Source organism: Argiope bruennichi, chromosome X2 (assembly GCF_947563725.1).
Source record: "Argiope bruennichi chromosome X2, qqArgBrue1.1, whole genome shotgun sequence".
NCBI classification, from domain to species: domain Eukaryota; kingdom Metazoa; phylum Arthropoda; class Arachnida; order Araneae; family Araneidae; genus Argiope; species Argiope bruennichi.
The window spans coordinates 67,305,869-67,587,154 of NC_079163.1; the positions used below are offsets into that span (position 1 = coordinate 67,305,869).

Here is a 281,286-nt window from a genome sequence, read left to right on the forward strand (position 1 = left end):
GTGCCATAAGTAAAAACAACATTTTACAAAGAAATAAAGCAGTTTATAAAGGTGACCGATATTATTTCCATTTAAATTTTATTTTTTTAAGTTAATAAACAGAAAACGGTCTACTTTTAAAAGAATTTTCAATCATCGTTCCTAAAATCGTTTGGCTAATTGTATTAACATGAAACTTTGTACATATTTTTGTGTTTTCTTTTTTCTTTTTGTCTCAAAATATTCTTAAACAATCGTGGATGGGAAAATCAGAGTGGGAATATGAGAAAAACATAAATCTTAAAAATAAATATCTATAGTAAAAATTAAAATTTCTGTTATTAATGTGATTGAATATTCATTAAAATTTCTTACTTGAATTTAAGGTTCGATTTAAAGGGAGAAAAATTCTAAATATTATAATAAAACAAATACCCATGAGTAATTAACAAGACGAACTTTTATTTATAAAGAATTTTGGGCAATCAGTTATTTAGCTTAGCATTTCTTGCTAATACGCATGGTATCAGCAATCATTTTCTCCAATTTTTTGAGAAAAATTAAAATATGAATCGACAGGTGATTAACACTGCGCAGTTGGTCCTGTAAGATGAGGAACTTTTTATCTATCCGTTCGTGATAAGCCTTAACTAAAATAAGTTTATCACGTATATGAAAAATATATTGTTTATATGAAATGTTGCAATATGAAAAAATATTATTTTAGAGAATGAGTCATCAGTTGTTCAAAAATAGTGAATGACATTAATATTTACAATGTTCAAATAATTAAGAATTATTTTTAATCTGCCAATAATACTTTCGGTACTGAACAACAAGTAACTAATACTTAGTGGCAATAAAGATATAGTTTAGTTAAGTTATATTAACGTCCCGTTTTTAAGGTAACACTAAGGCTATTTTGGGACGGACCTCGTACTTTTCAACCACGGTCAGATGATGAGGACGAACACTTGAGCTGGCATCCTCCTCTCCACATCACACCAGCGGGAGGACATTTGACGCGGACGGATTTCGCATGCACCAAACCCGCTTGCACGACGGTTCTTCGGTGGAATCGGGTCTCAAACCTGGCACCTTTCGGTTCCGAAGCCGCGATTTTACCACCAGGCTATTGCGGCCCAACAGAGATATAGAAAAACAAAAAAAACAAGTCTGAATTCCTTATGAATGTCTGCTTGAAAGCACCACTCGTGGATAACGCAAAGATGAAAAATGACTGTCTGAAAACTCTTTGTTTGTCGACACTTGAATATTATCACAACAACTGTTTAAATTCTTGCTTATCACAATGGTGATGCATGGATTGTTTCGAAAATAATCAGCATTTCACGGATAGCGATAATGACCAATTTAGCATATAAGCCTTGTATGCTTTCGATCCGCATTTAAGACTTTAAATGACCACATTGTTGGAGAAAAATGCCTATTTTCGAATCCAGTTGGCGCTTCCTGCCTTGTTCTCTTAAACAATTTTGGATTTCTTACTGTTTCTTTTTTATCCCCTTTGCCTTTTTATTTCCTCTGTTGCGAACTGTAGGGCCTGTTCGTCTGGCAATGATAACTTAATATAAGCAACGGCGTCAGAATTTTTCTGGTTCCATTCTGCTGCATCTTTTTCACTTAGATTAACTGGTTTCACCGCGGATATCACAGAGTCCAATCTTTTCATACTGAGTGCTGCCTGTATTTTCTATGTCCAAATAAAATAATTATTTCCATTCAGCTCAGGGACATTTAATATATAAATGCTGGAAATTTCGTTTTTGACAGTTTCGTTTTAGTCACACAGTTCACTTAGAAATTTTAACGAAACGTAACCACGCTTAGTTTTCCACGAAAAAGAACCACGCTCTGCTACCAATTTGTTGTTACTTTTCAATAAATTTCAGCATGGTTCTTGAAGACAGCATATTTATTAGACATAGAAAACGAAAAGAAAAGAACACAGGTATTGACAATTACGCACACAGCATCATTTTAAACAATTCGCAGGAGGAAAGCGCCGGAACGAAGCAGAAGCGTAATCACACAGATATTCTTACGCGAGAAAAACAGTCTGCTCGCTTCATCCCAACAAGATTTAATTCAGCAACTCTCAATAGTACTTTTGATATCACCAATCTGTTATTTTCTTTTATTTGTAACACAATTACGTCTGTTGTTGAAAACAGAAAAAGTAGTGAGCCTGGTGCACGATAAATCTGCATTAGAGAATGTTATGCTGTCTCAGGTGTCGTCCTTTTTTATCCAAACAAGGGGTGGGTGCGAGGTTGAAAATTCAGTTCGGAATGATATTTAGTATAATGATAATATACATTTAGAGTTTTCACTCACAAAAATATTAAAGCAACAGCCAGTAAATTTCGAGAAAATACCCCTCAAACTCTCTGCATTCATTATATATTAATAATGTGACGCCGTTGCCGAGGCGCCAATAGTAAAGTAGAAAAGGCGCTGGCGTAGCATTTAGGAGAAACGAATTCGATCCTGTGCAAGCATTTTTTTATTTGTTTTTCTTTAATTTATTTCAAATTAGTTTAGCTATTTACAAAAAGTTTTAATTAATATGCTTTTCACTTCTTATGCAAAAATAAATATTTATTTTCTTAATTCTTATAATTAACAATTTACAAACAGTTTTAATTAATATGTTTTTCATTTTCTATGCAAAAATAAATATTTATTGTCCTAATTCTTGTATAATAATTTAATTTTTAGAAGAAAAATAATTATAAGTATGAATGCATTGTTTTACTAATCAAAATTACTTAAATTAAGTTAACAATTTATAGATGGCTTCAATTAATATGATACTCATTTTTATATGGAAAAAATAAATGTATTTTCTCTTAATTCATATGTTATAACTTATTTTTTAAAAGAAAAATAATAATGTTCATGCATATTATTCTTGAATTATAACTATATTTTAATTTTTAAGAGTTAAAATAATTATAAATATAATTTTAACTATTAAAGTAATTCAAAATAACTATTTTTATCTTAAAATCAATAAAAGTTTAAATTTTTTTAATTTTGATAAAGATAAATTATTTGTTATAACTCAACGTAGCTGTATTTATATCGGGAATTAAAGAGAGCAGCTGAAATAAATAAAATTATATCGGCAAACATTCAAAATATTAGTAATCGAAAAGAAAAAGTAAATAGCAAGCATAAAGTTATGGAATGCAGAGGAAGATGTCTCAAAATTTTTAGTAACATACGATATGCTTTGTGCAATGCTCCATTTTCTGAAGAAAAACTACTATTTTTTTAAGGTAAATGAAAATTTTTTTTTATTGATTCCTTTGACATTTCTCTTGTGGATAATCATTACTTATGAATTTTGCAAGATGTCAAAATATATCTATCTTGTTTGAAATATTTTTACGATAATTACCATTCTGTCTCTTGTATGTAATAAAAAATTTAACGAAATATTTTTATGATGTCAATAATTTAATTAACATTTATCATAATTTAAGTTATATATGTAATTATTTTTCATGCTTATAAATAAAATTATAATTCAAGTATTAAATGAATGAATATTTATTTTTGAGGAAGATTTATTTTAAAAACATTCGTATTTGATTGATAAAATTGTTACATATTAATTAAAACTGTCTGTAATTTTGTCCATTGTTTAATTTCAGAATAAGTCTCTCTTTGTTGTTTATATAAGGCATTTTAGTTTTAACGTCCCTTTTTAAAGTAACATTATGGCTATTTTGGGACGGACCTCGTAATTTTGAACCGCGGTAAAATGACAAGGAAGATACTTAAGCAAGCGCAACTCTCTCCGACCTTCCACAACACCACCAGGAGAAGGACATTTGGCCCCAACGAAGTTGGCTTTCACCGGACCAGCTTGCTCAGCGTCTCTTCGGCGGAATCGGGTCTCGAGCCTGAAATCCTTCATTTTTGACTCTTAAACCCTACCATCAGGCCATCGCAGCCCTATATATGAGACACAAAAGAAGTGAAATGCTTAGAACCGGATTCAGGCAATGTAACCTCATCTAACAGTGACAGTTGTTGAAACTTTCTCCTTAAAACAGAAAAATAAAAAAATGTAATAGATATTATTCAGCACTTTCAATACTATTTTGTTGAAAAGAATAAACTGAAAGTGATAAATACCAAAAAGTATGTAATTATGCAACAAACCCGAGAAAGTATTAATTTGAAAAAGATGTTTAGATTATTTTGATGTGTTGAAGCCATCATTTCAAAAACGAACTTTTTTTTTTATTGTCATTTAATCAATCCAACCAGAATTATTTCGATTCAATTATATAATCATTACCTGCAGCCATTTTACATTTATTAAAATAATTTGAAAACATGACAAAGAATAGTGAGGTAAATAAGAAAACTATCTATTCTTTCCATTCTTATAGCGTAGAAAATAATTTCTTCCTTCTGAAGAACTATGAGTTATAGTAATTAGTTTCCAGGAATACTGTTCCATCTTTTTCCACGTGCTAATGCGATGTGAATTGAAAATTCTAAAATAAAAAATCTCTTAGAACTCACCTACAAAATAAAAGTCAATAACCGAGCAATTGAAATCATTTCTAATTAATAAAGATTTAGATTTAAACATCACGAAAATATATATTCATATGATTTTTTTGAAAGAAATATCCTCTGACATTCAGTGCGATATCTAAATGGCGAGGTATGCGGACAAATGAAGTTAAACAATGGTGTTATCAGAAAAAAAGAATAAAAAAGATGACGCGGCCCTGTAGGTAATACTGCAGGAGACAGTCGGAAAAAATTATAATGGCAGGTATTTTAATGCATGCGCTCGATAATGATGTGAAATTCAACAGTTCAGTTCTCGGTTATGGTCACAGAAGAAAATTTCAAATATTCAATCCCTACTTAGCACTAATTGGAGGTTAATTAGTTTTAACATCCTATTTTAAAGCAATATGGGTTGCTTCGACACAAGCCAAGGCCGAGGTGGCCTAGTGGTAAGGACTAGGCTTCGAAACTGGAGGGTTTTAGGTTCGCGACCCGATTCCGCCGAAAAACCGTCGTGTAAGGCGGGTCTGGTGCTCGTTAAATCTGTCGAGGCCAAACGTCCTGGCCCCGGAGTGGTGTGGGAGAGCGGGTTACAGCACAGGCGGCGTCCTAGTCATATTGCCGCTGTTTAAAATTACGAGGTCCGTCCCAAAATAGCCCTAGTGTTGCTTTAAAATGGAGATGGAGCCTGATCGCAATTAAAATAAAGAGCTCTGTTTCAATACATTCCTTAGGTGTTTTTTTTGTTTGGTTTTTTTTTTTTTTTTTTTTTTTTTTTTGCACAGAGAAGCACGAAAATTGATTCTAGATGTTGCCGTTATGTAAATTTTAATAAATAAAAATCTGATCAGGAAAAATTAATCCTTTCGATTGATGAAAATTAAATAAAACTTTCATAGCATGACAGTTTTTTTTTTTTAAAATCGATGTGAAAAATTTTGTGCATACTTTCTGATTTCTTGTATGTATATATGTTTCCATTTTAGAATGAAAGCGATGAAAGGTGATCGACTAACCTGAAAATTATATTCTTAAAAAATAATAATTGTCATGCAATATAAATTATTAAAATTTATATGTGAAATTTCCTGAATACATGAAAACTTAAGATACTAGTTTGTATCATTTATACAATTTTTTCGGAGTTTAACAAATAACTTTAGAAGTTAATCAAAAGCGAGGTTGAAATTTCTGGGTTCTAGCAGCGGGTGGGGGTCCCTTCTTTTTCTTTTCTCTACCCCCCCCCCCTCTTTCTTTTTTCTTCAATAGTGTTCTTTCAGATTTCGAGCAAATCTAGAATGTTAATGAATCCACATAATAAATTTTTCTCTGAAATGAAATACTTGCGTTTACAATAAAAGAAAAAAAAACAATAATTTCATTTTTATATGATGAATCTGAAAGCAACAAATATATTGTAATAATTTATTGTGGCAAACGGCTGAAAAGCACTTTAGTAAAAATTCGGGTGATATGAGGTTTGATCAATTTTCAAAAACAAGAGTCTTTCAATAAAATTGGGAAAGAAATGTCATTCGTTCTCTAATCAATTTCCTAGCTATGAACTCAATGCTTGAAATCCAAAAGCTTATACTTTGAAAGAAACAAAAGCTATCTTTATTTGAAATATGAGACCTTTCCATTTCAACCAATATTTAGTTTTCTATTAGTGAATCTTTTGTTTGTATTATAATTAACTATCTATTAGTTAATTATATCAGTGACTTATAGACAACTCACAAGAAAACATAAAAAATTAGTTAAAGTGTTGTCAATTCAATAATAATTCTTTCTTTCTTTCTTTTTTTTAATTTTAATATAAATATTACAAAAATTAACAAAGCTTGAAGATGTCTGCAAATAATAATTACAACAGTTCTAAAATCAAGGAGTAAAGTTTATTGAAGATAAATTACCCTGCTCTGATATGTAGAAATGGTTTTGAAATAAATTTTTCTTGGCTACTTTAGAACGCTAAATTTCAAAATATAAAGATATCCTGAAAATTGTACATTGTACAATATCCTATTCGGAATTATCCTGTTTCCGTACTATTTCAACCTAGTTTTCTCTTGTCGTAATTCAATAAGGAAGGCAACATGCCAAGGTATAGGTACCGTCAGCAACTTGCAACGTATGGTGCGCAACAAGTCCCGGATGCAACAGCGTACGGTGTGCAAAATACAAAATACGACAAGAAAAGAGCAGCTTTCTGTTGGGTGTGACGGATCTCAACTGTTGAAGATGTTCCTGCCAGTATGTACAGTAATCGTAAATTATTCTTGGTATATGGTTAATGTTTTTTTAAGTGCATTACAGTGAAGATTTTAAAATGAGGGATAACCGAAAAAAAGTCATAACTATGGAGGAGAAATTACGCGCTATACAGCGACTAGAGACTCGGGAGTAACAGCAAAAATCGGCAACTGCTTTTATGATTCACATTTTACTTGGCTTGAGATAAATGGAGAATGTAGAATTCAGGAAATATGGTATAAAAATTTTGTTTTGGTATAAAAACTTCATCTTCTGGTATTGATGGGCAAAGAAATCAATTCATAGAACTCCGGCCTACCCTTCGGCCATATTAGGGCGGATTCTCGGGAGTGTACTTTAGTTATATTCCTTAATATTAATATTAGCTTGCTGAGTTTTCAATTTCTAGTCAGTTGTTTTTTTTATCAATTTGACCAGAATCTTTTTAAATTTATGATCCGATATTTAATATTCTCATTCTCTGTGTTTCTTAAAGACTTACAACAAACTGTGTTTGCGATGTTATTATATAATATAAAAAATTCAACCATTTTCACTTCATTTTAGAAATTGCTTTCGCTAGTAGTGATAAAAATATAAAACATGATAAAAAAAGCTGATATATCTTTTTCAGCAACAAAAGAAGCAGCTAAAAATATAAATCAGATAAAATGACATAAGTTTTATACATAATCTTAAGGAGGTTCTAAGTAAATCTTAAAGAACTTATATAGTACATAGAGTTCCATGTGTAGCTCAACATATTTTTAACTAAAATTATAAGCTTTCGAATCAATCCTACTTGAATCAAAATTTTTGAAACCTTAGTTGAGCTTCTTACCTTAACTTACTGGAAAAAACCTTAGTTGAAAAATTACCTCCATTTGTCTCATCAGAACTTTCTCAGGCAGATGTTTTTCCTCTGTTGTTAATAGATAAGGCTGTGATAGCTTGCCATTATTGTTCGAGTAGAATTTTTTATTGCAAAAATATCAATATCCTTTAAAAAGTCCATTTTAATAATTATTTCATACTAATACCCTATTTCGAATAATTGGGGATTATATAAATTTTGTTATAGTTTATTCTCGCCTTTCAAAAGAATAAGATATATTATAAATGAATAGATACATAAAAATATCCTATATTTAAATAATTATTTAATATTTAGTGGGAAATATTTTTTTTAAAAATTGGATTTTTAAAAGTTATTTAAATAGCTATTTGAATAATGTTTTATGTTGTTGTTGTTGTATAATATATTTTCATGCAATATAATATATTATACTTTCATAATATATTTCATGCATGTTTTATAATAATGTTGAATAATATATTTTCATGCAATATTTATTTATAGTTTCATATTTCTGTTTAGCTTCAAAGTTTATTTGAAATGCATAATTTTTTCCACGTCTTTTGCACAATAATATTTTAAATGGAATCTTTCTCGCATCAAAAAATACAAAAACTAATCGTCTGAAATAAAAGCAATGGAATAAAAGTCAAGAAAAGAAATTCATGTACTTTTCCGAAAAAAATCCCCAAGTAATGCAGTGTAGGTGTAATACTTCCCTAAATATTATACCAGTTTATAAGCTTCTAATTACAAAATTTCATTAAATAAGGTTGGAAATTGTATGAAAATATTTTACTTCAATAGAGGTAGATAATAAAAGATTTTTAAAATTTTATGCAATCTCATAATGGAAAAATAACAGTTAGTGAAATGTTTTCTTACATACATCTATGTATACACAAAGCTTAAAAGCTTCTATATATAAAATTTGCAGAGATACATTTGTTTCTAAATTTAGAGGGGCTTATCACAAATTTAGAAAGAAACATTTATTTTCGAATTAATATTTAATCGATACAAAAAAACTGTTAAAAGCAAAATTTGTCTACTAGTAAATTATTCAATTATCAAAACTTACAAGAAATTTGCTATCACTTATGCTGTTTTTCACTTTGAGTGGCTGACATTTGAAACTTGGAATTAATAAAGAAGATAAATTTGAGAAATCGAACACTTAATATACCTCAAAGAAGTAGTGCAATTACGAAGAAAAATTTATTTCCCATAAACATTCCAAAAACAGTAATTTTAAAAAATTATTTAAATAATTTTTAAAACTGACAAAAAAATAACAAATAATTTCTAATAGGTTAGGAATCTGCATGGGGATTATAAATCTGTACGGGACTAGGAGAAATTATTTTATACATATATAATTCCTCTTATCAAAAACGTGACCTGTTGAACTTTTTTTATTTAAATATTTATTTTCAGCATGTTAGACCTGTGTGTTTAAGGGGACATGGTACCTAAAAAATGATCAAAATATCGAATTTTTTATTGATTCCTTTGTTTGTTTATATTCTTCTTCACATCAAAAGAAAATATTAAAGCTGTATCTATATTATTTCGAAAGTTATTAAGATTTTTATTCGCAATGACATGGATTTAAAAGAACATGAACCTTTAAAAATGTCCTTTACTGACTCGCATTTTCTGAACTAGTGTCACAGCCCAAAGAAATATTGAATTATTTTAGTCTTTTTAGTAGAGAACTGTGTCTTTCTGGGAAAGATTCTTGGTGCTTTTATCAGGAAGTTTTAGCCAATGGTAAAACACCAGGTTCACATAAAACACATATAAAAACACTTAATCATTCCAGTCGGAGCCACTGACAAGGGGAGGGCACGAAGTTGAAAATTTAGTTCGGGATAAGATTTAGTATAATGATAGTATACATTTGGAATGTTCACTCACGAAAACATTAAAGTGCAATAGCCAGTCAATTTCGAGAAAATGGCCCTCAATCTTTCTGCAAGGCTTATACACTAATAATGTACAACTGTTGCCGAGACGCCAATAGTATTGTGGATAAGGCGCTGGCGTAGCATTTAGGGGACCCTTCTTCTTGCGTACAGCCGACCACCCCGCCACCACTGAACGTAGCAGTATCGACAGGATTTGTTGTGGCCGACTGCTATCTTGAGCATTGTCCATCCTTGCATTGACCGATTTGTCAAACTGACATTCTCCTCGAGGTAATTGGCCACAAAGTGGTCAATTACTGTCCTTCTTCCTTATTTACAAACTCTCAAATAGTTGGTAAAAAATTGACAATTTTTGACATCATGTCCTTCAGAGTTTACCTGGTACCATCAGTACTGTACTTAAGTCATTATTTATAATTTTCAGATTTTTTCTTAACTCCGAAATTTCAATACATTCTTTTAAATAGTGGTAAACAGTGCCGATTCCTCCACAAATGCATTTATTTTCCTGCATTCTTCCAAATCTTTGGAAATATGCAGGAAATCTTCCATGTCCTGATAAAATTTGAATTGTCAGTGGATGATGTCTTCTTATTTTTATTTCCGGATTAGGAATAAAATCGAAAGTTACTCTTCCGTTTTTGGACATATACCATCTGTCAAACCATTGCAGCTTTATTTCTTCTCTTAATTCCCATTTTAAGACACCATTTGATTTGGGGACAACCATATCAACACCCTCTTTCTGTGCCGCCAACTTAGCATTAGATTCGCCTTTTCATTATCATATATCCCAATATGAGCCTTAACCCAATTCAACTCTATCCACTTGTTAGTTTTTACACTTTTTATCTTTTCTTTTATCGTCCATATTTCCTTATTACAATCGTGAGATGATTGTATGGCTTGTAGGACTGAGAGAGAATCTGAAAAAATTGAGCACTTCTGTCCATTTAGGAGACCCGAGTTCAATCCTGTGCAAGCACTTTTTTTTTTCTTTATTTATTTGTTTTTTAAAATTTATTTCTAATTAATTTTACAATTTACAAACAGTTTTAATTAATTTGTTTTTCATATTTTATGCAAAAATAAATATTTACTCTCTTAATTATTGAATTACAATTTAATTTCTGGAAGAGAAATAATTTATTTACATTAAATTAACATTTTAAAGTTATTTTCAATTAATATGATACTAATCTTTATATAGAAAAAAAATGAACTTTCTCTTAATTCCTAAATTATATATTTTTTTAAAAAAAATTAGGATATTAACGCGTTTTTCCTTTAAAAAACTATTTAAATAAAATTATAGACAGTTTTAATTAATAGGTAACTCTTTTATCAATCAAAAGTGAATGTTTTAAAAATAAATCTTCTCCCAAAATAAATATTCATTCACTTAATGTTTGAATTATAATTTTATTTTTAAGCATGAAAAATAATTACATATATAATTTAAATTATGATAAATTTTAATTAAATTATTGATATCATAAAAATATTTCATTAATTTTTTATTACATACAAAAGACAGAATGATAATTATCGTAAAATCATTTCAAACAAGATAGATATATTTTGACATCTTGCAAAATTCATAAGTAATGATTATCCATAAGAGAAACGTCAAAGGAATCGATAAAAAAAAATTTATTTACCTTAAAAAAATGTTAGTTTTTCTTTAGAAAATCGAGCATCGCACAAAGCATATCGTATGTTACTAAAAATTTTGAGTCATCTGCCTGTGCATTCCATAACTTAACGCCTGCTTTCTACTTTCTTTTTTAGATTATTAATATTTTGAATGTCTTCCGATGTGATTTTATTTATTTCAGCTGCTCTCTTTAACTCCCGATATAAATACAGCTTCGTTGAGTTATAATAAATAATTTGTATTTATTAAAATTCAAAAATTTAAAACTTTTATTAATTTTAAGATAAAAATAGTTATTTTGGAATATTTTAATAGTTAAAATTATATTTATAATTATTTTAACACTTAAAAATTACATTATAGTTATAATTCAAGAACAATATACATGAACATTATTATTTTTCTTTTAAAAAATAAGTTATAACATATGAATTAAGAGAAAATACATTTATTTTTTCCATATAAAAATGAGTATCATATTAATTGAAGCCATCTATAAATTGTTAACTTAATTTAAGTAATTTTGATTAGTAAAACAATGCATTCATAATTATAATTATTTTTCTTCTAAAAGTTAAATTATAATATAAGAATTAGGAGAATAAATATTTATTTTTGCATAAAAAATGAAAAACATATTAATTAAAACTGTTTGTAAATTGTAAAATTAATTAAAAATAAATTTTAAAAAAAATAAAGAAAGAAAAAAAAAATGCTAGCCCAGGATTGAACTCGGGTCTCCTAAATGCTACGCCACCGCCTTATCCACAATACTATTGGCACCTCGGCAGCGGGAACACATTACTAGTATATTAGCCATGCAGAAAGTTTGAGGACCATTTTCTTGAAATTGACTGGCTGTTGCGCTTTAATATTTTCGTGAGTGAATATTCTAAATATATACTATCATTATACTAAAGCTCATTCTGAACTGAATTTTCAACCTCGTGCCCTCCCCTTGTGAGTATTTTAAGTATTATTAGAAGAATGCAATTTTCTATAGGTATCAAAAATAGTCATTTTAAAGTTCTTCACCCCTTGTGAATATGTTAAGTATTATTAGAAGAATGCAGTTTTCTATAGGTATTAAAAATAGTCATTTTAAAGTTTTAGAAACATTTCAAATAAATATTATTGGACCCTTTTTGAAATTTAGTAAATGCTTTATTATTTTCTGATTCCACCTTTTTAATAACCTGTTAAAAAGCATGTATTATCCTTGAAATGTACAATGAAATATTTGTTTAAACACTAATCAGAAGTATGAAAAAGAGATGTAAGTCAATAAATTTTCCTTTTAATATCTTTACAAATATTGTAGATTGTAATTTGGAAATTTGTTTGTACATAGATGTATGTAATTTGACCCTTTTTTAACCTTTTTGAAATTTAGTAAATGCATTGTTATTTTCTGATGCCAATTTTCAATAACCTGCTGCAAAGCATGTATTATCCTTGAAATGTGCAATGAAATACTTGTTTAAACACTAAACAGAAGTATGAAAAAAGGATCTAAGTCAATAAATTTTCCTTTTAATATCTTTGCAAATTTCGTAGATTGTAATTTGAAAATTTGTTTGTACACAGATGTATGTAACAAAATTATTTTGCTAATTGACACTTTCACACTAGTGTAGCTGTATAAAAAAATGAATGTTTTTAACTTTTTATTATCAGCCATCACAGAATTCAGATTGTATTTATACTATTGAATATCTTATCTAATGAAATTTTGTGGTTGGAAGAATGCATCCAGATGCTAGTTTTTAGGAAACAAATGTTTGTTCCACTTTTTTGAGAAGCTGCTATCTGTTTTAGGTGTTTGGGGGGGGGCATTATTTTCTCCCTAAAACAAACAGCTAATGAGTTTATTTATGCAATTTAAGTTTTTAAATAAATGATAAACCCTATATAATCAATCCTTTCTCGACTGCAATTACCCCATGTTTAAATTATGTTTCATCTTTTTCCTTTATTTAAAACATAAGATGTAGGCAAATGTAGAACATTTATGCCATTTACACCCTCATCTACTGTTCGTTTCAGTATTCTGAGACGACCACTTTTTGACGATTCTATCTCATTAAGGGGAAAGACGCGGATACATGAGCGTATTTACGGAATTCTTCGTCATTCTTTGACCTTGATTTTCAACCTATTAGAGTTTTTTTCTTTTTTTTCAATTTCGTGTCGTTTTTGACCGTATTATTTTAATTCAGTCTGCGAGTAATCCGAGTTTATTTTATTATTAAATGTAAACATTCCCTCCTTTCATCTTTCCTCTCACCCTTATTTTGACAAATTAAACCCACCCTAACGCATGCGCAAAAACGCAGAGGGTTTTAGATTCCGTTGTCAAACAATATCATGGATTATTTATTTGTCTCAAAGGGGTGGGCGGAGGGCTATATCAAGAGCAGAGTCTTTGCCATACCAACTACTGATGTTGAAAAATTGAATGTTAGGGTAAAAGATGTTGCTACAGACGACATTTTAAAAAATACTTGGCGAGAACTCAAATATAGCTGTAACATTCTTCTAGCTCCCAAGCAGACACGTGTTTAAATCTATTGAAATATATAGTCTTCTTTGTAAGAGTATTTACTATGTATCAAAAATATACTTCTAATTATCCCCCAAATAGTTTTAATAATCAGGGAAAGACTGACTTTGTAGCCAGCCACGAGTACCTAGAAGATAAGAAAAAACATACTAGGTTTTTAAGGACAAAAAAATTGAAATGACACAATTTAAAAGCAAGTTTGTTTTGTGACCAAAATTGTTTCTGTGCGATAAAAAAAAAAAAAAAAAAAAAAAAAAAAAAAGGTTCACAGGTTTTTGGGTTTAGATGCAAGAAACCTAAAAAAAGGCAGTTTACAGTAACACGAATACAGAATAAAGCTACGTAATTAGCACACTGATTTAGCAGAGGACAAAAGAAAACAACTTATTTTGTGTAATAAAAGCAAGAGATAAGATATCTTCAAAAGCAGTCAATTTTTTCTGCATTTAATGATGAAACTAATGCATATTATAAGTCACCGATGGATAAACATTCTCCTATTCAGTATTTACTTTCTTATGTAAATAATTGTATGTTAGCATGTCTTTAATGTAGATTACTAATTTAAGAAGGACACATTTATAGAAATCTGGTTACCAAAAAGTACAATACCGATTCTTAAAACTTTGCTATACTAAAAACCCTAGTTGAGCCCGGCTTTGCAGAGTGGGATTTTGTCCATGCGCCCTTTTTTTTATTGTTCCCATTTAATTTGCCCAACGCTGACATTTCTTTCATACTTCACTATGGAGTATCGACAGAAATTGTCTACAGTTTCAAAGGATTTTCATATATTGAAGAAGAAGTCAAAGAATGAATCGAGAAAGACGATAGGCAAATAAAAAATTTGATGATTTTTCAACGCCTGCCAACAATGAAAGCAGTGATAGGTAAGAAAACTTACGTATCTCATTATCAAGTAGTTAAGCGAATTGTTAAAAAAATTCACTAGCACTATCTGATTCTGCAATGGACATCATGTTCTATATAGTTTTGTAAACGGTACTCCTATGACATGTTGTTAATAGTATGCAACTTTCCGAATGTCAGGCGAATAGGTCATTTTTATGCAGAAGTCTAGCCTCAGTAAACCGGGACATCTGTCAATGGATTTCCTTACGCAAGCTCTGATCTTTGTTGCCCGCTATCTGGTTTTTATCTTTTTTCGCAAGCACTGTGGTATATCGGGCAACTATTATCGTTGTTTTCCTTAACTATCTATCACTATCCTTTCTTGTTATTGTACTTGTACTTTAAAATTTTTTCCAAGCGCGTAGAACAACACTCTTGTCATTTCCAAATTCTTCAGCAATACACATCAAACTACGCCCTTCTTCCAATCATCCGATGATTTTATCTTATGTAAAAACATCATGATAGATTTTTGTAGCCAATATGAACAAACGATATTACTTTCATTTGCAGTAAATGTCTGGAAATATGACTTCTCTCCTTCCTTGTAACTTGCCTTTCGCAACAGGCTCTGACTCTTCGAGTTTTATGTGCCCTCACGTCTCTATTAACATAATTATCCAGAGAAATCAAATAAGCATCTCCTTTCTGTCGAGTTGAATTTTTATTATAATTATTACAAAGAACTCTTTTCTACAATTTCATTTCTGTATGATGAAAAATTTTGCACACAATTGTATTAATATGATGTTGAAGGGAGAGAGTGAATATAATATATCTGCATGAGTACGTAACCGAGATATTAATATATCGAAACTTATAACTAAACTTATAACTAAATCGTATAATTATCGTATATTTTATAAATTTATCAGAGTCGTATAATTTATTTTTCCAATCGCTTAAAAGAGCTTTCAAAACCAAAAATGTCCCAGAACAATTCAAGTCGGAGATCCTATTAAATATTTTAGGTGAAAAAGTTACCAATTTAATGATATATTTAAATGAGGATGGATTGTGTATGTATGACAAATTAAAGGAATTAGTGTTAAAAGAATTTCAATTCACCCTAGAAGAAGTGTTAAATAATTTCCGTAAAGCGAAAAAACGTCCAAACAAAAGCTATATCCAGTTTGCATCGCGACTTAGTGCAGCATTTGATTATTATTGTCAATTAAGAAAGGTAAATGATTTTAAGAGAGTTTGTGAACTCATGGTTTCCGAAAAAATATTTGATTCATTAGATCGTGAACTACAAATTCATATTGGCATGAAACAAGGAGAATCTTGGTATGTGACACCAGATTTGGAAAGGCATTGCGATATTTATGTATCGTCAAAATTCGAAAACGATAGTAATGTGTTTTCACGACCGCAAGTTGTAAACCATTCTCAAACAATTCGCGGGAGGAAAGGCGCTGGAACGAAGCAGAAGCGTAATCACACAGATATTCTTACGCGAGAAAAACAGTCCGCTCGCTTCATCCCAAAAAGATTTAATTCAGCAACTCTCAATAGTACTTTTGATATCACCATTCTGTTATTTTCTTTTATTTGTAACACAATTACGTCTGTTGTTGAAAACAGAAAAAGTAGTGAGCCTGGTGCCAGATAAATCTGCATTAGAGAATGTTATTCTGTCTCCGGTGTCGTCCTTCTTTATCCAAACAAGGGGTGGGTGCGAGGTTGAAAATTCAGTTCCGAATGATATTTAGTATAATTATAATATACATTTAGAGTTTTCACTCAGAAAAATATTAAAGCAACAGCCAGTAAATTTCGAGAAAATGCCCCTCAAACTCTCTGCATTGATTATATATTAATAATGTGTCGCCGTTGCCGAGGCGCCAATAGTAAAGAAAAAAGCGCTGGCGTAGCATTTAGGAGAACCGAATTCGATCCTGTGCAAGCATTTTTTATTTGTTTTTCTTTAATTTATTTCAAATTAGTTTAGCTATTTACAGAAAGTTTTAATTAATATGCTTTTCATTTCTTATGCAAAAATAAATATTTATTTTCTTAATTCTTATAATTAACAATTTACAAACAGTTTTAATTAATATGTTTTTCATTTTCTATGCAAAAATAGATATTTATTGTCCTAATTCTTGTATAATAATTTAATTTTTAGAAGAAAAATAATTATAAGCATGAATGCATTTTTTTAAATATTCTGAATTACTTAAATCAAATTAACAATTTAAAGATGGACTCAGTTAATATGATACTCATTTTTATATGGAAAAAATGAATGTATTTTCTCTTAATACAAATGTTATAACTTATTTTTTAAAAGAAAAATAATTATGTTCATGCATATTATTCTTGAATTATAACTATATTTTAATTTTTAAGAGTTAAAATAATTATAAATATAATTTTAACTATTAAAGTAATTCAAAATAACTATTTTTATCTTAAAATCAATAAAAGTTTAATTTTTTTTAATTTTGATAAAGATAAATTATTTATTATAACTCAAAGTAGCTGTATTTATATCGGGAGTTAAAGAGAGCAGCTGAAATAAATAAAATTATATCGGCAAACATTCAAAATATTAGTAATCGAAAAGAAAAAGTAGATAGCAGGCGTAAAGTTATGGAATGCAGAGGAAGATGTCTCAAAATTTTTAGTAACATACGATATGCTTTGTGCAATGCTCCATTTTCTGAAGAAAAACTACTATTTTTTTAAGGTAAATGAAATTTTTTTTTTCGATTCCTTTGACATTTCTCTTGTGGATAATCATTACTGATGAATTTTGCAAGATGTCAAAATATATCTATCTTATTTGAAATATTTTTACTCTAATTACCATTCTGTCTCTTGTATGTAATAAAAAAATTAACGAAATATTTTTATGATGTCAGTAATTTAATTAACATTTATCATAATTTAAGTTATATATGTAATTATTTTTCATGCTAAAAATAAAATTATAATTCAAGTATTAAGTGAATGAATATTTATTTTTGAGGAAAATTTATTTTTAAAACATTCACTTTTGATTGACAAAAATAACTAAAACTATCTGTAAATTTATTTAAATAGTTTTTTAAAGGAAAAACGCTTTCATATCTTACTTTTTTTTTAAATTATAATTCAGGTAGTAAGATAAAATACATTTGTTTTTCTATATAAAGATTAGTATCATATTAATTGAAACCACCTTTAAAATGTTAATTTAATTAAAGTAAATCTGAATATTTTAAAAAATGCATTCATACTTATAATTATTTCTCTTCCAGAAATTAAATTACAATCCAATAATTAGGAGAATAAATATTTATTTTTGCATAAAGAAATGAAAACATATTCATTAAAACTGTTTGTAAATTGTTAAATTAATTTGAAGTAGATTTAAAAAAAAACAAATAAAAAGAGAAAAAAACTTTACTTGCCCAGGTTTGAACTCGGGTCTCCTAAATGCTACACCAGCGGTTTATCCACTATACTACTTGCGCCTCAAAAAAGCGGCACATTATTAGGATATAAGCTATGCAGAAAGTTTGAGGGCCATTTTCTCGAAATTGACTGGTTCTTGAGCTTAAATATTTTCGTGAGTGAATATTCCAAATGTATATGCTACCATTATACTAAATCTCATCCCGAACTGAATTTTTAACTTTGTGCCCTCCCCTTGTAAAACCAAATTCGTCTCTAAATAGCATTCAAGTATTTTTAAATTTAACGGAAGTGAGCATTACTCTGCTTTCTTGCATGAAATTTACTTGTGCTTTCCAAGGGTCAAATTTATTGGAAAATAAATACTTGTTAAACGAATTAATTTTTTTAAATTACTTTACTTGCATCTGAAATTTTCTTTTACTCTAGCAATATTTAAAGTTAATGATATTTACTCTCATCGAAACATTTTCTGCAAATTCGATGCCTGCTTAAAAATGGTGAAATTTATTGACGATCATGAGTGCATATTATGACTGTCATGTGGTGTTTTACTTTCTTTGATGAGTGAAAAGGCTCATTTACTAATTACAGGCTTACTTACTATTCAGATACGCATATTAATCTTTCAAAAAGGCTATAATCTTAGCAAATTCTCTTACACTTGTAATTACAGACAGCAAAGTAATTTTGTTACCGTCCATCAAGAGAATTTTAGACATATAAGATTTCTATTATCTTTAAATAAGTAGCCATCGTTTAATTTCAGAATAAGTCTCTCTTTGTTGTTTATATGAGGGATTTTAGTTTTAACATCTCATTTATAAGTAACATTACGGCTATTTTGGGACCGACCTCGTAATTTTGAACCGTGGTAAAATGACAATTAAGATACTTAAGCAAGCGCAACTCTCTCCGACCTTCCACACCACACCAGGAGGAGGACGTTTGGCCCCAATGAATTTGGCTTTCACCAGACCAGCTTTTCCAGCGGCTCTTCGACGGAATCGGGTCTCGAGCCTGAAACCCTCCATTTTTGACTCTTAAACCCTACCATCAGGCCATCACAGCCCTATATATGAGACGCAAAAAAAGTGAAATGCTTAGAACCGGATTCAGACAATGTAACCTCATCTAACAGTGACAGTTGTTGAAACTTTCTCCGGAAAACAGAAAAATAAAAAATGTAATAGATATTATTCAGCACTTTCAATACTATTTTGTTGAAAAGAATAAACTGAAAGTGATAAATACCAAAAAGTATGTAATTATGCAAGAAACCCGAGAAAGTATTAATTTGAAAAAGATGTTTGGATTATTTTGATGTGTTAAAGCCATCATTTCAAAAGTGGACTTTTTTTTACTGTCATTTAATTAATTCAACCAGAATTATTTCGATTCAATTATATAATCACTGCCTGCAATCATTTTACATTTAATAAAATAATTTGAAAACATGATAAAGAATAGTGAGGTAAATAAGAAAACTATCTATTCTTTCCATTCTTATAGCGTAGAAAATAATTTCTTCCTTCTGAAGAACTATGAGTTATAGTAATTAGTTTGCAGGAATACAGTTCCATCTTTTTCTACATGCTAATGCGATGTGAATTGAAAATTCTAAGATAAAAAATCTCCTATAACTCACCTACAAAAATAAAAGTCAATAACCGAGCAATTGAAATTATTTCTAATTAATAAAGATTCAGATTTAGACATCACGAATATATACTATATTCATATGATTTTTTTGAAAAAAAAATATCCTTTGACATTCAGTGCGATATCTAAATGGCGAGGTATGCGGACAAATGAAATTAAACAATGATGTTATTAGAAAAAAAGAATAAAAAAGATGACGAGGCCCTGTAGGTAATACTGTAGGAGACAATGGGAAAAAATTATAATGGCAGGTATTTTAATGCATGCGCTCGATAATGATGTGAAAATCAACAGTCCAGTTCCCGGTTATAGTCATAGATAAAAATTTCAAATAGCAATCCTTACTTTTCACTAATTGCAGGTTAATTTGTTTTAACATCCTGTTTTAAAGTAACACGGGTTACTTCGAGACGAGCCAAGGCCGAGGTAGCCTAGAGGTAAGGACTCGGCTTCGAAACTGGAGGGTTTTAGGTTCGCGACCCGATTCCACCGAAAAACCGTCGCGTAAGGCGGGTCTGGTACATGTTAAATCTGTCGGGACCAAACTTCCTGCTCCTGGAGTGGTGTGGGAGAGCGGGTTACAGCTCAGGCGTTGTCCTCGTCATCTGATCGCTGTTTAAAATTATGAGGTCCGTCCCAAAATAGCCCTAGTGTTGCTTTAAAATGGGGATGCAGCCTGATCTCAGTTAAAATAAGGAACTCTGTTTCAATACATTCCTCATTTTTTTTTTTTTTTTCCACAGAGACAAACGGATATTAATTCTAGATGTTGGTGTTATGTAAATTTTAATCAATAAAAATCTGATCAGGAAAAAATCAATCATTCCGATTGATGAAAATTAAATAAAGCTTTCAAAGCATGACAGTTCTTTTTTTTTTTTAATCGATATGAAAAAATATGTGCATACTTTCTGATTTCTTGTACGTATATATGTTTTCATTTTAGAATGAAAGCGATGAAAGGTGATCGACCAACCTGAAAATTATATTCGTAAAAGAATAATAACACCAGCCTGCAACAATTTCTTGTTTTAAAAGTGATAGTTGTTTTTTATGTATTTTCGCATGCTTATTTCAAAAATAATATCAGTTTTTACGTATCACGTACAGTTTTTTTGAAAAGTAAATTTTTTAAATAAGTAAAAATACACAGATTTTTTGCGATTTGAATAGGATAAATTAATAAAGTATGTATGTTTATTTGTTTAAATAAATTCTGAAAACCTCTACTTTATTGAAATTAAATAATACATTTATATTGAATAAATACTTATAATTATATTTAAAAAAAAACCTTTTATTTTAAAATTCAAAAGATAGATGGCAGTTGGATTTCACCGTGGAAAATGAAGTACCTGAAAAATTTAATAAAGCCGAATTAAATGACTTAATTCGTGATTTAGGTTTAACTTAAGAAAATGCAGAATTATTAGGCCCTCGGTTAAAAGAGAAAAAAATTGATTAACGACACATACTTTGTTTAGTTGGTACAGGAATCGAGAAAAGCAATTTTTATCATTTTTCAAATCTGATAACTTCTTGGTTTATTGTGCTGACATACCTGGTTTGTTACATGAATTAGAAGATAATATTCCTTATAATCCGAATGATTGGCGACTATTTATAGATTCCTCAAAGAGGAGTCTAAAAGCAGTTTTATTGCATAACGAATCTAAACTTGCATCAGTTCCAGTTGCACATTTCGTTTTCATGAAAGAAACATATGAAACTATGGAGATGCTTCTCACTAAAATAAAATACACTGAACACAAGTGAGCAATATGTGGTGACTTAAAGGTTATAGGTCTGCTTCTCGGGCAACAAAGTGGATTTACTAAATTTCCGTGCTTTATGTGTGAATGGATAGCAGGGACAGAGAAAGTCATTGGATAAAAAAGATATGGCCGAAGAGACAAGAATGGATTCCTGGTAAGAAGAATATTTTAAATGAATATTTAATAGATCCACAAAATATTTTATTGCCCCCACCTCACATAAAATTGGGACTCATAAAGCAGTTTGTGAAAGCTTTGGATAAAGGTGGAAAATGTTTTGAGTATCTTATATCGAAGTTCCCAAAATTGTCTAGCGCTAAAATTAAAGAAGGTATATTTGATGGAACGCAAATAAAGAAATTAGTTAAAGATTCCAATTTTGAACAATGTATGACAAATAAAGAGAAGCAGGCTTAGGTTGCATTTAAAGATGTCGTAGAAGTGTTTTTGGGAAAGAGACAAAAGAAAATTACAAAGAACTTGTAACTGAGTTATTACGTACTTATCATCTTTTGGGGTGCAATATGAGCATTAAAATTCACTTCCTTCACTCACATTTGGAATACTTCCCAGACAATTTAGGAAAAATGAGTGACGAGCAAGGTGAAAGATTCCACCAGGATATAAAGGAGATGGAACGCAGATATCGAGGACGGTGGGATGTTAACATCATGGCCGATTACTGTTGGTCTTTAAAAAGAGACAGTGATGTGGACCATAAACGAAAAACCCGAAAAAGAAGCTTCTTGACTTCAAGAAAAACACAAAAGTTATCATAGTATTGTAAATGAACAGCATTATTGTGTTTAGTTAATAGTAACTACAGTTGCAACTGTATGCATTATACTGTATTTTGTTAATTTTTTCATCGTCATTTGTAAAAAATCCTTACGTGTTACATAAAATTTAGTTTGCATTTTGGAATGACATCATCATTGCTGATATAAATCAATTAAAATTTTACAAACAAAAATAATTTTTTTTTTTTTCTTTTGCAGGCTGGTGTAATTATGATGCAATATAAATTATTGAAATTTATATGTGAAACTTACTGAATACATGTAAGCTTAAGATATTAATTTGTATCATTTATACAATTTTTTCCGAGTTTAACAAATAATTTTAAGTTAATCAAAAGCGAGGTTGAAATTTCTGGGTTCTAGCAGGGGTTTTTTCCCCCTTCTTTTTCTTTTCTCCCCCCCCCCCTCTTTCTTTTTTCTTCAATAGTGTTCTTTCAGATTTCGAGCAAATCTAGAATGTCAATGAATCCGCATAATAAATTTTTCTCTGAAATGAAATACTTGCGTTTACAATAAAAGAAAAAAAAACAATAATTTCATTTTTATATGATGAATCTGAAAGCAACAAATATATTGTAATAATTTATTGTGGCGAACGGCTGAAAAGCACTTTAGTAAAAATTCGGGTGATATGAGGTTTGATCAATTTTCAAAAACAAGAGTCTTTCAATAAAATTGGCAAAGAAATTTCATTCGTTCTCTAATCAATTTCCTAGCTATGAACTCAATGCTTGAAATCCAAAAGCTTATACTTTGAAAGAAACAAAAGCTATCTTTATTTGAAATATGAGACCTTTCCATTTCAACCAATATTTAGTTTTCTATTAGTGAATCTTTTGTTTGTATTATAATTAACTATCTGTTAGTTAATTATATCAGTGACTTATAGACAACTCACAAGAAAACATAAAAAATTAGTTAAAGTGTTGTCAATTCAATAATAATTCTTTCTTTCTTTTAATTTTAATATAAATATTACAAAAATTAACAAAGCTTGAAGATGTCTGCAAATAGTAATTACAACAGTTCTGAAACCAAGGAGTAAAATTTATTGAAGATAAATTACCTTGCTCTGATATGTAGAAATGGTTTTGAAATAAATTTTTCTTGGCTGCTTTAGAACGCAAAATTTCAAAATATAAAGATATCCTGAAAATTGTACATTGTACAATATCCTATTCGGAATTATCCTGCTTCCGTACTATTTCGACCTAGTTTTTTCTTGTCGTAATTCAATAAGGAAGGCAACGCGTTGCATTGGCAACATGCCAAGGTATAGGTACCGTCAGCAACTTGCAATGTATGGTGCGCAACAAGTCCCGGATGCAACAGCGTACGGTGTGCAAAATACAAAATGCGACAAGAAAAGAGCAGCTTTCTGTTGGGTGTGACGGATCTCAACTGTTGAAGATGTTCCTGCCAGTATGTACAGTAATCGTAAATTATTCTTGGGATATGGTTAATGTTTTTTTAAGTGCATTACAGTGAAGATTTCAAAATGAGGGATAACCGAAAAAAAGTCATAACTATGGAGGAGAAATTACGCGCTATACAGCGACTAGAGACTCGGGAGTAACAGCAAAAATCGGCAACTGCTTTTATGATTCACCTTTTACTTGGCTTGAGATAAATGGAGAATGTAGAATTCAGGAAATATGGTATAAAAATTTTGTTTTGGTATAAAAACTTCATCTTCTGGTATTGATGGGCAAAGAAATCAATTCATAGAACTCCGGCCTACCCTTCGGCCATATTAGGGCGGATTCTCGGGAGTGTACTTTAGTTATATTCCTTAATATTAATATTAGCTTGCTGAGTTTTCAATTTCTAGTCAGTTGTTTTTTTTATCAATTTGACCAGAATCTTTTTAAATTTATGATCCGATATTTAATATTCTCATTCTCTGTGTTTCTTAAAGACTTACAACAAACTGTGTTTGCGATGTTATTATATAATATAAAAAATTCAACCATTTTCCCTTCATTTTAGAAATTGCTTTCGCTAGTAGTGATAAAAATATAAAACATGATAAAAAAAAAGCTGATATATCTTTTTCAGCAACAAAAGAAGCAGCTAAAAATATAATTCAGATAAAATGACATAAGTTTTATACATAATCTTAAGGAGGTTCTAAGTAAATCTTAAAGAACTTATATAGTACATAGAGTTCCATGTGTAGCTCAACATATTTTCAACTAAAATTATAAGCTTTCGAATCAATCCTACTTGAATCAAAATTTTTGAAACCTTAGTTGAGCTTCTTACCTTAACTTACTGGAAAAAACCTTAGTTGAAAAATTACCTCCATTTGTCTCATCAGAACTTTCTCAGGCAGATGTTTTTCCTCTGTTGTTAATAGATAAGGCTGTGATAGCTTGCCATTATTGTTCGAGTAGAATTTTTTATTGCAAAAATATCAATATCCTTTAAAAAGTCCATTTTAATAATTATTTCATACTAATACCCTATTTCGAATAATTGGGGATTATATAAATTTTGTTATAGTTTATTCTCGCCTTCCAAAAGAATAAGATATATTATAAATGAATAGATACATAAAAATATCCTATATTTAAATAATTATTTAATATTTAGTGGGAAATATTTTTTTAAAAAATTGGATTTTTAAAAGTTATTTAAATAGCTATTTGAATAATGTTTTATGTTGTTGTTGTTGTATAATATATCTTCATGCAATATAATATATTATACTTTCATAATATATTTCATGCATGTTTTATAATAATGTTGAATAATATATTTTCATGCAATATTTATTTATAGTTTCATATTTCTGTTTAGCTTCAAAGTTTATTTGAAATGCATAATTTTTTCCACGTCTTTTGCACAATAATATTTTAAATGGAATCTTTCTCGCATCAAAAAATACAAAAACTAATCATCTGAAATAAAAGCAATGGAATAAAAGTCAAGAAAAGAAATTCATGTACTTTTCCGAAAAAAATCCCCAAGTAATGCAGTGTAGGTGTAATACTTCCCTAAATATTATACCAGTTTATAAGCTTCTAATTACAAAATTTCATTAAATAAGGTTGGAAATTGTATGAAAATATTTTACTTCAATAGAGGTAAATAATAAAAGATTTTTAAAATTTTATGCAATCTCATAATGGAAAAATAACAGTTAGTGAAATGTTTTCTTACATACATCTATGTATACACAAAGCTTAAAAGCTTCTATATATAAAATTTGCAGAGATACATTTGTTTCTAAATTTAGAGGGGCTTATCACAAATTTAGAAAGAAACATTTATTTTCGAATTAATATTTAATCGATACAAAAAAACTGTTAAAAGCAAAATTTGTCTACTAGTACATTATTCAATTATCAAAACTTACAAGAAATTTGCTATCACTTATGCTGTTTTTCACTTTGAGTGGCTGACATTTGAAACTTGGAATTAATAAAGAAGATAAATTTGAGAAATCGAACACTTAATATACCTCAAAGAAGTAGTGCAATTACGAAGAAAAATTTATTTCCCATAAACATTCCAAAAACAGTAATTTTAAAAAATTATTTAAATAATTTTTAAAACTGACAAAAAAAAACAAATAATTTCTCCTAGGTTAGGAATCTGCATGGGGATTATAAATCTGTACGGGACTAGGAGAAATTATTTTATACATACTTAATTCCTCTTATCAAAAACGTGACCTGTTGAACTTTTTTTATTTAAATATTTATTTTCAGCTTGTTAGACCTGTGTGTTTAAGGGGACATGGTACCTAAAAAATGATCAAATTATCGAATTTTTTATTGATTCCTTTGTTTGTTTATATTCTTCTTCACATCAAAAGAAAATATTAAAGCTGTATCTATATTATTTCGAAAGTTATTAAGATTTTTATTCGCAATGACATGGATTTAAAAGAACATGAACCTTTAAAAATGTCCTTTACTGACTCGCATTTTCTGAACTAGTGTCACAGCCCAAAGAAATATTGAATTATTTTAGTCTTTTTAGTAGAGAACTGTGTCTTTCTGGGAAAGATTCTTGGTGCTTTTATCAGGAAGTTTTAGCCAATGGTAAAACACCAGGTTCACATAAAACACATATAAAAACACTAATAAATGAGAAATTTGTCCCCAAAATTATGAAAATTTATCAACGACTGGCATCAGATGAGCTTCTACAACCTTGCACAAGATGTGTGACACAAAATTCAAATGAAAAGTCTTCATATTATAATATGGAGTAAGTGCTCAAAAGAAGTTTCTGCTTCACTGTGTCGAGTCCAAGTTGCAGTTTCTGAGTTCAATATAGGGACATCTAAATCTTTAGAAAGTGTTCATGCTGAAAATAACATTCTTCTGAACAAAAAATCTAGATATTTACCCATGTGTATGTATATATCAGAAAAGAATAAGAAATCTGCTGTGTACGAGTTAGTTCAGAAAAAAATTAAACTTGCTCCTAAACGCAGAGAATACTATTATTTAAAAAAAGGACCAACATACAAACCTGCGTACTTTTGAATCATATTTTCAATAAATTTTAATTACCAAGTATTTTAATTTATTTAAAAAAATCTAGATATTTTTTCGGTTTTCTACAATTGTTTTTCTCGATCAGGTTTCTTTTTACTGCAATAACGAGTATTTAAATATTTATGAAATATTTTGTATTGAAGATACATGTTTTAAATTTTGTATATACAAGGTGTCTCAAAAACCTTGATACTTAATATTTTTCCTTAAATATTCCTTATATTCCTTAAATATGATTGCAATCATTATACTGTAAATTACAAAGTTGCGTAAAAAAAGGTACAAAATGTTATGAAATCGATTAAAATTTTAAGAGGATTAAACTTTAAAATATACAAAATTTAAATTTTTATACGGACCCCGTACAAGAAAAATTACTAGTGAGTAAAATGTGCCTCATCCTCTAATAAGGTCATGTACAAAATTTCAGAATTTTATCATCAAAATTATCAACGATATATTACAACAAAGTTGGAGAAGGATCAATCACAAATTAAAATGCAAATGTTTACAGCTTCAGTGCAGATGAACGCGACGGACGAATGCATCACAAGAAAATTAAATTTGCTTCATATCTTTAGTTTTTAATAAAAATTTTAAAGTCTATGCTTCCTGAAAAATACTTTAAAATTTTATATCATGAATTACAGAACATAACTTAAAAACAGCCCAATCAGTGAACTTATAAAAAATCTATATTTCCTTTAAGTTATTATTCCTTCACATTTTTAATACCAATGAATAGTAAAATTATTATTTATTTGTTCAATCATTACTTTCTTTGTTAATTTGTGTACGACCCCCAAAACACGAGCATCCGACATGATTTTTTCTCTTTGCGAACTCATATCCAGGCATCAAAAAGTGGTTTAAGTCAGCATTTATGCAGTTTCATATCTTTGAGACTTTTTGTGATAAAATGCTGAAATTTCGTACATGACCTTATTAAAGGATGCGTCACATTTTACTCACTGGGAACTTTTTTGTACGGTGTCCGTATAAAAATTTAAATTTTGTATTTTTTTAAATTTAATCCCCAAAAAACTTTAATTGATATTATAGCAATTTCCACCTTTTTTTACGCAACTTTGTAATTTACAGTATATGTCTACGATCAAAATTTCAGGAATATAAGCCGCGGTAAAGGTTTTTAAGACACCTTGTATATTTTAAATTATACAGTTTTTATGACTATGCAAAATATTTGCTTGAGAAAACTGAATAGATTTTAAAGCTAAAATGTGGTACTGTTAAATTTCCCTATTTTTCAGAATAGTAAAAATTTTATATTAAAATAAGTACTAAATATATCTTGTAATCCATGCACAGTTTTGTGCAATATATTTCAGAGAATCTATAAAACGTTTAAAGCAAAAATACTCATAAGTAGTAACAAACTTAAAAAATAGAATTTTCATCTAAGCAGGCAGATTAAAACTTTTTCTTCTTCTTCTTCTTCTTCTTTTTATGGTGTTTTTATTTCAATGCTAGCATACATTTCTATGAAACATTTTTGTATAATGCATAAAATTTTAAAAACTATGAAGGTATACCGTGTACCCTTAAATGTTTGCTTCGATTTAAACTAGTAATTCTTCGATAAAGTAACGACTTGGCATAGCCCATCTGTCATTAAGGAGAATTTTTAATCGTTTATAATATTTATACCCAACAAACTAACAGGCAGAAAAGAAGGCGAGTTAATATTGCATTATCATTCAGTTCTGAGCTATGTTTAATGTTTCAAGTCTCCAGCTTATTGAGAAGTTAGTTTAAAATCGATTTCAATGCTTGCCCCGAAGAGGCAAACAGATAAAGCAGAAAACGAGTAATAAAAACGTGTTTATAAAATGATGGATTTCAGCAACGAGGAACATTTTGAAATTCGAATTATTTATATTGAATCTAATCATAATGCATTTGCATGAGTATGTTCAGTGGCGGAATTAGATATTTTGTATCTCTAGCCAATACATATTATATGGTCCTTCTTTTACTAAACCGGACGATTTAATTTCATATTTCAACACACATTTTTAACATGCTCACGATCTATTTTAGGTTAATTTTTATTATTTTATGAACTTAGCTGAAATGTGTTTGTTTAATTCCAGGCTGTTCAGCATCCAACTATGTACACAATATTATTGGTGCTGATGTTTATTGTTTATAAATATTCTAATAACATACAAACGTTATGAAAGATGTAAGATATTGGATCATCATACTTGATAAAGTGTTAATATTATCCTAATATTTTATAATTTGTTGAATTGGCATATTTAACAAACTTGTTTGTTTGGCAACTAGGGGTATAAGGATTTTAATAGATCTGCTAGTGGTCCCCTTTCACCCTAGGCATTTACTTAATCATTCCAGTCGGAGCCACTGACAAGGGGAGGGCACGAAGTTGAAAATTCAGTTCTGGATAAGATTTAGTATAATGATAGTATACATTTGGAATGTTCACTCACGAAAACATTAAAGTGCAATAGCCAGTCAATTTCAAGAAAATGGCCCTCAACCTTTCTGCATGGCTTATACACTAATAATGTACAGCTGGTGCCGAGGCGCCAATAGTATTGTGGATAAGGCGCTGGCGTAGCATTTAGGAGACCCGAGTTCAATCCTGGGCAAGCATTTTTTTTCTTTATTTTTAAAAAATTTATTTCTAATTAATTTTACAATTTACAAACAGTTTTAATTAATTTGTTTTTCATATTTTATGCAAAAATAAATATTTATTCTCTTAATTATTGGATTACAATTTAATTTCTGGAAGATAAATAATATATTTACATTAAATTAACATTTTAGAGATATTTTCAATTAATATGATACTAATCTTTATATAGAAAAATAAATGTATTTTCTCTTAATTCCTAAATTATATATTTAAAAAAAAATTAGGGTATTAATGCGTTTTTCCTTTAAAAAACTATTTAAATAAAATTATAGACAGTTTTAACTAATAGGTAACTCATTTATCAATCAAAAGTGAATGTTTTAAAAATAAATCTTCCCCCAAAATAAATATTCATTCACTTAATGTTTGAATTATAATTTTATTTTTAAGCATGAAAAATAATTACATATATAATTTAAATTATGAAAAATATTAATTAAATTATTGACATCATAAAAATATTTCATTAATTTTTTATTACATACAAAAGACAGAATGATAATTATCGTAAAATCATTTCAAACAAGATAGATATATTTTGACATCTTGCAAAATTCATAAGTAATGATTATCCATAAGAGAAACGTCAAAGGAATCGATAAAAAAATTTTTATTTACCTTAAAAAAATGTTAGTTTTTCTTTAGAAAATCGAGCATCGCACAAAGCATATTGTATGTTACTACAAATTTTGAGCCATCTGCCTGTGCATTCCATAACATAACGCCTGCTTTCTACTTACTCTTTTAGATTATTAGTATTTTGAATGTTTGTCGATGTGATTTTATTTATTTCAGCTGCTCTCTTTAACTCCCGATATAAATACAGCTTCGTTGAGTTATAATAAATAATTTATATTTATTAAAATTCAAAAAATTTAAAACTTTTATTAATTTTAAGATAAAAATAGTTATTTTGGAATACTTTAATAGTTAAAATTATTAAAATTCTATTTCTAATTCACAATATTTCAGCTCAAAGCCACATGCACGGAATTCTCCCCATTCAGTGCTAGGAATTATCCGCTGTAGTGAGCAACACCGTGCAAAGATACTTTTTAGAAAATTGGTTATTTTGAAGAAACTAAACTGCTTGGACAAAAAAGAATTGCTCTCAATGCGTACTTAATGGTTGCACTCAAAATATTGAAAACTGGTTAGTGAAAAATCGTTATTAAATTTACTAATACAAAACTCCCTTAGGTGCGCGGAATTCTCCCATTTTCCCCTACACATTAGTTTATTGTCATTTAATTAATTAAGAAATACGTGCCTGTATGTATAAGATTCAGCATTTCTATGTTCAAACTGCCCTCAGCCACAACTGACATTCGCAGCATAATTTCTAGTCAAAAGTGAGATTCATTAAGCGGAATTATGAGTATCTGTAAACAGATCGTATCAGGATATTGCCCTTTTATTAAGAAAGAAGTGCATAAACTAAGTCTTAGTGCAACCTTTACTCCCTGGAACCGACAGTCGCTCACAGCATTCATAAAAAACAAGCAGAAAAAAAAAACCAAAAAAAAAAACCCTGATTTTTTGGCTTCTAACAAATCGTCCATTTGTTGGTGTAAACTTTTTTTTTACAAGCAACTATAGAGCAAACGCCCAATTTCCATCACTACTGGAAGTCCTCCGTATGAGCTATTTTCCCTTTTTCACTAATGCTTTCTCCCTGCTACCGGAATGAAAGCGTCCTCCGGTTAACGAGTCTCTCCGGCTCGTGGAGTGTGTTTTTCTTTACTCGTTTTTTTTTAAATGAAAGTATTGGGTTAGGCTTTGCCAATTTTGTTGTTTAGATTAAGATGAAATAGTATTCATCAGCGTTAAATAAATATTCTCACAATAAATTTATTTTGTGTTTTCTCCTATCACTACACTTACAATTTCCAAATAACAGAGGATATTTACAGAAAATATCGATGGCTAATGCACTTCGTAGTGCTGCAACAGATTCGAAAAATGAAAGAGAAAGTGGGGATGATTCGGATGATGAGAATGAAAATTTAGAAGAGAGCCCTTGTGGACGATGGTTAAAACGAAAGGAGGAGGTATGTTGATTTTGTGTATTTTAATGGCTTTGATCTAAATAATATTTGATTTGTTATATTTCTCATCTTTTATTTCTGAAAAACAATTTTCTAATATATCTTAGTTTTTGAAATAAGTTATCAGGCCATGAAAAATCCACCATATCCATTGTTCTAAATCATTGATTAGCAGTTCATGATTTGTGCATTGCACTGAGAATTCTTATGTTCAGTTATGTAAAAAAAAAAAAGACATGCCCTTTTTTTTTTAAAGTAAATTCAATGTTCCCTTAAACCTTCCTTCCTTTTCATTCATGTATTGCTTGTAGAAACATCTGAAATTAAATCAGGAACTTCATATTTCCTTTTTTTTTTTTTTTAATAGAACTTTCTACTTCTACAGAAAGTTTCTTTATTGATTATTTTATATATTACGCTTCAAAAAATTTTACATTTTTTTGTGCATAAATATGCTTTTTATTCTTTCTTATGTATAATAATCTTATTAATATCAACTGCATAACATAATAAGGATTTTTGAGCTTGTTTCTGGAATTATGTATTACTCAAAGGAGCTCACTATATGGGAAGGAGTCAAGGATTTATGTACAGGCCTGAACAAATTAAAAAAGAATTCCTAAACTATTGATAAAAAATAAATGTTTTAGAGAGAAATGAAGAAGCTAACACTTATTTATTTATTTTTGTCTTTATCGTCATATTGCTTTCTTGACTTTATTTATATTTGGGTGACTACATTCTCTGTAAATGAAAGCAGGGAGCAAGAATCATCTATGAATATTTTTTAATTCACTTATATTAATTTTTAAATTATTGAATATTTTATAGATACTTTCAACATAAGAAATATCTCCATTCTAAAGATTTTCTAATTAAACTGAACTACATGCAAAATTTTACACTTGTCAAATTATTTCTCATGAATTCATTTCAATAACTATTCTTACTCATTTATGTTCTTCAACAGAGTTGAATTTACATATTAAGTTAGCAACTAAATATTTGTGAATTTTAAATAAAAAAGAAATTCAAAAGTTTGAATTAAAAATATAATTTTATTAAATTAGATATTGTTCATTTTTGTTAATGACCTTTTACAATCTTTAAGGCAGTGTTATAATTCTATGCTCATCAGACACTTTTTTAAAAAGTAAAACTCTATAAATCCTTATATATGCAAGCTATTTATAAGTAGAAATTGATAAGCTGTTTAAATTCAAACTTTCTTTGCTAATCAAAGATGTCTAATTATTTTAAATTACACAAGTTTTATTCTGAGATGCTGTAAAAAAATGTATATTTTATATGAAAAACTTTTGAGAATTATTTTTTTTAAAGTTTCATTTCAACTTATTTCCAAATATAAAATATTATCTCTTGTGCTATTAAAATTCCAAGGTTCAGCAACGAGATATACCTGGTATTGATATTGCTTATCTTGCTATGGATACAGAAGAAGGAGTAGAAGTTGTTTGGAATGAAATACAGTTTTCAGAACAAAAAGATCTTAGGAATCAAGAGGTATAACATTTGTTTTTATATTCTAACATAAATATTAATTAAATTTAAAGTAATTTCCTTCAGATAAAGTGCCATTAAAATTTTCATGCAATTTTTAACCTTTAGTAGCATGAAACTAGGAAAGATTTAAAGCGATTAAATGGCACATTATGGAACATAAATCTTATAAAAACTTGTAGTTCAAATGTTTAAGGAAACTGTTTACTCATAATCGACATTGAGAATTTATGGCAAGTACAATATAGTGGAATCATATTTGTTAATATTTATTTGACTGACATTTAAAATTTGAATTAGTGTTATTTAAACATTTTGATTGTTAATATATTGACATGTTTCAAAATCGTAACTGCATTGTAATTTGGTCCCTTTTTTCTTATTCAGTAAGGATATTGAATTAGCAGATGTATTTTAATTTTTGTGATATTAAGATGTTAATTTGGTAAGTGGTATGGAAATCTTGCTTATTAGATTTTTTTTTTCATGCCAATAGGCAGCAACATCAATTATGTTTTGTTATTAACCTTTTAAGAAATGTAGCTTATTTTTGGTGATAAAAATATATAACTTTCCAACCATGCCATACATTAGTAAAGGATTATACTGGAATGCTTCATCGAACAATCATGGGGTTCAGACCTGAAATTTGATAACAGTCATTACCTGAAAATATTTTAATAGAATTTTACTGTTGAAATTTTTATTTATATTGTACTATAAATTATTATTTATAGTGATGTAATTTTAATTAAGATTAATACAAATAATATTTAATTAGTAATGATGAATTTCTATACTTGAAATTATGAAATATCATGCTATTTTCTGAGAATTTTCAGCATTTGGAAGTAGACAGGCAGTGCTTTTGATTTGTGTTAGTTAGTTTTATATTCTGGCTTCTCATGAATTTAATTTGCTAGAGAATAATATATTTACTGGAGTGCTCATTGATAGAATTTTTATAGTTTTGTATTAATTGCATGCCAGTGATAAATTATTAAAAAAAATTCTCAAAGAGTGCACAGTTTATGGTAACTTATGTTTTTCTAACATTTAATTCTTTAGCAAGAACTTTCATTGGATAGTTCTAAAACTATTATGCTAGTTAGATGGGATCCCTTTGCATTGCAAGCATGATTTTGTCTACTTTGAAAATTTCTTATATTGTGTGCCAGCAAAACTCTTAGGTTATTATTCCCCACTTGCAAAGCTATCGATTCCCCACTTGCAAAGCTAATTACAAGATCAATTTTTTTCAACCTGACTGTGCCATAATAACAAAGGTTGTGGTGCCTGTGGCATTTGAGACAGGGAATGGGGGGGGGGGCGCTTTCTACAGCTTTACAAGCTACAATGGTGGATTTTGACATCTTAAAGCCACAAGTTCTAAATTATTCCGAGATCCCTAGTAGGTATATTCCTGAATTATATATTCTGAGATCCCTAGTAGGTAATGTGAACTAAACTGATTTGCACTTTTAAATTCAATTTTATACTTATTTTCGAATATTTGTTATTTAAATTGTAGCCAATTCCTATATATATATAGTGAGAGATAACTAAATAAATAAAGATGTCTGCCTTAATTTTTTACACTATTTTTTTATTGATAATGTAAAAAGATAAAGTGACAGTGGTTTTTTTTTTTTTTTTTTTTTTTTCGTATTTTCTAAACGGATGGACATTGTAGTGCCTAAGTATTCACATTTTGATTTAATCGGAAATAAAAACTGAAAAATTATTCTTGACAATGACATAATTTTTGTTTTTCATTATTTAGGTTTTGAAAAGGCAATTTGCTAAATTTAAAAAAATGGCTTCACCAAGTATTTTTATCAACTATAATGAGTTTCATTAACAGAGGCTATTAATGGAAAATATTTTTATTTTTATTCCTCCCGAACTTCGAACTATTATAAGTAGTTTCTCTGTTCTTTGTTTCAAGGGCTGAATGATATTTTCTATTCAATTTCATATCTGTATATTATTTTTTTTAGAAAAATGTATACTAAAATAATTAACTATCATTGTCTTAAATTAGTTAATACTTATTTTAAATTTAGGGTATTCAATTTTATGTTAAAAATAATAATTTAAAACTACTTAATGAACAAAATTACTTAAAAATTGCTTGCTAACTTAAATATTTTATAGCAAAAGAGTTTTTAAGTAAAGAAGTTTAAAACAAATTAATATAAAAAATGTTTTATTTTAACAAAATAGTAAAAAATGCCAAAACTTTTTAACATTATTGAAATTCTCATTAATTATAGAAATGGATGTTTTTAAAATTAAGATACTAATATTTTATGAAATTATGAGCCAAATCTTATTTTATAATATTTTGTTAAAATATCTTGGAAATCAATTTTTTGAGTATACTATATTCACCGATCATAGGGAGAGTTCAGACACTCTCATAATTGCCAAGGCACCAGGAGAACACAGGGAATTTGAAAATGATCGATAAGACTGGGAAGATTCAGGGAATTTTGAAAATTCCCTTAAAAACCATGCAAGTACAAGAAATTTTGGATATTTTAGTTTATCATCTAAAAATATCAATTTCTTTAAACTTTACAAAAAACAAAAGTCATCGGCATAGCTCTAAAATATCTAAACACCATTTCATGACTGTTAAATCTCTGAAGATCATCCCTTTTCTTCTTGGTAGAATAATCCAATTTTCACAACTGAGAAAAAAAATATCAACATTGGAATAGTGACTACAAGCTACTTGAATATTAGTGCAACAGACTATTTTATATTCTTGAAGAATACTGGGAAAAAAATATATGAATGCATGTCCAAAGATTTTATTGTTTTAAAAGCTGCGTCTTGTTTTAATCCATGTTTATTGAAAAACTATTCAGTATTAAGTGAAAAATGAATGGTTGGTTTGCAAAGATCTCTAAAGTTTGCAAGATCATAGTCATTGTTTCCAAAAATGAAACAATACCATTCTCGATTGTGTAATTCGGAAACTCGCACCTTTTCAACTCTTTCCCCCTTTTTTTCTGTATAGATTATTCCAGTTTTGATTAATGAGACAGTTGCTCTTTTTCCATGAGATTCCCAAATTGCAGCTAAGGAGCATGCACTTCTGTAACTGTGTGAAATATTAAAATAAAATTCTCTGTCATGAATAGCAACATTCAATCTGTGGACACATCTCGATGATATTTAGTTACTCATACTTGAGTTTATTGTATGGTTTGTTTATCATTTGAGAAAATGTGAGCTTATTGAGAGTAGATTAGAGATTTTTTCAAAAACAATAAGCTGCTCAAAATTCTTATTTAGTACGAATTGGACGGATAAAAAAATCAATCCTGATTTTTCAGGAAGAGCCGCAAAATTCATTTGTTCTCACTTTGTAAGAAAATAATAAGCCTTAGTCATATGGGGAAACAGGCACTTTTTTAGTCATGCTGAAAGAGGTAAACAAAATTGCCTTGTGTTAAAAAAAAAAGTCATAATTAATATTAGGCTTTGTATCTAAAGGAATGAAGGAAAAGGTGATATGCCAAATCTGAAAACGTCAAATTTAAATTCCGAAAAGAAACTGATTTTGAACTCTTTAGTTCAGGAACAGTAATTTAAAGTTGAATTTTCATAGGCATTAAAACTTGGTGTGACAAATTCGTCCTTTGTTGCAATGCTTTCAATGATATATCAGAAATATTTTCTCATGCGATCACTGAAAGTGAAATAGCTAAAAAAAATACGTTAGGTCCAACAAAATTGCGGTACCATATTTGTTAAGGATAAGTAGCTCCATGAAATTGATAGCTGAAAAATTTGTAGAAATTGATGCCCAAATACATAAATTGGCAAAAAATGAATGAATAAATAAAAAAGTAATTTTGTTTTGTATTGATTTCTTAAGTAATCATTAAATGATTTGTATCATGATAACAAAAATGATGTATATTTTATTTCACCCAAGTCTTTAATTTTGTGTGATTTACAATTAAAGAGCATGGGTAATATACCCCTTCCCCCCTTAATAAATAAATTGTGTCTTGTTAAATTCTAGATAATAAAGAGAATTTTTTTTTTTTGTATAGAAAATATCAAAATTCTTTTAATATATTATTTCAAGTAATGTTAAATTGTTGCTTCCTGTCTTTGCTTTTCCACTCTTTAAAATCATATTGCATTACAACAAGCACATGAGTGCTATTTTTGCATTTCCCCGTATCTTGAATATACGTGCAGGGAAAACACATGGAATTTTTTTCCAGATTTGATTGGAAATCCTGCAATGTTCAATGACAGCTGCTGCTTCAGGCTATGAGAAATTAGCCAATATTTTTACTTTTTTTCCCCACAGAAACTTTAGAGGAAATGATTTAGAAAAAAAAAAAAAAATATTACACCATCATAAAATTAAAGATTTTACCTTAAGCATTACCAGTTTCTTTTCTTTTCTTTTTTTTTGTATATGTGCAATTTTTCTTTCAATTGTTATTAATTCTTTAGAAACTTTAATTCCGATAACTTTGAAATAAGAAAATTTATAGGTACTCCTTTGATATGGGTAACATTAAGATTTTGACCTACTATACCACTTTTTTTTTTTTTTTTTTAATTTCTCCTTTATTTCAATGTTTGTCTTGAATTTTTTTACAACAGTAGTATCAGAATTAAAAGTATTATACATGAAAGGAAGTTAATCCCGAGAAATGCCAGATCAGATAACTATGTATAAAATAAAGAAATATTTAATTCATTTTTATATTCTTGATCATAATTCCTAAGGAGCAGTTTGTTAGCTGAAAAGTAAGAACTGTTCATAATTTCATAAATAAATGTTTATTATGTTAAAAGGATTTTTCTGTTAAAATTTTTTTTTAATGATTAATGCGGGATAAAATTCTATACTTCAAATTTTCAAAACATGTGCACCTGAAATGCGATGTATATGATCTACACATGAATTGTGATTTATGATACTTAGTGAATAATTTTCTTACTTAGTAGTTTGATTATTTTTACTGATATCGAATCAAAATTTGTGACTTTTTGTATTGTATAATAAAAATATAATTGCTGATATAATAATAATCTAATTAAATCTTTTATATATGTGTATATATATAAGAATCTAATTAGAAATTGCATCTATTCAAAAGGGCAAAATTCGGGATATATTCGACAGCCTCATCCAACTTGAGCATCCAAATATAGTTAAATTTCATAAGTATTGGATTGACAAAGAATCAGAGAAACCTAGAGTTATTTTTATAACAGAGTATATGTCAAGTGGCTCTCTAAAGCAGTTTCTTAAGAAAACAAAAAGAAATGTCATCAAGTTACCCCTTCAGGTATTACTTTATTTTTTAATGAAAAAAGTTATTTTTTGAATTCTGAACTATATGTTAAGAAAGAAAGTTCATTACTTGTATTACTTTTAGGCATGGAAACGATGGTGTTCTCAGATTTTATCTGCTTTAAGGTAAACTTATTTTTAGATTTTCTGAGAATCTGTAATCTCGGTTAGATATTAAAATATTGAATTTCCTTAAAGTGTTTCTTTAAATTTGAAATGGGCTTTTGTGTTAATATTTTATTTCTTTGTTCTATAGTTCAGCACCCAACTTTGATTTTTCATATTATTAATCAGTTTCTACTTCTGTTTTTAATCAAGCTTTTGTGGAATTCTTCAAAAAATGTGTAGCTTGGATTTTTTAAAACATTATCAATTTAAGAAAGTATTGAGAATGCTTTACAATTGGGCAAAAAAAAAGTAAAATAATTCATAAATTGAGTTTAACACATGGAGAATAATTGCAACAGTGATGGTTTCTCTATGCATTTATAATTTCTGTTTATTTAAGGGATCATTCTAATTTCAGTAAGTTTCTTTTGTTAGTGCATTAAAAAAGGAATAATAATTTTTTTTTAATAAAAAATCCTGGAATCAAAAGTTACAAAAGGCATGAAGTATAAAAAGAAAAGCTTTAAATAAACTTGAATTGTAAATATATTTCTAATTATTTTAATTTTTATATATTGAACATTAGGATTTGTTGTTGTTGTTTTATCATATTCATTAATGCTTTATAGCCGTCTATTGCTTCCTGCATCTTTTTTGTCTCTACATTTTTGATAAAAAAATTATTTTTTTTTTCCTCTTAATATACTCACAAGATTTTTTTAAATTTTATTTTACAGTTTTTAGTCTTTATTTATGATATTAATTATGACTTAAAAGGACAAAGCATCTAAGTCTTATTTGGGAATCAACTGTGATTACACTGGTGAGGTAAACTGGTCAACATATTTAAATTTACATATATATTCTAAACAATCATATAAATTTCATTGTGAAGAAATTACCTTTTATTATTATTCTAATTTTCTAAAAAAAAATTTTTAAAAAAACTCAAATTTGCATATGATTTATGTATGTAATATTCTACAAGAAATCTTTCTAATCAAAGAATAAATATTTTAATCGTCATCTTCTCATAATATTCATAATTTCTTATGTTTATTATTATTGTTAATCAAAAATATGGATGTTAAAACAAAATTGGAAAATCGTAAGATTCTAATAGAAATCTCAAAGGAAACAAATTATAATTATAATATATTTTAATTTTAAATGAAAATCAAAAATTTTTTCCTAATATTTTCCTTGTGTCTTAATTTCTTTTTAATATTGTTAAATTTTCAGAAGAAAAAAATAATCTATTTTTTTCTATGTTAATGTTTTGCATGCTTTAAAGTTTTTCAATTTGGGGTTTTTTAATGTTTAATAATAATGTTTAATTTTAAATGCACCGAACATTACGAAAATAAACAGAATCGTTTGAAATAATCCGTCGAAAGTATGTTAAACCTCTACCCTCGTTAGCATGGGGGAAAAAACTGCAGCCTTACTCATTTGATGGTGGGGAAATGAATTTTTGGCGGGAAAGTTAGTTTTTAATTAATAATCAAAATTATAACTAAACATTAAAAAAAATGGGACTCCAGGTGCACATACCCCGACCTCCAAGGTATACATGTACAAAATTTGGTAGCTGTAGGTCAAACGGTCTTGTCTGTTGAGCTCCAACACACACACATATAAGCTTTATGATAAGTATAGACTATACTCTGGGTTTATTCCTTCCAATTTTGAATAAAAATTCTGCGAAAGAATGTTTTTTGCAAACATTGAGCATTTGGAGAATCTTTAGAATTTAACAAGAAACTACAAATGAACCCGCAAATAAAATATCTTTCAAATTATTTTGCAGTGGGGCATGTTTGAGAAATAAAATTGTTCTTTAGGATTTCAAAAAATCAACTGGTTTTCAAAGTTTTATTGAATCTATTTTTTCTCTATCCTTAACTTGTGTACTGCTAATCAACTTTCTCTTTTAAAATATTGCTCTATTTTTAATAAAATTTTCTGTGGTTTGTTCATACTTTTTTCTTACTGAATGTGTTGTATTTTAAAGAAATGCCTTTTAACACATGAGCTTTTACTTTTTTATTATAAAAAAATTAGTTTGAAATATTGATTTGAAATTGACATTGTTTTTTCTTGGAGAAGCTTCTTTTATTTCTTACATTTATTAATTTACATTGTCATGAATCCTTTAAATCATATTAATTTATTACATTGGTTCAAAAACTTTTTTCCCTTAAAATATAAATTTTATTGCACATAATATTAAACATATCTGTATTGAAGGTAATTCCCTGCATCCCAAAAACTAAAGATAAAAAAAAAAAAAAAAAGGTAAAAAATAAAGCTAAATGATTTCATACAAAAGTGATTCATCTAAATGACATTAACCAAAAGGATTTTATGGATTTGTATTTGAAGGTTAATTTAATTTGATAAAAAAGTATTTTTTCATTCAAAGTAGCTATAGTGTGTCTAGCAAGTAATAAGACACTGAAATATTCATTTGTATGATGTCATATTCAGCAGTTAATGAACTTTGACATTCATTTCTGTGTTCTGGTGATTGTCTGTGTATGGTATGAAATTTCCTTCCTTTTCAAATCCAGTCAGTAATTGTGATATCAGTGAGAAAGCCCAGATTAATATTGTGCAAGCATCAAACATTCATAATGTACTCATGTAAAGCATTCTGTGTGCTGATATTTTACAATGTATCTATACTCTGTTTCCCCCTAACTTGGCAGTATTGTAAAAGGTAGAAAATGTGACGATCCGCGTTGGGAAAGAGTTCCCCATCAATTCCGACTTTAAAATAGTTAAAATGCGCAGAAATTTATCAAATAATATCATATATTACGGAAATCCTTTTTTTATCAATATGTATTTAAAATTATTCTCAAGTTAGAAGTGCTTATCTGTTAAGTATTTTGTAAATAAAGCGAACGAATAAAACTAAAAGATTGACATAATGAATTCCACTTTGGCTGGAACCGGTCTTCAAGGTCAAATATTTGGTGCGCTTTTCTTTTACGCCTCCGCCAATTCAGCTTCATTCAGTTCACAATCCTTATCATCTTTCGTACTTTTTTATTCTCGCTTTTTTAGCAGCTGATATTTTTGATACTATTAATCGCATTAGTAATTAGTTTTGTTTGGTGAATATTTATTCGATTCGTCATTTCTACTAACTTCTAAAATGTTTTAAAAAGAGAAAGTGTTTTCACCGACTACGCTGTGCACACCTTCAAGACGAGTGAAACCAACAAAAAGTGCAACATGTAAAAGCATATTAAATGTTTATTCTCGACTCCGAGAAAACCCTTAAGATTCTATCAATCAAATCGTTGATAAAGTTTCGCATCTTACAGATGTTTCGCAATGAACAGTTTTCCTTTTCAAAAAAGAAATAAAGGCATCTTTTAAGTACCACTGGAAAGAAGCGACCAGGCTCAGTAGATAAACATTCAGATCTTGTAAAATAGGATGATTTTACATTAATCTGTATTTGACGAAAAATCCGTGAATTTTTTTCGCAGAAATGAGATTCCAACATTAGATAAAGTTTTAAAAGATGTGAACGATGATACAGATATCTTTTCGAAAAACATCAGCCGAACTACGCTTTACAGAATATTGAAAGATATATTGTTTTCTTTTGAGAAACGGTGAAACGAAATGAAATAACTTTAATGATTTATTAAAATAATGTGTCAATAATATTGAAAAAATAATGAAAATAAGGAAACAATTAATTCTCCGATAAAGTGATAATATGATAAAGTAAATAAATATTTACTATTTGGCGAAAAATTTGCGAGATAAAGTTTCGCCAGCGATCTGCATTTCTAGTAACTTTGTACTTTAAAGTAACCCTGTTCCCCTGACGACGACTGCGATTCGGCATGCCTAGAATATACACAACTGCCAAGTTAGGGTGAAACAGAGTATAACAAGTGTTATAATGTTTTCTTAATTCACCAAACTCGGAAACCACAGTAAAATTTGCGTTTTAAAGCTTCTAAAGATGCTTAAACTGATGATTTCACTCTGGCCAGCCATACATTGACATTCAAGTGACATTGTATTAGTGAATTAATTGTATATAGTTTTTTAAAGGTTCTCCTTACTTATGACCATAGATACCACATATTGCTGCTTAGAGCAGGCAGGGGAGCTTTTGTGTGATATATGGCCTGTTCAGCATTGCAATTTGCAGCATCTCCGGTTATTAGCGAGGGAAAACATGGGTTACAAAAATATGCCATCCTTTTTACTTCACTTACTCATCAGAACCTGATATTTGTGACTATGGCAGAGAAGTTGCCCGGCACAGTGTCAGTCGTGCCATTTGTTTGTGAAAATTTTTAAAGAAATTTCAAAAAAACTAATTGAATTAGTTCTCTATTACTTGAAGGTTTTTGGTACTGGCTATTTTCTTGTTAAAAATATAATTAAACTCATTTCAAAGTAAAATTAAAAAGGAAATTTGGAAATGCAGTGAACTGGGCTAATTCAGGCATTTTCAATTTCAATTCATTCATAATTTCATTTTTTTCTCAGATTCTTTAAATTTTGACTTAAACTTTTACAAGGTTCTCCTTACAGAAATTACACTTTTTAACATCTACTATTTATATTTATTTTACTTTGATTTCAGAAATAAAAATTGTAACAAAGATTTTGTATTCTTCAGTTATTTTTAGTTAAATATGTCTGTGCCTTTTGTTCTCAGTGATAATTAGTGAATAATTTCTTTTATATCTGTGACTTTATACAATGCATTCAGTCAAAAAAGATTTTATGCATATATTATATGTTACTTGCACTCCTTATTTTAAAGTTGTATTGTAAAATTGCTGTATTTAAAGTGCTGTATACAGTTTCTTTATTTAAGTTCCTTATTTGCTGAATTTAAAAAAAATTTAATTATAATTATTAAAACTTTATTAAGATTTTTACTTTCTGTTGACAATTTTTATTTTTAATTATGTATTAGTTGGCAATACTGTTAAATAATAGGGTAATTTGAATTTTTTTTTCTTCCTTCAGTTTCCTATTACATAATATATATTTGTTTCAGATATTTGATTTCCTGATATCATTTATGTGTGTTTTTTTAGATGGAATTGATCTCAATAGCTGAAACGGTTATTTAATGATGCATAGTATAATATATTAATCAATTTATAATTAATCATTGACATTGTATATCATATAATTATTTCTGAAATCTTCTATTTGATTGTTCTGGTTTAATGAATTTTCAACTTTTTGCAGTTACTTGCATTCTTGTTCCCCTCCTATAATCCACGGCAATCTCACATGTGATTCAATTTTCATCCAGCACAATGGATTGCTTAAAATTGGTTCGGGTGAGTTCCTCTGTGAATGCATGTTTCTGAAAGTTCTATCTCTTACCATTTTAATAAAATTCATTTCTCATTCTCTGTGCATTTTATATAGATAGCGCAATACTCATGGTAATAAATTAGGGAAAATGGTTGTTTGTACAAATGAAGCAGGATAAAAGTGCATTAAAATTGCTGTTTGATGCACTTAATGTTAAAGCCCATTTAACCTTAAGAGGCACGAAGCAAAAATTATGACACATGTGTAATAGTACCCAATAGAATATGGTAAATATTCCCTGGAGCGAAGGAAGAATAGATACTGTGATTCGAAAACTAACGGTGTATAATTTCTTTTAAGGTTTCTATCATTAGAAGAAGGTCAATAGAATGTCTAGGCCCTCTATTTGCTGAATTATCTGATTTGTCTTCTGGTTGGCTATCTCACTGTGAATTAATGTTATATGAATTTCAAGCATACACTTATCAGGTGAGCAGAATGTTGCAAATTGTCTTTTGAATATCACCTGTGCATATTCACTTGAATTCAAATTGAAAGAAAATGCTGGCCATTCCAATCAATAGTTCCATTCACTTAGCCTGTGATAGTTCAATGTTATACATGGAAAATTATTAAAAAATCCAAGATAATGCTTCCATAATAGAATTTTTAGATGACATTTTCATAGTAATAATATGTTTCTAATATTTGCCTCATGAAGATATGATACAAGTCAGGTGAGGGGGAATTCTGCACCTTTCAAACACCACTGGCAATGAACTTTCATGCCTAGAACACATCTGATAACCTGTTGACAAATAGATATATTCTCCTTCTTATCGTAATATACTTTGAAACTGTATATGAATGATGATAGCTGCTGCATTAAGTCTACTTTTGTACTTCGTGTGTTTCAGTTTTTTTTTTTTTTTTTTTTTTTTTTCTGTTTAATTCTTGTTACAATTGTAACCTTGTAATCATCATGTGTCCATAAGTTTTATGTACATCAAAATGAATGTAATCTGGAAATGACCTATATTAAAGTGTCTCCTTAAGTTTTTGCCCTTTTGTAATTGTCAACACCACTTGCATACATTACTCTCTGAGATTTCTAGTTCCTGGGAACCATTTATTCTCATGGAGTTATATTCCTACCAAACTAGAAATCTGACACGAGAAAAAATCTCTCCTCTGAGTCCTAACTATTTCACTATTTCTGAATTATACAGTATTACCTCAGTGATTCCTTTTATACATTTTAATGAGAGATGTATTCTTAAAGGTTGTACTTTTGGCATCATCTCAACATGAAACACAAGCAGGCTATTTAAGGAGATATTTATGTTTCAATCCTTTCAGAAATTCTTGTTCTTATGCTGCTATTTTCTGTGATTTGTATCGTTTTGAGCATGAGTGTAATGTCCCTATATTTCGTGCCTATTAATGGCATTTTCTTTATTAAAAATAACACCCTAGCCAAGAATTATTACTTCAAGCTGAATAAGGCTACTATTTTCTTCATATTTCTTTGATTACAACTTCTCAAACTGCACTTTTAATTTTCACTTAATTAAGAAGGTGCTTAAAGCATTTTCTTTAAATGATTGTAACTTATTTTCCAAAAGTATTGGCTATTTTCTAATTTTATTTCTTATTGTTGTTTTTTTATCTTCTAATAAGATGTGTTACAACATTGCTGTTGTCAATTTTCATGTTATTGATATTGAAATATAGTTAATATGGATTTTAATTATTAGATTTGGAATTCATGTTGCAACCTTTTCCCCACGCTGTTCTATTTGCCTAAGTATGAAGCATTTGAAATTTAAGACCAATGTAATTTTGAAGATGTAATAAGAAAGAAACATGCATATCTACTTATTATTTTGACAAAATATAATTTGTTTAACTGTAATTTCACATATATAAAATATTTCTATACATAGACTCCCATGGATACATTTTTTTTAAGAGTGTTATTATTAGCATTATGACCCTAAATACCTAAGTGATCTTTTCATGCTTCCTTCATATTTTCCTTTCGTTTTTGGTAGCACGAGATTGTCTTCTCTTGAAGCTGTCATTATTGTATTTACTTTTAGTTTATGAGCAGTGTAATATCCTTGTTTGTTGTACATGTAAACCAGGAAATGCGAATCTTGTGCTCTGAGGTGACAAAAGCATTTTGGTCCCCACATACTAGTTTTGTTTAGTCACTTCCACCGATAATGTTTCCACCGAGTTTAATGTTTGTTCAGTACATTTTTCCTGGAAATACTTTTTAAATAAAAATAATTTCTTCGTACATTTACAAGGATAATTAAGTTAAAAATTTTAACTGAATTCCAGTTAAATATTTTAACAATTTTTCTTTTAAAAAATACACCAACCTCATCTTAATTCCATATTGAGCAATAGCTGTCATTTTTATTTTTAAGAAAGGCTAATTTTGCAATTACTTTTGTATTTGAGTGTGCTGCACTAACAAATAAGCTTTATAAAATATTGAATTAATCGAAATGTTATGTCTTTATTTACAGTGAATGTATATTGGAAGATGATTGCAAATTTTAATTTTGTGTTTTATTTTAAAAATTTCTAATATTTTAAGAATTTTGCAGTGATTTACTATCAAAATTAAATGCCAACAGTTTGGAAATTTATTAATACTTTTGCTCATTGGGGAAAACTTTGTAATTAAAAGTAAGCTTTTCCTGAAATATTGAGAGAGTATGAAGTTCAGCCTAACATCTATTTGTTTGGAAGCTTACATTCTTGGAAACTGTTTTCTCTCGATTCCTATTTTTATTTTCAGAAAGAGGAGTGTGCTCCCCCCCCCCTCTAGGGATATTGTGGAAGTACGCTAAATTATATTCTGTTGTAATTATCATATCATAGGATCAATTTTTTCTTGGTTAAGGTGCAGATAAAAAGCATTCAATACATACCTTTTCTCACAGTGACCAAAGAGTCTGTGCTGAACATCTGAATTTTGTTTTATTGAATTAATTTGCAGCTTATAAAATATTTTAAAATTAAGCTTGAAAATTACTTTTTTTTTACTCAAATTCAAAATTAAATGCTCTAAAATATAAGTTAATGCTTATTCTGCAAATAAGTTGTGAAATTCTGCTTTCTTAATTATACTCGATGTTTAAAAGGACAAGTTTTTAATTTTATTGTTTTGTTTAAACTTATTGCCAGCCTAATTTGCTTTTGTATTATAAGTTTTCTTACAGAGTTTCAATTTCAGTTGCACCTGAAGCAATTCATCATCATATTAAAACATGCCAAGAAGATCTGAAAAATATCCATTTCTTTGCCCCAGAATATGGCCTTAAAACACGTATGTTTTTATATTTTCTCATTGTTATCACTTTATATTTGTTTAATATCCAAATTCTTTAATGCATGAAATTAAATATTTACATTTATGCTATTTTGAGGTACATTTCAAGCCGCTTCATATGACCATAAAGTTTCAGTATTAATTATATATTTATGATCGATTATTTAAATTAAAAATATGAATTATAGAGAGCATATTAAATACTTTTAAATGGATTTAAAAGCCCAAGATAATAATTATTATTAGTTTGCTGTTATTATCAAATTCTATAAATCATTTGGAATATTGTTTTGAAAACCTAAATTTTTTTTATGACTTCTATTATTTTATGGTTAGTTATATGTTAGAGTAAAATGAGGCATTATATTTAAACTCACTACTGTTTGTATGGCAGCATATATATCTCGCATTAACTCTTTATATCTCAACGATACTAAAAAATACAGCTTTCATCAATTTTCTCTCTTTATAATGTGGAATTTTCCCCTGGCATTATTCACAAAAAACGAATTCCAACGATAAGCTTTACAGAAAGGCCAGTCGATAAGGAAAACCGGGAGTCGTCAGGGAATTTCGGGAGATCGGGAAAAGTTTTGGAAATTTATTATAAAACTGGAATGTTTATCAAATATAATAATTCACTGGTATTTTTTTCTAAGCAGAATGAAACATCGCTGGCAACTAATGAAAACCAACCATTTACAGATGGTCTAAAACAGAGACCATCCGTGTTTCTGCCCATGTACCAGGCTGCAAAAAATTTATATTTACATTTCTGTGGGATCGAAATTTCGAGTATGTTGTATTGTAAATGCTGTATTTGGAAAGTTCCTTCAATTCTGAAGCAAGCTCTCGTGCAATTAGGTTATAATGTATTCTGATTCAAAATGTACTGGCTGTTTTGTGTCTATTAAGAAGGTATTATTTGCCTTACTTAAATATTCTATATACTTATCACAAAAAATATTTCTTTACCCCATTTTTTGCATTACTTATGGTATTGCAATGATAGTTTGATGGTATTATAATTCGTTATTTCATCTTTTTTAGATCAAGTCGTAATTGAGGCTAGGTTTAGCTTTAGACAAAACAGTTTAGATAAAGTAAAATTGGTTAAATTAACATTTGAAGCTACATTTGTAAAAGAAATATTGACCATTATATTGATATATATATGCAATATGAATATATAAATTTTCCCCGAAAGCTTTTGTTTGCTTTTTTCTGAACGTCAAGTTATGAACAGATTTAGCTAAAATGGTTTTGCTTTCTGCGAGAAAAGAACCTAACTCAACTCCTGTTATTATGATGATTTTAAACTTTAATGGGTCTATTTTATTTAAAAGGAAATAAATATATATATATATAGCTCTCTCTCTCTATATATATATATATATATATGTAAACGTAATTTTGCAACTGCGTTGTCGAAAATAAGAAATTTTTGGAATTTTAACTTCAACTTATTTCACCACGAGAGTCATAAATGGTTCAAGCGAGAAGGATAAAATGACATCTGGTTTCATAATTTAAAAGCAAAGTGGTCAAAATTTTCCCCTTCATTGTTTTTACTATGAGATACTGATAGAGGTTTCTTTGCCCCGTGTCGATTTAAGCAAGGGAATCCTAGGTATCTTTTTGAAAAGATGTCCTGGTGTTAAGGATTTTTATCCTTTTATTTCTGGCGTGGGAACTACGGAGGAAGCAATTTTGATAAACGCGTGTTAGAAGTAATTAATTAAAATGAAGGATCAGGGAGTAAGAGTAGATTTTAGAATGAAGTTAACAGAGACTTAATTTAAGATAAAAATTAGGAAATTAATTAGGATTTAAATTAAGGGATGTTATTACACACACAAATATATATAACCATCCCCCCCCCCTTTCTTCCTTCGAACGTCAAATCGATCGTACCACATGTTACGATAAAATATTCAGAACTATTTTAACTAGATGTTAAATATTGACATATTATTATAATTTCAAAACAATTTATTTTAATTAAATAAGTATTTTACAATAATTTTTTTTTCCATTTATCAGAGATCTTTTCGAAATTATAAAGTATTGAAAGTTATTGCTAATATTTCCTTAAAGCATTTCTTTTTGTTTATTTTTGAACATTATGAATACGGATTTACTAAATTCTTCATATGAACGGCAGGAAATGGACGTTATTCTTTATATTTTGTTTTAACATTTTTTAAAAATATTTTATGTTCGTTTAAAATTTCCCATACATTCAACAAATTGCTCTGTAAATTAAAAATAATATTAAACACAAGAAATTAATTTGTTTGATACATTATAGGTACATGCTTCTCTGGTAATTTTCTCAAAAAAAATTTTTTTAAAGAGAAATGCAGCATTTTTCTTATACGTTTTGATGTATATGAAACTGTTTGCCACAAAAATTTATGAAATTCATTCACGCTATCTTTTTCGGAAGTTAATACCTCTAAAACATTTTTCTTTTTTGCTATAAAAAAAACAAATTTTACATTCATTTTTTTTTTTTTTAACTTTAGTTAGTGGGCTAAAAGTCAGTGTAATTTTGATATTATTGAAGAATTTTTCTTATTTTGATGCAGAGAGACTAAATGAATTTTTTTTTTCTGTTAGTAAAATTATTGTTCAGTTCCGATTTGAGTGTTGGTAAGCAGTATGGATATGGGAGAACCCACTGGAAGGAAACAAATAATTTTTTCTCTGCAAATGTGCATATGTTTTTGTACTGCATTTTTAGTGAGTAAATTTGACTAGCAGTTCTGAGATATGACTGATTGGTTAAAAGTCGGTCTAGATAGGTACGTATCTTCTAGTTTTGGTAAATATATTTACAAAAAAAGGGGGGGGGGTTATTAAATTTAAGTTGATTAGAAATTCAATAAGTAAAAATGTGTGTGTGTTTTTTCTGAGTTTTAACTTTTATTTTACATTTGATTTTAGTTAAAAGAGTAGAACAATTTTTCAAATACAATTAAAAACATATTATGCAATAATTAAAGAAAATAAAATAATGCGACGTCATTCTGACTATATTAGGTACATCCGAAAAAAGTCAGTGAAATTTCTTAATAGAAGTATCAGGAAAAAGACAGGGAAATTCAAACAACAGAAATTATGTCGACCGTGCTTTAGATAGCAGCTAATAGTAGAAATTAGTTTTGTAGTTATTAGTTATTTATATTAATAAAGAAAGTTTAATTAAAAAGTATTGTTTGTTTTCTTTACCATGACTTATTTAATGATGTGAAAATAAAATGGAATAATTTCCTGATAAATTAATTTGTGATATGAAGAGTTAAGTGAGATTATTTTTATATGATTTCTGGTTTATGGTTCTTCCAAAAACTTTTTGTATAGATTTACTGTTTATCATAGGAATAATCATAGCAATCCATAAAATTTCGGATATGGAGCTTCACAAATGTCTTTATCGCATAAAGTTCTAAAAATTACACCTGTAGAACCTAAGCCATTTCGTTTCTTTTTATAATTTTTTTGTTATTTCCCAGTTTTGGTGACAGTTTTATTTGTGAGAAAGGTAATCATCTGATTTCTTTTTTAATTTTTATTTCTTGTAATAGAATGTCAGATATTAATTTTGTAATTTATTCTCTTTTTTTATATTAGAAGTTAATTTTATTTATAATATTTGGTGAGTTAATTTACTAATTTCTCAAGATTTTTGGCTTTCATTTTCTGGTTTGAAAATTTTTTTTTGGTTTATTTATTTATTTGTGTGCGTGTGTGTGTGTGTCCTATATTTCTTCATATTGATGTTAGATTTTCATGTATTTTCGTCCCAATATTAGTGTATATATTTCTAAAAAATACAATTTTTATTTTCTAATTTAGTTGATGAAAATAGTTAAGGTTATGTTTAAAGAATCTAGAAGTTTTAATATTGCCAGTATTTTATTTTTTATTACAAATTATGGCTAATAACTGGTAGATAAGCAAATGGTAGAAAAAAAACTTTATTAGTTAAGTCAAAATCTCTTAAGATTTTATTTGTATAGTTTCTGAAGTTTTTTTTACGGTTTATTAAAACTTTCATTGAGGTATTGTGATGCATTTAAGGGAGAAGTTTTTTTTTTTTTTTTTTTTTTTTTTAATTGAAATTTTAGCATTGAGCCATGCATTTTAAGTTTAACAATTTAAATTAAAATTTCATAGTTTAAGCAAAAATTTTCTGCAAAATAAATTTCTTAGCATGACTCATGTATTCATTTGTGAAAATGAAACTTGGAGCTACATTATTTCAAATCTAAAGGTGTTTTTCAGGAGCATACACCGGAAAACAAACCTCCATTCCTTCCTTCCTAATATACTCTAACACTGAAAATACTGTTCTAATACAAGTTTGGATAACTTAAGTGTTAATGGAGCAAAGCAGTATTTTAGGCATTGTTTGAACTTGATAAGTATATTTGTAATTTTAAGGTATATATATATATATATATATATATATATATATATATATATATAATATTAAGAAAATATATAAAATCGTTTAGGAAAGGAAAAGCATACTTTAACATTGTTAAAATTTGCATCACTTTTCTTGATACTTTTGCATCTTTTAGTTTAATGGGAGGGAGATATTTAAGTTATTCATCTTGAAATATTTTCGTTTGTATAAATGTATCCTGCTTTTGCTCGGCAATTGTTTTGAGAGCTCTTCAAAAATAAATTATAGTTTTCAAAAGAATATGTTTGAAATAGCTAAATTGGAAATATTGCCACTTACACCTGTTTATTCTTGAAAGCAAGAGTGCAAGTAAATTCATATAATAAAATGAACTTATTGAACATTTTTTAAGGATGCAAATAGTTATACTGTAGATAATTTTTTAATTAAAATTTTTATAGCTTCTATTGAATATTTTTTCTTCTTAAAATAATTTAACTTAGATTATTTCATTGTATTATTTCCTTAATTAACATGTACATCTTAGCATCATTTTTTTTCTGCGATTTAGGCTTCATTTTTTTTTTTTTTTTACCTAATAAAAAAAAAGAGCATGAATATTTTATATTAAATGGGGATTTCGTTGCATTAAATTTGAACCCCTAATCACAATTTATTTATTGGCGTTTCATTGCTATTTTCTATTTATAGTTTCCGTGGTAGCTCCAGCTGTTGATATATATGCATTTGGCATGTGTGCTTTGGAGGTAAATATGAAATTAAAGGCTATATAGTATAAAAGAATTGTTTTCAGTGAAAATTTTGTTACTTTATGAAAGATCAACTTTTGAATAATCTTATAGATGGCTGCACTAGAAATAGTTAGAAGTGGAGAAAATATGAGTCATGTAACAGAAGATTGTGTCAGTAAGACGATTGAGTCACTTGAAAATCCTTTGCAAAAGGTAAATTCCAAAAAAGGTAAATTCGGGAATGGTAACGTTTATTTGCCTAGTTAGATAATTTTATTTTCAAAAAGTTTTATTTTAATTTAATGAAATATCTTCTGTATTTTCGAGAGTTTTTATTTTGAATCTTTAAAACAATGCATATTTTTAATGCGTGCATATATTAAAATATACAGTGCAACAAGCATTTTGTTTACGTAGTTAATAAAATTAGCATGATTTTTATCTGCTAGATTTGTTTTCTTGTGTACTTAACCTTTTTTTAAAGAGGATGAGGTTAACGAACTGGTGATGTTATTTATTTATTTTTGTATTTTGCCACTATAATGTGACACTAATTGAAGTATAATAACAGGGTTCCCACTGTTCTTGAAAACCTAAATTTTATTTTTCGATACACAAGGTCCTTAAAAAGTACCTGATTTTCCATCAGATCCATAAAAAGACCTTTGAAAAATATACGAAATTTGCAACCAATTTTTTCGATTCATGGACCGGAAAAAAAGTCCATTTCTAAAAATGTTGCAGTTTTAGATGACATTATAATAGTCTATTTTCAGAAAGAATGGTGAATATTAAATTTGAAATAAATTTTTTTCTAAATTATTAACTCTGAGCACATTTTCTGATTACTGTTACGCCCAAGAATATTATTTTTTAATGTTTTTCGGAAACCGCCCGCCACTAGGTGAGATTTATTTTCTTTTTTAAGTTTTGTTTTCATTACTTTATTTCTGACTATTCATCTGAATGCAAAGGATTCCATCCTTAATCTGGTAACATATTCGGGTGCAAACATAGAAGCCTCTTTTCAAGAGCGAACTCAACAACTTAAACCAATAAAATGGTTATTATATATTTTTTCTATATTTTCACATTTTTCATAACAATTCAGTTGGACTACTGGTTTTGCCTTGAGAAATCAGCCAACAGAAAAGGGGTGTTCATATGGGAGAGTTGTCATTCTCCAATTTTTCCTCTCTTTTTGGCAAGTACGATTACCACACAAAGAAGAAATTTTTAACATGCCCAGCACCAAACGATAATATTATTATGCCTTAGATGCAGAACTGAAATGATCTATAAAGTGCGAGAAGAGTTATTATTTGTATAGCTATTGTATATAGCCTAATGCTTTATGGACATTCAAAGAATCCTTGAAACAAGGTAAATGAATTTACGCTTTCTATTTTGTATTAAATGGAGGGGGACAAGTAGGTTAAAACTAGATATGTTGCTTCAACTTTTACGGGCCATTCCACGACCAAAGATATTTTATGAGACTTTCGTGCACAACGAAAAAAGTGGATTGCAAAAAGATTTTATCTATCTCTGGTTAGTCCATCAGTAAATTGGCAGTTTATGACTTATTGAGTGATAAAATTAAGAAAGAATTTTCAACTTTGTTAGTATATGTGGGTAGTTGTGATCTGCGTGGAATTGTGAAGCTCCCTTTATCTTTTGTGTATTATTTACCCAAAAGTTCTCAAACGAGGAAGATTCAATTTCAAATTTTAAGAGACTGAGAGACTTGTTAAAAAATTTTCGAGAACCCGATGTCTTCAGAAGGCAGCTCTTGTTGAACGAGCAATCGAAATGAGGAATAATTTGGTATTATTTGTCGAAAAGTGTAATTTATAACACTAGTCTATACGCATAGAAGATCCTTTATGTCAGAGATTTTTCTCATCTTTCACCAAAAATACCCTACCATTTTTTACATTTTTCCATATAGATTGCCCACTTTTAACTATTTTTAGCACAGGGTATGAAACAAATGATCATTGGCTGTTTGAAAACTTTGTGTCATGGTAACTTTTGTTCTTGAAGGCCTGAAAATTGTAAATACCATGTCTTTAATTTTTCAAATAAAGGTTTGTATGTCAATACCAGAAAAGTTAATACCTTATTCTTCGGGGACAAAATTCTAGTCTTATTAATCATAATTTTTTTTTTCTGATAAAACAGACAATGGCTTTGAAACATGAATATCAAGAATGAATAAGTACCTTCATTCATAAATTTTTGGATTATTTCCTTTATAACTATATACTTTCCAAAAGTATCAGTTTCAGATCCGAGGAAAAAGCCAAACAAGCCCTACTATAAGAAAATGTAAGTTATTCTTTTTGCTCTTGTGAATTGCAATCGCCTGCAAGAAATAGATTGTGATTTTATTTTAATAGAAACGATTGACAACAACTTTCTGATTGTTGATAATGTAATCTTTCATGCTGTTTCTTACATTACTTCTTTGTATCTTGCAATTCTATAGAATTCAAGGACTCTGAAATATTCAAAAATCGAATAGACAAGTCTTCATCAAAATATTGAAAAAATCAGAATTCTTATCGAAGTTGTGGGCAGTAATTGAGATTTTGATGGTACTGTCCAGTGACGAAACCACAGATAAAAGTGAATTTTCTCAAATAAAAATATCAGGGTTGAAAAATCTAAAGAAAAATAACACATGCTGTAAAACATTTGGTTTCAGTTGTGGTGGAATGGAGAATTTCATATCACAGGAATTTATATATCCAGGAAAAGTTGCGCTTGAAATATATCGAAAAAATTGGGAAACGAAGATAACATTCTCAAAATGGTGAAAAGTATAAAGAAAGGAATTACAGTGCTTATAAACTAAACGATTTAAAATAAAAAAAGGGCGAAAATTGAAGGGGCAATTTTTAAACTGAAGAAATATACAAATAAACTGTTTGAAAAAGTAGAAGATAATGGAGTTTTCAGTGCATAGCAGAATCAAATAATTTTAGGAATTGTAACTTTAACAGTATAATTTAAAATATTTTAATGTCACTGTTGTCCAGCTCATTTGTTTAAATGTAAATGAGGATTTTTTTTTATTTGTTCCCAAATATTAGTCAAAAGTAAGGTAAGGGGTTCTTATGGAATTAACATTTTTCTTTGGTGAATTTTGTTCTAACTAAATTGTGAATGTGTTTGTGAAGTCAGTACTTGTTAGTAGTTTGTATAAAAATTGCATCTAGTATTTGTGTGGTGGCTAGCAGTAAAGGTGCTTGCAGTGTGATCTCTTGACCCATTTTGAACACTAAGTTTTAGCTTATAAGCTGAAAATGAACATAGCAAATCTCCTTAGTGCTCTTCCTTTAAGAATTTGGAAATAATAAGCAAAAAAAAAAAAAAAAAAAACATACATTTGAAAATTATTAGTGAAAATATTTATTTAGAACCATTATTTGCATTTCTGTATCAAAAGTTTGTAATTTTATGATCTTTCAAAATATCCTTAAGTATTTTCAATAAAAGTGGGAACCCTGAATAAAATAATTTTAGCTTTGCAGTGAAGATGCTTTAGTGGCAATTTTCATTAGAAACTTCAATAAAAAACTTTTTTAATAACTTAGTTTCAAAATTTCTGAAAAATATTTAGCAATTACTAGTGGTATTGTATGTTTATATAAAATTGGATACTTTACTGCCCAGCTGACTTAATTTCATCATAACTTACAGTTTTATAATAAAAAATAGATGTTAATATTGGCTTTTATTTTTCCCAAAAAATACTTTAAAAGTGCTTTAAAAAAATTTTAACTACACACCCTGTTAATTTTGAAAATCTGAAAATTTTCTCTAAGTCTTTTTAGTTCTAAATTTTAGCAGTCAAATAGTTTATTAATTAGAATCTGGATGTGCTTCATTATTTTGTTTCTGTTTGCTTATTGCATTTTCAAAAATTTTATAAGCATAGCATGATAAAATATTTTAACGTATTTAAGTCTTGTAAATGTTCTAGTTAAAATTCTTAACCTAAAACCATACCATATTTTTTCTATAAATTGCAATTTAGTTTGATTTTAACATTATTGATAAAGAATTCTACAAACCATAACTTTCATGTTTGATATGTTTACTATATATAAGAATATTAGGAACATAAAAATACTTTAAAAGTTTTCACATATTTTTAAGGCTCTTATTTTTCTTTAAAAAATAGTTAAAATTACCTACAGAAATTCTGAGAAATGAAAATTGTACAGTTAATTACTCATTCTTCTGGAAGTGCCAAACTACGAGTTGCGTCTGGTCTAATTCATAATGATCTGAGAACGGGTTGTATTTTCTAGAGAATTTGTGACAGATAAATTATAAGAATGGCTAATACATCTGTAGAATTAATTGAATTTGAATAGAAGTACATCTGTTTATAAAATATCTTTTGCATCTCTAGTATTGTGCCATTTAATTAGTGTTTAAGAATTTCTATTAGTATGTAAAAAATTGATAATTTTTATTAATGTACTTTTAATTAGATATAATAAATATTTAATTCATAATTTAATTATGTCTGTGTAATAATTTTTTGTAGTTGCCTTTTTCTGACAATAAAATTTCCTTTACAAATTCATGTTATATTATGATTAGGCATCAGTTTACTGTATCATTTCTTTGTAATTTAGGATTTTATATTGAAATGCTTAAAGAAAAATCCTTCAGAAAGACCAACTGCTAGGCAGTTACTATTTCATCCTGTAATATTTGAAGTTCACTCCTTGAAACTTCTAAGTGCTCATGTCATTGTGAAAGCTGAATGTAAGATTTCAATTATTCCTTTCATTTATCATACTGCTTTTCCATTCGCTTAAAGATTTTCATATGTTAGTTTGCATTTCTGTATGAAATTGAATGAAATAATGATTACTCATCTATATCTTTATAACTGTAGAATTGCAAATTTTGCTCTTGGTCAGTATTCTTCATAATTATGTCTATACAACTCTCCCATAGTGCATTCAAAATTAACTAATGCTTTCTGCTCCATGTTATACTAGAATTCTAGTGAGGAAATATGGAAAAATAAAAATGAGTTATAGGATTAAAGTACAGTTTTTGAAAAAATATTTTAGATGATAAGTTACTGTACATCAAATAAAACAATCTGTGAAAATTATTAAAAAACAAGTGAAGTAAGCAAAATTACGTTTCCGACTTCCACACGATTTTAGATAAATGCAAGACTTCTTTGTATCAAACGAAGTGTGAATGCATTATTTGTTTAGAAGTAAAATTCTACTTTCAATTTTAGAAGAAGGTATTTCAGTGTTGTTGTTAAACGGTATCCCAATATTTAGTGCTGTATTGAGAATGGTTAGTTCAGATTTAGTAATTCTACAAAAATTTCATACGTTTTTGACGTATAAATCAATTTTTTATATAAAATTTTTCTATTTTTTTTTTATTATTCTTACTTCTTAATTTTCATGATAAGAATGATGTTTGTAAAATTAATATTGATAAGTTTTCAATTTCTTTACCATAGCTTTCATTATTCCATAAACAATTTTTGGTCAACTTTTGATCTTTACGAAATTCCGTAATATGCAGTATAACCCAGGGAACCAAAGTTCAAAATGAAGAAATGAGTTGGGAGAACATTTAGACAGAGATTTTTGTTAACTGGCATGCATGTTCGTGCGGTCTTTTTGAAAAAAAAAGAGTCCCTATAGGTATTAGTGAAATTTGTGTATGTTATCATCGTAGATGTAAGGACTTTTTCAATTTATAATAAATATCTTGAAAAGTAATTACCTTTTGAGAAATATCAATCATATTATTATTACTTGAGAAATAATATTAAGGATAATAAATTACCCTGTCAAAACAGAGTCCGGTTTTTATTGTAACTTCAAAAATTACTGAGTTAAGTCGCTTCAAAGCTGGCAAGTTCATAAAATTCTCTAATGAGAAATTTAAGTGAGACACACTTTTTATTATTATCAGCAGTCAATTTTAAATTTATATTGCTCATTTATACTATTTCTGGGCTTATTTTATGTATTTCGTTCAATCACTATTGAAAACTTGGAGTAGAGTATTAACATGTTTACAAAGTTTGTATAAAAATAATAATTACTGAAATTTAAAAATGAGTTGCAATCATATTCTTAAAGTTTTTAAAAGGAGGAAATAAATAGTATAGGAAAATAAGCAAACATGAGGGATAACAAAGCAAGCAAATGTATGTGGAAAGATATAGAAATGTCTTATTCTTAAACAACATCTTTTTCCTCATACAGCTCTTTTGTGATTAGTGAGAAATCAAGCAACAAAGGCGCGATACATTAAAATAACTTAAAATTTTATAAAAACGTATAAATTGGTATATTTGCACACGAGGGGCTTCTGTTTTCTGTTACTTCCAAAAGTCAGGCGAAAGTGGTATCCCTAACCATAGTTGGGTCTCATGCTACTCTGAAAAATATGACCTTGCAGTATCTTTGGTTGTAGGAAAGAAAGGGAATAATTTGATTTTCCACTATTAATCTCGAGAAGCAAATGAATCTCTAATTACCAGATATGTTGTATTTGAGATATCTCCATGCATTACCAGAAAAAGTTTTTTTTTCTCTTAACTACACTTTTTCTGTAGTTGAAGTTCAATTGATAAGTAGTTATGGGATATGTCTTAAGCTCCTGATGTATCAGTAACACTTTCATATCTTATTATCTTACCTCATAACGGGGGGGGGCATGGAGGAATAGGATTTAATCTATGAGTTTGCAAGCCTTTGCATTTCTAAGAAAAGATTTAAGATTCCATCTTGTTAACTTTCAGTTTCAGAAATACAACATTTTTATCCTATGAAGACAAAGGCATTAACCGTACTAGTTCCACATCTTCACCTATGATCTCAAGATTGTTTTAATGTTGTGTTGGAAATCTCAAGATTATCTTAATCATCGGTTTCTCAGAATCCTGTACTAGTTTTTTTTCTTCCCCGAAATGAATTGAATTCATCTTTATCAGTAACAGCTTTATTATAAAAGCTAGATAAAAAAAAATTGCTATACATTGGTCATTATATTCTTTATATAGTGTCAATACTCTTTTTTAGTTGATCAAAATCAGTTCAGCTTCTATCCTATTTCACAAATTTTATATTGCTAATATTAAAAATTTTAAACAGCAAATAATCAGATGGGTCAATAACCAGAAGTCAGTGGGAGTGAGAATATGCTGATAAAATTTAACGAGGTCCCTATCTGTGGTATTGAGAATCTGGAAAAATTAAAGATGGCGTAAAACTGACATTGAGTCCTGATGATAAATTGTTTAATAAAAGTGTCTATGTGGCAGAAGAAGAGCCTGTGTGGAAATGTGAGGTATGGCCAACCTAATGCTGTTTCTATAGAGGTGGAGTGAAAGTGGTAGAGAGTCCTCTAGGAACTCTGTTTAAAAAATGGTAATATCTAGTATTCAGATGTGATAAAATCGAAGCGATTTGAAGAAGAGCCAGTTCGGAGGCAGCAGATGGTATGGCTAGTGGTAAAGCTAATGCAGCTGACTTGTAAATTTAGAAAAGTGTGGAAAAAACTATATAAAAAAAAAAGAAACATTCTAACATTTAATTAAAAAGAGCATTCATAAAAAGTATTTCTTTTTTTCATTTTGAATTGTTTTCATCATTTTAGCAGCTTTTCAGAATTCAGAGAATTCTTAGAAATCTCTTATTTTCCTTATGCATTCTTAAAAAAATTAGTCAGGCAGCTTTAAGAATGAATTTATTATTTTTTACTATTAATTCCAATATTCCCCTTCTGTTTTCAAGGACCATTCTTGTAAATTTTGGAAAGAGTTTTTCTGTAAGCATATTAATATTAATTGTTAACTTTTCACCCTCCAAGAAGTATGCTACTAGCTTCCACATAATTGAAAATGGGGAGGGAATAACAAACGGATGAGTGAATAAATCTATATGAAATGCAAATACAAGTAAAAGCTTTAGGAATAGCTGCAGGGTGCAGATTTTCTTATAGTCTTATCCCTCAGCTCGACAACATTTGGGAGCGATTATCTTGGTAACTTTTGAATCAACAAAAATTAATAGGGCCCTTTTTATATAGAATTTTATGCCATTTAATTTAGTATAAAGTGATGTTTCTCAAAAACTGGCTATTTTTCTAGATATTCCTGACAAATTCTAAAAGAGTCCTAAAATGGAACTGTCTGCATGCGCTTCCTCACTATGACTGGAAATTTTTAATTTGCTCTTTAGAAAACCTTCTTAATTATGTATCAGTTTCATAAGTAAATGTGTTAATGAGTTTGGACTTACTGGGATGCTGCAATTATCAGTGTATATGTCATATACCCGGTGATTTAGTAGATCAAGGTCGGTGATAATTTAAAGGTATGGTTTGATACCAGTAGCGGTTTAATTTTCTAAGAACTTTAGAATGGATTTTGATATATTGTTTTTTCATTTGCTTTTATGGGCTTGATGTTGGTAAAGAGATATTTCTTCTAGTTGTAAAACATGGTTTTGGTAGTATGAGGAAAAGACTTTTGCAGATTTAATCTCTTTTTATTTTTAATCTTTCAGTAAATGCAAAACTGGCCACGTCCATAAATCCCTTATTAAAAGTTTTTTTATGATTTTTTGCATTAAGTTTCCAGATTTTCTCATTCTCCTTAATGGTAATTGTGTCACAGCCATCTGGGTTTCATTGAATTCTACAATACTTCTTTAACAGATGAATGCTTTTCAGAGCCAGTTCTATATAGATTTTTACATTCATCGAGATATTTAAACTTAAGACTATGAAAGTTAATTGTCATCTCGAAGACATTCAAATCTCAGATATATTGTATTCCATTGGAACTGAGAAGTTTAATGATTTAGCTATAATTCTTTGTATTGGCCTGATTTTTTATTTTAAAATTAAAGCTTTTGTTCTTGATTTATTTACAGAATTTTCGCCTTTTGGTTACGTTTTTGAATTCTTTCATAAAAAATAGCACTCCCCTATTTCTTTATTAACATTCCTATTCTGATATTATAACGGAAACTCTCTGAAATCCATCTGCGAGTTATACGATAAAAAGGCCGTCAAGCGCAATAATGTGTAATGATGCTTTATTCTACTTTAAATGTAAAAAATACAGACGAAGCGGACACGAAACAGTGTTTGCGGAAATCAACAACGCACAAGCAGCAAAATAACTTTTTAACCAATCATTTATTTATATATTCTTTTAAACATGTCCAAAAATTGTTCATATGCCCTTTCATTCTCAAAAATCAAGATATTAGTCCATATAGTAAATTTTGAATCTAAGCCTTTAAATTGATTTAAAAACTGCTCGACTACTAAACGATAACTAGGGCTGATCTAGTTGTTCTTAGAATATTGTTTCTTTTTGGTGGAATAAAGAATTATGAATTTTATTTGATGAAGGATGCATTTGTTGATGATACTTTGAGTAAAAAATACAATTTTCTAAATCTAAAATTATCTTAGTTGAACTAGATAATTTCAGCCATTTTAACATTTTGTTGGCAGGTGCAATTTTTGGATTTATAACAGGAAATATAATTACTGTAGGGATCTAAAGCAAATGTATGTCTATTCAATAGTTGAAAGCTGCAATCTCCTGTTTTCAAGATTTGTTTTCTGGATTTAGATCAATCTCCTGCCTATATAGTTTAAGGTCAATCAGAATAAAGTACTAATCCAAACCAACATGATGATTAAAGTTTTATTGACACATGAAGACTCATTTTTTTGTATAACATATCTTTTTTCTGCGTATGACTGATTTTATTATCCAAAGACTATTTTAGTAATATTTTGCACATTTTATGCATCTTATTTTTTATTTAAAAATTATTTACTGCCTCAATTAATAAGGGGGATCTGTAGTAAATTTTTCAATTCTGCAATGCGTATTGACATTTCTTCTATTGCTTTTCTTTGTTAAAAGTATAAATTTCTGGTATTTCATTTAAGTTTGTGTCTTTTATTCTAACTAAAACCGTTCTTTGTGCTGCATGACTAACCATTCTATGTTCATTATTTTCGTTAAAATAATAATGATTTTATTTAATATTTACTTCAATTAAAAGAAAGTTAACAATTTTACATACTGATTTGTAGTATATCAACCTGACCAATTAACTGAGGAAGCTCTTCAGACGAAGTATAGTCTCCAGAGTGATATTTTAGCATTTGTGCCATATAAAGGGGGAAAACCTGGTCCTTCAGTGTCACGGAGTGGAGCTAAGAAGTTAGAAGTGGAGAAGTTCCTGGATGATGTTAGGTATGTAAAGCAAAATTTGGTGTTTTGTCATAATTATTTTTTTACTTAGCTGTTACTTCAATTGAAAACAGTGGATGTGTTTAAAGAAATTAGTTCTCGAATCATTACTTCTTGCAGCTAGTTATGTTATATTAGAAGTGAAAGGACTTTTTAAGTAAAATTAAATTAAGCTAGAAAAAATATTTTTATAATACAGAAGTTTGTTCAGCTCCTTATTCACCTTTTAATTTTGCACCCCCCACCCCACCCCGTCCTTTCTTGAGTAGTTGTGCGAATGAAAGGGATTCTGGAAAAATAAAAACAGTAATTTTGATATTCTTTTAATTCAAAGTAAGTAATTAAAATGATTTGTTACGGCCTTGTTGAAAATATGTTATATAGGACCTGGAAAATCCAAGAAAACTAGAAACTGGAAATTTTTTGTTGGGTGCCTGAAAATTTCGTGGAAAAATAAGCGAGCGATGCATCTATTTTATTTTCGTAAAAAAAGAGAAAAATAATTTGTCTCGATTTTGCATTGAAAATTTCACCAATAGAAAACCAATGTGGCCAGCAGACCAGGAAAAACCGGGTATCTGGGAGATTGGGGAAATCAGGGAGATTGGGAAAAGTCAGGAAAATTTATTCAAAAACTTTTTTTCTTTTCAATAAATCGGTAATTTTTATCGGAAATTACAATTTGCTAGGATTTTTTCATAAGTAGAATGAAACATCGTTCGTTATCATCTAATGAAAATCGGTCTCTTCGTCTTCAAGCTTGCACCAGATTCGGGAAGATTTATATTTAAATTTCTGAGGGATCAAAATTTCGGGTTTGTAGCATTGTTAGTGCGCTTTCAGAAATTCCTACTATTCTGAAGAACAACTCTCATACATCTAGATTATGATTCAAAATGTTCTGCCTTTCTTGTGTTACTTAAACCAGTTTATTAATTGCCGTATTTTTATATTCTGTACAAATATTTAAAATTAAAAACATTTTCTTGCAGTATTTGATACTGCTAAGATAATTTGGTGGCATTATAGTTCGTTAATTCATCGTTTTTAAATCGAATCGCAGTTGAGACTAGGTTTAGCAGTAGCCAAGACAGTTTAGGTACAGTAAAATTGGTTAAATTAGCATTCGGTGCTACAATGGAAAAGAAAGCTAACCATCATATCTAATTTATTGCATATTTATATAAATATGTAATATAGTCTTCAAAAGTTTTTTTTTTTTCGAGGCATCAAGTTATCGACATAATTAGCGAAAATAATTTTGCTTTTGCTTTCTATGGGAAAAAGCAACTTAACTAAGACCCAATTCTTATTATTGTTATGATTTCAAACTTTAATAGTTTTTTTGTTTATATTTAACGGGAAATTTTTTTTATATAACTTTTTTTTTCCCTTCCTTCGAACATCGAATCTATTACGTGCGTGTTACGAAAGCAAGAATTTTGGATATTAATATTCATAACTGTTTTGAATTGGATGTAAAATATTGACCCATAATAATAATTCTGAAACAGTTTATTGTAATTAAATAAGTACGTTACAATAATTAATTTTTTTATACTTTTCTTAAATCATTTTGTTGAATTATGGACTTAATTGCTAATATTTTTTTAACTTTTTTTTTAAACTTTATGAATACGGATCTTTTACTATTCTTCATATGTGAGGATGTTATTGATAATATTTTCTTTTATCGGTTTGTTATTTTTTTGCGTTTGTTAAAATTCCCCGTGCATTTAACAAAATGCTCTATAATTTAAAAAATAATGTTAAACATAAGAAATTAATTTGTTTGGTACATTATAGCCACACATTTCTCTTTTAATTCTCTCAAAAAAAATTTAAGAGAAGGGCAGCATTTTAATTATACGTTTTGATGTATATGAAACCGATTGTAACAAACATTTACAAAATTCATTTATGCTATTTTAAATTTATACTTCTAAAACATTTTCCTTTGAAGCAATAGAGAAAAAAAATTGATAAAGACCCCCCCCCCCTCTTTTTTTTTTTTTTTTTTCATATTACGAGCTAAGCATTCAACCAGTAGGCAGGTGATTTTTTACTATAATTGGTAAACTAAAAATACATTGCATCATTTTTCTCTTCTGTTAGTAGAATTATTATTCAGTTCTCATTTGTGTGCTTGTAAACAATATAGATAGGTGAGAACCCTGTGGGATGAAGCAAATAATTTCATTCTTAAGAACTCTGCCGGTACGGATTTGTTATTTTCCAGCCACTTTTGTGAGTAAATCCGACAAATAGTTCTAAGATATGACTGGGCGGCTAAAAGTCGGTCTAGATGCACATGCATCTTCTAATGTTGATTAATAAATTTGCTAAAAGACGGGAGTGTTTTACATAATTGAAGCTTATCTGAAATTCGATAAGCGAAAAGGATGATTTTTCTGTTTTTTGAGTATAAAATGTTATTTTACATTGATTGTAGTTTTAAAAAATAGAACAATTTTTCACCTACATTTAAGTACATATTGTGCAATAAATAAATAAAGAAAATAAAATAAAACATCATTTTGAGAATATTAGATACATCCGGAAAAAATCAGAGAAATTTCTTAAAAAATCTGGAAATATCGGAGAAAAGTTAGGGAATTTCAAATAGTAAAAATGATGGCCATCCTAAAAGTGGTTGTTGATACGCGAATGCTGTTAATTACCAATTCTTTCTTTCTGTGTAGTTTGAGGAAGGGAAAGAGGCGACAACTGGAATTGCCACCACAACTTCCTAGTAACCAGTAGCTGAAGATAATAATATTACATCATCACAATGCTTAGATGAAGAATTAAAACGTATATTATGTAGAGTTATTTATATAAAGGATGAATTGCGTCATTAAAAGTTCTTAAAAACTGCTTATTTTTATAGTCTTCATATAGGGGCCCTAAAAATGCTTATTTTTGTTATCCAGGTGCTTCTATTTTGTTTTTGATGGACCCCCTTCCCCCTCCATTTGATCGTGCTAAAATTGCAAGATTATAAACTGTAATTTCTTTGCGGTGTCGGATCTTTCAACGTTTAATACATTTCAATGAATCCGGAGATCAGTGGAAAAGGTTTTATCAAACTTTAAAGAAATACTGATAGAATGGGGAAAATGTATCCGTTTCATTTACCTGACTCTTCTTTCATCTCTTTTTGCTTGTTGGGAAAAATAAATCCTGCTATTTTAGGAATAATATTATGTATTCATGTAAAACTATGATTATTAGTTTTCAGTAGTAACTTCAGCTCATCGTTACTTTTCTACACCTGATTACTTGTGTTGTAGAGTATTTGTTAGTTATATTTCAACATCATTTAGGGACTTGTCATTAGAGAATTTAAGTTTTTGCTTTGCTTTAATTAATTTATGTTTAAAAGCTTAGAAAACTTTTTAACAACAAGAGAGAAAATGTGTATTTCATTCATTGTGCACTTCCTAAAGTGAATACACTGAATGATTCAAGGATTCCAAAAATAAAAAACAAAATGTGTATGATGCTTCAAAGTTACTTGTAGGTCATTTGTTATTCTTGCCAAAAGATACCAAAAATAAGTTGATGCCAATAAAAGTGGACACTTATTCTCAATTTAATTTATTTCAGCAAACTCATAGTTGTATAATCAAAGATACTACATTAAGATTGGTTCTTACTTTTTTTTCTTGAAAGAGGCTTAAGAAGTACTTATAATGTGCTTATTTTTTTTAATAAATTTTTGTTTCTGCTTCCTGATACAGCTTTTGTAAGATTTCATCTAGCTCTCATGTAAGATTACTAACTTCGTTTTTAGAAATATTTTCAGTCACCAAAATGCCAAAAAAATTCTCCTGTAGGCCAATAAATGCTCTTACTTCATTTTATTTAGTTTAATGTATTTAGTTTCTTCATACATTAAGGGAATTTATTTAAATGTCTGGCTGCTCTTAATGTGTATAGTTTTAAAGTTTAACAAATCTTTGTAAATAAAACAAATGAATATACACTTCATGTTTTTGCAGTGAGAACAAACAAGGAGTTTGAAACCAATTACCAGGCTTCAACTTTCATGGGCCATTCCAAAGATATTTTATGAAACTTTCCTAATTCTACTGAAAAATTTGACATGAGAAAGATTAAATCTGGATAAATAGTTCATCGGTGAATAGGAAGAATTTTATTTATTGAAAGATAAAATACAAAAAGAATTTATAATATTATTATTAAATATGGGCAGTTGTAGCCAACATATCATCAGCAGTTCACTTAGACTGGACAAAATAGTATCTACATGAAATATTGAACCTCTTTTTATTTAATGTGTGATATTAATTCAAAGATATTAGCCAATGAAAAGAAACGACTATCCAAAATTTTTATAAGGGGGAAACTTCCAATAAATTTTTGTTGCTAAATGCTGCAGCTAATAAACGAACAATCAAAATTTGGAACGAATTGTTATTTTTTATTAAGAATGTTGAAAAGAGAAAATCCATTTCTTCAAAATTTAAATTATCTAAATTTTTTGCAATCATAGCAAAGATCCATACCTGATTAACTCAGATTTTTTTTTTGTCATAAACCAAAATTATTCAGTCATTTTTAATATTCTATTAGAGAAATTTCCACTTTTCTAATTCTGGAACAGATCATAAAAAGAGGTTCATTGGCTGATTGAAAAATTTCAGTGTCATGAAAAATTATGTTTTTGATGGCTTAGTATTTCTATGTTTGATTTTTTACATATCGATTTACAAACCAATTTGAGGAAAGTTAGTGCAGGATTCTTTGGTAGCAGAATGTTTAAACAGGCTTACTAATGAGAGAGAAAAAATTTCAGCAAAGCACCTGGCAGATTTGAAATATGAAATTCAGAACTTCGTATGTACCTTCATTCGAAGAATTTCAGATAATTTCCTATAGCTTCATTTCTTTAGATGCAAGGAGAATGTCCAAACACAATCTCATTCATGTTATAACAAGATAATAGCCATTTTCTCTGTTCTTGTGAATTGCAAACAACTTCACAAAAAGAATGATGTGATTCTATTTATATAGAATTTAATAACGTTTTGAATGATACGGCTTGCAATTTAGTAGAATTTGAAATATTTTAAACATCCAAGAATCCAAAATATTTAGAGGATCAAAAATATTATATCTGAAAAGTTGTGAGGTGATTAAAATTTTAAGGATACTATATCTAGGACATTACTGAAAGCGGATTTTCCTTAAATGAAAACATAAAGATTCGAAAACTTTAAAAAAGAAATATGTTTTATATGAATTGAGTAGTGTGGCCTACCCATAACTTTATTTAGCAACCCCTCCACAAAAAATTGTGAACCTTGGATAAGGCATTGACGTACAGTAGTTACGAAATATTAACCTTTGGCGTGGATTGAAATTTTTACTGAATCTAAGTGAATGTGCCAAAATTCGTGCAATTCTTGGCTTTTTTTTTTTTTTTTCCTTTTCTGTTAAACCCTGACATTCAGTTACTAGTATCCGAAAATAAAATTTTATATTAGACACAGTTTCCCCTACCGCTTGAACCAAAATTAATCACACAACGACAATTGTAGTCACAAATTCTCATACCAAATTTGATGTATTTCACTCATTGCGGTTTTGAACTGTCGTGTTTATATGCTTTTGAAAGTACGACCAACAAGCAGTCTATTCCGTGTCGGATTTGACTCTTAATTTGATAGGTATCTACTCTATGGATGTTAAATATGTGCACCGAATTTTATCCATCTCTCTAATTATTTTGTAGTTATCAAGTTAACATATATTCGAACAACTGGACAGATAGACTTCGACAAAATAGATTGTGAAAAATAGAATATGCAATATATGCTCACTATAGAAATTTGATAGAAAGCTATAAATTTGGTGTAAAAACTTTATACCAAATGTCACCCATCTAACTCGAGGCGTTTTTGAGTGTTTTTACAGAATAACACATAATACCAAAAAAAGTGTTTTTCTAATTCAGTTAAGTCTAAAACCTGGAGATTCGTTAACATCTCATGTTCGAAATTTTTGATGATTCTATTACTTTCTTTATACTTCATATACAAGAAAGTAAAAATGCGATAAATTAGAAAATTTTCCAATTACAGGTTATATGCAAAGGAATCTGCTCTATATATGTTGAAAACGTGGACAAGCAAGGATTTTAAGCAATTTAAGTTGCAAATGAAAGCAATTTTAAATTTTTAAAAATTAGTACATTTCAGTTAAGCTAAATGACATAAAATTTTAAAAAATGAGAATTAATGAGTACAGAAGTCTACTGACAAATTAATTGAAAAGCCAGAAAAAAATTAAAATTTCGGTAAAAAAACAAAATTAAATATTTTGAGGAATTTGCTATTTAATGAAGCAACATGTTTAAAATATGTATTTTTTTATCCTTATAATTTCTCTGTGATAAGATTCCGCATCCTGATTGATTACTATATTTTCTGTCAATCAGTTGAGAAGGAGATTTATTTTTTAAAAACTAATTTGGAAAAATATATTCTACTTCCAACTGATCAGATTTGCATTTTCTACTAACTTGATGCTGAGTAACTTTCAAGATTCTCCTTTTGCTTAGTTTTACTTCTCTTTCATTCTATAATTCCAAAAAGATAAGTTGTTGAGACATCACTATCTACTGAATTTTAAGAGAATGCATTTTGAACCAAAAAGGAACCTAAATCTTTCTTTCATTGGAAAAATTTATCTTCTACTAAATAAGAACATATAAAATGTTTAAATTAATTTTTCCTATTTAAAATTTTACTTCTTTTTGGTAGTATATTCAGCATAGGTAAAAATTGTAAAGAGAGTGACAGAACTAGAAATATTTAGTAAATAGCAATTAAAGTAGTGGATGTTGCTTTAAACATTTTGTACTGTTTGGCTTAATAGGAAGTAAATTTCTCTAACAGTGAAGGAAATTTTAGTATTCTAGAGCACTAGCACCCTAAGGATCCAGTTGATATGAACTCTCTGTCAGCTCAATGTTTTTCTTTTCTCCACCACAGAACAATACTATAAGTGAAATTAGACCACTGACTTTACATTGGAATTTTTCATCTTAAATTACCTGATAAACACTATTAACACTGAAGCCAGTAAAGTCTCGTTTTTTACCAATTTTAATTTTCTTTTGAAATATCAGTATGTTTTGTAATTATAGATTTCGGATTATTTTGTCTGTTATTGAAATGTTTTTAAATATAAATTTATCTTGAATAATCTTTTTAACATAAAATGATAAATGTGTACCAAAATTTTAGCTAAGCCACAAGATTCATCGTTCAGATAAGAATATAATTTATATTAATTACATATGATGCATGAAATATGCTATGTGATTGAAATACAACTCATAAATAAACATTGTTTATAACTATAAAAAATACAGATTATGTATTTAGTAATAACAAATAAAAGAGAAAGAGTAAAAGTACTGCATGTTCAAAATCATCTGTTTTTATTCCAATGATGCTGCCCTATCTAAGACCCATCAAACCATTTCCAGTCCAAATTACGAGTGGAAATTCTTATAAAAGCAGTTTATTCCTGTAATGTCATATATCTAGAAAACGTTAAATTATTGTAAGCTCACTTTTAAAATTGTCCTTTTTAATATACTGTTTGCTGTATGTGCATTTTTTAAAAAATGCTAAAATCTATTTTGACTAGATACCATTTTAGTTATTTAACTAAGTATCCATTTGCATTTTCTTGATTACCTTTTTTTTAATACTACAATCAGGCCGAGTTTGATATTACTTTTTACTAATTCTCATTCTTGAAAATTATTCAAGTAAACAGATCTCCACCCATTGTTATTGTATCTTGATAGTTTTTCTAATCTGCCACATTGATAAATGATTATCTGAAATGTTAATTCAGATGTTGCAATTGTGCTTATTGGATATCCAGGATAAGGAATCAAATAATTTATTTCAGTTTAGTTTATAAGTAGCAAAAATTGTAGCATTTTCCAAAAGAAAGAAAAAAAGGGGGGGAGGAATATTGAGAGAAAATCCGTGTCTACTTAATATGTCTACTTAAATAAGGTTCTTGCAAAGAAACTCATTAACCTAGATAGGAATGATTTTGAAATTAAATCAATAACCATTTCGATTAGTATACCTCCAGTTTATATACGCTAGAACAGCTATAATAATAATAAAAAAATAATAATAACTACATAAACCTTGCAGTATGCTTTTCCATTGATCATTTCCCATGAGATAGTATGGAAGTTTGGCGTGTCATCTGACCATAGTTCAAATTGTAAGGCCCGTCCTAAAATGGATTTTGTGCTGCTTTAAAACTGGATGTCAATATAACTAAACTAAACTTAGATTGTCTTTTATATTTAATAAAAATTAAACTTGTAAAATCAAAGTGTTTATAACAAAATTAACTCTTCCAGGGGAATCTGCATCGTTCAAAAATGTCAGTATGTTTTTTATACATGTGACATACAGTTATGATCTATTTTTCCCATTAGATTCTGGCTTATTAATGGCAGAATTTTATCTAGAGGATCAATATGTAAATACTTTTTTTATGAGATTGCTTCATAACTGAGCATATTATATTACTTTTTTTTTACTTCTTAAAAGTCTTTTTTTTTTAATGTTCATCATATATTTTAACATTCATGAGTCAACCTGCGACTCAGAATCAGTTATTCAAGAAAACGCTCTGAGATTTGAAGACTTCGTTTTATTCAGAAGCTGGTTTCCGTTTAAGATCATTTGAATGCTATCAGAAAATTCTTGCGCTTGCGCCCATCTTAGTGTATAGACCAGCATTTTTATATCCATCTGAAGAAATTCAACCTAGATTTTTTTACCAACTCCCCATTTATAATTGATAACAAATATATTCATTAATTTAATGTATTTTTTATTCATAGCTATAACGTGTGAAAACGCAGAATTACATTCCTTTGTTATAAATAAGGTATATTCCTGTGGTTGTTTCAATTCACAAATTGAAGTCATTTTCTTTGATTGAATAGGAATGTAATTATACTAAGGTCATTCTGCTATAATTTGACTGAAGTAAATCTAAAGACTGAACTCTGGAAATGAGATCTGCTGGATTCTTTTTCGGTGGCACATGTTTTCGAATAAAATTCTTATAGTTGTCTGAATGTTATAAGAAAATATTTTTAATTCTTGTGGTGGCTTTTTCAACTAATCCAATACTAAAATCCAAATACAAAGACACTACATAGCAAATTGCACGGTTAGGATTGTTATTACTCTGCATTAGTAGCGATAGTATTAGCAATTAAGGTTGAATTTGAAAATTGTGACTGGTTTAATTGGAGCAAGACATAATTTCGTGCTATGAGTAAACATTGTTAGGCTCACTGCAGTAGAAGTATTTGCAAATTTATAAATGACTAGATGGAAAATGTCAAAGAATCTCCTGCAGTTCCATAAATGGATCCCTTCTACATGCAAGGATTTATCGAACCCAGTTTAACAACAGGGCCTCTGTATGAAAATATTGGTATTTGGAACAACAAGCCCATTTTGACAATAAAGATTGTATATTCTTGAAATATTTGAAAGAATACTTCTTGTAATGTAATCACTCCTTTCTAGTAATTTGAACGAGTTGTCTTTGTAAATATATTTTTTCTTTACGATATAAGCCTATTAAATTGCCATCATTTAACAATCTGATTGGATAATTATGAATGGATCTAGCAAATTAACCGTTTCATCAACCACCAGCTGATTCTAATTCCTAACAGCTAAATGAGATACTACTAGACATTAGTGATTTTTTATTTCTATATATATATATATATTGTTCATCTGTATCTTTCCAGAATATTTTTTGCACATCTTTGTATTAAAATGAATTAAATTTTGTTTGCATATCATGTTTTAAATAGAAATTCATTTTTTAAATTTATTATAAAAACCAGGTCTTGCAGAATTGACGCACTATGCAGTGGAATTCAATTTCACTGAAGACCACATTAGGTTTTATGGACAATTTTAATGGATTTTAGATTTCACAATGCTGCAAATAGACAGAGTTCATATACACATACTTCAGTTATCAGACTTAAATCTTGTTTTCGCAAGAAATCGCAACACAATGACTTCATTTTAATATCCTTGCAAAGATGCTTCACAAATCATCTAAATGATTAGTAAGAGTTTGAGATTTTCCCAATAGGGCATACTTTCAAAAAAGTTTTTATCATGAACTTGACTTCCAGTTTCAAGGTTAGATTTTGAGGAAATGCTTTTCATGAGAGTACAAGTCTTTAGAGATGGCTTGTCAAGTGTGTTTGTCTCTGTAAGATCTGATTACTTTGAACGAAAATTGAAATATTTTATTTGCTTTTTTTAATTTACATTTTACAAATATGTGTCTGCATTCGAAATAAATAAGAAAATGGAGGAGGAGAGAGAATTCAACTTTTCTTACCTCAATCAATTGAAATAATATGGGATCATTTTAGATTTGAAAAGCATTCGAATGATCAATTTTATTCATCATTCCTTATTACGCTATTCCCTTTTCTTTTCCATATATTGTATTCACTTGTGGATAGATGATAAATAATAACTGATTTGCGGAAAAAGGGGCTGTGCATCTTAGCTGGCAAAGGAAAATTGCCAAAGGCATTACCAATAATTCTGTGAAATTCTTTTCGAAATTTGCAACTTAATTTTGAAAACATAGTGGATTTTGGCTTTTGTTTCACTTTATCTCCTAAACAATTCTGTATGATAATTTGAAAATTACAAATGGGAATATAAAATAATCTTAGCAGTTGTGTGGAAAATATGCAATGTTTCACACCTACAATATTACTACTATGCTTCTAGGCAAAAAAGTCTACAACCTAATGACCATTAAATGAGAAATATGTGTCTTTAATCAGATTTTATGGATGTAACATTTGTCCATTATGCTCTTTAATAGATATTGCAATAACAATATGAAAAAAGGCATGATTGATGGAGTGCATCTAGCTGCTGTCATGATGACAATAAAAACTTTTAACATATACAAGAAATGTACTATCAGCTGTTATTAAATTCATTTAACAGACACGAAGAGGATTTTTCAAAGTGCATTAGTGGACAGAAAACAACACTGGTAGAAAAGAAATGATAGTTTTGGAAATTCAGTGTTCTTAAAGTGCATTAGCCCCTGGAGCATATATGACCAGGTGATACTTTGAAAAGTGTTATTAACATCTCGTAATTCTTTCTTGCAACCCTAGTGGTACCAAGTTTACAATCTCTTTTCCACAGTACTAGTAGCCTGTAACCTTTGATTCTAATGAATAAAAATTAATTTTATTTCATTTTGGCCACCGCATCTGATAACAGAGAATGCAGGAAAAAACAACATTTACTTCTGATTAACTCGTACAAAGTGAACTATAGAGGTAGTTCTCACTTGATGCAGGCTCCGATATCAATATTAGTTATGTCTTGGTGTTTTGATTTGGATATCATGCCCTAAACATTTTCCCTGAAGAGCAACCGCTATTTCAAATTAACAATTGCATGATGGCTGCTAAATACTATTACAAATATTGAATCATTTTAATTTAATATATAAAATGGCAAATGATAAATATACCAATATGACAAATATGATAATGTTTACTGTGAAATAATTTTATTCGAATCAACTGCTTTGTTATTGATAACTTAAGATAATCTTAAGCCAATATCTGATAGCGACATGAATCATTTTAAGAGGTAATCTTTCCTATTTGTGCAATATGGAAGTTTTAAAAGAATTCTAACTTCTGTGCTATTTAGCATATGCTTTAGAATCCGAGATCTCTCGGATAAAGTACTGTATACAAAAGGTTTTAAATTCATAGAGTGACCAATCTTTTTGCTTGGAAAAGACGTTAATTTGCGAGAAAACCTTTTTTTATTGTTTTTGGGACAAGCAAGTCTTAGACTTTTCTTTTTGCAATGAGGCTGAAAACCCAAATTTTCATTTACGATAATTTTCATAGTTCTAAGACTTGTGCTCTCTTCTACAGTTATTTTATTTGTAGATCTCTCTGGAATTCTTCAAATATTTTCACAAATTCTTTTATTGCTCTTTTTTGTACGAGCTAAATAACTTGGAAACTATTAAACCAACAGTCTTCACAGTTATTGATAGCAAGTAATCAATTTACTGTTTCGTTGGTGAATACCCCTTTAAAACTAATGCATTTTAATTGTTTTAAAGATTTTTCTTACAGAAGTTCCACAATCAAAGAGCACTTTGATAATTATCCTTTTGACTTCCATCTAGCTCTAAATTATTTTCTGGAGCGTTGCAGTATTTAAAGCTATCCTGTACATTGCTAAATATATTCAAGCATGCTTTGAAATGCATGAAGTTGGATATCGTTTTTAGCCCACTTAGTTTCTTGCCATGACAATTTGTGAGGGCATATGGAGTAAAATCTGCATAATGAAATTTTACCTGTAGTCATACTTTTAAGACAAAGACCAGCGTAAATGCCTTAAAGACTGCTGATGCATGACAAGATAATATTTCATAGTAAACTTTATAATTGTCATAACTGAATATATGATTTTTTTTACATACCACTGTACAATATGTGCACACAGGCCTGAAATGTTTGCATCCATCTGCCCCTAGTGCCAAAAAGCTTCTGACAGGTGCACCATCTACATATACAAACTTTCCCTAAAGGGACTGTTCTGCAGAAGGTATGGATTCATATTTCCTTTAATGTAGTGCATGACATTTCTGCATCTATCTCAAATAATAGTGTTCACTTGTTTCTTAGGTGTTTGATTTATTTTGCTCCCAACTGATTGCTATGTTTGAGATTATCCTAATCTGATTATTTTGTATGTGCATTTTTTCTCGTTTTGTATTCCATTTTCAAAATACTGGAACAGTTTTATTGGGTCCATATTAGATTTGTCTCATAATATGCATAAATAATTTGTAATCTGATTACTTTTTTTAGAATTGGAATCTACCCTTTAACTGCTTATGTTGCTATACATCATTCTGGTGACATAAAGAAAGTGGGTTCATCTGAAGCATACGAGCTTGAAACTAGAAGAATAGTCAATATCATGTGCAACGTTAGACCACAGGAAGATAGTCAGAATTTGCTGGTATTGTTGTATTATTTAATATTTAAAATTTTCATGTTGCATGAAAACTGGTGTTCTTTACTGATTTGGGAAATTATAATTAATTTCTAATTTTTGTGCAAGATTATCATATAACTTTTATAAATAGACTAAGCATGTGATTCCAAAATTTAAATTATAGCAAGTCCACTTCACAGAAAGGACAGACATATATGAAAAGACTATTTTAACTTCAGACTTCTTTACTCCTTCTAATAACTATAACTCTCCTCTAAATATTTTTAATCCGTGTTATCTGCAAAAATGTTTATCATTTAAGTGATATATTGGTGTAAAGCTTCGTTTAGTTTTAAATTGCCTAGAAATTTAGTATATGAAAGGAGATTTTAACTATCCAAAAGATTATTTTGGTCTACTGAAAATGAGTTTCACTTTCATATTTTAAAAAATAATAAATTTCTCATTTTTCCTTTTTTATTTCTAATGTATCTTTTTTGGAGGCATGTACAGGATGAACAAGTATTTTCACCTTTTCAGAAGGCTCTGAAGTGCCTTCTATTACTCTAAATAAAATGTAGCTTGATTTCAGATTGTGCATGGCATTTATTAAATAAGAAAAATTTAGTATCCAAATTCGCCAGTAGGCACAAATTATATTTACTGTTCACTCACGGATTCGGAGACCTTCCGCTTACTTGCGCATGCGTCGGGAGATGTTTATTTGTCCTAAAAAGTGGTGAGAGGAAAGATAAAAGGAGATGTTTACATTTTTCAACTGGTGAGTGCAGATTATTCGTTAAATTGGAAAACATAATAACAACTCATCTTTCTACGCACCACCCCTTCGCGAAGTACAAACGTTGAAAAGTGCAAATCTCGGTATCCTGAAACGATATCGAGAACGATTTGCATAGATTGAACAGTTTTGCCTATTGGAATCGTTCATTAGATAAAATGAAATCAAAATTATATAAATATAATTTAGTTATCGAAGTATCGCTCTTGTATTGCAATAACGAAGCTTTACCAGTACAATTGTTCTATCAGAACTTCTGTATGGCTCTTGAAAAAAACTGTTGTATGGGGATCTTATGAAGAAATCTGTCCTGCAATCAAATTTTGTATCGTCTGAGTGAAAAAAAGCATTCATTCTTTAAAAAAAGAAAACAAATTTCACATTAATTTAAAATCGTGTCTGATCTTGAAATAAATTTATTATTTAACTAACTATGATGTTATAATTCCCGCTGAAGCTTGCGCTTCATGAAGATAAAATCTATAAATACAAATAAATTTATTATACGGTCCCTTAAAAAGTGGGTGTTACAAATCGGCTATAGGAATTTTATAATTATTGTGAATATTTCGAAAACTATTTGAGATACGCGCACGAATTTTTGAATTCCAGCATTTTAGTATGTCAGTTTTGCTCCCATGCAAAAATTTCACTTTTTTTTATAATTCACATTTAAAGATTCATAAACAATATCAAATTTACGTAATATTTCCGCTATTATTTCAGGATTTTATAAAATATAATTTTCTTTAAATGAGTGAAAAATATTTGAAAAAAATTTAATAGTTTTGAGGGTATCATCGAAAATTCATCAGACTCATTTAACATTGTAAGTGTCATTTTTTATATGCCTATAACTCTCAAAATTATCGTCAGAATTCCATAAAATTTTATTGAGAGTTTAATTTTATGATGATAAATCAATTCAAGGGAAAAAATTAATAACCGTAATGGAAAAATTTCGAGATTGTAGTTAATTAACTATGTTAATAAACTCGGTTAATCAGTAATATTTATTATCTCAACAAACCTGATACCTCGAGTAATTTCCATCGACGCCAAATTTGTGAAAATGCGATAATAAATAAAGAAGTTTCAGTATATTAATAAAGGATGTAACCTTCATTCATTGTTCATTTTGTAAAATTTTTAAATCAGCTATGCGATCATGTAAAATCTAGTATGATCAGATTTTAACTTGAAACTATAAATTTTCAATGGTTGTGATTTCTTTGGTAGTGCTTTTTGAATGTCCCCATTTATTTGAAAATTATTATTTATTGGACTAGCCTCGCTAAACTTTGGTTTTTACTCAGAAAAAAAATCTACTAAATCTGGTACTTAAAATTTTTTTAAAGAAAAAAGTTTTTTAAAACTTTTATTTTTCAGGGGCCGAATTCTATCATTTTACAACGTTTATCTCTCTCTCTCTCACACACACACACACACACTTTTTCTTTTTATAACTTACAGAAATTTTTTCCCCAATGAAATTTCTCTTTACATATAAATGTTTGTCTTAATTGACCAAGCAATGCGCGGCATAAACTATTGAACTTAGGAACGTGAAATTTTGGAAGTTATTTTTGGGATATTAAAAACCCACTAAAAGCGGTGGGGGGGGGGCAAATTTTAATTCGAAGTAAAATTAAACAATAAAAACAATTTTAACGTCTCTTCACCCTGACCTTAAAGAATATTATCGCATAAAAATTATTTTAACAACGTTTTAAAGGTTTAAAAAAATAACTGTTCACTTATAAAAATTGTGTTTAAATAATGCATTTTTTTTCTTTTGTTTTAGTAATTTTTGAAAAATTAGTTTTCGGTACAATTTATCAGAATGATTTTTATTATGATGAAATTTAAAACAATATTATTGCTTCTTCGAATTGTCACGTCGCGTTATTTTGCCGCTGTTAAAGTCATGATAAAGAGGGGGGATATTTCGATTGCTTTTATTTAAAATTAAGAAACTTTAAAGATGGTCATTAAACAAAAATCTTTATTTGATGAGTTTTGTTAAATTTTGAAGCAATGCGATGTATATTTTGCACTAGCTTCAAAAAAGGCTTCTACTGGCATTTTTTTTATTTTCATTTTGTTTTTAACTTTTTATCATTTTTTTTAATCATAAATTATCTCCGTTATTTACGAAAAATAGTACTTGTTAAAGCATTTTCATTTCTTCGTAAAATATGTAATCACATGAAGTAAGAATTTTTGGTTTTAAGTTCAAAGCCAGGTTCTGATTACATTTTCGGCACATTAAACATTCAAAAAAGCTCTTTACTTAACTTCAAAAGTAAGAAGTGATATAATTTTATTATAGTCTTACCATTTATGAACGCTGCTATTCGTTTACATTTAAATAAATGACTTGGGAATATTAATAAAATTAAAATAGAGTGAGTTAGTTTAGGAGGAAATTGACTCATTCCGTCCCAGCCATGTCGAATGTTATTTTTTGTTGCATATTAAAAATCAAATAGAAAATTTTTGGCCATGCTGTATTTCTATATCACTTGGCATTTTCAGAAACGATGTATCTATGTAAATAAATTATTAATTTTGAGAAATGTTGAAAAATTTCACAGATCTTTATTGTTAATTTCATGGAAGTGACTTAATTCTTTGTTACTGATAGTTTAATCACGTTTATGTTTTTGACAAAACCAAAAGGACATAATTTGTTTTTACAGTAAAAGATTTTTTGCAAATTCATAAATATTAAAGAATACACATTTAAAATTAATTTTATTAATAATTTTTCAAAAAACTATGCATTAGCATAAAGCAGAAAACATTCTATGTTGGAAAGTGCGCAGTTTATGTATGCATATATGTATATTATGTATGCACATATAATTTTAGCAGCAGCTCTCGCTACACTCCTTGTGAGACTGTTGAAATAAAAATTGCAATTTATTATGTGTTTCCAAAGCTTTGTTTACCACAGTCATGTTTTACTTTAAACTAATTTTTAAATAGTTATTTTCCTCTTCCATTCAACATTTTTCTTAGAGCATCAGATTTTTCACTCTCTGTTTCAGTTACTACAGTTAAATTGTTCACTATTTTGCCCTTTTTTATTTCTAATTCTGCAGTGGCTACATTTAATGGTAATGAGAAAAGACAAAAATAGTAATGTCAATGACAGTTGAAAGAAGTTATATATCCCGTTTTCGAGATGATTTGAAAAGGGGGGGGGATACCTTATTTGTTTTTATCGTAAATAATATCTCAAGTATCTGGCATTCTGATGTACATCTCTAATATTTTTTCGAAGGGAGACAAAAACTATATCATAACAATCTGGATATTGACCAGTGACTTGTCAGTTCAAAATGGAAAACTATTATGGCTAAGGTTTTGTTTCTTTAATTACTTCATTTGAGGTTTTCTCCGCCTCTGGCGAGTTGAGCTTTGGGTGATAGGTGGGAAAAAGTAGTCTGAAGCGAAATGGGTTGCTCTTTCAATTTTTCCTAGATTACTCATAAATGACACATTCATTCCTAAAAATGGCTCATAAAAGTTGTAGAGCATACAAATTTTTATGAAATGAATATTAATATTGCACACTTTTTTAAAAAGTATAAATATTGATTCTTATTACAGTTGTGACAATATTTCAAATGTATACATATAAATAAAAAACTCATTCCTGCGAGGAACGATATATACCATTAAAGAAATTTTCTAATTATTGTAGGAGAAATATTTACTTTCATATTCATTCATATGTGTATGTATTAGTATCAAAGTGTGATGTGAAAGTTTGAAAATGTTCCAGCTATATCCTATTGGATCAAAGATGGTTTAAAATTACGTCCTTACCAAAATGGCCTGCATATAACTTCTAAACAAGACATTAATCTAGCTATACTGAGCAGTGGTAGACAAACAAGTTGAAAAATTTTGCTACTGCTTATGAACTTCAATAGATAAATGGAAAGACAATAATATAAAGTTGCAGCACAAGAAAACTCACTAAACTCAGTTTAATTTTTGCCGTCTTCCAGGTATTTCCCTTTTATTATTGCAAGCATGATAATATCCTGTCATGTAAAGCATTTTGTTTGAAATATAAAGTCTTGTGACAAATTGTGCCATATATGATTATCCTTTTAACCGTTGATTTTTAACACCACTAATTAGATGCAACATTTGTAAACAGGTTTAAATATTTTATTAAATGAAGTGAATGTTAATTTATGTGCTAAATTGTATAATATAAGTCAACACTGTAAACATGAAAAAAATGAACACATTAGCTTGTGGAAATCGTGGGACACAGTATAAAATAGATTGACTTTCAGTTCGTGGATATCGCTAACTAAGTACTTGGAGGATTAATACACAGTGTCCATAAAATAACTTCCCATGTTTGGAGATTTCTACTCTTAAAACTAATGACCGATATGGAAACCAATTTAATATGCAGATTATGGAAGGCATAGAGAGAAGAATTCTGAAAAGAATTTTTTTAAAAAATGAAACAAAAATCGCTTGTGCAATATATGCAGGGAGGTCAATGTATTGAAAATGTTCCATGCATGCCAGGGTACCATAAAGTTGGTTAATAAAATTACATTCCATGAGTTAAATATTGCATTTCATTCATTTCAGTATGTGTATTTTTTTGTATCACTTGGATATGAAACCTTAATGAATTTCCTGTGCCTTTATTGTGACTGACAGTGTGAAAACCTCTCTCATGAGTGACTTTTATTTATTAGATTTTTTGTAATTCATTTCCCCTTATGTGTCAATCTTTATATAATGAAGGAATGAAATAAAATATTTGTTTTGGTGGCAAAGCCTCCAAATAGGAAAAGTTATTTGTTGACTATCATGTATTTCTGGGGAAATTAAAAGGCGAATTTGGATATTACACATATGTTTCAAAATCATTAAATTCACCGAATAATCTAAGAATCAATTGTTTGTTTGTAAAATGTTCTGCATTTTATTAAAGTTTAATGCCAGTCTGTTATATTGTTACAGATGACTATTCTTTTGCGAATGGATGACAAAATGAATAGGCAGCTATCATGTGAGGTTTCTCTCAATGATACCCCATTTGCATTAGCAGAAGAGCTTGTTTATCATGGATTCATTAACCATGTAAGTTTCTAAATGGAATTTTCCAATTTACAATTACATAAGTAACTATTTGTGTAATTTCAATAAAACTAGATTCTGTTTGTACAGTTTCTAATAAACCAAATGCGGAATTTAGACCAGTTTACTTATGTTCAGGAGATCATAAATTTGTGCTCTGAATTATTGTATTACGTTTACACGTTTCTTTTTCTTTTCGAAATATTGTTGCAGTTTCTATTGGATATATGACTATCCTGATCTTTTTACACAGTCTATTTGTGATCATTTTAATCTAGTTCTAATTCATAGAAAATTTTTAAACTGAACTATTTACATCGCATTTGTGTGATACAATGTTATAAATTTTTTTAAAGAGATTCAGGTTTTTATGGTAAAAATGATTTAAATATAGTAAATATGCATTCTTTGATATGTGTATAAACGGTTCATGAAATCTTTATTCAAACATTTTCGAAATTATATTTGATTTTTCGAAAATTTAAATTGTACTAAAACTGACATTGTTTGGCAGAATTTAAAAAAAAAAAATGTCAGATTTATTATTATTTTTTATACGTCAGAGGTAAAATCTGGCTGCATTGCTATGAGTTGTAACTATTGCATTGTCATAAGTTGAATTACTTGTAAATAGTTTTTCTTTCTGTATGAATATTTGATATACATATATAACCTATTAACTCAAAATCTTATGGTTTTGAATGTCTAAATTTATAGCGATACATTCATGAGGATAGAACACATATATTTTAAAAATCCGGTTCATTTTCAGACAGAAATACATAGTATTTAAAGCAGTAATATATTACTTTACATATGTAGAATGTAATGGCATTTGGGAATTCCTAGGGATTGTGCTTTACGTCATTAAGACATCCATTAAATCTGAATAGCTGAGACACCGCAGGTAGTGGGGGAATTTTGAACCATGCAGAATAGACCCCATTACACATGTGAAGATATGTTTAGGACCAATAGTCAGTCTCACCACCATTTTGTACTCCTTTGGGGAAATAGATATTGTTTGTTAATTTGGAAAATTTTGTCCTTTTATTGAAGATCTTTTTCCTTCAAGCGGAAGAACAATAAGTAAGAAATTCAAGATTGATCATTGATTCTGAAGCTCAAATTTCAGTTAATCTCAGTGCTAATCTGTAGTTGGATCATTTTTTATATTCTGTGCAGTGCAATTAATTATCCTGATATCTGACGTTTTTCTATATTTAGGAATTGTTCCAGTTAAATCAGTGATAGCCTAAAATCCTTTAGTTTTATTTTTCGAGAATCAAAATTAGTTTTTATTTTCGTTTGTAATCTAAAAAGAAGTAAAGTTTCCAATTTTCTGTAAACTTGAAAATTAGCTATTCTTTATTGTTTAAATTAAATTCTGCTAATTAATTATTTTACAAAATCTTATCAGAGTTAATTATTACATTTTGCTAGTGTTTTCTAAAATTCCCCTCTTCCCCTTTTTATCTTAGTTAATTTTATTGAAAATTATTCCTCAGATTTTTGTAATACTTTGGGGGCCAAAAAAATGTTGGAATAATCGGGTTTTATATTATTTGAGTGACATAACCTTTTGAGCTATTTAGTACCACGTCATATTCGGTTTACACATTGCAGTAAATTCATTGTCAGCTCTTGCATAATTTATAAATAGTTTTGAAATAAAAGAGTAATTATTAAAGAGTAAAGTAAAATATTGGTAAAATAGTTCAGTCTTAATGTCATCCAGTAAAGAAGTACCTATAAGTTTCTTTATTTTAAAATAATCTGTTAAATTTTCTGAAGATTTATTAACCTTTGAAAGAAAAATTGCATAGAAATAAGATTTATATCATTGAAAAGGTAAAATTTTGATTTGAGAATGGTGTAAATGGTTTTTCGGGATAACTTCTTCTGAAGTTCTTGCCTCTTTCGAATGATTGACTCATGCTTGCTTTTAGATAATATTAAATTTCTACATTGAAACAAGTAAAAATCTAATCAAAAGATCAGTGGTAGAATATAACAAATTTTTAAAAATAGTGATAGAGTAATTCAAATTAATTGTGTGCATAGCCTCATTAAATGTCCTTAAAAACTACTTACTTTTAATAATCTCCATATTAGAGCCTTAAAGATATTTTTTTGTCCTATTTCTAATCATTCTCTTTGAGGAAATAAAATAAAATGTCACTACATTATAGAACCATGCCAGATCTGCCCAATTATATGAGTGCATTTTGTCTGCAATATCTCATCTTTCAACTCTGAAAAGGTTTCATCTTAATTTAGGGAAATATTGATAATAAGGAAAATATGTATTTCTTTCACTTATTTGACTTTTCTTTCACCTACTTTTGCTTGTCTAGACTGGAAGAAAATTGTTTCTTTTTAGAGATAATTTTATATATTCATGTAAAACCGGTTAGTTTTTAACAGCGACTTCAGCAAGTTGTTATGCGCGCTTCTATATTAGTTAGTTTTTAGTTGAGCATTTATAAGTTGTATTTTAACATCATTTAGTAAGGTATCAACAGTAATTAATTTAAATATCTTTATTACACGACTTTTTTGTGCATAAAAAGTTTTAGAACTACTTTTTAACAATATGTAGAGAAATTGTGGACTTTCAAAAGGGGGCATATACTGAATAGTTCAAAGCTTTTAAAAATAAAATTAACCAAAATGTCCATAGTGCTCTCAAGTTGATTGTAAGTCATTTTTTGTTAATCTTGCTCGAGATATCGAAAATTAATTCCAATAAAATTGATCTCTTTTACTTTCTCTTATTCGAAATATTCAAATAGAAAGAACTGTAATCGTCAAAAACTCGAACTCGAGATCTTGCAATGATCCCGTGATTTAGACTTCCAAAAGACAAAGATTTGGAATTCTGTATCTATACATGAAATGGTGATTCAAAAAATCTGTGAATTAGATGGATAAAATTTAGTACATTATCTTAACACCAAATTTGCAGATTTCTATCAAATTTTGAATAAAATTCATTGAAAGGAAATTTTGTCTCTTTGTTCAAGTACAAGTAAGTGCAATAACTTCAAAACGCCAAGTGGTGTATTGGTAAAAAAATTTTTATAGTTTTAGCGTGAAAAGTATAGATAAGTACTACCTTTTAAACCAAACCCGTTAGTGAGTTGATCTGTTATAAACATTTTAACTGAAAACTGCAACTAATTAAATAAATGAAATTTGATAAATAAACTTGTTACTAACCTGTGTCATTTATTTGATCAGGCAAAAAGCTTCCAAAATGCATAATTGGTTTTCTTTACTATACTGCAAAGTACAAAATGCTCACATGCAGACTATGTAAATAAAAATTTGAGTGCTAATAGCTTTCACGGTCTTGCTCAGTGCCCCTAAATATTATTCGAGTGGAAGGAATAACAACACTTTTATTAGAGAGTCTGCAAGAGAATTTCGGAGAAATTACTTTCGCTACTGTCTCATGAATTATAGACAGTATTAAGCCATTTCTTTAGATTTATCAGAGTGATAGCCTACTTTTGCTTTTTAATGCATTTGATATTCATCTGCTAGTAAAACAATGATTGTATTTTTTTTTCTAATAATTTGAAAGAATTATTTCTTATGTAAAATTACTTTTTCATTAAATAGCTAATACCAGTTTAATTTTTCTAAAAACATATCGTGTTCTGCAATTAATAAAATGAATGCAGGTGTAAGAAGGAACAAATTATTGAAAACTTTACTGTCCTAACAAAGAAATATCTGATAAAGTTGTGTGTTTTTCATGCAGCATGCTCATTGGCTTGTTTTGAAAACGATGAAATACATGTTGAGCAGATCGCCAGTAAATTACGCAGCAGTAAAAATGTTGTTTTTTGCAGAGAAAACTAGTAAGTGTGAAAAATTGAAGCATGTTCTGTGTTGCTTTTACATTAGAAAGTTAGATGAATGTGGTGCTGTTCTAAGGGAATACATGGATGTATTTCGTGGAGTTTATAGAAGATAGTCCTATCTTCTTTACTCAATTTCAAGAATTTTAATGCTGGAAAATGAGATTGAATAAGTTTTTTTTTTTTTTAAATCTTTTATTTCAAGATAATAAATTTACAAAATTGTGGAATATTTTGAAAATTATTTTCATTATTTCTCATGAGCACACATCTGCTGAAAGAGGATTCACCATTGCTAAAAATATTGATGATAGAAATTTAAATGGATTATTTTGTTTCACAACATACAGTCAATGACCATGTAAAGCAGTCTGTAGGAATTCATATCAGTAAAAATTAAGAATTATAATCAATATCAATCCATTCAAAATAGTGTTTATTTTTTTGAAGATCAGATAGCTAAAGAAATAACTGCCAGTGATATATATATATATATATATATAAAGTAATAATCTGATTTCTTGATGTTTTTACGGAAAATTAAATTTCCTTTAGAGAAGTTAATTGCTGAAATTGAATATAAAGCTAATGCACTTGTTCAAAAAGCCAGGAACTTTTCATTGCTATTCAAAATCTAATGAGTTGTGAAAGTGCTATTCGTGAGAAAATCAAGCAAACTGAAAGAATTTGAAAAAAATTCTGAGAAGAAACAAATTTGTGTGAATATATTTAATAAAAGTAGCACAATTTTCATATCAAAACTTTATTTATTTATATTTGTTACCTTTGCTTTCTCAAGGAATTAAAATAACAATAAAGTGTATAATAATTTTTCTTAATATTGTCAACTGTGGTGTAGTGAAATAATTTTAAATGTGTAATATAAAATGCATATTTAATAAAATGATAAATTGAATGATAATAATAATGCATTAATGAAATGTTTTTAAACAAAATATGCATAAAAACCATTTTAAATAATTTAATATCATTGTTTTTAAAACATATTCCGCTACTATTGGTGGTATTTTTTGTGTGAAATTGGATATTTACTTCGTTACTTCCTAACTTAGTTCTTTTCGTAACATGTAGTTCTATAATCAAAATTTCAGCCTTAATGTTGGTTCTTATCTTTCTCAAAAAGCTCTTTAAAGGTACTGACAAAGTGCTTATTTTTTAAGATAAAATTTGACTACCCACCTTATGTAAATGTTTTTAAAAAATTAATATTACTTGAAATAAATATTGATCAGTAATGAAATTGATATTAAAATGTTAAAATTTCGAATTTTAAGTTTGTTTAGGAATATTTCTTCTGGTATAATTTCCCTTAAAATTTCCGTAGAAAAATCGCGAAATGTGGTAAATTTCTAATTAACTGAATACTTGATTAGTTTTTAAAATTTAAAAGTTGATAGTATTCTTCCCATTGTGTTAAATATAGGTTTGAAAAATTTGGTTGAACTTAGTCCAGTTTAGAAGATGTGGAACATATATACCTACAGATACACAATGACTTTTGTACTTATAATAAGGCTAATGCATCCAGTATATAATAAAAGTAAACTTCAGTGGGATAAAATTTATTCTCTATATCTTTTTAATGTGGTTGTGTCAGCTTTAAATATCTTACTATATAAAAGTTTTATGTAATATATACTAGTAAATCATTACAAAATGATCACCAGAAGCTTTTTGAAACGTCTCTGTACTTCATAACATAGTATTCGTTGCATTGATTTTTACAGTGGTTAATTTCGCTATTTGTTGAAGATTCGAAGGTAAATTATGATGACAATAATGTTTTGAATTCATCAGTGAAAGCAGAATAATTTTTCTCACTTTGCTACTGATATCTAATATGATATAACGATTATGAAATGATAAGTCTTTAGTAATGACTGGCTAACCAATATTAAAGCTGTAAGAAGATCTTTGAATTTTCCACGGTGACTGAACAACCAGTCTAACATCTCTACCATTCAAAAATGAATGAATATTGGAAGTGTTGGTATGAGTATTTTATTATCAGGAATCGAAAGCTATTATATATAACCTCCATATCAGATATATGTTTCTAAAAGGGGAATTTAAAAATTATAAAAATTTGTTATAACTATTATTTTTTTATTTTATAATGTGCAATGTTATGTAATTTTGTTTATCATCTATGATTTCAGGCAGACTGCAATATGGTTGCAAAATTAATCAGTGAGAAATTAAGTGGGAAATACATTCCTGATCTTCAAGGCATGGCCCCAAGTGATAAAGATACATTGAGCCAATAATTGATTGACAAAATGTACAGCAATTATTGTTCAAATTTTCTGTGCCATGTATTTATTTCATGTATACTGCTTTCCTCTAAAGCATTTAATGTGATTGTTTTTATGTAAACCAGTTTTCAAAAACGGTATGAAATATTAACCTTAAATGTTGCAGCTACGTTTTGATAATAATTTTTGCATATTTGATAGAATGATATACATGAATAATTAAACTACTTTTTAAAGGTTGAATTTTAAATTATTTTAAGAAGAAAGATCAATGATTCATGAAAATCATTGTTGAAATAACTTATATAACTTTTTCTCCACTTATATTCATTTATAACCGGGGAAAAAAGTTGTTATAATGCTTTTGTAGAATTTTTAATATATGTTGGAAGATAGCATTTTGTCTTTTTGTATTGTAAATTTCTTCTTTGTATATGTAAACTTGAAATCTATGAAAGTTAATCATGAAATATATTTTAGCCTTCTTCCCTTCCATCTTTTCTCTTTTTAGAGTCGGCATTACAGGTATTAAACTCGCATTCATGGAACTTTGAAACATTGTTGTTTAAAGAGCTTATTTATTAATTGACTTGTATGTCACATCAATGTTTCTTTGATAGTTCTATTAATGACTTGTATCTTTCGAAATAGAGCTGACGAAATTTTTACGAAATATAATTTATATTTTTTAACATTTGATACACGACTATTTTCCCATGAAAAAGGTGCCATTCTAAAACTATTGAGAATAAAGAAAGAAAATGTTTTATTACAATTCATTTTTTAATATTTTACGTAATTGTTGACTGTTTAAAGCAAGTAAATTTTAGTTTTATTTATTTGTTGGGCTTTGCTTTAACAAATTTAAAGTTCTTTAATCTCATTTGAAATGAGCTCGAAAATTTTTAATATATGAAGCAAAATATGTTGAGAAAGTTTTAAAAGTTGTTAAAGGAATTGTGTTGTTTCTTGTGTTATCTGTTATTGTTGCTTATAAACATTTCATATTATATTTACCAATCTATTTATATATATATATATATATATGTTTATTTATTAATTAATTTATTTATTTATTGACATATACACATTCGTCTTTGACATGATTTGAATTATTTATATCTAAAAATGCTGTGTTGTGTATTGAGATGCATAACTTAAGTATAAATGTATCAGTACATTTATAATTTATCTTGTTTCATTCTTTTGAATAATTAAAGTTTTATGTTTGTAATGCCTATTCTATTTTCATTTGTTTAAGAAAGAAGCATTTTTAATGCATTTTATTATGATCTAGTTTTAGAGGAAATTTTTCAGCATGCAAGTAGGTAGTTTTCTCATGGAATTGGGTCACTATAGTAATTTTAAATTACTTAACAAATAATTAATAAAATCAATGTGTGCAAATTTCAGAAATGGACCGAAAGCTTTGGGGTGAATTGTAGTTGTGAAAGAAATTGATTGACGGCTTTGTATGGCTGCATAACAGTCTATCGTGAAATTGTAATTCTTTGCCGGTTTTGTACAAATAATAGAATGGCCGATTACAAGGGTGCATGTTTGGCTTATTAGTATATGGCTTTCTGAACTGTGAGCAAACTTACATATCAGTTGATTAGGAAAGATCTCAAATTTAGTGTAGGGAACAGTGTTGTATCTTTGACCATTTTTCAATATTATTAATTTTTTTTATTGGTATCACAATTCTGTTGTGAAAGTTAATCTTAACACTGCTTAGTTTTGCATTTATTACATATTTAAAAGACAAAAATTTTAATTTTTATAAAAACGATGGTGTAACATAATGTTGTGCCTTTAATCTGAGCTTATTTAAACAACCGCTAATAGATTGTGCCATCTTTATTAAAGAATCCCTAAAAAAGCTATGTTTGCAAATAATAATTCGACATCCCGATTTCTGTGTTGCAATCATGTCGAACACTTTGAGTTTTGCCTTGGGAAGAAGTCGCTTAATTACTCAAAATTCTGAATTTCACATGAGCTTGGCAAAGGATTATTCCGAGTATTATCTTCTCTTTCCATTTATATGATAAGCAACTTATTTCTAAGCATGGAAAGTTAAGATTCAGAATGCGTCTCAATTTGAGGAAAACATATGCCTTATGGAATGTCATTTATTTGAACAAAATGAAATTTTTTGAACTTGAAGGTTTCTGTACTATTGGTTATTTATATTGTATTGTTTCACTACTGGTCATTTATTGTTTCGTTTTTTTTTTTCTTTCATTTTATCGTTTTCTGTAATTTAGTGAAATAATCTTGTAATGAATTTGTATTTTATCCATTATTTATCAAGCTGTATATTTTGCCCATGAATTCAGTAATATTCGTTTATCGAATTCAATGCGTTAATATTATACTAATTTATTCACAAATCGGGGCTTCCAAACAGGTTGTTCTTTAACTTTTAGACGTCACCGTATTTACATTAAAATACATGCTTTCATGATACTTTCTTCCTATAAATTTTCAATGGCATTATCATCTGAGAAGTGCGTATTTGACAGAAGCACGAGTTTTCACTGGCAACCAATGATTGTCGTAACCATAAGAAGATCGCAAGTCGTAATTTGAGCATCATATTTCAAGAAAAATATTTAAAAACGAATTTATTAGAAACCGAACAAGGAGTGTTTTGTGCTTTTTAAAGTTTTATATTAATGCAATATTTGGCTTTTTCTATAATTTAAATGATGCTAAGTCCATTGTTGACATATTTTTGAAATAGAATTTTATATTACGATATTCTCAGAAACTTTCTGTTAAATGTGTTTCTCAATAATGCAGGGAGGTTGCGATTAAAATTCAACTTTCAAAAAGTTGTCAGTAAGGAATCGCTGATCAGAATGATGCAAAATTTGACCTGAAAATATTCAAAGAAAGAGGGGGGGAGTATGTTAGAAGAAAAAAAATTTAGCAATAGTTGGAGCTTTACCATGTCAAATTATAAGTAGATGCGAGTACCAGTGACAACTAACGAAATTATTGTTACAGATTAAACCAATTATCCTTTTCAGTGTGCACGACTATAATTTTTTTTTTACCTAAAAATTCAATGAGTATTATAATGGTATTCAAATCAGTTGGCATTTGTGGCATTTTTTTTGTCAAAGGCCCATCTATCAAGACAAGAGCAAATATCAGCCATCATTTTCGGACAAACTTGTAGCCAAGATGACTTGGACTTAACTCTCCAATTAAAAAATCGCAAGAATTATCTGACGCATGTTGTGTTCAGTGGTCTGATAGCGAACATGACTGAAACGAAGACACACATTGAGCAGCACATTTACAACATCAGAAAATATGCACTTGAATCTGTTGTTTCACGAATTAAACTTGTTGCGGGAAAACGATGGACAGGATATTCAGCATTTCTTGAGCAAGTCTAGAGACAGTTAAAACACGATTTTATTGTCGCTTTTTCTGCTTTTTTTTTTTTCATGCATCTCGGGACAGTTAAAAACCAATTTCGTTGGTGCTTCTTTGTGATTTTGGGAACAATTATTAAACTGATTTTATTTTCCCTGTCCAGTGTGCGACTACCTTGCCGTGACGGATGAGCTTTCACCTGAGAGTACCACTACTATTGAATGACTTGAAAGGCATTATTCATTTGGTTTCTCAATGAATATGAAACTTTATAATCATGCGTATTGAATTTAACCTGTTATTCAAGCAATTGCTGTTGCATTGGGTTGAAATTGTCTCTGGTACCCGAATCCTTGTACGTTTTATGATGTTTAAAATATCTTCCATTGATAAAATTTTGAGCTTCCTTCTGATTTATTTTTTTCTCTTTCTTCTCTTATATTCAAATCAAATTTTAGTTCATTCTGAATAATGATCCTGTGTTTTTTACCTGTGAAGGCTAAATTTTAAATACAATCATTCTGCATATATCATAATTATATAATTACAAAGAAAATTTCAAAATTGTCAATATTTGCAGACTGGCAACAATATAAAGATTTATTATCAAAAAATTCATTATATTTGTTTTGCACACAGTTAAGATCCATACTGCTCGGTTCAACAATACAAATATAAATAAGAACAATTCCTTAAAAACTTTAACCTCAGAGGCTGATTACTTTGGCAAAATGTAACAATTTTATCATCTGTTCCAATTTTCTGCACACTCAATGAAACAAATTCTTTAAATAATCTTAGAATTCAAATCCCTAGCAGATGCAAACATTGTATAACATTAATGCTTTCAAAGCTCTGTTGGCGGAGCATACGAAAATCCAACAAAGGAAACGTCGGCATCTTGAACACTTGCACTTAAACTTTGTGACCGGGACAGTGAAGCTACAAAATACAAAGGGAAAAATTGTTAAAATATGCTGGATTTTGCTTATATAAATTTTTTTTTTTTTTTTTTTTTTTTTTTTTTTTGCTACTGTGGAATTGGAAAGGTATCGGAACATTTGCGCTCGGTAAATCATTCCCTACCCCTGTTGCATCGTAGGTTTACTGGGATTTGGACCTTTGGCAAGAAAACTTGGCGCGGGTGACGGTTTTTAGTTTTCCATAGCTGCATTTCTGGTCGGGCTAATTGGTAATAATGGAATGGCGATAATTTTTATAAAAATTTTATTTGATCTTTCATTTATGAGATCTTGTACATACATTTATCTTATTCATATATCTTGCAATAAATGATAATTAATTCTATTATTAATAGAAAAGCAAGACTGTTTTTATCAGAAAAATAAATAGCGGAATTAAATGCATTTAAAAAGAAGTAAGATATAAGAGAATCTATAGCTGTTTTATTTACTAATATTTGAACAATCTCGTATTTCTGAATGAATTTTCTTCAAAATCGCTATTATCTTTACTCATAAAAGGGAAAAAATGTACGTGTATGTTACGTTATATTACATTAGTTCACTTGGCAAATTTATGTTTTTTAATCTCAATAGTACTCATATTTTATGTCATAAAGTAAAATTGTCTTAACATTTATTGAAATTAGATTCGTAATGGAAAAGAAATTTTAGTTAAAAAAAAATGTACATATGTGGATTAATTTGAACATAGGATTCTGCCAATTATCTGCCAGTTTTATATTATAGATTTCAAGAATTCTCTTGCCTTTTTCTTTCAATACATTAGTTTGGAAAAATCTACTTTTGTTTATTTCAACTCCCTTTTTTGTTAAATATTCTTTTAAAAAATATTTTAAATCATGTAAATTCTATTTACAAAATCAATTCTACTTTTATGCAAAGAAATATCTTATATCTGATAAATAATTATGTTTTACAAAAAAAGATAAAGAAAATAGATGCCTAAAGAGAACATTTTCACATACGAAATTTGAATACTTTTTGGATAAAATAGGATATCTAATACACAGGGAATTGAATTTTTAGGCTACGACAAGACATAAGTTTTGACTTCAAATTCAGGTTTTAGTGATACAACTATATCAATTAACAACAACAAAAAAAAATCTAATGTAATTGGCCAGTAAATAGAATGATTAGTGCATTCCACATCATTTTATAGATTTTGTTTCCTTCGTAATTATATTTATTGGTTAAGAAAAAAAATTAGTTTAATATTGTTTACTTTAATAGGAGTATTTTCAAAATAGTAGAAATAAGGGAAGTTTGTCATATTTGAATCACCAAAATAGTTTTTAATGAAATCTGACAGAAAAATAATTTCAAAAAAGGAAAAACAGTAAATTTTTTGTAGTTTATTTACTTTTAAAAATGTAATAAACACTCTGAGAAATACGCTTTAATGTAGAAAAAAATATAGCCGATTAAAATCGTTTCATCGGATCAATTAAAGAAAATGATTCCACAAATTACATCACTAATTTTTTTTAAGCTCAATAATGGAAAATAGGTTTTGATTTTCAAGCTCATATCAGCATATAAAATCTGAACTCAAGTTTGATATTTTATGAACGATGTCATTTCCTTTTTTATTCGTTTGTTCCTCAAGATATAAAAGAATACAGCCTTAATTTTTCTATTGATTGGTGGCTTTTTATATTAATTATTATCTTTTTGCTTTAGACTTTTCCAATTTCAATTAATGATAATGTTTATAACTGCTTTCTGAGAGCTACGATAGACCTCTTCAAATTCAGGTAATAATTTTAATTCCAATTTAAGCCCTTTTTGGAGGACCTCCCCCCCCCCAAAAAAAAAGAATAACCTAACCTTATCTTTAAAGTATTTGAATAAAATTATACTATAATATGTACTAAACTGTGGTCAATAAAATTTACTCTCAAAGGATATAACATGCTTAATTTCAAGCGGTTGAAATTCTATCTTTCCTTTGATAAAGCATAACATTTATTAACTTTCATTACATTTAAAAAAAAAAAAGAATGATATTCTATTAATTAAAGTGCTTAAAAATTGGTTCCAAATTAACACCTTCAACACCTATGCACAGTTACATTAACTTAATAATGCTTGAGCATATGTGATTGAGTTCATGTGACACGAGGACTGGCTTTTTGAGTTAGTCAGCAAAGATTTATCAAATATCTATTGATAAATTTAATTCATTTCTTAGTTCAGATATAGTGCCAATAAAAATTAACTGAATCTATCGTTACCACACAATATACTTTTGTAGAAAATGAGACCAACTCAAGGACTTCTAAAAACAGCAGTTGTAACATATGAACAGAAAACTGCTAGTGATGATGAATTTCTTGCACGAAAAATTGTCTTCACTTTTCCAAACGTGAAATTTTTTCAAATTAATTTTTCTATCTAGATTAAAGCAACCTTCGTCTCTCCAAATAACATTTTTCAGAAAAGAAAAAAAAGTTTTGAGTTTGCATTGCAACAAAAACAATGCTTTTCTTGCTGAGTATTCCAGTAAGTCTCTGAGATGGTTTAAATGTTCAGTTCCCCAAGTTTATCTTCCCTTCTTTATAAAGACGATAGTGCAACTGCAGAAGAGTGAAAATGAACAACGTTATTATTATCAAATTTTTTTAAAGCCATAATGATTTGATGATGTACTAATTGCATTCCGAAATAAACGCTTTCTTCCACATTTGTGGCCAGTCCTTCGAAATTTAAAACTAAGCATATACCTACAAATGTTCTAGATAGAAATGTGAAATTTTGTATCGATGAAAATAATAATCAATATATACTAATTCACTCTTGAAATTATGATGGATATAAAAAAAAAATTTAATTTTTGCAATTTTTGTACAATTGCCTATCTTATTTAATGAAATTTTGTAATTCGAAGTATGTTTAGATGCAATATTTAAAAAAAAAAAAAGTGACTTTAGAAACCATGCTTACATAGTTGTGAAATTAGTTTTTATCTTAAGGCCTAATATTTAAATATTTACCATTGTAATTTCAATTTTGATTACGATAAAGGTCCAATCTATATAAATCTATACTTTTGGCAAGAAATTCAGGGGCGAAAAAAACAAAAGAACGAATAAAATATAAAGTAATATATTTTATTTTTAGCTTTCTTTCGTGCATAGATTTAAGACAAATTGAAAATTAGTAATATATCATTGGCAGCGCTTTTAAGAAAATAGGCAGAAATTTGCTACTACATTACTTGCGAATAAAATTTAAGCTCATGATACTGTATTTGAGAATTACGCGTTTTAATGTAGCACGTTTAGATGTTGCATTTAAATTAATTATCAACATTTTCTCCTGAGAATTAATCAGCAGCGGTTTTTAAAATTATTAATATGATTCCTATCATTTATTTTAGCCAGCCAAAAAGCTTATTTTTTTTGCAAAAAAAAAAAAAAAAAAAAAAAAAACCTTATTTGAACAGTTTTAACGTAAAAAATACATTAGCTCATTTCAAGTATCAGTTTGTGGAATGTATATACATAAAAGCATGCATAGATACATATAGAAAGAATTAAACATTATTGATATCCATTTAAATTTGAATTTAAAGCCCTTTCTATGCATTTTTTTTTTTTTCATTTTGTTAAATAAAGTTAAAACGTAAGAGATATAAAGATTAAATTTGTATTATGCATATCAGAATTATACTTTTTATAAATGTCTTCCGTGTGGGAAAATTATAAACGTATTCCTTTTAATAAATACATTTTTAAAGCAAATTTCTCACACTTTATATTTATTATATTCAACACTCGTTTGAAACGTGGTAAGGTCATCAACATTTTTCTCAAGGAAGTTTCGTTTCGTTATCAGAGACAAGGAGTATCTTTCTCATTCATAGTGAGTTGATTACCATTTGGCGTACATTGTAAAATCGCCAAATCTTACATGCAAAGATAAAGTTTATAATGTGGTAGTCTTCCTTGACACTTGAGCGGAAAGGGGGAAATTTATCGAGCGCAAGTACCATAGAACCATTGGAAATGATTAGAGATGACTATTGCATTACGCATGTAGAACAAGTAAATAAAATTTTGAATTTAAAGATAGTATGCTTATTCAGTTTACAAAAGAGTTTGTAAGTCCTGTACCTACATTTCTATATAAGAAATGCGCAACGCCGAACGAATGCATTCATACAATAATTACGATTCAGCATTTTTAGGCTGCATATTAAAACTGCAATAATACATATTTGTTACATCATCAGCAAAGATTATTACAACTGAAGAAAAACTAACAAAATCTGGCTTCAATTAAATATGCCTTTAGTATACTAAGCTATACTAGTAAGCTAAATCTATTTAAGATTCGCCTTTTCCAATCATTGAATTGAAAATTCTATAAAGAAGAACAGTGAAGTGCCAAAACTACAAATCCAATTTCACATTTGAAGCGTGTTGTGTTCATGAGTAAACGTGTTTCATTACATAGAAATAGGCAGAATTCAACTATCTGCTCATGGAGCTGGAGCTTTTAAAATATGACACATATATGCAAGACTAATGACTAAGCCTTTACAAAATTTCACCCATTTAGAGTTTTTTTTTTTTAATTATAATGTATTATGTTCGCATTGCTTTAGATGGATATATAGCCTTTTTTAGATGGATTTCGTCCAAAATTTGATTCAAATTAATAATTTTGATGAACAGTTCACTTTACAAATTTCATTCTTCTAATTCGTTCCATTTTTGAATGAGCGTGCTCCTTCGCAGGCGGGTGTAATTTCATATATGCTTTTTCTTTTGCGGACTCGGAGTGGTGTAAAACGCGAAGATTCGTTAAAACCCCATGTTCGATTTATTTTATTGCTATAGTTCTTTGCCCTGCATATAATTCATATACGTACAAGTAAAAATTAGTTATGCTAAATATTGTTTTAGCCAGATAAGTTGAATTTCTCAAAGCCTTAATGTGTTCATAATTGAAAATTTTATGATAATGTTATTAGAAAAAATTTATATTTAACATTTGCTTAAAGCATGAAATAATTAAAATATTGTTGAACTATATGTAAAAATCAGATTTGTAATATATTTATTATAATAAAATAACCCTATGAAACTTAATCTCCTATCCGATTAACAATAGATTCTGCCTAAAAATAAAATTCTCTTCTAATAAACAACGATAATTTCATTGGCTTAAAATATTCTTTACGATATTCCTATCACAATATTCAGCTATTTTTTTAAGTGGGTTAAACAACGTCAAAATTAAGATCTTACGATGCATTGATCTGATTGAACGATGCATGGATTCGAAAAATAATAGAACTGCCTCAAAATATAAATTAAAAAAATGTTAATTGAAAAATCCTGTTCATATTAAGGCTAAATCAGAATAGAGTTCATTATTTTTTATTAAATTTCTGTGCATAAAAAGGTTTTCTTTTTCTTGCTATTAACAGGCTGGGATTTATTTAATATACGAATACCGGTAGGCTGGCTTTTTGGAGGAGTTTTCATTAGAAAAAAATTCAATCAAGAAATTCTGTGAATTTCGGAATGAAATTTGATACACGTGCAATAAAGGGTCTGCTGGATCAAATTATTGAAAAATTTCGGTTTCTGTTATGGAAAAACTTCGAGATAGTAGTTAACTATATTAGTTCACTTGGTTAATATCATTTTGTTGATCGGAACAAATCTGTTCCTTCGAGTCTTTTTCATCCATACTAATGTTGTGGAGATACGATAGTAAATACCAAAGTTTATATTATATATATTATATATATATCGTTGATAACTGTATCATTTCATGCAACTTTTAAAGCGACTATTTCAAGCTTTCATATCTGAGGTTGTACATATTATATAGTTGCGCCCTTACATTTTCAGTCCTAGTTGATTTCAAGTCCCGATATCTGATAAAAATTTTAAGCGGTGATAGTGGCAACCTGGCTGTAGACTGATGTTTTAAAATCAAAAAACGATAATTTAAACTTTTCCTCTTAATTGTATCTTAAATATCGTCATAAACAAGACGAATTTACGAAAAGAAGTAAATATGAATCATTTTAAAATTGTTTGTCCATTTTTTGTCGTTAGATCATCAAATCTACTGCAAGTATAGAAAAGTTTTTAATAAAATATAGATTTCTGTAGTTTTTATTTACACCTTATGTTTTTAATCTGATATTTTACGCGGTTCTAATATTTCATCGAATTATTTTAAACATTTTATGAATAAAATTCTTTCCCACACTGATTATTTTCTTTTCTCATCACTTGTAAAATGAAGTTAAAGAATCTTATTTCTTGAACTGGAACTTAAAGGAATATTACATTAAATTACGATTTTATTTGCAAATGATATCGAATTAAATAGTGATTTGATTTAGTTAAATGAAGCTTTAACCGATTTCAAGAATCGAAGCCTGTCTTCAAACGTTTTTAATAGAAATATAGGAGTTTCAATTTTACATAACAGAGAAGAAATTATTTTTTGTTCTCGTATCCACCTTTTCAGTAGACTAATTAACGGTTTGTTTGGAATTAGTATTCAAATCATCATAAATTCTCTCTAAATTTTCATGGCACATTAGCGTCTAATCCACGATAGATTTAAGATATGCTAAGCCCTAACACAGAAAACATATCTTTATCCCCTCATATCTTTTGAAATGCTATTTGCAAAAAAGAAAAATATTACGTATCCTTCAATTTCAGATTTTCATTGAAGAAATTTACAAACTCTTAGGAAATTTAATTTTTTTAACAAATTGCTTTCCGCTTAAAAATTACGTTAGTGATATGACATATATTCCTTAACAGAAGGAACCACATTTAGAGATAAATGACCCAGTCTCGCTTATCCATATAAAAATTAGATAGTTTAAGCATATGCCGTAAGCCAAGTTTTAAAAATTGCATTCGTCATATTTGTTAATTCAGAGAAAAATGATGAAATTAAGAATTATAAATAAATTCCAAAATAGAAATATATTCTATAAATAGTTTGTCTCATTGAGAAAGAACTAGGGCAATATACATTTAGATACTATCGTTAAGTTAAATTTTTAAAAAATAGCCTTGTCAATGTCTATCAGGTAGTAGTAAAATTGCTCATAAGCGGAACGATAGTAGAGAAAAACACTTCACCATTCAGTTAAAAAATAATTTAAGCAATTTTTACCTGGAACCGGCTCTCGAATAAATTCAGGATCAATATTTTTCAAGTCCATTTGTCCTCTCTGAAATAATTGTTCAATAGAAGTTAAGTTTGAAAAGAGTCAAATAGTCAAGAGTCATTCTATAATTTAAATAATGCAAGTAATGTATGAATTTTATTATATGTGTAGTACTTTGAAAATATATCACATGCACTGCAAAATACGATTCTAAATTAATAGTTTCTAAAAAACAAATTCTAAAAAGTTGACTCATTTTCAAAAAAAAAAAAAATCTAGTGATGATTTAACTGTTAATTCCCGAATCACAATTTAGATTAATAGATTATATTAGATTTAGATCACAATATATATGATCTATATTAGATTTAGATCACAATATATATGATCTATATTAGATTTAGATCACAATAATTTAGATTAGTTATGAATTAAAGCTTTTTTTTTCATTCGACTTATATTTACTTAAATATATACAGTTAAAAATGTATATTTTATAATTTACTTTGCTAATTCTGATTTTTTTTTTTTTTTTTGTTCAAATGAGAGCTTTTTTTTCTTTGCTTAAAGGTGCTGTAATAAATTACTTTGTAATTCAACTACTTATAATCATTGTTACAATTATTATAGTTACAAAATTATTCAAGCAAAAAATAAATGATTTTAAAAAATTGACATATAACTGATCATTTTTCTGTCGTCAAATAGTAGGATGGAATTTACAATATTTCATAATACATCTTTCTTTAACATGCAGCGTCATTTGTCTGAATTTCGCAAGAAGTGAAAAATTCGAATTCTTCGCAGCAAATAATGAATACTATTAATTTTCAGACACAAAAATCCGCTGTACTTTTGAGCGTGTGTCAATTTGTTTTGATTTCACCAAAATAGACGTAAAATGAAAAATGGAAACGAACTTTTCTTTTGAAACTGTATATATTATATAGTTTCAAAATCAAACAAAATATTACAACTCAAAAATTAATTAAAAATCAACATTGGAAAAAAAAGTAGCAAAAAGATGGTTGGTTTGGTTATTTAGGTTTTTTGGCACAAAAGCCAAAACTGGCTATGCTGCGCCACTCGAATGAAATAGCAAAAACAAAAATGCCCCTAAGAACTTTGGAAAAGCGCTGGTCTTTTTTCATTGCGTATATGTTTTATATTATAATACTTAAATAAAATCTCTCTGCGGAGTAAAACCTTCCAAAATTGTTAGGTGCAGGATTCTGAGACGAACAGTATTTTCGATTTTTTTCTTTCACATTTGGTATGAACATGACATCATAAGCTTATGCCAGATAAAAGAAGAAAAAGCTCTGAAATACTCGTTATTGATTGCGAACAAATCAGTATTTTTCCCCTCCTGGAAAACTGAGATAAGGATTATTTAAGAATCAAACAAAAACATTTATCTTGAGGTGGGTTGTGACATCCTCAGCACACTTTAACGTATTGTGTAAACATGAGCCAATTCCATTCTACCACGATCTAACCATTTCTCCCACTTCGTGCAGACGACATTTTTATCCAATTCTGCTCGGTTTTTCAAATTTTGTGATAGATGTTAACTGTGCAGAAACTCAAATATTTTTCAGATTCAAAAGTTACAAATATAAATATTTTACATTAAAAAAAAAAATATTAACCCTTTTTTTAAAATGCTTCTTCTCGAACAATTTTCAGTATTTTCTCCCAAATTTTTTTTCAAAGGTACTTCACAATGTATTTAACAGAATTAGGGATCGAATTTTTGATATCTATATTAGTTGCTGAGATAAGAAAAAAATGTTGCTCAAAATTTTGGGAAATTTTTTGGAAAATATGCGAGTTTTTCACTTTGAACATTTTTAGAAAAAATTCTAATCAAAATTCTTACAAATCCATCCTTTATTCTATTAAGCATGCATTTAAGAGGCATCAGAAAAAATTGAATGCAATTGCAATAAAATGCGATTGACTTTCAATATTTTGCAGCGGACAGAATTTTGGAAAAAAGCAAACAGATCAACAGCTTTAAATTTTTCAACACAATATAATTGTAATAAGAACAACTCATATAAAGCTGGGTTTTATCATATTTTTAATGACCAATAGTAATATAGAGATTATTAAAAAAAATTCGAAAATTCTTTTTTTATTCGATAAAATTTTTTCTTTAAAATATTTATTAAATGATCTGCAGCTCTGTTTATCAAGTATCTATTAATACACAATAAAAATTTTAGACCATCTGATTGAAATTCAAATTAATTTAGTCATTTTGTAGATGATTCAATAACAGTGGGAAATTCAGTCGAAAAGAAAAGCGAAAACAGAAAAACTATAAACAATGATTTAACCATTACAGTATCAAACAACTGTCCTGTTTTTATTTCATGGAAAAAATTAATCCGCTTGGCTACTTGCACATGAAATATGTTTGATGTAAATACTGAAGTGTGCGTGGCACCTGATATCATGTTAGGCAAAATAATTCCATATCTCACTAAATACTTGTCTGATTGTTTTGAAATTTTCAGATTAATAAGTCAATTGGTCATTTTTCACTCAAAATTGGAAAATCGGTATATTCGTCGATTTTCCGAAATTCTCAGAATACCGAGTCCATTCTACAACAATCTAATCATTTCTCCCACTTCATGCAGACAATGTTTCTATCCAATTCTGCGCGCTGAGTTTTCGTTAATGAAATGCTCTGTAAAGTATAGAGTGTTAGGATATTTTCAAAGTTTGACGACACTTACCACATTGGGATTATAAGGAGGTGGAATGACCTTTGCTTCTAAATCCGCCCAATTGATAGCTTTGAAAAAATCATGTTTTTTAATATCTTCCACATCATTGGCAGCACCTAATCTTTTGGATTTATCTTTTTGTAGTAACTGTAAGAAAGTTAAGAGAAGTTCGAATTAGATGAAATAATTTAGTAGAATTTCTATTTTTAAGATTCATCGTATTATTATGTTTCCTTAAAAGTTTATGAAAATTTCAACTGACAAAGATGATATGAATTATAAAGAATGGTTAAGATATATATAAAATTTGCAAGACTGTTAAATATTAACTATATTATTTGCAGCAACTCTTTATTGCAGAGATGGTGAAAAATATAATTCTCAGACTCAAACAAAATCTAATAATCGAAATGAAACAAATAAGCAGCATTTGATACAGGGAAAAAAAATTTTTAAATAGAACATTCTACTGGCATTATTATGTTGTATTACTGCGGTCAAATTTATCATCCAAACTTTTTTTTGAGATTAATTTTTTTCCTTAATTATTTGAAAGGAAAAGAAACAGGAAATAATAATAAAAAAAAATAAGAGATTTCTTTTTCTCAAAAATATTGTACTGGAAACAAGAGGGTAAAATCCTGACTCTCTTAAGAGGAAATTAAACCATTACAAAATCATTACAAATCATTAAAGTAAATCATTACAAACACGAAAGAAATTAAATGTTAAAATAGATTCTCAATCTGTGATCTTCGCATTTGATGATTAATCATTTTATCTGTATCTCTTCCTTTCTCTCTTGATGGAATTTCGAAGTGCGTACTTAATGATTTCAATTCCATTCTTTAACAATTCATTTATTTTATGCCATTCGTTTATTTTTACACTTGTGTTTAGATTCCGTGAATAGACGATTAATTTTTAAGTTCAACTTTTGGTTAAATAAGAAAAATATTTTTTTAAATCTTTCCTTGTAATTTATAAGGGTTTTTGCATAAGATGACGAATCGTGACTCTTTAATAAAGAAAGTCAGATTTTCAAAGATATCTGATCTTTGATAATTTATCAATGTATTGCTTTCAATGCATCCAATAGAAATCCGAAGTAATAATTGCACAACATAAGCATTTTAATTCAAAATCTCGAAAAATTCTGGAAGAAAAGCTGGAACGCGTTTCCTGAATATAAATTCACTTCTTATAAAACTAATCTTTGAGCAAATTTCTGTTGCTTGTTTTTCTAGATTGAATCTGATAATTGCATTCATATTGCAGAAGTTGTTATTAAATGTTTTATTCGATGAGCTAAGGAGAGAAATGAATGGGAAAACAACCCATTCTACTGGTAATTCACTGCAAGTAAAAAAAGGGAGTTTTACCAAATGTTTGTCGGTATTTTGAGTTACTTTTTCTCCTCATATTTATAAAATAAAATTGGAGCTATCATCAATAAGACTTTTCGCTGGATATTTTCCATTGCCGATTTTAGAATAAAATAATGATGTTTGCTTACAGTTGGGGTGACTTCCTTTGATCTCCAATCTTCCTTCCAATCTCTGTCAATTTGCCGGCATTTATGCTGGCTCGTTAAACTATACTCTAGATGAATTGCAATTGTTCAAGTGTTTCAACTAACCATCACTATAAATGGCTGCCTATCTGCGTGTTACTTAAGTATCTGTTCAGTATTAATACAATATCTTTTGAGTATCTACTTTGTACGTGCATATATAAGTATTAAATTTTTAATTAATGTTTCCTATTATGTAAAAGAATAGTTGCATCAACCATAACATCAATTAGTTACATCTAGCGACTCTATTCATAGGGGCATTTGTTTGTACAATTCTCCTAAAAATTGAGCGAGTGGAGGTCTGTTAACTTTTTGAATTTTTCCCTGTTTTCCGATTCGGAAAAAAGGAGCCGGCTCGATTTATTCTGCTGTCGATCATCATACATGAATACCATTTTAAAGATAGTAACATACTAAAAGATGCTGTCCTAAAAATGTTCGTAAGAAATTGTCTACATATTTAAAATTAGCAACATTTTTTTTAATGTCATGAATAGATTTTTCCATGGGGAAATTATGTGTTACGTGAAGGAATATTTGCATTAGTCACAGCTTTGAGTATAATTTTGGTATTATGAGTGCTTATATATTTACAAGAAGTCGCATTTTTTCATATTTCTTGTGACATCTTGAAAGGAAATTTTTTTGAGAAAGCCAAAAATTTAAAAGTACAAAATCTTATGAAAAGAATCAACATAAAATACATGTTAAATAGAATAGAGAAAATATTTTCGTATACATTTTAATATATTTACCCCTTCTAAGAGATTTCTAGCGGGTATGGAAATATTTGTTCGCAATCTCAGAGGCTTGTTTAGAATGTTTTGATACATCTCCAAAGTATCTTTGCTGTAAAATGGCGGCTAAAAAAGAAATAATCATACAATTCAATAGTATTAAGGAAGCAAGATATAAAATCATATGGTGGATATCGTAAGTTGAAATTTCTTATCCTTCGATTGCTCACACAATAATCGCTTTCAAGACAGTTTCAATATTTTATGTTTGTCCTAAATATCTAGCCTACCGGAATGCTGGATGCTTAACAAAGAAGACATGCTGTTGATTTTTGAAAGAAAAATAACAAGGAAGATTTTTCGACCAATAAAGTAAAATAACATGAGAGAAATTGTATATAATCTAGAAATTAATATATATATATATATATATGGAGAACCCAACATTGTCAAAATAGTACAAGTATCTCGTATTAGATGGTTGGATCATATCTATATATGATTTTGTATTTCTAACTAAAAAACCTTCCAAGAATAGAGAGAAATTAATAAAGAGGAAGACCACTCACTAGATGACTGGATAACATTGAAAAAGATCTGAAGTAGATAGGATAGGATCAGAGAGGGAAAAATCGGACAGACAGCCTTGGTCTGTAACAGGCTATAGTGCTTAAGAAGAAAGATCTAATAGCAATAAAATAGCTAAATTACATAAGAAATTTATTCAATGCTTGCATTCTCTACAATGTACGAATTGAATTCTTTACGCAACTCTGAAGTTCAACAGAGATTTGTTTTTATTTTTTAAAACTTATTTTGATCTTTAAAAGTCCTGTTCAACAGTCAAAAATACATGGTAATTTTCAAGAATTAGCAATTACAAGTTTACATACCAAGCCATATAACATTTCATATAATACAGCTCCTAGACACCACCAATCAACGGCCTTATCATATGCTTGTTTTCTTAAGACTTCAGGGGCTAAATACTGCAAATAATAAAATTTGAAACTATTAGAAGTATTACTTCCATAAAAATACAGTTTTAGACATTACATTTAAAAAATTTAATAAATCATTTTCTAACTCTTTATATAATAAATTTATGATTAGCGATTGTACATACAAGTTTATAAAAACCTGCATTGTACCTGTATCTACATCGCATACGTGTTATAAATAAAGGTTGATATTTAAATTGTTCCTTTAACATCCATAAAAAATTCATACACAAATTCATTCAAAAAATTTACGTGTTTATTTTTTGTAGAGCATACAAGTGTTTAAGAAGGGAAAAATTAGATATAGACCGAATTCAACAAATCAAGGTAACACTTTTTTCTTTCAACATTGATATAAAATTAAAATTTTTTCAGATCATAATCGTAAGATATAAAATATCAAACTGATACTTTTGTGTTCAGCAAAAATGGTGATATGAAATTCACGTTTTTATTATAGAAACTGCTGAGAGTCGATTTGTAAAAGAATACCAATTTTTATGGGCATTTTAAGAAACAACAAGAAAAAAAAAACTTTAAAAATAGTATATATTGAAATTGAGATTTTTTTAATTAATAAATTCCCAGTAATTTACCAAACCTTGATTTTACTTTTAAATGTTTAAGAATCCTAAGGATCTACCAATATCTTACTTTTGATGAAGTTTATCAATCGAACAATTATACCGATGCCACAATTTCTGTCGAAATGCATGCAAATATCTTCAGACAGTAGTTGAGTCGAAAATAATCAATGCAATAACTTGTAACTACTATGATTTTGTTTGTATACAGCCTCTTCGAACTAAAAACATTTGACTTAGCATTAAGTTTAACAAGTAGTTGAGCTAGATAGATAAGATAGTAATCAAATCAAAATATTTACGCTACATTAATAGATAACGTAATGCAAATATTTATGTAGCGATGTTGATGAAACCAATAAAAGATAACTTTGAAATGCATTTATTTAATCATTTGTTGCATTTACAGACTTAATATTTACGTATTTATTTTCTTGTATATGAAATATTCATATATAAAGTATTGTAATCTTCAAAAAATTTCGAACATGAGAATTTAATAAATCACCAAGCTGTAGACATCTTTAGTCAGTAAAAAACGAGCATTTTGTGTACGTGTGTCACCACTTAACAAGCAACACCACTTATCTCAATGTCCCAAGTTTTATGCGAGCATGGAAAAACAAAAAATTTTTCAACTAATCTTAATATAAATAAAAGCTACTGCGGGTATGTATGTTCCACATTTATCGTTAAACAACTGGCTTCAAATTCAACTAAACTTTAGATACTTATTTGAGATAAGATAAATATTGTCAATGTTTCAAGTTGTAAAATTTAATTAAATGTTCAACTAATTAGAAATTAATCGAAATTTTACCGCTCTATAACATCGGACTAAATTATTCTACAAGGAATATTTTTATATAATCTTAAAAGGCAAAATTTTGCCTTTTTAATTATACCGAATTCATTTCCGTACATTTCTCTTCAATTTTAATTAATTTTTCAAAATTGAATTGAATAATGCAAAAGACTTCCAAGTAAGGGGCGTGTATGATGAGGTAACGTTGCTAGGTAACTATGAGACTATCGTTCTTTGTTTCTTTTGGTAACATTTTTTATTGGCTTTAAAAAAAAGCTTGCTTAATTAGACTACTACTGTTAAAATCTCTTTGCCTGCGTTTTATCGCACTAATAATTTTTTTTAAAAACATAAGTCAATCGCTGAAATTCAGAAGGCAAGGATGGTAACGATTTCCTAAGCAAATGAAATAATTTACTGTTGAAGAGGAAGAATACAAACTTAGATGTTAGAAAAAAACATTAACAGAATTCTGGAAGAACGATAGAAGAAAGTAAAAGCAGGTTATTAATAATTTATAGCAAGGAGGATGGATTTTGTTTTGTTTTGATGCTTAAGGTGACAATAATATTATAATTAATATACCTTATTATTAATAACAATATTATTATTAATATATATTATAAAATTAAAAGATAATTTATAAAACCATTTTGAATGTTTTTAATTAACTTTTACCAACTTGCTAAAATAATATGGTAATTATAAATTTAAACACTAAAAATGGGCTTAAATAAGCATTTCGAACATCTGTTTGCGTGAAAACTTAACACATTAGAGAAATATAAATGTTTGCATTTCTTTAACATAATACTTTAAAAATACATACGATATACTCGATTCATTAAAAATAAGCCACTAAAGCGAATAATTAAAGATGTATAATTTTTCGAAATTATGCTTTACACTAGACTAAGCAAATAAAAGAAAAGAAAAAAAAAAGGAATACTTCATTCCTAATTTGTCACGAACTTCACATATGACAGATATTCAATCTTGAAACACCCTCTGAAGTTAATCGATATATTATCTCCCCTCTTTAAAAAGTGCAGTAAGATGTTCAAGTATACCCCCCACACACACCCTCATCACTTTTGAAAAGAACCTAAGTTTTTCAGAGATGGGATATTGTAATCATATATGCTATTTTATTTAAAGAGAACCGGTTTTAATTGTTTCCAAGATGGTAAAACAAGGATTGTGTTCCCTCTCACTTGTTTGGAAACATTTGAATTTTCATTAATTTGGAGAGTAAAAACTCACTTTTCTCTTGAATGCAGAAGATTCTGCAGTATTGTTGTTTGCATATTGCCTAGATTGGGGCAAACACATGAACTGTCTGCCCCAAGTTAGTTTTGCAACACTTTAGTTTTCCAGACACTTTCTTAAAAGATTAAGAAAAAAAAAAAAAATCAAATATCCGTTATTTGTTGCAAAAATGCCCGTTTTTCCTTTTTGCTCTTGAAAAATTGAGATTGGAGGGTAATGCAACTTGATACGCGACTGTGTGAACACGATAATTCATAAAGAGAATGAACCCGGTAGAAGAAATTTGATAATTGATCTTCTTATTCAAACTGTTTGGGTTTCAATAGGTGTAGGGGGAGAAATATTTTTCCGAAATAAATTATCGATTTTCTTCACTAAAACATACACAAAAAATGTCAATTCTAGGGGAATAACAGTTTCAATTGCATCATATTCATAAATAAACAAAAGAATAAATAAACATATACCATTAATCATTATACATGCATAATATGCTAAATGTTACCTCAGGTGTCCCACAAAACGTGGTGGTCGTGTCTTTTTCAGCAAGACCTTCTTTACTCAAACCAAAATCTGTCAATACAACATGGCCCTAGAAAGTGAACCAGAAAATTAATTCCAAGTCCCACGAAGAAATCTGCCATTTAACCATTTAGAGAAAAATACTTACCTTATAATCCAAAAGGATATTTTCTGGTTTGAGATCCCTGTAAGAACAAAAGTACTTTATATTTCAAAAAAGTTACACAATCAAGTTTTTTTACACATTATAGAGTTGAAATAAAGCATTTTTCTATTTGATTTGTGTTTCTTTGATCAAATCAAAGGAATTCACTTATTTATCGTGCTGATACGACAAGAAATATTCAGTTTAAAAATTTTTGAAGTGACAAAATTCTTTTGCTTCAGTCAATCAGTTTCATGAAAGTACATCTGAATTTGTTAGTACTAAAAACTATGCCCTTTGGTGGATTATTAGTGTTCTTTTCCATGAATAAAACTTCTAATAACCAGTCCTTTTCACAAGTGAAAAAGAATTGAATCAATCAAAGAGGATGAAAAGTCCTTGCCTGTAGATTATGCCTTCTGAATGAAGATAGCCTAAAGCACTGGTAATTTCAGCGGCATAGAAGCGTGCTCTTGGTTCCGGAAAATATCTTTCGCGTTGAAGGTGAAAAAATAGCTGGAAAAACAATTAGACCATTAGAAACAAAATAACACGGGTTCTTATTTTATAGAAAGATTATCATCAAGCTTAAATGTTCATAATAAAAAAGGATCGTTAGAATGAATGCTCTTACTATACTTAATTGTATCCAAAAGAATCTGTGAATTGGCTATATAATAATTCAATAAAAGGATTTAAGACAATACATTCGGATGAAACTACAAAGACAAAGAAGAATTTCTTAAACTTCTAGAAGGAAAAATGTTTTTATCAGAGGAGAGATAAAATATTAAAATTCTTAAAACAGAAATTTTCATTGTCGTTGGAAATCCACTATGTTGTTTTTATGTATTTCACGAACAAAGCGTATATAATCAGTCGTAGAACAAGATATTTCTTACACAAACTTGACTATATACTTTCACAAAAGTGTGCAAATACCATCTTTCGTAGAAAAAATTAAATTACGTTGTAGCCGTATAAAAAAATAAGGATTCATTGCAAACACAGGGAAATTATATTTTATTTCAAAATCAAAAATACTATAAAAATAAAAGTTTCCATAAAAGGGCGAAATAAGAGCTTATTTCCTTACTGATTAAAGGAATTCCTTGTTAAATATAAAAAAATTTATTGGCACTATTTTCACCGAGTTCTATGTTTTCCATTTTATTTGATATATTTCTTTTTCAAAGCTAATAAAACTCTGAATAATTAACAGGTTAAAAATATTTTTTAAATTTTTTTTAATAATTTGAAAAATATTTTAAAATTTTATTATAATCGATAAAATTCGTCTTCAACTCGGTTATCAAACTCAATAAATAAGAATTCAGAATTGTAAGTTAAATATACACTTCAATATAGATTTCTGCTGTTTTTCTTTTGCACTCTAAATTCAGGAATAAGCAGTTAATGTGGATGCTCATCATCAGCCATTGGTTCAAAATGACCAATCCCCCCCCCCCCTCAAAAAAAAAACTTTTTTCAAACAAATCTGCAATTTAACTAAATTTTACATAGTTTTCTTTCATTGTTATCCGATTGATATTTCTTCTTCCTTCTTTTATAAAGGAATTTGCTATTACACAGTTGCTTTTTAATGATATGCAGTGAAATGCAGATTCGTTTCTCCCTCATTCCTTCTTTATTGCTCATTATATATCTTGCGACATGAATTGGCAAAATGTCAATTCATGTCCTAAAATGGGTACTCTTGATAATTACAAGGCTTTCAGACTAGCCGAATCTAAAAGTATAATGTAAGAACTGCTATTTGTAGTAGAAACAGGAATTTCTACACGTTGATTACAATAGGAGGCAAAGAAAGCATATCAGTATTTTAATATTACATTATGAATTTAAATTGAGCAAAAAATATTCTTGAAAAGAATGTAATTTGGTTTGATTCGCAATAAAAATGCATGAAAAGTGCATTGTTATTGTTACATCTTCGACCTCGTGTATAAGCAGGAAAAATATATATATATGAGAATGGTGCATTTGTATTGATTAGTACTATAAAATTGAAATGATGTTTCTCTATGGTTTGATACCTATATGCAAAAATGATTTTATATCAGATACTGGTATGAAGCTTTCAAAATGCCAATAGGTATCTTAAGGCTGAAGAAAAGAATAACATACCTAAATTCAAGTGAAGATGAGGTAAATTACTTTACAATAACTGCAGAAAGTTAAAAAAAATCTCTTGTATGAAAGTAATTCAGTTAGGAGAATGCATCAAAATTTTAAGTATCTTTTTGTTAGAGATAAAAAGAAATGCAATTTTTGAGATATGCATAACAAACTTTTTTACCTCTCCGCCATTAACATAATCCAATACGAAATAAAGCTTGTCAGGTGTTTGAAACGCATAATGAAGACCGACGAGGAAAGGATGATGAAGATTCTTCAGTAAGACGTTCCTCTCACTCATCACGTGGTTTTTTTCGTTTCGTTTCAAAATCATTTTCTTTTGTAAAACCTTTAAACAAAATATTAAAATCAGCATACTCACTAAGAAGTATCAATTACTGAATCATTTTGTTACATCTCACATGCATTTATCACATACATAAGGAAAGATTTAGAATACGTAAGGGAAAAAAAATAATGCTAAAAGTATATTTCGAGATGAAGACTCTTATTACAACGATTTTATTTTCACCCTTTTGATTAGTTTTTTTCTACTTTTACATACTTTAGGATTATAAAAAGAATATAAAAAAGAATATTTAAAAAATGCTAATTATAAAATGACATAACTAAAATGTATTATTTTTGCTTTAAACAAGATTGAATTTTTCATTCAATAATTTTAAAACATTTTTCAGCAATAAATCTAGAATCCAAAATCAGTAGTGGCCTAAGTAGGTTAAACGATGGCATGTCTAAAAATCATGAATCTGAAAAGTTATGAATTCTACTCTTTGACTGTGCTCTCAGCCAAGCTTTTTGACCGATATGTTATACAGCGACGAATCGTTCACTGCGGTCAGGTTTTGCTGAAGGATGAGTTCTTGTTTTTTCTACCAGATTAAACATGCAGGGATCGACTTCCTTTGATAAAGGGAAGAGGAAAGAAATATCCACCATATAATGGAGGTAAGTTCCTAATAACTTTTCTTTAGTACGAGTTGCTGATTTTTGGTCTTAGGTTTATAAAAATTAGGCGGATGTAGAATCTTAAAAATTTCTTGCTTTTTAACTCAAACAATTTTAATAGAGTTATATCAATATAGAATTAGCTCAAATTAGTGAAGAAATTGCAACATTACTGAAAATATAGAAAATAACACAAAAAATTAGTGTTGTCACACTCCAAACAATCTAAGTTCCAAATGCTAATATTTTTTCGAATTCAAAATATAATCACCAATAAATTATTTGGCTCTTAACAGTTAATTGAAAGACAACGCAATAATATTGAAAAGAACATCAATAAATATCTGAAGAATGAATTATTAAATGAACATTTATGGGTTTAAACTCTTTGCGAAAAAAATTTTACCTTTATGTTGGGATATCAATAAATTTTAATGGTTGCACCCATTACAGTGCAAATAATATTTTCCCATATTTTGATTAAATATAGATTCAACAATGTGACAGGAAAGTGAAATAATATTAAACCATTATTAGCATTATTTCGTGATAAAATCTGCTGAATGAATTGCAAATCTTTAAAAAATTCATCTCGGCGAATTGGAAAGCAAAGGTAAATTCCTTTACATCTAAGTTCCTATCTGGCTATATAGATTGTTGATGTTAGAAAAAGTTAAAATTAGTGCTTGAAAATCAATTTTCAGCCCCTAATTTCCAAGATATTTTAGCTAAAGAATAAATACAAAAGGTTGTTCGTCTTAATGAGGTGCTAATTTGGCTAATCGGATTTATTTTTCTATCTTCAATATTAAGAAAGTTTTAGCGAAATGAGAATTTTCATCTCCCACCATTCTCACCCCTTTGAGCTAAATGGGCCATTTACGAGTCGAGATTTTTACATTTAATTTCGTCCATCAAATGATATTACATTTAATCATTACCATTAAATCTCGTCCTAGAATTTTACATTTCTAAGAGCCTATTCCAAGCCAAATGAAATCCAAACAAAATGCTCTAATTATCCTGTTCACAAGATAACATGGGCAAATCGTTATCCGCATATCAAACCTTAGAACGAAGGGTGGTTTTGGGTTCTAGGGACTATGATCAGTAAAGAACTGCAGAAATTTTCCCGAAGTCTTGTCACGAGAATCATTGCATTAGTTAGCCTTCCTATAGGATTCTACCTAAAAAATGCTTCAGGATATTCCAAAAGTTTTAATTAACGCATCAAGAAATCATCAAAAATTACTCACCTTTACAGCATAAACATTTCCTTCGGTTTTATGCTTAGCCAATAACACACGTCCGAAACTACCTTTGCCAATAACTTTCAAAAACTCAAAGTCGCTGGGCTTCACACTGAAATAATTAGTTGATTATATATTAAATTACATTAATGCTTATCTAAACTGAATTTTAATAACGGATTTCTCGAAGATAGTTATTTTGTTTGGATAAATTACATTCATAGGCAAGGAGTAAATGAAAATGAATTCGAACAAAATTGTTATCATTTCAACTAATTTTCGTTTTATGTATATGGTATCTCACCAATAAATGTACTGCGAAATATTAAGAGTAATGAGTAATAAGAGTATTAAATGTTTAATTTGTACTCTGCCATTTATGTTAAATAGAGAGCATTGATAATGAGTTTGAATAATTTGTAGGCAACAGTAATTCACTTTATTTGTTTAAATTTGTATAACAGGATATTATATAAGGAAGAAAATATTGAGTCATTTAGCAGAAATAGATTGAATGTTTTAAAATCTAATAAAGAAAGTATAAATCTGAAGATAAATACATTTCAGTGTGAAAATAACCCTAGCTTTCATTCTGTTGCTTTGAATGTTAATAATACTTGTGTTAGATTATTTTATATTAAAAAAAAAGAAACAAACAGAAAAAGAGCACATCTTTATATCGTTAAAATGTACAGTGTTAAGGTAACCACATTAACTTTCAGTTTTCCTCAAGTGTATTAACTGAAAATATGTTGTTTATTTGTCTAGGGTATAGAAATCGAAGTTAGGGATTCGTACGTAAGTACACGGATAACCCTACAGAGAACCTAAAAAGCTATAACAACATTTCACAAACCTACTTTTTTTGAACAAACTGAAGTACAGGCCATGTTTTTCTTTCTTTCAAGCGAGCAATTTATTGCAAACGAAAACTTCATTTGAGGATACTTGGATGTTCATTTAATTTTCTCCAATGAGAAGCAAAAGGCCATAAGAGCAAATGAGCTTGTTTCGCCCATTTAAAAAAACAAATCACAAAAACATTATCCCCGATTTATTCAAACGTAACACATTTTGAAGTGACAGAAAATTATATACATGAATAAAGCTAAGAATATGAATTCTTATTGCGTGAATCATTATTTAAAATTTTTAATGAAGGGTGAAAAGTTAATTTTATAATTTTGATAGGAAAAAGTTCGCGATGAAGCATATTTCCCATTGATTTTGTAAAAACTAACTAAACTAATTTTAATAATTAAACTAATTTTTCATAATTTCAATGAATGTAAACCTTAAAATTTCGAAAAGTGTCATTAAACTTTCAACTTGAAAATGTTAAACAAAATTTAATTGAGTTATGCATACTTCTTTTTTTCTTTTGGGCCTAGATCTACTGGTTTTTCTTCTTTATCAGCATCAGAGCCTTTCTCTTCCTATTCAATACAAGATGAATCAAAATGATTCTTAAAAATGACATGGAATCATAATAAACAGAGCATGATTCATTGAAGAAGCATTTAAAAAACAATACTTACTGAATATAATGCTTCGGCAAGATCTTGAACTTTTTCTAAAGGTCCTTCATCCGAAGAAAGCGGGACTAGATTTTTATCAACATTTAAAAATTCTCTTACTTCAGCGCTGAAAAGAATTCAACATTTCAATGAAGAAATAATTTCAAGTACAAGTAAAATCAAAGATGATTTACAAGAGTTGTTAAAACTAATTTTACCAAGAGCATTTTCATTAATGTCATTTCATATAGCCTAACAAAAATGAATCAAACCTGATTAGAAAAGCAAGTAAACACTCCGACATCATGGAAATCATTTCCAATTTTTTAATCAAAGATATTGTTTTGTAAATTAATCAAACTTTTAAATCGTAACAGAAGGTAATTATCAGATTCATTCCATAAATGGGATATGAGAAAATTTATTTGCAATGCTTTGCCTCTCTCTCTAAATGCCGTTTAAGAAGAGAAAGAACTGATTAACATCAGCAGCAGACTTCCATCATACAGTTGACTTTATTCTCCAGTGAGGAGCTAAATTTCATGAAGCAGGACATTTTTCATTCACTGAATGCGTACGAAAAAAGACTATAAAATTGCGAAGTTAATAAGATGGCAGAAATTTAGACGAGAAATTTTAGTCTTTCTTAAAAAGTGCTAACTTCAAAATTTTAACTATGCATTACTTTTTAAGAAGTCTATTTGCTATTAAAAAGTAAACTTTAGTAAAATTATGCATTTATAAAAAATTTATTTTAAAGAATTGACAAATATTCAGTATTTCGAATATTATTTGGAAAGGAGGCTCTAATAGCATCATCCTTTAATCAAGTACGAGAAAAAAATTCTATACATTGCTGCAATCTCGCCAAAATTCAACGAATTACATAATAAAACTAAGCTCATTCGAGTAGCGCTTCGAAATTACACTAGATCTATTTTGGTCAAGTCAATTGACGAAAATTTTAGAATGATTAAATAAGACTTTTTTATATTGAAATAGACGAGAAAATTCTATCTATATGCAGAATTATGCATAATGGTTTCACATAGACTGGCACTGTTGAAGATTAACTTGGTTAAAATTACCATTTTTCATTAACCTTCAGAATCTGATATGAAAGCATTATATCGGATCAAAGCTTTAACACTATGTTTACCAAAGGGTCATTTTGGCCCCTCCGAGAAAACTTTTAGTTAATTTTCTTCAAGAAAATTATTGCCGTATTTTATGAGAATATTTTAATTTTTACTCACATTTATAAGACATATGATCGCAAATATCTTTTTTTGGTTTCGGAGGAATGTATATAGTATACCTACTTTTACCGAAGGGGTCATTTTGACCATTCGAATAAATATTGTTGAGAACACATACATTTATATTTAAATATGTAACGGCTTGATAGGGACGTACATAGATATAGGTATAAATATGGAAATAAGTATGTGTTAGTAAAATGTGTGTATATAAGAAGACGAAGACGAAAGTTAGTCAGATAGAAGCCATTATAGGTTGTTAGTAAGAAATCGTGAAAGTCAATGTTTTGGTAGTAGAATAAATGGTCTTGAAGACTTAGATTGGAAAATAAACACTTTTTTTAGTAAATAAACACATAAGAACTGTTTCTTCATTACACTATACCTCAACAAATATATTGAAAATGTACAAGTTTTTCTACTTTAACTTTATAAGATAGGTCAATTTATATATTTTTTAATTAAATACCGAAAGGGATCATTTTGACAACTTTGGTAGAAATAGGTATATATCCACAAATGGTAAACCTAATGTTAAATATGAAATGATTCATTTCCTTACTAAGATAATTAAAAAAGATTCATCTTTAAGATGCATTCAAAAATACAGTTAGGGAATGCTATTATTAAAATAAAGTATCTTTTACCTCTGTAAGAGACATGGCTCAGAGACAAGCTTCTGTACAAATTCATTTAACCCTTGCCGTCTGTTTTTGATGAAATCTGAGCTAAAATTATTACCAAACAATTTCTTTCCAGGTAATTTTAATGGAATGTTAGGATACTGACGCTTCAGCTGAAAAACAAATTCAAATGAAAAAATTTCAGAATTAGTTTTGAGAATTTTAACAATTATTCTCTGTATTATTAAACTGTCTTAAGTAATGAAAATCGTGATAATTGAGATATTAACAAAAAAAATCATGAAATTTTTCTTAAATTTAAATTTTTTCCATTTTTTTTTAAATAAAGAAACGGAGAGATGTTTTCAAATTTCGAAGAGAATGGATTAGAACAATACATATCTTTAACTTAATCCACATGCCAACAGGAATCAAACACTGCCATATTAGTTAACAGATTTGCAGTTTATTTTTACTAATCTATTTTGAACACATCACAGTAGTTGTAAATTTAGGTATAATTAATGAATGTGTGTGTTTTTTGAAGAGTATTTTCATAGTAGTCAACTTGAACTATTTTATCTAAAGAATTTTCTCTTTTAAAAATCGAAATAGAGCAAAATTAGAACACAAAACATCATTGATTTGTTGTAAGAGGTTAAATACTGAATATTTCTTCATTGCAAAACATTTGACAGCAGAAATAACGATATTATTGTAAAAAAGATTATTTTCAGTTTCCACTATAAAAAAATTAGTTGAAATTTAATACACACTTCGTAGGTTACGAATAAACGTCTTTGTTTTCCTTCCTAATAATCTAATTATGGATGAAATGTGAATCAGTTTAAAGAGGATAATCAGACTCCGTAATAAAATGCATCACAAACATTTAAAAAAAAATATGAAATGCAGTATATGCTTTAAAATTGCTAATATTAAAAATTTATTTTCACTTACTATATCTAAAAGTTTGCTGAATTCGTTATACCGACGAAAGACAAACCATTTATGGCCAGCAGCTTCGACTACTACTTTATAAACCTAAAACAAGAATAATTTGTAATTAATTTACGAACGTTTTTAATAAGCTGAAATATAAATGGATACATTTTTGACGAACCTTCAGTTTATGAAAAACATCAACACTTTTTGTTTTCTTATTTTGACAGTAAATAGGTCCTTTGTATTCTGCATGATGCGAGTTTTTCCGAGAGCCTTTTTCTCAAATATTTCTTACGTATTCTAGATTCATTTTCCAGAACAAGAGCTGAGATGCAGTTTCAATTCAGATTTGAATTAAATACAACTAAATATTATGCCCACTGTTTCTACAGAAATAATGAAGATCATCCTGAGTAATGACAACAATTTATTATAGTAGTGATCATGTGATTATGGTTATTATAGAATTTAAGATGTAGATTATAAATTTGTCGAGTTGGAAAAACAAATCAGTTATATAGTAGAAGCTAATGAAAACGGACAATCAGAAGTTTATTGAATGTGTCATTATAGATGTAATTGAAAAAATATTGTTGAAAAAAATGAAATGGATTATTTTACAATGATAACGCATGATAACATCATTGCTTTTGATATTGCATCATCCTGTAAGGTTCTGCATCAACTGCATGTATCAAATATGAAAAAAATTACGGATGATGCGTTTTCATTAATGATTGATTGGTTAATTTCATTAACCAATTAGTTAATTTTCTTAACCAATTAACCCAGATATTAAGAAGATAAAAATTACAATGAAAAATAAATATCAGCCGATTCCATGAAAAAGGTTAAATTTTCTTCTCCATGATTATTTCAAGGATTTTGACATTTGAAATAATGTACGAACACCAATATATTTTTTTATTTGATAACTATATTCCGAGAATTTCAGGCTGTTTCATAAATGACATGAAGCTGGAAAGCAAAGCAATGACCAGCCACTACATTTTTATGATATTTTTTAAGTTTTAGCAAATGGCATCTGGGTTTTTCATTCTATTGCCATTCCAACTTTATCAAGAAAACCTTGTACTTCATAAGCTGCATAATCTTCGCTAGTATTCACGGATTTTTGTTCGGATACTTATGGGAAAGGAAGATGTTTTTTAGAAATAAATATATTTATTGCTTTTTATCATCGCTGTATTTTACACCTTGGACTTGCCCTAGTATTTTACGTACATACAAGCTTACATTTATCGTACAAGCTTTTGGAATTCTCCATGTAGTGATGAAGTTTTAGGCATTACGGGAATGGAACATTTAACTACAGCTTCTAAATGGGTAGAAAAGGTTTGGCCAGCAGAGAAGCATCATTGATTCTACATCTAAATTACATTGATTCTACAGCTAAAAAAATTAAACAGTTGAATTATAATGATAACTGTAGAAAAATATCATCAGAAGTTTCTACATGATAAAATCTCTGCTTCTTTTTTTAGAGCTTGAAATCACCTGACAAATATTCGTGGGAAGTATAGTCAGAATCAGTTTGTGAGAATCTCGATTTATGTTTCCTCTAACTGACCATATGGATTTTGAAGCTATTTCTGGTGGTATTTCCGACCATTGAGCCCAACAAAAAAAAAAAGGCATATCATAAAATCAGTGCTTCATAGAACCAATGATTCAGACATTCCATCTATGTAGCCAAAACCCAAGAGAAGACTCAATTGTTTGACCGTCGAATAGTAAATATTAGGCATGATAAGTTGGATTAAATTTAAACATATTGATTGCCACATGACTCGCCTGTGATTCCCGCCTATTATCTAATTAGTTCACACCTATCTGATTAGATAACCTCTTCTGTAATAGATAACAAAACATCATCCCATTAGATTATCTACTTACAGGCGCAAACTGTGACAATTATTGTGTTAAATGAGAGTGCACAATTGAATTCCTACTCGCCCATTGTGTGCCTTATTTTTATTTCATGAGCTCACTTATACATAGAAGTCCAATTTTGAATTCATTCGCAAATCGACTTAAATAACTGGAAACCAAATGAAAAGCTGTCAATAACTATGATATTCAAATTATCGAATTCTAAAATTACTTACATACGGAATCGCTTGCCATATTTGATTAAACTGCATCCAACGAGAATTTTAAAATCTATGCATAAAATACACCACTTTCGTAAAGGTTCCTTACAGATACAAATATAATAATTCTTTATAAGCAAATATTAAGTAAATCCGATTTATTTACCGTGAATTTCTTGTTTTTTTCTATGGTTTCGGAATTTGTGACACTAACGGTGGGCGAGGTGGCTCCTGCTTCTGTTTCTGGTACTGGTTCATTTCCAGATGAATTCATCACTTTTATGTCAGTGGCTGGAATAGTATTGTATTCTATATAAGATATATGAAGTACAAAAAATATTACAGAACGATTAGTTAATAGGTAACGATGATAAATAGATGTAAAAAACACATTAAACCATTAAACATTTAAAGTGTACAGCACTTCCAAAAAAAAAAAAAAGTGAAACATACAGAATTTTTTTTATTCTTTAAAGAAAGTTTTTCTTAAATGGTATTTAGAAGTGCATTATAAAGTGTATTAAGTCTTCTTAATTAAATAGTATTGTAAATAAGGGTATTTAAATGCAAAACATTTAAAAAAATCATGGCTAGCTTTTCAATTTTATTACTTTAAAATGTCTCATGCAAGGGAACAAAATTTATAATGAAGTATTAAAAAGTGAGCATGCCTTTTTACTTAGCATACTTACAGCTTTATTTCAATTAGCTTTTAAAACAGTTATGCAGTCATTTTTCGATCATGGAATTTTGATTTTGGAAAGTTGATAATTGTAGTGACTCATACTGAGACATTTTATTAAGCTATTTTTATAGTACTTGATGCAAGATTTTTTTAAACTGTGGGTTGGGACCCCAAATAGGGATGGAAAAATCTGGAAATATTTTCTAAAAATCTCATTTTAAGACATATCTCCTTAAGCTGCAACTCAATTTCAGATTAATCCTAATTCCACCTAATTTTCAAAAATGATCCAAATTTTAATTTGTTTTCATACAAACCTGCTGTCTCATTCAGTGTGGTTTAGCCCTTGATAGCTCATTACTTGCTGTCTTTTATTAACTACCACTTCTTTCAAAAAAAAAAAATTGCTACAGTAGTTAAAATTTAGAGTTACTAACAATACCCTCTTTTAATGTTTCTATGCAAGAAATACAAAAAATTGATATCTATGCTATGATGTATTTTGGCCATTAGTGATCAACTTCTTTGTTAGTCATATAGGGAACAAGTGCAAAATATAGGCAGGTAATTAAAATTACTGAGTATAACATCTTTGAACTCGCATGTGCAACAGGATGTAATTAGCGACCCCCCCCCTTTTTTTTTTTTTTTTTTTCAAGAAAGGGCTTTTTGAAGCTTTTGTCGAAATTGAGTATCAATAGAAAATAGTTATGACTCGTATGGCCTTTTTCCCATTTGAAGCTCTGATTGTGCCAATAAATGAAATTGTAGTTTTGAAGTCTTCAGAAATGTTGCAGTTTGACTGTTTTCTACAGAATCTTTACACAGTTATTTAAATATTGCTATAAATGTGATAAATATTTCTAACATTGATCATATATATGGTGCATGTTACCAGTTATTTTTTTTTAGTCTGCTCTATTTAAATAAGCAACTCTGAACTATTTACAGAAATTAGAGTTCTTTGTTAATTGAAGAAAGGTGTGTCCATAGAATAGATTGTTAATATACTTTCAGAACTTAAAATAATAAAAATATCGTTCCTTAGTTATTTTCTTTAGAAGTTGGAAAGTTATTAATATTACTTTAAATTTTATGCTTTGAAACATTGATTTCCGATGCTATGATTAATCACTTTAATTATTTGGAGGCATAAATCCTTTCTTTTAAATTTAAATTACGTAAAATCTAAACTAGAACTAGAAATCTTTCCAAACTAAAATAGAAAATGTTAGTAGAAATAAGTAGAAATACAAGAGTTCACTAATTTGTCAAGCTACATAGTTTTTCAAGGCAAGTTTATTAAAAAGTTTGATTAATTTTGATCTGGAATTAAAAAATGAATGTCATTCGTTATCCGAATAATTCCAGCTCTTCTATTATACATAACTCAACTGGGAGAAGTATCTTTTACTTACGTTTGGTATTTTCATTTCATGTCAAAACTCAAAGTTCAATTTTTTATGTGAAAATAAACAAGCTCCTCCAGTTCAATCGTACATTAGGTTTTGGAGTTAATACGAATACTACAAAAGGTCATCATACGTAAATAAGGAAACAAGTTCCTATTGTTTTTTAACGGATTCTAAAAACTTCCGCACTTTTGCGCATGTGTTAGGATAAGTTTAATTCGACAAAATAGGGGAGAGGGAAAGGATGAGATGTTTACATTTAAGAATAAAGTAAATTCCGGAAATGCGTACATCCTTCCGCGTCTCACCACTTGGTGAAATAGAATCGTCGAAAAGTTGTCGCCCCAGGATACTGAAACGAACAGTATAAATGTTGAAATCGCGATTTCTTATGAATTAAAATGTAATAATTATTTTCATATTACATTTTACACAATATTTAAGAAATACATTTTCCTTTGAATGTCGAGTAAAATTTTATATGAAAAAGAAAATCCTAGAAGCTCTGATTCACCAGACAATTTTTAGGAATTGTTTGGTTTTTCAACTTAAATTACCATTAATAAATAAAAAAATACAAAATTTGTGGTTTATTTGCCGAAAATAATTGCAAATTAACGTCAGGTGGAAAATACTGCTTAAATAATTTTCTTTTGTAGTACGTTACTTTTATTTGAATTTGTTGAGTATTACTCTCTGCTGACCTCGTTATAACTGCTCAATTGTGTGTTTAGTAAACAGATACTCAAAGGATGTTCCTATTAAGTTATCTTTTTCTTCTGTAAATTATTATAACAGAAAGTTGAATACTACATTACAAGAACAAAAAGTCTTTCTAAATATCACGTTCTGAAATAAAAATATTTCTAATCACATGCTCAGTTTGCAGTATTATATAGAATGCAAGAAATATGGACTTAGCAGAATGATTCTAAATTAACACAAGAATAAAAAATATAGGTAAGAAGTTTACATCTATTGTTTATAAAACAAAGATTAATTATTAATAGACTGCATAAAATTATAGTTCGAATCAGCAAGCTGTCTAGAATGTTTTCTAGATAGATGCAAGCAGGCTGATAAAGATGATAATATATTTTTAATGCTTGGTAAAATTACAATTTCGTGCAGCAATAGGTCAGCGGCTTTAAAATTTGAAATTGGGTATAAACATTAAGTTAATTTATATCAATAATAAGAAAAACACAATGAAAAACAGACAGAAAAAAAGAAGTTGCAATAAAAATTTCCAAAATGAAGAATCACACAGAAATAATCTTGTAATTAATCTTTTATTGCATACTTTCAAAAAATTATTCATCGTTAAATAATTTTAGAATAAAAAGATACATTGAGAATTTTAAATTTATTTTATATTTAAGGATATATATGATAGTGTTTTATATAATATTCATGTTCATATAAAAATAAACATACATCCAATAATGTAGCATATTATCAGAATTCAAGAGAGTAAATTTATAATTATGAGCAAACGCTTGCTCATAATATTAAATTGAAATAAGTAGGAACTGCTTTGAAAAAGACTTCCGAGAAAATAAGTTAAGTACAAAATTTATATTTTGGAATGAATTAATACAGCCAGATGCCGATCAATTTTTATAAAACATTTGAAACACCTACCTTAAATTAGTTTAAATTCAAACCTGAAAGCAAAAGAATACATTTGCTTGTATTTCAAAAAATAAATACAATTCATTCAACATTTTGACTGCAAATTTTCTATAATTGAGAACATTGAAATACAGATTAATTTCATTTTTAAATTTTAAAAATGCGTATATAGAAGGCATGGAAATATATTTCATATATAGATGCATAGAAAAAATATTCATATTAAGCATGATATGGATAAAATCGAATGGAAAATATTTTATGTCGAGCACCCCTTTTTTTTTTAAATATGACTTAAAAATCAAAATAGTAATTGCATTTTATATTTTTTCAATATTTACTCGATTTTAATTTTATTTTCAGAGTCAAGAAATTTCAAAATAAAATTCATGAATAAATTTCTATTTAAAAAGACGGCAGAAAGATTACACGCAAGTTTCTATGTTTAATCATAAATAAGGAACTAACGCCAGAATATAAATTTAAATTTTATATTGAAATTTGCTGAAAAATTTATATTAACAAATCAAAGAAGTTTCAGCAGACAGAAGCCAAAATAATATGTAAAAATAGAAAATTTAAAAGAAGCCATACCTGATGAAACGAAGAAGATTTTATTTTTTTAAATAGTGAAATGTTTTTATCTGAAACTTAACTTCGAGCATAACACAACGTCAGAGACAGATAAGGAATGCGAGAAGGCGGATCATGCTCCTGGAGCAAAGTTTGCTTTAGATGTTAGATAACTTTATCACCCAAAAAAAAAGAAGAAAGAAAGAAATGAAAATAGATTAATGAATCGAGTGTTTGATACCTTTATTGGGATGGTAGATCATTTCAAAATATCTTTTCACCATCTTGGTAGATGTTCTTACTCCAGGCCACTAAAAATAAAAAGACCTTTAGAATGCAAATGAAAAGCTAGACATCCACAGAGTAATTATTTGGATTTTTACAGGTTGGAATTGTAAATTTATATACCAATGTACCAGTATATTTTAATCGGATATCTTCTAATGACCAACAATATTTATATCTGGACAGAGCACGAAACAAAAATAAAGGGCTGAATTCAACAGAAATGTATATGTTTACTTCTTCACTTCTGAATGGCACTCACTTGAGAGATTTTTAAGTCATTCGTAATGTCAAAAAATATATATATATTAAAACATCCATTTCTTATTTTAAATGAACGTTCGAAATAAGATGAATTTTGTTTCTTTTTCAAAACTTCTTTCAAAATTTCGATGTACCAGAAATAACTTTCGAATCTATCAAAAAGTTGAATCATTTTTTAATCCAAGCATATAATTTTCATTTCTGAAATAAATCGGCGTTTTTAAAAGCAATGGACGTAATAAAAAATGTACACATTTATAAAGCATGTACACATTTAGTATATACATATGGAAATTTTGTTGATGATCCTTATCAAGAAAGTAAGGAATAAAAGTTTGTTACGCTTCTTTTTAAGGGTTTGTTTTCTATTATCGTCATGATGAACTCAAGCAGGGCGTTTATTTATTTTGAAATATCAAAATGCCTCTTTTTTTTTATCGTTGTTACTTGTAAAAGGTCAAGATTATTTTTTTTTACAACAAAGAGTTGTTTTTATTTCTTTATTTATTTGCACTTACTTATTTTAAATGATAGTCACACTAGAGTTAGAATATTCATTCAATTTCATGATCTCAGTCGTTAAATGTCGGAAGTCTCAAATGTAATCGAATGTAAATAGCACAGTTAGAAAATCGTAAGTTGTAATTTTTCACAGAATTACAATGTTTTAGATTAAAAGAAACTTTGTAAAATATTGGTTTGTGTTGCAAAATACTTATTAAAAAAAGATCAACAAAGAATAGCATTTTCATCTTCTAGCTAACGAATAAACCAACTTCGATCAAATATGAGAAATGCGCTTATTTTTTTAAATTAAGTTAGTGAGAGTTTTCATTTTTAAATAATATATAAAAAAAGAATTATCCAGATTAAGTTAGTTCACTTCCCCATTTTTAAACGACGCCATTTGAAGAAACCGTAGCTAACTTAATACTCCTCTGCTCGCTGCATTAAGGCGGTGGTGACTTGGTGGTAAGGTCTCGGCTTCGGAACCGGCGGATGTCAAGTTCGAGACCCGATTCCACGAAGAACCATCGTGTAAGCGGGTCTGGTGCATGCCAACTACGTCGAGGCCAAACGCCCTCCCAGTGGTGTGGTGTGGAAGCTTAGAGAGGGTAGGGTCAGGTGGCGTCCTCGTTATCCGACCGCGGTTCAAAATTACGAGGTCCGTCCCAAAATAGCTCTAGTTGCTAATTGCTTTAAAAACTAGACGTTAATATAAATAAACTAAACCTCACTACATTAACTGCTTGACGTTTGATCCAAACATTTTTTTATTGTGTCAATCTGGCAGACTTCTTCTGGAATAGGGAAATCTCAATTTCCCATTTTATTAAGTTATAAGAAATATTTGATGTAAGCAAAACAGAGGGTAAAAATTCAATCTAAATCAGGTAGCACTTCTTTCTAAAAACATACAACGTAATGTACCTTTTAACTGCGATTTTGCATGAAGACAAAATGTTTACTATGAAATAGGGTTTCAGTGGCTATTATTATTTTATAATGTTACGTTTTCAAAAACAAAAAAAGCAAAAAAAAAAAAAAAAAAAAAAAAAAAAAAAAAAAACTTGAAGCATTGAGAAATTAATCATTTACAATAATTTTTAAATGTTGAGAACTATACCTTTGGCATTTTTCAAAACTGAAGTTATCTAAAACGCACTATGAATCATTCAATGAAAACAATGCTTGATATTTAGTTTTTCTTATTTTCCAAACGAAGATTCTAAAATCGTCTTCTTTTAGACAAAGACGATTTCTTAGGATCGGCCTCTTTTCTGTGATTCAGTATATCTAAAGAAAAGATTTTTAAAATATTTCATTATGCAAAGTAAAAACAATTTGCTAATGAGTGAAAATGAAGTTAAATGGAAGCAAAACCTCAACTTCGGTTTTTGTTCTCTGAAGAACAAATAGATGAAATATAATCACAATGCTCTCTTAATAAATAAAGCGCAATTAAATTATCGTAAAGAATGAAAAAGGTGAAAATTTTGTGCTGGCAGAAATTCTTCTAATCATAAATACTTTACCATATAATTTATTTAGCCATGAGAAAGAAGTCATAATTCAAAGTATATTTTTTTAAAAACTGGGGAAAAAGTCTCTTACAGGACATATTTTTAAGGTCAAATGAGAAATATTCATACAAAGTAATTTTATATGTGGTTCGACTGAGACGTTTGAAGGCCGAGAAATTCTGAATTAGTTATTTCAGTACATTTGAAAATAAAATAAATACATAAAAAATAAATTTTTCCACTTTCTTGGAATAACTGTTACATTTCAATGATTTTCTAAGTTCGCCAAGCGACACTTAATTTGTTATTAGATATTTATAATAGTTTTATTGCAGATTAATTTTTTTAATATTATTGAGATTTTTTTCTGTGTGTTTGCATTCTTTAATTTTTTATTCCAAAAATACTTTTATATTATTTGTAAAGATGTTCTTGAAAAAGAAAATAATGAAATTAAAAGCCATCTACTCTTGTTATTGTGTCTCATCAAAATAGGAAATTTAAAGGATGCATTTATACAGTATGGCCCATTAGTAGATGTAATTAATGATAGATTAGAAAAAAGATTGATTTCTTCATTTTATATCTTAAAAATTTACCATATTTAATATAATTGTTTTTATTAAATGTTTTAAATTATCGGTTTGCATGTACTTGACTAAGATTATTATTAAAATTGAAACAAAGTACAAGAAAAATCAGTTGGGTTTTTTTATAGTCATTCAATAAATACCCAAAAATTGTGTATTATTGAAGAACAGATAAGAGTGTATTCAGATCTAATTTGTCGATTTCAAAAATTGGCTTCTAGATGTAAACATAATTTTAATTAATGCAAGAGTATAGTTGCTTTAAACGTATGTGGAAAAGTCATTCGTATGGCAAATTACAAGATATTTTATAAATGACTGAATTAAACCTTCTCCTTTTTTTTTACCAAGAGAGATCGAGGCTAATTGTTACACTTTTTTTTTCAAGATTTTTTTTTAAAGAATCGATAACAAGTTCTTTTACAAAACACTCTTTAAAATTTCTTCTACTTGTTGAAAATCCATAGCATATTTTTAATAGCTATTAAACAACGATAATTCTACAATATTAACAATTTTATACGCCTATGTATATCGTTACAACTTGCCCCACAAAGGGGCATATTTTGAAACTAAACGGAGCAATTTATTACTTACAGTATGTTAGCAATAAAAACAAAAAAATATGTTTATTTTTTTTACTATTTTGTAGGTTCTACAATAAGTCTATAAACTTTATTCGTATTGCACTTAATTCCATAAATTATGTTGATGAAAGATCGTTATATTAATGTCTGAATTGCAAAATTTTACAAATATGTGATTTGTAAAATTAGCTGTGGCGTGAGCTCATTCCATTTAAATATAACATTGAAGACAACATGAATTGCAAGACTGGTTCAAATCGCTCTCTGTTTTATCAATTATCGTCCTCTTCGTACGAAGATGCCTGCTAAAGAATTCTTTTCCTTCGCTTATTGGTTTGTGTTGATGCTATTTTTCTTTCAGTACTTGATAAATTTCTCTTTATAGTCAGTCATTTTGCAACTTTGGTATGCAAATCCTTTTTTGTCGGTGAATATGTTAAAATAAAACTCACACTGATTTCCGCTTTGACCACATTCCTACTATCAGCTTTTGGAATTAATCTTGTTTCCTGTGGACAGATATGAACTCCACCTCCCTCCTTACGAAGAAATTCTAATAAAGGACTTGCTTCTGATGCTAAAAGGATTCTTTCTTATATGAAAGGAGATTCTTCTGTTTTTATATCACTGCTTTATGCATATTCTGCAACATTTTTTCCCTCAAGCAAATCTATTCTGTGAGCGATCAGGTATGGCCGATGGCTAGAAGTCTTCATCATCAAAAGCATCCTAATGAAATAACCAGATTTCACTTCTAAAAAATCTGTCATGATCTCTTATGCCGTTATAGAATTTGGTTAAGCCAATTTCACTGCAGAAGAAATTCCATATGTAATCAGAGTCTTTTCAGGCCTATTCCTCAATGAGAATACCAGTGAATTTTTTGGAAAGACCATATACAAACCTGTCTAATGGTAGCTACTTTTGTTATATGGGGGGGGGGGACTTTTACGTTTCTTGGTAAACGAATCCCTACTTTTTGACGAAATCCGATGTTGGTCAATTGAGAAGAAGCTAATGATTGTCCAGAAGGGGTAGAACAGGCCTTTTTTGGTGGCTTTGATATATTTTACAGAATATCTCCTGAAACTTTAAAAATCCTTCCCTAACCTTTACGTAAATTCATTCTTTGAGCCTTCACTTCTTTTAGGTATGCTTAAACGGAACTAATATGTAAAATTTTTCTTAGAAGAAAAAAAAAAAGAAAAAGAGGAACGGAGTAGCCATTAATCCTAATAGCAACGGCCATATTTAATAAAGTGCATTTCTTAGCTCCATCCTGTTAGTACTTTTTATGGTAATTATCTTTTTCAGGCTTCTAATTTTCCTTGTTAATCCAATCTAGTCAACGTTGTGAATATCTTGACACTGGAATTACCAATACTAGTCTATACTGTGTCTTTTAAATCTTGCAGTTCTGCTCAGGCTAGCTGTCTGCAGAATGCGGAAGAAGACTTAACGCTTTATCTATTAGAAAAATTGAAAGCTATTCTCTAGAAAAATTTTCACTTTCAGTCTAGTTTATTGGGACTTTTATTTTATTTTTTAATTATGTACTGATATGTCAAAGTTTATAATTTCTTAGTAGAAAGGTTATAATATATTTTAAACGTTGTTTGCGTATTATTGAAACTCTACTTCCTGTTCAGTTCTGAAATTCCATAGTGATTTTTTTATAGACAATATTAGGTACACTTGATTCTGAATTCTGAAATAAAAATAATTAATCAATGTAATTTATATGCAACATTTCGGAGAATAAGAATTGATAAAATTTATTTATATTGTTTATTTAAAAATCTATTAAGAAAAGAGATTTGTAATTATTTTTACTAAATAAATAAATTTTGATGCGATAGTTTCTCAATGGATTGAGTAGAAGAAGTTAATTATCATGCATGTACATGCTATTTGTAATCATGCGTAAGTTCTTATCTAAATTAATATTTATGGGTTTTTTCTAATACTCTGTATAAAAATGTTTGCAAATTTAGGAAACTGAATAGCTTACGAGTTTCGCTACCTCACTGTTGTACAATGGCGTACAAGACCAAAGTTGTAAACATGAAATATGTCATATCTCGACAAAAAATTAGTTTTATGTGGTGAAATTTTGTATACATTGGCTCAATTCTATGAGATAAACCGCAGTAATATAACGAATAAACAGATCAAGAAACATAAATAATAGATGATAAAATAAACACAGGTATACGAATAAGACCAAATGAGTGGAAATATGGCACACAAAATTTCCAAAATCGCACGTTGTTTTTTCCCGAAGAAATCGCTCAATGGTTAGAATGCCACCGTCCAGATTTTGGATTTTGATATCCAGATTTTGGAACCAATTTAAAATTACAGCACCATTAGTGGAAAGACCGTCCAGTCGCTCTTATGAATCGTGGTTCCTGCCATTAAAATACGTAAAGCCATAAAAATGCATAAAGTCATCTTTATATCCAAACTCCAATAATATGCTTCTTCCTCAACACACTGCAGAAGAGTGGTATCAGGCATTTCTGAAGTCATGAACACTATTTCTGGTGGTGAAAGATCGTTGCTTTGCCCTCTTCCCCATTACATCGAAGCTCAATCTAAAGAGTGACGTACCACGAGTCGTCAGTTGTAGATAGCTAATACTTGGATGAAAGAGGAATCCTTGTGCTAAAGTAAATTATGCTAGATGGTCACATATAACTGCATATCTTTGACGAGGATACTGTGAGCGCTCATTTTTATAGGGATAATGTTCTTTTCTAGTGAATGACACTTTTCAGAGGAGCTCTTGCAGTTAACCTTCTTTTCACAGACAAAAATCTGAGGCCGCACAAAACTAGGCTTATCATTGAATTTTTGAAGAAACGGAATATTCGCCTAACGGTCAAACCAAGTCAGTAAAGTGGCTGGATCTAAATCTCATAGTGAATGTTTGAGTTGCTTTAAAATGAGCCATTGTACAATGGGAACATTCCAATTTTGGTTTTCAAAAAGTTGCACTAGTTACCACAAGATAAAACTTTTTAAAAAAAATCATTTCTAGCATGAATATTCGTTGTGAAGAATGTATGGTGTGCTCATAGTCTTCACTACTTGAACGATTCTGAATATATCAAGTATGATGTTTCGACCATTTTTACCTCACTTGTATATCTGAAGGAAAAAAAATTGTTCTTGTTATTTTATTCTGCTATTAGTAGTTTATGTTGACTGTCTCATTGTAATAAGCAAGCGTCTACGAAATAAACTATCATCTGAGATATGGCATGCTTCGTGTTTGTAATTATAATTTTAAATGCGAGTATAAATTTCATGTGTTTAGGCTTTTCGTTTCCCTCTATAATTCGTATTTCAAAGGTGCACTGGCCGGGAATATTAAAGAAACACCATAAAAACGCGCTTTATATTAATTCTATTAAGTAAATTATTCGACATTTTAATGAAAGATTGTCGTTTCATATTTATATTTCAAGGCCATCGTATGATCCAAGGAAACACACTTCCGCTGCTCAAAAACATGTAAAATTTTCTGCCTGTTCTTTCGGAATGTGAAAAAAGAGACGCAAGTGGATATTTCAAGTTCTAATTTCAAAGAACTTGAAATTTTCAAGTTCGAATTTCAATCAATCTAAATCAGGATCTGATTTCAATAATTTTAATTTTTGCATTTGGTAGGTGAAACATGTTGTTGAGATGTTATTCATTTTGAAATTGTTGACATGTTGTTGAGTTGTTATTAATTTTGAAAATGTTTTAAAAAAATAAATTTTTATAGTTCCCCCACCGTATAAAACTGTTGGTTTATAAAAAGCATTTCTTACATTCATCTATTCAATGCAAAATTTCATATTTCTATATTCAAAATTTGCAGAGATATTAGTTGAAAGCATTCATTTCAAAAATGCCAATTTATTCAATATAGAAAGTTTTCTTACATAAATATCTGTCTATTAGAACATCAACCAATTATTATGGCTTCAAAGAAATTTGGTAATCACACATAATATAATTCACTTGCATTGGTCGGCAGTTGTAACATCAAATTTGTAAAGAAGCGAAGAGAAACTTGAGAAAATGGACATTTAAGCTGTCTGAGAGAAATTACTGGTATGCTGAGCAAGAAAATAAAATTTTTTCTTCGCACTTTGAGGTTTTTAAAAAATAACATAATTCACTAACCAGGAGCATTTGTATATACCGGTGATTTATGCAGCAGGTAATCTTAATGTCAGTCTAATTGTAGAAGAAAACAAACGCCGTTTTCTGAATTCCTGGTATCCTTCTTGGAAATGTGTCTACTGAACAAACCACAGGGTCTTTCTTTCCTCGGAGGGTAACGGAGAGGATGAAACTTTATACATGTGATGCAGAAATTGATATTTTACCTTATTTTCCAAGTTGTCCTCACGCTAGTTATGTATAGTCAGTCCAGAACCTTATGTTCCAAAATAGACAGAATAGAAAATATTTCAATATAATAACTAGTATCCATACAGTTATACATCCTAATATCCATACAGTGTAAAATTCTAGACGATAGACGTCTAGAATTTTATAAATGAGCCTTAATCATCATATTTGGCCAGACAGCCCAGAATGGGCCAGAGCCTTCCTCTGAATTCTGTTCTGCCGCATTCTATTTTTGACATCTGTGCGTCAGTTTCTTTCCTACAGAGTCAAGAAGTCCGTCTCCACTGACTCCATCCATATCATTTTGGGTCTAGCCCTTTTCCTACTTGTTAAAGGTTTATGTAAAAGAATTTTGTTTAAATATGTAATCATTATCCATTCTAATATATGAGCCGCCCAGTTCATCCGATTTATTTTTGTGAACTTTATAATATCTGGCTCTCTATAGATTTTATATAGCTCAAAGCTGTATCTTCCTCTCCAAATATTGTTGATTTCTATCCCACCAAGAATGGCTCGCAGAATTTTTCTTTCGAAAATTGCTATTTTATTTTCTCCAGCTTTGGTCAGGGTCCAGGTCTCTGAGCCATAGGTAAGTATTGGTCTAATTAAGGTTTTATATAGTCAAAATTTTGTATTTCTTGATAGTAGTGAGGATTTAAAAAATCATTTTAGTCCGTAAAAGGCTTTATTAGCATTCATTAGACGACCTTGAATCTCCTTGACTATGATGCTATTGTCATCAGTAACTATAGAAGCAGGATAAGTAAAACTTCGGATAACCTGAAATTTGTGAGAGCCAATTTCTAGATATAAATGAGCCTTACCTTAGGTAAAATCAAAACTCTTTTTTTTTTTTTTTTTTTTTTTTGGAGAAATGCAATTTGGGTAGACAATGGTTGCTTTAATCGAGACAGAAACTTTAATCTTCAAAATTATAAGTTTTACAACGGAAAAAATACAAGAGGTTCATCGTCAATGGAAGTTTTCTATAAATGTGTTACATATCTGACCATTTTTTGAAATTTTATGAAAGTTAATAAATGCGTTGTTTTTTCCGATTTTATCCTCTTAATAATCTTTCGTGATATTTATATTATCACAGAAAATTGCAACAAAAGTTTCGTTCAAACATCAGTGGTTTGGAAAATATAATCTGAATTAATGATTTTTCTTTTTAATACCTCAGCTAATTTTACAAATGGAAGAATGAAACGATTAATGTGTATAGATGGATATAAGAGAAATGTTTTACTAACGGACATTTTTTCACAATGGGAGCCCATATAAAAATTTAATTTTTCTAACTTTTTATTATCAATTCTACAAAAGCCAAAGCCTTTTTATTAGGACACCATGTATATCGAATCTCTAACTTAAATAGAGAGGACAAAAACTCGCCTCTTAAAATCAGTTAACAATCTAAGTTTCTTCCTTTTCTATTTACCCATGACCATTTAATTTGTTAGCATATGTTTGTTTAAAACGGTAATAAATGTACAGTCTGTCAAAAAAGTATCTAAACACTGCTCTTTATTCCGAATCTAATTACCACACAATAAAACTGGAAATGCCTGTCGCTCCAGAAATATATTCTCTGTAAGTGTATGAAATGTTTCACCGTGTAAGGAGTCGTCCATAGTTAGATTTACTCAAACTCAGTTTGTTTGATCTGCAAAATCCTATTGCGAATTCATAATTGGATTCTGCAGATGAAAATAGCTCAAACACATATAAAAGTTTGTAATTTTTAGTAAATATTTGATGTAATCAATAGAAGGGTTGATTATAAGCTATTTAAAATTTGGATTCCTAACATTATACAATATTTCCGGTTCTTTCGCCATATTTCAAAAAAAGAAATTGAGAATAATGCCTAATTTACATTAAGCAAGTAATCGATAAGTAATTCGGGAAATATATTTTATAATTTCAGTTATTTTGGAACAGAAAATCATAAAAATTCTGATGCCAATCGAAAGAATAAGACTTAAAATATTTCAATTTCAAATTTTATCCATTTCTGTCAAACAGTTTTTAAGATACGTAGCAATAACAAAAAGCTTTTAGAAGAGTATGAGTTTGCACTTTTTTTTTACGGGGGGGGGGGGGGAGGTGCTCATCTCATTTCCGCAAAAGAATTCCTTGGCAGGAATGCAAAATTGTTAAAATGGAATAGAAAGCAAAGTATGCTTTCAACATTACTTTATATTAACTTATATATTTTTCTTTTTAAAATAAATGTTATGATGAAGGAAAAAAAGTCGATATATGTAGCAGATTCTACTCCTGTTACATTTCAAGCGAAGTTTTTATGGGGCAGATGGGAACCTATTACAGTTGAAGAAATGATATACGAGATCTTTAATTAATAAAAAAAGTACCGAAACAAAATTCTTTATAAAGTACAAAATTCATATAGCGTGAAATAAATATATTAATAAATAAAACATTTTTAAATGAAATACAAAAGCAACTCCTTGTGAATAGATAATGCAGTATCATTAGATTTTTACATTTTAAAAACTGAAACATAAGCTTATAAATGTTTCAGCAATTATTTTATTTATTTAATACGCTGACTCGTAAAAAAGATATCAAGTATAAAAAATTCTTTAAAATGATTTAAGGTATCATTTGATAGAAGCCAGGACATGTAAATCAGCAGCATGATGTATTTTTGTACTTCAGAATATAAGTATCTAATTCATTTTTCAACTATTTCCAGAAATTTTTATTGCATCTAGCTTTATTAAAATTAATGTATAAATTTATCTTAAATGTTTTTCATTTTAAATAGTATACCTCGAAAATACTATTTTTCTTTTATTTATGTCTATTGATCAATAAAAATATGCATGTTTCATTGCTTATAACATATGCATGAGAGATATAATTTTTCTTAGAACAAAGTTGCAGTATTAAGGACTGAAAACTTGAATAATCGAAACAAATAATAGAATGACCTATTTGCTACGTTTACATATATTGAAACAGTCCCTAAATCATTTTTCTTTGGTTATTTTGTACTGATTTATCTAAAATTTTATATATGGGAATTTCTTATTATGCGGAATTAATAAAAAGACGAAAAATTAGGGATTGCAATTAAAAAATTTGAAGATTATGAGAAAATAAATGTGTATATGGCCTCTTACGCGAATGCATTTTACATATTTTTAAAAAGAGCATTCTTCCAAATAGAATATTATTTTTATTTTAAATCTTTTATAGATAACAAGTAATACTAAGTGTCCGGATACGTTTTTGACAGACTGTACAACACAAATAAAATAGTATATATACATACCTCGGATTAAAGTTGTCTAAAATAAGTAGTAAGAATAAGTGTTTAGAAGACGATATCTTATCTTTAAGTGGGAAAGAAAAGATCTATGCATTTTTCTTTTGATTTTTTTTTCTTTCAAGTGCTTATCTTAAAAGATTCTTCGGATGTTGTTAATTTATTGAGGCTATTTTGTTCTGTTGAATTTTCTACTTTATCCTCGAATCATAAGATAAATTGAGGCCAAAGAAATGCATCAAAGTGTTTTGAAAGAATAGTTCTAATCATTCCTTTGAAATATGATCTTCTTTCGGATTGTTCTCAAACAGCATAAAATTTTCATCATTATCATGTATAAGATTTTCATTTTCTGATCGTTTCAGTTTAGCAATAACTTAATTAACTGCAACTTTTTCAACTGTTTACTTGCCTTCCAAAAGAAAACACTATATAATAAGATGAGCCTAAATTGTGGATTTTCCATAATATGGAAAATCTTCACCAAATGCAGATCAGCTGGCACTTCGGGATATCTCTAAGATATCTTTCAAAAATTATTAATAATTTGAGCTATAGTTAAACTCTTAGAATGAGAACAGAATTTAACAAGCATTTTTGATTTATAATTTTCTTGACAAGCATCACTTGTTCAATTCGAAATTGAAGCGTCTTCGGAAATTATTGTAATATATATGACGTTGAGTCATATTTATATATTTCAGATTGTTTCATCTTTTGAGCTTTTAATATGTAAAAAAGTTACGTAAATGAAGAAATTTTTGATATTATTTATGAAATTGTTAGGCAAAAATAGATTTTTAATAGGAATCTTGCATGAAGATTAAATATTAATATTTAAATTCTCTCAGAGTGAATCAACGACAGCAGTTAACACATCATTGAACAATAACTTATTGTTATTTTTTTCTTGTCATTAAGCTAAATGCCTCCGACGATCAACTTGTTTGGGGATCATATTATAATATTGAATTAGTCAATAACTTTAAAATTTGTGATTTATTTAATTTTTGGTGAAATGAAAGCACTAATTGCTACAAAGATCAAGAAGGAAGTGGAAATAAAATCCCTATACAGGACAGGGAATATATTAATTTCAAAATAAATTTTGATGCACAAAAGATAGAAAATGTTCTTATTACTTTGATTCAAGTCATTACATTTAATTAAAGACTTTAAAAAAATTCTATATTCAATGATGATTATTTTTTCTTTCAGCCATGCCTAAATTTAAATAATAACTTTGCATTGTTTAATTAATTTAAAATACATATTTTAAATTAAGTATAATGCATTAATAAATTAAATAATTTTCAAAAAATATATTCTCGAAGTAGGTTAAATATTGAGGCTAAGAAATGAATCCATCAAGATTAATGGGAAAATATATTTTTAGTGCTTTCCAAATTTTGGGAAATTCAAATGAACAAAAGTTTAATATTGCGATTTCAAATAACGGCACACTTAAAAAAATCTGGACTGAAAAAATGAAATGAATTGCATTTTATTATATTAAAGGAGGATATAATATAAGGGCGTTTATTATAATAAAGGAAGTTAATACACTATAAGTTTTATTTAAGAATTAAATATATTAAAATTAAAGACAAAATATTACAGCAACAATAATGGCATCATTAAAACAATAATTAACAGTTTTTAAGATATAACGTGGAATTTACAAATTTAATGAAGCAATGAATTCACTTGACTTCATTAGAACAATCCAAAGTATTGATACGAATTAAATTTAAAAATAGTTTTTAAATTTATGAAATTTCTTATGCTTGCGGGTATTTTTTCAAAAAAGAAAGGAAAAGGGCATTTAGTAGGAAAAAAAAACAATGCATAAAATAGTAAGAAAAATTACATGCCCTGTATATAAAAAAATACATCGCTTTATATGAAATATTTATAAAAATATTATTTTAAAAAGGAAACAAATCATTATTTGAGACATTTTTAAATTTACGTCTCGCCTTTTGTTGTTAGAAAGAAGCCAATTAGTTTTATACCATGATTCGTCCATTCTTTAATTCAAATTGATCGGAATAAAATTCAAATGCATTTCGAAAATTATGAATTAAATGAAAATTACTCAATCGAATTGAATGACTTGATGAAATCAAAGAATTCCGGTTTATTTATCTCACAAAAAATACAGCTGTGAGAAGAAAGCTTGATTTTTAAAAAGTAAGAAAGAATTATTCAAATTTTAAAAGCCAAAACCCCATTTTTAAGTAAAAAATAGCAGAAAAAACGTTACTTTCTAAAAGGGCACTTTGAATCCAAGCTAAGTTTTTCGTTATCCGTTTGAGGAGAAAGCCAAGATGCTATCTATTCATCTTCAAATGGGAGAAAGCAGAGTTGAAAAAGCAGACATACCAAACCCGGACACATTAAGAGAAGTTATTAATTTATCACTCGATTGACCTCAAGTTTCGTTAATCGAAAGAATTTTCGCATGCTAAGAAAACCGAGATATTTGCGTCATAACAAAGTGAAATAAAAAAAAACAATTTTCCCATTAATGAGAAGCTTTTCTATCGTCGATGGAATGCAGATAAAGAATGAAGAAAAATTCTGAATGGTATTTTATCATTTGATAAGATTTGCTTCAGTCCTGTTTATTTTGGAAACTCAGCATTTCATTGAAATCTTTTCTAGTTAACTTTTTCCGGCGCTTATAGAATAAATGAATTATTTGCTTATGATATTAAAAAATTTATGATGCCATTTGACGTTGGTTTATATTGTCAAAAACAGAAGACAAATATTTTTCCCAAGAAGCTAAGCCTCTAGAAGATTTAAAACATCCTTGAAGAATAATAACTTTTTCCGTAACTTTACAAACAAACTATTTTTAAAAATGGTCTAAAATGCTGACATAAAACTTTATTAATTACGGTGAGGAATGTTTTCATTTTCAAAGTCTAATATCCAAATTATTAAATATTATTGTCTTTTCAAAATCCGCCTTTTATATAGACGAAACAAGCTTAAATAAGAATTCGAAATGCATGTTTTATCAGCATATTTAATTATAAGAAAATAAATAGTCGCTGAATAGTATTCTGAAGACTTATCGATTAAAATAATAATAAAAAAATCTCTATAAGTATATAAGAATTAACATTTATAAAATAACCTTAAATTAGAAAGTTTTTGAAGTAGATGAAAAGTAAACGACAAATGCTTATATCCAGAAACTTTCCTTCATAACTGAAACATAAATAGCGTAATGCTGTTGTTTAGCATGTTCAAGTTTCCCCCACAATATTTAAAAAAAATTTTAAGATTTTTTTTATACTTAATCTTGTTTTACCAGAAAGAGTATTAAATAAAAACAATTAATTTTTTGAAACTTTTTTTTTTTTTTTTTTGCTTTCGTTTTCCTTTTAAATCAAAATTTTTGAGTTTCTATTCCAAAGGCTTTTATGAGTTTATAAATTAATAAAAAAATACAAAATTTATTTCTATTAATCAGACAAAAGACAACTTTTGTCCTGTAACGTTTCCTCTTTTTCCTTTACATCGTTAAAGGCATTCAGACCAGATGTAACGTCACGTCACCCAATTTTCCACACATAGTTAAGTGCATACGGACATTCAGATGTGGATCCTTTTTACTAGGAGAGCCATTGTGTCTAGTCAATTGTTGCTATATTAAGGTGTGGGAAAACAGTTGTGTATCCCATTTTCAAGGGAAAAGAGCATCAGAACAGCCAGATGTTAAACTTTTTTTTCTTTATGATGAGACTACTCTAATCTTTAAGAACCAATCAATCGCCAGCAATTATTGTGATTAAGTGTCAAACCTAGGTGCATTTCAGCCGGCATTTGCTACGAACTGATTGTAATTAACATATGCTCAAGACCCGGTCGGTGACAAAGATGGTTCCTTAACAGACACTCCCTCTGTCGGGTTTAGACCACTGAGACAGCGTTGCTGAGCAGCTATTGGGTGATAGGAGACTCAAGTTCACCGTTGGGAAACCGGAGGTGGGTATCTGATGAAAATAAAATGCAGTTTTTTTTTTTTAGAGTAAAAGGGAGAAGAGAAATGTTTCGAATTAGAATTCGTAGAGACTTCGGAGTGCGGAAAAGTTGTTCCTGATTTTTTGAGAAATTCCGTGTGATTCGGGCTTTTGAGTTAGGGTCCATCTGATAAAGATCGGTGAATTTCTGGAGCAGCCGTTTAGAGCTAACAGCCTGTTAGAGGTATTTTGGTTTCTTATTCTCCGATTTCATCTAGGAACTATTTCTTGATTGAACTGTTATTTGAAGTATATAACGCTGTAAATAAAAGAATTATTTTGTTATGCTACTCTCTTATTTGATTGGTCTTGATCAAGTCCTAATTAAGAAGATTTTTGTTTTTTTTATTAATTAATAAAAAAGGCAAAAGTTGAGGCATAACTTTTTTTCTTTGTAAAATAATGGTTAAAGATTCATCATATCTTGAAATATATTGAAAAAACCGGAACTGTCATTTAACAGCAGGGATCCTATGTGTTTATAGGAAGATTCCAATTTTTTATGACTCTTCTACCGTTTACTCAAAATTACTAAGTGTTATTGTATTCGAGCTATTTTAATTGGAATCATTTTAATTTGGAGAATTTGAAAATTTATTTGAAATCGGATACTGCTATTTGAAAAAATTGAATGAGTGTAAATCAAATGTGAAGGCGACCACTTGAATTAAGAAATATCTCATTCGCAGAATTTTTTCATATAAAAATATTTCATGTAATTTTTTTACTATATCGAACACATTTCTACACCAATAGGTGATTATTGTTTTTAGATACTTCTTGACTAATTTTAAAATCTGACAAATATGATATCACGCGTATGGATTTTCATTCGCTGAAAGTCCGTGGTTTTAATTTCCATACCATGAAAATCATTTTAAAAGTCATCTTAGGAAAATATCACTTCGTTTGGAGATTTGAAAATATATTGCCATTGCGTTTTCTAGTAAAAGAGTCCAACACTTTTATTTCACCAATTGTTACCCTCTATTTCATATTTCAGAATAATCAATGCGACATCATTCAGAGTAATCAATGTTCTGTCAACCCACGAAACAATATCAAAAGGAGTGGTTGTTGTTGTTTTTTTACAAAATATGGAGTTTATTTTCTCTAGCACATAAAATGCAATTTTAATTAATTAGAGATCCATATTTGAATGCAAAGAAATTGTAATAGATACATGTGATATATTGTTTATATACCAATGGAATGAAATAAAAATCTCACTTTAAAATACACTTTATGATAAAAGTGGAGTCGTAAATTCAAAGGGTGATCATTACAGGGAGATCTTTGATAGTTAATTAAGTAAAAGTTGCACCAGATAAATTGTACAGCACAAATTTAGAGAAATATAAATTGCCAAAAGTGAATCAATATCGTCATAAAATTTCTATTTATATGAAGTGCTATCGAATTATATTTCATGCTATATGCAGAATTATAGATACAATAACAAGTACAACTGCGCATCATCAATAAACATTCATCATAAAACCTTCGGGATACCAAAACTTTCGATTCAATGTCTCGAGACTAGCACTTTTCGATGGTCTTACCTCGCAAAGGGGTGAGATGCGGAAGGATCAGCACCTTCCCGGAATTCTTCGTTATTCTTTTACCTTGATTTCTGCTCTATTGTAGATACTTTTTCGTTCAGTTATCCCCCCCCCCCATGTATGTGAATGCCTAATTTTATTTTATTTTAACTCAAAATTCTGTTGATTGCTTATATGGCTAGTTCAAACGGCAGAAAGCTTTCAGGAGTGGCACGAAGAATATTCTACGTAACATAATAAACGTGATCGAGATTATCTACCATTGTTAATAAAACGTTATCAAAAAAATTCCGTAGCAAATAAAAGAAAGGAATGTTTTAGAGTAAAGAATTATTATTATTTTGTTAAAAAGAGAATTACCAAATGTTAATAACAGAAATCTTCCATTTATTCACCGTAGCTTAAAGTTTAGGCCTTTTACAGCAAATAAAAATTGCTCTGAAGTATTTAATTGTGAATTAGTATTTTTTTCCGACAATATTGCGAGTTTTTACGTCCTCTGAATCCGCGTAAAATCCGAATTCACCTTATTGTTAAATGTGAACATCTCCTTTCACCTTTCCTGCCATCCCTGTTTTGATTAAATAAACGAGGAGGTTTTTTTGAATCTGGGAATGAACAGTAATTTAAGAAGTATTCAAAGCACTATTTACTTCTTTGAATATTTCTTAAATTAACAGTAAATTTAATGTAAATTAACAGTAAATTCTTAAATTACAGTAATTTGAAGTGATGCACACTTCTCATGTTTTTATTAATGTAATATGTTAAACTATTGAGTATTAATATTCCCTCAAATCTGATTTGTATACTTTATTTATTTATTATATCCTTTTCTTTTACTTAATTTATTGAAAACTAGCCGCCTCTGGCGAACAGCTGTTCGTCAGAAATGATGCTTTCTAAAAATTTTCAATTAAATATTTATGTACCTTGTTCTCTTAACTGCTTCTTCAGCAAAATATTTTAAGCTTCAAATTTTGATAGTCACATATTCATATTATTACAGAAATCTTACGATATTTTATTCATGGTACTATATACCTTTCTAATTTGCTGCCAGCTGCCGTAAGAGATAAATTTGAATTTGAAATGAAAAAGAAAAAAGTTCTATAAACACGAAAATATTTTTGCCGAAACATATTTTTTAAAAATATGACTACAGAAAATCAAACTCTTTCAACATTATAATCTTACGTGTACCACAGAATATTCTTTTATAGTTTATGCAATATTTCAACAAATTATTAAATAAAAAAAATTTCCGACTCGTCATAAAATTCAGTTCTACGTTCAAAAAGATTCAATTGTGGTAAATATTTTATTTCTATCAATAAATGTAGTTCTGCAAATAATTATTAAGTCTAAATAATAATTATTATATTTCAATAATTGCGGTAAATAATATTTAAATAATATACATAATATAAATAATATATAAAATATACAGACCTTCGCACCTATAAATCATATTCAGTAAAATTATCTTGTCAATATGATGTTTCAATCTTCTGCGATTAAGCCTGACCGAGTTATAAAGCTTTAATTATCATTATTTTAGGACAATCAACAATTTCACTAATTTAGACAATCAGTCTCGGGGAAAGTCAAAGCGCTGATTGGCGTATTTTCTTCAAGATGGCGGATGGAGAGTGGTAAAAACACTCTTTTTCATAGGATGGAAACATTTAAATTTCCATTATTCAGCCAGTTTTAATTGCAAAAGAGTGGAACTTTTTTAAAAAAAATATTAGTGTTTCAGGAATATTTTATTAAATATAGATAGAATACGATCATGTAAAAAAAAATTCAAAATTTGTAATTCATCAGAACATATATAAATTCAAATTGCATGAAATATAATTACTTCATTTAGGCAATTTATTAGATATATACTCCAATTAATAAAGTTTTAGAAATTAGATGTTAGGCTCTGATTAGAGTGGATAGCCTGTATATATTAAACTATACATGCCTTAAATAAAACTGCATTATTGAATTAATAATATAGCTGTTTTAAAAAGTCACAGAAAACTTTCTCGCGTTCATTTTTTAAACGAAAATATCACATTTCATATTTATTCCACTTTTCACAAACACGTGCTGAATATTACACTTTCCTAGGTTTATTTCGCACTTAACTTAATCTTTCAATTTGAGTTTTTGTCAACGAGATGACAATCGCTGATAAATGCTAATTTTTCCCACCCACTTATAACACAAAACACTCATTTATCTAATAATCAACCTTGGAGAAATTCCGGGAACTGATTGGCTATTTTCTTTGAGACGGTGGATAGAAATGTCTAAAATTGTGCGTTTTTATAGAATAGTGATATTCAAATTTTCATAAATCATTCAATTTTAGTGATTGATTTATTTGATTGAAATGCAACTATTTTTATTTGAAATATTAGTGTCTCAAGAATATTTTGTTAAATATGATTCACAGGTCATTGTAAAAATTTAAAATTCGTAATTCATCAGAGCATTTATTGACTCAAGTTACATAAAATATGATTATTTGCTTCATTTAGACCATTTTGTTTGTAGATGTATATCTATTATTAAAAGATTATAAAATAGCTGTTTGGCCCTGATTAGAGTGGATTTCCTGTTTATATTAAACCATATTTGCTTTAAGTAAAACTTATTTATTAAATTAATAATATAGATAATGTAAAAAGGCAGAAAAAAATTTCTTGCATTTATGTTAGAGAAAATATTATGTTTCATATTTATTTCATTTCATACAGATAAGTGCTGAAAATTACACTTTTCCAGATTTAATTTCCATTAACAGTCAACTTATTTTTTAATTTAATATTTTATCAAGGTGATGGCAACGCGTTGATAAAAGCTAATTTTTCCGATTGTAAGCGAAACATGCCGCTGCAAGTTAAATTTTATTTTTTATTTTGTGCGAAATAAGTTATTGAAAAGTAAAGTTAAAATATTTTTAAAATTCATCGAAAATAGAAACCCATTAAAACGATGATTTTTGAACTTTAATTTGATATAAAAATCATGTTTGTGTTATAATATTTTCGGAAGTTATCACGAAAAAACGCCGTAATTTCGCTTAATTTTTAATTAAATTTCTAATTAAAAATTCAAAAAAAATCTCTCTGAGATGCACATTTCCGATCTTCAAGACATACATGTGCCAAATTTGATAGCTGTAGGTCAAATGGTCTGGTATGTAAAGCGACAACGCAAACATTAATTTTTATTATAAATAAAGATGAAAAAATGATTTGTGGCCAAAATCCCCATCACAATAAGACAAGGAAATTTCCGCAACTGTTATTAAAAGAGAATTTTTTAAATGTTTACATAATCCTTAGAGTTCTACTGTCTCAATAGATGAGTTATGTATCCGAAGTCAGAGAAAAAAAAAACTGTCAAATAGTTTGATATGTAAACTAATTGCAATTCTTTATCCATTCATACTGTATTCATGTCATGAAACCTTCTTTGAAATATCTTTTCACAATTTCAAAGCTATATAAAATTTTGGATGCACTCAGTTCACAGAATTCTCTTCGCTATGAACTGAAATTATGGAGGAACATCGATGGCCATTTTTGATTCATCAATTATATTTTGATGACACCTAAATGTCGTCAAAAAACGACTTAATGCTGAAATTTGATTTTTTCTCTAATAGATAGAAGTTACATTGACTTACGTATGGTAGATTTGAATAAGTTTACACGCACAAGCTTCAGTTACCAAAAAAATTAAACAAAACTAATGACTAATTTTCTTGCTTTTTGTTGAATTTTGAAAGTTAAGTAAATTATATTTAGGCTGAATTCATGCCAAGACACTTAAAAAGAACCAATTTTTTAAGCTAAGCCATTCTTAGGTTTCAGATTGTTCATTTACCCGCTGTAGAAATAAATTTCGTATCGATAAGATGCTGTGTAACAGAAGGAGCATAACATTTTTTTATAGCTGTACTCAAAATAAAAACCCTCAAATGACATTATCAAGATTCATGAAACAACCCATGCACATTAGCTTTGATTTTTTCTTATTGAAGTGCGAAATGCAAAACTGAAAATTTTTAATATTCACACATTTGTTCAGCATTTCTCCTCAAAAGAATTTAGTTCACTTCATGTTAAAATAAATAACATATCATTTTCAATTGCATTTGGAAGATTTCAAATTAAACAACATTTTCTTGGAGCGATGTATCTGAGAAGTATATTTGTTCTCCCAATAAAAGGTCAAATCGAAGTATTTGAAGGAATTTTGTACTGAGTACTCTTAGTCATAAGAGTCGCTTTTAAAAAGACAAGAAATACAAACAGGCAAAAAAAAAAAAAAAAAAAAAAATCGCTTTTTTTTTTTTTTTTTTTTTTTTTTTTACTTTCCCGTTTATGAAATATAAAGTATTGCAATCGTCAAAAAATTCAAACTCGAGATTTGGACGAATTTTCTCATTTTAGGCCTCCCTAAGCTCGAAAAATACATATTTGGAGTTAGTATTTTTGGCTAAAGATAACTCAAAAACACTTTGAGATATACGGATGAAATATGGCATTTGATCTTTACACCAAATTTTTAGATTTCTATCAAATTTCCAGCAAATTCCATTCTAAAGAAGTCTGTTTATCCGATTGTTCGAATATAAGTTAACCCATTAACTATAAAACGGAGAGAGCTGGACAGATAATATTCGGTACACAAATTTGACATTTATATCGTAGGCACTTAAAAAATTTTGAGCCAAATCCAGCAAGAGGTTAACCATCTGTCGGTCTATACTTTCAAAAATTTACATATTTGATACCCCGATACATTACGCGATAACTCAAAAATACATCGACTTAAACCTATCAAATTTAATATGTGATTTTGTGATTACAATTGTAGTTTTTTGGGATATTTAGATTCCATTGAGTTGGGGAAAACGCGTCTAAAGCACAAATTCAATTTTTGGATACTATTATCCGCATGCCAGACATTTATCTCCAAAAAAAAAAAAAAAATTCGTCAAGGATCACACGGTTGATTCAGTAAAAATACTAAATTCAATCCAAAGGTTAATATTTCGTAACTATTGTACTCTAATGCCATGTAAGATATTCCCTGGCTTACCCAAAGCACCCAATTTTTTGAGGAGGTTGGGAGAATAACAACTTTATTAGAGAATATGCAAGAAAGATTTGAGGAGACACCCACTGGTTCTTACATTCCCCTGACCACACCCACTGGTTTTTACATAAACATTTCATTTGAAATTTTGGTACATGCTCGTAGTTTGATGAATGCACTCTTTTACATTCAGAGGAACTGAAAAATATTTGACAACCACAGAAAGAATTGAAAATTAACATTCTTAACCCTACTTTGCATGATGATTGAAATTTCCGTCATAACATTTAGCGAACAAAAAATTGTACTGAAAACATGTGTACTGTAAATTGGTTGTTTCTGGCAACTTTTTTCACGACTATTGCATAATAAGGAACGTAGCTGTCAAAAAAAAAATCAAACTTCAAAATCATTATTGCGGGATTGAACGTGTCATTCCACTGTTTGTTGTGATTGGAAGAACGAGCGAATTCTCAAATATTTTTTAATAACTAATCTGAGATTTTTTTTTTTTTTTTTTTTTTTTTTTGCTAATAAAAGAGATAATGAGTGGAGACATTTAGAAGATAGGAACACTGAAGATTTTGTACTCAGCTTAACGGCATGATGATGGATATTTCCATCGTACTGTTTTTTTAATTATTTTATATTATATATTTATACTAGGATCTTTTAAACATTTTCCCTTTAATCTACAGCATGAATTATATCACACTGCTTCACTTCACAAAAAAGAAAAAATCATGCAAAGAAGGGTTCAAAATCATCGAGAGTGATTAAATATTTTTTTAAAGCATAATTTCGGGGAAACAAATTTTTTGTCACTTGAGTGATATTTTGACTATATTTCTTGGAGTATTTTCATGCCTTTTTACTATCAAATGTCATAGCTAAGAATTTTAGCGGCAGAAAATTTATTATTTTCAGAATTTGATGCCATTATTAAAACCGAAAAAGTGGCTGCGATAAATATCACAAAGTAGTGTAAGTGTTCTCTGCTTCAGTCTGAGTTTCTATGTATCTCAAACAGTATGATTTAAAGAATCGTGAATACGAAAATTGGTTTCAGAAACGGTAGATCCTGAAATTTTATTCGTTTTTCTCATGTTTCTGCTTCGTTTACTTAACTCCGTAAAATGTCCTGTTGACATTTTACCAGATCATTGAGAAAATATTTTGGGATTCATTTGGTTCTTTATGTCAGAAAATAATCATACTTAAAAAATTATATCCTTAATTGTGGCATTGGATTTTCCCTAATTAGACAAAAATGGATCTATTTTTCAAAATTTCCTCATTTTTTGTGACATTTTTAGATTTGTTAATACTTAAATACATTTGATGATTAAATACATTTGATTATGTCAGGAATGACAATCCAATGAAATCCCAGAAAATATTCGATATCATAAAATTCCTTTATCACCAAAATATATTAAAACATTAAATCATATAATACTAAAAACAATAAATAGTTTTTTAAAATATAGTTTTATGATTTATTAATATTGACATTAAAAGTTAATTAGGGACTCCCTGTTGGTTTTAAAGCAAAAATTCGACTTACATGGTAGAAAAGAAACATGTTCTGAAGATTTTCAGCTACCAAGCAGTAATGATTTCGATTCCACTCGTAGTTTTGTTTAATCACTGAAACACGCGAAAAGGAAAGAAAACATTGAATAGAAGTAACATAATTTTCACAAACAGAAAGAATTATAAATTATAATAAATCATACTTAAAAAATTGAATTGAATTATTTTGAAACAGATGTGTTAAAGTGTAAAATATGTTCTTTATGGATAATTTTGGTTTGGTAAAAATGGTTAGGATAATTTTGGTCAAAGAAACAGTTTGATACCTTACGATAAATCAAAATTAGACCTAATCAGCAAAATCATAAATTATCCAGTTTTTAAGCTAGTTTTAGAAATCAAAGAATATTCCTTCTTAAACACTTACCCACTTATGAGCCAAAAGAACAACCAAAGTCTTAAGTTAAACAAACTTCCAAATTACGATCTAAAATGCAAGATGTTATCAAGATGAGCGAAACACATTAAAAGGTTTTTATCCAATCCAAAGAAGGAGAGGGCGACAGATGCCAGTCGATAAAATTTGCCTAAAAAATACCAAAAGAAAAAAAAAAAGGCAAAAATGTGTTCTTGTTATTTATATCTCCCGTTGAGTCAAGAACGTGGCAGAGTTCGGCTGACCTTCACATAGCAGATAAGAAATTAGAACGGTGGTTGACATGAAAAAGTCATTGAGGAGAAATTTGAAACAAAAAACACATCCATATATTTTGAAACGGCGTCAAAAAAAGGAATTCTAAATTAGAGCGCGTATTGCTTAAACTGCTTATAAATAATGCTTTGTAGAATTTGAGAGCAATTTTTTCAGAAGCATTTCTTTATACGTAAAAAAAAGAAAGAAAGAAAAATCTGTCGGTCAAAACTCTACAGAAATATCAAATGCGCTAGATCAAAATGCAAACGAAAAAAAAATCCGATATACTACTCAATTGCCACTATATCAGCTTACAATTTGATAGAACGAGGTAGCTACACTGTTTACAAGCGTTTTATGTAACGTATTTAAAAAAAGAATTACAGTTTAAAATCCTGTAAAATTTAATAAATAAATCTTATAAATATTTTAAAAGAAAACTGTAGTAATTGACATTATCAAGTTTATCTATCAAATTAAAAAGCTTTAATTATTAAGTTTTCATATTAAACTAACGAAAGTAAATGCGGCAATATTAACCTGCTTTTTAAAACCATTCAAAAATTGGAAAATGCATCAAATCAGACAGAAAGAATACATGTATTTCAAAAGAATTGCTTTTGAAATGCTCTTTCCAGAAACGAAAATCTCCATGCCAGTGCCCATTTTACCGGTCACGACTCCGAATTGAGTGAAGTGATCAATGAAATTGGTTTTTAATAAACTTTTCATTAATCTACCATTTGAAAGTTCTTAATATTTTTAATGTTCTAGGAATTATACATTTTTAAAAATTCAGTTTTATTTTTTAGACAATTATTCTCTCCAGAAAATGAGTTCCCATCATATAGCTTTTTTCTGTTATAAAAAATATGGTGTTGAAAGGCACTAGCTTTCTTTTTATCCCTCGTTCTATAAATTCTTTCATTTAAGGAGAGATTTCATTTTCTGCCTTGTAGACCGAATAATCCTTGATTATTCCAACCATGACCAAGGAACAAACTGATCTTTTAAACTTATTGCTTTGATGTTTATCTTTTACTTGCTACTTAAAATTTATACAAAAAATTACTTCCTTTTGATCCCTTCGTTGAATTTCAGATTTTCAGCTTCAAATCCTTTTTTGCGATAATGAATTTTATTCTCCATAGAAATCATGTTTTTATTGTTGATTACTAATTTTTTTTCTTCAAGATATGTAAAAGCATTCTCGAATTCCAAAAATTAAAATTCCTTCCCTAAAGTGCGCCAATAAAATAAGTGTTTTATATGTGAATTATCTTTTTTAAACATATACTCATCAAATGAAAAGAATCAATTATTGAGTTTTTTTTTTTTTTTTTTTTTTTTTTAGAATTGTGCTGTACACAAAAATAAAGTTTAAAAAATATGCCTGCGAAGTGTATAAATGAAATAATATGCTTTTGGTTTGCTAATGTTTTCATTCATTATTAGTAGGTCAGTAAGTCACTAAATATCCGCAGTTTCGTTCTGATTGTATGTGGGTTAGCTATATATTGATCCAAAAGCAATCATTATGAAATTCAATTAAAAATAAATATTCCTGAGCCAAACTAATATAAGATACATTGTATTTAGAGAGCGCTAATGCTGCTACATCGAAAACACAAATGACAACACAACTTAACCAAACTAGAAATAAATATTAAGTTTAATGCAAAAAGAAAGACATGATCAATCCGGATTGAAGACTTTCAGATTAGAAAAATGTATTAAATTGAATGCATTTCTGTGAGGAGTCAGACTTTCATTCAAAAATATTGACCCCTCGTGATCCGAAAATCCCAAGTAATTGAGGTTTTGGAGATAAAATTAGTATCAGAAAATGAAAGACAATAAATTACACAATAACAAGCAAAATTATTTCCAAATTTTTGAAATCTAAGTAAGACCACAGAAAAATTGAATAAAACCAAGCTACAAAAGACCATTTAATTATAAAACTATATATTGATCTTAATTCTCTTTGCGCTATTGCGGAGAGTATGATTGTACCCATCTGTTCTAACTAAAAAATACAGTTTTGTGATTCATTTCTTTTTCCGTTGTCCAAATTTGTACCATAAACAGAAATCCATGCTTTTAAGCACAATGCAGGAACAATGTTTTATAAGAGAACTGAACTGTTCAAAAGTGATGGAACAACATGAAGGTTGAGAAAAGAGATATTTCTATAGACACTTCCGATGCTAACAATGAAAAAATTCGTGCCCTGTTTCTCCTTAGTCTACTTAGTCTCCACTCTTTATATCGTTCATCACTCCCATGTAGATTAAATTAGCTTTCACCAAAGAAAATAACACAGTTCCAAAATAATTCCGGCTTTGAAATATGTTCTTTTGCAAAAGAGAGCCTCTTTTTTCTTTTGATGTAACTAATAAGAGGCTACCTCATTGGAGTATGACCATGAAATCCTGCAATATGAAAGACACGCCAAACAGTTTCAGCTGAAAACTTTGTTCCAATTGCTGAGGACATCGATGATGTAAGTTTTGGAGCACTGAATTTTGGATTTTCCTTTACGAACATATAATCTTCCTCTGTACAGCAATGCTCAAAATTTCCTTACTTTCTTTTCCTGGAATATTGGCAACATATCCAATACTACGATACTTCTGCAGTAATTTTTGGAGACCATCAAGGCTTTCTCCAATCCATGAAGTAATTTCTCGAAGATAATTGCCATCTTTCGACTATTGATGACTAAATAATCAGAAATTTCCTTCACAGAATTTATTTTAAGGGTTTTTATGGTGAAAACATAACTGCATTTGTAAAAAAAAATTATCATTACATTTATACGTTTAAAGTACAACTGCAGAATGCTTTAAAGAAAATGTTCAACAGAAAAAATTGTGATTAACTCAAAAATTCTTTAGATGTATACTCAATGTATGTTTACTTTGATGTATACTTTGTGTATATTACAAGAAAATTGTATTATTAAAACATTCTGAAGAAGGATTCTAATTCTGCTAAAGACAAGTGTGATATATTATTGATAATAGTTGAACTCAAAATAAATCCTAATTCTGACACGACAAATTACTCTGAGATGTTGTTGTACTTTTTCTGTTGGAAACCAAAAGATTGAGAATGAAGTTGGGAGATTATTGGTAGCTGACTTAATTACTAAAAGTCTTCATTCATCTTGAATGAGCATGGCTTTTCAAAGCAGAGAAGGTAAAAAGATTCAACTATATAGAGATTTCAGAAAATGAAATGCTCTTTTCAAATCAGACTCATCTAATTACTTCTAATGGATAGTTTATTAAATAAATATTTAGAAATAAAAAGTTTTCCTCTCTATATTATAATTCAGAGTATTGGTGTGTGACCATTCATTCGCAAGATGCTTGAATATTTTATCTTTATGTTTTAATATATATTATGGAGTTTTTATTCAAAACAAATTTTTATCTAAACCTTTACTTTTTGTAACTTTAATTCAGACCATTTATTTCACATCCTAAATGTCGTTTAAATAAAAGAGCAACGTTAATTAATCCAAATATTCATCACTTTTTTTATTGAACATGTTTGAAAACTCACATCTATGAACTAAATAAAATTTCATAAAATTCTGTAGATAAAAGTGGTGTTAGAATGATACAAACAATTTTAAAAGTTGAAGCTAGAACATCTCTTAACCCTTTCCAATAAGATTTAATAATGAAAAATCTTGCATGAAATAACCATTTAATTTTCATTTAAGAAAATTCAGTTTATTTTATAATTCTTAAATATTGTTCATTAAAATTATATTAATGATATGGATATAATTATAATTCATAAGTTCAAATTCAACACTTCTTAATAAAATCTCTAATGATTGCTGATTAGCCCCTAGTTTTGGCGGTTAAGCCAGGCACTCCCATAATATTTTTTACTATTACTATTTCAGGCACATTATTAAATCCATTCTCAGGGTGTATCTACGACTCCAAAGTATTCACTAAAATCACTTATTAATTTCTCAGCACGCATTTATCTTCTCGGTAATATTTCACTATCATTAGTTTCATTATCAGTATCAGGTAAATGCATGCTTATCTCTTCTGATTTTTCCGAATCTCTCCAGTCACCTTGATCTTCATAGTTTACACTACTCTTATTCATTATGGTGTTTATTTCACAGCAAGTTTTTTCTTTAGTAGGACAGATGTTCACTCTAAATGTTTATAAGAGTGAAATCCATTGATTAACAACAATTTGGTTATGACTTGCACTAAAGCAATCTAACAATAAACAATATGTGATAGTTATTTATGATATCAACTTAAGTAATAAAAGTGCTGCCGGATTCAGTACACTAGAAATTTTAAATCAAATTTATTATTATATTCAACAGTAACTTCAGTCGCTTGTCGTCATTTTTCCGGAAGGGGCTAATACGAATGCTATTTTTTTAATATCAACAAAAGTTTAAGGATTTTTTTAATTTTATTTTTGCAGAATTTAGAAGCATTTGCAATCCCACATGTAAATATTCCGATTCTTCCGAAAAAATCCTTGAAAGAGATTCTACCATCGATTTGACTGATTCTGTTGAATAATTATTTCTTTCTCATGAAATGGTAAAGATTTTTTTTTAAATGATTCAGATATTGCAGATCCAGACTAAATTGTTCGAATCAGAAAATATTTTACTTAATTTATTGCTGTTTTGATGATATATTTATTGGTGCATTTTATCTCAATGCTTATATTCTGCATACAGATGTAGTAATGTTTTTACGAGAACATGATTTTACACAATATTTCTGTTGAGCGCGAACAATTTTACAGCCCTTTCTCCAATACAATATAGTTGAAAATATATTTTTCAAATCAAAAAACAATTATCTGAGATTATTAAAACCCATCATAATTATTGAAAAAAAATTTTTTTTTAAAAATTAAGAATTATTTAACAAAGTGTAACAAATTACTCTCTCTAAAGACAAAAAGATTTCGAAATCTGATATTAAATTTTGTTGACCTGATGAAAAAAAGAAAAAGAAAATTGAATAAATCGTAATTGACCCGTACACATGTTATATTCTGACATTAAAAGTACCAATAACGCCTAAAATGTGATGTGCAACTTTCTTCTGTTAGTTCTAGGATTAACATTGTCATGGCATCCGAATTTGTGTTTGATCTCTGCAATCTGGTTTTCGCACTAAAATTTAATAACCGAAAATTCTTCTCGTTTTTTCTTATTTTCGAACCTTTCAGTGAAAAGTCGATTTTCGCGAATACAAATATTATGTTCACATAAAACAGAATCAACATTTTCACCGATCAGCAAATATAGTTGTGGCGATTTACAAAATCAACAAGTCTTCTTCTGATAAGTGAATTATATAAAATAAATGTCCCTACACATTCCGCAAAAATACTGATAGAATCAAAATTTCATAGTCATTTTCTTACTCTGCCATCGTAATTAATTTTTAGTCTTTCAGTTACATCCCTGACTCGCAGTTTTCAAAAGATTAAATATTTTACGGAATTATTCTCTTTTTGGTCAAAATACACTCATGTCCAAAATTAAGGTCACAAACATGTTTTCCAAATTACTACCAATAAAATTGATAATTTTTTATTTTATTTATTTGGAAGAACGGGTAACACAATCTCAACCTTCGGTTTAGAAAAAGAAGTAATTTAGCACTAGTTTTTACAGAACAACTGAAATTAAATCGTTTAAGCATCTGGAATTTTTGACTGCAGTTTTGTGAATATTGCATTAAAACTAACACGTTAACCCGTTTCTAGTAAAAATGAGTTTTTACAAACGTTTAGATGATTCCTTGAGATGGAGAGCAGTTCGCAGGCTTGAAGCTGGCCAATCTCAGATGGTGGTGGCTGGATGGTTACAAGTTGCACAGAAATTGGTATCCAGGTTGTGGAATCAATTCCAAATAAGTGGTACTGTCACCAGGAACGCCGGACAAGCCGCCACAGAGCAATGATACCTGCACAGGATTGCTACTGTCCTTAAGCGCAAGACGGCATAGGCTAGCAACGACTCCTCAGCTTGCTCGTGACCTTGCTTCTGCATCTCGAATAAGAATTTCCAGGCAAACAGTACATACACGTCTAGCAGAGAGGGCTCCTTATACCCGGAGTCCAGTCGTTTGTGTCCCTTTGACTGCATCCAATAGGAAAACGTAATTATTGTGGGGTCTAACACGTTAGTGGAATCAACAATACAGCAAGAATGAAGACGTGTTTTTTTCAGGGATGAATCGAAATTTATCACACAGTTTGATTCTCTTCGAATTTTCATCTGAAGAGAAAAAGAAGCTCGCTATCATCCCTCCTACGTAAAAGAAATCGACAGATTTGGTGGCTAAGGAATTCTTGTCTGGAGCTACATAATGTTGCGGAATCGTTACACCTCTGCAGGTCTTCATTGCGGGAACTTTCACACATATCGCTACAGAGATGAGGTTCTTGAAGACTCTGTGAGGTTGTTCAGGGTGCTATTGGTTCGGACTTCATTTTTATGGACGATAATGTACGGTCATCCAGCTTTAGATTGTTTATGATTTTTTGGAAGAAGTGGATATTCGCCGTATGGCTTTGCCTTCTTCTGGTTCCCAATCCTATTGAACATGTATGGGATGGTCTAGGAACAGCCATTGCACAGCATAACCTCCCTCCCAAGGCATTCCTGGAATTAAAAATCACGATTTTGGAAGAACGGGTTTTATTGGCACTGAGCTTTATGAGAGCTCATTGTGAAGCTTTTATAGCTGTGGTGGGTGGTCACACCCTATATTAGACAGACTTTCCCCGAGTTAAATGCTTTATCTCTGATTCCTGATTTAACACTTTTTGACATACACTGTTTCTTAATCAACAATTAAAATCTTTTTTCATATTTTTATGTTGCTACATTCTTTCTCCCATTTTAATTTATCTCTGAGCCAATTTTCGTGGCAACACGGAGAGTTCATTAATTTTGACAGATTTTATGTTTGTGACCTTAATTTTACACATGTGTGTATTATGATTCTATTATTGAAACTCGCAGTTTAGCTTTTACAGCTAAATTTATAGTTTTTCCAATATCATGGGAAATAAAACTGATAAGTGCCCCATATTAAATTGCCAGACATTCCGCTTCCACGATTCATCGGAGTTTCACAACTTTAAATCGTAATTCATTAGTTAAATTTCAGACAATGTTTGCTTGAGTAATTCTCAAGAATTATTGTATCTTCAATCTTCATTAAAAGGAGAAATGAATCAAATCAAAACTATAGATTATGAATCATATTTAAAGCTCCGGAGGATTGCTATAAAATCGAAAATTAGTATTGATATTCAAGTGATATTCAAAAATCATCTATCTAGAAAAATTTGATACGAATCTCTCTTTTAGATGCACCAAATTTTATTTACATGACTCTTTCTGTTTTGTAACTATTGAGTCAATTTGATACGGGTCTCTCTTTTAAATGCACCAAATTTTATTTACACGGCTCTTTCTGTTTTGTAACTATTGAGACAATTTGTGCTCAAACAGCCGAACAAATAGAATTCCTCTGAACAGATTTTATTCACCATTTGATAGAAATCTACAAATGGGTGAAGAAACCGTCTATGAAATTTCATTTTCTATTTCAAAGCTTTTTTGAGTTTCCATTGTCACAGAAAAACTGATTGACAGACCGCTTTAATGACAAAAATATGTTTCTCGGACTCAAGGACGGCCGAATCAAAGAGTTTAATAAAAATCTCCCGTTTCAATTTTTTGACGATGACAATACCTTCTCTATATGTCGTATACGATAAAGTAAAAATGAAATATTATATATTGAACCAAATATAGGTAATGCTTACATTGCTATCGAAAAATTCATTATTTATTGCAAAATAAATAATATCAAAGTGCAAATATTATAAAAATAATATACAAATCTAGGCTTGTAACGAAGTTTATATTATATAAAAGCATCAAAGTTTCTAGAAAGTGTCAAAAGTTTGTATTAGTCGGCAAGAACTTAAAGCTAATCTATGCATTTTAAACTTATTTGAAGAAATTAATTATCGTTTGAAAATATTCTTTTTCCAATTAATTGCAAATAATAACATTTGATAATAGAAAATACGAATTTATCGTTTGATTTTTCATTTATATTGGAGGCAAAATGTCGTCTCTTTTCTTAATTAATATTGTTGCTAAGATTTTATCTGGTGAATATTTTAATATTTCAATTATAACCATTAATTGGAATAAAGAGAAATTTGCCATCAGCTTTTTAAAAAGAATTCTTTGACACTTGTATATTAATTGCGTGCCATTGGCAAATTTTCACTTAACCGCTCATTGGTGAACATAGTCAATAGACTAACATGATAGCTTTGCCAATCTTTTTTTAATGATTAATCATTATAAGTCGACTAGTAAAAGTACCCATACTTCGATTAAAGCCATGATGGTTATTCTTTGTTTTTACAATATATTTTAATACAGTAAATTCTAAGTAATGCAGTAAACATCAAACTAAAGAACCGTAATGTTTTACAATAATGGCGCCACATAAGAAGGGCTCCCGGCGCAGTTATACTGTCTTTGGCTCCCGACCGCTGCGATACTGTATATGTGAAGATCATCGGGGGCTTTACGACTATGATAATGTTGCATCTCCTGGTGATAACATTATCTTGAATTTGGTTTTATGTTTCCACTTCGAAAATGAGACAATTACTTCTGATATTTAATGGGGCTACCTCTCTTTAAAGCTGAGTCTTCTTACGTAAACGATGCTGGAACATACTGTGGCATTCAGGACATAAATGATACTGAATACCACAAAACTTCTAAGAATGCCGCTGTACCAACTCGATTTATATCGAGATCCCCCCCCCCTCCTTTAAAAGTGTAAAAGAGGCTGTAAAGCGAGTGTTTAGCTTTTAATAATTTCGGGTGGACTTCAGGTCATGGAACTCGGGTGCATTATACCCTTCGCGCTCCCTCCCTAGATGGCCAGTCCTGTTTATAAGATAAAACTATAAAGTGATCAAGGGAATTTGCTTTAGAGTTTTATTCATATATCTCCAGTTCTGTCTTTTGCTCTTAATTTGTTAATCTAGTGCTCACATTAGGTACATACTCTTAAATAAGTGCATTTAAAGTGTATCAAATAATAATAATAATAATCACATATGTGTGTGTGTAGTGATATTTTAAAATCTAATTTAAATCCTAATTAATTACTAAAGTTTTATCTTAATTTAACCCATATTAACTTACATATTCCTAAAATATCCCTATCAGAATCTCATAGAGTAAAATCACTGAGGAAAAATTTTTCGGTCTCTTTCTCGCTCTTCTCTTCTGTCGTGGACTGGCATATTTCGTTGCTTATTTCTTGTACATAAATTATGCCTCCAGGAATAGAGTAAATCGAGTTTTAAAATATTCAAAAATGTCTTCTACCCTTCAGCCACGAAACTGCTTAAAAATGCATTTTTACATTATATTATATATATATATATGAAATTCACTTGTTTTCGAAAATCTGCATTTAAAAGGGTTGAGATTAAACAGTTTCTGTCATAAAATGTAATACAAAGTGAGAATTTTGCTATTGACATTCCTGATAATGCGAGGGGATTAAGAATTGGATTATTGGGATTGAACATTTGTAAATAAAATTATTTCTTGAATTCTCTGTAAAACTTGATGCTCCTTATTTCACCATATTTCTCACAGTATTATTTCGGCTTATATTTAATTGGAAGGCATGATTTTATCTTCATTTAATTGTTTAACATCTATCGAAATAAAAACGAAGATTTGAGGTAGTAAATATAGTCGACTTAACATTTCGCTTTGCTTCCTACAATAAAAAGCCCTGATAGGTAATTAGAAACAATCTGTGATATATTATCGTAAAAAAAAAAAAAAAAAAAAAAAAATGCTCGATTCAAAACATTAGTTTCTAGTAACATTAAAAAAACATTAGCAATTTTTCTTAATTTTTTAAATGCAATATTAAAAAAATTCTTATAAAAGGAACTCGGTATTACTCAAAGTTCCTTTTATAAGAATAAACTCATTCGTCTTTTTATAAGAAACACTTATTCCAATTCATATTTACTCGTTATATGCCGCTATGGTTTGCGTTTATCAAATAAATGTTTTGATTGTATTGACAGGCTTGATTTAAAACAATTCGCTTTATTTTTATTTTTCCTAATTTTTATTTATTTTTATTTTTTATATTGAAATAGATTTAAAAAAAAAACCGCTATGATTTTCTTAAAAGGAATAATTGTGCTAGCACTTCAGTCCAAGAAATAATTATTTTCATATTTACTCGATAGATGTCACTATGGTATCGGATGTCTCAACTAAACAGAAGAAAATGTGATTTAGCTGGAGACCCAGGGTTATATTTTCATTGTGCCTCGAAGAATATGTAAATTATGTTTAAAAACTTGCATAATTTTTGTTTCAGTTTTAATGTTATTCATTTCTTATATAATAGAATGCAAGAAAAGACAAGGTCATTGACTCCAGTATATAAAGATTCCGAATTTGAATTCAATATCCTGAAACATCTTGTTTCTTAGTTATCAGCAAGTTCATAGTTCAGCATAGTTTAAGTTAAAAAGTCAATTTCTCCTTCTTTGTTTTATACAGAATACTGTCTTTGAGATAAATTAACATGAAGGATTATTATTAGTTATCTTTTCTTGCTTTCTTAAAAAAGTCGTATTGCGAGTAAACGTCTGTAATAATTTGTAATTTGTAACGTCTGTAATAATCTGTAAGTTTCTTCGCTTGAATCAATGTTTATAATTAACTTACACTTGCTTAATATCAATCAGTTTCTTCATTGAGAACGAAAACCTTTTTAATTTTCAGCAACTAGGTTCGCTTCTTTTTACAACTAGCACGAATAACAAATTTTTGCCATAAAGAAATGCTTACCATATAAAAGAAAATGTTAAATAAAATTATATCCGGAGAGTTATTGCCCGAACACTCCCTTTTCGTGTTTTAAACAATAATTTTAAGTAACTTTCGGTCGTGTCACATCAACAAAAAGTTGTCCCCCTTCTCCTCCCTTTCCAGGTAATCAAATAAGCATTTAAAAATTTAAAATTAAGCCTTTGCTTTTGGTTAATAAAGTTGCTATAAATCTAAAAAATATACTTGGATCCTTTCTCATAACTCTATTCGAGTTACACAATAGATTCAGTGTTGCTTGATGTCACTTATAATTTATTCGTTTTATGCTTGTTGATGTTATTGGTTGTCTATATCCACTTACCAATTTCAAATCGTCAGCTACAAGTATAATAACGGTTGAAAGGGTTCATAATATATTATTATTTCTACTAAGAAATAAGGCATAAAACAAATGCCTTATTTCTTAGTAGAAATAATAATATATTATGAAACAAAGATTATTTATTTATTTAAAAAAAAAAAATCTTTGTTTTTAAGATATTTCCTATTTTTATAGCATTTTTTTAAATTAAAAATGCTTAAAGTAATAAAAAAGAACCAATACACTAAACAAAGGATATTTTTAGATCCAGAATATCAAGTAAACTATAAGTGAGTATCAATATCAAAAAGCGCAAGATAAGTGTTCACCTGTATAAATGATTTTTAATTGTTTTTTTATTTTTTCGTGCATTATTCACTTTTGGGGATTTTGTTCTCTCTCTTCATAACTCTTTCCCAGCTAGAATTCCAGAATTAAAAGCTTTCGGAATCAAATGTAAGAAAATCTAGTCTTATTAAGTTGGATGGATAAAAGGAAACTAAATAGAGATGAGTATCATTTCACGTTTATTGAAAAACTTCCTTAAAGAAAGGCTAGTACAAAGAATGCCGTTTATAGCTATTTTTTCTTACGCACAAATAAACAATAAGATCTTATCCCCTTTGAGCAAGATAAGTGTTCACCTGTGTAACTGATTTTTTATTGTTTTTTTTTATTTATATATATATATATATTATTCACTTCTGGGGGTTTTGTTCTCTCTCTCCTATCCTCTTTCCCAGCTAGAGTTCCAGAATCATGTAAGAAAATCTAGTCATATCAGATTGGATGGATAAAAGGAAACTAAATAGAGATGAATATCACTTCACTTTTATCGAAAAACTCTCTTAAAGAAAGGCCAGTACAAAGAATGCCGTTTATAACTATTTTTCTTTACAGACAAATAAACAAAAAGATCTTATCCTCTTAGAACACGATAAGTGTTCACCTGTGTAAATGATTTTTTTTTTATTGTTTTTGATTTCTGGGGGTTTTGTTCTCACTCTCATATCCTCTTTCCCATCTAGAGTTTCAGAATCAAGAACTTTCCGCTTCAAATGTAAGAAAATCTAATCATATCAGGTTGGAGGGATAAAAGGAAACTAAACAGAGATGAATATCGTTTCACATTTATTGAAAAACTGTCTTAAAGAAAGTCCAGTACAAAGAGTGCCGTTTATAACTATTTTCCTTTACAGACAAATAAACAAAAAGATCTTATCCTCTTTGAAAATCAATTTACTACACGCAGCTAGAGAGAACCAAACCTGTAACTCTATAAAGTAATAAATTCTAGACGTTTCTGTAAGCAACGGGCTCAATTAGCTAACCTCGTGAGTCTCTTTCGGGACATTGAAGAATGCACATAGATGAATGTTCCTAATTCATCACCGATTCTAAAAATGCAGAGAAATAGAGGAATAGATTTAAAAAATATGAAAGAATTTTCCAAAAACTGAAAATATTCTTTCGAACGGATTCATTCAAATGAACCCAGTTGCTCTGGAAGAAGATGGGTGGGGGAGGAGTGGTGGCCTGGTATTAAGATCTCGGCTTCGGAACCGAAGGGCTTCCGATTCGAAACCGTTGTTTAAGTAGGTCTCGTGCATATTAAATCCGTCGGGGCCAAACGTCCTCCCGCTCGTGTGGTGTAGAAGTTTGGGTAGGGGGATGTCAACCCAGGTGTCGTTCTCCTCATCTGACCGCGGTTCAAAATCACGAGGTCCGTCCTAAAGTAGCCCTAGTGTTGCTTTAAAACGGGACGCTAACATCCTAAACTCAACTGAAAGGAGCGACAAAGATGATTCAGATTCTAGATAGGCTCCTTTAAAATTGTGATTGAAAGTCTTCCTGGAAGGATGGATAATTTCTAAATAATTCCAATCCCTAAACTTCAAAATAATAATAATAATAATAAATATTTTGTCTTAGACCTTCGCTTCAATCCCGATTAAAATCTATTCTCACTTTCTAGAATGTAGGTGTGCTAATATCGAAATCCCAACTCGGTATATCCGAAATCTTTCAATTTAAATTGAATTAAACCTGAGTTGCCTTTAAGGAGGATAAAGATCTATTTCAAATTTGATTAGCAAATGTTGAGCTGAATCTGATTATCGAATATGTCAGTTCGAAAATTCATTTCTGTAGTTGAAATAATTATTTTCATTTATAATTCATTTATAAAATCAAGAGTTTAGTTTTGTTTAACCAAATTTTTAAAAAAAGATCCTATTTTTTTTTTTTTTTTTTTTTTTTTCTTTTTTACCTGAAATGTATTGCTTCGACATAAAAAAATATATAAAAACTATTATTTTATTTAATTTTAAATATTTCCGAATTCTTATCATTCTCATATGCAATAAGTCTGAATGGCTATATATCAGCTCTTTCTTACATCTCTAAGAATGGATTATTTTCAATTTTGAAACCTAGTGTTCCAAAAGTCAGATAAACATTAATGTCTTCTGAATTTGTAATTATAATAAATAAATAAATATATTACGGTTTCGCATTTCGATACTGCTTGGTGTTTTCAATTAAAAAAAAAATGAACTCATTTTTCTTGCACATATTAAACAAAAAGAATCCTCCTCAAAAACATCCCTATAATTAATTCAATTATTTTGGAGTCGTTAATTAAGGCAAAAGAAAGAATGCGCTTGAAGCAAAACCTTTTGAAATTTTGCATACGCACATTCCTCCGTTTTCTTCTCTAAACAGGTTTGTGAGCTTATCGATGTATGGGTCCTTGATTGACATTGCTTGGGCAATGGAATAGCCAGCAGCTGTTGGAAAGAAGAAGGAAAAAAAAAAAAAAAAATCCCGCCAGACAGCATCAGACAGCATGGCTCTAGAAAGAAGGCCACGTGAGTTCTATGAATTGGTTTCTGTTCACATGGACATTTTAACATATTTATTCGAATGCATAACATGTTTTTCTAAAAATAAAAAAGTAATGAAATCTGATAAAGTTGCTTTAAGCAGAAGAGAAAAAATGGCTCTCTGTAATCAAATTGGAATTAAAAGCGCTTTGAATTTCTTTTCATTTAATTTATTATCTGTTAATCTGTTATGTATTACATAATTTACCCGAGAAATTAAAACAGAATTACAGTTCGATAATTGGTGCATGTGCGTGTGCTCACCCGCACGTAAAATTAAAGAATGGGATATATATCCAATAAAATTGTATAATTACTTCAACTCTTTAGAATTTCTTTGTATGCGAGTACCAACACTATTCCCCCGTTTTCTTTTTATTCTCTATATTTGTATGTCCTTTTTAGCTCTTTTTTCAATTTTAGCAGCTGGTATTTTTCAAAAGTAGTTCACTACAAAGTTAAATAAAAAAAAAAAAAATTAAGAAACACATTAACTAAGCAAGCAAGAAGTGACGTTCATAAGAAATTAAAAGAATCAGTTTAGATTTGGGTGAAAATTTATTGCAAGATGGTCGTTCATCAAAAATCTATTATCAGAAAGCTGCTTATTTTTTTGTTTAAATATAATGAAAAAAAAAAAATCACTAATTCACTTGGTTACTTGGGATTCAGACTAAAGGAGTAAATTTTAATTTTAAAAAAAAATACTGCCTTTTAACTAAATTAAAATTCTAAAGTATTTTTCATAGCGCATAGCAAATTACCGAGTTTTCGAATTTAATTTTACTATACAATCGATATACAATGCAAATTGTAATGTTCGTGCTATTACAGGATTTCAATAAAGAAAATAATTATTTGGAGAAAAAGATTCTTTTATTCTACACAACATAACCATTTCGTAGAAAGAAATCCAGCATCCTCATTCCAGCCTCTGAAATTATATGCTTTTCTAATTTATGAGGGAAATTGAATAACTGTTAAGGAAGTGTAAGGAAATAATCAAAACAGAAATAAGTTAAAGAATCAGTTTCTCTCGCAACTGAGTGTATGCCGATGATTTAAAACTAAAAGATTAATTTTCCTTTCAAAATAAAAAAATTTAGAAAAAAGTCATTAGCACACTTTCTTTTTGACTAAGTCATTAACGAGGTAAATATTTTATTCCCCTTCAAGGACACTCATATATATATAGCTAAGTTTAATATTTTACTTTAAATTAAAAATAATCTATGTAAAATAATTTGTATAAAAATACAAACGATTGATTTCTTCTTTTTCTATTTCTCTGCATTTTTGCCAAATATAAAAATAAAAAACGCGTTGAAGCAAAAAAATTAAATGAAGCTAAAAATTAAATAATTTTTGCTATAAAAGTTTTTATTAGAGGAGGAAAATTTGCATAGCTAACTATATCAGTTTTTTATTATAAGTTAAAGTATATTTATACAATCATATCTGTAATAACTTTTGTTTTGCTTCTACATTTTATTTTAAATCGTCGTTAAATCTTATGCTGTCTCTATTATTATCATTATCATCATTTATTAATATCATTTTTTTCAGAAAATGTTATTAATTTATGTCAAATATTTGAGTTGATAATGCATAATCTTTCAAATCAACAAACAAGAAAGTCACTTCAGAAAAAGTAAAGTTTAAACATCTAAGTACTTTTATTAAATATGATCCTTTTTCGAAATTTTAGAAAAATGTTTAAAAAAAATGCCTTATCAAATGAAAAGAAACTCCTCAAGAATTGGCGTATGGTTTAGTCTTTATTATCTTAATTAATTTTCATTTTCTTTTCACCTCCCCTCCTCCTTTTTTGCAACTTTTTTTTTGTCTCCATTTTTTTTTTCAATTTATTATCAAAAATCAAATTTATTCGTAGGTACAGTAGTACAATACTTGCAAGAAACATCCTCACTCTGTTAATAGAATTTCCTTGATTAAATTATCTTTCTTAGATTACAAATCATTGATTAAAAACAAAGTCTCCTTACAGCGACCGTGAGTTTAAGAAGTTACAAATAAGAAGGAAGAAAAATGCAGAATTAGAATACCTTGCCTGGAAATAACTTCTAACAAGATTTCTTTCACAGTTTTTAAGCTTTAAAAGGAAAAAAAGTGTTTTGAGATAGGCAATATAAATATGAAAACTTACTTTTTAAAATCAGTAAGCAATTCGCAGTAATCTTTAACAAGAATTCTTCAACTATCGCTTCTGAAGTGCACTTTGAAAGGAGGAAGGTCTCTGCTTCCTTGGTGACGAGGACACATAAAATAAATACGTCACATAACTTATACCTTCCTATCATAAAAAAAAAGCAATTTTACTTGAGGTTCATTCCATTTCGAAGAAAGTATATCGAGAGTCGGAGAAATGTTTTATCTTTTTCGGGTGGAAAATCAAATAGTTGTCGGCTATAAAAGTTGCGTAAAATAATAATAATAATAATAATTTATGGTTGAATTTTGAGTTCGTGGTAAAAGCAAGTTAGTTTCATTCGAAATGGAATGGATCCATTGATCTGTATTTTGAGATGAACAATTACGATGAATTATTCATTTTCTTGGTCTTTCCAAATCTCCCTTGCTTTTCCTTTGACTTCTTTTATTTATGGAGCATTTCCCAATTAAATAATACTGACGTGGATTTTCAAGATTTCAAGATCAATCTAAATGATCAAATTAAAATATTTCAATGAAACATCAGTTGTTTGTCTTTTTCTTTGTCTGGGTTAAATGTTAAATATCTGAGTAAATGTTTAGAAAAAGGGTATTGAAACATTTCTGTAGTTTCAAATAGTGCTCTATATAACCGGATTTAGCTGAAAATATCACTTATGTTGAGCATCTGAAGTCAGAAAATTTTGTTTAATAACATACCAAGTTATATAAAAAAATTACGAAATATACAGAATTAGATTTTGATTGTACGCAACTCGGTAATTTTCCAATTTAAAAAAATACTGAATAATAGTTTGAGCAAAAACTGATTCAGCAAACACTCAATTTTTCGCTTTAAAAAGAAAACATAACAATTGTATGTGTAGATTCTAAGAAAAATACCAATGCTTTTTGCAGAAACGGCAATGATAATCATTCATTCAATTTCCATCTAATATAAATAAGCAAGATAATGCCTAATACAGATGGCAAATGCAATGTTTTGAGAAAAAATGAGTAAAGTTTTTATAGTTTATCAGCTGTCTTCTACTTTCTCCAACCAGATTCTTTTTATCAATCTGTTTTCGCAATTTACTTGAAAATTGAATCTTACTTACGTATCAAACAATTAGTTATTTTATTTGTTCACTGTCCATGTTCAATGGAATTATTAAAGCATCAAAGAGATTTGAAACAATCATATATCTGACATCTTATTTAAATAATGGATGAAAATAGGAAAATGAAATACTAAAATATATTCTCGACTAAAGATCCAAGTAAATGTTTGTGTTTAGGCTCTGCAGAATACCCAGACTTTTTAAGAGTATGTATTAAATTACTGATTCACGCATAATATTTAAATCTATTAGCTATAACACATAATTCTCTTCCTAACGCTTTCCATTTGACGTAACGGATAAAAATTGTTTTTCAAAATCTTGTTGGATATAGAGACTCTCTGGAGTAAGATTGTTTTGAATTTAGTGTCATTTCTATCATCTATTCATGTTAAGTCTTATCTGCTTTCCCAAGTATCAGACAGTAGATTTCCACTCAAGACTTCTTTTAGAAAGACAATGAAAGATTTACAAAATTAAAATAGCAATTTATAATAAATGAAAAATTGATTAATTTACTTCTTTAATTTGAATGATTTTTTAATCCAAATTATTTTGTTAATTATTTTTCAATTATTTTTATCTGCAAGTATTCTATATTCTAGAAGTTGACTGCTACATTAAAAGAAGAAAGATGTTTGTATTTTTAATTATTATAATAAAACAGTCGTATAAATGAACAAAGAAACTGTTCGTTCATCTTATTAAAAAATCGAATAAATTCAAAAAAGATAATTTCGTAAAAAAAGAAGCATTTAGCTGCCCATATATTTTTTCTAGCCTATTAATGAAACACCAGCCTTAAAATACTGAATTAGTTGACAGCTCCAGAGAATACAAAAATAAGGTCTGAGAATGGAATGATGATGCAGACTTATCTGAAACATCAGTCATTTCTACATAATCTTCGCATAAAATGCTAATTGTTAATCACCATTTCATTTATTCTATCATATTTTTTCCGCTCTATCTTCCATTTTTCTTTCTTATTTTGCAAAAAATGTAAGAAAATTTTTAAAGCAAAAATTCAGTATGAAATTGTAAATTCTGAATGGTAGTTGTTTTCTTTTATATTTTTTAAAATTTCTGAATTAAAATGTGATATTAAATAATGGAATTCATGCCTATTATATGATCCAATTTTTCCTATTATACAATCTAATATCTCTTAAGTCCCGTTCTGATGACCCGTTTCTTACAGATTTGGTCATAAATCTGATATCGGGGGACTACCCTCCTCTGTCGCCTGGACATCAGGGAGCTTCCTGCAAACTGTCGATAAAATGAACAAGCATCAAAGAGCTGAAAAATCTGAGGGCCAATTTGTTTTGAGCATCCATCCCAAACAGCTTTGTCTACCAGATTTCACATTGCAATGGAGGGGAGTAACGAAATAGTCATGCAATTTTTAAATCTGTATGAAGGAGAACCCATCATATGAAATCCACAGAATCAATACCACACGGATCGAACCCAGGTATATGATGCCTGGAGAAGAATCCAAAGTAGTATATGAGTTTTGAATCTCTTTGAATATATTAAAAAAAGAAAGAAAACTTGATGTCCACTTTCAGAAAACTGGCTATGAAAGTGAGAGACAGTTTAAGAACTGGATCTACTACTACTGAAATATCTAAACCAGAATGGTTTGCTTATGAAAAAAAAAAAGGCATCCTTTCCACATTTCATTTATACGCCAAAACATTTGAGGTAAGAAATTCATGTCCTTTTCTTATTAGCTTATTTCAGTTTCTTTAAATATTTGAAGTGACTCTTATTTAGTATTTTTTATTAATTTAATTATAAAGATAATTAATGATTACCTCAACAAAGAAATTTTTAATGTAAATTGAGATTAAAAAATAATCATTATTTACATGACCCTATGTAATGAGTCAAGTTATTAAAATTAGAGAAAAAAAATATGTGATAGCTAAATTGGTATATTTGAAAATATGGCATTTACCCTCCTTATTAGAATAAATTTTTCAATTAATTAATTTAATTATTAATCAAGTAATTATTATCTATGTAATTTAAAATAAAAGTATATGCGGAAGAAAGCATAAATTTCTCATCCATTATTTATTAAAAAAATGTCATAAATAATTATATTTTATGTAGTTTGAATGAATAAATATTCTGATGAATTACTAATTTTTCATTTTTATATAGCTTTTGTGTTCTGTGATTCATATTTCAAATATTCCCGAGGTACTAATATTTTAAAGAAAAAAGTTCTACTCTTTTGCAATTAAAACTCATTGAGTTACGAAAAGTTTAATGCCTCTATTCTACGAAAATGCACTATTTATTATGCGATCCAACACCAGCAATTATGCAATCCTGTCTCGCCTTATTCGAAAACCATCGGTCAGCAGACATGATTCAATTATACCGCTTTCTTTATTTATAGTTTTTTTTCTATTTTTAACATACTCAAGGCCATAGCTAAGCTATCTGATGGGTGTGTGCTTGCTTTATGAAATGAAAGAGCGTTGGAAAGACAAGCAAATCGATGTTTTGACCTAAGAACACTTTATGCCCTATCAGTACTTTCTTACCGAGAAAAATATATGCCGTGGGGGAAATTTTCTTTGTGAAGAAATATTTCTATAGGCAACTTTTCTTCATTTCACCGGAGACACTACGAGATCTACTATGCGCGCATGGATAACTGAGATCTGGAAGCTGTTAGGCTTAAAAACTTTAGTACCACAATCACCAACATTTTTAAAACAGAAGATATCGCTTCTTTTAAACAACAGCAAATCGCGAGATTTAAAAATCAAATTGGCGAATATGCATCGAGTTTTGCAAGGAAACTAGATCCATCTTATTCAAAAATATTATAACAATTACAGCAGTGCGTTTCTAGAGATGCTGACTCATTTTTCGGAATGAATAGATTGATAAAAATTGTATGCATGAGTGTCAAGAAGTGCATGGGAAGAAGTTTCATTTAAGCGTATTGCTAAATTTACATGCGAGCTACCATGGCTCAGAATAGATTTCAGTCTTGTGATCTTAGGAGTGCATAGAAGTAGGTCAAGAAAATTAGATCTGCATCATATAGTAAAAAAATGTGTAAAGTTGTATTTAAAAAAAAACAAATTTAGTTGTACTAATGTCATAAGGACCTGTTATCGCTATGAGATGGTTTATCATATTCTCCAATGAAACACAACAAGTTTGCACATCTTTGGCAATGGCTGTTTTGTAACAGCATATTTACTTATCATAATTTAAAAGACCTTCTTTTTTGTAATCTGAAATGTATCAATGGATTGAAGAAATGGATGAAAAATTGCAATATTTATTTCTAAATATTTAAATTAATTACTTTTCCCACGTTTAAATGCATATACATCACATATGCTCTTATTCGCTATGTTTATATTCTTACAAGTAAAATCCTTGTGATGAATACAGAAAGAAAAATTTTTTTAAAAAAATTGCTGAGATATACAAAAATACGCATGTTGTCGCGTTTAGATAATTTGATCATCGCATCCTATTTTAACTTGAGTTAAATTTAAAACAGCTTAATTAAGGAAACAAAATTACATGATTCGAAGCTAACTTTATCACAGATGGAGACAATTCATTCTTTTGAAATGTGTATAGCCAGAATAATAAGCTACACAGAAAAGAAAATCTACAAAATTTCAGAATGCTTTTATACCTTGTTCCTGCTACGGGCTATTCAACCAGATGATAAATAAAAGTCTGGCAAATATTTGATTTTGCACCCTTTCTCCCGTACAGTGATCGTATCTCTCCATCGGGCAAATCATGATTCTCTGTCAGACGAACTCAAATGTCCTCTTGTCAACAACACAAATTATCTTTCACTCATGAGTTTACCTGCCTATTTCTTATTCTCAATACCGATACTTAGTTTGTCTTAACATTTTTGACTTCCCCAAATAAACGAGTATGCTTCGAATTATGTTTATTATTGTATAACGAATTTGGTTGGAGAATTCTCGTTTTCAAAAGGTGATTGATATTTATCGGTATGAAAAACTACAAACTGCTTTTACCATATCCATTGTCTAGTTTAGTTATTATCAACGATTTTAATTACGAACTTAATTAATTAAGGAATATTGATTTTTTTATTTTATTTAAATTATGTTTTAAAAAATTAAAATCAGTTTTAAGTTATTAAATGGTTTTTACTCAAATAATAAAAAACCACTTATTGCACAGATAGATTTAATTATGCACGTTTATATATATATAGAAATTTGTATTTAAATATGCCTCATAGTTATGGAAATTATGAAATGATTTACGTTTTGTAAAGAAATTGAATTTTTTTTTATTGATTTATCAAAATATCAATAGCATTTTTTTCTTTGATAAGGTGATTTTGGCACATGAAGTAATATTTTATTTGGTGCTGCACCCTGAAAATATTTAATAAAGTTTTTTCAGTGATGTTTTTCTAATTTATTTCATTCTCATTTATTAAATGTACTGTAATAATTATGTTTTTCATAATGGGAATCAGTCAGACTAATGGAAATGTACCTAAACAAAAAATACCTAGAATTTATATTTATGAATATTTGAAGACTAAAATTTCCATAAGGAATATTTGAAATTTATTGTATAACTGACGGTTTTAAAAATTAATACATTCATCTGAATAAAGTTGAGTTTTAAAAAAAAATTAGTTCATATTACTGTATTACTTTGAATTTCTTTATGAAACTAAGCAAATTATATTGCATTTTATCCCTTCTGAATCATCATTTTTACAATATCAGTATAAATAACCCGTTTTGAGGAATGCAAGCTACTAAAAATTATAGAAATATATTTTTTACATGCAGCAAAACTCTAAAAAATATAATATCAATTTATATTATAATTTTCTCAATATAATTGATTAATATGTTTTTTTATCTACTTATTGTAGTAAATTTAATGTTATAGATAAATTACAAACGTGATATCTTCATTTGTATAAACGTCTTCGGACAGAATTGGACTCCAAATTATCTGAACTTTCATTGCTATCCTATAAAATCAGACCATATTTAATCGTTGTTCTTTGGAAGATAACAATTAAAACTGTAACTTTATTCATAACTTTAAATTCAAATACTTTTTTGTTTTAATTAGCATAATTTTAAATTTAATAAAATTCAAAAAAAAGTTCAGATAAAGCAATATGAAAGCATTAACAACATTTTTCACCGACAAACACTCATCGAAACACCTCTACAATATTAAGTAGCAATAAAGTTTAATTAGAAATCAGAAAATAAATTCGCATGTTTACATGAAAAAAGAATTTAAAAGTTGATTATTTAGTTTGTGAAAATTCACATGAAATAAGATATTTTCTGTTGAAAGAACATTTTCTAGAAAAACTAATAGGAAAGGAAAAAGATATAGTTGCTCAGTGGAGAGAATTGGAGTCAATAAAAGTCTTCAGATGTATAACAAATATTTAATAATATATTATTACATACAAACGTTTAAGAGACAAAAACACAATATCATGCGCGAAGTTCTAGACTCGACTGACGTAAATTGTCTTTTTTTCCTACCTGGGTAACGGTCTTTTCTTTCTACTTGAGTTCAGGTCTGACAACACGAAAACTTCGTCTTGTTTCAAAGATAGTTTTGATTTATTGTTATAACTTTTTATTAACTCAAAATCAGTTATAAACGCAAAAGTTAGCTTCCTATTTCATAGTATTTCACATGGGGTCTCCCTCCCCGCATATTATAAATGTAGGTTTCTACTACATTGCTTGTTAAAGTACTTAAAACAATCAACTAAAACTTTGTTGACAAAACCAAGAAAAATGCTCTGTTTTAACAACTGGAGGTTCAATGTTTATTAAGCTAGGAATTCATAAAATAACTTATTGTAAAAAGGAGCATGAAAGACCTTGTAGTGATCGTAGCGCCATCTTTAATCATGTCATTCTAAAGCGCTACCTATCTACTTTCCCTAATACAATCTATGTATATACTTCTCCCGGGGAATCCCCGTTCTGTGTATACGTGCGCTAAGCAGCGATGTTCCGATAGTTGTTAGTGTAATAAAGAGTTTATTTTTCTAATAGCGATGAAATGCTTTACACTACACTCTACATGAACATCACCACAAATGGTGACCCGGATAAGAAATCACGCATCTCTTTTGATTTAATTGGATTAATATTATCTTACTAAGTTTCGTTTTGAAACGAAAGCGCACTTCATGATGGAGGAAATCTCAGCTGTGAGGATGCCTAACTTCATTCCGTCCGACCCTTCACTATGGTTTACGATGGTGGAGTCAACATTTGAATTGGCTATTCCAAAGCCAATTACAGCTTCTCGCACTAAATTCAACTACTGCGTGAGCACTTTGCCACCTGAAATCGCGATAACTGTGCGCGATATCATTCTTTCGCCAGATGCAACTGACCCTTACAGCCAACTTAAATCTGAGATAATTTCCCGATGCGGAGAATCAAAATCTCAGGAAATTCGTAAGTTATTGGCTGGAGAGCAGTTGCATGATAGAAAGCCGTCCGAGCTGTTAAGAATTATGCAAAGACGTGCCGAAAGTCACAATATTGCCGATTCTCTTTTACTGGAATTATTTCTTCAGCAACTACCATCTAATGTGCAATCGATTCTTGCCTCAATACAACCTTTGACACCTCAAAAAGCCTCTGAAATAGCCGACAAAATACTGGATATAACACCAAACCAGGTAAGTGCTGTTTCAAATGCAACTGCTACAGCTGATTCTGAACTGTTATCAGAAATTAAAATGTTGCGTAAAGAAATTGCACAGATGCGTTGCCATTCCAGAAGTCATTCACGGAATCGCCAACCTCGTTTTCGACGGAAAAGCCCTGCCAGTAATGATGATATCTGTTGGTATCATCGGAAGTACGACTCCAAAGCGCAAAAATGCATTCTGCCTTGCAATTATCAGCCAAACCACAACGGCAAGGAGTAGCGGCGACATACGCCTCGCCCAGTAGTTCTCGTCGCCTTTTTGTTCGCGATAGAAAATCAAATGTAAATTTTCTTGTTGACACTGGCAGTGATTGTAGTTTGATTCCTGCGACTAGAAATGATAAACTGTGTATTCCGATTCAAAAATTCTTTGCAGCAAATGGTTCCATCATAAATGTTTATAAACAAAAGTTATTATCTTTAGATTTAGGTTTAAGAAAACAATTTGTTTATCCTTTTTATGTTTGTGATATTAAAACTGCAATTATTGGTGCAGATTTTTTACATCATTTTAATTTGCAACCTAATTTAAGAAATCGTCGTTTAAATGATATGTATACACATATAAATGCTCATGCTATTCTTAATAATACTGATGTTCATTCTGTAAAATCTGTATTTTGTAATGATGATTTTTCAAAGTTATTGAATGATTTTCCTAATATTGTTAAAGCTCCATGTGCAAACCAAACTGTAAAACATTCTGTTATGCATCATATTGAAACTTTTGGTTCTCCTGTTTATGCAAAACCTCGTAGGCTAGCACCCGATCGCTTAAAAATCGCTAAAATGGAATTTCAGCATATGTTGGATTTAGGCCATATGCGGCCATCCAACAGCAATTATGCCTCTCCTCTACATATGGTTCCGAAAAAGGGAAGTGACGATTGGCGTCCTGTTGGTGATTTTAGAGCTCTTAATGCTCAGACCAAAAAGGACAAATATCCGATTCCCAGTGTTTTGGATTTTACTAGCGAACTACATGGAACCACAATTTTTTCTCATATTGATTTGGTAAAAGCTTTTCATCAAATTCCGATTGCTCCCGAGGACGTTCATAAAACAGCTATTTGTACTCCGTTCGGACTCTTCGAGAGCACTCGGATGCAATTTGGTTTGTGCAATGCATCAAGTACCTTTCAGAGATTTATTGATGAAGTTACTAGAGATTTAGATGGTGTGTATGCTTTTATTGACGATTTATTAATTGCTTCAAAATCAATCGAAGAGCATAGACAACATCTCAGAGTTCTCTTTTCAAAATTAGACCATTATGGACTTACAATTAAATCTTCTAAGTGTACATTTGGTGTTCCTACCCTAGATTTTTTAGGATTTAAAGTTTCCAAAGAAGGTATTTCTCCAATTCCTGATCGAGTTAGTGCAATTCAAGAATTCCCACGACCCACTACCCTTACTCAACTTCGTAGATTTTTGGGTATGTTTAATTTTTACCGCAGATTTCTTCCCAAGGCAGCTCACATATTATCACCTTTGATTAAGTTTCTTGAAGGCCATACTAACAAAAAGAAATCACCACGGCCAGCAAAAAAATCTGAAACTACTCTGCAATGGTCTGAGGAAGCTGATAAGGCATTTTCTAATGCTAAGAAAGCTCTTGCCGAAGCTACCCTACTCAAACATCCGATTCCTGGAGCTCCTTTAAGTCTGTGGACTGATGCATCCTTATTTGCTATCGGAAGCTCTTTAAATCAACTTTCAAATGGAATTTGGGAACCTATTGCATTCTTCTCAATGAAACTTTCTAAAAGTCAAACTAATTGGTCAACATACGACAGAGAACTTCTTGCTATTTATGCTTCCATAAAAAAATTTCGACACATGCTTGAAGGTAGGGAATTTTCAATCTATACTGATCAAAGACCCCTTACTGAAGCCTTTAAGCAAAAGCCGGATAAATGCTCACCTCGTCAACTGAGACATTTAGACTTCATATCCCAGTTTTCTACCGACATTCGTTATGTCAAGGGTACAGAAAACATTGTTGCAGATGCATTATCTCGCATTGAAATCAATTCAATTTCAAAGAAAAATTTAAATTTTAATGACATTTCACTTGCACAGTTAAATGATTCTGAACTTAAAGAATATCTGAAGTCTTCAAATTGTAAAATAGAAAAGCAATATTTTCCCTTAGAGGATGTAACCTTGTATTGTGACTTATCTACTAATTCACCTCGTCCGTACATTCCAAATTCTTTTCGTTCAATAGTTTTTGAAAATATTCACAATCTTTCTCATCCTGGCATTCGAGCAACAAGAAAGCTGATTACTAAACGTTATTTTTGGCCAAACATGAATTCATTTATTAAAAATTCTGTTCAATCTTGTCATAATTGCCAACGTTCTAAAATTCAAAAACATACAAAATCTCCTATAGGCACTTTCGCTTTGCCAGATGCTCGATTTGCCCATATAAACATTGATTTCATAGGACCACTCCCACTATCTGATGGTTATAAATATTGTATGACAATAGTTGACCGATTTACCAGATGGCCGGAAGCTATTCCTACTTCAGATATAACTGCTGAAACAACATGTAAAGCCCTAATTCATAATTGGATATCTCGTTTCGGTTGTCCAGTAACTATAACTACAGATCAAGGTAAAAATTTTGATTCACATCTATTTAGACATTTGAATAATATTTTGGGCACAAATCGAATCCGCACAACGTCCTACCATCCCCAATCCAATGGACTTGTAGAACGTTTCCACAGGGATCTTAAGAGTTCTATTATAGCCCATTGTCAACCAAACTGGACTGAAACTATTCCCATAGTTTTACTCGGAATTCGATCTGCAATTAAACCGGACATAAATGCCACATGTGCTGAATTAGTCTTTGGTACAACTCTCAGATTGCCTTCTGACATTTTAACCTCAAAAGTAGATCTATCAGTACCAACAGATACTTATGTATCAAAATTCAAAGCACTAATGCAATCTATAAATCCTATCTCTACGTCTAGACACTCGGTTAAACCTATTTATATTCATCCATCCTTAAGTACTTGCTCTCATGTATTTTTGAGAGTGGACAGTGTTAAACCTCCTCTTTCACCTCCTTACACTGGTCCACACCTTGTAATCAGCAGGAAAGATAAAACTTTTGTATTAAAAGTTAATAATAAAAATGTAACAGTTTCCATAGACCGTGTCAAACCTGCATATGTGTTGACAGGATCTAATGACTCGTTACCTTCTATACCTGCAACTATTCATAAAACTCAAGGTGAACTTTCTTCTAAAAATGAACAATTACCGACAAAACCAACTACCACTCGTAGTGGACGTCATGTCCATTTTCCAACGAGATTAATTACTGAGATATAAATTGTTATGTATATATATATATATATATATTGTAACTGTAATTTTATGTATTTCATATATTATTGCATCTATTTACTTCAATTTCTATTTACCATTGAAACCATTATCCTATATTATACTTATTGTATTATGTGATGTTTTATTTTTATGCGCGTATAATTATCTTGTATTATTACATTTGTCGTTCTCCTTGTTCACTAGGGGGATACTCATGTAGTGATCGTAGCGCCATCTTTAATCATGTCATTCTAAAGCGCTACCTATCTACTTTCCCTAATACAATCTATGTATATACTTCTCCCGGGGAATCCCCGTTCTGTGTATACGTGCGCTAAGCAGCGATGTTCCGATAGTTGTTAGTGTAATAAAGAGTTTATTTTTCTAATAGCGATGAAATGCTTTACACTACACTCTACATGAACATCACCACAACCTCTTTTCGTATAAATAAACCTAAACATAAATGCTATACAGAATATACTGCTAAGATAGTTTAAATGATTATGTATAAAAAATAAATAGCTTCCTTTTAAAAAGGTTGAGAAAAGAAATATACTTTTTTTCGATGATGATTGAAAAATTACAATTTCGGGACAATTTCGTTTATCAGAAATAATTTCTGAATAAAAAAACACTTTTGTTTTTGAAATCATCGAATGTCTTCAATAAGAAATTGGTTTAATATAGAAAAGTAGAGATATTTCTATTGGAAAATACGTAAAATAAATTTAGATTTTATTCTACAGTTATGGGGATCATATACTGTTTCTTTCTGCAAATCTTGGTACTTAAAATTTTATATTCAAACACAGATTTCATTTAAAGATTTTATCAATTCTAAAACAAGCATAAAAATATCAGAAAATTATTCCTTCCCTAACTTAGGAAATTAGATTTTTTTTAAAATTCATTTTACTTTATGCGCTACGTAAGTAGTTTTCCACAGCAAATTTCGACATACTGAAATATCCTATATCTTTTATACATCTTTTTATTTCCCAAATACACATATGTTCGAAATTAAAGGCACAAACATATTTTCCCAAAAAAATTGCTACCGGTAAAATTGGGTGAATTTGTGTTTTGTATATTTAGAAGAATGAGTAATACAATTTCAACCTTCCGTTTAGAAAAAGAAGACATCAACAGTTAGTTTTTGCCGAACACTGAAATTAGACCGTTTTAAGCATTTGCATTAAATGTTCTGCAGATGCATATCTGCATCTGCATTATTTTTGCCGGCAGTTTTGGGAATATTGCATTAAAACTAACAAGTTAACCTGTTTCTAGTAAAAATGAGTTTAACCAAATGTTTAGATGATTCCTTGAGATGGAGAGCAGTTCGCAGGCTTGAAGCTGGCCAATCTCAGATGGAGGTGGCTGGATAGTTACAAGTGGCACTGAAATTGGTATCCAGGTTGTGGAATCAATTCCAAATAAGTGGTACTGTCACCAGGAACGCTGGACAAGCCGCCACAGAGCAACGATACCTACACAGGATTGCTACTTTCCCCTAAGCGCAAGGCTGGCAACGACTCCTCAGCTTGCTCTTGACCTTGCTTCTGCGTCTGGAATAAGAATTTCCAGGCAAACACTACATAGACGTCTAGCAGAGACGGCCCTTTAGGCCCGGCTTCCAGTCTTGTGTACCTAACACTTTTTGATACTTTATACCAAATTTCTTAATTTATAATTAAAATCTTTTCCATATTGTTATATCGCTATAATTTTTTTCCATTATAATATATCTCTGTGTCAAATTTCAGGGCAATATATGATCAACACAGTGGGTAGTTCATCAATTTTCATAGATTTCATGTTTATGACCTAAATTTTAGACAAGGGTGTATATTTATATTTGTGGATATATATATATATATATATATATATTTACATTCGCCATATTTACAATAGAAATCTGGAGTCTTAATTGAAAATTGATTAAATATATTGAGAGTGTTTCAATGGAAAAAAAAAAAGTAACCCATTCTCATTCACGGGAATTGATGGAACTGGAGAGGGGAGAAAGAAAAGTAAAAAACGCTCGTGACGCCATCTAGAATACAAAATCATAATCGTTTGTAATCTTAGAAATTACCTAAATACAACAAATTCCAAAAGCAGGAAGTTTTCTAATGTTGAAATCTTCACAAATACTCGAAGTTTTCAGTTTCGTAGATTTTATATTTTCGAAAAGAAAAAAAAAATCACTATCTATAGATGTGAAAACTAACATTTTTAGATGTTTATAAACAAGGTAGTGGTGAGCGTTTCGTTTTTAAAATTTTTGTATTTTTAATTGAAAATGGAATATTGTATTTTATTCAAGATTTATTATTGCACGATATATGATCAAAGAGGTAAGGAAACAAAAAAGAGATAAGTAAAATAAAAAAAATTTCAAATTATTAAGAAAAACTAATAATATAAAAATTGAATTATAAAGAATTTTAATAAGAAAAAATTCGATCTAAATGAACTGATTTTTGTAAATTATAATAGATCTTATCAAATTATTATCTTTTTTCAATTAAATTTTGAGCTATTTTACTTTGCGAAGTTATTTTTTAATTGAGACCCTTTGTTGATACCGTGCATATAGAGTCTGTACAATGTCTTTTAAACAAAAGAGTAAAATCGACGTTAACGTTATCGATCAATCTTTAAAGATAACGATTATCATTTGAATATATTTGAAGAGTATCTTAATACTCTAAATTATCTTTCACAAGATTCGACAGATTAATTCAATTTTGTAATATTAGAATCGAAACTTAAAAATAGACACATTTCGCAAGTTAAAAGCTATTTTTTGAGATTATAAAATGTAAGCATTTCGTACAACTCAAAAGATCTGTAATTCAGATTGAAAACATTCTTCTAAAAAAAAACCTTCTGAGTGATATTCTGTCATTAGTTTTACTGATTCTTTTGTATTATAATTTCCCTTTTCCGGTAATGACAGAAATTTTTGTAAGGCCTCAAATATCCTAGGTTTTTAGTAAATTTATTAAAATTATAGTAATTCTATCGTCATTTTGACGATACATTTATAAATTCATTTTATCTCAATGCGTAGAATGTACGAAGAGGTTATAAAGATGTTACGTGAGTAACATTATGTGTAATATTTTTATTAAGTACAAGAAAATGTAGAACTGTTTTCCTATTACAGTACAGTTAAGAATAGATTTAATAGATTGACATGCGATATGCTACGATTATGAGAATTCATTCTAACTATGAAACGGATTATAATAATTCGAGAAAATGTAATAAATTGTTATGTTATGTTGACAGAAAGACAACGAGTCTCGTAAATAAAATAAAAAACATTAATATGACAATATAAAAAATTAGATTGAAAATGGCTGGTGCAAATGTTTTGTTTTCAAGTTGCAGCTTCAGTTGAGATATATCATGATCATAAAATGGATTACCGCATGTAAAAAAAAATTTATAATTATTTTAAATATCCAACTCAGATCAAATGTGATACTTTCTTTAGTTTATTTCTTTTCAGTTTCCAAAAAATTTATCTCATCGCTTGCAAACATAGTTTTGTTGAAACATCTAAAAAGAAAATGAATATCGAATTCTTGCCTTTATTGGGACGAAAACTGTATCTCAAAGTTTGAATTAAATTATAATCATAAATGTAATACAAAATAGCTTTAAACTCAGTTTTGGAATGTATCCATAAAGAGTTTTCCTTTGTTTTATTAATATATTAATATATAATAATACTAATTGCAATTTCTATTTATGAGAAATAAGACGACGAAAAACAAAACATGCAAAGTGGATATACAAAATAAAATTTTTCATTAATTATTAGTATTAAAAATACTTTTTTTCATAATGATTTTACTTTCTCGTATATAAAGCATAAAGAAATTATTGTAATCGACAAAGAAAAATTCGAACTCGAGATTTTGACGAATCTTGAAGTTGTAGATCTCCCTGAGCTAAAAATCACAATTTTGGCAATACGTCCATCTGTCTGTGAAGAAGATATTAAAAAACGCTTTGAAATAGACAAATGAAATTTGGCATATGGTCTTTACACCAAATGTGTAGATTTTTATCAAATTTTGAACAAAATCCATTCTGAGGAAGTCTGTCTATCCAACTGCTCGAATATAAGTTAACACGGTAACTACAAAACGAAGAGATCCAGACAGCTAAAATTCGGCGCACAGATTTATCATCTATAGTGGAGGCACCTAACAAACTTGAGCCATATCTAACAAGGGGTTGACCGTCTGTCGGTCTATATTTTCAGAAGCATGTAAACACGATAACTCAAAAATTCATTGACTTAAATATATCAACTACAATTGTAATTCTGTATTAAATTATAGTTTCAATCGGTTGGGAGAAACGCGTCGAAAACACTAATTGGATTTTTGGATACTATTAACCGGATGCCAGTGATTAATCGCCAAACCCCTCGCCAAGGATCACAGGATAGATTCAATAAAAATGCTAAATTCATACCAAAGGTAAATATTTCGCACCTATTATACGCAAATGGCATGCAAAGTGTTTTCTGCCTTACCCAAGATTCGCAATTTCTTACGGGTATGAAGGATAACACATTTATTAGAATCGCCAAATCCACATTAATCGCCAAACCCCTCGCCAAGAATCACAGGATAGATTCAATAAAAATGCTAAATTCATATCAAAGTTAAATATTTCGCACCTATTATACGTAAATGGCATGCAAAGTGTTTTCTGCCTTACCCAAGATTCGCAATTTCTTGCGGGTATGAAAGATAACACATTTATTAGAGAATATGGGAAATATGGGAGAAAGTTTTGAGAAGAGTACTCTCGCCGGTTGTGATATGATCAGCCTCATATCCGAAAGAATTTCATGACTGGACTTGATGAGATAAAGTGAATTGATACCAGATCACGATAATAGTATATTGTAGATCAACTTTTACAGCAATTCACACATGCATGTAATGATCAAAGACAAGAATAGTTATTTTAAATGGAAACATTGCTTTATTTCTACAAATTTACTGTAAATGGAATAGAATGTATCAGTTGCACTTCGATATAAAAACAGGAAATCTGATTTCGTTATTCGTATTTTGTTCTGCCTAATTTTAAACTGAAGCTCTTATTTAAGATGACATCACATTTTAAGAAAGTTAATCAAGCTATAATCTTTTCAAAATAATTTTGATACTTTTATCTAATCAAAATCATTGTTTGAATACAATAAATTCTATCAGTATGAAACTTACTCCAGTTATAAACCAAACTTCTCCAAATGTCTTGTTTCAAAGATTATGCAGCATTTTAGTATCAAATACCTGTAAGTAAAATTCTTGTACAAATATTAAACGCAGAATAAGACTCAAGAAAATAATTTTTAGAAGTATGAACTGCTTGTTTCGAAGGAGTCAAATTTTAAACATTCAAATTTATACTTCAGAGTCAGAAAAATTAGAAAAAAAGTTTTGACAGAAAGTAGACTTCAATCATTAAATTTTTGTTCTTTCGTAGCACTTTTATTTTTTTTACATGTCCAATTATAAAATTTTCTTCGATCTTTGAAATAAATAAAAGACTTAAAAATGATTATTTTAGGATTATACGGGCACAATATACGAGTACATTTAAATACTTCAGAAAAGAAGACAATTTTTAATTTTTACACTGAATTATCCCTATTTGAATTATAGACCATATACTGACACTATTTGAATAGAAAATTCAATGGGACATAGAAAAAATTCGACTACCTGACGAATTTTAGTTTTGTTTTTGTTTAGTTTAATTAGCGTCTCGTTTTAAAGCAACACTTGGGCTATTTTGGGACTGACCTTGCAATTTTGAACCGCCGTCAGATGACGAGGACGACACCTGAGCTGGTGCCCCCCTCTCCAAACTTCCATTAAATAAAGTTTTAAAAAAAACCATCGTTTTCTTTACGACTATTTCCCAACTGTTGAATATAAAGGATGACATATTACAGCACCACCTATTGAATTTTCTATTTTTGTACTATTTTTTTTAAATTTAATATATGGAAGCGCATAGTTAGAATTATCTGTAGTTCAAATTTTATCTCATTTGGGCCAATAACGTATTCTAGAACCCATTGAAGAGGGAAATTAATTTCCCCTAATCCTGTACTTGAAGTTAAATATCTTCAAATCCGTTATTAATATGTAATTCGTTAACGCTAGTATGTAAGTAGATCAATTACATGGTACATTCCTTAAAAATTGTAATTTCATTGATTTAGCATAAAATAATGAACATTATTGCTGGAATGGGATTCGAATGTTTTCTTAGATTTAATATCACTTTCTATTATCTAATAAATTAACCCAGTTGCATAAAAAATGCAAGCTTTTGTTGCTATAATTATGCCACCACTAAAATTGTCAAGAGTGATAGAGAACACTATCCTGTTTCTCATGAGAAATTCTGAGAAAGACAACTTAAATCTTATTGATAACTGTTATATCCTGCAGGTCCGAGAAATATATAACTTTTTAATCTTGTTTCGCAAAAACTCGATGTAAGGAATAAATAAGGACAGGAAAGTTTTGGTATCACTTTTTTTAACACTATTGCAACTAAAGCAAGCGAACCTTAAAAAATAACACTGAAAAAACGAGTGTTTTTCATGTTTCTCTATGATAAGTGCGTTAAATAAGACACATTCTTTCCAGCTCGCGAAGGCTTCACCTTTGCTTTAAGTAAATATCGTTCCCAAATGCTTCTTTTTCTTGATTACTCGTCCCGAGCCTACTTGTCTTCTATGCATTTGCCTTGAAGATTAAGAGCTCTTAAAGTAAAACTATGCTACAAAGTTTATGGATTTAAACATGCGATTGAGTATATAAATATGTACGTTAAATATATTATGAGTAAAATTAATTCAACTAAAAATTTATTCACAGTAATTAAATTTATGCACTGAAAAAAATTAAAGTTCCTTCAGTTTTCACAGTTCTTATGCTTGGGTCGTACCTAATCTTTATAAGAGAAAACTGCTAAGAATAAAATTTAACTATGAAAGCTAACTATCTATTTAACTATGAAATTACTTACTAATGAAAGACTTTTGTCTTGCTTTGCTTCCATTAAAATCTGCCTTATGGAGCACATTCTTTTATTGTTGATGATCTAATTTCTTTTCATAATTACTTTTCAGCAATAATAGGTAGGTTTGGTGCACTAAGGAATGGATTTGCTTCTATTTTCGGATTAAATATCGATCATTTGCTTCTTTGAAAATCTTAATGCGGGCTGTCTTATGTTTATTTTCCATCTGATTATTGGTTTTGAAGCGTTTTATGATGTCATTAACCGTTGAATGACTTCTGTAGACAATCTCTGATATTTCTGGCACATACTTTTTATCTTCAGCCAATATAACCAATTTTCTTAACTGAATGCTCGTTTGGCCCCTTTGCCTTGATATTTTAATTAAATTAATATTTACTTCCACAGTAAATAAAAAAAAACGCAACTGAGAAATTCCCCTGAACAATTACAACATTAACTATAAAGGTAGCAGCAATTTTTACCCAGGGCTGCAATTATTTGGTGCTTAATTGTGAGATGTCTGAGTTTGGCTTAAGAACTCTTTTTCACAAATTTTACTTTTATGTCTAAATTTTTAATTTTAATTTATGAATTAGCACTATTTGTTGTTGTTTTTTAGCTGTACAATAAATTCATTATTAGAAAAAAACTTTTCGCTTTTTTTCTAATTCATTTCAGTTAAAATATTTTGACAGAGTTAAGTTTTTTCCTATGATGTCCGAGTTTGGCTTGTAGTGACTGCATATAATTACAGTACTTTTTAATAATCATTAAAATTGCGTGTTAATCCGTAAAATCAATTTTTAACTGTAATGTATTAGAGAATGAAATGCAAAATCCTTCGTGTTCTAAGGAAATATGCATAATGATACTCACTATTTTTGTGCAGTGAAGGCATTGAAATAAAATGCTTAGTTAAATATATTCACAAAAAAAAATGATAGACTTGTTAGAATAATTACTATGATTAGAGCTATGAATGAAACTAATTCAAAATCTTCAATGGTTTTGAAGCCTTTTCAAAAAAGATTTTTCTATTTCCAGCAAATATGACGAATTGTTTCACTGAATCAGTAAAATCGATGTAGCATCTCATTCAGAAATTCTACTGCAAAATAATGATGTTGACATGTAAAATGAAAAACGCTTCTAAATTCTGTAAAAAAGGTTCTCATTTTGTAGTTATTTAAAATCACTTTCCGCTTTCAACTTTCAAAATTATTTGCATCATTCTTACACTACAATTATCGTCCTGATCTTGTGGAAGAGCACTGAAAATGCTTCAGAACCGTAGTCAAACAGTCATAATTGGTGAACGTATGGGCAAATTAATATGCATTTTTTAAAGAGATATTGATAGATAGAACAAATGGTTTCAAATCTGTGAAGTAAGCTATAGACCCAAATTTGTTTCCATAATAATTATAATCCATAGATCCATAATAATTATTATTATTCATAAAATTATGTTGCATCTTAATAGTTTTATTTTGGTGTGTGTTTGCTATTATTCATATTTTTCCCATCTTAATTTTATGTAATTAATTTCACTGAATGCTTTTCAAACTTTTCGTTCCTCTGCTCTTTGATCGTACAAGGTCAGCAGCAACAGCCTCCAATTTTCAATTAAAAATTCATTTAATTATGATTATTCATAAAATTATGTTGCATCTTAATAGTTTTATTTTGGTGTGTGTTTGCTATTATTCATATTTTTCCCATCTTAATTTTATAAAATTAATTTTACCGAATGCTTTTCAAGCTTTTCGTTCCTTTGCTCTTCTTATGCTCTTTGATCATGCAAGGTCGGCAGCAACAGTCCCAATTTTCAATTAAAAATTAATCAATTCTAAAATGATATTATACCTTATAGTATGAGTAGATTAGACATCATAAAAATATTTCTTTTTTTATGTCGGAAAATTCATAGCCGCATACTCCCCAAAAAGTGAGGTATCCAATGTCTAAAGATATGCAAGGAAATATGAAGAATAGTCGTACTTGTTTCTTCCAAGTTTCATGATAAAAATTTAGGGGAAAGCATAATTTCTGCTTTCAGGTATGTGACTACGTTAAAAAGTCGTTTTTTTATATATATATTTAAAATTCAAAGTGCTTGAGCAGATTTCTTTATAAAACCGTTCGAATTTTGTTTATAAGTCTATTTTTTGGGAAGTTACATTGTTTTTTATATTTTCAATACATACGTTTCAATGCTGTTTTCCAAAATGTTTAATACGTAATTTAAATACGTTTCAATGCTGTTTAGAGGCCATTTACTCAAATTTTAATCTTTAATAGAATTTTGTTACGAAAAAACTCATAAATTAAAATCTAATGCATATTTTTTGTTCAAATTTGGCATAATAATTTCTGAATGCGTTTTGCAGTTCCTGAACTAGAGAATAAGTAACCTATTCATTTAGAAATATTTTATAGTTGCTTTGGTGCTTCACAATGTGAAAAAAAAAATGAAAATTTCGTATTATTTATCTATCGAACCCCAATATTTAAAGAATGGATAGATATAGTTTTTTTAGTTCAGGTATTAAATAATATATTTCTTAAACTATTTGCAAATTTTTTAGCAAATCATTTGAAAAACCTCTAAACAAGAAGATTTCTTTCTTTGCATTCCTTTTTAACCAAATAAAGTCCGTTTTTCCCATTTTTAAGAATCTTTTGCTCTTATTGAGTACTTTGGTTTCATAGATGTTTTTTTTTTAAATCTTTTTAATGCAAATATTCGAAAATCTAACTATTTCTGGACGTTTTTCAAAAAATTCATCCTGGACGTAGTCACATACTTTCAATTAGCACAGGAATAGAGTTATTGTTTGGTTAAAGGATATACTTATTCTTTAGTAGATAGTCCTAAAGGAGGGAGGCTAATTTTAGATTATTATTATTTTAGTAGTTAGCGCAATGTACTATGTTACGAAAATGTTAAATAAAAATGCACTAAAAGTTATTACTCCGCATATCACAGAGCAATCTGACTTTTTTGAAGATTTTTTATAAATCCTTTAAAAATCATAAAAATGAGTGCTTTAGTGGTTATATACTTTTTAGATGTGAGGTTTTCAAATTTTATTTGTTACTTACAGGCTGATATGGAACAATTTTATTTAAAAATATTCAAATATCTGTTTAGGTTATCAACTGATTTTAAGAGCAAATGTTGACTGTTTTCTATTAACCTATAGCAACAGACGTTCATTTTTTATATTTTTGTGGTCGTACAGATTTTCATGGAACTTGGCTGAGCACACCAGATTTGATTCACCAGACAAAAAATTGTTGTGAAATGCAAAAATAAATATTAATAAAGATTATTCAAGAATAATATTTTGAATGATAGAAATTTTTATAGTTTAAATCTATAATTTATATCGCAAAGATTCTTTTTTTTTTTTTTTTTTGTTATTTTTGCTATCTTTTTTAAGACCTAATTTTCTTTCCTGCCCCAGTCTGACATAAACAGTCAGTGAGTAGCTAAAATTATTATAAAATATAAAACATTAAAAAAAATTTTCTTTAATACAACAGGCCCATTTATTATTATTTTATTTGATGATTTGTTTTTATTTTATTAGTTTTTATATGAAAAAATATCAAAATAAGTGAGAAAGGAAAACGACAAAGTAAACGTGGAGAATTAAAATAATGAAGATCGATTTCATTGAAAGCTTTATAGTAAGAAATAGAGCATATTTAGTGATAATAACAAGAAAACAATTTTCTTTGATTTTGATCAACAGAATTGCGAAGTTAATCAGAAACTGAGCCATTAGCAACAGAGAATTCCAATTTTTCTAAGAATTTTTACTTGAAGCATAAATTATTGGTATCAAAATTTGATAAAGAATCGGTATAATTAAAATGAAATTCGCATTTTGAGTCATCTACTTACAAACTGAAAAAGTCTTGGAAAAGACAGAGAGTGACAGACATTTTCAAAATACAAGTTGTCTATTCAAAATAAAACTAATCCTTTGACTTTTTTTTTTTTTTTTTTTTTTTTACGCACCAGTGAAATAATGAGTAATAAAAAAAGTTTGATTTTTAAAAGAGAAAACATTTTCAAACTTTTTGTTCACCAATTAAAGCAATATTTATCTACTCAGTTTTATGGTAAATTGAAGTTTCAGAATTTATATTATTTCTTCTTTTAGGTTCATAAAATGAAACTAATTTTAAATTAAGAATGATAGTTTTAAAGAAAGTAACTACTTTCAAATTGGACCGCCGTGGCTTAGCTGACCCTTTCAGCGAAGTACCAACAGAACAGGGTCCTTTCGCTGTTAGATATGAGTCACAGGGTTGCTCCAACCAGTTCAAACCAGATCAGTCTGGATCAAACTGCTCTGAATGCTTTGTTCCGCTGGGGTGCAAAGCTCTCTTTTATTTCTCATCCAGGCAAGAAGAGAAGGGGGAAAGAAACATTCGCGGAAAGAATTTCGCATGGAAATGAGAGCCATTTAAACTATTTTTCCCACCCATCGTGGAGCATTTTCTCCGCCGACTGCTACTCACCGTTCTTTAACAGGTTCTTTCACAGGCGTTAGAATAAGTAAAAATTCGTTTTAAGGGATTTTTTTTTACTACAAAAAGTAGAATTCAATAAATTTTGGATTAAAAAAATAACTCATAAAAAGCATTTTTAATAGTAACACTTTAGAACGTCTTGATTAAAATTTAGAATTTTTTTGATCAAATTGTCATGGATTTTTAGAAATGACAGACAATTTAAATTCCATAAATTTCGATAAGAAATAGGTTCTAAAATAATTTCTTGTCTTAAAATATCAATTGCATTTTGCAATTGTCTTAAAGCCCACTCTTCACTTATGTATATATATAATTTTAAAAATGGAAAAAGAGCATTTCAACACTAGTTTTAGACAACAAAATTCCACTTTTAACACTACAGGATTGTTTCATATATTTGTTAATATCCATTAATTTCAGTACCTATAAAATACTTTTACCTGTGAAGAAGACTAAAAAAGAAGGATCAACCTCTAACGTAACCATTTTACTGTAATATGGACACAATTTAAAACTGAAAAACAACACCTAGCTCTGATTAGAAGTACTTGTAATTCTTATATGATTATTATTTTTTATTTAATTCATCACAAAATACCATAAATTGCATAAACCATTAGAATATCTTCCAAAAAACAATCCTTGTACTTGAACTTTCAATTTCAGTTTTGAAACACATAAAGCAATATAATTACATAGGCTGAACTGCTTACGATATTATCATTAAATGAATGTATATAACCACAAACATGAAATTTAACAAATAAAATTCTTCTTATACATACGCGATACACTTTTTTTTACAAATAAATTCTTGTCATCATTTAACACTTTGCATGCAATGCGATATTCCGCGTTTTTGAATGTGTAACGGGCAAATCCGGTTTTTTTCAAGTGCTGATCGATTTGATAATATACGAACGAATAAAACACAGAATAAATGGAGCAAAAATAAACAAATAAAATAAAATAAGACCAATTCTTTTAAAGTCTCAGAAAGTGAGTTTATTGCTGTCTACCAGGTAAATGAGATTGCAGTCTACCGCTTTCAACATTTGTTCTTTTTCAGATTGTGATCAGAGTATCCCACCTGCAATGTGGTAAATATCCAATGTAAAAATTTGATAAAAAAAATAATTCAAATATTTTACAAGCATGCACTAGGTTTTAAATTTTACAAAAAAAAAAAATGCATATTGATAAGATGAAATGCCCATGGGAAGCGGAGGGACATCTGGGTTAGTACGGCAAAACGATGATGACTGCTATCTGACTTATTCAAAAACATATATAAAAACTGATAAGAAGATGAACTTCAGAAGACATTCCGATGGTTAAAGCTGACATATCAACGGGAGGTGTAGTAGTTTCTGGGTTATTACAACAAAACAATGATATCCATCATCTGCATTATTCAGGAGCAGATACGCGAGCTGACGAAAAGAGAGAATTTCAAAGGACATTCAGTGGCCAGTCTCATAATTTGGGCTACGGCAGTCGATAGCTTGTTTGCTGGCGATTAGGTCATCTATATTGACGGCCTGTCCACTGCGACAATCAGTCTTCTTGATATTTGCAGCTGTCCGGATTTTCTGCAAGAAAAGGCAATACGTAGATCCCAGCTCATCGTCTGATATCTGTTGCGAGATCTATGCGGCTCTGCGGCTATTGAATATTGATTCATTATTTGTAATTTGTGTGATTAATTAGTGGTGATATCGTCGATGATGACGAACTTAGTGCTAAATACTAAGAAGGAGAACTCAGTTATGGATATTTGACAGCAGTCCCAGAAAAGTGGTAAGGGCAATATTATCCTTTGAATTATAATTAATTTTCCGAGCGAAGTTAATTTTGTTTCGATGAGTTTAGAATAAAATTGTTTGTATTCTCTTAAATTATATGTTTAAAATAGTGGATTTAGCAAAATTAAAGAAAAATGAATTAAAACTCGTTGCCGAGGAGATAGGTTTGGTTGTAGCGGAAGGCACGAAATATGCAGAGTGAAATAAAGTTTTAATTGAGGAAAGTGGCGTATTCAAAAATGACAACGAAGCTGTTAAAAATGCTTTAGATCAAGTAACAGAGAATAGAAAACAAAAATCCGATCTGGACAGTGGAATAGAACTGAAGAGTCTCAGATTAAAGAGAACTAAAATAGAATTACAATTAGCACAATTAAGGGTTAATGAAAATTGTACTCAGACTTACGTTAATCAAGCGTGTAAAACCGAGTCAGAAGAGTCACTGGATAGCTTATTAAAGTCTGTGAGAATATTGTGTATTAAATCTCCGAATAAAGTTCAGTACTGATTTTTCTATTTTACATCGTTAAAGAGAGCATTTTGTACTAAAAAGGTACCTGGGAAGTTAAAAGCAGAGATTTTGTTAAATTTGTTAGGGGGAAGAGCTTCTAATATCCTAACTTATATTGCTGAGAAAGGTTTAAATAATTAGGACGAAGTTAAATAAATTATATTAAGAAAATTCGAACCAACAGTGCAGGCAGTTTTAGAGAATTTTAAAAATGTTTCTCGAGATAACGAAAGTCATGTGCAATTCGCGTCAAGCTTAATGACGAGTATTGGATATTATTTAAAATTAAGAGGGGTAACAGATTTCGAGACACTAATCCAATTGATGGTTTCGGATAAACTATTCCAACGCTAGACAGAGAAACAGCAACTCATATCAATATTAGACAAATCCAAAAGTGGTTTACATTTCTCCAATTAGGAAAGGAATGTGATTTATATTTTGCTTCCAAAATCATAAATGAAATAAATTTAAACCAGCATCAAAAGTATTTTTCAATGACGTGAAAAATAAAAATTGTGATTTATGTCTAAAGAATGAAAATCATTCGTTATATGCTTGTCCTGAATTTAAGAGACTTTCGATTCTTGAACGCGTTGAGGTGGTAAAAAATAAAAACGCCTGCTTTAAATGTTTATCTCCCAACTGCAGCGTTAAAATTGCACTTAAAGGAATTGTTTCTGTAGCAAACCTCACAATAAATTAATTCACTTTCCGAAAGAAGCAAAAAATGTTTCGCCTACGAATGTAGAAACCACTGAAGTCATAAATAATTCGCAAGCGGGGGGGGGGGAGAGGTTCTGATCAATGTTCTGTTTCTCCCAATGAGTGGAATATGCCTTTCGTTGCAAGTAATCGAATCGAAAATAAAAATGTAGTTTTGTCTACTGTAAAATGTTTGATAAAAGATATCGCAAAGGCAGGAAGTGAGGTGCCTCTTGCATAACGGCTCGCAGTGTTCTCTCTTGAGTCAGAATTGTATGCAGAGGCTATAACAAAAAAGTGAAAAAGTAAATCAATCTATTGTATGCATTAATAATACCTCGCTGGTAGTTAATTGGAGAGTTACGGCAACGTGGCAAGTAAAAATAAGTTTCGAAAGAAATATGTCGATGTTAGTGATATCAAAAATAACGGATTTAATATCAAATAAGATGATCGATAAGCGTTTACTGATTCCAGAATCAATTGACTTTGCGGATCATAATTTTAATATTCCGGGGAAAATAGATATTTTAATTGGTGCAGAATATTTTTGTGATATAATAAAGCCTGGAAAATTAAATGCTAAAAATGAGAATTTGACATTACAGGACTCTGTATTTGAGTATATTATAGGAGGTAGTGTTTCGAGTTCAGATAAATTAAATTCTAATTATTGCAATTTAATATGAGGGGCAGAAGAATTATATTCAAACTGAAGAAAATTTTGGGAGATTGAAGAAATAGATGAATTATCTAAACGTAAAGCGAATGCTATTTGTGAGGAACATTATGCGCGTCCACATACGAGAGATGAGACACGAAAATATGCTGTGGCGATGCCATTTAAAAAGCATTGGTCATTAGGGTGGAACGAAAATATCAATTTTTAATTTTAATTTGTAATAGTGCGGAAAAGTTACCTTTTGGTATAGATAAGACAAATAAAAAATATAAAAAATAAGTTATTATATGAAAATAAATATAATATAAAATAAAATAAATTATAAATATTAAAAATATTGGAGTAGGTCTTGAGGTGCCGTAAGGACATTAAAGTTCCAAAAAAAAAAAAAATGAAATTTTTGATACATTTTAAAGTTTTTTGAGAAACAATCAACTTTTGATTTTTAACTTGTAATAGCGCAGAAAAGTTACCTTTTGGTATAGATAAAACAAATAAAAAATATTGCACATCTTGAGGTGCCGCAAGGACGTTCAAGTTTCATAAAAACAAATTTTTGCAACTTTTGAAGGATTTTTGCATGCCTCGATTATGAAATATAAAGCTTTAAATAGGCGTTGTCATATGAATAGAAATATAACAACAGTTTTACTATTGCACTGGCATGACATTGAATCGTCACCGGAGTAGTTGTTATTTAGGTAAGACGGAGATTTGTCTGCGTCCGGTGACAAGGACAGGCCTGGTTTCCAATCAGTAACTTTGCTGAGTTCAGTTGAGTTGGCGTCTCCGCTCCGTTTATTGTATAACTGATTAACGGAGCTGATTTGTTTGTTAGTGCGCATGTGTGCTGTGAGTAAAGATGGCTCAGTCTAAATTAGTGAAGACAAGATAAATGTCAAAGTATTCTATTTTTGAGAAATTTAGTGATTTGGTTGAAGTTGAATTCCCTACTTACGAATCTTTTATGAATTGCTACTGTTATATTAGGCATAACCCTAAAATTGCTTCAAAAAAAGATCCTTCTGTAAGTTAAATATGTGACACTTTAGTTCCCATAATAGAACAAATATAGTCAAGAGCTTCCATTCCCATTGCTTCTAGACAAAGAAATTCACAAATGATAAAAGCTTATCATGCTAAATACAGGAATTTATTAAAGTCTAAAAGCAGAAAATGTTAAGATAAATTTGATTCCAACCTCACAGAATTTAGAGAAGAAGCTAAACGTTTATTTGATATTGCTGACTTGTATAAAAGAAAAAAAGTGCCAGTTATGGAACAAAAAGTTAAAAGTCTAACAGGAAAATGGTTATAGGTAATATTGATATTGCTACCACAAGTGCTTTGAGGAAGAAAGAGTAAATAATTACAGAAAATAATTAACTTTAATTAAGAACGGTCAAAAAATACTTGCGTATCAGAAACGATTACTGGCGACAATGGCAACGCCGAAGAACAACAGTGTTCTTTACAAAAAGTGGCAAACCAACTAGATCCATCAAATAGATAAGAAGAGATAAAACTGCCAGGTGCCTGTGTGGTTTAATATTTACTTAAAACCTTCATGTGCTTATGGTTCCAAACATCTTTTTAACCTTATCTCATATTCACGCTATCTCTCTGATGATCTCAAGAACGTTATAGACCAAATTATTCAGAGAAATGGGTACTTTGCTGCTTCAAGTAAATATCCTTTTCTCCATGCTAAGTGATGAACTTAAAATTCAAAGAGAACTTGATGTACAATATGTTTTAAAAGCAATAACAGAAAATAAATACAGAGGAAGTTTAATGTTCCAAAGATAAACTGCAATGTACAGGATTACATCGATATGATCTCATGGCTTGAAATGACGTAACTGAACCTTCCTTGTTAAAGCATGTTTCCACGGACTCTCTGAAAAACTTAATACGGAAGGCATCTGAAGCTGAACCATGTAGTATATGGGACTCGGGTATCGACTTTCCTCGGCTTCCTTGCCTCATGCAAGCAGTGGAAAGATCTGTGAAACTGGTGGCCGAATCGGCTCAAAATGTCTGTGGTTTAATCGCAAGAGAAGGATACATAAAAGCAAAAATTAACTCACGGTAAATATGCCAAAATTTAGTTCTAAAAAAACCCAGTTTAATGTGGCAATGAAGTAGAAACAAACATTTTGCAGTTGTAACACTTGTAATCATTAAGGATACAGAAGTAAGAAACGCAAAATGTGACGTAAAAAGTATTTTTTATTATTATTATTCTTTGCAATTAATTTTTTACAGTTATAAAGCTTATATATGTATTTAAAATCATCTTTTGTAACATTATATGAACGAAAATTTCATGAAAATATTTTATCAAAGTTTATAATTTTTTTACAATTTTTAAGCTTTTTGCGGCACCTCGAGATATTGTTATATTGCAATCAAATTTTTAAAAATCCTTTTTGAACTTAAAAGATAACTTTTCCTCGCCATTACCAAACTAAAATCTATGAAAAATTTTTAAAGGCCCATTTTAAATTTTTTTAATTTTTTTTTTTTACAAATTTGAAGCTTTTTGCTGCACCTCAAGATAATTTTTGGGATTTCTAGGCCCCAAATTCAAATTTATCGAAAAATGTAAGAAAAATTACTCTCTTACCTTGTCATTCCGGGATCTTCTGAATGAGATAGAATCGAGGTATTCCAAGGTGAATTAGATCACATTAAATCATTAATCCAAGCGTTCTCATTTGTGTCATCTTTTTTTATTTCCAGGACGAGGACACAGTCACAGTTAATTATATACAAAATATTTACATATATTTCATTCTACGTACATGAATTCTTTACACAGCACAAAACCATCTTTGGTTCCATCATACACTTCATCCATTGAAACTTAAATCTTAACTTACAACTGTTATTCTGTGGGATGATGGGAAGTTTTCCCCTGACGTCACCAGCTCGCATGCGCTAAAGGGTTACATGTAATTAGGGTTACGCCAGGAATCCAATAATAATATAATAATTCAACCAAATTTTTAAAAATTGCTTTTGAACCTAAAAGGTAACTTTTCAGCACTATTGCCAAATTAAAATCTAAGAAAAAAAATTGTAAGACCATTTTCGTTCCACTCTATTAGTCATGTCTAGGAAATTCAAAGAATATTGCTCTAAAACGTCTCGAATCGCTGTGGACTCACCTGTCTAGAGACCAAAAATATCTAAAATTGTATTCTGACTTTCTGAATGAGTATGAGGAGGTAGGGCACATGAGCGAGATACAAGAAGAAAGTATTGAACCTGAAGTGACATATTATATGCCACATCATGGCATCTATAAGCTTCAAAAAAAGCACAATTAAAATACTTACCTTGTTTAATGCGTCCACCTTGACTGCTAGTACAAAATCCTGAACTAAATTCTGTATAACGGTGGAGTGATACAAGATCTAATTACATAGTTAGATTTAAAAAGCATATATTCGTCAGATGTACCGTATGGTTAATATAGATGTGACAAAGAAATATCTAAAGAATTTTATGGAAAGACGGAGTTAATGAAACCGTTAAAACGTATCAGCTAAATACTGTTACCTATGGAACGGCTAGTTTTCCGTATCTAGCCATGAGAACACTCAAATTTCCACTGACGAAGGAAAAAACTTTCCAAGTGTTGCAACATTCCTCTGTCATGAATTTTATATGGACGTCATTTTAAGTGAAGCAAGTACATTGGAAGTGGCAAAAACTTTGCAACATCAAGTTATTGACATCCTAAAAACCGCTCAGATGTCATTACACAAGTGGTGTGGAACTACTTCTGAGCTTATCCTAACCGCGGAGAAGGTGTATGAATTCTCATCTACATATGATATGAAATTAAGATTTTAGGAATTGTCTGGAAGGCTAAAACTGACTACTTTACCTTTAAGGTAGGTGTAGAGCAAAATGCTCATTCTACGAAAAGGTCGGTTTTATAAAGATTTTATCTATTATCTCCAAACTTTTTGATCCACTTAGGTTGCTTGGTCCAGTGATCACTAAGGCAAAAATCTTCATGCAACAATTGTGGTTGCTCAAGATTGATTGAGATGAAATGCTTCCCGCGAACGAAGCTAGTGAGCACGAAATGGCAAGAGTTTGTGACGTCTTTAACAAGCTTAAAATCTTTGCATTTATTTTCAGATTTGTTGACAATTTGAGAAACTCGAACAAAATGTCAGGCTCTCTAACCACCAAGGAACTGTAATTAGCCAAGTTAATTTTAGTCACACTTGTTCAGGTACCTTTAATCTTGAAATAAAAGTTTTTGAAAAAGAAGAAAATGTTAACAATAATCAGATAGGTTGTTTGAACCCATTTCTAGATCGAAACGGTGTCTTATGTGTTGGAGGAAGATTAAGTAATTCTGATTTTTCATATGATAAAAAGTTACCCATATTACTTCCAAAGAATCACAAATTCACTTTGTTAATTAAGCAACATTGTCACCTTAAATATTTACATGTCGGTACGCAAACATAGTTGTATTTGGCAAGACAGGAATATTGGCTTTTATCTGGCAGAAATACAGCCATAAAATTATTCATGATTGAGTTATTTGTGCTAAAAACAGACCTAGAACTGTAACCCAAATTATGAGAAATTTCCTAACCAACAGAGTTAAACCTAGTTATCATTTACCCATGTTGGGATAGACTTTTATGGACCCTTCTATATTAAATATAAGGGTCAATGGAACTGTAATTATAAAAAATGTTATGTGGCTGTTTTCATTTGCTTTGCTACTAAGGCAAATGAAATGGTGCACTTGGAAATAATCACTTACTTAACTGCAGATGCAATGATTGACACTTTAAAAAGCTTTTGTAGCAGAAGAGGTGCTAGTTTCTCTATCTGCTCTGATAATGCAACTAATTTCAAAGGGGACAATTCAGACTTAAAACGCTTGCAAAATATGATTGTTTGACCTCCTGAGCCACTAGTAAATTACTTAACAGTTGAACAAGTGACGTGAACATTTATTCCAACAAGGTCACCTAACTTCGGTGGCTGATGGGAGGCGGATGTTAAATTTCAAACACATTTTAAAGGGAATTGTTGGAAATGAGCGTTTAACAATTGAACAGTTTTTAACTATTGTTATTCAAATTGAAGGTATTCTAAACAGTCGCCCACTGACACCTTTATCATCTGACTAAAACAATTTTGAAATTTTGACCCCAAGCCATATTCTAATCGACCGTCCCATAAATAGTATTCCTGATCCAGATTATTCAGATAGAAAAGATGACCTTTTATCTCAATGGCAAAGATTGGGCAAAATGAATCAAATAATTTGGAAAAAATGGAAATTAGATTACTTAAATAACTTGCAAACTAGACACAAATGGCAATTTCAGAAACAAAATGTTTCAAAAGATTCTGTGGTTCTTTTCAAAGATGATAATCACCCTCCTTGCTAGCGGACAATGGGAAGAATACAAGATTTAATTTATGGATCAGACGGCAGAGACAGAGTAGTATTTGTAAAAGCACCACAAGGGGTAAAAAATGTGAAATTTCAACAATTTGTTTATTACCATGTGAATAAAATCAATGTATACTTAGTATTATTAATTATTGTATTTAGTATTTAAAATGGTATATAATGCATATTCAAGTTGTTCATCGTACATATTGAAATATCTCGTATCATTTTTTGTTTTGTAAATTGTTTTGTAAACAATGTTCAATTTTATTTTAAGTGTGTAATATTTTTTGTATTCTTCTGTGAAAGGTAATTGCTACATTTTTACATTGTCTAATTAAATAAAGTGTTGAATTTTTATTCGTTTAATTGTCATGAGATTTTGAAATATTTCAAGGGGGGGAGGAATGTTGGTACCAATAAGTCAGCATAACACTCCGCTTACTAATTTTTGTAGTGCCATCAAGTGGCCAAATGATGTAACCCTATAGTGTGTTCCTGTGAGTGTTAAAATAAAAGCAATGGTGATACGGTCGAAGAATTCGTGTTGAATTTATATGTAATTGAGCATTAAAAAATGAGCTATCATGCGCCAAAACAGTTGCATTCTTTTCTTTTCTTTTTTTTTACACCCGATAGGATTTAACATTGATTGGAAGAAGTCTAGGTATAGAACAGTTAAATGTCAGTACACATATTGGGAATATTGATAATGAATATCCTGTATCTTTTCATAAGAATTACGCGTTGAAAAACGTCGAAACATTGAATAATTTCTTTAGTATATCATCGGGTTGATTTACAAAGGCGACAAATTGTCTTTACAGGATTTACTATATTAAAACAGTATTATAATTGTTCTAGAAACTGCCCTCGATATTTTGATGATTTCCTACGTTTCAGATCTCTCTGAATTCGAAAAAATACGCATATACATTTTCAGTATTATATATGTTTTTCAGAACATAATTCAAAAATGCATTGAACTAGAGGGGTGAATTTTTCAACACCAAATTTATAGATTTCTTTCAGATTTTGGACATAATACGTCTAAGGGAGGTTTGGCTGTCGTTCATGTACATGTAAAAGCAATAACTGATAAACAAAAAGAGGTTTTTAGATGAAATTTGGTGCATCGTTTTACCGTTAGAAATGTAAATAAGTTTCAAAATTTCGACCAAATCGTCAAAAGTATGTTGCATACAAACGCAATGACTTCCGTGAATGACATTTTGAATAATATAATATTGTGACTAAAATTGTGGGTATATCAAAATTTGAAACCCGATCAGTAAAAAGAAAGACTCCCAAGTTTCACACTAGGGTTTCTTCTTTATATTAAGTAACATAAAATTTAATTTCTTATATCGATATGAAAAGTCTTTATTTTGAGTGCGCATATACAGAAGCATATTTTCGCCAAGCAACATAATTTTTTCATTTTCGTCATATCTACACTGGTGTGCAAAACTTAAGCAACAGGTGCTTTTTTTGCCATAATTCCACGAGAAATCATCTGAGAGACATAAATTCAGGAATGACAGACAGCGTTTTGTACTTAAACTATGACGAAAGCAAAGCTGCACAAAAATGAATACAATGCTATAGTTTGGAATCAAACACACAAACAAACAAACAAAAAAAAGGCTGTATTGAACTCATAGTATCGCTAAACATGATTGTCTGTCCAATAGGAAGAACAGCAAACAGATGTTCCTTAGTACGGGATATGCCCTCCCCTTACTACAATGGTTGCTTCGCACCGTCTCTCCATACCCAGCACCAAATTTTTCAACAGTTCTTGAGGTAAGAATGCCCATTCCCCAATCAGTGTCTGTTTCAGTTGTTGTGTGTTCCCCGGAGGATCTAATCGTGCCATAAAGCATCTCCCCAAAGCATCCCACACATGTTCTATGGAATTTAAATCAGTAGAGAATGCTGCCCAATCCATTCGAGTGATATCTGCACTTTCTAGTTGCTGCTGAACATCAGCAGCCCCATGTGGCCGTACATTGTAACCCATAAAAACGAAGTCTGGTCCAATAGCGCCTTGGAACAGACTCACATGGGGAAGGATCGCCTCATTACAATAGGTTACAGAACCGTTGTCCAATCCGGTTATAGAACCTTTGTCCAAAACGTGGAGCTCAGTCCGCCCGTTCAGCATAATGCCTCTTCGACGACAACTCCAGGACCACCGTAGCGGTCTCTTTCCGTGATGTTACTGGGATGAAACCTTGTCCCGACCTCTCTCTAAATCAACTGGCGTTGAGAATCACTTGTGGCACTGAAACGACTCTCATCCATGAAGAGGACACGATTCCATTGACAAGATGTCCGTTTTTTGTGCTCCTCACACCACAACCATGTGAGAAAATTTCGGGAAAACCCCTCCTTTAAGCTTGGTTCGTGTATTCCTACAATTATTCAATATATTTTGTATCGAAACAAATCTAACGAATTTTTTAGGAGAAAAAGTGTATTCGATGAAAACTTTTTTAAATAAATTTAAGAGAAAAAAAAAACTAATCCATCCTCTCTAATCCGTATTGCGTGACTTTCCTTTCCGATTATAGTTTAAATAGCATTCAGTATACTGGTTCTAAAAATAATACAATTTACAATAAAAGAGCTTTTATAATCATAAAGGAAACAGAGCTGCAGATTAATCCAAAGTTCTGTATGATTATTTTATATTCCATCTAAATTTCCTTTTATAAAATAGCTACTTCATGGCATTCTCACGAAATGATAATGACCAATAATATCTTTATTATTGCGAAGAATCTTTTTAGAAAAAATTGCTATAGTCAGCAAAAGTACTAAAATAACCATACAATTCTTCGATTAAGACTCTAGCTTCTTCAGGATATATACTCTTTACATCATTACCAGATAATTTTTAATTTGTAAAATTTTAGAGGCAGATTATCAACTGATGTTTGAATGTTCTTAAAATGAACTCTGATTTCAGATGTTAATTCTCTCTCTTAATAGTTTCAGAGAGAGCTTCAGTTTTCTTTATATTTCTGCACATCTATTTCAATCAAATTTGATGTGTTCCCAACAATAACTTTTGTTTTCTTCTATTGTTAATGATTCTTGATAAAAAAATTCAATACTTTTATTGACCTTGAAATATTGTTTTGCAATATTAAGCCATTCCCTCGATATCGAGGCAAGAGAAATGAGAACAATCGATCGCGAATCCCTTAATTTGAATGGAAACAGTACATATGCAAATATATAGCAATTTCAAGACTCATTCATATTCTGCGAACAAACAATTACTTACAAAGTTTCGGTGAGCTCTTTTATACCTTTTTTTTTTTTTTTTTTTTACACAGGTCATGTTCTATTTCAAACAGCAAACTATTCATCAATATTCCCGGCTAATAAAATGACTTTTGAACATCTTTCCGCCTAAAGTTTGTTTGTTTTTTTCAAGCAAAAAATAGAATATTTTTAGTGCAACAGGAAGAATTAAATTTCAATTTTCTCTGAGTGTATTCACCTCAATAAACAAAGTTCGTGAGAATCGTCTTCAATTTGTTTTTTTTGTTTTTTTTGCATGCTTTCTTTTTTTAGAATTAATCGTTCCCTCGTTTAATACGTCACTCATTCCTCATTTCAGAATGAAGGAAATGAAGAAATGTCTGCTCTCTTTCGAAATTGCAACTGAAAATTTATTCTTTTGATGCTTATAGATGTTGCGAAAATTGTTTTAAATATTTCTTGTTTCATTTTAAATAATTAATGTCAGAACAACATTTGTGTTACTTATACGTATTTATCCGTTTTAAGGGTACCATTTATTTTTATAATAATATATATTGTATAATTAAAAGTATCTGAACACTTTTGGATTTACACATTTTTCGGATTTTTTCATGAAGTAGACTGGATGACTTGAACTTCCGTCTCCTAAAGAATATTCTTGAATTAAAATTTTTCATCGATGATTCGTATCACAATGGAATTTAGGAGACCACTCAAAGATTGATGAAGAAAAAAATTGATTTGGGCTCAAACCGTTTCACATAAAGCTGTTAATGCTTTGTAAATTTCTTCAATGGTTATCTTTGCAGTGCGCAATACTTAATTATCTTTTTGCAAAAATGGCACGAAAAAGTAAAGATATCAAGGTTTAAAGAAAATCCCAGATTTTTCCCCGTGCTTTTTGCTTATAATCTGTAAAATCCTTGAGCAAATTATAACCAGTGGGAGTGGTCTCTCCAAAATTTTCTCGCATACTCTCTAATAATTCTCAGAGAACGCTTGGCAAGACATTGGCGTACAATAATAACAAAGCATTAACTTTTGGCGTAAAATCGGCATTTTTACTGAATCTATCATGTGATGCTTGGCGAGTTTTTTGGAGATTAATGCTTGTATGCGGTTAATAGTATCTGAAAATCGAATTTGTGTATTAGATGCGTTTTCCCCAATCAGTGAAGCAAAAATCTGGCACAGAACTAGAATTTCAGTCGCAAAATCACATATCAAATTTGATATATTTAAGAAATTGCGCTTTTGAGTTATCGCGTTTACATGTTTCTGAAAGTAAAGACGGACAGATTATTAACTCTTTGTTGGATTTGGCTCAAAATTTGTTAGATGTCTATACTATAGATATTAAATCTATGACCAAATTTTATCCATTTAGCTCTCTTAGTTTGACGTTAACTGATATTTGAATATTTGGACAGACAGACTTTCTCTGAACGGATTTTGCTCAAAATTTAATAGAAATCTACTAATTTAGTGTAAAGACCGTATACGAAATTGCATCTGTGTAGCTCAAAACATTGTCTTTGTCACAGACAGGCAGACCATTTTTTATCCAGACAAATATGTTTTTCGAACGCGGAGAGGTCTGAACGTGAAGATTCGTCGAAATTTCGAGTTCGAATTTTTTGACGATTATAATACTTTGTTATTTGTATGCAAGAAAGTGAAAAACAGCTAAATTACAGCGCAATATTATTAAAAGTTAAATTAAACACTTTGAATATTTCAAGAAATATGAGTATTTTTAGTAAATTTTATATCCGATTTTATGTGTGAATCATAGAATATTTTTCTTTTGATAATTTCAAGGTTTAGCATATAAGATAACGTATTTACAGATACTAGCTGAATAGCCTTAATTTTCAAAAAGATATCAGACTTTCAGCGAGGTGATTTTCAGATAATCTCAAGGAGCAGACATTTTTCACAGATTGATATTTTTTGTACTTAAGCTTACAAATAGTTTTATCGAAACGTATAAATCCCTAAAATATACTAAAACAACTTATAAATTAAATAAATTATAGCAAATAAGGCATCAGAATAATAGTTAAATGTATTCCGACTTTCACATTGTTATTCCGACACACATCGGAATTGATATTCACTGAATAAAAAGACATCTTTATGATTTACTTATTTTGCAAATGCATCAGTTGCTAATATAAAGCAGGTGTAGATTTAGGTTTAATTACATTAACGTTCTGTTTCAAAATATCGTAAGGGCTATTTTTAGATAGATCTCATAATTTTGAACCCCGATCAAATGACGAGAACGACACTTGAGCTCACAATCTCCTCTTCATACTTCCGCATCCTGCCAAAGAGAGAACACTGAAGCCACCACAGCAGATTTAATGTGTACAAAGTCTGCATACTTGATGGATCTTTAGTGAAATCGGATTTCAAACTTAAAGCCTTACAGCCTTGAAGCCAAGAACTTACCACTATCTATTTGTTTTTCGAATGTTTTTTCACGCCCTTTTTGTGAAAGAAAACTTTTAAGTTCTATTATTGAGGTGTGGTGTACCTCGAATTTTGACTTTCCAGCTCACTCCACACGAGCTCTATGGGAGTGAGATTTGAAATTTGAGAGAGTCCAATTATTCATCTCTTGTGGAATTAACTGCAACATCGAATTTACTCATATAAAAAGTAACAATTCCAATGTTTGTTCTAATAATGTGTTCATAGCCTGTAATAATAAATATTAGTTATTTTATACATTTAATATATTAGAATGAAAATTATATACTAAACTTATAAGTATACGGAGGTATTCAGTCTGTTTGGATATATTTATTTCATTTTTGAATATATCATATAATTAAATATAACTATTTGAAGACTCCAATTAACAAATTTCAATTTGTGGAAAATTCTTCGTCATTTACTTCCCTAGAAGAGCAACTGAAAATCAGCTCGCTGCAATCCAGATATCTTTCTGAATCTAAAATGTATTCAGTTAGAATTTTTATAACAGTTGCTCTATGTAACGAGCTTTGAAATTATGAAAAAATACTAGGTTTTGTCCACGCATAATTAAAAACTATTTATTATAAACACTATATTATCTGGAATGTTCAAAGTATTTGATTTAACTTTTGATATAATACTGAACTGGCATAGTTTCATTCTGCAGTTATAAGCAAAAAAATTTGGAAAATTGTGTGTATATATGTATGTGTTTTAATCTTTATATATTTCTGAATATGTGTATTATTTTTGTAAAAATGCATTTAGGTATTGCGCATAGCAAACAAAATCATTGATGGAATTTGTAAATAATTTTCTTCTTCATCAATTTTTGGGTGTTCTCTTAAATGCCCTCGTGACCGAATCTTCTTTGGAAAATCTGAGCATTCTCTTTACATGAGAAACTCAAAGACAATTCATCCATCTGGATATTTTATAATTTAATATATTATAAACTGGTTGATAATATCTATATTTGATATTTTTTTTTAGAAAAGCTACAAAGCTGTGTGGATTCAAGTAGTTTAAAATTAAATAAACAAAAAATTCCGGAATAATAAATAAGTTCCGATACAAAGTCACACCATGCACTTAGGGATAATTGATTTAACAAATTAAAGAATGCAATAATAAAGAAATGACTCATTCAGTCTTTAATCAGAAAATTTGAAGGCATTTCCTATTGCAGTGTTTTGAGATAAATCCAGATAGATTACAAAATGGATATTTAATAATAGACGTTTTTCATGTGTTTTATTGGGACGTTTATATCTAAAAAAAAATCTTGTCCAATTCAAAGTAGTACTCTAATATGACTGAGTTATATGGCATGACCTCAAAGAAAAAGAAAGCATGCAAGGTTACGAATATTTACTCTTAAGTATCATTTACATACTGAAGGAGATTAATTACGCGGATGATGCAATCCTTGAAAAGGGGTCAAAAAAGTCTAACTGTAGCCTGCTCGATCTTCTAAATGCAGTTGGGCGTTTACCAGACTCTTCATTTGACTACGATTATTCTTGCAGAGCACAAAAGAAAAAGAAAAGAGCAATAAAAAAGGGGGCTGGTATGCCCTGGAGCTCTGCAGGTGCAGAAACCAGATCTGGCAATTTCAATGTTGCAAGGAGTCACCAAATTATGTTTTACGATGCCATCGGGTTCATCAGAAGTTGCAAGGGATCGTTTAAAAATCATTTCCATGTTCAGAATATACAAATCATGGAAAATAATACTGTTTTCGTGCGAAGAGTCGATTGTCTTTTAGAGAAGACACGATTATTTCGTGTACTGCTCTAGCTGTTAAAGACTGTCCCCCCTTTTTTTTTCCTCGCAAAACCGCAATAAATACAACGAATCCTGAATTATCTCATGTTTGGTTTATAATGACTAATTTAAATATATTAGTGCGTTACGAAAAATGGCACGAAGGAAGAAAACATTCAGTCATTTAACAATACATTTTAGTTCAACAGCCTTTTTCATATGAGTCAATGATGGGGCTGCAGAACATTTTTCTCTTAAGGTATCATGTGGCTATGCTGAAAACCAATTTTTGATCAAAAATCACTTTTTTCCTTTTAATATTTTATCTAGAGTCGTGAGCTTTGCAACATAGTTAAGAAAACTAGTAGTTTTTAATTTATTTCATGGCAATGGCGAACAATAGTTACGATATATCAATCCTTGGCAAGAACGTAGTGTTTCTATGGAATCTAGGGATCGAACTTTGGCAATATTTTTTTGGCGATTAATCGCTAGCATGCAGTTAATACACAAAACTGAATATGTATTTTGGACGCCTTTTTCCCGAACGATTGAAGCAAAAAATTGACATAGAGCTCCAATTTCAGTTTGAAAAACACCTTCTAAATTTCATATATTTAAATCAGTGCATTTTTGAGTTATTGATTCATATGATCGCAAGAGTACAGATCGACATATGGTCAACCCTTTGATAGATTTAATTCAAAATCTGATACAGATCTAAATTTTAGATTCTAAAGCTACGTACTAAATTTTATCTACAGTTGTATGGTTACGTCTTGTAAATATCGTGTACACTTGGACACGGACAGATAGACTCTCTTTAAAAGATTTCTTTTAAAATTTGACAGATATATAGAAAGATAGATATATAGATAGATAGATGTTGTTTATTGTAATCATTTTCCTGCCGATTCCTTTGAATTATGCAAGTATATGATTCATGAATTGTTCTGGAAAATTTCAAAATTAATGTTCATTTTATGTGAAATGGACCAGTATGTTAAAACACATTTATTTTAAATTAAAAATTGGAAAAAGAAACTACCCTATTCTACTTACAACACTTAAATCACTGAAAGTAGTATATTTCTTCAATGAATCAAAATAAAAAAAAATCGAAAGGATTCCAATTGACAATATTTTATTTCGAATTTAGCATACATAATGTTCTAGAATCTTTTATCAAGTTTTCAGTTTAGATTTTCATAAGTGTAATATCATTCATCATTAATCAGTTATAAAAACATGGTGGAATGTATATAAAAATACGCAGACCTTATTCTTCTAAAACACGATCGATGCCAGTCCGATCAATTGGCGCGTTTAGATCGAAACCGGATCTAGTGTTTATTCTACTTTTTAAGTTTCTGAACAAAGAAAATATGTCACTTATTCGATCCATCTACATTGATTGAATATTTAAAAAAAAAATATTGGAACTTTAGCTATGATTTCGAAACATTGGACAACGAATTCTTATGTATTTCATACAGTTTGGCTTTTATCTTTCAGACTATAATAACTGACTTCATATATCATATTTCAAACTCTAAATTAATATTTTTTAAATCACATTTTTAAACCGAGGTTTATTTTCTTAGTCAGTAACTAAGGTTCAGTTAATTCAAATACGTAATCCATTGTTAAAAATAAGACTTTCTTTCAATGAGCGAAAAAAGGAGGAAAATTTAGCACGAGTTAGTATGGCATTTAGTTTTTCAGGAAAGAATATTAGATAGAAATTTCTACTGAAAAGAAACCTTCAATGAATTTGTTCGTTTTCCTCATAGAGAGAAGGGTAATTTTTTTAAAAAAAATTGCCATAATTATATAGGTTGTCCTAAAACCACTGCCAACAGGGTTAATATTTCTCAGAAACATTATCTGACGATCGATTAAAACGTAGTTAAACATTTCAATTTATTAGCTAATGAGAGAGTATGCTACAGGGATGTTTAAGTAAAGAAAGAAATAAAAAAAAGAAGTTTGAAAATAGTATAGAGAATTTCCTTCATATTCATTTTGCCAGTAACTCTACACAAAATATTCGCATTCCTATTGGTATCATTACATTCACCATTTTTTTTTTCGAAGTATTGGCTTGTACAGAAGTTTCGTCGTTTTGAAAGTACTATCTTCATAAATTATTTTGTACAGGTTGATACTTCGAAAAAAGAGTGGTTATAAAGTTTGATTACTAATATGTTTCAAAAATTGTGAAAAGTTGAATTCAAGCAAACTGTGTATTGAAGCTGACGGAGAGTAAGTTGAATATCAAAAATATAAGTATCTTATAATCAGTGGTGTAGCGTGAATAAGTGACGCCCAGGCCATGCAATTTTTTTTCGCTCTCTCATGAATTTCTCTTGTGACAAACGCACTAATGTTCCGAGTCCATGGAGTTCCTCAAGATTGGCTTCTGAGCTTTCAATAACCCTCTTGTCCCCCGACCGTTACATTAATGCTTGTGATAGCTAGTTTTTTCCCTTATTCTACCACGTTCTGTAACTTAACAGTTTTGGAAATCGCCAACAGTTTAACATGCGTTTTTTAGCGTTCTATTCCTACCACTAATATTCAAAAAACATTTTTTTTTTGTGTGTGTGTTAAAATGATAACAATTCATTTTCAATTTTCTTTCCCTATTTCCGAGATAACTTCATAGTTTGATGTCTGTTATCTCACAGCATTATGCAAAGCCACTTTACTTCACCTAGATATCACTTCGAAGATTATGGCTGCGGAGTTTTGAAGTAAAAGAAGGAGATTAGTGCGCAACTTGTATAATAATATTGGCAGAGATAACAAATTATTGAAATAAATCTTTCTAAACTTCTCTTCCTCACTTAAATCACTTCGTTTCATCGCTAGCTAATGTCTTGAATTGCATCTTTGTCAATCGTCATATAGTGTTGCTGGGATATAGGAGCGCTTCTAACCGCTCTTTTGGGATAAGAAATTAAATAAATGAATTTTTTTAAATATTAAACATAGTTATAGATCTTACTTTTAACAACTAAGGCAGATTCAACTTTTATCCCTATTCAATAATGTTGGTTTATAATGTGTAAAAGTTACAACATTATCCAAAATAATGTATAAATTTTTAAAAATATGGATTATAAAGTTTCCTGGTAAAAATTCTGATTTAAAAAGTAAAAGACTTTTTTTATCATTTTAACAGAAAATGAAAAATGGCAGCCTTTCTTATATATGTATACCATTTTTGATAGCCTTTTCTCCAATTACCTTATTTAAAATTTTTTTCTTATGTAAAAAGCTAATAAAGAAAGCAAAAATGTTAAATAATTTTAAAAGAATATCAGAACATTTTAAATAAATGAATCATGAGGTATTTTTTCATTCCAAATAATGCGGCATTTTTTAAAACTCTTTCAGAGTCACCTGTAGAGAAATGTTAACATTGAACGAGAATCCTTCAATAAATTTTGAGAATACAACACTACCTTTTCTTATGCTAGGATTCTATTGCCACATCAAAGAAAGGAAAGGAAACTGAATATTCAAGAACTAAATTATGACTATAGAGGGAATTATTAATCGCAAACGAAAAAATGCAAGTATTTTTTTTTCCCTTCAAATTTTGGTTTATAAAAACTAAATTGTAACAATTAATGGAAAAAACGATCGCTCTAAATCGCTAAATTAAACTAAATGTGTTTCTTTTACTCTCGGAAAATTTTAAAACGTTACAAGAGCAAGAAGAATCTTAATTTGCCTTTCACTGGAAAAAAGATGTGTTCGAGACCCGATTCAATTAACAATCCATTATGTATGAAGGCCTGATGCACGTTAAATCTAACTTCGTGCATCAAACTTCCGCACCATCCGTGGGTGTAGTACAGAAATTTGGACAGGAACATACTAGCTTCTCGTCATCGGACCGGGGTTCAACGTTATGAGATATTTCCAAAATAACCCTAGTGTTGCTTTCAAACAGAAAGATAATATAATTAAACTAAATTGAACAAAACGCAATTATCCATTTATATTTTGAAACTTATGAACATTTTCGATGAAAATAAAACACTACTAAAATCATCTGTTTGGAAATTATTAAATCTGTCGGGGCCAAACGTCCCACCGCTGGTGTGGTGTGGAAGTTTGGAGAGGGGGTGCCAGCTTAGGTGTCATCCTCGTCATCTGACCGTGGTTCAAAATTGCGAGGTCCGCCCCAAAATAGCCCTAGTGTTGCTTTAAAATGGAACATTAATGTAACTAAACTAAACCAAACCAATAGAATAGTAATTGTTATTTTTACTAAAAGATTTAAATTAATGTATGAGTTTTGTCAGAAAATCAATGTCCCATGGCATCAGAAGGGTGCAAATACATGTGAAAATTGATAAAATTGCACAACTCCAAATATAATAAAAATAAAAATTTCTTATGAAAAGAAAAGAAAATCTATTTAAAGATTCTGTGAATTTAGGAGTTTTCTTATGCAAGAATTAAAGAAATAAGAAAAATTAGATACTTATCCTACCGAATTGTTCACATTCTCTTCTTTATGGAAATTCAGATTTTAATTTATTCTAACGCAACAGCAACCAGAATCCGTAACTTACTCCAGTCCTCTCAACAAACATGTTTTAGATCTCACGATGAAAAAGGTGAGACAATGATTTTTCACACGCTTCACCTACAGAAAAAAATCTATTAGACACGTTTAATGCTCCTTCATTGTCTTCGATGGTGTGTCACCTACTTTTCGACTTATTCATGCCACACTTCGCTAGTGTTAAGAACAACTGAAGGGATTGAGTACTTTTTTGTTGATTTTGTTTTCTGAAAGAAAAAAAAAATAGGTTTAAAAAATGATTTTTAAAAAATTGTTTGTAATCTATCTAATATTACTTTAGATTCCATAATTCTTATTTTGTTCCCTAACAATCGTGAGTTATATGAATAACACTTAATTGGATTTTTAATGAACTCAAGAGAATAATAATATTTTAAAAATAAAAGATTGCTCAAGTATTTCTAAGGAGATTTTTGCACACTGGGTCATATGAGTCACAAAGCCATCAATCAATGGTCATTTGATAAGAACTGTGTAATTGATAAGAAAAGTTCTGGGAAAGGTTGTAATAATTTAAATGTTATCTATAGTCTTGAGATATGGGAACATGTGATGCACTTTATTTAATTAAGCTTGAATAGTTACCACATTGTGCTTTATAAGATATAAATTATAGTTCAATGAATCTAAATAAAGATGTATATAAAAATCAATTAGAAATGATATTTCTTCTCATTTGGATAATATACCTTCATCGTTCTGTGAATTAGATAGATAACATTGGAGCTTTCAGTTTGTTACTTGACTGCAATGTAATGACTTTCCTTCATCGAGAGATATTGGGTTTCAAGTGGGCATTAACTAATTTGTTTAATACAATAAATCCAAATACAATAATTATATTATAGCAACATAAAAGAACTATCTTATACTCTATGAAGATCTATCACTAGATATTCTCATTGAATAATATACCTAGATCGTTCTATGATTTGGATCGGTAGCATTGGAACTTTCAGTTTGTTACTTGACTGCAATGTAATGACTTTCATTTAGCGAGAGATATTGGGTTTCATGTGGGCATTAATTAATTTGTTTAATATAATAAATACAAATAAAATAATTATATTACAGCAATATAAAAAAAGAACTATCACTACTAGTGAGGTTTAAATGGAGGAATCAATTGCAAATGGAAATATAATGAATAGTAAGAGGAAGCCCCGGTGTTATGCTTTCAAAAGACGGCTTAAAAACATACAGCTATTGAGTATCACAAACATACGCTTTTCTGATAATCTTTACAGACTCTTTTTTTTTTTTTTTTTTGCTATTGCATTTTTTAGTGCTAAAATGGGGCTAAATTATTAGCTTGTTGGTTTTTAACTTCTCGCTTTTTACATGATACATAATAAGTACAGAGTTCATAACAAATGGAAGCTTAATGGTACAGAAATACATAAATATTTTAGCTAATTGGTCATTTACTGCAGTAAAAATCTGTATCAGATGTTAACTTAATTCAAATTCCATTTTCTTCTAGATGCATGATAAATGATATCTACTATTTAAAAAAAGCGATCAATATTTAGAATTATACATTATCAAATTATATGTTTTTCCTGAATTTTAACAATTCTTTGATGATCGTTTTTATAAATAAAAGAATTAATTAAAAATCACCATGAATGAGATTCTGGTAATGCATACAAAATAAGAGATCTGATTCACCTTCCTTTCCGTATCTTAAATACAACGTAATTATTTCTAAGTTCAGAATGGTTTTCTATTTTGGGTGTTATTTTGATCATTTTCCTTTGATTAGAAGTATTTATATTAATATCTGTTTGGTCAACTGACGAAACTCTCCTATGCTAATTACAGCTATTCCATCATTATTTTATATTTAATATGAGCGGGTCTACAAACACGTTTTCAAGATGCCTATTGATTCTGATCTAGAGACAAGCCCGCAGGCAATTCCTTTTATCGATGTTATGTTCATATTGCTTTGGAAGAAGTCTGGTGGTCTATGCAACGAGTTTAGAGTTTAAAAATAGTGTTATCGGGATCGATATGAGATTTCAAACATAGCAATTAAATTTATATCTTTAGATTCTCTATTGAAAGATATAAAGTTAAAGCTTAATTTATTGCACAATAAACCGTTGCTTCACCATTAAGAAGGCTTGAAAAAAAAAAGCTTTCACTTGATTATGGGAATGAACTTTAGCTTTCTTTATAAATCATTTGTGCATTCAGTCATAAATCATGCAATCTTATTTAAATATTCAATGGAGTTTTATTATAGAAATTTTTATTAATTTAATTATTATTGAAATTTTTATTAATATGAAATGATTAATAAAGACGATGCAACCGGTGGATTAAAAAAAAACAAATTTTTTTTTTTTTTTTTTGCTTTTATAACAGTTATACTGGCCTCAAAACTGGCTGGAAATATGGTACCTTTTTAATAACCGAATTCAAAGGAATATTTAACATACTGCTAATGTTATAATGTTACCATTCAGAAAAAAATTTAAATTCCTATGTGCATCAAATGTATGTTTTTTCAAAATAACCTCACACGAAATATGTTAAAAATACTTGAAAATAAAGTATAAAGACTGCTTTTACCATTATTCAGCATTGGTATGTTAAGAAATATGTAAATTAGTGATAGAAAATAACATTTGGACATGGTAGTAGTGACTGCCTTCTTTTTATATGGAGAGACAAAATAATACAAATGATAATATAGTATGAATGAAAATAAAACCCCAGTAAAGCAAGTTTTTGATATCTGTATTATTATTAGAAAATAAATTTGAATGTTATTCAGTCTTTTAATATAGGATAATCTTTTATTTGCTTTGTCATAAATTTCATCACCTACCAGAAACATGGAATTTGCATTTTGTAAGATTCTTTTAATTTGTATGGTTTTAATGTATTTTATAATTTCAAGAGATTTTATTTTTATATGTATAGTATTTAAACTAAAATAAAAATTTAGGAAATCTGCTCTTCCAGTGAAATAGTAATTGCACATATACTAGAAACAAGAATCTTAAAAAAAAAAAAAAAGTCTAAAGTCCATTTCGATTTCAATAATTTTTGATAGAAATTTCATAAATTTCGAATAATCTCTAAAACTTTTAGTAATTTTATACGCCTAATGTAATACTGAAGACACATGGCACCCCATATAGAAAATTCAAGAACCGTTGTTATAAATCCGAATTAGAAGGTTACATGGATTAAATTTCTTTTCAGTGGAAAAGTTTTTATATAATATTTCAAATGCAGTTGTTACTTATAAAGCATATTTAATATAGGATGAATTGAACTTTATTATTCTTTTATTACATTTCATTTTTGGTTATTTTTTTTATCTCTATTTTTTAAAAAAATCATTAGATCTCATAAGTTTTTAATCACTTTTTTCCGTTTAAACGTAACTTATAAATGGTAAATTCTTAGATATAAGATTTGATGTATTTTTATTTTTATATTAGGTTTGTTAAGTGATTTTTTTTAAATTTGTATATGAATGATTTATATGGTTATTGGAAATTTAAAGATATGGATATATTCTGTTAGTTTATTTATAAGTAAATGGTAATTTTTTACGAATATAAATATTTTGGATAGTAACTTTTTTATTCATTTGTAAGTTATCAATTAGCTGATGTATGCATTTTCCATTTAGGTAAAAGGTACACTTACTATAATAACATTAGATTCGCCTCTGATTGCAGTAGTAAAGTTCAGATGTATTTTTTAAACAAGAATTTCACTACTTTAGACTTCTTTTTACAGTTTATTGATGTTAAACTTTCTCTGCATGCTGTATTTATGATCAAACAATAGTTTCGCTTTCGAAGAATTTTTGGCATGCAATATTCTCTGAATGTGAATGAATGATTTAGATGCCTGCTATTACATGTTTTGATATATTTAGCAACATATTATAAAAATATTTCTATAAAAATTCTGACAATTTTAGAGTAAAATATTTACAGCAAGTATTTTTTTTTCATTTATGTGTTATGATTTAGCAAAATTTACACTTATTAACTTAGCATTTTTTTTAATTGCATTACATGTGAAACTTTCAACACATTCACCTTATGTTTGTTTTTTCAACACATTTTCCTTTAGTTCAAATACTCGTGAATTTTCTTTGCACTGAGTAGCTAATATTCACATTGAGCAAAGTCATTCTTTTAGTTATAGTTAGTTAGAAGTTACCAAATAACAGTAAGAAACATTATTTATTTTAGCAACGTTTTTTATTATATTTAGGCATCAAAATATATTAAGCGTACAATTTTACTACAGCCGTTTTTTTATAGATTGCTGTAGCGGTAAGTACTGATCGAAACAGGGAGATCAAAAATGTCACATAGTAAATCACCGAATGTTCACGGTGCCAAGGTTATACTCAGTATTTGGTAGGATCTGCTCAGTGTGATAGATTATGAGCAGTTGAAACTGGGTGAAACTATCACAGGGTATCGGTATTAAACGCAATGAATACGTTTGAGCCGAACATTGAAGGAAAAACGGAGACAATACCAATAGAAAGAACACAAAGTTATCCTCCAGCATGACAATGCTCAGTCACATGTCTGAAGGCATACTTGGAAACGCTAAAATGGGAAGTAGCCGCTGTGCGCTCCAGATGTTGCTCATTCCGACTACCGTTTGTTTCGACCGACGGCACACGCCCTAGTTGATCAACATTTATGCTCTTATGAAGAAGTCCAAAAATGGATCAATTTATGGATCGCCTCAAAAGACGCATTGCTTTTACGAGATGGTATCTGAAAATTGCCAAAAGGTTGGGTAAAAGTAATAGCTAGCGAGAGGCACTAATTTGAATCATAAATAGGTGATCACTTTTTAAGAATAAAGTCACAGATTTTGAAAAAAATAAATGAATGAAAAACGGAGGTAACAAAGCTATCACCTAAAAGTTCAAATACCAATACATTTTCTCGCCGCACTAACCATTCTTATCAACGGTTATAACATTTACTAATCAATCTCTAACACCTCTTATCAATGATATATGGATGATCAATTGAAAATTTATGACTTTTGCTCTAATTTCCCTTTATGCAAAAGTATCAATACCTAGAAAGGGAGTCATCTCATTTTACGAATAAATATTCAAGTAGTCATCCGAAGTTATTAATGGTAGGTAATCGATAGACGTAAAAAGATGCAGTGTAATTCAAAAAATTTTATTCGCAATATTTTTCTACTTAAATTTACAATTAAAATAACATTGTTTCTTGCATACCGAAATAAAATAATTCTGTTCGTTTCAGACAAAATGTCAGTTTCAGATAAGGCAATCAATATATCATTAAAAAAATTACTATTCGACATTTTTTCTAAAATTGATTTAAAAGAAATCTAAATTTGAAAAGAATTGGCCTTAGAAGCGATAGTAGAATTAAAGGTTGAAGGCAATTATGCATAAAGGACCTGAAAATTATGCTCATGCTAAATCATTCTCACATACAATTGCTAATATTGAAAATTCTTCATCTTCTCTCGAAGCTTTCTCAAATGTAGAATTTTTGTCTTCAGAAATCAGCAAACCATGTAGATTCTTTTAAATTTGGAAACTTAAACATATCCAAAAATTTTGCTTTGAAATGAGTATTTTTCGTGGAGATTTATGATTGATGTGTCAAGCAACTGCAGCATTATGTATATATTATGTGTTCTCACATATAATTGCTTATACATCACTTTAATCGTTAAAAATCAATTCTATACTCTTGATGCTTAATACTTTTGCTATATAAATATAACAATATCTTTATATAGCAAATCCATAATCATGTATAGTAAAATTCTCTCTATATAATAGTAGCATTAAGTCCTCTAATACCTTATTTTGTAGATTCCACATATGTTGTCAATCAAATAAGCCGAAAAGAGCAATTATTTCTGAAACTGACTATCCAATTCTCAGCAGCAATAATTTGATTGAGAAAACGAAATATTCTATTCAAAGTTCTGTTCTTCAATATATTTCAGCAAATAAAGTGAATCATCTCGGAGCAATCACATGATCTTCAAAACGTTAAGTATGTGACTTCATTCTTGCTGTATAGAGTGCATTCCATAAACATGACTTAAAAAGTAATCTCTTTGTTTTCAAGTCCACTTAGAACAAAGTTTGAACGTCTTTGTTTAATAATGATTATTTTGAAATGAAATCACCTAATTTTACAGCTTAAATCAAAATATTTAAGAATGCATCAAAACAGTTATTATTACAGGAAATAAATTGAAACTTAGAATTTCAGATTGAATATATTTTAAATGCTCGCTAAGATATTCTTATTATAAATACACGAGCATAGCTAATCTTTATTCACCAGAAGTTCTAATCGTTACTTACTTTAGATTAAAGAATTAAAATTAATCAAACATTTTTTACGCTATGTAAAAATTTAGACAAAATATGTTTAATTCACGTAGGTTTTCGGAAATATTTAACCAATTTTCTTAACACCACTTGAGTGAAATATGCTGTGTACGTATAGTGTGTGTAACAAAACAAATCAATTATATGTATTTTAGATTGCTATTTGGTAATAAAATATAATTAACACCGTCTCAAAAGTTTCAACAAAAACTTAGTTATACCAAAATAAGTATTATCTAAAAATTAATTATTTTTTCATTCTTATTAAATAGTGCATAAATGCGAACTGAATCTTGAACGATTTATGCCTCGATAGACTTTTAGGCTCAATTATAAAGGAGTCTATTCTCGGTGTACACTTGATGATAAATAATAGCTAAAGATTCTCTAAGAGTTAGGATCAATAAATAATACATGTAGGCGAACGCAGTTTTGAATGAAATGAAATGAAATTTTGCGAAATGGATGTTTCCTGTAGATTGAAAAGAAGCATTGTCATGTTGAAAATCCCTTTGACAGTCGCATGAAATTTCGGCAAGTAGCAACAGGTCACCAACCAAAGTCTTATTATCATATCGTAATGCTACACAACTAAGGGTGACGTTCAGAGACACATGTAAATTATAGCAATATGCGGCTCAAACCATCACCGACTTTACACACGATCAGAAAATCTTTGCAGAAGTCATGCCAGGAACAAGTAGCAAATCATATTATTACAACCTTCTAAATGATCCAAAATTCCACTTTTCTACCGTTAAATATCACAGAATGCCTTTATACTGAACTTCCAAGAAAACAAACTTTTTTGCAACTGATATTGTAGTTTCAGAACTGGTTTTTCAATTTATTATGAAACATACTTCTAATTTCTAAGAAGAATCTACGTATTGTAACCTTTGATACCTATAATACTGGCAATCTCTGAATTTCTCGAACAGACATTTGCTTAGTACTTTTAAATTTTTGTTCTTCCAATTATCGTGTTTCTTTATCACATACAAGTCCATAGATCTGCATTTTGCTTCCTGCTTGTCTCCTTTGCACAAAGTTTGATTCATAGATATCTTTTAGGCTGAGATATTACATTGAGCTTTGATCTATAATATGTTAATTATCCTAAATTTCTTTAGGAGCAGACATCTTAAAATCTAATTATTGTTGTGCAAACAACTTTAAATACATGAAATCTGTTAAGTGTTAAGTGAATATTTTTAAACTTAAATATGTGAGTGAAAATTCGCAAATACGTTTCATTGTGTCTAAAATGTTGTAACTGACTATTTTTAACTTTTACATGTAATTTGAATTTTAAATTCAATAAAATAAATGCAATTTATTATATAATTTTTTGCAGATTCTGAACGTATGGAAACGTTCTTTCAATTCTACTAAAAAAAGAATTATTAATAAAAAAAAATCTTGATATTGCAACCGAATAATGTGATTTGTCTAAACTTTTGCGTCGTATTGTATATATTAAAATTTTCTAATTTCAACTATGTTGGGACGTTGCGAGTTCGGCTATCTATAAAATTTCTCGGCACTAAAGTGCAGAAATTTTCTAGCGGAAACATTGCCCTATTGATTTTCAATAAATAGTGAGTTGAAGAGAAAAGATTTAATCTATTGACATTTGTTTAACCGATATTAGTTTATCCTAGTTATTTTTATATGAAAATTAGATCATTATCAGGTTTCAAATTAGATTATTATCATTGTAATCAAAAATTAGTCCTTTATCAACTGTGCGGCATCCATTATGATTTCATTTATAATTTATTGATTTTATTATTTATTTGTAAAACTGAATTGCTTATAACTGACTAAATTTATATAATTGTGAATGTTTATATGATATAATTTAATAATAAAAATATTATTGTGAAATTATTTCAACTTAATGATTTAAATTTTAACTATAAGAAAGGAAAGCATGTAATAGACTAATTACAAGTTGTATAAGTTTCTTGAGTTTGCTCCTGTAAACAGTAAACGATTTGAATCAGAGAGGTGCCATCATAAATTTCCAAGACATCATCTTTCAAATTTCTGAAGAAACTTTCTAAAATGCTCATTAACTTTAACATTTGTATGCTATAAAACATTTGTATGAAACAAATAAAATGATTGCAACCAAAACAAGAAATTTCAAAAAAGCAAACAATAATTACAGCACTTTCGTAGCAATTAGAAACTATTTTCCATCTTAGCATGCTCTTTTACTAAGAAAATGCTATTACAAGAAAACTCTTGTTGGTTTCGATTGCGTAATAATTAACTCTCATTTGAGCTTTCATTTTGCTATCAGCCTAGACAAATACAGCGATAGCGATAATAAAAGAATGTGACAGTATTTGAGAAAAATTGTTAAATCAGCCCTTCTTAACGAATTCATTGATAAGGATAATATCTGAAATTGGTGTGACGAAAATCACAATTTTTGAGAAATGCCCGATCATTTGCGGAATTAGTGAAGCAATTTCGATAATCATGTGTTTAATTGATTAGAGATTTCTCATTTGTTTATCCTTCTGGCTGTTAAACGTAATGTAAAACCGTTGATGGAGGGGGGACACAATTCAAAACGATAAAGCACCTCTTGTAAAATATCTAGTATTTGATATATTTTTTATTTTAATTGCATATTTAAAAAAGAAAATGGGCAAAAACAAAAGATCATTTGTATGTTTAGTTTAGCTTGATAGACTATTTTTGAGACGAACCGAGATTAATTTTTACTGAAAAGTAGCGAGAGGGTAAGTGGTATGGCCTTATTTTTTCACTCTCTTATCGGATTTGATTTTTTTAAAAGATATCTATGCACTAACGATTTGATTTGTCTTCTTTTTTAACACAGGTGCCTGGAGCGTGTATACCCTCTCTCATTTAGAAAAGGCGCTGGAATAAACTGCTATTTTAACATACATCTGGTTTGGTTTAGTTACTTTAACGACCCGTTTAATGAAGCAACACTGGGGCTATTTTGGGACGTATAGATTATTTAGGCTATTATGGGACGTATAGGCTATTTTGGGACGCGGTCAGATGCCGAGGACGACACCTAAGCTGGCACTCTCTCTTCAAACTTCCACACCACACCACTGGGAGGGCGTTTGGCCCCGATGGATTTAAAGTGCACCAGACTCGCTTACACGACGGTTCTTCGGCGGAATCGAGCCTCGGACCTAAAACCCTGCGGTTCTGCAGCCGAGACCTTGGCACCAGGCCACCGCGGTCTTAGCATACACTAGGACCCCATGTTATAACTCATGACTGGCGTAGTTCGATCTTCAATCGCCATGCCACCACCAAGGATTTTATTATGAAAATAGCAGCAGATATATTTTAGAATACCATTTTAAAACGTCAGCTTGTAATTGCTATGGATGATAACTAAAATTTAAAGGGTTGTGAAGCAATTTTATTTAATTAAATCGGCCTTAAAAATGCATTTAAACAATTCTACTCTTGTAGTTTCTCAGGTTTAGTCATTTCATGGGGAAAAGACAAGCGGATTTATGTAAGAATGATTTCTTAGAAAAAATTAATCGTTTAATCAAATAATTCAGTGGTTTATGAGAAGACCGATCTTTTCTGTCACATTAAAATCTGTCACATTAAATTATCTGTCACATTAAAATCAAAAGATGCTTCACAGTTCAGTATATACAGGAATACAACAATAATGTCACATTCAATATTAGTTTTCTATTCTATATACATTTGCTCGTCCATTAAAATGAACTTCAACAATAAATCTTTCAGTTTGAACATAGCATCATAGATTATATAAAATTTTATTGTGCCTTTCTCTTTCAGAATTTTCAGTATTCGTTGGAAAAAATAATAATATATAGCTAAATAATTATTTTCCGAATAACACTTCTTCTGTTATCATTAATCACTTGAATAAGTCGTATCCAATTATTGAATTTTTAAATTTACAGCTATAGTCAAAGCAAACATGGACGTCACAGTTTAATACAAAAATAGCATAGTAATAAATATATCAAGTTTTCTATAAATTTCATGTTGAATCAATGTGACAACACATTCCTAAAAAAGAAGTTATACTCTGATTACACAGTATGAAAAGCTAAGTAGTTATAGTGTTAATTAAGATATTATTCAGGTGCTGCAACTAAATTTTTCCGGTTGAACGGAAACTTTTTCACGCAAAAGAGAATTTAAGAAGATCTATGTTTGAGAAAATTTCTGCAAATATAACTTCCATTTAAATTCAGTTTATCCGATTGAGGTACATCTTGCTAAACTTTAGGTTTTCCTCAGTCTCTTTCCACAATGACCATTTACTGAATGACGGTGCAGAATTTATTCATGTGATGTCAGAGTTGAATGATGTGAAGATATAATGATACAGAGATTCATTCAGTATTAATAGATAGAAACAGGACACCCACTCCAAAAAAAAAAAAAAGTACAAAGGGAGAGAGCTTATATGATGCCGACGTCATGAAAATACATCATATGAGCATGGAACGGCCGATAAGAGAGAAAAAATAAGGGATGGTTGCTTTTCGTTTACCATGACGGTTTAAAACTGTATTGTTTCTGTTTATGGCTAACAGTATTGCTTACTTATTTTATAGTTTTAATGATTTAATCAATTTACCTGGATTTTAACATAATAAGATGAAATGATTATTTTTCAAAATTAATTTGAAGTGTTAAGATTTACAGGAAAAGTTTATTCTACAAGATCATTAAAAAATTATTTACTTAATAAGAATTCCTTAGGCAAATATAAAGGCAATATTTTAACACTTATTACAGAAGGTAAATACCTTAAAATTAATTTAAAATGCTTAAGAGTGTTTTTATTTGGATATGCTAGCTTTCGCTTATAAACATCAAGTAAAGACTCATTTACTACAAAATTTGTTATTTCAAATATCAATTTTTTAGAGGAGACATTAATTTTACACAATCACCAGATGGCAAATGAAATTTTAATTTATAAAGGGTGCATCCAGAAATGCCAAGATACATGGGTATTAAATCTTTCCTCGTAAAGTTTATATTATTGTGAATGCAATTTCAGTTTGTTATTGGTTCTTAACTTTTTTCGGTCTGATTCATTCAATAGAAATTTAGTAGATGCTATCATTAAACTATCGTTATCACCCAAATCGGTCTCCTATAGGATTAGATAAATAATTTCCTGTTAAAACTTAATCATTGTAATAAAATTCTAGTTAACGAATATTTAATTCTATGTTCAACTTTTTTAGTTTTTAATTCTGTTATATGTTCAATTTAACAAAATATTTCTGAAGCGTATTTTCCCAGGTTTATTTATTTTAACGTGCAATTATAGTTCTGTTTTTCTGTTAATTCAATACCCATTCAATAAACCTCCTCTCCCCAAAAACAATTAAAAAAGAGAGTAGTAAAAGAGAATAAATAATGGTTAAGCACTGAGCTAAAAGTTCTGTAATATCTCTAAGTAGTTTCAAATTATATGAGTTTTAAAGTGAGATTATTAATACAGGAAATTGATTTTAAATAATCTTCTTCTAATAAGCCTTCTTCTACGACAAATAACTCTACGACGGATCACAAATATTTTCACTCACTTTCCCTTGGCGAAATTACAAATAAAACATACCAAATTTTAGGCACATATTTTAAACGGAATTTTGGTTATTGTGTTTGAAAAAAAAAAAAAAAACATCATAAAGAAAATCACATTTCGAGAGAGATGAGTTTTTTAATATTTATGCTGAAAAGAAAAAGAAATTTTTTTCAGTATTCTTCGGTGTTTCGTACGTTACTTTTTTTTTCTCTCTCTCCTTTCAGCTTAAATCATTTTTTTTTTAATTTTAAAATGTAGTATGTTTTTCTTTTGCTTTCTTGATACCAACGAGTTTTTATTATGATCAACCATTCAACCAGCCATTAAATAGTTTTCTGTTATCTAACTTGAGGATGCATCTTAATTGATTTGAAGGTATTTCGTATGTATCCAATCTAAGAACTTTTTATATGCCTTCTTTACGTTTATTTCAAAAACTGTAGCTTCAACTAAAAAAAATCTTGATATTGCAATGATTCACAATTTTCTAAACTCGGGGGAACAAAATGTCATGAAAAATGAAGAAATTCTTATAAAAAATATTCCAAAATATTATTTGGTTCTTCGAAAAAGATACAAAACAAAGAAAATATAAATAATTACATAGAAAAAGTGCCCCCAATTGTACTGCTTATTTTTCATTTTCAACTATTAAGTTGTCCTAAAATGTCTTTAATTCCACTTTTGATTATCGTAGAAGCAAAATAAAAACTCTATGGAGATCTTCAAAGAATATTTCTTTAAATAAGGCATAAAAATAGTGAATTTTTGACAAAAAAAAAAAAAAAATTCTAAAGGAAAGTATTTACCTAAATTTTTCTATACAATTTTTTTTTTTTAATTATTAATGCGAAGGAAGTGAAGATAAAATGAGCAAGATTCATAAGCAAATCGGTTAAGAGGAGGCGATGCAGCTAAAATACAAATGGCGAGAAACTAGCAAACATGGATGATTAAAATCCATTTCTTTTTTTTTTTTTTTTTTCAGAATGTAAAAGGGATGAATAAATTTTTAAAAAGTTGGTCATTAGTTGGTACAGGCATTTAAACAATCTTCATTTGAACATAGGATAGTCGTAATCTGAACTAATTCAAAGTTCCACATAACACCAATGCGAGGTTATTTCATGAAAGAAACTTTGCAGCCAGCAATTAGAGAGAAAACGAGATTTAAATTTTCAAATTGTGAAATCGATATGGCAAGAAAAGGCAGTTTAAAATGATATCCAAATTTCAATTAGTAATATAAAACTAAGAATCTCGAAATAATTTTTCTGTGTACCCATAATAGTAAATACAATAGGATGGAATATTTAAAGTAGTCCTAAAATAATAGATCTTCGTTTTAAAAATTGTCGTACATATGCTAAAGATCTATCTTATCTAAGTGTCACAACAACAGATATCTTTTTCTCCAAATATATTTGTTGTGCTTTGGCTTACATACCAGCATATAAAAGGTGAGCATATTAAAAAATGTTATGTTAGTTACATTAAGGTCTTATTTTAACTCTTCTTTGCATAATGATGGAAATTTCCATCTTAACATTTAGTAATTGTACTCAAAACAGGTGTATTGTAAATTGGTTGTTGCTGGCAACTTTTTTTTCACGAGTATTGCGAGATAAAGAACGTAGCTGTCAAAAATCAAACATCACAATCATTATAGAGGGGTTGAACTTGTCATTCCACTGTTTGTTGTGGTTAGAAGAAACGTGCGATTTCTTGAATATTTTTTATAACTAATCTGAGATTTTTTTTTGCTAATAAAAGCGATAATGAGTGGCGATATTTAGAAGAGAGGGATACTGAAGATTTTGTATTCAGCTTAACATGTAAATTTGCATGATGATGGATATTTCCATTATATTGTTTTTTAATTATTTTATATTATATATTTATACTAGGATTTTTTAAAAACATTTTTCCTTTATTTCCGACACACACACACACACACAAAAAAAAAAAAAAGAAAAAAAAAAGAAAAGAAAAGAAAAAAAGAATCATGTAAAAATGGGTTAAAGCAACTCTAGGGTAGCGAGGACGACGTCTGGGCAGGCTCTCCTCTCTCACTGCTTGTTAGCTTCCTCACCACACCGGCGACGGCGGAGCGTTGCGGATTTGGATACGCCAGACCCGCTTACACGGCGGATCTTTGGTGGAATCGGATCTCGAACATTGAACCCTCTGGTCCTGAATTCGTGACCTTACCACTAATCACTGCGGGCTCATATTAAAAGAAGGTATACAAATTATCTAAGCCATTACTATTTATTTCTCTTATCAAAAGTTTAAATCAAATTTGTATACTACCGACACTCTGTTAAGAATAGACTAACTCATATTAAGAGGAAAGTAATTATCATTTGAATCCCGAATTCACTGACACACACTAACAGCAGAAACATTAGCTTCTTATTTCTTAAGCTCGACATCTGAGGCATTGCAGAGCTAATAATTAATGAAATGTATTCAAACTGATTTTCGGTTTGAAAATGATTATTATTATACATTTTGGGAAAAATCCAATTAGAATAAATTCTATTCACTGAAAGCATGAAGTAAGGGCCAGGATCATACCAAATTAAGTTTAATAATAGCTATTAGAGAAGGATAATATTTTGCAATTTGATGGAAGTGATGGCATTGATAATGATAAATCAAAAATCGGTGTATATACTTGTATTTTTTATTTTTGTTTGGTACGGTATAATATCTCTTTATATATATTTCTTAAAAACATGTTTCAGTAAATTCTTGTTTGCGATCTAATGTTTACATTCATGTTTTAAAAATATTTCACACAGCTTAGCCCCCCCCCCCCAAAAAAAAAAAAAAAATCAAAAGATCCATTCATATGAACTTCACCTCTTCGGAGAGTCAAGTGTAGAGTTTGAAAATTCACGCGAAAATGCTTTCATTTTGTGAAACCGGATTGGAGGACAAGCTAGTTTGAGTGGCCAATCCCAAAGCATTCTGAAGAGAACTAGGGATTCGCACTACTTGTTCCCTCTGCTAGTCAGTCTGTGGTTTTTCAACACCGTTGCGAGTGATCTGCAGCCAATTGTAAGTATTGTTTTCATGCGAGCACTTTGTATTGTACTTTATGATTCATTTGCTGCTATTTGAAAATCATGTAAATGCTGCTTCAAAAATTTTGCATTATGTATTGCGGTTTTTAGTGTACATATATAATTTCGTTAGCAAGTTAAATGTTCATTTATTTTAATTTAAAAATGAAACATTTTAGCTGTAAATAATCTAAATACGTAGAAGGGCACTAAAATAATGCAATATTTTCAACAGTAATGAAGAGAAAATCAGAAGTATTTTTTTATGTATATCAGAATGTGAATGTTTTTCAGTATTATGTATGTATTTTTTTAAAGTATATCTTCAGAAGTATTAAAAAATACCATTTTGGATTCCCCCCCCCTTATTTTATCTGTTTATCAGAGCAAGAAACAATTAAAAAAAAAAAGCCGGAAGTTTTAAGTTTGTAAATCTTTTGTATGTAAATCAAATTTTTCACAAATTCGATAATGTTCTTGAAATTTCCCTCCTGGAATTTTATAAATTTTGTAACCATATTGATAATTTCCTGAAATGTACCGTCTGTAAATCTACCGAATCAGCACGTGCAATTTGTGTCGAATGGGTACAGAAGTGTTTTCGCATTTCAAACTGAATGCATAAAGCGTATAGTTAAAGTATTTCCAATATACTTGAGAAAAAAAAAAAAGTCTGTAATCGAGGTCTTTTTTTGGCAAAATTAAGCTGTCGCATTTCTGCGTTTCAGAAACGAGGTTTTAGGTTAATTGTATGCAGGTTAATGAAGTTAATTGTATGCTAATACATATAAGCGCGTCTTCCAATCGGTGAATTTCAAAAAAAAAAAAAAAAAAAAAAATTAAAGCCTATATAGTTCGATTTTTAAATTTTTTTTTTCTTTCCTTTTAAGCAAACTAAAAAAGTTTAAGATTTGACAAGATATTATACAACGTGCACGAGATAAATTCCTTTAAAACTATAATTTTAAATTTGATAAATAATTTTATAAATACGATTTTTGAATTTTTTTTTTAAAATTTTAATGTTTTGAAGCTGAGATCTTACTGATCAGCGATCAAATCCCCCATAAAATTTCTATTCCTTAAAAAAAAAAACTGCTGCCGTTTGAGCTCAAATAACTTAAATAATGTATATAAAATGGTTAATGGTGTGCGAAAATTCACATGTTTATATTTAATATGCATTTGACCCGATCGAATATAAAATTTCTTTCCAGATGTAATTCAAAATTTTTTATTTTTCAAAATATAATAAGCAAAATGTGAATAAATTTTTTATAACTCCCACCCGAAAATGATAAGCATATATTTTAATCTATGAAGGGTAAACTAAGTCAAATTTTGTTAATTTTATAGTATGTGAATTATTTTTGGACACAAATTGTAGCTGTAGGGAAAATGATTATAATAATCGCTATCAGAATTTCAAATACAGAGTGCAATGCATTGCTTGCTGTAACTTTCAAATTCAGCAACAATTTTAAAATTATTTGAGATAATTTTAAATCTATCCAATAAACAAGGGTTCCTTAACGCAGATTTTTTAACCTCTTCAGCATATGTCCTGGACAGATTATATATGGAGGGTTCAATAAACACAGTGGTAACCAATGATTTGAAAATGTAACACAAATTATTCTTAATGTGGGGACCAAAGTCTTAGTTTGATTCAAAAATTGCACAAGCCTCTCTCAGAAGTCAAAGAATAAAATACAATAATATTTATAAAAGGAAAAAAAATCCATTTTGAATCGACAATTGTCGGTTTAAGAACGCCAAGTGATTTTCAGCATCCGTGCTGCCATCTATTGGACAATTATCAACTTATTACAATGAAGACAGGAGAATTAACTTGCGGAATTTAATTTTAATTTTTAACAAATTTCTTATAAATTTATCTTTTGCATTTAAATTATAAAGTATAAGGTTTATTTTTTTACAACTCATTGACACTTGTAGTAATTTTTTAAAGTATTAATTTTTTAAAGTAATTATTTTTTAAAGTAAATTTTAAAGTATAGACATTTTCTAAAGATAGTGTTAACTTTTGATATTTATTGAACTGATAAACATACATTAATTGAAAACTCCTTCAAATTCTATGATTCATGATGAGAATTTATTTAATTTCTATAATAATGATGCAATATAATACAAAAATCCTTATAAATGGGTCATTGCACTTCCGAAGCCAATTAAAAATGATACATACTTAAAGCGGCATTAATCTTAAAAAAAAAGTACATTTTTGTAGCTGATTTTGCTCACAACGTTTATTGAAAGCAAACCTTTTACATCATTTTTGGTTCATGTTTAATCGAACCTGGTTCGAACATGTAAATGATAATTTTTTCTTGTGAAATTTCAGATTTGCATTGTGAAAATTATTTCATTACATTTCTCTTTTCTATTAAAAAAAATCCAATTCATTGTATTACGCATTTCATGTGCTTTGGATACGGTGTCTGGAATTTCTTGATGTAAATGGAGTAGTGTTTGATGTAATTGCGTAATAATATAATTTATGAACTTCCAAAGGATTATTTGATAATTTGTAGATGTTAAAGTTATACTATCAACCAAACATCATTTTTTTGTATTTGCTAAGAGTGGAACCATTATTTAGACGGATGGTCCACCATGAGTAGTAAGTGTTTCCATTCTTAGCTAAAACATGAACAAATTGTGTGTGTGTCTCCAATTCAGACTGCCACTTGTATTTATTTGTCACAATTAGTGGGGTTGACAAAATGATTTGTGGTGGAAGAAAGGCCTACGTGAATTCAATTATAATTTTCAGATATAATTTAACTTTGGATTTCATGGATCTTGCTGATTAAAACGATTTGGTAGCAATGATTTCAAATAACTTTCTTTTATCAGTTTTTATGATGACAGGCTTAAATTTATAAAGTGGATTTAAATGTAGAAAAATCTCAGCTTGAATTCAAAGATTTTGAACAGTAAGATTTATTATGCTGAAAACAGACAATATTTTTTTCGTATCAACTTCCAAGCACTGTTTTGTTGATTGACTGTCTATACTATGAAAGTCATACAATAGTGCCATTGAATAGAAAAACTCTTATTCAAATCATTGTCTTATATTGATCATATAAGACAATGATCATCAATCATAAATTTATGCTGCTTCTAAAATCAGTGTTTTTGATGGTTTTTAACAGCATATTCATTGAAAATCAGAAGAGAAAACTAGACTGTCTTTTTGCATTTAAACTTTTATGCAAGACGAGATTTATCAAGCTGAAAGCTTTGTTAATATTAAGAACTTTTACAAAATATTTACCAGATATTCGAAATTTCCTGAATTAATATTTAATGAGGAATTTGCTATTTACCTCATAAATTTTCATGCTTTCGAAAATCCGCTAATTTTTTAATCACAATAACTGATTTTAAACTTAAACTATGAGAGATATCTAGGGGGAGTAAAATTGCTGGCTGAGTTCGAAGTCGTGTCATCCGGGTGGAGAAAAAATTAAAATATAGCGAATTATCTTCACTTCATAACGAATAATTTTCGCAATGAAAGCTTTGATTGCAGCAGTTGCTTTAAAAGTAGGATTTGAAAAGCGATTTTCGACCCCTAACATCTGATTGAATAACCTAACCATTTTAACCTAATAATGAGACACCTCATTGGGAAAAATATCATTTGCAATTCTCTTCTCCCCTCATTCGGGCTAGTGGTAAGGTCTCGGCTGAGGAAAGGGAGGGTTTTAGGTTCGAGATCTGATTCCACCGAAGAACCGCCGTGTGAGCGTGTCTGGTGCATGTTAAATCCGTCGGGGCCAAATGACCTTTCGTTGGTGTGGTACGTAAGTTTGGAGAGAGGGTTCCAGCTCAGGTCTCGTCCTCGTCATCTGACCGCGGTTCAAAATTATGAGGTACGCCCCTAAATAGCCCTAGTGTTGCTTTAAAACGGGACTTTAATATAACTAAACCAAACTAATCTACCTTCTTTCATTCTCATAGATCCAGCCCTTATGAAATTAAAAGGAAATGGCAGAGGTGACATTTCCTTGTTTCTTTATCTTCTGAAAGACTAACGGGTAACATCTTCACCTACTGATGCGACTTTTTAAAGAAATTTAAGTGATTATCGCTTTACAGAAAATACCGAATGCACGTATATAAAACAAAATTCTGTTTAAATTCATAAATAATATCCAAAATAGAAACTGAATCATTTCTGAGTTATTTAACTGGGCAGCACGATACGGTTTGTAGCTTTTATAGTATTGTCAAGTTAATTTGTCTTGGAATTTCATAGCTAGCCCTCTTGGAATCCAAAGATACCCAAACTAGAAATGTAGAAAGAAATATTTGCAAATTTTAAGATATCAAGAAGTAATTTGAACTAAAAATTTCACTGTAAGAAAAGCGGAAAGAGAAATTCTGACAGAGAAAACGCAACTCTAAAATTATAAAGATTTGCAACTTTCTTCATAAACTCGATTATCCTTTAAATCATTAGAAAGCTAGGATATAAATGTAAAATATATATTTATGAAGTAATAAGGTAAAAATATCCAAAAAAATTTTATACCTTCCAAAATACGAAATCGTTTTGTTAAAAAACCTGACGTCATAGGGAAGAAAAAAGAAGGATCGCGTTTTTAAAATCAATGCTAAAAGTAATTCAAAATCAATATTCAAAACTGAAATGATTTTGAGAACACATTCTTTTTATAGACCTGCTTCCCCCCCCCTTTTCCATTTAGATCATTGTTCGAATCTTCAAGGTCACTTGAGAGCATAATTCATAAATGTCCTCACCAGTATAAATAAATTTTTTAAATGATTTTCTCCCATAAGTAGGACAAAAATTTGTTTGAACACGAGGTAATTTCAGCTATAAGTTTAAATGTTTACACATTCAAAAACACTTGAATCTAATGCAAGACTTTTACAGAATCATGCTTTATATTCTATATTTATAATTAGTTCATCCATTTCGAATCTGAAATCAAATGTCGAATGAAATCGGGGAGGGGGGATGGCTTTTGGCTTCCTGTTCTTGTTCAAGCTTCGGTGGCGGAATTTCGGCCTTGGGAGCGGATAATTCAATTAATGAGACTCGATTCCACAAAGATGTTTAGTGCCTTAGTTCGCGTTAAGTCCACTGAAATGTGGTGTGGAATTTTGGAAAGGAAGTTGCCGGATTGTTAGTCGTCTTCATCTAACAAAACGATTACATTTTTTAATCATTACAATTTTAATAATTTAAAATCCGTTAAAAAAATATTGAAAGCATTACATTAATATAACTAAACTGAAACTTCCTCTTATCTAATGTTAGTTCTGATGTTCACTCGGTATTGTTCAAAGTCCTTAAAACTTTTCATGCTTTTTAAGTTATTCAATCGATCGCTCAAATAGGAGAAGAAAAATAGCTTACCATGTATATTTCAATTTTATATTTAGTGGGAAGGGCTTACCTTAGAAAGAAGTTGGAATTTTGAAGGGAAAATCAATTCTTCCTTGTTCATTTTTTTTTATTATTAAATAAATTTTTATAAAAAGAGTATGTGGGAGCGCTTATCAATTAACATACAGTACATTCTCGAGTATCCGGCTTCCGTTCTATCCGGCCTGGTTTTTCAAAGTCTATCGACAAGTTTTGACTCTTCTCTTATGGTTACCTTTTCATATCTGTACATCGTTTATCAGTGAAAAATAAAATACATTTTAGTCAATTTTCTTAAGAATTAGGACTACGATTAACTTTTTTGTTTTTGTTTCCAGCATTTAATTTAGGCATTACAGAATTTGTTAAAATGTGAAAAGTTTATATCCTTTAACTTACTTTTTATCTTATAAATTCTTGAAATGTTCAGTGCAGTATACAAACATATATAAACTACTAGTACAGAGCCTTCTATTTTAACTCGATACGTAACCGGCAACGGCTTCTGTGATTCACGACTGCGTTCACATTCTATGGGGCTTGAGATAAATGGAGGGCTTAGTACTCAATAAAAAGCGAGAAAATACATATTATAAGTGAGTTTGAGTATAAAAAATTTGCCATCTGATACTGGTGGGCAAAGAAATGAGTTCATAGAAATCCTTCCTATCCGGCTTTTTTATTATCCAGCCTGCCCTTCTGCCACATTAGGCCGGATACTCGAGAGTGTACTGTACTTTTTAAACAAGTCTTTTGTTTTATATTTGAAATATTTAACACTGATATGTTTGTACATTTTATTTTTTAGGCATGCCATTTTGCAAGTGAAGATCCTGAAAATCCTCTCCGTTTTCAAACGTGTCTAGTTTTCTTCTAAAACATTTGTGTCGAGTCTTATAAGTTGGCGACGCATGTTGGATTCTTATTGTCTACCAGTCGCTATGAAAATTTATTTTCCTATAAGTCAAGTTGCTGTGGCTCTTGGCCACGACTTCTGGTCTCCCTGGAAAAATCAATTGGACACTTGATTCTTCAAGTGAAACGCGCCCCACTCGCAAAGCAGTTTTAGGAAGAGACATGTGTACTATATGCATAATAAGTAATGTGCTGTCAGTATTTTAACTAATCGTAGCCTGTGCTTTGGCTGTGTGTAAGACTTGACTGAGAATTCGAAAAACTTTGAGTTGGTTCAAAAGAGGCTTGTGCATTTCAATTATGACCGTGACTTATTCACTTCACGTATCCAAGGCCCGTCTTTGTGGTTTTGCGAAACTCTTGACTCGATGGAGAGGAAGTATCTACAAACTTCTTTACAGGGAGATGCTTATTTTCGTATTTCTCTATTACTCCCTACTGGTACTCTACCGGTTTGTTTTGAATGACGATAGCCGTGTGTAAGTATTTTTGCAAATATACTTTGACTTCAAAAATAGATTCTTGTTAAATAATTACCTTCTGTTAGTTTTCACATTCAGTACCATATTCTAAAATTTTCTGCATTTTAACAGAAACAAATGAATATTTGAATAACTTTGTTCCTAGTTAACGCATGTTTCGAAAGTAACATAATATGATTAATTTTCTGTGATTGAAGATTATATGTGAAAATTCTGGAATTCTCATTAACGACCCCTTTTGATCCATTTTTCACATTAAAGCATTCCTCATCTCACAGGGAGTTTGAATTTTATTGGCATATTTCTTATTTTTAGTATTCAATAACCACTGAATACTAAAAATGTTTTGAATGATTAAGAACAACATAAATGAAAAACATAATCTAAATACTTCGTAATCGAATCGTACAAGGGCAGAATAAATCAAAAATAAGCCAAAAGAAAATTGTTTGAAACATTGCCAATTTTTGAATTTTCCTTCCAGGAAAGACTTTTGAATTTTTCTGCACCAATGCTAATCCATAAAAGTTAGACCTAAAAGTGGAAAATAAGAGGAAAAGAAATTACATTTTTTAAAACTTTGGTGAAATGTTCTTCTGAATTTCAGGAACTGAGAACCGCAAAGTTTCGACCTCTGAGGGGAAAGCTTTTCCTTAAAAATTAAAAGACCTAAAACGTTTACATTCTGCTTATAAAACAAGTTGCCTCTACAATTTTACTTAATATTGGTATTTAATTATTCCGCATATTATTACATTAAATTAAAACGTATCTGGCGTAGTCTTGTAATATATTTTACATAAAAGTATATATTTTACATACAAGAAATTTTTTCATGTAAATGAGCCGAATAAAGATTTTATCAGCAGTGTTTTTTTTTTTTTTCCACTTTATTTTGGAAGAGTAAACAAATAAGAGTTTGAAATCGAGTCTTCCTAAACATCAAGCAGTGCAAAATCTTCTGTAATCGTAAAGTTTCAGTTTTTTTTTTAAGAATTCATAACTACTATAAGTGAAAAAACGCATAATAATACACTATATCTCAATATAACTTTTTTATTTAAAAATACTGTATTCGTTATTTTCAATCTAGATAACTTTATTGTTCTGAGCATATAATATCATTCTTTTCCGATCCTGTATGCTACTTCTATATTGGAACAGCTCTGGTCTCGATAGTTACATTGGATATACTAATACAATGCAAATTATCTTTCACAGACATGGACTGATTCCTCAAGCTTTGTTTTATCCACAGATAATTAGAGACACTATTTTGATCCTTTAATTGAGTATCTGAGCATAAACAATTTGTACACCAACTTCCATTTCCAGGCCAGTGGTTTCAAGCTATGTCACTATGTTTGTACTTGCTAGCTTGTACAAGGGAAATGTTTGTCTTTAAAAAGGTAGAGAAGCAACATTTACTTCATCTACTAGTTTATTAAAACAGCCATATTTAATAGTATTCAAGCTTTATTTCTTCGTAGTGTTGTACATCGCAATGATGAGTCTTTTTCAATGTTATTATAAATAGAATTATGATTGTTGAAAGTTTCTGTAATCCCTTGCAAGAATTCTGGCTAAACCAAGTACTACTACAATTTTTCCTTCTCGTAGAACTTTAAAATTATTACAAAGACTAATCACATGAAGGAACAAAAATGAAATCTTGGCAATCACTAAAATATTAGAATTCTGTAGACCTTCAAGGGACCTTCACACGAAGCAACGTAAAAACTTACGTTGACGGAAATTTTACCTTTTTTTAGGCATTTGACTATCTGTTGCCCCGAGTAGCAACAGAATATGTAACAGATAGAGCAATATTTTTGCCAATGATAACCTTCTTATTCTTCTCGTACTTCTATTGCAACACGGACAATACGTACATCAGCATTTTCTGTTATTATATACATGTGATAACCAGGTAGTTAGGGGGTTATAAAATGAAACGCTCCTTTTTCGCAGGATTGTTTCCTGTGAGTTAACAAGAACAAGAAAATATTTTTTTAAAAAAAATATTCTCTTGATGTACGCTTTATCTGGCTTCTTTCCAGTTTTACAGCTTAAATGTTGCACAATTCGTTCGTCAAAAACAACTTATTTCCTTGCCTTAATAAATCGTGATATAAGATATATACCGGTACCAAAATGACCGGTGGTTACTTGCTTTGGTTATACTGTTGAATGAATGACTACCCCTCCATCAAGAGCAAACTACAAGTTGCCAGTGCTATCAACTGATAGTTCTGGAGTTGTGCTCAAAACGCCACTAAACGCTTCTTTGTCTTCCTCATAATATGACTATTCTTATATAAAGCCATGGGTACTGTTGCAAGCTAGCGTAAATTCTCATTGGCAAAGTCTTGTAAATTGTCAGGTGAATATGCAATACACATTTTTCTCTAGAAAAATTGCTTTGTAGGGAATAATACTATATTGATTGAGAAAGACATTTCGTTAGCCATGCCACTACTTTTTAGCTGGTGAAAAACAAAATTTTACAGCATCGGTTACTTTTCTTTGCAAAAACTTCATCACACTTACAATTTCATACTAGTTGATATCTTATGCAACAAAGACAGATGCAAGTAAAAACAGCTCTTGCATCTCACTAGAAAAGAGCAGTGTCACAATAATACTTTGAATTTCTTGCAATATATTTCTCTTTCTTAATTCAGCATATTTATTGCTACTAATTAATCAAGTTCCTGAAATCTTTGATTTACGCTGCAAACATATCGATATGAGCCACAAAATCATTTATTAAGAAAGCTATCATAGAAACCTCTCCCTTGCGTAGCGCCTCCAACACTTTTAATGTTTCATATTAGCACTTCATCGTCATATAAGGGCCGAACGACACCTGTTCATGGTTAAATAGCAAATTGTAAAGACGCTATATGACGTAATTTATGAATTACTCAGTTGTTCTTTTCAATGGCACTTATTGTTGAAAGAATAATTGACAAGCCTTGGTTTAAAGGACATGTCCTGCTGCAAAAAACCTTTGAAGCATTTCTCTAACGCTTGATTGAATAAGGTGTAATTCTTCCATAATTACTGATTCAAAGCTCAGTAGCCATGATTGATATGTTTTCCTTGTTAAATGAATCTACTTGAACGAAAAATTGTTTACCTATTGTTTTACCTTACCTATGTCACCTATGTAGTGACCTAATTTTTTGCCATGCAATCAATAAAGGTTGATTGACAGCAAAACTGCAGAATCATCTGCGCTTGAAATGTCTACTTTGTCTATTATTATTATTGAAGTAGACCTCTGAGCTGTAAAGTGTTTTCTTAGATAATTCTTCTGTAAGAGTGTCCTGAAAGTATGTGGGAAATTGATTCTTAAGGCTATGCAATTTCCCATAATTCAGAAATTCTATTATTCTTCATTAAATGCCAATCTTCTGAAATACGAGATAGTAGATCTGACTTTTGAAAATACTCCAATCGAATGATAACATTCGACAGCGCTTTATTTTCACTGCTGAATAATTTGCGTTTCACTAATAAGTGGAAGAACTGCCGAGGCCAAAATTATAATCTCCAATTCCGTAGCAATAAGTGCCATCGGAAAAGAGAATATTATTACAAAGAACAGGCAGAACAAATACATTATCAAGATGAAAAAAAAATTACTAATGACTACAGTGTTTTTAAATTTAAAAAAAAATTATATTAAAGTGCAGTGTAAACGTTTGCATAGTTAAAAATCCTTAATCTAAGATTATGCTCCAAACTTTAAGTTTACAGAATTTTTCGTTGCTTGATGTTTAGGTAGATTCATTTTCAAACACTTGCATGTTTTTTCTTTCAAATTGAAGTGTACATTTGAAAAAAAAAATAAAATTGTTTAAGCTTTTAAGAACATCACTAGTAAAACATAAATCAGTACAGCGTTTCGAATATTTCACTAAACATTATTTATTTTATTATTTTACATTTTAAGTTTCGCAATTCAATTAAATCTTTATTCGACGCATTACCATAGAAAAATATTTTATATTATAATGGTATTTTATGTAAAATATTTCATTACAGGAGAGTTATGCCAGATATAATTTTTAATTTAACGTAATATCCAGAATTATCTGTGTGTTTGAAAAAAAAAAATCGTTGATGTAACTTATTTCATAAGTAAGATACTACCATTTCATGGTTTGACTTTTTCGAATTTTCAAGAGAAAAGTAAGAGGGGAAGCTGGCCCCCCTTAGAGATGAAATTTTCCGGTTCTCAGTTTCTGAAGGTCAAAAAAGAAAAGAGTATTTGATCAATGTTTAAAAAACATAAATTTTTCTCCTATTTTGCTTAATTGCAATTGACTATAGCATCGCTTTTCTCTATTCGTACGTCACTTAGCGGCTTTTGAACGATTCTGACTTGAAGCCGAGAAAAGCAGTATTTTCAGGATGGGCTGTAGCATGATTCTTGTATGCATTCGGAATTATGTATGAAAGTATGAGCAGAATAGAATCGTAAATTTATTATTGAGATAGAATCGGTATGCATTTTAAAAACAAAGCAGAGATGTTTTCATACTTGTAAATATTAGTTTTTGAAACTGTAATGTTACAAATATTACTTGAAAACATTACAGTTACAAGAATATTTTTGATCACAGGATTGTAGAAAATTAACTACTTAGATAAAAAGTCATTACTCTAAATTGTGTAGAATTAAATAAATGTATGTATCAAATCTTTTAATTTGAGCCTTTCGATCATATATTGCTTTGACGTATATTCATATATAAATTCAGTAACCGAAAAAAGCTATGGAGAATTTTTCTTTCAGATTGTAACTGCTACTTAATTGTTCATTTGCAGCTCTCCGATCCTCCTGCCCTATATATAATAAAAGTTCAGTGAGTCACGAGCTTCACTCAAATATAGAAATGAAAAAGAAAATTAAGTTCCTGAAAAACACGTTACGATTCTGACTGCAGTTTTAATCCTTCAATAATATTGCCATAAACTTCTCTGAGTAGTTTTGTTTATATTAATTGCTAAAATTTCAAAATGTTTCTGTTCTATATCTTTTGTGGATGTGAAATTTCGTAATAGATTTCTTTTCAGGTTCTATTAAAGTATGTGACTACGTTCAGGATGAATTTTTTAATAAACATTCGAAAATAGTTATAGTTTTGAATATTAGCATAAAAAAATTGCAAAAAAAAACAAAAAAACATTTATAAAACCAAAATTTACCAGTCAAGTGGTAAAAAATTTAATAAAAAAAAAAGGGAAAAATTGCTTTTTTTTTTTTTTTTTTTGGTTAAAAGGAGGTATAAAGCAAAAATCTTTTAGTTTAGTTTAGTACCTCGTATTAAAAAAAGCTGTATTCTATCAATTCTTTAAATATTGGGGTTCGATTGATAAATAACAGGACATTTTCAATTTTTTTTCACTTTGTAAAACACTAAAGCAACCATAAAACATTTCTAAATGAATAGATTACTTATTCTCTAGTCCAGGTGCTGCAGAACATATTGAGAAATTATACCGAATTTGAACAAAAAATATAAATTAGATTTTAATTTATAAGGTAAGATGGAGTCAAGTTTTCCGTAAGAAAATTCTATCAAAGATTAGAATTTGAGAAAATAGCATCTAAACTTGTAAAATAGCATTAAAGCGTATGTAAATGAAAATATAAAAATCAGTGTAACTTCCCAAAAAATAGATTTGGAATCAAAATTCTAACGGTTTTATAAAGGAACCTGTTTAATCATTAAAAATATTAAATAGAAAAAAAATTCTAATTTCGCAAAAAAATCGACTTTTCAACGTAGTCACCTTCCTTAATTTAGTTTTTCTTACGATTTCATCTGCAATTTGAACCCTTTACAGGACTTTTGAAAAGCTAGCAATTTATTGTGAAGCTTTCACAGATCTTATACCTTTGTCATTTGTGCTTGGATTTTATGTCACAATTGTGGTGGGAAGATGGTGGCAGCAGTATCTCGCTATTCCCTGGCCTGATAAGTAAGTCCTGAATGTTAAAACACTTCTACTTAATGTTTTAATGACATTCAAACTTAATATATTAAATATTTCTGCGGATAGTATAAAATATTAATGGAAACGTCAAATAAAATTCGTTATTGTTGAAATGTTTCAATGTTTTTTTATGGACATCTGTCTGCTTAATCTGTTTTATAAGCAATTCCTTTATGCTGAATATTTTTATGAATATAAAAAATTCACTGCAAATATATATCCTAATAAAACACCTGTTCAAGCTGTTATATTAATAATGTTAAAAGCGAAAATTTTTTTCTTTTAGATTTTGCCATTAAGCTTTTTTTAGCATTGTTATTTGGAAAAAGATACACTATACTGTCTAAATGAGTCAGAAGGAAAGATGATTTTTAAACTATTCGTTTTGTGATATTGAATATAAATTTCGATTCAATATCCCTTATAATATAGAGAAGTCATTTTTCAGTTTTTGGGAGCCTAAAATTAATATTTCTAAAAATGACTCATTGCCTTTTTCAAAAGATTTCACAATCCTTCAACAATAAGATACCCAGACCTTTAGTTAATGAAATAACTGGGATTTGAGTATGAAGCGGGGAACCTATCTGTTATATAAGAGCATTTCTATTATCACTATCATATCGATTATGAGAATCCTTTTTCTTTATCACAATTCTTAAGCTTATTTAATGAAAACTCTTTCCAATTGACAAAGTCAGAAGAAAACTAATTATGCGGAATTAGCTTCAATGCAGTCCATTTTTCTACAAAGTTTCGCAATACTGATTCCTTCTTTCGGTGGGTGCGAGAGTCTCAATTCCGAATTTCCTTCGCCTTTATTTTTTGTCTTTTTGATGACTGATGGTAATTGAAGATGTCACTCTGCTGGCGCTTCTGCTTGCTTTCTAGTTCTCATGGACAAGCACAGTCGATTACCAAGCCATGCTTGGCAATCGACGTAATTATTAATCCCCGAAATCTTACACTTGAAACTAGTATTTGCTGTCAAAAATGCCTTTTCAGGTAAAAGCCCACAAAGACAGGCAATAAATATTTCTTGAATATATTTCAAATTCTGATACTAGGCCATGTGATATCATTAAACTTGTTCGGTTTCTTATGCTAAGCATTCTATCCCCATCAGTTTCTAAAATACTGTAAAATAATGTAGCATCGAACCGTGAGGTAGCCCTCTACTAACTTATTCAAAACTTTTTCGCAAGATTAGGATTTTAAAAAAATCCTAAGAACAATTTCACCTGAAACGGTTATTAATAAAGAAAAAATTCCTAAAAATAGAAAGAAATTCACCTCTTCATGTTTCAAACTCAGTCTGAATAAAAGCTGATAAAGCTTCTGCATATACACAAGCAGCATAAGACACAAGGTGCCAATCCTATTCAATCCCTTTCTCTTGACTTTAAATCCATATTAATAAACCAACCAGGTGTGCACACAATGTTGAAAGCGAGCATAAATTCGAAGAAGTAATAAATTGAACAAATGAAACAGCTGAAGAAATAACATCTGTTTATGAGCTGCAGAAACAATCAAAATCGCCACTTTTTAGCTCTGCCATTCCTGACAAGGCAACTTTAAAACAAAGATCGAAGAAAAGCCCCTTCCGATGGGTAGATTTTAGCTTTTTACAATAGTACTTTAAGCACTTCTGTAAATGGCAAAGACTTAAAATTACTCTGTTAAAAGATTATAATAATTTTTTCTTCTGACGCTTTTGAATCGAATAATCTTCTGCTACATGAACAAATTTTAAAATTTCAAGAAACTTTACAATTCTTCTTTTCTTTGGTATTTTATATGGTTTGTTTGCTTTTGGTACATATGTTTAAGCGTTAATTCATATAAATTTTTGAATTTTATGATAAGATTTCCATGAATTCGAAATTTTAAAAAGTTTTTGCTCTTTATTAAAACGTTTATTTTCTTCACCATATGTTTTGAGCAGCATAGTCAGATATGGCCTTTGCCCTAATAAATCCCAGTATCATATCACAATACTGATAATAAATTCTTTAAAAAAAAAAAAAAAAAAAAATCACGTTCTTAAGAACGGTAGTGGTACTCAAAAAAAAAAAAAAGTGATAGATTATTAATAGGCGGCGTTTTCTTTCGAAACAAGTTCAAGCAACGGTAAATATCAGAACTAGATACGATTTTTAAAACTGACTCTATGAACATATGATTTAGATATGATTTCAAGTTTTAACTTAAACTACTTATAAGATTAGATTTAGATTAACATTTAGGCTAATTTAGCATCAGTTCTTTGTAGCATTAATTACATACATAATTCTCAATAAGTTTAAGTGTATCGGAGAACTTGGTATACTCTAGTTCATCAATTCTTGTTTGAAACTGAATCTTCCATGTATCGGTATTGGTTTTTATTCCTTTCTTAAATCTTCTCAATTTGTGTTCTAGGTGCTGTATGTTGATTTCAACTTACGTGAATGGCGCTGATGAAAGAGGCCGAATGATTCGTCGAACCTTGGCCAGATATTTGAACTTAATGGCAGCCTTAACCTTCCAGGCCATCAGCCCTGCAGTTAAAAAGCGCTTTCCAACAATAGACCATTTAGTCGAAGCAGGCAAGTAAAATTAAAAATTTGAAATTCTTCAAATAAATTGAGTGAAACTTCTTATCTGCATAGCTAAACCTTTCTGTAATGCATCTAGGATTGATGACTAAAGAAGAATGTCAAGTCTATGATGATGTCTTGATGACCCATGGTAAATGGTGGGTTCCTGCTCAGTGGTTTGGCTCAGTTGCTGCCAGGGCTAGAAGAGAAGGCCGTATCAAAGATGACATTCTTTTTAAGCATTTACTTGATGTAAGTTCTATATCGTTTAAGAAATATATTTTTTTTTCATTTCACATTGGTTTTTCGTCTTTAGATCTACAAAAGTCCCATTCCATAAAGAATAATCGCATTTAATTGCTTTTGATTTGGAAAACAATCATTACCATTATGTTTTATTTATTTAAATAGCTTAAATATGCATAAAGGTGAGAGACTTCGCTGCTACTTCCAGATTTTTTTTGCAATGAATTTGAAGTGTCTGCAGCAGAATAAGGGAAATATTTTGGTTTTGGAAATATTTGCTCATGAACTTTTTGCATTTCTTATTTAGGGTATTAGTAAGGCTTAACATTAATTGGTGGTTATCGAAGAATTTTGTGTGAGGAACATAAAATGTTTGCGATCTGATTAGAATTTTATTACTTCTTTGGTATTTGAAATCTAAATGGTTTTCCTTCTATGTCACTTGTATTAAATTTATCATAGCAGAGTTAAAAATGCATTAATTATGTTATGATCAATGCTGTTTAATTTCATTTTCCCATATATTTTCATGTTTAACTTTTTATTTATTTCTTTAATGCATGCAGAAAATCTATATGGGTGAGTTATTGCACTACTTACACTGTAATGTAGGTGTTTTTTTATCAGCTATTTAATACAACATTGATCTTTTTTCCCTCTTGAAATCTTGTATGCATCTTTTTAATATTTGAAACTCCAATTCCCCAATATTTTTAACGTGAAACACAGATATTAGGCCCAAGATTATATTGTAAAAACGCAACAAATATTTTCCAGGTTGATTGAGATACATAAATGCATGCAAGGCCTAGATTTTCTTTTGCTTTTATGTATTTTAATTTGTTGTATTATTTGATTTTATAGGAAATGCATGTTTTCAGAGGCAATTGTGGACTTCTTTTCAGTTTTGACTGGATTAGTATTCCTTTAGTTTATACGCAGGTATTAGTTCATACACTATTTTGTTCGTGTTGAAAATAAATACATCGTTTATAATGTTGTTTAGTTTAAATTAATATAACCTGTCTTTTCTAGGTAGTAACGCTGGCAATCTACACGTATTTTATTGCTACAGTGATGGGCCGTCAGTATCTGGATCCCAAGAAAGGATATCCTGGTTATGAAATAGATCTTTATGTACCAGTATTTACTTTATTGCAATTTTTTTTCTACATGGGATGGCTTAAGGTAATTAGAACGATTAGAAAAGCTTTTAAATATTTGATGACAATTGTATTTAAAATTCTGCATTTTCATTATCTGAGAAATTTAATAAAAAAGTTAGTAGATTATTAAGGCGATTTTTCTTATAAACAAAAAAAAAAAAAATGTAGAATTTATAAATCATTTGACTGCATTATCTGTTACTTTTCATAATTTACACAGATTATTGATTGTTAAATTTATTTATTAATTTGCTTTTAAAGAACTCTTTACTAAGTTATGCAAACGAAAATCTTTAGAAAATAACTTATTTAAGTAATTCTCCTCCGGTACAGAAGCTCTTAATTCCAAAATGCTCGAATTTTGCTTAATTTTATTCAATAAATGTTTTTGAGATACTTCAACATATTGCATTACCACTTTAGACAATATACTTTAAATTCATATTTCTCAGTTCTCTTTTCGTTGTTTAAATTCTTGCCCCCCTTTCCCCCCATTACTGACAATATTATAAACGAAATTCAGTTTCTTACTCTTCAGAGAGCCTTTTGCTTATTGAAAATTTGATTATGATATGATCAAGATTTATTAATCATTCCGTTTAAAAATAAATTCAACCCTCAAATGAACATTATTTAGAATGAACATTTTGATTTTGCTACCAATTATTTTCCTATCATCTAAAGTATAATAAAAATGGGAATTAAAATATCTTAATGTTTCAGGTAGCTGAACAGCTTATAAATCCCTTTGGGGAAGACGATGATGATTTTGAATTGAATTGGTGCTTGGACAGAAATCTGCAGGTAAATGTTTCACGTAATTTTATTTCTTAATGTTTTTTTGCTGAAGAATTTAAAATGCCTTCTAAAAAAAAGCTACAAAATCTTCAGTTTTTGGGATTTGCATATGAAGTCAATCAAAAACTTGCTTTCATTTCTCCAAAATGATGCAATTACAATTTCAGAACTGTTAAGAATTACAGCTACCTGAAAAGACTCCTTGTATTTCACTGAAATGGTCTGTATAAATGGTCTAAAACATTAAAAATATTTTTCTGATGTATGGGTGAGATCTGGAATTGTGTCTAAAATTATTTTTAGTGAAGTCTGATGGAAGTACAAATTTCCTATTTTTCTTTCATTCTATTAAGGAGCGATTACAATCACTGTAGAGCTTTCAACACAAATATTTTTAATAGATAAGCCAGAGATAATTTTTCTCCCGTATTGAATAATTTGTGCGAAGATGTTTTTATTTTTATATAAATTCTAATCTATATTAACAATTTGCTTACTCATATGTGCCAATTTTGTTCTAATGCTCATTTTGTTTTGTTCTAAGACTCACATATAAAGCTATAAAATATTCCCTATTAATATTTCTAAACTGATTATAAACATTCCTTTGACTATTTTGTTTTCGAAACTAGAACTGATATTATTAATTTTAGCATGTTCTTCAAATTTCTTAGCTTTAGTGTTCTGAATTGAAATGCAATGCAACGGAATTATTTAAGTGTTGGAGTCAGGGTGATATAAATTTTTTATTATTCTTCATGACTCAAAAATTTGAATTGGCAATATATTACTGTTTTGAACTTGGTGACTTTCACCTGAACGACAACGATATTTTCAGAAGTCGATGTAATTTTAAAAAATAAATAAAACTGCAATTCGTTACCACTAAAGATAGTGATTTTCTTTTCCACTTTCCAGTTGTCCTATAATGTGGTTGATGTCATGCATCAAAGCAATCCACGCCTTGTTAAAGATTTGTTTTGGGACGAAGTGGAGCCACAGCTGCCTTATACGCGGTCATCTTTCAATTTGCGAACACAGCCTCATCTTGGATCGGCAATGGATTTAGAGTAAGCATTCTATTAACTACTATTTAGTGATGGCATTTCTTTCAAAAATACATAAAATACACATTGTATAAACGAAATTGACGCATTTTTTAAAAAAGATCTTGAATGAATATTTGCTAGTACCCAAAATAAGGTCACGAACACTTTTGCACTATAATTCAAAACTACTACGAGAAAAAGGATCAAATAATGTATCATATATTTTGAAGAATGGGTAGCACAACGTTAGTATTCAGTTTTTAATAAATGTTTAGCGTAAGTATTGGGCAGAATGTGAAATTTGACTGTAAACACTTGGCATTTTTGCCTGTAGCGTTGTAAATAATTTGTTAAAATTCCAAGTTTGATTGCAGTTAGAATAATTTCTCATAATGATGCAATGAGCTGGAGAGCCGTTAGCAGGCTTAGCACTGGGAAATCTCTAGCGGAGGTTGCTTGGTTACAAGTGGTATTAGTCATGTTGTAAATTACCACGACCATAAGAATACTCAAAAATAAAGCTTCATCGACAGTAAATAAGAAATTTCATTGTGTTGTGTTCTAGTAAAAACAGGTTATTTATAAAGGTAACCTCATCAAAATCCAATCTAAATTGTCGAAAGTATCTCTTCAAAGTTTTCTTCATTAAGGTTCCACAATCATTCAGATTGAATGTAAGTGCTCATGTACTGGCACTAAAAAAAACTATCTAAATTCAGTTTGTATAATCAAAATGACTGCACTGGTGACATGAAAACACCTTAATTTACAAAACTTTACAATTTTACTTTGACAGCTTAATTTATCAAACAAGGACATTTTTTAAGCTTTACAACCACATGCAGTGTGTGTGTGTGTGTCAGCCCATTATAAAATAGTACACAGCAAAAAAAAAAAAAAAAAGATTGAGATTATTGTACCATAGTTGGTTTGGGATGATAATCGTTTGCTATAATTTAAAAGAAAAATAACAATACTCATGAATATCCTAATATTTTGTTCTTTACTTAAAATTAATTCTTTACTTAAATCTTTAATTAAATTTTACTCTAGAAATAATTAGTAAATATTAGTAAAAATAATAGTAAGTGGTAGTAAATGTTAGATAAAATAATTACTAATACACATGTAAATAACATGTTTAGGCATAAATCTTGGAATCGCTAATACAGATTTTTAAAATTTAAGCATTTATGAGCAAATTAAAAAAAACCTTAAATTTCAAGCCGTTTCACACATTTCTACAAAATAAACTAGGTTACTAGCAGTAATTTAACATTGCAGCTTATTGCACGATTGTGATATAGTATGCAAAAAAAAATCTTAGATACAGGATGTAAACAGATTTTAACTTGTATCAGGATGCTTTTAGTCACTTAAAGCATCAACTATACCATGCGTATGAAAATTTTGTATATCATTCCTTTATTAGGGTAGTACTTAGAATTTGTAATATAATTTCTTTATTAATTAAAGCACAAGATAATGGCAATAATGACTTGGCATAGTGATAATGATATCAAGTGGTTTCTTTAAAATAAAAGTAAATTATTAAACTAATCAACATAAAAATATTTTGCATCGGAATTGCAGCTAATACAAACAAGACTACTTGCTATCGCACATTTTGAAAACTAAAGCTTGAATCCATTCTCCTTCATCAGACTTGTGACCTATCCTAACCTAATTGTTATTATCCTAACTTCAGGTTTGGAGAGTTCCATATTCGAAACTAGATTCTAATGAAGAACCACCTATAAAAGGATGTGGTGGGCGCTACATCCGTAAGAGCCACATGTCTTTTTATGGATTTAGTATCTAAATTCCCCTCTATAAGCGGCGCAAATGCTTGGAGAGAAGGTGTCAGCCCTGGAGCTGTCCCCGTCATCTATCTATAGTTTAAAATTACTATCTTCCTTAAAATACTTCTAGTTCTACTTCAAAGGGTTGTTAATGGAAAATGCTTTAATACTATATCATCGAAGTTACTGTACACATCTCCGCGAGCTAAGTAAAACCATTCATTTTCAGGATCTATATGCGAGTTCAAAATCCTCTTGGTCACCTTTCCCTTTCTTCTCCTTTAAACATTTAATTTTCTTTTATCTTTTCTTCACGCTTTTTATTTCATTTCTTATTATGTAGTCATCATTATTAATTGCTTCTTTTCAGATGGGGCTTTTAGAATGGCAGATTTTTCTTCACGTGAACCTCTGTTAGATTCTTTTCGAGATTAATCCTTAGCAAAAGATCTGATCTTCGAAGGGGCATGTTGATATTTAAGATTGAAATTTAACTACATGAATCAAACACAAAGCGAAAGAAATCTCGCAAATTGAAATATGCTATAAATTTGCCCCATACTATAGCTATTAAAGCAACTTAAAAAAATTAATACATAAACAGATGTTTCTTAAAGATTTCACAAAGTCAAAAGCTGCGAAATATGGTTCCCCCATTGATTAGCTAGAATGGAGCAAAGATCATAACCTCCTGCTATCCGTTTCCGCTGATCACTAACTGCGCTGACGTAATAACCATGTTTAGCCAAAGCCAATTAAAATTTTTAGAAACTATGTAACGTACGCGGTACTACTTACCTGCTGTTACAACTAAGCTCTGGCTCCTATGCTGTTTTCTTATAATACTGCATAACAGTTTGTTTACGAAATGACTACAAAATGCCATTTGTGCACTTTCAGCTTGAAATGTCAGAAATCATAATGCGAGGTTAATCATGTGATGCAGGAAATACATTCTGCTATGAGCAGATCGTAACGTGATGCTGGCAAGACATTCGGGATGTAAGGGGTGGTGAACAGCAGTTGAAACATTGTCTCGGAGGGTGACGTTTTCATCAAATAGTGGTGGTCCTTCTGTTGTATTATTGCAATCGTCAGATACCTGTTGAATTTAGTCCATTGATAAACATGTCCTGTTTTTCTTTAATACTTCTGACGCTATTAGTCCTAAATGTTTCGTTTGCCTGGAAATAGCCTTTAATACTCGGAACCAATCTGAATAAAGTCCATTAATTTGAAAATACATAGGTCCTATTTGTGTCACACGCTCTAATTAATGATTGATATCTAACTATTCAATAAGCTGCATTGCTTACTTGTCGTTTAAATGACTTTACAGTATCCCCCCTCCAACAACCTTTTGAGTTACGAAATGTAATGGACTAACAATCCGTCGAAACTTTTTAAATTTTTAGAAAGCTTTGGTTTTGCTATTTATCGTCTGTTTGAATTTTGATTACATCATATCTTTTGTTTTTAACGTTGAATTATCAGATTCAAATTACAGGAATATGTTTTTATAATTGTTTTAAAACTATTTTTATTCTTTTAACTATGACGCATCCACTCCTTCTGCCATCAAGTCATACCTGAAGTAGTAAAATTAGTCATAATCAATTCATGAGTTTTAGTTTTCGGGAGTTCTTTACGTAACGACATGTCATTCGGAAAGCATGAAAAAGAAAAAGGAAAGAAGAAACAAATAATTCGCACAACTGTGATAGATTAAAATAATGCCTCCTTTTAAATATGAACTTTCTATTTATTTGTATACATCTTCAACTCTTAAATGTGTTTGAATTAGTTTCTCCGATTGAAGTTCGAATTTCAATGGTCGTTTCGTCTCAGTGGGGTCTTTGGAATTTTAAATTCAATAGTAATTTTAAATTCTAGGGATTTATGCTTCTATAATAATTAAGAATCAAATGTCCTATAATTTTTGGATTTAAATTTTATTTGAAAGAGAGCCTGAATTGTGATTTTTCAGACTTAGACTTTTTTTTTTTTTTTTAGTGTTAATCTGGAGGAGTCTGAATTTATTACCATGGAAACTATTATGGAAGAAGATAAAGAGGAGAACAATTACACCAGTCCTCCTAGAACCCCCGCCTTTGACCAAACTGGCCACTTTAATTTTCCGACTGATACCCCTACTCGGAGAACAAGTACGTGCAGTATTGATACGGACAATACATCCTTATCCAGGTTTCGACTGCCGGACTTTCCAGGGAGATTGGTAAACATGATTTTGGGATCGAATCGGGAATTATCTCACAGCACCGATTCGATGAAGGATGCCCATATGAATGGAATCAACACACCCTTCATTTTGAAATCTCCTTGTCATCGTCGAAGATCTTGCGCAGAGCCTTCTCCACTTGCCTTAAGTGACGATAGAACATCCGCCGAGTCCCCTCTTTTAACGCCAGCATTCCAACAAGAAAAGGATTCGGAAAGTAACAAAGAAGGATTGTTGTCTACTGAGCAACCCATTGTTTTTCAGGATAAGCCACCAGAATATTGTGCCATCAAAATCCCCGATCTATCTGTGGTTGAAGAAGAAAGTACAGGTAGCTCTAGAGGTTCCTCACCAGTTCATGATCAGAGTCAAAGTGGTCAGCAAAGAAATGGGAATGAAGCATATCAGTCGCAGGAAAGTCTTTTAATTTCTTCAGATAGCCAAAGCACAGACAGTTCTTCTCATCTTTTAAAAAATGTGGTTTAAAAGTATCTTTACTAGTTTAATTCAGGATATAGGGTTTTTGATAGTGCCTTTCCTAATTAGTTTTGAATTTCCATTTTAATAAAACCAGTTGCAATTTCAAAATATTTTACTGATAGCAAATCATTTTTCAGAAATTCAATTTTAATTAAGTGTATTATATAAAAGCTATAAGAAATTCGGTTTGCAAGCCTTGAATATTGCAGATAGAATACAATAATTGTTAAAATTCTCTAAACTGTGTGTAATGCATAGAGCTGATATATAAATGGAGGGAGCTAGTCGCTTGTTTCTTGTCTAAACAAGTGTACCCAACTTGAGTGACGTGACTTAGGGAAAATCTGGGAGTAAGATACCTTTTTTGGCGCCATATCGCAAATCTTGGCATACTCAAAAACTGCATTGGGTCCGGTCGGTTTTCATTTCCGGTTAACATTTCCTAACATTTATATATACTTTGAAAACTAAGAAAACTGGTTTAGTTTTTTACTTTGTTTTTGTGCATTAATTAAAAGTGATAATTTTTTTGCTTTAAGTAAACATTTTATTTCTTTTCTTTACCTAAAAACATCTTTTAATTTTACATTACACGTTCAAATACTTTTATTATTATCTCATACAGATAAAAAAAAAACTTTTATAAAAGCAGATTATAAAAGTGACCCAAGTCTTTTTTTTTTCTCTGAATATTTAAAAAAATGCATTCGTATTTATAATTTTCTTACTAAAAATTAAATTATAATCCAAGAATTAGGAGAATATTTATTTTTGCATAAAAAAATGAAAAAAATATTAATTAAAACTGTTAAATTTTGAAATAATTTAGAAAAAAAAAAAAAAAAAAAAAAAAAAAACTAGCCCAGAATCGAACCCATGTATCTTGAATGCAACGCCAATGCCCTAACCACGAAACTACTCGAGTGCACGATCGGGTAACACATTATTAGTATATAAGCTAATTTGAAAGTTTTAAAGTTGGCTATTGAGTCTTAATATTTTCATGCATAAACATTCTAAGTGTATACTACCATTATACAAAATCTCATCACGAACTCAATTTTAAACCTCGTGTCTTCCCCTTCTTAATATCAGTTTTAAATATTTCGCTTCTGGTTTATAGTTTTGCCGGTAACTTTGCTTCTAACTACCGCAAAAACAAAATTAAATCATTTTTGGAATCTTAAATGTGTTGATTTAATACAAAATAATAAAGAAATTCTAAATTTTTTCGAAAACGGTGATTTTAGGGTATGCGCATATCGCAAGTTATTAATAAATGTTAACATTCAGACAAAATTTTTATCTGTAAAGATAGCATTTCTTTCTTTAATAGTTTCTTATCTTTAGAATATCCACTAGTTTCTTTTTAGATTTTAATTAAAATTTATAAAAACATGCAATTACTGCTAGCACATTTAGGAAATTTTACTATATAACATTTTCAATAGAACATAAGTTTTAGTTTCACTATTTAATTCACAATGATGATTTAATATCTTTCACGGTATAATACGATTCGAATATTTATGGTAAGAAAGAAACGACATATTGGAAATAATAAGAAACTTTATGTGCACTAAAATAAATGCACAATTATTAATCGGTCAATAATGTTTATGTAAACACTTGTATTGGCGAAAAAAAATCATGTCAAGCTTGCAGCCAAACATTTGCAACACATTCGAGGTTAAAATAAAGCAAGTGGCAAAATATAATGCAGTTACATCAGTTTAAATGAAGCTTAATAACAAGTTAAATAAATTTAATACAATAACTAAACCAAACTATGAAATATTATTCAGCTATAACACCAAAATCACTGAGTGATCAAGGTTACGAAATTTTAAATTGACTTAAAATGGATATAAACAGAATATGTTTATTGTACATACCTGTGAAATGATACAGGACTATCCTTAGAAGCTTTTTCTTTGCATCCAATTGCACAGCAATACTTAACCATGGCTTAAATAAGCTTTAAAATCCAACAGTTAAAAGCGAGGAAAAATCTACCATTGAAATATAATTAAAAGGAGAATGCGGTTACAGCGAACACAAATTCTGTCCCAAGGTCACGTGATTCTATCTTGTTCTACACCAAAGTAGGGTTACACTCCCTCTATCAGTATCTCACCTCTATAGTGAAATGAAATAAAATCGAATACTTTGTTAGAAAATATTTATAGCATAAAATTTCGTTGAGTGCAACTTTTAAATTGCAACTGGTATCTCTATAGTTTGGAGATTTTTCAAATAAACTTTCCTTGTATGCATTAATTTTTGGTTCTGTGAATATAAATCGAACATTGTTAAAGTATTCATTACAAGCTTGTATAATATCGATATATTTTATCCAGTTATTGTGTTGTAAATGGTAAGTGAATAATTTCATATGAAAATATATTTCAGCCCAATTCATATCTTAAATATATGTGAAATTTGATTAGGAAGCTTTTCACATTAATTACAATGTATATCTAATCTTAACAAAAACATATTTTGGAGCTTCAGCAATTAAAGCAAGAATTAAACCGTTGTTCTAATAAAATTGGCATCTTTTTATAAATGTTAAACTCTAAATTATATTTAGACTCAATTTTTTTATTAAAGAAAATTGTGCTTGAAAATATATATAACTGAACTTTAAAGTTCGCTTCTAAAAACTTTTGAAGCTCAAAAGAACATCAATATTTTTTTGTGTGAAGTTAATTTTTAAGTACGCAGCTTTTATACCATGGCAAACTATTTTTGAATGCTCTCTTCCTCTTATTTATAAGCTCAACGCCAAGTTTTTCACCTATATTTAACTTTGGTTTAGAATAATTTTGTTAATCTTTTTTTTTACATTAATTTAAAACTCCATAAGCATTAAAATCTAAGTAGTAAAAATGTGAAAAATACTTGTTTTTGCACTTTATGCATTCTTAATATAATATTTGACGCAAATGCATTCCACTCAAATAACCAGTTCCATTCTTATCTATTTGCACTAATTTTCATGTTTCGTAATATTTGTTATGCCATCAGTATTTTTTATGTTATACTCTGACGTATGCTGCTTGTTGGTGTATTTTTTGTCTGTATCATTTCCAATAAAGGTATACAACGTTAATATCCTAGTTTCTTCTTGCCATTTTTTAAGAACTTTTCCTTCCTTAGATAATACTGAAATTTCTTCAGATGCATATCGTTGTACAAATTTAATCTAATTGCTGCTAAACTTCAGATTTCGTTGGCTCGGAATTATTGCCATCGGCGCTAAAAGTTGATTGGCAATCACAATTGAGAAAATTTTGCACTAGTAGTGAAGACATCGGCCTTTATTTAGTTCATTTTGAGAAGGTCATGAAACGAGTACACATGCCAAATACGTTGAGGATGGCATGCTTAGTTAATCAACTATCAATTGAAATTGTGCGAATGATTATGAAGCACAGTCCAGAAGAGCAGTCCGAACAGTTACATAGAACAGTCCGAAAATTGAGTATGTGAAGTCAATTTTACTTAAGCGTTACAAATTAAGTGCTGAAAAATTTAGACAATTATTTTATTCACATGAGATTACTTGTGGTAAGACATGGAAAGAACATTATCATGAGCTGGAAACACTTTTTTAATGGGTGTACCGCAGGGCTTAAAATAAACAGTTTTGCGAGTTTGAAGGATTTAAATGAAATCCAGCACACCTCCAGAAATTCGTGAACATTCTTTAGACCAATGGACACAAATAGTTCCCCCTACATGCTTGCTGAATTTATTGAACTAAAGGATAATTTCAAGAAAAGTGGTCATTTTAGTAGTAAACTCAATAGCATTAAGTTTCCAAAAGAAGAAAATTGCGCCATTAGTAAACAAACCGATCCAAGTCGATTTAAAAACAGTCCAGTCATCTGCTATAATTGCTTTGAAAGTGGACATTTTGCTCGTGATTGTGCACAGCCCAAGCGACCAAAATTTATCACTGCATATAAGAAGGAGGGTCAGGGACAAAAGAATATCCAAATAAAATACCTTCACCATCAGTCAACGCAATTTCGACTACCAGTCGCGTTAATAACACAACAAAGAATATCGGTATTGAAGGAGAAAATACAAGTGCTCTTATGGATACCGCAGCTAATATATCTGTTGAAAATATAGTTTTGCTCAAGGGTTAAATAAAAACATAAACTGCAAAGTTACTATTCCAATTGGAGGTGTGAAAGAATCACTCGAAATCGTTATTGTTAATTTGATTATAGACAAATGAAAGCTACGTGAAGTGCTATTTTATGTTGTGAATGATGATACTTCTGAGGGTCCTGACGTCGTCATAGGCAATGACATTGATTCTCCCAATGTAGTTATGGTTCGAAATCAAGTGAGATCCAAATTATTGATGAGTTGAGCTTTTTACGTGATTTTCAAATGGATGAAATGCCTGGTAGGACTCTTAAAGAATTTGTGATTGAACCATGCGCAGTTCAATGGGTCACCGTTTTTTAGTGAGGGTAAAAAAAAAAAAAAAAGATATGTATCCAACAGTACTCGAGACAATGTGTCTAATGGTGTTATTTGGGCTGTATATGATGGCAAAACACAAGTACCTGTAGTGAATCCAAGCAATTTACATTTACAACTAAAGAAATATCGTGCAATTTTTAGAGGAAATCGGGTGTTTGAAGACAAATGTAACTTTATAATTGAAGAAAAAATGATTTCAATGCCTACTGTACTTTTAACAGAAGAAATTTTGCGAAATCTTTTTCGATTTAAAGTCTGTTATATTTGGTCCATCTATAAATGAAGAACAACAACAAATTTTATGCAAGTTATTAAATGAATTTAGACTGTGTTTTGCTCTAAAGTCATATGAACTAGGATGTATTAACAACACAACAATGCATATAATTGAGACACCAGGTAGAAACCTGCATCTCGTTCACCATATCGAGCATCTAATTACGAAAGGCAAGTTTTAAGAGAAATAGTTCAAGAATTCAAAGGACAGGATGTCATTCGGGATAATTATTCAGAATATAGTAGTCCAGATTTGCTGGTATAAAAGAATGGTAATTGATTACAGACATTTGAACTCGCAAACTATTAAAGATAAATTTCCGCTTCCATGCATTGATGATTTGCTAGAGAGACTTTCTGGTTTTAGTTTGTCCTGCATTCTTGATGCATGCCAAGGATTCAATCAGATACCCATGGATGAAGAATCCTCACGAAAAGCGGCGTTTACCACACCTGATGAACATTATGAGCCGATACGTTTATTTTTTGGATTGTCGAATGCACCTCCTGTATTTCAACGAGCCGTGTCTTTGGCTCTAGGAGATTTGCTATGGAGCGGTGTCTCATGTTTTATGGACGACATATTCTTTGGTTCAAGCGATTTTGATTATATGATAGCAAAGCTGAGACAAGTGCTTGAAAAATTGCTAAATGCTGGAGTGACACTGAAATTATCTAAATGTGAATTTGGGATATCAGAAATTGAATACCTGGGTTTTGTAATCGATAAAGTCGGAATACGAAATAGGACCAGGTCCAAGAAAAAATGCTGCAATTGCCGAGTATCCGGCTACAAAGGATGAATTACGTCGTTTTCTTGGTTTGACTAGTTTCTTTCACCGTTTTATAACACGATATGCTTCAGTAGCTGAACTCCTCACAAAGTTACTAAAGAAAAATTCCTTATTTATATGGACTGTTGATCAAAATGAAGTATTTGAAGACTTACGCTCTAAGTTAATATCGAGACCAGCATTAAAATTGTTTGATCCAAAGGATGAAACTGAATTACACACCGAAGTTAGTTCAGTAGGATTAGCAGATATGCTGTTACAACGAAATAAATATAATAATGCATTTTAGTTAGTTTATTGTGTAAGCCGTCGAACCACTCAAGAAAAGTATCATTCAAGCCGTTTGGAACTAATAGCTACTGTCTGGCCGATGACTAGGCTTAGGTCTCATTTATTAGGTTTACATTTCATGTTGGTCACTGATTGTTCAGCCGTAATATATTTGCATACACAAGAAAACATTAAACCTCAGGTTGCAAGATGAACTGAACAATTAAGCGAATTTGATTACGAGGTTAAACATAGAGATGGTGCAAAAATGGATCATGTAGATGCTCTTAGTCGATCATCAATCGAAGAGAGATCATGTACACCATTAGATGAAGTAGAAATTACGAGTCCTGTAGAATTAACTAGTCAGCCTAAAGTATTTTACATCTCTACTGAAAAAAATCGGATAGCTCTTATACAAGCTCAAGATAAAGATCTACAAAAGATTATATCTTCTTTAAAAAATCCACAGAAAGTAAGAACCTGAGAAGAAAAGTAGTTGGCTGAAAGCTTTGATCTCATTGATGGAATACTTTATCTCATCCATCATGAATCTGGTGATTTGCAAAGTATGCGAAAACTGTTTGTAATGCCTAGATCAACGAGAAAGTACCTTGCGGTTCCCCTCCACGACTTCGTTGGTCATTTTGGAATGGAAAAAGTAATTCAAATGATACGTAAACAATTTTGGTTTCCCCGTATGACAATCTACATTAAGTAACATATTAGACAATGTGTTGTATGTGCATATTCAAAAGTACCAGGAGGAAAAAGCCAAGGAATATCGAATTCTATATCACCTGGAAGTCAGCCATTTGAAGTTATTCACATGGATTTCCTTGGTCCTTTTGAGACAAGTACGACTAGGAATAAGAAACTGTTAGTTTTTGTCGACAATATGTCTAAATTTGTACGTCTTCGTCCATGTTCTAGCAGTTCAACTAAAAGCGTTTTAAAGTACCTAGACGAATTTACAAATGACTTTGGTTGTCCAAGGCGTTTCGTTACAGACAGAGGAAGTTGTTTCTCATCATCTTTATTTGAAGACTATTGCAAACATTTTGCAATTAAGCATACATTAAATTCTAATCAAAGACCGCAAGCTAATGGACAAGTTAAACGCATTAATCGAATACACATTCCAATGATATCATCTAGTTTTCAAATAGAATCTCACAAAGATTGGGATAAGATATTGCCATAAGTACAATGATGCATTAACTAGTCCCCGAGTAAGTCGACTGGAAAACCTCCTTTTGAACTTTTGTATGGATACACACCAGTAAAATTGGGATATTTTCCTCAAGATCTGCTAACAACGTCCAATGAGTACGTAAAGCCGATCGAATTGCAAAGAGATGCCCAGGAAAATATTAGGGTTGCGCAAGAAAAAGTGAAAAAGAATTATGACAAACATCGATGTAGAGCACAAAATTACAATATAGGTGATGTGGTTGTAAGACGACTGCCTGAACAAACTTTATTACCGAATTCTAAAACTCAAGCTAAGTACAGAGAGCTTAATGGAAACAGATAAATACTGGCACTGTTGCGTGCATTAAGCTATCACTATTGAATTTACATGCACTGCAATTCGCAGCTGTGAAGATGCAAAAATTCTGTGGGATAAAATCAAAGCAATTTTCACGGGTCAGACAGAACACCGAAAAATTAAACTTGGAAATGAGCTGAAAAATATCCAAATCCTCCACTTCGTTATGAACAATTAATTGGAGAAGATAGGGCTTGTAAATTGAAAAAGAGTATTTGTCTTACACCGATTAGATAGAAATTGATATATGACAGTAATAGGTGAATTGGGAAAATTTGAATTAATGCAATTTTCTTCAGACAATTGTATTATCTAATTTTGTATTTTATCATTATTTATCATGCATTTTATATATGCATGTAGATAAATTAGCTATTTTCTTAATAATAATGAAATGTGTCATAAAATTGTAACCAATATTAAAAATGATGATTAATGATTAATGACTACGTTTTTAGGTATGGAAATAATAAAATATGAAAGTGTTATAAATTTGTCGCAATCTGAATATATTGATTCATTATTGGTTAAACATAATCTAAAAAAATGTAAGTGTCAAAACCTTTATTGTAAAAGGAGAAAATAGTTTTCTTTCTATAAATGAAGATTCATATTACTAAGTACCAGGAATTGAACTTTTATATTAAGCTAATAGAATGCATATATATATATATATATATATATATATATATATATATATATATATATATATATATATATATATATATATAATTTAGCTAAAAGAGCATTAAGATATTTGATACGTACAAAAGATGAGAAATTGCTTTATGATTGCAAATTAGTTTTCTGAATGCTAGTTCTGATATTAGTTGGGGAAATACGCAAATAGTAAATCATTTTTCTGGTGGCGTAATTTTATTAAGCAATTCATTAATTTTCAAGAAATGTCATAAACAAGATTATTAGTCTCTCAATATGTGAAAAAGAGTTATATGCAATTTCTGAAATTGGTAAGCACATTATTTGAATTGTAAATTTATTCTGAGCTGAAATGCAAACAATATATAAACGATGCTGTAACTTTAAACTCAGATAGTCAAACAGCAATTCAGTGGATTGAATGCACTAGGTCTTCGAATAAATGAAGGTATATGAATATGCGTTTTCATTTTGTGAAAGATTTATTGGAAGATAATGCAATTACATTAGAATACGTTCAAACTGAAATGTTAATTGCAGATTTTCTTACAAAGTCTGTTAATGATGAAAAGTTAAAATATTCCAATGATTTCATAATTTTTGTTTATTTTATATTAGAAAAATATATCATTCCGCAGAAGGGTTGGGGTGAAGGGAGTGAAATATCTTTGTGATTACGTTCCTAATCACTCTCGCATGACACATTCATCCACCCTACGCGCCCTTGCAGGTGTAGCTGCAGGCTTAATAATACTAAATTGAAAATACTGTGTGATCTTTTATTCTTATTTATTGTATGCATATATCTGTGCGTGTATAATAAATGTGCTTTCTAAAAGAATCCCGACTAGATCTTATTGTAAAGCAACAGATTTTAAAAACCATCGTGTAGCGTGCATGTTACAACTAGCCCCGATTCCCCTACAATAAAATATTATAGACCGAGTACATTCAATAATGCATCGATATATTATTTTGAAACCAATCATGACTGTTAGAAACAGTGATACCTTTCAACTGATCCTTCATTGCATTGACGTATTTAAAGAATTTTGATAATAATAAGATTGATAGGGAAGATAGAATGGCTTAATCCACACAAAAATAAAAATAACCAGATATTTCACTTCATAAAACATCAATTTATTAATAAAATTTTCAAATAGCTGAACAAGATAATCACAGCAGTAACACACAGAAGTTAGCAATGAATATTTTTAGATGTGGAATTTTTCGTTTAATTCAAAAGCACATATTTCGTTTCGTTACAATACAACGACAATTCGTTTTAACAAAGTTCAAGAAGCTATACTAGGTTAAAAACTGAGTAATCTTTTTGGTGTACATTTTTCTCAAGGATTTAAACAGCATATGTTACCGTAAGATATTCCATTTAAAAATTAGTGCGCTAAAATTCAAAAACACTTTTTGCATGTGAAAATCTTATTGAAAAAGGTATTTGTCACAAGGCCACTGACGTTAATAACGACAAACTCTACATATATTTGACTCTGAGCATATATTGCTTCAAAACAGAATACTATACATTTATTTGCTATAAAAAGATTTAAGGTATTTCTTAGAGCATTTCCGATTTCACACTCAAAAAGATACTTCTAAAAATAAAGATATATGAATAAAACAAACGTAGAATTTCCAACATCAAATGCAAATAATAATTATATATTTTGCTCGTTTAAAATCATTCAATAGTAAAATGAAAAACTAAATTTAAGCCTGGGATACTTTAGATATCGGAAAAGGAATCAAACTGGGATAGAAATTCACCATTCTCACTCATAATATGAGGTAGAATGGAATAACAATTATTATTATTTAAATAAATTATGAAACTAGCCTGTCTTTATTCACTAAAATATCACTGTTTTATTGCTGGCTGCTTTCCTACATCCTATGAATAACTTCACCTGTCTCAATGATAAGGAAAGACTTCTTTCGATGTATATATGCTTTGATTAGGATCGATTAGGATTCGATTATAAATGAAGGAATTGAAACAAAAAGTAAGTAAACCCCCACAACTATATTTAAGGAAATACTTTTTATGAATTTATATGAATGATATAGAAACTTTACATAAATAAAATACGAGTTCGACAATTTTTTTTGTAAAATGAATAAGCTACGCAATATGCTAATGAATAAAGAATGCGCAACTTTGATTCATAATTAGACAACTTCTTTTAGCTAGAATAAAAATGAGATTATCTGATGATTTTCTAAATGGAATATTGAGCAAATATTCTTTTATTCACTTCTTAAGAATGAAGTGCCAATATATAAAGAGTATTAAGGTATTTACACAGTTTTAAAAAGCTGTTGCCAGAAATGTTTGTTCCAAAACATCCATTGTTTGAAATGAGAAATATCATCTGTTATTTTCTAAAAGTCGTGGATTTAAGGATACGTTTTTGCGCTTTCCGAAGAGAAACATTCCTACTCCATAGTTCAAACATATTTGGAAATGCATGGTTTTAAAATTTGTAAGTACAAAATAAGCAATATTAATCAGCAAGGAAAAAAACCTTAAATCATAATTTCTATATGAAAAAAAGACTCCGTACAAATACTCGGAAAATTTAGTGCAATTTCAAATATTTCTATAAAGAGTTGATTACAAGATTAGTAATAAAGAGCAAGTGACAAGAGATATTCCACCGACGAAGAAATCAATCGCAAAGCCTTTACATCTACAGCAATAATAAACTGAGATTTACAACTTAAAAGAGTTAAAAAAAAACAATGTTCATTATCCTTAGCTGAAGTATGTGGTTCAACGTAGAACTGTCTGTAGAGCGCTGTATAAAAACTATTTCACTGGATATAAATGGAAATACATTGTGACCCTTGATGGAGTATTGATTCGCTTAAGCAACTACAACAAAAATATGTCTACTTCGTATAGAAAACGAAAAGAAAAAAGTATATAAATCTTGTTCTATCAACATCAAATTTTAATAAGGGGTTTATGATAATGGGAAATGAAAAATAATGTCTAGTGTGTGTGGGGTGGGGTGGGGTGGGGTGGAATGTTAAAACCAACTGAACATACTATCAAGAGAAAGTTTTATGTCCGAATTTAAAGAAGAAATATCATTTCTTTAAACCAATGACTGCAGCTTCATCAAGATAAAGCTGTAAGTCTTACTTTGTAATGTACCATCGCATTCCAAGAAAAAATGGAAGAGATTGACGCAAGTATTGCATATACACATTTTCAACATATTCCATGGAAGTCTCCCGACGTTTCATCCACGGACTATTGTGCCTTTGGTCTGTTGAAATGAGCACTTTCTAAGGGCAAAATCACATCGATTGATGGACTCTGGAAAGTAGCAGAAGAGGAAGAGAAATCAATATACCTGGAAATGTTACGAAAAGTCCTTCTAACATAGAAATCAGGTTGCGAACTTAAAAGCCAGAAAAAAGGCTATTAAATCAAACGCTTAAACATTAATTAAACATCCCCGAAATCATTCTAAAATTTATAAACACCCTCTAGTAATCTAGAAAGCTGAGAATCAAAACTTTTCCAGAACCAACAAAAGATAAACAAAAATTTTAATGATGAGTTTGATGTAATTTATCTCAAAAGGGAGGGAGGGAGGGAGGGATACAGGTATTAGTAAGGGAGAAAAGATTACATTCGCTTGCATAATTCATTTTTGATTATTGAATTATCTAAACACTAAAGTTTCCTTTTAAAATTGAAAATATATATTTAAAATAAAACCAGAAATACTCCAAGAGACACTGAAGCTAAAATAGTATTCTAACAGCATATTTTGACAAATCCATAACTACACATGTAGAAAATAGTATTTATATTGTTATAGTTAAATAATTAATTACTTAGCACTGGCTATTTACATGCATACATGCTATAAATATAGATACATTATTATTTAACTCGAACCTAATGTTGGGTTGTCTGAAATACATTTTATTTCTATGATATGTTTATATGCTTCATACTAGCTGATCAGCTAGTAGCTAACACCTTTTGCAGTATACTAAAGAGTCACAATAAAAACCAAAACGTCAAAGTGAATGGACAGAATAAGATGAAACTGATTGAACATGGCTAGTATATAATCAAATACAACATAAGAAATATGATTATTTATTAAAATAATATTAAAATTAAAATGTTTGTATGTATATGATCAAATGGCAATTCAGGCACACAAAAATAAGTTTACATATTTTATACATCTTGATAATTCTGGATTTAATTTGAAAAAAATGAGTAGCAGAATGATGGGTAACAAATATAACATCACATATTCGTTATATCATTACCAACATGAAAAAAAAAAAATATTTTTTGTGCAACAAAATTATTCATAGAATATCAAATTTTTACATATTAGTTTCTAGCAAATATAGTTTATTTTATTTTATGCAAAGATACAATATCCATTAAAAGGTATATTGAAAATTTAAATTTGACTCAATTTTCGATTTCTCGTATTATATTTTGATAAAATAGAAAAACATTCACTGTAGATAAAATAATTACGAAATAAATAGAAATTAATCAATATTCCCATCAGCTTGAACAATCAATTTTGACCTCAATAAAATTTTGCACAAAAAAGTTGATATAACTGTACTCAAATAGCAAAATGTAGTAAATCACTTTTTAAAAAAAATTTTGGGTGACAGCAATAGCTTACTTTTCGTCACACCCTGAATCTTAAATTGTTATGAAAAATAATTAAATTGTGCTACATTATCAAATGCATTACTAATGTTACATTCAATATTTTGCCACTTTCTAAACATTAATAGATTACATTTTAGAATGTGAAATTCTTTTTATTTTTTCCACTTTTCTTCAAAAGAATATTTTGGAAAAAGTGACTTGCAGCTATTTACCACCTAAGTACAGATATCCCAAGCATTTTAAAAGAATTTCATCTCATGTTAATGCTTAATTTAATATAACAGAATCAGTTTTTAAATTCAAAAATAATAACAATGATCAAAATAAACTTTCAATTGCAAGAAAAGACATTTTTAATCCATTTTTGTTAGAAATGGGTAATAGGGTGGAAGCGGAAGTAATCGATTTTTCCCCCAATGTCACGGAAAAGTTGCGAATTGGTGAGAAATGGAACAAGGAGAAAAATTAATAAAAAAGGTTAAAGAAAGCTTTAAAAAACTGACTGATATCTTCCTGGGAGATAAAATTCTAAAAAAAATGGCAAAAATCGACTGTTTTTCATGATTTTTTTTTTTTTTTTTTTTTTTTTAGATTTCTCTCTATTTATTATAGCATTAGTTGTTAAATACTTAACTTCTAAAGAGTGATAAGTTTTTGTTAGCGAAGAGCGAATGGAAAGAATACAGGAAGTAGCAAAAATGAAGAATTTTTTAAGAAAACACTTCAGCTATTAAAATAACTTAAGTATTTAAAATTTTTTGAGTGGCAATTTACATTTTTTTCTCATTAGATGATACTTGAAAGTCTGATTTGTCAGAGAACTTGGAATTATGAGCAATAGGATTGTTTATGAACTCACTTTTCACGAAGCTTTTGATCAACACTAAATCGTAGGATTTTGAAGTTGTGGGCACTAGGAGTGGTGTCAGAGTCGGCGTAATAGGAGGTCACGGTCTGCCTAACATAAGTGTGTGGGGGTGGGGCACGATTTGCCCGACGGATGGCCTGCTGTAGACCAGACAGAGGGGAGAGCTTTTTAGACATCAATAACTTTTCCCCATGCGTATACATATCAAACTACTGTAATTCCTCCACAAGATGATGTATGATGATTAGGATTTAAAAAAATGCACACTGAAAAAATTACATGCATTTTTCATTCACCCTGGAGAGGAATACGAGACTGGAAATTATAGACCGATTTTGATAAAATAAATTTTATAACATAAGACTTTAGAGGTTGAGTATTTAATAACTAATGCTATTATACAAAGAAATGAATTTTTAGAAATAAATGAAAAACAATTATTTTCGACACATTTTATGAATTTCTGTCACATGCGAATGCGGAAGATATCAATCAATTTTATTATCTTTTCCCTCATTTCATTTCTCAACAATTCGCAACTTTTTCGCAATATGAAAAAAAAAAAAAAAAAAAATTCGGTCCACCTTAAAAGGTAACCTTATCTGGAATATTCCTTTATGTACTCGATGCATGGATTCATATTTTCATACAAGATTAACTACAAAAATAGAACACTCACTAAAAACTTTTTAAAAATACTTAAAAACCAGAAATGCAATTAAGTATCATATTCATTAGGAACAAATTGAACAGAAAATAATTCTCTGAACTCCATAAAATATAAAGTGTTCATTCTAATTTTAGGCCATTAACTACGATCTTAACCATTAGAAGCAAGCCTTTTCGTTTCACTGTAAAAATGTCTTAACAGATGCAGAGAATTATTTTTAACATTGTTTGAATAAATAAATATACATAGCGTTGAAAAAAAATTACAAAATCTAAATTTTTAAATAGTTCTCCGATCGCATTAGTTACATTTGCTAGAATATATTCAAAATTAACATTTTAAGCAAAACAATTCTCCACTTTCGCAATCAAAAACTCCCTAGATATAAAGTTTCGAATATCACTATGTTAGAAGATAGTAAATAATTTCAATAACAACCTCGAAGAATATTTGCCAGTCAACATATGACGTTTCCTCGAGATGGCCATTGATTGGAATAAAATAATGAAATCCTAAACTTCATAACTCAGTCATTTTTAATCGTAGAGAAGTGTTTTATTTTTTGTTGTAAATATCAGAACAAGAATATTTTACTTTACGTATTTAATAAAATTGGGAAATTTCGACATCGCATTGTTTTAACAGTACCTTTAAATGATTATTATACATTTAAATATTATTTTGTATATCATTTAAAACATTTTTCTAACTTATGGCGTATGCTTATCTCTAACGATTGAGAAGCTAGCTAATGGGCCTTGATTAGAGTGAACATTTGGTACAAAGATCTTTTATACTATTTTCATATTTTTTTCTAATTAACTATGAGAGAATAACATCTTAAAAATAAAGATATGCAATCATAAAGACAACAAATACAAATAATTAAACGCAATTCAGTAAAATTCACAAATGTGCAGTTTTTGAATTTAAGAATTCCATAGATTTTATAAAAATATTTCATAAAAATTCTTACCTACTTGTACAAAGTATAAAATTAGAAACAGGCAATGAGTTGAAGTAGATATATGAAGATGCTATAATTTGGAAGTTCTTAAAATTTCTATATTCATAAAAAGTTGTATCATATCTTAATGTAAAACTTGCTATAAGGTTTTGGTGTAAAAACCTTTCTTTCATGAAACACTCTGATTATGAAAATTTTATTTCTAGCCATAAATCCACGTTCTGCAAAATACTTTATAAATATCATCAATGTTTAAAATTGAATATAATTTTTCAAAACATCATTTCAAAGTGAAAATACGAAAGCATTTTACATGTCAAAATTCATTAGATAATACCACTCCATTTCAAATTTTAAGTATATATTTAAAAGAAAACAACTGAAATGAAATTTAAATTGCAATTAACATAAATAAAAATTACATAATACATAAATACTTATTAATAGTTTAAAAACTAGTTTTTTTTTTGAAAAATAATACTGATATGAAAATATCAACGAATATTTAAAAAATTACATTTTAAACAACGTATAAATCTACACAAGTGAAAAAAAAAACATTTATAAAATCTGAGTTCCATTAAGACAAAAATGAATACTCAAAAAACAAAAATTCTCAGTTTGAAAAAAAAAAAAAAAAAAAAAAAGAAGGAAAGAAAGTTCCGCTTCATGTTTCAAAGAATTTTCAATATTATGAATTTTCTAAATTCGATGTTACAAATAAAATATTTATATACATTCGATTTTATAACCATGATTATCAATTTAACTGCCAAGCTTCATAAATAAAATTTTATATTCATAAATGTTTCCCAAAGTGAACACTTTCAGTCAACTTTTCAAATCAGTTTTAGAAATCTGGCCAAATATCTAGAAAGTTTTAATAAAATATTTTAACATAAAATAGAATATTCTTATATTCTAGAACAAAAAGCCTCGTTTTAAACCTCCGAAATTCAGAGAGGAAGCAATTAGAGTAGGATTGAATCTGCACAATCAGTTTTCTTGTCAACTACAAATAAAATCTTAACACTTTTTACAGCATCTTTATTTTACCATGCAAAAAATGCATAAGTCCCCTAATTTATTTCTTGATCCATGCAAACATACATACAAAAAACACATCGTGTTACTTCATTGATTCATCATTTCTCTATGCGAAGCATGCAAGCAAATTATTATACAAGTGAATTTCATACATAAGAAATTTGCACTTGATCAACTCCTTTCTCTAAATACTTATCGAATCAAATCATATCAATCGATGCAAAGCTAGTGACATTGAAATGTAAAGAAGCTGTAAAAGACTAATTCTTAAAAAAAAAAATTCCAAATTTATGAAAAAACTCTCAACACATCCAATTCAAAATAATTTGCATAGTATAATTGCCTACCAAGGAAGGTAAAGATAATAGCACCTGGGATATTAGAGAGCAGTCAGTGCAAAGAAAGCAAAAAAAGATTAGACCTAAGCATAGTCACATATTTTAATAAATATTTATAAATAGAAAATGCATAAAAAAAACAGTAACATTTAAATTGAAATAAGAAAAAGAACTTTATACTTAATGATTAACTGTAGCATCTTAAAGAAACATGCCTACATCAATTTTTTTTAATAAAGGCATTGCTTCAAAAATAATTTATTTAAAAATTTAGAATATGTAATATACAATAGTAAAATTAACCATAATGTACTCAACTTTTATTCGAAACAAATATAACAATTAAAAATACTCTGCACATATCTATGAAAATAACTGCATCCAACTCCATTAAATTTCATATTTGGCAACAAGAAACTGTATACAACCTGCTAACAGAAATTTTAATAAAGGCCATTCAGGCATGCAATCTACTATATGGCTACTTTGCTTTTGGTACTTTTTAGAAATTATTAACTTTGATTTCCAAAATTTGATAAATATTAAAGAAGAAATTTTTCTACTCAAAATAGTTAAGCAAAAAATTCTGAGGACAATTCTATAGTAAAAGTAACTAACATTCATTTTACTGCAGTTCTTTATGAAAAGTATTTATGAATGATAAAAGTATGTTTCTTTATTTAAGACACACTGAAAGAGAGAGAGAGAAATTGGTTTTGAATCAATATTATTTGCTTTTTCCATTTCATATTTAACATTTAGGGACTTGTATTCATGCTGTCAGTTCCTATTTTACATTTCTAATTCCAAGTTAAAAAACTAACAATCGCAAAGCTGTAATTTACCCTTTCAATATCCCCTTCAATCAAGAGCATCTTCAAGGTAGATGCCAGATATGCAAAAAATTATCAGTAATTTAAAAAAGAAATAAAATTGAAAAAATTTGTTGTTTCAAAAAAAAAAAAAAGATTTAAATCTTAAAATTTTTCAAGGAGAAGTAAAAACAATTTTGAAAAACTATAAAAAAATTCTAAGGTTCGGTATTAAAACAAAAAATGATATTACATGAAAATATTAAATGAATAGAATAGTAAATGCCTGATCATCAAAACACTTTAAATTTCATTAGAATAACTGTTTTCCCTTCATAATTTTTCTCTCTTTTTTAAATAATTAAATAAAAATAAACTTCCCAATCGTACACTGCATTATATAGAGTTCTCGCATGTCTTTAATCGTCTTGTTCAAACTTCATTAAAATTATTTTATAGTCAATGAAAATAGCAAATGATGTGAAGTATTATAATTGAATCTATAATATAATCAATTTATTTCAATATTTTAGAATAAATATCGATATCAAGTTAAAACTGTGAAATCAACTTTATTATAATCACAAACCTAGGAAAGGCATAATAAATATTCCACCCAATAAAAATGTCTGCAGAAAACCAATTGTTAATATAGTCAGAATTCAATTAAACGAATTTTAAAATAGTTCTTTATTTTACATTTTTAATATGAAATGGAATAAAATACTGTTTATGAAAGTAATTTTACCTCCTCCTATTGTATATTTTACTGTTTTTTAATGAGAGAATAGTATTCAAACCCAGTAACTTAAATGGCTCATTGTAACAATAACTAGTTTTTCACGCAAAAAACATTTTTTTTTCTTGCTTCTTTCATAAAACACACGACAATTTTTCTCATAACCCCAAATCATGCATCAAGGCTATCACAGAAGAAAAGAGTAATTATTCAAAATGGCTTTCACACAGTATTCAACTCAATATAAAAACTTATATAATTTTTTCCCCGAAAGAATAAATAGTGAATTCATGAAAATCAAATATTTCAACACATGTTTAGAGCAATATTTTCATGCCAATCATTATTACACCTAAACGGTGGAAAACTTGTTTATATTGATATACATATAAAATACCTTCTTTCTGAAAACTAAATATACTTTGTAAGACCTTTCCTTTTAATAAGGAAATGTTAGCATTGATTTGCTCAGTATTTTTGATATTTCTCTCTTTCTCTAGTCCCTTCATCTTTTTAAAGAAGGGTGTGTGTGTAAAATTTAATATTTTATTTTTTATTTGGTCCCAGTGTTTTACACAATATGATAATAACTGAGTTTTAACTAAACGTTGCAAATTATCGAGAAAAATTGTAAATTGTTTGAAAAAGAAATATAAATTAAGTCTCGGGAGCAGGCTTAAACTTTCGGAAAATAATTTCTGTATGGAGCACTGAATATGAAAATGTAAAATAAAAAGGAAATCTTAAAATGGTTTCTAATATCTTGCATCAATAAACAATTTGTGTTTATACAATTAAAAATTTAATTTATACAAACTTACATATAAAAAATTAATAAATGTAGAATTCAAATTTATTACTTACATGCTAAAAAAACAAGGATTTTCTCATTCATCATCTTTCATTAAGTAATGGATGATAATCTTTAACTCATTTATTAAAACCACAAAAACTAGCAATATAATCAAGACTGATTGGGAATTTTTATAAAATAGTATTTTGCTGAATCAGCCAGACTTGCAATTTATTACTATTATATTATATTATATTATATATCTATTATTATACATCATTTTTTCAATATAACATACATGGGGGGAGTATGTAGTTCTTTTAACTGCTATTTAAAAAAACAAGTAATAAAAGCAAATTTATTGTTAGTAAGTTATTAATTTGATAAATTAATTTCGGAAATATCCAGTGATGAAAATGTTACAGAGGTTTGAAAAATACAAATTCAATGCAGTAGTTCTGCATCTTCAAAAATAAATTTAATATAATTAGGGTAAACTATGGAATGGTAACGTCACTCATGCACACCTTTTTTTGGAAGTGAGAAATCAATTTGATTCCTACAGTTAGATAAGCTTGTTATGAAATGTTGACGTATTTAATGAAATAGAAAGTATTTTCATTTATTAAAATACAAATATTGCATAAATCAAGTTGACACATACAAATACAAATTATATGTTAGAATTTTTTAAAAAATACAAGAATTCAAAGAATGGTACCTTATGCTATAAAATGGTAGATAAGGCACAGTAATGATGAACTGGCCATTTTTTTTTAAAAACAAAAATATGTAATTTATATATTTTTAAAAAAAATGACTTTAAAAAAAAAGAGAAGTAAACCTACAATTAGTACAATTAAATACACCATTATTACTCTTCAATTGTTGTTAAGTGCAAAACTGATTTTCTGTATTTTTAATGAAATTAACCATTATACACATTAAAGAAAACATTACTTCGTAAAGCAATAAAACATAATAATATAGCAAGCAAGCAAAGGCATTCATATATTATCATGCAAATAAAATCAGAATATTAGAGATTAAATAAGTCAATGAATCTCAAAAATTTATAAGTTCAAAGTGCTAAATTTATTTTTGAATTTTTTTTAATGCTTTGGCTTAAGATAAAAATAGTAGAGAATATTATATTATATATATATACTGAATAAGTATCCATAAAAAAGTTATCCATTAAAATGTTATTGGTGAAAACCACTCGAAAAAAAAAAAAAGAAAGAAAAGAAAGAAAGAAAACCCTTATTAGGATTTAGTTGGAGTCCTATGAATCATAATGTGTTCGAACGTCATATAACTTTGTTGTTAGCTTTTTTAGAATTTTATTTGAAAGATAATTAAAATCTTCAACAACATAATATACACCATAATGCAAAAATTTCTATAAACAAATTATATAACTTTAAGTGAAATTATACTGATCAAATGTATGGAACGGACACAAGGAGTCATGATGATTTCTCTCTCATAATGTTGGATGGAAACAAGGAGTCAGATTGACTACGCATGTCTTTTAATATAAATATGGAGTCAATTTATAATTGCTTAGTTTTTAAAAAAATTGCTAGATAAACTGAAAAAAGCAGATAGTATACGAATAATGCCTGGTCTTCTGTGTCAAGGTCTGTAGATAGGAAAACAAGGTGAGGGTTCCTCCTAACCAGGATCCAGATGCCAGGATCTTAGTTCGAATGAAATCGATCTTAGTCGAACACCATGTATGTTCGACTCCACGTTACCATTCCAGGGTTCATTTTTATTCTGACATTTGAAAGATTATAATTTATTTTGCCAATTGCATAACAAAATTCGATATATTTAACTTGAAGGAACACAAAAATCGTACCTCATAGGCACAGGAAATAGTATCGGAATTAAGATACTTTAATGGAAATAAGTTCGAAAAAATTATATGCCTAAATAGTCACAGATTGCCAAATTAAATATAAACACAGATAAACATCATTCAAATACTTCCTTTGAAGGAAAACTTTAATTGTAACTTATATTCATCACGGAAAAAGATTTTAATAGAAAAATTGGATTTCCCATTTATTTTTCAAAATTTCGATGTTCTGAAACTGCCAATGCTGCTATTTTTATGCAAATAATGTTTTAGATTTATATGGCAAAAGACGATTAGATCAGCTCAACATTATATGCATTTAAACAAGAGCTTGATAGAATATTGGGAATTTAAAAAATCTTTAATAAATTAGTAAGATTGTATAATTACTTAATTTAGAAATAGCCTTTTACATAATGAAATATAGAATTATAGCAATTAAAAGATTTAACGCTAATTCTATATTTCACAAATTGGAGGCAACTGGACCAAGTAATATTTTGAATTTATTAAATAATAACACTTTTATTAAATACTCTTTTAATAATGAGTAACTAAGTAGTTCGTAAGTTTTCATAATATAAAAAGGCAATTAAGAAAGAAACAAGTAATAAATAAAAATAAATAAAATACTTAAATATGAAACTTGTTAATGATATTTTAAAAGCATCTTCAAATAAAATTTTACCATTTAAATAAATACACGATTATTTTACAACGTACACAAGGATTTCAATGCACTAGTTAAATTGCTAACTGAAGATTCATATTATTAACTTCAAAAATCTAATAAAATGTGCAAAAGACAACTATTTTCACAGAGTACTTTCAAGCAATAATTCCAAAAATTTCCATCTAAGTAAACAAGACAACAGTACAAGGATAAGAACTATTTTCTTCGAAACTACATCACAAGTTCTAAACCAGCAGCTAATTAAAAATACATAGAAATATACATGTTTTGAAGAATGAAAGTGAAGAAATACTATAAAAATTTGCCTAAGCTCAATTCTAAGAAAAGAGAAATAGCAATTGCAATATCAGCAGAGAAAAGCAGCATAAACGATAACTTTTGAATAGTGAGACATATTGAATCACGAAGAAATTCTTTTTATATTTAAAGAAATCTATTATAAGTGCTACACATTAAGATATGTTTATCCATAATTTACAAAAAAAAAAAATAATAAATAAAAAAAGCATAAAGGCAACAATATTTAAAAAAAAAAAAAATGCATACTTTGTAACAGAAACAATAAATAAAAACATATGTTGCGAATTATTTTTAAAAGAAAATCAAAACTGTTTCAAAGTGAAACTTGCACAATTAAAAAATTTTTTTAATACGAATTCTTACTATACCACAAATATAAAGCATTCTAAAATTTTCCACACATCCTACACAGATGTATTTTCAAATATTGATGGAATAAGTAATCTAGGCACCTACAAGAACTTCAATAAGTACTGCATTAAAAAATAGGTTTATTTTGTGCATTAAGAATTCACTCATTTGTTATTTGGGAAGTGAACATCCAAAGCCGCACCTTTACTCACTAAACTAGTCCATTTAGAGGTATGAAAATAGATTTTACCCAGAAACTAATTTATGCCATTAAGGGAACTTGGCAGGCGTGAGGAAAATGGAACTGTGCTACATACACATGTATAACATGGATGGCATTCACACCTACCATTTATACTAATAACACCATAAAAATGGCCAGTACTTAACTACAATTCACAAGTTAGGTTAAAGAGTTAATAAAATAGTTACCATAGCAAAAAGGTTTAATACAGTCACCTGAGAACAGCTGCAATGGGAAAAAAATGCATGCCTGGAGCTTTGCAAGTGGATTTCTAGCTTTCTGAAATATTTACTGTTAATGAATCAGTTCAGAATAAGTATAAAAAAGTACAATCTTCCAATTTTTAAATATACTCATAATTGTTCAGCCAATACATAAAAATAAATAAGAAAATGCATTATAGTGCATTTTTTAAAAAACTTTTTAGATTTTGTTCAAATAAATGAAAAAATGTGAAATTTTTACCATGCTTGGTTATTTTGTTCCCACTGGCTTTAACACCTTTCACAAATAACTACAAAATCTAAGTTTCATTTAAGGATTCCTTTCATGTATGGCAATTCAATAAAGAGATACTAATACACGTCTAAAATACAATGATCTACAGCATTGAACTACATTGTCATGCTAATATCAAAGTCCTTAAAACAGTTTTCTATAAGCACAGAAACAATCATGCTTCCAGCAAATGCTGTAGAAATGCAATGAAACTAAAAAACATTATGAGGATAAAATATGTACAAGGAAGCTTAAATGTGAAATTAGTGTTACACATACACACTTACATATCAAAAGCAGATCTTACATTTCATATCATTGTCAAAATTTCTATAAATGTTAAAATAACAAGATCAATGAATTACTTATTATAAAAAAAACTGAATAACAGAAACGAATAATGTTTATGAAAATATCTGCACCAAAAAGGAAAAGAAAATGCATATTAGAATATTACAACAATTATATTATTCATCCGAAAATATTAATAAACAAACTGGAAAGTTCAGCCTAATTTCTTCTTAAATGGATTTGCTGGAACATAAATATTTTCTTCTGGGTTGCTGCAAATAAATACAAATCCATATTTTTAAATAGCAGTTAATATTTTAGGATGCTGACAATATCGTAGAGAAGAGCTTAAGGGGCTAACGATGCCCTAGCAGCAAATTATACAGACGAGTCCACGCAGACAAAATGTTAGTACGTGTATGTCAAGTCAAATATGATGATGCGACAAAAAGGATACTATGCTTCGGTCGGCATTTACTTATTAAGTCGCTAATGAATGTAGAGGGTGAAGAAATATGTTTCAGGTGTTAATTACTCTCATTTCGCCACTGGATATTCATATCGATATTCTAAAATGCTGAGAAATACCCCCCCCCCACAAAAAAAAAGTTCCAACACAACTTCAACTGAATTATTTTATATATAAACCATTCATACCTGGCTTACACTCAACACTGCATTAATGTCTTAAGTGATTTAAGGACACTTAAACTGAAAGATGTATAAAGTTTAAGGCTCTAACAAGTACATCTAAAAAATGCAGAAAAGATCTTTGGAAAGAAAATAGGATGAAGTTTCCAGTTTCTCAACATATTTAATGAAAATTTGACGAAATTTCTGAGCATTCCGATTATTCATAAAATTTATGCTATTAAAATTTTTTAAAAAAATTAATAATTTAAAACGCAGAAAGACCATACAGTTTTATGCAATTCACTTTTGGATGAGCACTTGTGAATCCACCTTTATTTGGGAAGTATTTATGTGTATGCATATAAAGATGTACAACACCCTATTATCACTAAGTATTACACAACAGCTCCATCAACATGGAGTAATACACAATAGGAATCATAAGCTCACGTATACAATATCGAATACAACAAACATTTGAGTTAAAGGGCACCTGCTAATTGTTTTGTACTATCTAACCATCACTATGAAATGGACAGACTAGTGTTAGTATTCAGCAAGAACACTGTGGATGCATCTTGATGTGTACATGTAAAAGTTGGGGAAATAATTTAAGTATAAACACACCAGTAGGTTACGAAGTTTTGAAAGATAGATAAAACAGTAGTGATTATAGTGCTGAAAGGTAAATAGCCTAAATCTATCTAAACACTTATTACAAAGTACGGCTTATTTCTGAAAATTAAGTCCCCAATATTTTCAAGTACACCAGTATACATGTAAAAATACACTTCGCAATAAGCACAAACTTTGTTCTATCATTTTTGTGCGAGTGACTAGAAATAACACAAATTACAAAATAAATTTCAATGGAGAAGAACAGCAAAATGTACCACATTGTGTTTTACTTCATTGCAAAGATAATGTGAAAGCTCTATAAATTATTCACACGTTTTATCATATGAAAAGCCACATTTTCAATATGGCAGAATGAGCTTGATCAGTATTAATTTGTAGTTAAGCACTAATTTCTAGTAATCACATATAATAATTGCATAGATGAGTTTGCACAGCAAAAAATAATACATATTTACATATACTGAAATATTTAGTGTTTCTATATATAAATTCAATTCTACCATTTGAAGTGACATATATAAATCATTTGACAATAGCTCAAACACAAGCTAACTCAAAATTTTAGTTTAGAATTGAATATAAAGAACAACAAGATTACATATAATTTTGTTAATATTCCAACCTTAAGGACCTGAATCAAGCATGTGATGTTAAGAATTCTTGAAAATTAACATCAAACTAGTTTTATTTAAAAATGTGACATACATATCTGAATTGAACATGAATCAAAGAGCATGTCTATACAATTTTTGTTAAAATTGTTCATCAGAAACTGGAATGAAATTTAACTTTCCTTATATAATCGTATTTGTGCAAAATAATTTTGTGCACCTTGAGCAATGAACACTGTTTGCAATCAAAATAAAAAATAAGTTGTAATTTGTCACAAATATATTTCACCTAATTATTAAATATACGTGACTATAAAATACAAATATCCACATGAAAAATTCTAGGCACAACAGATTCTTTTATAAGTTACATAGTGATGAGTAACATCAAAGATAAAGAAAGAGGGGGTAATGTCCATATTAATATGAGACAAATGCATAGTCTTAATAAACTTCTATAAAACTTTAACTTTTTTACATGCAAAACGGTTACGTTTAAGCCAACAGTATGAAGATAAAGAATAAGTATATTTAAAAATTCTAAAGATTTTCTCTGATTCAAGAATAGCAATATTTACTTTCAAATATTTATCATCAAAATTAAATGATTAGCTTTTGTTATTATAATGCACTAACATCGTTGAATGACAAACAAAACCATATACAGAAGTATGGAAATGTTTCAAAGTACCTGAGGTACATTCTCAATATAAAGCACTTTTTATAATACTTAGTTAAACTTCAACACTACAATTTTATTGCACATTAAGTAATGAATTGTACATATGTTCAGCATAACGGTTATAAAATTGAAAAACTGTCAGATAATAATAAGAGAAATTCAATTTAAAGAAAAGTTAGTATATATTTCTTAAGACACATATTTGGATTATCTGAAAAATATTGCATAGTTTGTAGTTTCTTGTTCTTTTAAGGAAATTCTTGTACTACGTTTTTCAAAAAACACGACAGATAAGACATGTTTTAAAAGTAGTCAAATTCAAAGAAAGTGAAAAAACAACAACAAAAAAACAAATAATAAAACTTTTTTTTAAAAAAAAGGAAGACGTTAACTTTTTAATATGCAAAACGGGTACGTTTAAGTCAACAGTATGAAGATAAAGAAAAAGAAAAAGTACATTTAAAGATACTAAGGACTTTCTCCGATTCAGGAATTGAATTTTTACTTTCAAATATCTATCATCAAAACTAAATGATTAGTTTTAGTTATTATAATGCACTAACATCGTTGAATGATAAACAGAACCATATACAGAAATATGGAAATGTTTCAGAGTGTCTCAGGCACATTCTCAAATATCAATATAAAGCACTTTTTATAATACTTAGTTAAACTTCAACACTACAATTTTATTGCACATTAAGTAATGAATCGTAAGCATTCAGCATAACGATTATAAAATTGAAAAACTGTTAGATAATGATATGAGAAATTCAATTTAAAGATATTATATAGTCCTTAAAACATACATTTAGATTATCTGAAAAATGTTGCACAGTTTGTATAGTTCGCACAGCTTCATGTTCTTTTTTAAAAAATTCTTGTATTACATTTCTGCAACAACACATTAGATAAAACATTCTTAAAATTTCATTATCACAGATTCAAAGCAAGTGAAAATAACAAAAACACTCGTAAATAATAAAACATTTAAAAAAAAAAGAGCATTAACTATTAAACAAGAAAAACGGTTGCGTTTACGCAACCAGTATGACGATAAACAAAGAACAAGTATGTTTAAAAATCCTAAAGAATTTCTCAGAATCAGGAACAGCAATTTTTACTTTCTATTGTCTATAATCAAAACAAAAATGATTGCTTTAGTTTTTATAATGCACTAACATCGTTGAATGATAAACAGAACCATACAGAGAAGTATGGAAATGTTTTAGAGTACCTAAGGTACATTCTCACATATCACTGTAAAGCACTTTGTAAGACAGTTATACTTCAGTGCTACAATTTGTTTTGCAAATTAAATAATGAATCATACATGTTCAGCATAATGGTTATAAATTTGAAAACCTATTAGATAATGGTATGAGAAATTCAATTTAAAGAAAAGATATTATATTATATAGTTCACAAAACACACATTTTTTATTATCTGAAAAAATATTGCATAGTTTATATAGTTTGGATAGTTTCATATTCTTTTAAAGAAATTCTTGTATAAAATTTCTCGAACTCAAGAAATGAAATACATTTAAAATTTTAGTATCACAGATTCAAAGTGAAAAAAAACGTAAATAATAAAACTAAAAAATAAAGAGCGTTAACTTATAAAGAAGAAAAAGGCTGCGTTTAGCCACAAGTATGAAGAAAAACAAAGAATAAGTATATAAAAATTCTACAGATTTTCTCCGTTTCAGGAACAGCAATATTTACTTTCTAATATCTATAATCAAAACAATATGATTAGCTTTAGTTATAATGCACTAACATTGTTGAATGATAAACACAACCATACACAGAAATATGGAAATGTTTCAGAGTATCTGAGGTACATTCTCAAAAGTCAATATAAAGTACTTTTTAAAACAATTAAATTCCAGCAACATAATCTTTTTTTTTTTTTTTTTGCATATTAAATAATGAATCATACGTGTTCAGTAGAACGTTCACAAAACTGAAAATTTTTTAAATAATTATATGAGAAATTCAAATTAAAGAAAAGATATCATATAGTTCTTAAAACACACATTTGGCTTATCTGAAAAAAATACTGCATAGTTTATACAGTTTGCATAGTTTCATATTCTTTTAAAGAAATTCTTGTACTAAATTTCTTCAACAATGCAATAGATAAGATATTTTTAAAATTTCAATATCACAGATTCAAAACAAGTAAAAATAACAAAAAGAAATTAAAAAAAAAAAAAAAAGAACTGACAATGGTTCTTCAATGGAGAAATCTTCTACAATTTCTTATTGCTTTCTCTAGGGGCTTCAGATAAAAATTATTAATGAAACAAAAAATAAACAATCCACACACATATTGACATATAAGAGTTGAAATAAAGTGAACTGCTACCTTCGAAGCTTTTGAACTAATAAATGCTGCACAAGAAAAGTTCAAATATTTAATTCATGCAACATTTCAATCAGAGGAAAATAATTTTTTTACCACAAAATATGCAGATTTTTCAAATAAATAAAATAACAATAATAAAAATAAATAAAACAACAATAGTAAATAAATAAAAACTTCAATAAATACATTTAAAAACAGTTACAAAAGGTAAATATTACACATTAATTTGTTACAGAATAAATGGAAACATAAAACACCATCAATTAAAAGCGATTCAAAAACAATGATACTAAAATTAAGCTCTTAAAATTAACAATTAGAATTGTATCAAAAAAGCTGAATTCTACAAAATAAAATGTCAATAGCACTAAAAAATCAAGAGCATAATGTAGAATACTTATCACAGAAATCTGGAAAAATATGCTTTTCAGTATGGTGGGAAAGAAGACTGCATGTTATTTTACAACTGGTTAAAAAACATTATGACATGTTTATTATAAAATGCGATAAAGATACATATTTACTCTTCTTCTATATACTTAGAAGGAAGATTTTTGGAAACACAGAATGTTTTCTAATGTTTCGCAAATTACAAACATTACAACATAAATCACCACAATGGCAGGCAACAAAAAGACTCATTATTTTTAGTTGTTAGTATAAAGATATAACAAAAAAAAAAAAAAAAAAAAAAAAAAAAAAGATCGATAAAGAACGAAAATATCCAAAGCTTAACAGCTTTGTAATTAGGCACTTAAAATGTTTTTAAACAATACATATAATGTTTAATCAAAAGGTACGGTGACAAAAATTAGTACTATAAAATCAATATATTATTAAGGCGAATTTTCGTTTATCACAAGGTTTTTACTCATTATTGCAAGAAGTCAAAGGTATGACAATACATATGTGCTGTTACACATGCAGTTTCCCCACCTGGCCACTAAATAGAGGCTAATCACAAATAAAAGGAAGATATTGGAAATATGTTTATGATTATTAACGTACAGGAACTCTGAAGGCAAGTTGAACAATGATATACAATAAAAGCGTCACACATACTTAAGAATTAGTAATAAATGCTTATACTTTAGTGATATTAAACTATATACAATTATTTTAAAAAACAGTCACAAATGCTACACATTCTATAGAGTCATTAGTTTTGAAAAACTATTTCACAGAATATATATTGCCCTATTGATAAATCAGTGCAGTTTATTATAGTAACTATATTTCAAACAAAGATTAAACGAAACAATTTATTAGATAACCTGTTAAGCAAAGTGCACATTTATAAGAAGTAAGCATTGCGCAAACAGAAGCGATGCCTCAAATTTTAACAATATCAGAAAAAGATTAAAAAATAAGAAATCACGAAAGTATTAGGATAGTATAAATATTTACAATAAATATTACGGTGTGGTCTCACTTTCATAGGAGATACAAAATACTTGACAAATATTATGCAAAATAAAGTAAAAATTTAGTCATAAAAATAATTTTGTTCACAAAATTAATTTTATACAAACCATATAATTAATTTAAAATTATTTTTGCTTTGTTACAACAGATATGATGGAATTATACAACAAAAAGACTTCCATTGAATAGAAGATGCAACACAAATTTTTGCACAACATACAAAAATATTACCAAAAATAAAATGCAGAACAAAGCAACATCTTAAAAATAAAAAATAAGCCTCTTTTGTATTCTTCTGAATTAAGCATATCTGTTGTTCCAAATAAAAGACCAGCATGGAAAAGTGGGAAGAAATTAGCTGAATCAGTAAGGCATTTCCACGTATAAAAAAGAATTTAAACAACAAATAAGGGCACTTTATTTCCTATTTAATTAGGTTTTCTGCAAGAAGAGAACAGACACGTTTAGAGGCATAAGATTAGCAGATTACAACACCCTTTTTTTTACTTCTTTAATTAATATCTATTATTTATTTATTTAAGGAAAATAAGGAATTTTTATCGAAAAATTCCTTTTTTTAACAATACTATAATATTTAAGACAAATATATATGACAAAACTATTTTCTTATAAAAGTGCCCATGCTAACAGTAAGTTATACACGATAAAAAAATTCACAATTATTATATTTGGAACAATACAATGGAAACAAAGAAAAACATTAAAAATATATTTCAATTACAATGAGTAAAATAATTTCTGTTTATTTAACAGTAAAAGATATTCTGTATTTATTGCTCAAAATCTCACATTTTGTACTTAATGGCACTTGGGCAATTATGCCCCGTTTTTCAAATCTTTGAAAATATACAAATTTTTTTGTTTTTTGTTTTTTGGATGAAATTCTCACAAGATTTGAAAACAGAAAAAAAGAAAGTGCTAGGATTGTTGCCTTTAGACAATGCTACCAAAACACGGCACACTATTCTGAGAAAGCATATTTTAGCTTGTATGTCACGATGTTTCTAATTGTAGGAAGTTTTTCATAATACGTAGCCTTACTTTTAAACACAAAGTATAAAAAATACAAACATAATGCTAAGTGAACGAAGTTTCAAGATTTATTATTTTAAGTGCTTTTTATTTTAGCATAAAACGCATAAGTTATTGCAATATTTACAAAACATTCCTTCACATTAAAGGATTTAAAAAATCAATGAGATTTATCCGTCTATCTATCTATCAATATAACAAAAAATATTATCTTAAAAATTACAATAAAAAACATCCAGAAAAATCAGAAAATGCTCTTTTTTTTCCCTAAAATATATTAAATGATACTTTCTGGTTGAAGCATGAAGATTCTAAGTTACTTTAAGAGTATAATTTAGTCATTATAGAAGGTCACACTGAAGTATTATTATTTATTAATTAAAAATTAAAATTCAATGATTATTAAATCACTGAATTTTAATTAATTAAAATTCTTTAACATTTAAATGTTATACATAATAATGTAAAATTTCCTATTCAGAATCATGGTACTCTAAATACGAAATTTATTATCGGAAGAAAGAGGAATTTTTCAATTAAAATATAAACTTCGATGTGGCACATGTGACCCTCTAAAGAAAGGAGTTTAACTTTTGCAACTTTCAAAAGTGGAAAATGTTCCATTTAGGTACCATTTAATAACTATGACACGAAAATGGATTTTTTAAAAATTAAGTCAGTATGATTCGTAATCAGGATAAAATGGGTGTCCACTATAATTGCTAATTTCTAAATTTTTAGGGATAGACATATACTCCCAATTGGGAAAATGCTCTACATTATGCAATATATAGTAGATGTGCCCGTCTAAATGGGTTGTCATTTTGTTATCGCAGATCTGACTGTGAAGTATCAACTAACAAACGTTACAACAGAAAATATTATGCTCACTGGCAAAGTGTTTAATATAAATTATATATACATATATTAATTGCAATACACTTCAAATGTAAATATATAATAACTTAAGAAATTTTGTATCCTTTCAATATGGTCTTTTTTAACCATAATGTACGAAATGAATACTCAAATTAAAAGTAATCACCAAAATCAGATCGAAACAAACAGAGGACAATCAACAGAAAAAAAAATGCAATGCCGAATGCAAAATTAAAAAAAAAATCTGCATATCTTTAATATGATTCTCGGCAATATAAATATAAAATAATAAAAATTGCAGATTTGAGCTCATTGCCCAGGTTTATTCACATACCAATAAATAAGAAAATTTAAACATTAAAAAAAATTACCTCAATTCCTTTATACCAAAATTGGAATTGGTATACCGGATCCGATAACGATTAAAAGGTTGGGGATAATTTTAACGCTATCCAGCGTTAATAGAAGGCAGTGGATGATTATACATACTGAATGATTTTGAGTGAAAAAATGTACTGTTATAAAATCAAACTTTAAGTCTGCCCCCCCCGCCCCCGTCTTTATAGTAATACTCTTGAGGGGAAAAAAATTTAAGCAAAGTTCCGCATTTCTGTGGCCAGAATTACCCAGGTTATGAAGCCTTGAATCTCACCACTTGAATAGATAATAGATAATTTCAATAACAGCTTCGAGGAAGATCCACCAATCAAATCATAGGACATTACCTCGAGACGGTCACTGATTGATCTAAAAATAATGAAATTTAAAGCTTCAGAACACGGTCAGTTTTAGTCGCCAAAGACTTGAACTATTTTTCATTCAAATTGTTAATGTGACAAGAATATTTCACAAAATGTATCTAATAAGAATGATGGAACTTTAGGTATCTAAATATTTTGAGCAGTTTTATTTATTGTGTCAAAAAATAAAATGCTTTACAATATTTAAAGAATTTTTTGCAATTAGAAGTATATGCCTATCACTAATGGTTTAGAAAATTGACCACATTTAGAGTAGATATCCTGCATAAGGAAATAAAATTATTGTAGCTTTTTCGCATTTAGAAGAAAAGGTGCAGATCTGAAACTGAAACGTATGTGTTTCATTAAAATCCATTTCCATTTCGAAATCAAAGTAATATATCACAATAAGAAAAAAAGGAGTATTTTCTCTCAAAATATAAAAAGTAACTTTTTTTACAAAATGTTAACTAAAACGAAATAGCATTGACAAAAATACTAAATTCTCGTTTATCTGAATTCTTTGAAGCTGCAAATTATAAAAATTAAATTTCAGGTATTTGGTTCAGATTTTGAAAGAAATAACTAATTAAGTGAACAGCAGCAAAGAAACACTACTTCAAATTATTTTATGAAATTTCTGCATCTTCAGGTGAATTTAGACGTCTTCATTCTAGTACATAAAAATTTATACTGTTCCTTTTTAAAATTAGAAATTCCTAATTTTAAAGAAAAATGGCATAAAAATTTAAAGCTGCAGAAAAGGGCAATTAGGACTATAAATAAATACGTAAAAATCCAAAACAATTTACATAATACAAAATCCCACAAATTTATATAATATAAAAAAACAAAAATTAATTAATACTAATACTGCATATATCGGGAATTAGTACAGTGATACAGTGGTTACTATAACACACGATTCTATTACAAAAATGAAACAGCAGTATGAACGCAAATATAAGCCCATACGTATTTTTAAAACGTTTACTAGTATTTTATATGAAAATGGTTTCACAAGTTTGGAAAATATTTTTATCCATTACCTTCTTTTCTTAACAGAAATTTCTAAATATAAGAAAAAAATGGGGAAAAGAAAATTGTTTTAAAACACGATTACACAGAAAAAAATTTGAGTTTTTTACGAGCATTTTGTACAAGAATTTAGGTAACGTTAATAAAAACTTTCCTAAATTAATATTTTACATTTACAGTATTTTGTAAATAACAAAAATCATAATAACTTGAACATATTTGCAAATGTTTCTTAAATTTTGCTTTGGAGAGTGGAAATACTAAAAAAGTTAGTGTTCTATCTTATAAACATAGAGAAAATGTTGATATCATAAAAAATAATTGTTGGGATGGCTTGAAAAAGTATAAAAATATCTGAACTTTTAAATACTGTCTAATTTTTTTTTTTTTTTACAGAACTGCATGCATTAATCCTGAGCAAATGCTTATCGTCTTATTTATAAAGCATGAAGAATAATAGTAAACAAACAAAAAATATCACACAAAACGTATTAGTGTATATATGTCAAAATTATTATCAATCTCATTTAAAATCCAAAAATTCTACGCCAAAAGAAACGTTTAAAAAATTATATTTAAAAAATAAATTTATTAATTTATAAAAGCGGTTAAGACTGAAAACTTGAAGACCATTTTTCCGATCATAAATTATTTTAAATGTTCAACTATTAAAAAGCAAACTAAGCTATAGATGCACATTATTCATCATTCGCAAGACGTAAGCAAATGGAAGAATTATAAGAACGTCTTTACTTTTATAATTAAATATAAAGATTTATTGAAATATTTATGACATCTCTTTATTTTATGAAAATTTAAATATACTTATTTAATAATTTTCATTAAAAAATTA

General features: G+C 29.1%; 3 protein-coding genes across 21 annotated transcripts; 2 read left to right on the forward strand and 1 right to left on the reverse strand.

Annotated features, from left to right (window-relative positions):
* The first annotated feature begins 31,275 nt into the window (after positions 1–31,275).
* LOC129960220 (nuclear receptor-binding protein-like) lies at positions 31,276–88,909 on the forward strand. 2 transcript variants are annotated; one of them, XM_056073469.1, is made up of 13 exons: positions 31,276–31,610; positions 33,009–33,131; positions 38,270–38,461; positions 38,552–38,592; positions 43,819–43,913; positions 47,144–47,236; positions 52,368–52,423; positions 52,520–52,621; positions 57,064–57,196; positions 62,543–62,705; positions 75,700–75,853; positions 81,636–81,755; positions 87,802–88,909. In XM_056073469.1, exons 1-13 carry the CDS (start codon positions 31,482–31,484, stop codon positions 87,907–87,909), a joined length of 1,509 nt encoding a protein of 502 aa, XP_055929444.1. In that variant the 5' UTR covers positions 31,276–31,481; the 3' UTR covers positions 87,910–88,909. The 2 variants fall into 2 exon arrangements, 1 of the variants encoding a protein (XP_055929444.1); XR_008783561.1 differs by lacking the exon at positions 75,700–75,853 and having other exon boundaries at positions 87,802–87,816.
* A 2,954-nt stretch (positions 88,910–91,863) lies between these two features.
* On the reverse strand, positions 91,864–164,752 carry LOC129960066 (serine/threonine-protein kinase Sgk2-like). Of its 16 annotated transcripts, none has more exons than XM_056073130.1 (18): positions 164,697–164,752; positions 147,679–147,761; positions 124,181–124,250; positions 119,801–119,925; positions 117,536–117,619; positions 116,600–116,748; positions 114,715–114,820; positions 114,545–114,612; positions 113,183–113,288; positions 111,139–111,306; positions 109,222–109,334; positions 108,822–108,858; positions 108,657–108,743; positions 105,386–105,481; positions 104,511–104,618; positions 102,189–102,326; positions 99,444–99,501; positions 91,864–92,232 (listed from the first exon to the last, which is right to left on the reverse strand). In XM_056073130.1, coding segments are annotated over exons 1-18 (1,692 nt in total). In that variant the 5' UTR covers positions 164,698–164,752; the 3' UTR covers positions 91,864–92,137. The 16 variants fall into 16 exon arrangements, with proteins under 16 accessions (XP_055929105.1, XP_055929104.1, XP_055929117.1 ...); XM_056073129.1 differs by having other exon boundaries at positions 119,801–119,943; XM_056073142.1 differs by lacking the exon at positions 147,679–147,761 and adding an exon at positions 123,376–123,398 and having other exon boundaries at positions 164,697–164,725.
* Positions 164,753–223,800: 59,048 nt separating this feature from the next.
* On the forward strand, positions 223,801–247,793 carry LOC129960658 (bestrophin-2-like). 3 transcript variants are annotated; one of them, XM_056074207.1, is made up of 10 exons: positions 223,801–223,925; positions 230,170–230,755; positions 236,621–236,755; positions 239,195–239,361; positions 239,450–239,604; positions 240,463–240,540; positions 240,634–240,786; positions 241,488–241,568; positions 242,481–242,632; positions 246,427–247,791. In XM_056074207.1, exons 2-10 carry the CDS (start codon positions 230,577–230,579, stop codon positions 247,136–247,138), a joined length of 1,812 nt encoding a protein of 603 aa, XP_055930182.1. In that variant the 5' UTR covers positions 223,801–223,925; positions 230,170–230,576; the 3' UTR covers positions 247,139–247,791. The 3 variants fall into 3 exon arrangements, with proteins under 3 accessions (XP_055930182.1, XP_055930183.1, XP_055930184.1); XM_056074208.1 differs by lacking the exon at positions 236,621–236,755 and having other exon boundaries at positions 246,427–247,793; XM_056074209.1 differs by lacking the exons at positions 223,801–223,925; positions 230,170–230,755; positions 236,621–236,755 and adding an exon at positions 238,335–238,383 and having other exon boundaries at positions 246,427–247,792.
* The last annotated feature ends 33,493 nt before the right edge of the window (positions 247,794–281,286 follow it).

Excerpts from the sequence above, each read along its gene's own strand:
- LOC129960658 (XM_056074207.1), top strand. The coding sequence starts at position 230,577 with ATGACCGTGACTTATTCACTTCACGTATCCAAGGCCCGTCTTTGTGGT. Across the intron at positions 240,541-240,633 it reads TTCCTTTAGTTTATACGCAG|GTAGTAACGCTGGCAATCTA; the intron begins GTATTAGTTCAT and ends TGTCTTTTCTAG. Across the intron at positions 240,787-241,487 it reads TCTACATGGGATGGCTTAAG|GTAGCTGAACAGCTTATAAA; the intron begins GTAATTAGAACG and ends TTAATGTTTCAG.
- LOC129960220 (XM_056073469.1), top strand. The coding sequence starts at position 31,482 with ATGGCTAATGCACTTCGTAGTGCTGCAACAGATTCGAAAAATGAAAGA. Across the intron at positions 33,132-38,269 it reads AAGATCTTAGGAATCAAGAG|GGCAAAATTCGGGATATATT; the intron begins GTATAACATTTG and ends TCTATTCAAAAG. Across the intron at positions 52,622-57,063 it reads TTGAAAATCCTTTGCAAAAG|GATTTTATATTGAAATGCTT; the intron begins GTAAATTCCAAA and ends TTTGTAATTTAG.
- LOC129960066 (XM_056073129.1), bottom strand. Across the intron at positions 113,289-114,544 it reads GGCCCAAAAGAAAAAAAGAA|TGTGAAGCCCAGCGACTTTG; the intron begins GTATGCATAACT and ends TAATTATTTCAG. Across the intron at positions 105,482-108,656 it reads CGTTTTGTGGGACACCTGAG|TATTTAGCCCCTGAAGTCTT; the intron begins GTAACATTTAGC and ends TATTATTTGCAG.